At 38.5% G+C, this 288,358-nt stretch overlaps 8 protein-coding genes and 2 long non-coding RNA genes across 33 annotated transcripts in view; 5 read left to right on the top strand and 5 right to left on the bottom strand.

Moving 5' to 3' along the window:
- Positions 1 to 15,949, bottom strand: part of mecom (MDS1 and EVI1 complex locus) — a 205,450-nt gene extending 189,501 nt beyond the window's left edge. For 7 of the 16 annotated variants that reach the window (XM_089121067.1, XM_089121070.1, XM_089121079.1 and 4 more), the window contains exon 1: positions 7,943 to 8,437. In XM_089121067.1, the coding sequence (XP_088977193.1) occupies positions 7,943 to 7,979 (37 nt within the window). In that variant the 5' untranslated portion in view covers positions 7,980 to 8,437. Of the gene's footprint in view, positions 1 to 7,942; positions 8,439 to 15,762 lie in introns of those variants that run through there. The other 9 variants (XM_089121075.1, XM_089121068.1, XM_089121071.1 and 6 more) reach the window with 3 other exon arrangements.
- A 3,319-nt stretch (positions 15,950 to 19,268) lies between these two features.
- LOC120478896 (uncharacterized) lies at positions 19,269 to 31,034 on the bottom strand. The gene is made up of 5 exons (XR_005622783.2): positions 30,916 to 31,034; positions 27,381 to 27,476; positions 22,630 to 22,701; positions 22,425 to 22,541; positions 19,269 to 19,653 (listed from the first exon to the last, which is right to left on the bottom strand). It is a non-coding gene; the product is annotated as an uncharacterized LOC120478896 (long non-coding RNA).
- Positions 31,035 to 31,051: 17 nt separating this feature from the next.
- nyap2a (neuronal tyrosine-phosphorylated phosphoinositide-3-kinase adaptor 2a) lies at positions 31,052 to 66,563 on the top strand. Its single transcript, XM_089121066.1, has 6 exons — positions 31,052 to 31,248; positions 42,570 to 42,877; positions 52,414 to 53,586; positions 60,737 to 60,883; positions 60,975 to 61,096; positions 64,077 to 66,563. Exons 1-6 carry the CDS (start codon positions 31,052 to 31,054, stop codon positions 64,305 to 64,307), a joined length of 2,178 nt encoding a protein of 725 aa, XP_088977192.1. The 3' UTR covers positions 64,308 to 66,563.
- Positions 66,564 to 101,467: 34,904 nt separating this feature from the next.
- On the bottom strand, positions 101,468 to 126,003 carry irs1 (insulin receptor substrate 1). 2 transcript variants are annotated; one of them, XM_039670962.2, is made up of 3 exons: positions 121,655 to 126,003; positions 117,184 to 117,246; positions 101,468 to 103,873 (listed from the first exon to the last, which is right to left on the bottom strand). In XM_039670962.2, exons 1-3 carry the CDS (start codon positions 124,944 to 124,946, stop codon positions 103,869 to 103,871), a joined length of 3,360 nt encoding a protein of 1,119 aa, XP_039526896.2. In that variant the 5' UTR covers positions 124,947 to 126,003; the 3' UTR covers positions 101,468 to 103,868. The 2 variants fall into 2 exon arrangements, with proteins under 2 accessions (XP_039526896.2, XP_039526898.2); XM_039670964.2 differs by lacking the exon at positions 117,184 to 117,246.
- A 1,625-nt stretch (positions 126,004 to 127,628) lies between these two features.
- rhbdd1 (rhomboid domain containing 1) lies at positions 127,629 to 133,919 on the top strand. Of its 2 annotated transcripts, none has more exons than XM_089121065.1 (8): positions 127,629 to 127,863; positions 128,377 to 128,529; positions 128,729 to 129,008; positions 130,135 to 130,267; positions 131,754 to 131,842; positions 132,395 to 132,445; positions 132,670 to 132,758; positions 133,419 to 133,919. In XM_089121065.1, the coding sequence occupies exons 1-8, from the start codon at positions 127,861 to 127,863 to the stop codon at positions 133,434 to 133,436; spliced, it is 816 nt and encodes a 271-aa protein (XP_088977191.1). In that variant the 5' UTR covers positions 127,629 to 127,860; the 3' UTR covers positions 133,437 to 133,919. The 2 variants fall into 2 exon arrangements, with proteins under 2 accessions (XP_088977191.1, XP_039527050.1); XM_039671116.2 differs by having other exon boundaries at positions 132,670 to 132,870; positions 133,418 to 133,919.
- Positions 133,920 to 134,431: 512 nt separating this feature from the next.
- LOC120478921 (uncharacterized) lies at positions 134,432 to 137,410 on the bottom strand. The gene is made up of 2 exons (XR_005622785.2): positions 135,468 to 137,410; positions 134,432 to 135,430 (listed from the first exon to the last, which is right to left on the bottom strand). It is a non-coding gene; the product is annotated as an uncharacterized LOC120478921 (long non-coding RNA).
- Positions 137,411 to 137,716: 306 nt separating this feature from the next.
- col4a4 (collagen, type IV, alpha 4) lies at positions 137,717 to 232,545 on the bottom strand. Of its 7 annotated transcripts, XM_089121051.1 has the most exons (52): positions 232,532 to 232,545; positions 231,067 to 231,187; positions 215,109 to 215,193; positions 212,981 to 213,067; positions 212,398 to 212,511; positions 193,278 to 193,434; positions 192,783 to 192,828; positions 181,277 to 181,348; positions 163,250 to 163,384; positions 163,122 to 163,166; positions 162,469 to 162,585; positions 161,690 to 161,758; positions 161,507 to 161,542; positions 161,303 to 161,365; positions 160,398 to 160,433; positions 159,404 to 159,445; positions 159,244 to 159,324; positions 159,084 to 159,128; positions 158,921 to 158,983; positions 158,647 to 158,691; positions 158,500 to 158,553; positions 158,281 to 158,341; positions 157,006 to 157,110; positions 156,781 to 156,873; positions 153,588 to 153,650; positions 152,852 to 152,941; positions 150,885 to 151,045; positions 150,710 to 150,782; positions 150,338 to 150,444; positions 149,940 to 150,123; positions 149,241 to 149,309; positions 148,748 to 148,855; positions 147,676 to 147,894; positions 147,333 to 147,494; positions 147,089 to 147,256; positions 145,387 to 145,530; positions 145,185 to 145,292; positions 144,307 to 144,488; positions 144,060 to 144,123; positions 143,426 to 143,500; positions 143,216 to 143,323; positions 142,765 to 142,872; positions 142,576 to 142,647; positions 142,354 to 142,482; positions 141,632 to 141,739; positions 141,361 to 141,516; positions 141,171 to 141,278; positions 140,937 to 141,074; positions 140,346 to 140,462; positions 139,972 to 140,160; positions 139,044 to 139,327; positions 137,717 to 138,031 (listed from the first exon to the last, which is right to left on the bottom strand). In XM_089121051.1, the coding sequence occupies exons 6-52, from the start codon at positions 193,319 to 193,321 to the stop codon at positions 137,783 to 137,785; spliced, it is 4,995 nt and encodes a 1,664-aa protein (XP_088977177.1). In that variant the 5' UTR covers positions 193,322 to 193,434; positions 212,398 to 212,511; positions 212,981 to 213,067; positions 215,109 to 215,193; positions 231,067 to 231,187; positions 232,532 to 232,545; the 3' UTR covers positions 137,717 to 137,782. The 7 variants fall into 7 exon arrangements, with proteins under 7 accessions (XP_088977177.1, XP_088977179.1, XP_088977176.1 ...); XM_089121053.1 differs by lacking the exons at positions 231,067 to 231,187; positions 232,532 to 232,545 and adding an exon at positions 217,381 to 218,464; XM_089121050.1 differs by lacking the exons at positions 215,109 to 215,193; positions 232,532 to 232,545 and having other exon boundaries at positions 231,067 to 231,188.
- On the top strand, positions 194,985 to 240,756 carry col4a3 (collagen, type IV, alpha 3). Its single transcript, XM_039670928.2, has 52 exons — positions 194,985 to 195,355; positions 210,409 to 210,465; positions 215,816 to 215,905; positions 216,596 to 216,640; positions 216,739 to 216,783; positions 216,975 to 217,037; positions 217,141 to 217,194; positions 217,996 to 218,022; positions 218,117 to 218,191; positions 218,326 to 218,388; positions 218,813 to 218,848; positions 219,124 to 219,171; positions 219,353 to 219,427; positions 219,571 to 219,615; positions 219,732 to 219,794; positions 219,962 to 220,006; positions 220,995 to 221,048; positions 221,274 to 221,315; positions 221,511 to 221,592; positions 222,167 to 222,202; positions 222,290 to 222,454; positions 222,566 to 222,655; positions 230,254 to 230,349; positions 230,509 to 230,579; positions 230,740 to 230,928; positions 231,076 to 231,244; positions 231,650 to 231,742; positions 231,834 to 231,938; positions 232,148 to 232,242; positions 232,558 to 232,708; positions 232,860 to 232,973; positions 233,115 to 233,282; positions 233,390 to 233,479; positions 233,593 to 233,727; positions 233,892 to 233,990; positions 234,068 to 234,157; positions 234,268 to 234,407; positions 234,522 to 234,648; positions 234,763 to 234,843; positions 234,996 to 235,097; positions 235,171 to 235,218; positions 235,310 to 235,495; positions 236,641 to 236,771; positions 237,554 to 237,626; positions 237,736 to 237,807; positions 238,810 to 238,935; positions 239,015 to 239,113; positions 239,449 to 239,661; positions 239,790 to 239,967; positions 240,145 to 240,259; positions 240,347 to 240,519; positions 240,672 to 240,756. Exons 1-52 carry the CDS (start codon positions 195,275 to 195,277, stop codon positions 240,739 to 240,741), a joined length of 4,980 nt encoding a protein of 1,659 aa, XP_039526862.2. The 5' UTR covers positions 194,985 to 195,274; the 3' UTR covers positions 240,742 to 240,756.
- A 3,377-nt stretch (positions 240,757 to 244,133) lies between these two features.
- sst1.2 (somatostatin 1, tandem duplicate 2) lies at positions 244,134 to 246,218 on the top strand. The gene is made up of 2 exons (XM_039670499.2): positions 244,134 to 244,502; positions 245,886 to 246,218. The coding sequence occupies exons 1-2, from the start codon at positions 244,350 to 244,352 to the stop codon at positions 246,093 to 246,095; spliced, it is 363 nt and encodes a 120-aa protein (XP_039526433.1). The 5' UTR covers positions 244,134 to 244,349; the 3' UTR covers positions 246,096 to 246,218.
- A 26,142-nt stretch (positions 246,219 to 272,360) lies between these two features.
- sst1.1 (somatostatin 1, tandem duplicate 1) lies at positions 272,361 to 273,567 on the top strand. The gene is made up of 2 exons (XM_039670473.2): positions 272,361 to 272,498; positions 273,053 to 273,567. Exons 1-2 carry the CDS (start codon positions 272,361 to 272,363, stop codon positions 273,257 to 273,259), a joined length of 345 nt encoding a protein of 114 aa, XP_039526407.2. The 3' UTR covers positions 273,260 to 273,567.
- Positions 273,568 to 288,358: the final 14,791 nt, after the last annotated feature.

Below are 288,358 nucleotides of genomic sequence, written 5' to 3'. Positions count from 1 at the left end.
CTTACCTGAAACTTACTAGTCTTTTCCTGCCTTGCAAGAGCTGGTACTTCCTTCCGGAAATGCAAATGCGGTTAGTAGTACCTGCTACAAGACTGTTGGTCGACATCACAGTTGTATTATTAGCTAATGTACATTGCCAAAAGGTGCTATCTTAATGTTGTCTACCCCCTATAGCCCCTTTCACAGAGCGCGTTGATCCCAGAAAATTGCCAGAACGCCTTCTGTGTGAACGCAAACACGACCAGGGATTGATACCGGCATCGATGCCGGGTTGGGGACCTAGTAACATTGCCGGGATCAGTCCTGGAACGCGCGCTGTGTGAACAAAAAGCCAGGACCAATGCCGTAAGGGGTGTGTCATAGTGATGACGCTCGTGCCATCGCGCGACTCTGTTGCTCTTAGAAGAAAATTTGTGTTCGTCATCAACAAAGAAAGGACGAACAAATGTCTGCAAACTGGAACGAAGCAGAGACCAGGAGCTCCTCACTATCCGCACTGAAGCTGAGATCGTTCACCAGTTTTGTGGAACGGTATGCGCGTGTACATGTTTTCGACGCATACGTTACACATCGCATCCTGACGTCATGTGTCTTTCCGGGATCTTTACGGATTGTGTGTGAACGCACTCACAGATCCCGGCAAATCACTGGCAGTGTGAATGAACCAAAATCAAACAATCCCGGGACAAATGCCGGGTCACATTATCCGTGTATTTTCTGGAATCTCTGTGTGAAAGGGGCTTATAAAACATGTGTGGAACAACAGCAAACCAAGAAAAAGTAAAAAAACAACTGCGAACCCAAGGAGATCCATTAAAAAATAAAAAAATAAAACTCTCGTTTGCACCTCAATAAATGCTGTACAATGCAACCTGAAATACACAGAGACATAAAACAACACAATGCAGGTAACTCTTAGGAATACTGATTCCATCTAAACGCACACAGACAATGGCACAAGGGAGGTGCCCGTCCAACCAACAAGCAGACAAATGAAGTCAACAATACACATGCCCATTAATAAAGTGTGATTTACACACATTCACAGTACAGAAATATGCTTTGTTTCTATTGGGACCGTCTGTAGATAATGACCTCAACCTTGGCACACACCCTTGGCAGACTGTCGGCAGTGCACTGGTGAGCCTTTGTGTGTGTGTTCGTGTATGTGTGTGTTCATATCTTTATCAGAGACAGTTTGACCTTTGGACTGAGGGCAGGGAGAGCTTTACTCATTGTTCTGTGCTGGTACTGGTTTCCCTGTGGTAAACACAACTGTACAGTTCCCAGGCCTCCCAAACCCGCACACACAAACACACAGACACACACACCATTCTCACAATGTCCGTACGGCACCCAGGCTGCGCGTCAGACCCATTCGGACTCTTTCACACACCTACACGCACAAACACATATTAATTCTGTGCAAACATTTAACTCATAGAGGACACACCCCTGAAGACCGCCTGGCACCATAGACTGAATCTGCTAATGACCGACCTGCTTCATCCTGCAGAAAAACACACTATAGGTACTTGTTCATGCTGGTTCAGGCTGATCTCCACTTAATCTATAGAGCTGTAAGGACGTAAACGCTATATTGACCTTCCACTGGTTCTGTAGGAGGCCTTCAGATGAACATTTGTGCTCTACACTATTCTGGTATTCTTTCCTTAATTGTAAAACTTAGGGTTAACCGTAAGTATTAAACTTCAGCATGCAACTTGATCAAATTTTGTCTTTTCACATTGCTTTGAACCCAGGTTCTCTTGTCTTTTTAAACTCTGCTTTTACCCGTGTAATTTAGAATTTAAACACTTGAACTTTTGACCCTGGATTATGAAAACCTGTTCTGCAGGTTCAGCACTGCTGTTCCAAACGGTATACAGTATGAAACCATGCAGTGGCCAGTCCTTTAGTACCAAACACCCAATCATAAACTGAACAGCACTTGTCTCATTAAACATTCATGAGCATTGTAAGGTCAAATAACTTTGTCTTTTTCAGCGTTTGAGGGAAATCAAAATGACAAATCAGAATGAGTTAATTGAAGTCTATTTAAATGAGTAGTTCACTTTAAAAAAAAAAAAACATTTGCTGATAATTTACTCACCCCCATGTCATCCAAGATATCCATGTCATTCTTTCATCAGTCAAAAAGAAATTAAGGTTTTTGATAAAAACATTCCAGGATTTTTCTCCATATGGACTTCACTGGTAACCAAACGGTTCAAGGTCCTAAAGACGCTTTCAGTACAAACTGCAAACTGTTCAAAGGGCTTTAAATGATTCCAGACGATGAATAAGGGTATTATCAAACGAAACGATCACTCATTTAAAAAAAAAAAAAAACAAAGTTTAAGTTTTATGAGCTCAAATGCTCACCTTGCTCTGTTCTGTGATGCTCGTTCGTGATTTTGCAGTTTGCACTGAAACTGTCTTTTGGACCTTGAACCGTTTGGTTCCAATTGAAGTCCATTATATCCTGGAATGTTTTCATCAAAAACCTTAATTTCTTTTTGACTGAAGAAAGAATAACATGGACATCTTGGATGACATGGGGGTGAGTAAATGATGCATGTATTCTCTATGCATTCTCCTGAAGCCTCAAGAGAATGATGGGAGATGTGGTTTTCTCTAACATCCCTCTCTCCACGAAACTTGCATGTTTTAACTCTTAACTGCTGATCTTCAAATAAAGCAGTAATCCCAACTAAACCTTAATTAATGACCAATTCCTTAATTTGCTTCAGCCACAATTCTCTAATTAAACACCCCCAAACTCAGAACAAAGGGCAGCAAATATAATACTTAGTTTCTTGCCGGTAATTATGACATTGTGGCGGCATTCATGTGCATGTTCACTCATCTCTGATCATTTCTGACATAAGGCAGAGACTTGGATGTTGGCTGACTTATTTTTGAAAATTTAAAAATGTAGTTTTTAAATACTTTGAGGGAAGTCATTTTACATACTAATGAATGGCTAATAAACTTGAATTGAAATCTAAATATTGTCTACATTAAAAAAAAGAAATATAATGATTTAGTCTTCAGATATTATGAAGAATTTTAGAGTTGTAGGTGAACCCCTTATATAATAGTGAACAGATCTATTATAGACTTGAATAATCCAGCCTCTACAAGTAAAGATGAGTCAAGACCAGTCAAACAGTGACATCTGATGGTTTCGGGGGTGTTGGCTTGACAGTGACTTATTACTCGACTGGCCTGATGCGGTTCATGCTGACTTCAGTCAAGGCTGAGCTTAGACTGATTCAGGACCTGTCGCTCGGGGATAAAAAAAGTGACTGGACGTACTGAACAACAACCCCCATAATTCCCTGTGGGACACAAACGACATAGCCATCAGTCACACCAATCAAATCTCCAAATAAACATCCATATGACCTGACCCCTGACCAATCAGAGCACAAGATAAATAAACTGCTGACCCGGCCATTTCAATTCACTCTCGGCAGACACAGACACTCGTTGAGTCATTAGGGAGGGAGAGAGCGTGGAAGAAAGAAAGAAAGAAAGTAGTGGTATTATAAGGGTGTTGATGGATGAGGGTGACTGTGTTATTGTCACCTACATCCAGTCCTTCCTTTCCTAACACATACAAGGAAATCACTTCTTACGTTGGCGTCTATGGGACACTCTGACGCACGATTCAAAGAATCATCATATACATCATGTAATTATCTCCTTCTCCATCTCACCTCCTCCTGTTTTCTCTCAGATGAAATCTCACACAAACAGACAAGAGGACAATTTCCCAGGACATAAGCAGACCTCTCGGCTAAGCCCAGTAGCTTCTGGCTAATCAATCAATCCTTTGAAAACATGTGATCAATCATGATCAAAACCCACAGTGGCCTGCAACTCTCTCCGTCTTACGCAGATGCACACACTCAATGCCTGGGAACGCCTTGTTTCACACTGACCCCATCACGGCTCACCGTTTTACTCCTGATTAACTCATCGGTCACATTGACTTTGTCTCTAAAAACAAAACTCTTCGGTTTTAAACTCTCTGATCTTTTCAGAGTGGACATGCATGCAGGTTCGAGGCACAGGAATTCTCAGAGGGAAAGCATCACAATCCCAGGAACTCAACTAAAAACTTTGTAGGCTATATCATGCCAGGGGTGAGAGAGAGAAAAGTAAATATTTACTCAAGAGGTAAAAATTGAGACGTTAACATTGTAGACTTCCACAGTCTGAAAAGTGAAGACAATATAATCACTTTTTCTTGTGTTCTTCCGTCCCCAATGAGTCTGAAAAGTGTGTTTGGGGTAGACACGGCTTAAGTTTCAGACAACGAACGAGCGTTTAATACGGTTCGCGCTCACCTTTTTAAATAGCCCTATCCGTTCACCCAGTCCTGAATAGGCTCTATAATGAGCCAGGGGGCGTCGGACGCGGGACGCAACAGCACGGCCCATTGCACAATGCGGAATCTAACGCGCGCCCGTGTCTGTGAACAAGCGGACTGTGGTCGCGCGCTGACAGGCGGAGAGAATGCTCGCGCGCAGGGCTTATTCTCACGCGCTTCACTCACGCGGAATGTCACATTGTTACATTTGGAGCTCGGTCCTTTTTTTCCTCTCTCTCTCTTCTCAGCGTCGAGTTGATTTTCCGTTGTTTGGACACTTTCACGGTGAAGTGAGTCACATCAAAGTCAAAACAAAAGTCGTGGCGTGAAACTGATGGAGCTGTCGAAGACGCTGAATGGGACAAAGGGACAATCAAAAGTCTTGCTGAACATGTGCAGCTTATCAAATGCAGTTATCATCAAACTAGAAATCAGATCGTTAGTATACGGAAAATGCATTTGAATTTATCTTAAATTCGGTCATTTCACAGACACCTGAGACGATGAACGGTTGGTCTTAGAAACCTAAACACGACTGATGATATTACTAAAAGGTTTTTATCTTCACGATCTTAAATATCAACAGTTTTATTCTTCACAGAGCATGGAGTTGTTGATGTAAAGCTACTCATGCCTATATTATGAACTTGAATACAAATCATTCGTTAGCTACTATATTATGCATAGCCTATTTCTGATCTTTCCCCTCACAAAAAGCCTATTATTGTAAATAAGTAGCCATAGGCTCAACACATATAGAACTTTACTTTATAGATTGCAACCAATTATTTTATATTTTATAAATGTATTTACACTTAGGCTACATATTGCAAAATTTGCACTGAACCACATTCATTGCTGCATACAGCAGTCTCTAGGCCTTTATAATGGTTTTATACCTCAATTTTTGCACTTCTGGTTAGATGCTAGATATATCATTGCCTTGTACTCAGCACAAAAAAGTATAAACAATGAACAAGGATATTATCCACAATGAGATAACACGATGTGTCTGACATACATTTAAAGTGTATGAATGCTGCTAGACAATTAAAAATGCAATTAAAAGTGTCAAGATCCGTCAGAAATGTCATTTCAACTGACAGCACGGTCTGTTTTCTAGCAGGTCAAGGTTATTATTCTTATTCGTGAAGTGTAATTTTACCCCATTCATAGAAAACCTGCAACACCATGCTGAGGGATATAGGACACTTGGCACGGCGTGTTAAAACATTATGGACATTTTAAGACTGTTGGCCTTGCAGGTGAAATGTCCGGCACCGCTGGCCAAATCCACAAAACATGTAGTGCACACACACCAGCTAAACGACCGATTTTTATTACCTTTCCAGCACTCACACACATCAGTGCGAGCGCGTGCAACCAGAATGATGTGCGGTGAGCGCGCGCGCACATAGGCCACACGGAGAGAAGATTACTTTTTTTCCTCTTCCCCCCTTCAAGGAAACCGAGTCCGCAGATAGTCAGACTAACGCTGAACGCGCTTTTACCGACAGACGGGCCCCGTTATGAGGAGTCTGGGAATTTAAATATTCAATGTTGACATAGTGCAGGACTGGCGCTAGGCCAGAGAGGCCATAGTCTCGCGGGACGCGCGCGGTCCAGAACATTCTCTCCCTTTCACTTAATAGGTAGAAATCTTCTTCTTACATCTTGGGTAAATAATAATCTTTAAATACATCCCCTGACAGTTATCTCGATATTCTCAGATAGTAGCCTAAATAACGATGCAGGAGCTTCGAGAGGGTGGGAAAGTCTGCAAAAATATTGGAGGATATCTTACTCTCAACTTGAATTTTAACCAAACCTTGGGCCGGCGTATAACAGTATATAGGCTATATATCCTCTCTATAATAAAACTAAAATTTTAAAATATCACTATAGTAAATGTAGCTACGTGTTCAAAAGTAGGCCTACATAGATTGTATAGCTGGTTTGTTGATTTTCAGTAGCCATCAATAATTTGATAAGAGGACAAAATAGCCGTTTTCTACAGAAAAAGCATATAATAGTGGAGTTGTGATAGTCATGGTGATTTATTAAATGACGTCAATATCAATGACAGCCTATATAAATAGGCTATGAGGGGAAAAAAGGTAAGAGTTAGTTTTAAAACCTCTCTCGAATAATAATTCCTTACACTTGTGGCAATCTTAAAGAAAGCGATGAGTTACCCTACCTGCAGCAACGGGAAAATAAAATACAAAAGTGAAATTGCGTTGTTCTGGGCATGGATGCGTGTGGACGAGAGAGCGCGTGTGCACGTGAGCTTGTTTGACAAGTTGCTGTAGTGCGCAGAAAAAACCCTCTCACTGTACAATGGCAGGGCATAGGGCTCGAGAGGTAGTTTATTGGACGGATAAGACCCGCACGACCCCTGTTTCTGTCCAGACGGAGCGCGCGCAGTGTCTAGCCCATCACGGTGCTGTCGACAGGAAAGGAAACAATAATTCAACAGCAAAATGATCATTTACTTTGTTTTCACTGCCTCCTTTGTTAACTTCACACATACAGACAACATTAAAGTTGTTGACCAGCTGTCGCTATCTAACCTATTCTTTAAAAATAAATTAATTGAATCAAGTGCATTCAACTTTCAAAAACAAGACTTTTACCTCTGCTCCGACAGCAAAAAAAGAAAAAAGAAAATTGGTCAAATCAGCAGTTAGCAGCCTACTGCGCGCGAGGGGGCCGAATTATTCACAGACCTGAGCGAAATACATTCGTTCCGAATAAATCCAATGAGGAGGGGAACAACGTCCCACTAACTACTTGATGTTCAGTTGCGGCGTTTGAGCTTGTGTTGTGGCGTGGCATTGAACGTCAACTCAAACAAGCGCCTAAGGCAACCCGTAATCAAAAGCTAAGATTACAGTCGACCGTTTAGAGAGCCATAACAAACAAAAACATTTCTCCGGGCTCTTCATACCGGAACAAAAAAATCATAACGGGATTTGATCACTTGTTGCACAACCAGTTTGAACGATATACACAGGGGGGGAAACAGGGTAGGATATTAATTCTACAAATCAAAATGCTTCAAAGCGCTTTTCTTTAGCATATATTTACATCTTTGTGTTGCGTGCATGCTGTAGCCTAACATCAGCTGAAAGCTACCTGTTTGCATTTAAAAGCGTGCCTCCGCAGCTGGCTTTCTGTTGTCGACAAGAATGCGAGGCTAAGCTTTCAAAGTCGCGGCTGGAAATTGATGTGACCGGAGCAGCAGAAGCTTGCACGGACGGTGCTGTTTTATCGAACACCGGGGCGCTCGGGGCTTGAATAGAGAGAGCGATTACAGCATGCGAAAGTTAAAAAGTTTGTGCGGCACGCGCAACTTCTATGCCAGTTCCGATTCTAGGTTTAAAATGTCCGAGCGCGCGTGCGACGGTTCGCGTTTAGCTTATCTAACAAACTTACTAACAACTGAAACCGTTGGGGTCTGCTGACTGTAACTGTTTAGAGGCTAAAATGTTTCCATGTATCATACACATGGACAAGATGGCAGTTTGAAAAGGGCTAAATAAGAGATGTTGCACCTACCAGTGGTCAGTTTCCTTGCCCTGCCTTTGGACCTCATGATGCCAGTCTTTCGGCGTGGGTTTGTCGGATTTTTTCTCGAATCTTTTCCCCTTTTCCTCTGTGATTCTCAATCCCAGACGCACTATCTCTCCAGCATTGTCAGTTTGGACACCTTCGCACATGCGCACACCCCCGAGCTGCCAGCATCGTCAAAAAGTTTGGAACGATTCATCACCCCGAGTATTACAGATCTTGTCAGATTGCAATAGCCAGCGAGATCCCTCTCGTGTCAGATCTTCAGAGATCAGTGGGCGCGGGACGGAGCGATTCGCGACCTCCGGGTGCACGAGGAACCGGAGACATTAATTATAATGAAGCAGTCTCGAGCGTCCAAGGCGCCCGGTCTTTTGTGTTTTAAATGAAGACGCATTAATCACTGTTCGGGTAAATGACTATTGTAAAACGTTTTCATTAAACGTTTTATGTTGTTTAATTGAGATTTGACCATCGTTGTGAATTTATGATAAACTTTTACTTCTCGCCCCCTCCCTCAGCCATACAGGCGCGTGGGCAGTCGGTACCGAGGGCTGCCCGTTGAATAGTTTTGTTTTTTTTTTTTCTTTCTTGCATGCGGCACTGACAATTATTAATCTGTGAAGTTGGCCTTGCTCTTCATGATTTCCTATCGGTTATCGACCAACTATATTCATACGGGACCTATAATCAATTATTTTCCGGTGTGCAAAATATTAGGTTGATAACTGGATTTTGAGTGATTTTAGGTTACAAGTTAAGTCTGCCTATATATTCTAAACGTAGACCATTTTTGTTAATGTGTAACGGAAATTGATCTCTGATGACGCTTCTTTTCTCGATGTCCAGCAATACTCAAATTAAAAACATTTGATACGAAAGGCATTTTGTGATGTTGATATATGATCCTGAATAACGAATAAATCAGCATTATAGTATCTAATTTATTTAATTTTATTTGGCATTTATTACTAGTTTTTCACGACGGGTGAAAATTTTGTAAACTCTTGGGTCATTAAGTTAATTGTCCATTAATTAGAAGCGCGTGACATCATGTTGACCTTGCCCGTGAACCTTTAAAAGGGTCGCTTTCCTCTCACTGGCGGTATTGATTGCTAAGTATTTCTAAAACGGATCCAATTAATCTGACATCACTCTGCATAAAAATGAGTGGTGCAGAACAAACATCAGCTGCCGTCCACGCCCCTCTGACCAGAACTAGCCAACAGTAAATGAGAGAAAATAGGGGAAATTCTTCAAATAACAAAAACGGTCAATATTACAATTCAGTATTTTGCCAAATTACAGTTCACCATTATCATAAATTTATTTGATTATGTATTTATTTGCCACAGTCTGTAATTTAAATTCAGCAAAAATGCAAGAAGGCTGATCTTGCAAATCAAAAGGAATATGCACTATAATGTTCTTTAATTTACATAAACGGCTTCTAAACTGTTGTGAGGTATTTGGAAACAAAGTCTGCTAAGAAAACCGAATTAACATAAGTCTTCAATTGTAGCAAATAAATAAAATATGAAAGTGAGAAACTCAATGCAACTTCTCTCGATGTCAAACAAACAGAGGGAGAGAGACAGAGAGAAGGAATGGGTTTGCTGTCGATAGTCCTGTTTTGGTTTTCCCACTTTGTCCTTATTTTTTTCACAGTAGCCTACATATTTTATTGTGATACTCTGACCCCGTCGGCCAGAGATGGCTGGCGCACTGGTGTGAAGATCAGTCAAGACCCCGTGGGCTGTAATTATTGAAAATTAATTGAGGCCAGAGCCCTTTTGGAAACGCGGCTAAATTATTAGCTTGTCGTCGGGTTTAAATCCAGGACCCCATCAAAAAGAGAGGATACAGTTTACCTTCGTTGATTAATACTCCAACCTAATTAAAGGTTTGCCCTCTTCTGTCGTTTGATGTACGGCACACAGAGGTCGTTGAAGAGAGTCGGTGATGTTAAAAAGGGAAGGGAAGGGTTAAAATAAAAACATAATTTGTAAAGTCGGGTGCTCTCGCGCCAGACTGAAAGTGAAATGGGAGCCGCGGGCACAAGGAAATTACCGCGCGCCCGCGTGACCTTTGCGCGAGGTAATCAATCAAGTGATCAACAGGGATATTTATCAATGCTACATCCTGTCGGCTGCCCCTCAAACTCCAAATCAAAACAGTCGAGATGTTGGAGCGTGTGAAATAGGGAATTATTTTATAGCCTATAATGTTTGTGATTATAATAGAGTGGTCATCAAAGTAGCCTATACTGGCTTCTAAAAATGATTTTATACTTTAAAACTAACCAAACACCAAAGAAAAAAAACTAAAAATAAGACTAATTAAAACTTGCAATTTTAATATATTTTAATAGGTATATAACTCAAAGAGGTGCAAGAAAAAAAAGGAAAAGAAAAAAAAATGATGCAGAGAAAAAAAATGCTGAGCACTGTCAGAAGGGTACGAATTATATTAATCCAGTTTTTACGAGAGTAAAAACCCGTTCACCCCAGTCATTTCATTAATATAATTATATTGGCATTACTTATCGGGATTATTTAACTCGGCGAAGTCATAATGCTTGGTTTGGCATAAAATATTACGGGGGGAAATAGCATCCAGGCAGCAGGAGGAAGAAAAGCCAGCAGCCCCAGCGCGCACTGCCCCTCCGAGGAGGCGCGCGTAACGGGAGCCCGAGCGAGCGCGAGCGCATTCTTCACATCCGTGTGTAGACTCCCTCTCCGCTCCAAACAAGCGGAAACATTCCCAAACCACAGGCTTCACGGCACTGGGAGAGGGGGTAGACCAGGCTCCAGCAAACATTTCGATGTTTATTATTTATTTATTTTTCTACTTTAATGCTATGCACACTTTGCATTGGTTGTGCAGTCTCGCCCACATCAAGCCCATCTATAAATAGGCCACTTTTTTAATTAATATAGCCTACGTTTAATTTGTAGTTTGAAACACTTCAGTTACCACATACGTTAGTTAGTAGCCTAAGTGTAGTCGCCCAACCCACTGCGCAAAGCGGTAACCATGCACTGTAATAATAATAATAATATGATCAATAAATTACGACAACATGTGTTTTTGCGTTGATTTAAATCATTAAAATATGATGAAAATACTTTTAGAAGTCCTACAAGACTCAACTCATTTTAACGCCAGTTGAATCTAATTTGTTTAAGTTGAAATGGCTTAAACATCCAAGTTGATTGTAGCCAACTTAAAATTTAAGGCAGAAAAAAATGTTTTTGCATGCAGCTACAATAACACTTAGTTATAATCGTCATCGGACGGTCAATGACATTATCATTAAAAAAAACACAGCATGTCATAATTTATTCTTACAAATAGCCTATCAGAACATTTGCGTGTAGTTCCAGTAATAGAGGCGCCAAAAGACAACTTGCTGTGCGCGAGACGAACCACAACAGATTGCGATGAAGATTTCCTATTGAAACTCCTTTACAAATGTGGATCCCCTGCAAGTTACTGAATAATTCGCATACTGTAGAAAATATAGGGCTTTCCACATCTGCGGTGTGGCTTCAAGTCCAACAGCAACAATGTGTGATTACTGTGAAATCAATGGCGATTGAAAAAGGCTTTAATAAAACAACGTTAATAACGTCACGTCAAGCATAAATGGTTTTAAAAGTATACCGCGTGAACAAGAAAATTTATGACAATGGCAAATAACAGGGGAAAGCTGATCCGATTGAATGGCATTAACTAACTTCCAAGAATGCCAAACGATATATGTCATTGAGTAGCAACTTTTCATCCCATCCCTATTCAACAGCAACTGCAATATTATGATTTAGCATATTTTTATTTTTATTTTGAAGGTAATAAAAACCGTTGATAGTCAAGACAATTGTTATTACAAAGCAGGAAAAGTAGCAGATTTTCTAGAAACAGGCTGGATATGGTATGCTCACGGACGTGAGTAAAACGAGGCCCAAGCCACAGACGCTGATCGTTGGGCAACAGTGAAAAAACTCTCATTAAACTCCTCTGTGGGGAAAGACATTGTGCTGATCTAGCATGTCTGTTCGTCAGTCATAAAAATCCATCGCTATACCATAATAAATCTGATTCATTCATATGTTGTGTATCGCTTCTTTTGAGTAAAAGGGTATTTAGTAATTGAAGTGCTTGTTGCACAAGCCAAGTTTGTATTTTATGCCCACGCTACACTAGACCGAGCGCGCGCTCGCGAGAAATTGAAGGCTGAAAGAGCTCGTGCAGTCAGAGAATTTCAATTCCTTTATCTCTTGTTGTAAAGAAAAATAAAAACTATTAGACAACCAGTAATTATTTAAATATTAGTCTAATTATACATTAATTTAAATGTGCATTTTGAAATATTTTTGTATTGTTGTAATAGACCGTGCAAGATGTTGAGGATATTAATAAATCATTCTATAAACAGTTAGACTAAATCGATCAACTATATAGAAGTTACTGTTTTAATAAACAGAAACAAAAGAATCAGAATCATTCGGATACAGGATAAAGAAAATCATAACAGCATGGAATGAAGAATAGTATTTTTTTCTTAAACGTTTTACGGCAACACGTGTTGACCATTAGCCCGTTTTAATAAACGAAATGGTTCAGTGCATCAAGATTCTGCAGAGAAGTGCTTTGCATTCTCATTTCCAAAAGCGATTAGAGAGTTTTTGGGACTAAACATTTACCACAGAATTCCTAAGGTGCATTGTCCTATTATGCAATGAGTGAGTTTAACTACACAACTCCTTTAAACTTGTGGATATAGAGATACACGAATGGAGTTCTACTGCCATCTAGTGACAGAAATAGACACAGTGTAATGCACATAATTTTAGATGCACACAAAGCATTTGGCTTTTTAATGTTTCATAATTGTTATAAGAACTGTGTATGCTCTTTATAAGCGTTGAAAGAGAAATCTCTGGATCTGCATGAGTGGTGAAAACTGTTGCATCCCAAGCCCGACTGACACTCGTTTGATTGACATCGATTGGAGGAGAGCGGCCTGCTTGCAGCAACCCTTCCCGGCAACTGACTATCAACAAGGATTACGATGCGCTCTCGAGACGATCTGTGGACGCATTTATGGCCCTGAGAGCGGCCTCGCCAGCTTTATAGGCAATCCTTTATCCTAAAGCACATAAACATCGTGCTCATCCATTCCCACGGGCTCCAGCGTGAAGAGTCTTGACCAGTAATCAATCGGGACAGTCAAACAGAATTATTTATCCCCAATTCCAGTAAAAATGGACAGTTCAGATGCGCGGCACTTCCCGGTTGTGTCTTTCTTTCTAAGAACAAGTTAAGACAAATGTAGGGAATAAATTCACTTGTCAAAATTAATCAACGCTTTCTCAAAGTAGTTACACCAACTTCATGTCCACTTCAACATCCTCAAATCCGTGATGATGGGGGGGGGGGGGGGGGGTTCACTTTAAAAATTAAAGGAGTAGTTCACTTTAAAAAAAAACTTTTGCAGAAATTTACTTACCCCCATGTCATCCAAGATGTCCATGTCTTTCTTTCTTCAGTCGAAAAGAAATTAAGGTTTTTGATAAACACATTCCAGTATTTTATCCATATAATGGACTTCATTGGGAACCAAACGGTTCAAGGTCCAAATGAGAGTTTCAGTGCAGCTTCAAAGGGCTTTAAACGACACCAGACGATGGATAAGTACTTTCTTCTGTCAGCCAAACACAATCGGAGTTATATTATAAAATATCCTGGCTCTTCCAAGCTTTGTAACGGGAGTGAATACTAACTTCTTTTTTTTTTTTTGTCTTTTGCAAAAAGTGCATCCACCCATCATAAAAGTAATTCATATGGCTCCAATATCCATATTTAGAACTTTTTATAATCACTTGCTTCCGGTAATGGCCGTACGCGAGTCTAGTTCTGGCTGAAGAGTGACCTCTGACCCGACGTATGACGCATTGATGAACGCGGAGGCGCAGTTAACGGTATAAACGGCGCAGTAACGGCGCAGTTAACGGAGCAAATAACGGTCATGGATTAGAAATCTAAGATGAGAATTTCTATAGAGAAATATCGCAGAAGCTTGAGTTGGTTGTCCAGCTCTGTTTGTTTAAAGCATGAGAGCCATCAAGGATTACGCTACGCCCACATCCTACGTCATGCATGAGGTCAGAGGTCAAGGTACCGAAAGCAAGTGATTATAGTTTATAAACTTATATGAATATTGTTCTTTATTAACCCCCTTGGGGCTGTATAAATTACTTTTATATTACTTGATGGATGGGTGAGGCAAAAAAAATAAAAATAAAAATAAATATTTAACTCCCATTATAAAGCTTGGAAGACCCAGGATATTAATATACCTTAGATTTTGTTTGGCTGAAAGAAGAAAGTCATACACACCTAGGTTGGTTTGAGGGTGAGGAAATTATGTGATTATTTCATTTTAATTTATTTTGGGATGAACTAACCATTTAAAAGCTAATAGCAGGTGGAAAAAATAGCTTTCAAAAAATATGCATAAAAGTTCAATTGATATTAAAATCCTAAAGAACTCACTTCTAATTTTACAAAACTCACTTCTAATTTTCAAGTTTCAAAATCAAGATAACTGCAATAATACAATTGTATTAAGGAACATGCCTAAATGCACTTCACATTTTGAGCATGTATAGCAAGGGTATGTTGTTAATGGCATGCTTTTCTGCACTGTTTTTCTACTTTAATGTCTACTTAACTTTACTACTTGTTTTTCTACGTAAATGTGCACTGACCTTCTTTTCTCAGCTATTGCAAGGTTTTGCCATAAACAAATCATTTACAATGTCTTTTTTTTTTTTTTGATAAAACTACTGAATCTTGAGTTGCATACAGTTACAAGTTAACTACTGTCACATAGCCTAATCGGCTAACGGTGAATGTCTTCAGGTCACTTAGAAAGGTTCAATGTTTGAAATAGCACACACTATAATTCCTTGCATGCTCATATAGATAGACAGAGCAAAAAAAAAAAAAAATGACGTCATACACGCACAGCTCAGTTCCCGTAGTGTAGTGGTTATCACGTTCGCCTAACACGCGAAAGGTTTTCGGTTCGAAACCGGGCGGGAACATGCTTAACTTTTGTGTTTGTTATATCACTACTCTATGTTAGTGATACAACAGGACTGACTGCTGACAACTTCATACAACAAACACTCCTAATATGAACGTACAGCCCACTGACCATAAATGGAAATGAGTAACATTATAAATCCAACTAACAAGTTTAATAAGCTGTTTGGTTATTGTCAACGGTGGAGGGGAAATGCAGGCCATTTCAACAGGGGTATTCAAGAAACTCTACAACAACGTAACTACGTTCCATGTAAGGTTAAAACAGAAAGTTGCAGTAACTGGCTTTAGTCACTGGATGGCGACAACACCTCACGACTCAAGCGAGCATTTACTCAGCTTTTGTGGCATTCTCAGGCCTAACATTAGGCTTAATCATTGTTCACGTTTCTACATTAAACAATTTAATGTTCTGTGTAACTAAATAACACAATCCCGTTATGATTGACTAGTACATTTTGAACTATTTTTTTAATCTAAATGTTGGTCTTTTTTTCAAACGAACAGTAACACTTTTCTGGGCCATGAACTCTGCTAAACAATTTGTTAATACAATAGGAAAATTACATCTTGAAACATCATTGTTCTTTTTAAGTACATACAATGACTACAGCCAAACAACAACCAAAAACAGCATCTAATAAAACAGTTAGCAAACCACGCCGTGAGAATTCATCGACTTAACGCTAACTTACCTCAGTTAGTTATAGTTAGAAGAAATGTCAGGTTGGAACATAAGTTAGTCGACGATATAAATTCCTGGTTTCAGTCATTGGGAATATTACATTTAACTTAGTATCTGGATCGTAAACACCACAACCTCAGTCAAAGTTGCAGTCTCTAGACTAAAATCCTCACTAACCCAAACCATGTTTACCTCATCATTGCGCAATGCGCATGCGCATTATTCGTGACTTATTTGTCGAATCGGTTCTTTCGAATAGTTTGGTAATTTTTTATTATTAGGCTATACATAAGCAACAATACAAATAATTAAGGCTAAAGCAGATACAGACGTTTTTCCAGGGTAAAAGGTAAAACAATAGCAATGTAATTAATTTAGCCTGCCCACACCTTATGGTGACACAAATGATAGGCCTATTTGTTGTTGCTTTGAATAATTTCCATATACTTGTCTAGAATCAACTTTAGGAAAGTTTTTAGGCATATGAAATTTAGCAATCAGGAAACATAAATTAATATGTTAATATATTCTCTTTAGTTTTGAAGTCAGAGAAAACATCTGTACAATAGAAAGAGAAGTCACTTACAAAATAAACTGAAATTTATCTAGTTATGGTCAAATCTAGCAGTGAATTATATTTTTCTTCCAGAAGCCTGACAAAAAGTGCAATTTATTTCAGTATAAAGGATTAGTTGGGTTACTTTATTGGTTTAAAAAAAATAAAAAATAAAAATTGAGGCAAGGACAAGGACGACGTTTCCAAGGTATATAGACTGCTCTCTACAATATTATTCTGGTATTATGAAATGACTCTTTATTATTTATCTCTGGAAGACAATTTTACAGTTATTTTGTTGCAGAATCGGGTAATATTGAGTTGTTGACTTTGTTGAACTGTTCAGAATGATTCAATCGGACTCGTCTAATAATTAATTAAACGCTTACTGTCTATGGTCGTTCTGGTTCAGACCGATTTTGTGAACCGCAAACTGATTCATTAAAACCAGTCGACTCAACATCAATTCGTTCATTCGCTATTTGATCTGACAAACGACTATCTTCCTCACTAACTTACTGACACAGCAACTTTATGACTGATTTGTTGCCTTATTTCCCTTTACCCATCTTTTACTAACGCCCAAGTGTACCCTCTTCACCCCTTCCGCTGAGAGAAAAGGTAAGGAAAGGAAGGACTGGGAGAAGTTCCGTTGCCATGGCAACCACAGCTGCAAAGCGTGCAGGTTTTCCTTCATAGAATCTGATTGTATCAGTAACAGCGTCATAACCTGACATTATCGTCATCGTACCCTTCTGAGCCAAGCATAAATAAAAAATTAAAATATGGAGCTGCACTTAAAGCTATACTTTACTTTTTACTTACCTTCCACCTACTTTAATTTACCATGGTTTCAGTTTAAAAAACAAACAAATAGGCTATACGTTTATATTCTTATCTACATAAACTAATTTTCATTATCTACTGCCATCTCATTAATAGTTACTAAATGTGTTCAGGCAGCAATAATTCATAATAATTATAGAATCTAAATGAACATTGATCTAACCATGCTATGATGGGCTATGGTTGCTACTGTCTGTGCTTTTGGATTAAATACCATGTTAAAATTAACTAGCCTACTATTGAACATAATTCAGTCTTTTGATGAATAGAGTTTCCCTTTGAGATGCTTGTCAAAATTTAGTAGCTGCACAGTCCATAAATTAATAATTTGGGTGACAAGCTTTATTGGTTTAAAAGATTTTCTATACACATTATGCTAAAGTAATGTCAATATCCTTAGGGCCCAATTTCTCCCCACCATTTACATAATGAGAAAATATAATTCCTGCAATGTAAAGACATCTGTGCTAAATTTATAGGCTAAGGGGGGAGGAAGGGTCGCTTTAACAGAAGAGGCATTTGGGGGTCAAGGGTGATTCATGACCTCTGTTTCAGTAGGCTACATATAACCAAGGCCAATTCTGTGCTTTTGATTCCCTGGAGAAATTCTCTACAGACTTCTCTTACAGAAGTCCTAGGTAAGCATGCGGCGTGCACAGTGCAAAAACTGCTTAATCTTTTGTTTGTATATAGGTAAATAGAACATTTCAAATCATGTCCATTACATTCAGCAGTGTATGTATGTGTGTGTTGGCAAGATATAGCATAATCAAGTAAGGGAGAAACAAAACATCTCCTCCTAATGTTGATGGCAGCAATTGTGGAACAGTATAATGAGCCATTTTGCTCAGGCATCTCTTGTGGTTTGATCCAGAAAGCCGGAGCCCCAGACCATGTTAAACAAATGGACATACTGTGGTTTAATGCATCTGTCAGAGTAAAGACAACAGTATTGAGCAAACAGAATCAGACTAACCAAGGAGACACTAAGCCCGATGCAATTCCCTCTCGAGATTCACTTACACTCTAATCGTTAGTCTGAACTGATTACTTCCTGGTCTTTAGTCTTATCTCATTACCCACATCGACAATTATGCAAAACATATTTCTTTTCCTTAAATGAATTGATTCTTTTACTTAGGAGGATGATCGTTCCTTTGATGGACTGTCCGAACAAAGATTAAAATGTGATATGGGTCGGTTGGATACACTGAAAGGCTAAAAGGTCAAATGTGAGCAAGAGAAGTGTTTGAATGGATTAGAGTAATCTCTTTCTGTTTCTTTCCACCCTCTCTCTCCCTCTTTAAATAAAGGCTGTCCATTAAACAGCGGTTGAGAATCCCCTTTGGGATGGTAGATGCAGATTTCACTAATAGAAAGCACACATGATTAATTTTTCAAGAAACTTCTGTTCGGTCCACACTCCACAGCTGCACTTCTCAGTGTCTCTTTGATTCAGCCATTGCAATATTCCTACGTTTTCTAATATTCCCAAGCGGCCATTATCTCCTGAGATTTAACAGCAGTGTGAGCAGTATCAGTGAACAATTTCCACACTAATGAATTATCAAAGTGTTCCCTCCAGTGCTTGAAATGAATTGAAGTTCAGCTGAAGTTCTCCAATCGGCTATCACAAAGCTAAAAATATGCGCCACAAATAAAATTTAAATTAAGCCTTTTAACTGTGACGGTTAAAAGCATTTCACACTATGCTTAACTCTTAACAGTGTTGTTATTGTTCACTAAAGCTAAAACTATTAAATAGTGTTTTTGTAAACTGAAATGCAATAAAAATTAAATTTGAATATTAGGTTAAAACCGTAAACGTAAATAAAAATTAGAAACTAACTGAAATAGCTACGTTTGTTGAATTACTAAAATTGCTAAAAAAAAAAAAATATATAGCTAAATAGAAATAGCCTATGACAAAAGCACAACAAAAATACAAAGACTTAAACAAAAATTATAATTGAAACTGAAAATATAAAAATGAATGCTTAATACATAGTATGTACAAAATACTAAAATAACATAGATTTAAAATGTATGCTGTTCTGTTTTGGTTTTGGATTTTACTCTTTTTTTTTTACTTTCTTTGTTAATTAGTACCCACACCTGTTCCTTTTTATCTTTGATTCCTTTGTGTACTTATGCCTGGTATTATGCCGGATCTTGTCAGATCCGACTTGGCCCCTCTCTCCCTTGGCTCCACCAAACACCACCACCCACCTCCACCGGGCTCCCGTATCCCTCATGCTCCACCTTGGTTAGACGTCGTTTTGCCTATTCCACGAATTTCTGAGCCGTCCACCTGTTCGGCTCCGTCTGGCTCCGCCTTCCTTACGGCTCCACCTCGGCTGCTGTGGCTCCCCTACAGCCTCCAGGACCATTGGTGTCTCTCCTGGTTCGTCCTCATCAGTTTGTCCTGGCTGTGCTCTGGGTCCACGCCTAGGCTACTCCTGCTCCTGGCTCCTTCCATCGTAATCACCGCCTTGGTATCTCCGCCAAAAATGCCAAAAACCTAAATATATATTTTTAAAAATTAAAATTAAAAATGTATTTTTGGTTCAATTATACATTTTAGAAACTTAAGCTCTGACCATTGGTTAAGATTGAATAAATAATAGGGCTGGGTTAAAAATGTAGATTTCTTAATTTTAATCGATTGTCATTTTGATGAATCAAAATACAGATTCTTAAATCCCAAATAGCCAATCTTTTAGTCCAAGCTGTTTTCAGTTGATGAATGAACCAAACTTTGTACTGTGCCCCCACCCAATAAATTGTAATAAGCATTGTTGTTACTTTTAATATAAAACAATTAAGCTTTCAAATTCAGTCAATTTTATTACGCAATTCAAAATATAAAAGGGGTTTTAGCACTCTTTCAAATCACGTGAATGGATCATCGATATCAAACCGAATTGAATTGAAATCAGGATTGAATCTAATTGCAAGCCTGTGAATCGAAATGAAATTGAATCGGGAATTTGTGTCAATACCCAGCCCTAATAAACGAGCAAGAAATCTGTCCCTCAATACAATTGCACTCACAGGAACAAAAAACAGAAACAGTTAAAAACAGAAAGTAAGGAAGAGAAGAGGGAATGTCCCTAGCATCTTCGCAGAAAGGTAGCAGTGATCTAAATGATCAATGTACAATCCAATCGCAATTTATATCTCAGTGCAATGGGTGGGTTAAGGTCAGCAGCCTATGATTTTATCTTAATATGTGAGCTATTTAATGCTATTACTGTACTGAATCAGTTTGAGGTGCTGTCCAGAAAGAAGAGAACTAAATCAATGGGGGAACACACTCTCTCTCCTTCCCCTATAGACACAAGAAAGAAAGATAGCAATGTGTATTAGGATGATCTATGGTAAAGCAGTGAGAGTGCACTGACCATAAACAATTCATTATGAGTGCAGAATGGCTGAGGAACAGATATCTGCCCAGACCAAGACACAGTTCAAATGTAAGCAAAAGAAATGATGAATGACAAAGGATGAGATCATCTATGTGGGATGAAGAACTGACTTTGCAATCGACCTGTGCGTGCATTTTATGTGTGCCATTGTGCACACACTCGGAAATAAATCAGACTGTCACCTTATGAAGCTCTCAAATGTAACACATGATTTTGGTTTGGGGGTCTATAGGTCTATCTATTGGTTTTATTATCCTTATTTTTCATATTCGTTGCAGCACCTCTCTTCCCAGTCTTCCAAAAATGCTCTGTTTAATTACAGTCTCTATAGACCTTATTCAAAGCAGCGCCATGACATGTATGAAAGCGAGGCTGTGAGTGATAGACTTACTGTGTTTTCAATGGCTGCTGTAAAAAGCTGAATGAAGCTCCTAGATCACTTATCATTTTTGCAGTGTTTTATCAGTAGAACAATCCAGAAACACATGAAATAACAGTGGTAAAACCAACTGAAGAGATGTATGTCTATTCCTCACAGTATCGCTTTCATTCCCGTAAAAAAACGGTAACGCTTCCTTTTACAGTCCTGTTACCCATGTACATATATGTACTTATTGTAGTAATTACAATTACTGGGTAATAACTAGGAACTAACCTTGAACCTACCCCTAACCCATGTACTTACCTTATATTAGCCAGGTAAGTACACTGTAAGTACTGTAAAAGGAAGCCGTACCAAAAAAATCAAAGATGGTACTGCTGTGAATAAGGTCTATAAAGCCCCTCCTTCTGAAAAGATCAGCTGGATTGGTGTGTTGTGATTGCTTTGAGTATGTTTTGGAAATGTCACGCCCCTTACCTTGCTTCTCAGGTTTAAACACACTTGGACATGGCGGCACAACACACTAACGCAACTTAACCAGACCTCGACCCTTTTATTTGCATAGTCTTGGGCAGAAATTATTTGAACGTGGAATATTTTGACGTCTACGCTCCTGAAGAAAACTCAAAGCTACAATGGAGGTGTTTCAGGGATTTCGGAAACAGCACTGTAACGGATTTTTGTATTTTCAACAGTATTTTACTGTAATATGTACAGTATAATACTCTTAAAATGTGCCAACAGTATAAAACTGTAAGTAGCCAAGAATTATGAGAAAAAATATGTGTTTACTACTGTAACTATTTTCTATTGTAAATCATTAAAAAAAAATCTGTAATAGGAAATCAATTCTAATACTGTAAATAAAAATACAGTAGCTGAATGAATACAATATACAGTATTATTATTCCTGTAAATTAAAATATGGTACTTGTACTGTAAATGAACAATACAGTACTCATATGGTAAATAGGAATACAGTATACAATTGTATTACTGTAAATGAAATTACAGTACTGGTACTGTAAATACGTTTACAGTAACTTACTGGCATCCCCACACTGTAAAATTTACAGCAACCTTTTTTAGAGTGAGTGCTTTTTGATATAAAGCTCTGAAAGCTGCAGACCGTTTTCATGTTTAAACAGCAACATTACACGTGAAATTTGGAAAATGTAAAAAAAAAAAATAGTGTGCAGTGAGCTTTGTGTATTTACTGTATTACTTGCAACGAAATTGCCCTTTAAAAGACTATATACTACTGTGCAGTTTTGTATTTGAAAAAAACCATTTAATTCAGGTTTTTCTCTTGCTCAGTCAGAGCAGAAAGATTCAAAATGTGTTGATAAGAGCTGAAAATAGCCTAATCCCTCTCTGTCCGTGAGCTTCACTCCTTCTCCTGCTGTACCAGCCAGAGGACAAACCAACACATCCTCCCTGCAGAAGGGATTAACACTCACAGGATATTTCAGGAGTTAAATCATTTGTGAGATTCATCCACATTCCTTTAGTAGTGTAAACACTCGCCAGCCCATGAGCTGAGAAAGGTGACGGGCTGCCGGCCATGTTCACTGCATCTGGAAGAAGAGGGGTTTGACATTAAATATTTACACTTTTAGTACTGTATGTGTTGCTATTTCGGGTTATTTGACTCATGTATCAAACCGTTGGTTTGTCCGTCCCTCCATCCATCAATCTGTCAGTTCATTTGTAGGCAATCTCCTCTAAAGTGTGTTTCTGCAAATTGCAAAAACAAACATTTCATCACAATAGAGCAATTTCACTTGAGCAAGAGTGACCTAATTACCATATTCAGATACTCAGTATACAACAGCACGATTTGTAACATGTTTTGAATCCTCACCACTCGCATACATTTATTTGATCAAAAATACAGGAAAAACAGTAACATTGAGCTCAAAATCAGCATGTTAGAAAGATTTCTAAGGATCATGTGATACTGAAGACTTCCAGATTTTCATCACATTTACATTGTACTAATGTTTCACAATACTACTGTTTTACTGTATTTTTTTTAATCAAATAAATGCATAATTTCTTTCAAAAACATTTAAAAACATGAATTATTCTAAGATAAAAAAAAATGACTAGTAGTGTACAGTATAAGGTAAGTGATCTTGTGTATGTTACAGGGTGTGTTTGTGTTGTATAACTCTGTTTTCTAATCTATTTTTTTTTCCCACAGTAAACGTGTTCACTGTGCTAAGGCTGAAGTCTTTGGATGAAGGTGTAGATGGATGGATGCGACAGCTCATCAAACCCCTGCAGGAGGCTCACTGCCTGAGCTTGGCATGACATCTGTCGAGGTATGTGACGGGGTGAATTATGTAATCTTGTATGTGTGTCTGTTCACTCTACAAGTATTTGGGCAATTTTTGTACAGGGAAATGTTGTGTACTTTTGTGTGTGTGTGTGTGTGTGTGTGTGTTTGTTAGAGAGAGAGCGATAGATCGATAGATCGATAGATAGATAGATAGATAGATAGATAGATAGATAGATAGATAGATAGATAGATAGATAGATAGATAGATAGATAGATAGATAGATAGATAGATAGATAGATAGATAGATAGATAGATAGATAGATAGAGTGAGTGAGAGAGAGATGTGCGCGTTGGAGAAAGAGAGATTTAATAATTCAGCAGTGTTATAATTGGCTCAGTCTCACCTCCGAAAATCAGCTCTGAATCACGCTATCTGTACAGAAAGTCGTTAAATCTGAAGCGCACTATTAAAGGAACAGTGCACCCAAGAAATTTGAAGTCATTCTAATCGTGTCATTTTAAACCCATTTATTATTATTTTTCTTCCATAGAACACACAAAATAGTATTTATTATCATTATTATTATTAACTGTGTTCCATTGAAAAAAACAAAAAAACATCACAGCATACAGATGTGGAACGATATGGTTTGACTTAATAATGGCAGAAATTGTATTTTATGGGATAAAGTCTTCCTTGCAACTAAAACCACACACTTCCCCTGTCTTTAATTGTTGGTTCATAATCAGGTACAATTAGTAGCACCGCCCTAAACTCACACCATTGGCAGAGAGCTGCCTCAGACTGTTGTGATTGGCCAAAATGTGCATGCGAGGCAGCAGTCAGGTTTTTCCATTGCTGTTTACAGAGCCTGTGTGATTTCTCCGGGCTACTATTTCAGTGATATCTGACAGCAGGGACATTTCATGTGTGGTGTTCAAAAATGAAATGCGCTTATTAAGAGGAATAAAAGTGCTGGTCAGTGCAGAACTTGCCACCACATTTCTAAGGTGTTCTTGGCTGTTTCTAGGTCTTTGAGGTTGCCTGTTGCTATGCCAATTTATTGGTGGTTGCCATGGTGGAGCCCTTGTCAAAAGACCCAATTCCTTATGGCCTATATCTGTGATATTTTTACCCGGCTCGGGTCCCTCTTTCTATATAACTATAATAGAGGGATGTAACTTTACAAATTCCCACTGACTCCAGCGCTGTTAAGTGATTGGCCTCTAGAGGCAATCCATTTTATTTAGTTCTATCACAGCCCATTAACTTATTTCTGTGATACCTAACCTCATTGAAAATACAATAAAATAATAAATAAATACATTTTATCATTTTATTTAAACACAATTCACAATACATATATATTTATATATAATAAACACTATATATATATATATATATATATATATATATGAAGAGTTCAGATGCAAAAGCCTCTAAATGCCATTTGAAATTTTCTTCTTTAATGATGACTTTTATCAAACTTGTATATTTAAGTTCAGTAATTTCACTTAAATAACAATTAATAGGTAATCATCATTGCCAATTAAGTGAAATTACTGAACTTAAATATACACGTTTGATAAAAATGATCATTCTAGAAGAAAATTTCAAATGGCACTTAGAGGCTTATATATATATATATTTTTTTTTGACAGAAATAATGGATGGATGGATAGATAATTTAAATATCATATCAGGATAATATTAGTTAAAAGCAACACATTTCATGTGGTGTTGTTGGAGGTTTGAGATTGGGAAACACTGACTTATGATATATCTGGATTTGGATCATTTGTTATTTGATCAATTTCAGTTTCATTTAACTCCTTTACAAGACAATTACTAACCCTAACTTTTTTCATCTCATATGTTTCTCTCTGTGTGTGTGCCTGTGACATGTACAGGAAGTGCGCTTGTACTGGAATAAGCTGACGTATAGTTCAGAACTGTACAATGTGCTCCTTCTATTGAAGAATTCTCAAGCAAGAAGTGTGTGTGAATACAATAGTCAACGTGGGAGTCTCGCTGCTCCATTTATCCGTGTGCGTTTTTTTATCTCCTGCCTTTACTCCTACGGCAGGTAAAGAAAGTGATGTTATCTCTATTCAGCTCCTAATGTCAGCTAGTTCTGAACACAAAAGAGACACATATCCAGTGCGTGTTTGTGTGTACAGTGTGCGTTATAATGTCATGGGACGAGTTTTCCCAGATGGACATTCATTCCATACACAGAAACCAACACACACATCTACACTGGTCCACACACTGATAAACTACTGGTACACTGAGACAAACAAAAGACAGGAAGAAAGAACAGATGACAAAAATTAGAGAATGAGGAGAGGAGAGGCAAGCAAAGATATAAAGTGTACCGACACAACATCAAAATATTACTAAAGCAAAGCTATAGTATTTTAGGGCATATTTTATAGCCATGTTGTTTACTGTGCCCGTGGGTTGTGGTTAAAGCAACCCCCCTCTGTTTGACCAATGGCAGAATCAGAAAACCTGTTTGAAAACAGCCATTATTTTAAGTGCAGAAATGACATCATCATTAAACACCAAAACACAAATACATAAACCCATATTTGACTGCCTTTTGAGTGTTTTGCATCACACAGTGTAGTTGCCCTGGTGATAACATTGTAAGGGCAGAGGTCATGTCCTCAAGAGAGGATTGCCACACACACAACCATTCTAACTCGCTCTCTTTCTTTCAGAACCATGGACAGCTCTAAGCGAGCAATACGATTGGCTGAGAGACACATGGGCTGCAGAGAAAGAGAGAAAGAGAGAGAGAAGCTCACCAGGGGATGGAGTGAGTAAGCAGTGAGGGTTGGAGAGAGCTGGAGGGAAGGAGATCAGAGAGAAAAAAAGGATAGAAGAACTTCAAGAAAAGACAGATGCTATAGCTCTTCTCTTTGCCTACTAACGCCTGAGCTGGGTTCATGGCTGCGTGTGTGTGACGCGTATGTGTGTGACGGCAACCGCGGCAGCAGCAGGGGAGGACGGATCAAAGAGATTGTAGGACACGATGCATTTAGCAGCCTAACGTCTCTACGCACACACTGCAGCCGGCAAAAGGAGAACACGCTCATACTACGCGCATCTGCACGCAGCCCACCCCACACACACACACACACACCACGCGTGTGTGGGGACAGCGCAGATGAAGCAACCACCAAAGGGAGGTGCGGATCATTCCAGAAGCGTTTGGTAGAGGAGGGGACAGCGTTGGTGGCCGTAGCCCAGCAGGAGCGGTCGTAGGTGGGCAAGGGTCGGACAGTTTTCTTCAGAGCTCTGGAAACCCCAAAGATGGACATGTCCTTCATCGCTCTCTTCCTCACGGCAGTGTCTGCTTCCACCGAGCCGCGTCGCTGTCGCCGGGCTTGTCTGTCAGCCGTGTGCGTGTCCGCAGGGGGATTCGATAACGTGCGGTGTTGAGAAACGCACACACAGAACACACCTGGAGATCAGCTGTTCCGATTCACTGATACCGTGAGTGTAACCATGTGTGTGTCTCCATCCAGATGTTTGGGGTTTTTTTTCATATTGACATCTTGTATTTTTCCTTATCTTCATCAGTTCTTCATCGTCCATGTGACAGAAAGAGTCAAACGGATTGTTTGGCATCCAAATCACCATATTACCCACAATTCCCATCAACATTTTCAGATTCATTCATTCATGATTCAAGCTCTTTTTTTGGCATCTGTACAGCTTGAGATCCATCAAGATGAAATTACTAAATGATGTTATTTACTCGCCCTCATTTCATTTCAAACCTATTTGACTTGTGGAACATAAATGAGGATATTCTGAATGTGAAAAATGACCAGTGTTTTTGGTGCATACAAAGATTTCTTCAGTAAGTATAGTCAAAAAGGTTTGGAATGACATTATTTTTTGGTGAGCTATCCCAAATGAGAGTGTGTCTTGTGAAAATCGCTACATCTGATTGGTTATTGGTGTATTTTCATGGTTCCAGTGACTGTCTTGTGTATTAATGGTTCTGGATCTACTCACATTTGGCCTGTTGTGTGTGTTTGAAGGCTATTTCTATGCCTCAGATATGAATTGGCATGAATTACAGATTAATGAAATGAATGCTAAACTCTACTCACCGAGATCCATTGATGTGGTGCTGTGGTCTCGCTGACCTATTTTGTGCATGTGTGTGTGCTAGCCATGGGAATATGGCATCTTGCCACCTCATCACTCTGAAAAAAGAGACTTATTATTAGATGTTTTATTAAAATCCATACAATCACATACACAAATGGTTATAAAACATAATCCTAAAAGCATGATCCATCTGCAGCAAACATCTACGGAGTAGAGGAGAAGAATATCGTGTTTCATGCTTTCGGCATTACATCAGACACACGCACACACACATGGTAGGGATATCACGCCTGCCAGTGTAAAGCGGAACTAATGCATCTTCAGCACAGAATTAGCTTCCCAGCTTCCTGCATTATGTCAGCACACTAGGATACTGTTGCCTGGAAACCCAGTTCCTTCTCCTCACATTCCATTTATAGAATACAGCTGTGTGTCCCTGTGTAAGTAAAAGTGTTTATGGTGGCAACTACGGGCATGTGCACGTGCGTGCGTGCGTTTATGTGTGTGGAAGAAGTTTAATGGAGGAAAGGCCGATGAGTAAGTGGGATTGTGACTTAGGAAGGGGATGGAGAGAGAGGGAGACAATCTGAGATCAGAGTCTATATTAAGACATCCTGAATAATACAACAGAGAACACAGCACTGGATGACTGATCTTCACAAAGTTGTAAAAATAAACTCTCTCTCTCACACACACAACCACAGGCTGAAAATTATTTATCTCAATGTATAGTGTACAGTGTGCGAGAGCATGTAAAAGAAAAAAAATAAAACAGTAGGATGAAATAAGACCTGTAAGTGGCACATAATGTTGGGCCAGATGTTACCACTGTTTGCATGTAATGTTAAGTGACTGACTGATCGTACTAGTCTTAACCGGTTTATTTACTTTGTGGGCAGAATTGCCCGATGAAGTTAGTGATGAGTAGACGGATGGATGGATGGATGGATGGATGGATTGACTTAACAATAGATAGATGGATGGATGGCCGGATGGATGGATGATGAAGGGATGGATTTACTGAATAATAGATGGATGGATGGATGGATGGAGGGATGGATTGACTGAACAATAGATGGATGGATGATAGAGGGATGAATTGACTGAACAATAGATGGATGGAGGATGAAGGGATGGATTTACTGAATAATAGATAGATGGATGGATGGGTGGATGAATAGAGGGATGATGGATGGATTGACTGAACAATAGATGGATGGATGGATGGATGATGGAGGGATGGATTGATTGAAAAATAGATGAATGGAGGAATAGATGGAGGTATAGATGGATGGATGGATGGATTGACTGAACGATAGGTGGAGGGATGGATTTACTGAATAATAGATGGATGGATGGATGGATGGAGGGATGGATGGATTGACTGAACAATAGATGGATGGATGATAGAGGGATGAATTGACTGAACAATAGATGGATGGAGGATGAAGGGATGGATTGACTGAATAATAGATAGATGGATGGATGGGTGGATGAATAGAGGGATGATGGATGGATTGACTGAACAATAGATGATGGATGATGGAGGGATGGATTGATTGAACAATAGATGAATGGAGGAATAGATGGAGGTATAGATGGATGGATGGATGGATGGATTGACTGAACGATAGGTGGAGGGATGGATTTCCTGAATAATAGATGGATGGATGGATGGATGGAGGGATGGATGGATTGACTGAACAATAGATTGATGGATGATAGAGGGATGAATTGACTGAACAATAGATAAATGGAGGATGAAGGGATGGATTGACTTAATAATAGATGGATGGATGGATGGATGGAGGGATGGATTGACTGAACAATAGATGGATGGATGATAGAGGGATGAATTGACTGAACAATAGATGGATGGAGGATGAAGGGATGGATTTACTGAATAATAGATAGATGGATGGATGGGTGGATGAATAGAGGGATGATGGATGGATTGACTGAACAATAGATGGATGGATGGATGGATGATGGAGGGATGGATTGATTGAAAAATAGATGAATGGAGGAATAGATGGAGGTATAGATGGATGGATGGATGGATTGACTGAACGATAGGTGGAGGGATGGATTTACTGAATAATAGATGGATGGATGGATGGATGGAGGGATGGATGGATTGACTGAACAATAGATGGATGGATGATAGAGGGATGAATTGACTGAACAATAGATGGATGGAGGATGAAGGGATGGATTGACTGAATAATAGATAGATGGATGGATGGGTGGATGAATAGAGGGATGATGGATGGATTGACTGAACAATAGATGGATGGATGGATGGATGATGGAGGGATGGATTGATTGAACAATAGATGAATGGAGGAATAGATGGAGGTATAGATGGATGGATGGATGGATGGATTGACTGAACGATAGGTGGAGGGATGGATTTCCTGAATAATAGATGGATGGATGGATGGAGGGATGGATGGATTGACTGAACAATAGATTGATGGATGATAGAGGGATGAATTGACTGAACAATAGATAAATGGAGGATGAAGGGATGGATTGACTTAATAATAGATAGATAGATGGATGGGTGGATGAATAGAGGGATGATGGATGGATTGACTGAACAATAGATGGATGGATGATGGAGGGATGGATTGATTAAACAATAGATCGATCAACATCAAACAATAGATAGAATAGATGGAGATATAGATGGACGGATGGATTGACTGAACGATAGATGGAGGCATGGATGGATTGTCTGAACAATAGACTGATGTAGACTAATGTAGGGTTAGATGGAGGTATACATATGCATGGATGGATGGATGGATGGATGGATAGATGGAGGTATATATGGATGGAAAGATGAATTGACTGAACGATAGATGGAGGGATTGATGGATTGACTGAACAATAGATGGATGCAGGGATAGATGGAGGTATATATGGATGGATTGACTGAACAATAGATGGATGGATAATGGATGGAGGGATAGATGGAGGTATAGATGGATTGACTGGACAATAGATGGATGGATAATGGATGGAGGATCGATGGAAGTATAGATAGATTGATGTATGGATTGACTGAAGAATAGATGGATGGAGGGATAGATGGAGGTATAGATGGATGGATGGGTGGATGGATGGAGGGAGGGATAGATGGAGGTATAGATGGATGGATAAATGAATGGATTGACCTAAAAATAGATGGATAGAGGGATACATGGAGGTATAGATGATGGATGGATAGATGGAGGTATGGATGGATGATTGACTGAACGATAGATTGATAGATATATAGATAGATAGATAGATAGATAGATATATAGATAGATAAGCTGTATAATAATTATATATATATATATGTGTGTGTGTGTGTGTATGTGTGTGTGTGTGTTATATCTTCATTTAGATAGCTATGTAAACATGTGTGTTAAACATGCTTTCTCTTGCCCTAGGATAACAAATTCCCCAGAGAACATATGCTAGTGGGTGTGTGTGTGTGTGTGTGTGTGTGTGTGTGCGCGTGTGTGTGCGCATATGTCCCACCTGTACCTCTGAAGTTCATTGTGTTTTTATATAAAGAACAAGCTCTCAGGACGACAGTATGGCATTGTGTGTGAGACACTCATGTCTCTCTCTCTCTTTATCTGTCTTTCAGGCAGTCTCTCTGCTGTGCTGAAGGATGGATTCAGGGGAAGACGAGTGCACCCGTTTCCTACAGTACGTGGAGGACAGTGGTCTGAGGGCGTATGACGAGCTGGTTATCCAGAACGCCTCCGACATCGCTCGAGAGAGCGACCGCGTCCGCAACCACACACAATGGACATACCTACAGGAAAAAAACCAGAAGAAGAGACGGCAGGAGGAAGCTATCAAGAGGTACACACTCATGGCTAGAGATAGACTGATATAAATGTTAATATTGCACATAATTAATGCTATTGGCTATCACTCTTGTACATACTTAGGGATTTGAACAAACCTCCTGAATCAATATATATAATTAAGATTGCAGATTTATCATTTTCACCTAGTAAACAATAAAATAGACCGAAAAGCACATTAAAGGGTAATAAGGAACTAGAATATCATGGAGACCTGGCAACAACCCAGAACACCCTTAGCAACCACCCTGAATGCATTTTAACCTGTTGTCCGACATGCATATATGCTAACTTTTTTATTTGATATATTAAATGAACATGGTTAATTAATTTTATATATTATATATTACAATTTCTTTATTTGTTTATTTTTTGTGAAGACAGAAGTGATGTTCTGTATTTCAGAACTATAAACCAATCAATAAAATATATTAGAGTTAGATTATTTAGAAAGTATTAACAATAATAATTGATTAATTACATTTTTTACATTAATTACAAATACATTGCACCTCGACATCATGTCGGTGAGTTTCTTAATGAACAAGCACCACACACAATTTCTTAAGAAAATGTAAACGTCTAGTTAATATTAATGCCACTAGTATGTTCTCTTTAACATTTGTTAGTCAGTCACATGAGCAGAGAGAGAGAGAGAGAAAACGAGAGAGGCAGGGAGATAAAGGTCACTGGTCCTGAGCTCATAAAGTCGATGAGGAAATAGCTGGATATTAGAGAGGCAAACACAGAGTCAATGAAAACCTTTGGCCATTACGGTGTGTGTGTGTGTGTGTGTGTGTGTGTGTGTCTGTGAAAAAGGAGCGACAGAGAGTAATTTAGAACAGACATTTCAGCCAATCTAATAAAAGACAGACACAAAAGGATGCTCTGATTTATCTAACAGCGGCCCGAGGTGTGAGTTTGTGTGTGTAATTATATTCCACTGCATTTGTATTCTCCTTTATTGCTGTTTTGTCTTCTGTGTAGCTAAATTTGGATCCACAAAATGCTGTATGCAACCCATTTTACTTCAGTAGTGATGTATTTCAGAGGGTAAAAGTTTATTAATAAATTATATTAACTGATATTCAAAATATATATATAAGTCTAATTATACACAGCAAATCTCGGCTGCATGATTGTTTATATCGTCACAAAATGTAAACTGTATTATCACATGGCTCTTATTGTATCCAGCTTTATTGACATATACTGTATATAGTATATTCACATAGTATATTCACAATATAATCTGCCTAACAGCCTGATTTTTGGGATATAAATTGGATATAAAAGTATGCTCAAGCATATCTCAACTGCTTGATTGCTTGTATCATCGCAAAATTTAAACTATATTATAATATCAATAAATGTGACCATAAGTAGGGGGTGGCCATTATGACCAAAATACGTATATAGTCATTTTATTTCACGATAACTATATATAGCCTATTCACAATTTTTTCAATGATTTTTGATACCATTGAAATTTCATAAATCTCTAACTTCAATGTCACTAATACTAAACTAATACTAGCTTAACTAACATACCAGTAAGTAAAAAAAAAAAAACTTACAAAAGGCAAGTAAACAGTCAATAGGACAAAAAATTACATAGAACTGCAATGGATTTTAACACCTGTGTGTGTGTATTTGACCGTCGCGTCAAAAACAACTCGATACTTGTACGCTGTATGAGCAGCGGCTTTATGTGTGTGCATTTCAGGTGTGTGCGCTCCGAAACATATCCCGAAATAAGTTCTCTTTTGCTGTTAATTGCGCTTGAATGGTTTAAAATCACTTTTTTCTAAACCACAAGGCTTAAAAATGCATTTAAATGATAAGCTTTCGTGACGGCGAACAGCACGGGAACGTCACGTCTGCGCAACCCCGATAGAGACTATGGTCTGAAATCTCACCCATAATAAGGCATGAAGATATTAAGATATTATAACAACATCATGAAACAAGCACTATTTAATTTGACTTGACTTTCATTTCACATTCCTTTACTCTCCCTGCCTGCTTCATTCCACTTTTATCCTTCCGCTCTTTCTCTTTATCAGCAACTTGTCCTCTCAACCCCCTCATTTTCCCCTTTAACCCTACATTTCCTCCTGTTTGTACTACCCTGTAATCGAACCTCAGACTCTTTCCTCCTCTTTAGCATCTCTCTGAGAGGTCTGAGTGGTTGCCATCTTTTCATACAGCTTGGGTCCTCTTACAACAGTAATGGGGCGTAAGTGGGGTGTTCTTCATGAGGAGAGGAGGTCAATGACACACACACACACACACTGAGTGATCTAGTTCATCTGTGGTTTGTCTCTCTCTTGGAATGTTTTAGTGAGATTAAACAATCAGGATTACAGAATGCAGATGCAATTTCATTAATATAACTCATTAAAGAGGATCAGAACACACACATATAAACACTGAAAGTGGGAGGGCCTAAAGTCACACCTCCTTTGACTGGAGAGGGAAAAAACAGGGTCTGTCACCATGGAGACAGAGGGGTGAGTTTCTATGGCAACAGTGGGCTTGGTCCTCGTCTCCCTCTCGTCTCTAAATTTAGACTGCCGGCCCCTGAGGACACATGCACATGCTCGCTTGAAACACACAACAAAAAGCAGGTTTGTATGTGTCACTCAACTGTTATCACACACATAGAGAAACCCATTCATGACGCACAATGGAATATCTGAATCTGATGACCTTAAGGGACCTACATAATACCATAAATCCTGTTATAACTCATCTCACTCTCTTATATGAGAGTGTGCATGTTGATGTGGCTTAAAATGAATTTGAATATGATTGGATTGGGAAATTAATATGAATTTAAATACACAAATATTCTATAGACACACCTAAGAATGTTTCTCTATAAGCAAACAATGTCTATGTATTGTGAGTTTTTATATACCATACTTCAATTAAGACAGGCAAACTTTCTTTGTTGTGGTGTTAAAACAGGTTGGTGAATCTCACAAAGAAATGTCCAGGTTAAATTTCGCCCTGAAAATAAGAAATGATTATACATTAAAAAAGAAATTAAGTGTATTTTAGTATAATTAAGCTTTTTCCCAATGTCACTTTATTTTCATAACATTATACATTTTTAAATCATTACAGTAATGAAAATGTTCATTTTGTAAACTCTAATAATAAAAAATAAAAATAATAATAAAGGCGAGTTGAACTGAACCCAATGTTCAAGTTTTGTTAAATAAATCTGATCAAAACAAATGCAAAATAAACAAAGACTTGACTTAAACCATGAACTAAACTTGAACAAATATGTTCACAAAAAAAGAAGATACAGAAACAAAGCTAGACAATGGGAATATGAGGGCTATATATTTATATATACACACTCAACTAAAGGATCAACACTATACTAATACTGTGTTTGACCCCTTTCACCTTCAGAACTGCCTTAATTCTACGTGCATTGATTCAACAAGGTGCTGAACGCATTCTTTAGAAATGTTGGCCCATGTTGATAGGATAGCATCTTGCAGTTGATGGAGATTTGTGGGATGCACATCCAGAGCAAAAAAACTCCAGTTCCACCACATCCCAAAGATGCTCTATTGGGTTGAGATCAGGTGACTGTGGGGGCCAATTTAGTACAGTGAACTCATTGTCATGTTCAAAAAAACCAATTTGAAATGATTTGAGCTTTGTGACATGGTGCATTATCCTGCTGGAAGTAGCCATCAGAGGATGGGTACATGGTGCCCATAAAGGGATGGACATGGTCAGAAACAATGCTCAGGTAGGCCGTGGCATTTAAACGATGCCCAATTGATACTAAGGAGCCTAAAGTATGCCAAGAAAACATCCCCCACACCATTACACCTCCACCACCAGCCTGCACAGTGGTAACAAGGCATGATGGATCCATGTTCTCATTCTGTTTACGCCAAATTCTGACTCTACCATCTGAATATCTCAACAGAAATCGAGACTCATCAGACCAGGCAACATTTTTCCAGTCTTCAACTGTCCAATTTTGATGAGCTCTTGCAAATTGTAGCCTCTTTTTCCTTTTTGTAGTGGAGATGAGTGGTACCCGGTGGGGTCTTCTACTGTTGTAGCCCATCCGCCTCAAGGTTGTGCGTGTTGTGGCTTCACAAATGCTTTGCTGCATACCTCGGTTGTAACGAGTGGTTATTTCAGTCAAAGTTGCTCTTCTATCAGCTTGAATCAGTCGGCCCATTCTCCTCTGACCTCTAGCATCAATAAGGCATTTTCGCCCACAGGACTGCCGCATACTGGATGTTTTTCCCTTTTCACGCCATTCTTTGTAAACCCTAGAAATGGTTGTGCGTGAAAATCCCAGTAACTGAGCAGATTGTGAAATGCTCATACCGGTCCGTCTGGCACCAACAACCATGCCACGCTCAAAATTGCTTAAATCGCCTTTCTTTCCCATTCTGGCATTCAGTTTGGAGTTCAGGAGATTGTCTTGACCAGGACCACACCCCTAAATGCATTGAAGCAACTGCCATGTGATTGGTTGATTAGATAATTGCATTAACGAGAAATTGAACAGGTCTTCCTAATAATCCTTTAGGTGACTGAACATCGACTAATGACTTAAGACACACCTAAAAGCAATGAATAATAAGCCAATGACACAACTGGAAAAACCATTCAAAACATAACAGATAAACCAATTAAGGGCAGCACATGACATGATCACTTGAGGAACAAGAGAATCACATGACATGACAAGAAAACATCAACAAAACCAAAACTAAGGGATGCCTCAGACAGCCAAACAAAACACAAAAAGTCCAGAGGGTGGCGGAGCAGATGAGGTCCAGGGGGAGGAATGGAGGGCCAGGCCCATGTCTGGAAGATGGGGTGAAGGACCAAAACATGGAAGATCAGGTGGTCATGGTGAGGCCAGTGGAGATGGAAACCATCAGAGCGGTGCTGGTGGAACAAGAATTGGGCAAATCCTTCTAGCCATGACATGGGGCAGTCCGTGGCCTCCATGGGCATTACATGGCAGGAAGAGCATTCACAAGCGGTTGTCTACCTGATGCACTGTGGATAATGGGATGACTTCTGGGACCACCAGACTTGAACTTGGGACCACTGGACTAGACCTACTCGCCGCTCGCACTGACCTCAGTTTTGGATCCATAACACCAGAGGTTACTCTTGTCCACCCTGGGTTAGATCCAGTGACGCTGGTGCTTGGGACTACTAGCCTAGTCTTCTACTAGTAATAGCCAATGGTCTTTATTGGCTGCCCTCAAACAACGGCTATTTTGACCTGCCCTAAATCACTATAGCATTGTGTTGTGTACATGTCGAGAAGACAATGTTTTCTGCTCTGGTGAGGAATTACAGTTGTAACATCTCATAATTTACGACAAATTGAGTAGCATATCACTAAGAAACGTCCAGCTCAAGTAAGTCGTCCTTATATTTTATTTTGGGATAAATAATAACCCGGGCATTTCCTAACAGTTGTTAGAATCATCATAGTAGTAGTAGTGTGTGTGTGTTTGCATCTTTACTATATTGTAGAGGGAGTGGGTGAACTGTCTAACACAGCTTTCCAGATATTAATGGCAATTCATGTTCAATAAATTCCCTGGAAATAGTTTTGACATGGTTGCCATAGCAGCAGCCAGAAGCCCTGAAAGCAGTTTAGTGTCTAATGCAAACCGCAGTCAATGGTATCGTCTACGCTGTCATAAACAGTGTCCCTGCGACCTGACGTAAACATCAACAACAAAACAAATGGTAAAATGCTAGTCTTTGAGGAAACAATCTACAGACATCCTCAGATCAGTAACATGGGCATTGACATATCAGTAAAGGTCAAGAAAAGGTCACTCTGATGCATTACCCTGGTAGAGGGATGAGAGAGGATAACAGTCATATTACTTTAGAGAGCTGTCTCTGGATGAAAAGACGAGACAAAAAAGGTGAAGGGGGTGGAAAAGAAAGAGAGAGGCTGACACAAATATTTAAAAATGACTCAAAGCATGCAAGGAAAACATATAGCAGGATAAAGATTGGAGACAAGGATGAGAGGTTGATGTACTAGAGCAGGGCTGATGGGTATGAACCGCTGGACAGGCAAAGTTTATTTACTGAGCTCTGATCAATACAGACAAATATAACACAGTACGGCACACACACACACAGAGCGGCTTCAGGCATACCTGCTTCTCTCTGCGTCCATTGAGACTATTCTTTGTTTGAAACAGAAAGATAAAACCGTCTATACTGTTAATATATTTCACACATTTTCATCATATTTTGTGTTCATTGTCGCATGCAAAAATCAATGCATCCCCTGTATCTACGTTTACATGCAAACTAGTCTCTGCTAACACTTTCCATTAAATCCATTAGCTTTAGAAATCCAAGCTTAACTGCTATTCTCATGACCTTTAACCCTTCACACACACACACACACACACACACACACACACACGTCGGATATTCTGTCATGGAAGTGACGTTCCATATAAATCCATCTATTGAATTATACTGAGTGAGTGATATTTTATATCCCCTAACCCTCTACCTTTAATCCCTCACACAAACCTTTCAGCATTTTCATTAAGACAGTATTTATTATGTTTATTAAAGGGACACTCCCCCCAAAAATGAAAATTCTGTCATCATTTACTCACCCTCTAGTTGTTGCAAACCTGTACGAGTTTCTTTCTTCTGCTGAACACAAAGGAAGATATTTTGAAGAACGATAGATCAAAATATCTTCCTTTGTGTTCAGCAGAATAGAGGTTTGCAACAACTTGAGGGTGAATAAACGATGACAGAATTTTCATTTTTGGGGGAGTATCCCCTTAAAGGGTTAGTTCACCCAAAAATGAAAATTAAGTCATTAATTACTCACCCCCATGCTGTACCAACCCTGTAAGACCTTCGTTCGTCTTCGGAACACAAATGAAGATATTTTTGATTAAATTTGAGAGATGTATAACTACCACATTGGCTCCTAAGGGACTGCCTCTTGACGGCCCAAAAAGTCAATGAAGAAAATGTTTAAATATCCCAAGTGACTACCGTGGCTCAACTATATGTTTATCAAGCGACGCGAATACTTTTTGTGCGAAAAAACAAACAAAAATAACGAGTTTATTCGACTATTTCTTTTCTTCCTTGTAGGCCAGAACGAGACTTCCTTATAGATTTCCACGACGCATGCGCGAGAATTGCGATCTGAAGTAGTGAAGGCTGGTGTGAGCAGATCGCAAATCTCGCGCATGCGTCGTGGAAATCTAAGGAATTCTCGTTCTAGCCTACAAGGAAGAAAAGAAATAGTCGAATAAACTCGTTATTTTTGTTTGTTTTTTCGCACAAAAAGTATTCGCGTCGCTTGATAAACATATAGTTGAGCCACGGTAGTCACCTGGGATATTTAAACATTTTCTTCATTGACTTTCTGGGCCGTCAAGAGGCAGTCCTTTAGGAGCCAATGTGGTAGTTATACAGCTCTCAAATTTAATCAAAAATATCTTCATTTGTGTTCCGAAGACGAACGAAGGTCTTACGGGGTTGGTACAGCATGGGGGTGAGTAATTAATGACTTAATTTTCATTTTTGGGTGAACTAACCCTTTAAGATATTTTCCATTAGCTGCTTCCCATAATTTAAGGGATTTCTGGTTTTACTACATTGTGGGGGACATTTGCTCCACACAACCTATAGGCGAAACCTCACACACAGCACACAGACAAGCACCGAACTAGCCATTATAAACCAGCCTGGGCCAACATACTGTAGGAGTTCATGCTGGTCTAAGCTGGTGTTGTCAGCAGGAATAGTAGTGTGGTAATGCGATCATCCATCAGTGAGAGCTAGCCTACTGAAATGATGCAGCATATTTTTCTGAGGATAAAAGAGGAATGTGTAAGCTTTTAAGACAGGGCGGTTTGAAGGACAACCTACTTGTTTTGGTAACACTTTACTTGAAGGGGTGTGCATAAGACTATCATGACACCTTTATAATCATGACATATGAAGTTTTTATGCATGTTTGTGACAACTGTCATTAAGTGTCATTCGCTCAGTTATGACATTTTTAATGCAAATATGACATTGTTTGAGATGTCTTTGTTATGACACCTTGACATAAAGCAATACATAACCTGTCAGTGTCTTTGTCATCATGACAACAACATTACTAAGACAACACAACCTGTCATAAACATGACATGGCAGATTAATGATCAAACTTGAGAAACCATCTAGTTTTTTGGTTAACATTACATTAAACTCTAAACGGTGGTTGGTTTTAACATTGCCTGTCATGAAGCCTTTATAACTTTTTAATGACAAATTCAATTAGTACCACTGTAGTTGTAATGGTTATACGGTTATAATGCCTCATGACAGCCAATGTCAAAGCCAACCACATGACAGTTTAACTTAATTTAATGTCAAGATGTCATGACAAAGACACTGACGGGTTATGATGTTATGGTTTATGTCAAGATGTCATAACGAAGACATCTTAAACAATGTCATATTTGCATTCAAAATGTCACTATTGAGCGAAAGACACTTAATGACAGTTGTCAAACATGCATAAACCCTACTTCATATTCAAGGCATATGTCATGGTTCTGAAGGTGTCATGTCAGTCTTATGTGGTTTAGTCTCTTTCTGTTATACAAAAAAGCATAATAGTGTACACCACTGTTCAAAAGTTTTGGATTGGTACTTTTAATTTAGACAGTAATGTGTGAAATATTAAAATAACCATCAATTTGAATTAGGAATGGGCAACGATTAATCGCATCCAAAATATAAGTTTGTGTTTACATGATATATGTGTGTGTGTGATGTGTATAATTATTTTGTTTATACAAATACTAACACATGCATGTATATATTTAAGAAAAATGTGTTCTTAATATATCAAATATTTATATTTATACATAATATTAATTATGTATGAATATATATAAAGTATATACATGTAAATATTTCTTAAATATATACATGCATGTGTGTGTATTTATATATAGAAAATAATTATACACACCACACACACATATATTACGTAAACACAAACTTTTATTTTGGATGCGATTAATCGCGATTAATCGTTGTCCATCCCTAATTTGAATATATCTGTCAAATACAATTTATTCCTGTGACGTTAAAGTTGCATTTTCAGCATCATTAGTCCAGTCTTCAGTGTCAAATGATCCTTCAGAAATCATTAGGCAAGGCACATTTTTTTCTAAAGCACACTTAAAATCCAGTGCTGACCAAAATCCAGTGCTGACCATTCCATAAAATCCAGTGCTGACCATGTTAATTTTCTGCTCAAGAAACATTTATTGTTGATATTATTATTATTATCAATGTTGCAAATAGTTGTGCTGCTTAATATTTTTGTGGAAACCATGACACATTTATTTTAGCATTATTGAAATCAAAATGTTTAGTAAAAGGCATTTAGTCTTTCAACTGAAGCCTCAATTTGTGTTTTTGTTTTTGTCATGACATTGCAATGTTAATTGTTTCATCACATTAATCGGCATAATCAGCATTTTAATGTAATGTGAAAAGAGATGTGCGGAAAAAGGCATGACTCAAATGACTGGCCACTCAAGACTGTGAGAAGTGCGACAACTGAGAGGGAGGGAAAAATTGCAGACTGTACAAGAAAGACAAGACGGATGACAACACATGTATGAAAGGATGGAAATAGAGAAGGAGAGAGGATGTGGAAAGATGAGGGACGCTGGTGCAGTGAAGTTGGCAGACAGACTCTCAATCATTCTTTATGAGCCACCACAGCACCACACACTCCCCTCTGAATACACACTCGCAGTGTGTGTGTGTGAGAGTGAGTGAATGGTTACTTAAAGAGAACGTGAGTAAATCCTGTCTGCCCTTTAGTATGATTAGTTTTCCTCAGAGAGAGAGAGAAAATTTGAGAGACAGCATTTGAACTGACTGCCCCCGTTTCTCTCTCTCTCTCGCTCTCTCTCTCTCTCTCTCTCTCTCTCTCTCACACACACACACTTACTCATGAACAGACAGATGAAAGTAACTAAATTTTTATGAGATATTCGGCGCAAAAATCATCTTAAAATCCAGCCAAATTGCTTTGAATTGGATTATGCAGAAATTACTTTTAGGCAAGATAGATTCATGAAGTTATGAGGGAACAGAAAGATGGACGAAGTGAATTCGCCTTTCCTCAGTAACATTCTTACATTTAGGATTGCATTTATTTCATTAAAAATACAGTAAGTCAATAATATTGTGAAATATTATTACGATTTAAAATATCTGTTTTCTATTTTAATATGGCAAAAAGCTGTATTTTCAGCATCATTACATTAGTCTTCAGTGTCACATGATCCTTCAGAAATCACTCTAATGTGATGATTTGATGCTGAAAATAGATATGCCACTTAATATTTCAGGATTCTTTGATGAAATGTTCAAAAGAACAAAATGTTTTTAAAAATAGAAATCTTTTGTAACATCATAAATGTGTTTGTCACTTTTGATCAATTTAAGGTATATTTTAAAGAACTTACCCCAAACCTTTGAACGGTGTTGTAAAAATGTATGTATATTGCATATAATAGTATAGTATATATATACTATAGTATAGTATAGTATATATTATACTGCTATACTGTAGTATATATTAGACATTTTTACAACATACAATATACATACATATATTTTTTTCACTGAAAAAAAAAAATATTTCCAAGATTTGTTATCACATTTTTTCTTTTGTCAAATCAACTTAAATAATTTATTTAGTTCAGATAATTTATTATTTTGAGTTTCTGATGATTAAATCAATCTCCTTCATTGTATTAACTCACTTTTTCCATTTCAATCAACTTAAAATAACTTAATTTTTTAAGTTAAACCAACAATATTTTTTACAGTAGTTTAGTGTAGTAGAGTGTAGTGTAGTATAGTATAGCATAGTAATACAAGTTCATTTCAGGGTTTAGGCCACAACACATGTCCTACATTCTCAATTTCATTTGCATGAGGATTTTTCAGGTCCTAAACCTCAACACCAATGCTCTGACCCATACTATGTTCATGTTTGCTTGAGTGCTGTATTCATTCACATTAATGAACGTTGGATTAGTACAGAATAACATCTGTACTGGTGAAACGAAAACAAGTTCTCTATTCTGGAACGTTGGTCTGATGGATGCTGAAATCCATCTGGTTTAGCAAGTATATGGGATCAACAGTTCATAGATGGGCGGATACAAATGTAATACTATGTGAAAAGCTAAAATGAATTCAATCTGCCTTCAGGATTGGTGAGGATGTGGCCCGTGCGACAGAAGGAGGGGGATACGCAGGCAAACACTTTCGCATGGGCTTCATGACGATGCCGGCCCCTCAGGACCGCGTTCCTCCTCCCTGCGGCCTGGGCTTCACCGTACGCTCACAGTCTCTGCACTCGGTGGGAGGGGGAGAGGAGGAGGGGAGTCCAACCTCACGAAAACAGCCCCCGCCCAAACCCAGACGAGATCCCAACACCAAACTCAGCACTTCCTCTGAGACCGTCAACACTGGGCTCAGCACGGGGAAGAGCGGGAAGGAAACAGACAAATGTGATGGTAAATATTTGTGTACTTGTAATATGTTAATACTATAGTAGGGCCAGATTTACCAGTGCAAACCCTCTTTTGGCTGTCAGGGTTTACTAAAGACACGCAGTGAAAACTTAGCGCTGAAAGGGAGTGGACAGGGTTGTTTTTGGGGCTGACCTTATCGCATATGGATTTGTTGGAGCCTTTCAGATGCAAAATTTATGGGAGGAGTGTATTTAAATGAATCATGAAAGGGGATTTGCTAAGGTTTGCGATCATCAATTTACTGGTTTTTGTGCCATTATTTACAGTCCCATAAGTCTATTATTTGACTCTCCATAAGTCATTCACGCGCAGAACTTTCCACTCCCATCTGCACTTTCTTGGAATTGACCCTTCGCTAAGCCACGTCTTAGCAACCGTAGCTAGGCGCGGGAGGTCTGGCAAGATTTCAAGCGAGGGAAACATGCTGAAGTATTGTGCGTATGGATTGTGCAAATCTGATACCCAGTATCCTAAAAGTTTGGATGGGGGAGTGGAATTGTTTTTCCTTCCCGAAAATTTAAAAGCCGAGGGGAGAAATGATGGGTGTAATCAAGTAGTGTGGGAGACCCATTTACAACCAAATGTCGACATGATTAACAAAAACACCTATTGCTTGGAAATATTGACGGTTCTTTGGTCATAATGCATATATTTTAACGTAAAATAAGCGATTAAAGTCAAGACGGAGGCTCAATGACATACTTTAAAATATATTTCTACTAGCTAATGTATGCTAGCTTGATTTCGCGTTTGGAAATGTGTCCGAATACAATTCATAATGCAATGCAAGTATGCTAAAAAAAGATCCTTTTGGAACCTTTTTTTTTTTTTTTGATCACTTTCCTGCCCTGTTCTCTCAATCTCTTTCCCTCTCAATTAAAGGAGTAGTTGACTTTAAAAAAAAAAAAAAACTTTTGCTGATAATTTACTCACCCCCATGTCATCCAAGATGTCCATGTCTTTCTTTCTTCAGTCGAAAAGAAATGAAGGTTTTTGATGAAAACGTTCCAGGATTTTTCTCCATATAATGGACTTCAATGGGAACCAAAGACAGGTCCAAAAGACAGTTTCAGTGCAAACTGCAAACTGTTCAAAGGGCTTTAAACGATTCCAGATGATGAATAAGGGTCTTATCAAGTGAAATGATCACTCATTCAAAAAAAAAAACAAAGATTAAGTTTTATAAGCTCAAATGCTCGCCTTGCTCTGTTCTGTGACGCGTGTTCGTGACTCTCCTGTTCAAACTCATTTATCAAAATAAACGAATCTTTTTTGTGTCATTTGGTTCATTCAACGATCGAAATGAACGAGTTGACTCGGGAAAATATTCGTTCATTTTGATGAACAAGTCAGGAGAGTCAGGAATGCGCTGAAACTGTCATTTGGACCTTGAACCGTTTGGTTCCCATTGAAGTCAATTATATGGAGAAAATCCTGGAATGTTTTCATCAAAAACCTTAATTTCTTTTCGACTGAAGAAAGAAAGACATGGACATCTTGGATGACATGGGGGTGGGTAAATTATCAACAAAAGTTTTTATAAAAGTGAACTACTCCTTTAAACATCATATAAGCTCATCGACCATATAAACATAACAGTAATACTGTGAAGTATGACAATGTAAAATTACATTTAAAAGTTTTATTTTGTGAAATATTATCATGATTTAAAATAACCTTTTTTCTATTTTAATATATTTTAATTAAAGTTGTGATTATTCCTGTGATGACAATTATTCCTCATTCAGAAATCATTCTAATATGCTGATTTGTCACTCAAGAATCATTTATCATATTTTCAAAGTAAAAAAAAATGCTATGCTGCTTAATACTTTTATAATATAAGCACATCATCCATATACACATCACAGGAAAATTGCGAAATATTATTGTGTGAATGTTACAATTTAAAATCATTGTTTTCTATTTTAATATGTATTTTACTGTGAAATATTACTACTCTTAACAAAAAAACATGCATTACAAAACTGAACAAAATTGCATCTTTATTCTTTCTCATCACTTCACTATTATATGCAAATCCCCTCTGTTCTGCGTCTCTTTCATGCATGCCTTTTTCTCATGGATCATTACACATACAGAGCTCCACAACACACACACCAAACCCTCTTCCTCTCTGCAGCCCACATCACACAGTAGAGATAGACAGGAAAGGTGGTACATATTTTATAATATGGTTTAAAAATATATAGTTTAAATGCTGATCTTTTGAAGCTTCTATTAATCAAAGTGGTGGCTGAAGAAAAATTCAGCTCTGCCATCACAGGAATAAATTATATTTTAGAAAACAATTAATTTAAATAGTAATATTTTCACTGTTTTGATGTACTTCACAGTGGACTTCAATAACAGTTTATATAAAAGTTTTTTTTTTTCTGAATATTTGGTTATAAGTGCTCCCCTTAGTGTCTATGACAGTTCCGGCAGTAAATAGCATTACCAAGGTGGCTGTCGAGAGGACTGGCTTGCTTTGAGAAGGGCTTGATGCACACTTGTACACTGTGATGAGTCAATGAGTCAGTGTCGTCTTTTTACATAACAGAAAATGGCTCTTAACATCACAGTCACCTGTAAATACACTCAAGTATCTTTCTAAGAACAAGTGACATCAACTCTTCCTCCTCCTCTGACTGGTCACCCTGAGCCAGCAAAACACTCTCATTGGTTGCTCGCTGGCTGCAGTGTCATATGAACAGGGGCAACCGTTGCCATGGGCAACAGTCCGGGCCTAAGAGTTTTACCGGCGGCGACAGCTTCAGACAGAATCAACCAAAACACAGATGATGCCTTTTATAAACAAGTTCACGACTACAAGGTCGAAAGCAGGAGACATGCGCATACACAACACACACACACAAAGACGTAGTGATATGATGTTCTATGGTGTAGTTCTATTGTAAGCTTATGCAGACCAAATATTCACACACACCCTAATGTGCTGTTCTAGGCTGTTTTGTATTATACAGTGAACAAACGGACTTTACTATTCCACACACACGCATTTCCACACACATTACCCTTCCCTTAACCCTTAGATTGATCGTTACTGATCTCACTCAGAGAGCCGAGCTTTCGAAGTGCTTTTCTTTCAAATTCAAAGCAGAAGCACACATTACAACATACCTAACCCCACTCGAGCACTTGACCTCATTTTACAATGTTCAGAAACCTCATTTAGAGTACATTAACCCTAAAAAAATCAGCCGGCTCTTTGCAGTGAAATTTGAAACGCAGCCATCCTCAGTGTACTGTGTACAGCAGCACATCATCCTTTTTAGTGTATTCAATCTCAAGCATCGTTTACTCATATACACTATTGTTCAAAAGTTTACAGTCAGAAAGAGCAAGTTTCTTATTCTCACCAAGGCTGCATTTATTGGATCAAAATATGTAAATAAAATACATTTACTCCAATCTTCAGTCACATGATCCTTCAGAAATCATTCTAATATGCTGATGAATATGATGATAACCGCTTTTTTCCCAATACATTTGTTCTCTTCTCTGCTTTCAGAATGCATTTAAATTTATATAGGATCATAATGTCTTGATATCCGAGTAATGATGTATACAGAAAGACGCATTAGCTTTAGGCTCTGTGGTATTTCCACCACACCAACGGGGAACACAGATAATTCCTCCAGAGGAGCCTAAAGCTCAACATCTCACCCCCCCCCCCCCCCCTCTCTCTCTTTCCCCTGAGCTCCCACACTACACTCCCTCCATCTCTCATCCCTCCTTTACTCTCTTGCCTTCATTTCCCACCCCCATTTGGCACCATTTCTTGTTTTTCTCATGACTATCCTGTCTTTTATCTCACTTGTTTATGTATTCCCTTTCTCACAGACCCGCCCTCTTTTCTACTTCCTGTTTAATTTCCAAATTCATGCTATAGAAAATTCTCTCTCCATCTATCTCTCCTTTTTCTACTTTTACTGTGATGATACCATGGTACAATGAAGGCATTAGATGATAAAACCGGGGTACTTTGATCAGTATGATATATATATGTATGTATATATATATATATATACAGTATATATATATATATATATATATATATATAGATGTAAAACAAAAACAAGGTATAACCATATGTATACGAAAAAAAAATGGTTATACATGGTACTCTATGTATATCTGATTATATACCTCTTTTTATATACTCTCCATATGATTCCTAATACAAAAAACACCATGGTTTTGCCATGATTTGATAAATACCACAGTACTGATTGAATACCATATTCATATGGATTTTGTACATACAAGGAACTTCAATACCGACATTAGCATAGCATAACTATGTCCAAAAAACAGTAGGCTATTATAGATAATTCTCTCTCCATTTGTCTTTCTTTTTTCTACTCAAACTATGGTGATACCATCATGGCACAATAATAGATGGTAAAACCATGGTACTTTGATATATATCATAGTAATGCTTTAATACCACACTGTACCTCAAAGTATACTATGGACTTACCATCCAAAAAAACACGGTATAACGGTACATACAGTACCATCTACATTCAGTACATCTGATTATATCTTATTTTTTCTCCATCTGATTCCTCTTACAAAAAATGTATATTATTTGATGCACATCCAAAAACATGGAAATGTAGTAGTAGTACCTTTTTTAAACTAATTAATTCTAAATATATTCCTATTTCTTCCTCCATTAGATCCCTGTGAGCGTGAGCATGTGTGATGGCATGCATGTGTATGTTAGTGAGTGTTATGCTGACCTAGTGTCATGGGAACATGTATGTCCTATATAGCACTGAGACAGAGCTAGTGACATACATGTGAAACCTTAATAAATCATAACCAGTGTTCTTTAAACAGCATCGTATTAAACTTAATGACATGTGGCATCTGGCGTCCCTATAGGCGTATATCTGTGATGCATATCTCATTGGCGAGACTATTTCACCTCTAATTTAGAGGGAAATCAATATAAGTGCATTATCGTACACACACAAACAGATAAACATCTATATTAAATCAGCGGTGTAATACTAGATAAGAGATGGAGCTCTGATGGGAAAAACATCATGAGAAGGTTTCTGCGCGAGAGAGAGAGAGAGAGAGAGAGAGAGAGAGAGAGAGAGAGAGAAATGTGCTGTGAGAGGAAGGTACAGCACGCACCTGCTGTCCTCGGGAACACAGTGCCCTATTTTGCCATGTCACAGTCATCAGATTCACTTATAACACACACACACACACACACACACACAGGTTTTATGGGGACTTTCCATAGACATAATGATTTTCATGCCATCTGCAAGCAGGGGGCATCGGCACCAATCATAAAAATTGAGACCTAATCATTTTCAAAACAATATCAATAGGCCTACTATTTTTCCAAACATATTTTTTGTTTAGTTAAAATATCATTACTAACTAAAAAAAAATCTGAAACACTGTCTCTTTAACTTCACACACTTTTTTTTATAAAGGCCCCCCTTTATAAAATTATAAACTATGGAAGCTTGTTTTCACCACTGAATAAAAAATAAATAAATAAATGCGATTTTTTATCTCACAATTGCGAGATATGAAGTCAGAATTGTGAGAAATAAAGTCGCAATTGTGAGAAAAAAAGACAGAAGTGCGACTTTTTATCTCACATTTCTGACTTTTTTTCTCACAAATGAGAGTTTACATCTCGCAATTCTGACTTTATATCTCGCAATTCTGACTTCATATCTCGCAATTCTGACTTCATATCTCGCAATTCTGACTTTATCACACAATTCTCACTTCATAACACTCAATTGCGACTATATCTCACAATTCTGACTTCATAACACGCAATTCTGACTTTATAACTCGCAATTCTGATTTTATATCTCGCAATTTTGAGAAAAAAAGTCAGAATTGTGAGATAAAAAGTCGCAATTACCATTTTTTATTTTTCATTAAGTGACGGAAACAAGCTTCCATAATAAACTTTCTTTTATTTAGAAAAAAAAAACAATATCAAATAATTTATTTGCAACCTTTTTTATTTGATCTTACATTTGTTTTTTATTTCAACTCTTTTGCATTGCAATGATCACTATTGCTCGTGTTGCTTTAAAGTTCTAACTTTTATTGAAAATGATTGAGTTCTGGGTTTGTGCTTTGTCTTTGTAAATTGTTATCAGTGTGAACGTTCAAAACGCATTCTCATCCCAAGGCATCACCTAACTGACACGTTTGACCATGCTTCAACATCCGACGCTTTAGGCACCCTTTAGTTAGATGACCCTCCTAGGGCATCATCTGACTGATGCTTTACCTTTAGCATCAGTTAGATGATACAGGTAGGTTTAGGTCTGGGGTAAGGTTAGGGTTAGACCACTAGGATAGCGTCATCTAAAGGGTTGGACGTTGAAGCATGGTCAAAAGCGTCAGTTAGATGATGCCTTGGGATGAGAACGGGCTGCCATTTCGGGTTATGGTGCAGAAATTACAATCAACTAAATTTATACCAGAAGAAGTATATGGGAGGTTTTTGCAAGTTTGTATGTAAAATTGTTGAGAGAATGCGAGCCACTCTGTCCCCTTTCTGTCACTAGGGTGAGGTACTGTGATCTTTCTCTGAATGATACGTTAAGTTATTCTTGCTGACTTTTCATCTGTGTATCAGAGAAAAGCTGATATAAACCCCTGTCATGTCCTTTACATAACAAAAAGACACACACACACACACACACACCCAGGGATCCAGAGTCTCTAGAGAATGACGTAATTATAGCTTCAGCCAGCTTAATGGAAGATTAAAAATTAGCATTCTTCCCATGCTGACCCATTAACTATTACTTGTGCTTGCTGTTGGTAAGAGAATACACTCAAATACAAACACACACACACCGCCCTGCCATTGCTGGAAGAAACGGGTCAGTCAAGTTGCCCTTCACTGAGCCCAGCTATGGTGATGTGGAGTGAAATGACAGAAAGATGGAGTATGAGCGAGTGAGTAAACAAGAGGGGGAGGGTGAAAAAGAAATTGAAACAGTTGTTTCCACTGAGATGATTAGTCAGGAAGAAATTCATTCATGAAGTTAAAATGACCTAGTTTTGTCCACTCTAGTTCTTCCTCGCCGCCCTCCAGTGAAGGAAACTGCCTGTTTGATTATTCCATGAACTCCTCCCACCACAGTCAGAAAGCAAAGCCCAGCATCTCTACAAGCTAACATCACCCATTATTGGCTGTAGCACACCCTTCAAAGTGCACTGCACTGGTTACTCAGCATAGGGAATAAGTGTACGTACACTAATATATCCGTTCACATGAAGGAGAGAGATAATTATCAGTCAAGACTGCACATAGGCCATTTGTCTGTTTATCCATAATATCTATAAAGATGTATGACTTATTATTACTCAGTGTGCAGGAAGCAGTGAATAGTGTTTAGGGAGCAAAGTTGCACACACACACACACACACACCGAGCACGACCTGCTTCTTTCGTTTCTCAGCACTGGTATCTCAACTGTGTATAATTAATCCTGTCTCAAGCAGAGTGTTAAACTCTATTCTCACTAAAAAGTCCTTGGAGAAGCCTATTAAGTCAGTTCATAACCACACACATTCAGGATTAGTGACTGGACTGAGAGGGCAGTGGTGGGATGTAGAGCGAGCAGAAGCGTCAGAAACCATCACGTGCACAATAGAATAGTAATGGCCCTGTGCAGCCCCATACGGCTTTGGGGGATAGCACTGACATTAAAACTAATACACGCTGACTTTGCTACACTTCTGCTAAGCCATGGCCACAATGACACTGTTAACACCTTATTACTATACTGCAGTGCCAACACAGTCTCATGAAGATGCGTATCTATACCACGAGTGTCATTTCTCGTGGCATTTATACGGCAAAAGTTTTTTTTCGTGTATGTGGTACGCACTAAAAAACCCTGGGTTAGGTTTAGGGGGAAGGGGGTGGGGAGTTCGTGCGTATCATACACGCAAAAACTGTTTTTGGCGTATAAATGCCACGAGAAATCACATTCGTGCCATAGATACGAACTTTCATGAGATCGGGCTGGCAGTGCTTTACTTTTATGCTTCTGCTACGTTATATTAGTTGTTGTGCAAAAATAAATATATATATATTGCACCTCTTGATGGAAATAAAGTGATGTTATTTACATCAAGAGGTACATACATTTTTAGTCAAATGTCAAAGCACTCTGTATATCTACTCCAGCGCATCCCAAATACTTTCAATGAATTTGAGATCTGGACTCAGAGGTGCCAATTCATGTGTGAAACATATGCTAGAAACATAATAATCACTGCAATGATGATCCAACAATAGGTTCTTAAAAGGGGTGGTCGATTATAACTTTATAGTTAGTGTGTAATGCGGCTGTTTGAGCATTAACAGCATCTGCAAAGTTACGAGTATGACGCTCAAAGTTCAAATCAAAGGGAGAGATTTTCTTGTACAGAAATAGCTTTTTAAGGAATACAACAAATGGCTGGTAGAAACTACAATGAGCTTCTTCACGGGTTTGTGACATCCCCAACCCTAAAATTTACATAAACCCTTCTCCTGGGAAAATTGTAGAAGTTGTTGTAGAAGAGTCACATTTAATACAGTATGTAACAAAAATGCTATAGCATGTTATAAAAGCAAGATGACAACATACGTTATAACCGTAATTAAACTAAATCATATACCTGCTCTATCTTCATGTTGCATATTCTCTGACTATGTAGGCATCTTACAACAGTACAGTTCCCACACAAGCGATTTATAGATTATCATGACAGAATATGCTAATCAATGACTTGAAGATAGTTAAAGTCGGCGTGAAACGGAAGTTGAGATTGTAATTTTTTCCTTGTCGTGACGTATATCCGAGTGAAACGGCTTCTGAAATTAGAAAAAAATGTAGGGCAGGGCTTGATTTTGCCCTTCGGGAATTGACTGGATCGTTGGAGGTTGGGCGTTACAAACAAAATGGAGGCAGATTTGAATGCGATTTTCTGAGAGGCGGAGCACAGATAGCCGCACCCTCGTCGGATCTGGCCGCACCCTTTCGCTATTCCACATGAACGAAATAGAAGAGAGGTTGTTTCGAAGATTTAAAGATTTGTCCAATTTGATTTCATGCCGACTTTAACTCCACATCAGCTAGCTACATAAATTCATAAACTAACCATTCAGAAACGATAGCAGGAGCCCTTGAAGCTCCGCCCGAGAGCAGCAGCTCATTTGCATTTAAAGGGACAAACACCAAAACAGTGCGTCTTTGCTCACCCTCAAAAAGTGACAATTTTAACATGGTATAAAAAATGATCGGTGGGCTATTTTGAGCTAAAACTTCCCATACACACTCTGTGGACATCTGAGACTTATTTTACATCTTGTAGAAAGAAGCTTAATGGGACATACTGGATACATTTAAATCAACTCTTTTTTAGAATGTAAATAATTTTTCTGTGAAATGCTAAATCCATATTTCTAAACATCTCCGTTCTCTTGCCCACAGCATCTAAATCCCGGCCCTGCAGTGAGGAGTACCGTCGCATGCCTCCGCCAAAACCCAAACGCAACCCCAACACGCAGCTCAGCACATCCTTTGACGAGTCTTACATTCAAAACCACTGCAGCAAGGTTAAATCTGCCTCTCTGCCGCGACAAAAAAAGAAGTCGGCGTCTCAGAATCAAAGCCCCGCCCCCGCCACTGACGATGAGGCGGAGCCTGTTTATATAGAGATGGTGGGGAATATCTTACGGGACTTCAGTCGAATTGCCGGAGCTAATGGCGATGAAGAGGATGACCAAGGTGAAAGTGTGTACGAGGAGATGAAATATCCTGTTTATGACGATTTGCCTTCATCCTTAGACCACGGACAGTCACGATGGGAGCAGTGTCCCACTCCCTTGGTGCCGGAGGTAGAACTTACACGACCCACTACTCCACGTGGTTCACTCTGTGACATTCCTGCCCCATTCCCAAATCTGCTTTCCCACCGCCCTCCTCTACTAGTGTTCCCACCTGCACCAGCCCAGTGTTCCCCCAACTCTGACGAATCTCCTCTTACTCCTCTGGATGTCACCAAACTGCCCATGTTGGACAACGTCGGATATGTCAAACCCGGTGGATCCCCAACTAGCGCTGACCCTGGACCACAGTTGGAGGCTCAGCAGGTGTCTGGTAAACACCACCACCACCACCATCATCATCATAAGAAGAAGTCAGCAGAGACTAAGGAGCAACAAACAATCACAGCATCAGGACGGTCTTCCGCTCCCCCCCTGACATCTACGCTGTACAAAAGCGGTGGGTCGTCCGCGGCACACGGGTACCCCCGGAGCCACTCCGCCTGCCCGTCCCCCGTCAGTATGGGTCGTGCGTTAACGCCACTCACCCTGAAGCGCCCCCCGCCGTACGATGCCCTCATGACCGGGACGATTCCTCGCAGCGCTTCCGGAGTTGCACACGGATCACGTGAAAGCGGGCGGCTCTCGAATTCCTCAAGTGTGCACGGGGGCTCCATGCAAAATGTCTCCACTGCTTCGGGTTCAAGCTCGGGGTCGGGAGGTCGAGGCTGTCGTACACCAACCAGTCCTCTGGATGAGCTCAGCAACTTGTTCTCTTCCGGACGCAACATGCTGAAGAAAGGTTCTGGAAGCCGTAAGAACAAAGACTCTGCAGATGGTGAGTGAAAATGTTATAAATGCATGAAAAAGTATTTCATGCATTTATTTAAAGGGTTAGTTCACCCAAAAATGAAAATTAAGTCATTAATTACTCACCCCCATGCTGTACCAACCCCGTAAGACCTTTGTTCGTCTTCAGAACACAAATGAAGATATTTTTGATTAAATTTGAGAGGTGGATCACTGCTACATAGACTGCCTAAGGGATTGAAACTTGATGGCCCAGAAAGTCATTGAAGAAAATGTTTAAATATTCCATGTGACTACAGTGGCTCAACGATAAGTTTATCAAGCGAAGAGACTACTTTTTACCATTCCTTTTCTTCCTTGTAGGCCTGAGACGAGAGTTCAAGAGATTTCCACGATGTATGCGCACGTCTCGAACTCTCGTCTCAGGCCTACAAGCAAGAAAAGGAATAGCCGAATAAAGATTCGATCCCTTAGGAGCCTATGTAGCAGTGATCCACCTCTCATATTCAATCGAAAATATCTTCATTTGTGTTCCGAAGATGAACGAAGGTCTTACGAGGTTGGTACTGCATGGGGGTGAGTAATTAATGACTTCATTTTTATATATATAAAACTGAAATTAAAATATTGAAGTATGTTAGCAGTAGAAGTTTACCAGCTGGGTAATATTAATAAGATAATAATACATATATATATATATATACACGCACACAATATATTGGTACCATAGTGGTTACTGAGATTTTTGTATTGGTTGATATTAGAAACACAACGATTAATTTCAACTTCTCCCTCCTTTTCTTTAAAAAAAAAACAATGAATCTGAGTTACAGTGAGACACTTACAATGGAGTTAAATGAGCTGTCGATTGAGATTGAACCCAGAATATTAATAATTCAATAATTGCCAGCTTATTAACATAGACCACAATTTTTATATCAGTGTATCCCCAGTAGAAAATAAGCAACCAAGAAAAGCACTAAAGCCTTTAATTAATTAATCCACACATTTTAAACCCAGTGAATACTGAAATTGTTAAGGTTAACTGTGAGATATCTGGAGGCGATTGGCCATATCAGTAACAACTTCAAAGTGAAGGATGTTGTCTCATAGAGCAAAGCCTGATTGGGTTTAAAGAGCGCGTGTAATCGTCTTGAGAGCTGCAGCTAAGGACTTTTTTCCAGACTGTTATTTATTCCCGTGTGAGGAGGAGAGATGGCTTTCATGTCCTATTTCCACAGTCCACTTCCATCACCCCAGGTGTGTCTGTGTGTTTGAGCTCGTTTGGAGATTAAAAATTGAGCGATCAACCTACGCACAGACTATTGAGCGTGCTTATGGTGCACAGGACAGAGAGAGAGAGAGAAAATGACCCAGATTCTTCCATACCAAACCGAGCCTCTTCAAATCAAGCACACCGTCGATTGCGAAGGTCGCCGGATTGTTGCGTTGTAAGGGTTGTTCAATGGCTTTCTCACGAGCCTTTCAAATCATGATTAAATTAATTCAGAAAAAAACACTTAACAGATTAACGAGTCAAAGCTGTCATGTTGAAGCCTCGACACACACACACACAAAAAAACACTTTCAGATTCTTTACATACTGTCATAAAAATTCAAACCTGCACAGGTACACAAAAACACACACAAACACACTCTGAAGCAGGTCAGTCTGTCCATCACAGTCAATTTTCCGCTAGCCAGTCCAGCGGAGAGACACAAACGCACACACGGGCACCTCCTGTCAGTATGTCTTCCACGCATCTGTGACTTGGGCTTCGTGCCTGACAGAGTGTGGAGGTGTGTGAGATTAACAGGCTGCCGGCATTAGTATGTGCATGTGTGTTTGCCTGACACAGAGAGTGAAAAGACAGAGAGATAGTGAAGAATCTGCCACTGTGATCCAAAACACAGTATCTATACAGCTCACCATCACTCTGCTGATACACAGATGTGTTTGGCCAGATATCAGATCATGATCAGAGTTCAGTTTTCTATCTAAATGTATTTTAAAAGATAATGTATTCCTGTGATGCAAAGCTGAATTTTCAGCATCATTACTTCAGTCTTCAGAGTCACATGATCCTTCAGAAATCATTGGTGATTGGTGCTCAAAAAACATTCCTTGTTATTAAAGGGTAACTAAACCCTAAACCAACTTTTTTTTTTAGTTAATTAATGATCTGTAAGAATGGCGCTTTTTTTAATGCTGATCATTGATTCGAGTAACTACAATATATGGTGTAAAAACGTCTTAGTGCTGCCCTCTTCAGGTTGAACGGTGGCTACTGCAGTTGAATTTTCCTATTGGATGTTTGCGGTTCTTTGTGACGTACGCAGGTTTCAGCTCACCACGCTCTTGGTACTAGCTACAATGCTCTCGGCAGTTTAAAACTCATCCTGTTTCGTCAAAACCCAGTAGCACCTCAATGCAGTACATGAGATCCACGGGGAGGAGTCGGATCAAGATCCAAGGGGTGGAGATGGGTAGGATTAGGGTTGGGTTTAGGGATTAGGGGTGGGCTTAAGGATCGGGGGGCAGAGTTGGGTAGGTTTAGGTGTATGTAAGGTGGGAAGAGTTGGATCTGGATCCGACTCCTCCCCGTGGATTTTTAATGTTCTGCAGTGAGAACCATCTCTCAAAACCACTGCGATTTAAGAGTTGGAATTACGAGTTTTGAAAACGATCAGGATAGAGTATTGTAGCATCTATTTAGCATAGCAGTTATTCAATGAACATCGTTCATTCCATAGCCAGTGCTGGATAAACAACGAGCGTGCGTGCGACAGTAGGTTTTATGTAAAAAAAATTCGGAGATTATTTACGACGGCAGTAACGGACAATTCCGCTTCCAACCCGTAGGGCGACCGCAGAGGAAAAGTTACTTGGTGTTGCTTTAACTAGAAATAACAACTTTGAAACAATCGGAAGTGTTCTTGCCGAATGAAAATTCTTTAAAATAAATGTTTATTATCTGTTTTTAATCTGATTTAGAGATATTTTCAGGAGCCGGCTATTAATTTTCATTTAAAAAAAACCCTGAAAGCCAAGGTTTGTAAAGAAAACATATTATCCATTGATTGAATAAGCCTTCTTTCTTCAAATCTACAGATCTCATATCAAAAGCTGCCAAGTCAGTCCACGCTTGGGCTGTGATTGGCATTTTCAGAAACACAAATTTAGAGATAAAACAATCATAGACAGAGCTTTTCCTGTTCGGGCCAGTTAGTCCGGTCCAAATCCTGTTAGGAAATTCTACTACTCAGCATGACACCATTCGGCGCCAGAAAGGCATACAGAGTCTGAACCTGTGCCAAAGTCGAGTGGCACGCGATGTGCATTAATCTGTCTTAAGGATCAGTCTAATTTAAATGTAATATGAGTTTGTTTTTATTATGCCCTTCAGTGCCCATAAATAGCTCTAAATATGCCTTAACGCAGAGCAGTCTACTGTTATGTCTTAATGAATGCAGCTGTATTTAAATTCAATAGTGCTTTCCCTGCAGCACTGAATAGCTTAATAGTTTCTGAAATGAAAGTGTCTGAGTAACTTCACATATTCTAAGGTTACATTAACATATACTAATAATGATATATTTCCTCATCATTATAGCTCTGAGGTTGGCATACATTATCATAAATTAGAGGCACATGGCAGATAATAATGGCAGATCAGGTTCTCAGTCAGGCTGAAAACAGTCAATATGATTGAGAAGAAATTCTGATCAGGATCTTCCAAGAATGAGCGACAAACTGGCTCCAGTGCAACAAAATACTGGCATACATTATAGTTTCCATTATGAAAATGTAATTCTGGCTCAGAGCTTTTTTATGACATCACTTTTTTCTATTCCTTCTATTCTGCCTCTATGGCACCATGGATTCTGTCACTTCCATATATTCTCTATATGACATCATTATACTGTCCTGAGTAAGATATTTTACAAAGATGTTCACATATAGTCCACGAGACAAAAAAAATAGCAGAAATTATAAGGCCCTGTTCAAAAGTTTATTTTTGATTCTTAATACTGTCTCGTTAACTGGATGATCCACAACTGTGTTTTTTGTGATGGTTCCCTTGTTTGTCCTGAGCAGTTAAACTGCCCAATGTTCTTCAGAAAAATAAGTTCTTTGTACAGAAGCGTATTGCATTCACTTGAGGAAAAAAAAAAATCTAATCTGTTTTTCTGAATTAGCAATTTAATCATCTCAGAATTACAAGATTATTTTTCTGAATTAAATCACGCGTCTGCGCCATTCATTTAGAGACACGCAGGATTCATATTTAAATAGTCTTTTTGTGGTTTGAAATTCGATTTGATTTGTACTGACCTGCTTTTTATTAATTCATCAAAAAGTTGACAAATTTGTACAGTAAATTTATACGTTTTTGTGACTGGATTTCGTCTGTTTTCTGCATCGCGGAAATCACAGGGAACTATTATATTGAGGTATTTTGCAACTTCAGTGTAGTAATGTATTGTTGCTTCAGCTGCTGCCTTAACTTTGAGAGACAACTGATGATCAGTGAAGCAGCTCCAGTCATCAAGTGTTTTCGGTGTGAGAGAGCAAATCTTTCAGTGCAAAACTTTTTAGCTTTCAACTAATCGGATGGTAGGGGACATTAGCCTAGTCTACACAGTGATGAGCTCCGACAGATGTGGATGCGTTAGAGCCAAATATAGCTAATTTCAAAATAAAATTATTTTATCGGAAAATCGTTTTTGAAAATGGCCGATACCGATAAAAATGCTTAATATCGGCACCGATAATCAGTCAACCCCTAGTAAAAAGCGCTATATAAATAAAGGTGACTTGACTTGACCTAAAAAAGCTCCTTAGTTGTAATTCTAAACAAATGATCGATAAAGTGTGTCTTAGGAGGTTTGGTTCAGTCGGCTGCTGATTCCTAAAAAAGGACCTTGGAGATAAACTACAACCGGTCTCTTGTTTGGCTCTCTCCTGCTGTGCCTCTTAGCCTTGTTTCAGTGGTGTTGTTTATGTTCATTACCTCTGAGTGCCAAAAGGTATTTGGCCTGGCATCTCACTCTAACTGAATGAGGTGAACATGTTTCTATGTTGGCTGCTGTTAGTTGAGAAGCCTTGTAGAACAATCTGACCCTGTGAACACTGACAAGAACACAGTCCTGCCAACACACACCTAAAATTTCCTCCGCTAATGGACTTGCACTCACACACACACACAGTGTCTAAGCAGACTACATCCAGGCACTGACCATGTGCATGTTAATACGTAAATATGATAAATTTGTCGCAGTCTTAGCATTAGCACCCAACGCTAATGACAGTGGACACTAATTAAATGTAGACTAATGGAGCAGGACACCACAGACTAATGGGATTTCAACAGACGTGGCCAGACAACAGAGCGTGTGTGTGTGTTTCCAGAGAGATAAAGTATGGTAAATAAGGTTTTTGAGGAGCAATGTGAGTCCATAATGAAAAATAAGCTAACCTTATCAAAGTCAGCAGAGGATAGCAGGGACAATCTCAGTTTCTCTTATGAAAAAAAAAAAGAATTCTATCTCAATTCTTTAAACTATTCAAACTCTATTGTACGGTAGGTTTTTGATTCGCTAAAAAGAATCAGCTCATTCAGGAGTTGTACAGGACTGTTCCATGCTGTAAATTCAGTAACGGAAAACACACAGATGAGAACCGCTAAAAGAATGCTAATTGGTTTATAGTATTTTTTTTAAATGGAACTTGCTTTATCATATCTTAAAAAAACAATTCTGCCTTTTTTCTTGCAATCACAAGTTGATGTACAGTATTTAAAACAGTATATAAACACTTGATGCGGGGAGGGGAAATCTGAATTGACAGATTCTGTATTATAGAGATTCAGCCCTAGTTCCAATGCAGTATGAACTGAAATGAACTGAAGTAGCTCATGACTGTTATTAGCATAAGGTTTAAGTCATTACACACACACACACAAACTGATGACATAGTCTGATGTCACCTTCAATTCATACACCCATAAGTGTCAGACGATATAGCTAGCACACATCTATATGGACGATACAGATACGCATTCAGATACTCTTGCCAGCTGAAATAATTGAAAAGCTTTCATCTGTTAGTAAAGCAATTTCCCTAATGTCTTCAGAGCCAGTGAAAGACGTGATGAATGTGACTGCTAATGGATCCCCTGTGAGGAGAGAGAGATTAAGAAAGAAATGCAATGGAAAATAAAAAGGGATTGATTGTACGAAAGATGAAAAAATGGAGTGAAAAAATAAGTTTAAGCATAGGGAATGTGTAAAAAATATTTTCTCTTCGTTTACAATATTCATTAAATACTAAAAATGTTCAAAACAAACTGCATTGTGATCACATGACTTGAACGCCATGTTCGCAGTGATGATGTTTAATGTCCCCGACCACATCTGTATCCCCAATTAGCCATTAGCAATCGTTTTTCAAGACAATTAAAAGCTTTACAAAATCTCAGGGAAGTATTACAGATGTATTTTATGTCATAGAATAAAACATGAAAATATCTTGATCTTGTGTTCACCACAGATCTTATTTCAGGCATTTAACTAAACTCACTGACTTCCAGACATTATATAAAGCTTGTTTCCAAGCTGTAGCCCTATAAAACTAGGTTTCTACACTGTAAAAATGAATATGCTTCATCTAATCAATGAAATTGTGGCAACAGATTACAAGCAATATTATTTATTAAATTGAACAAATTAGAATTGAGTAATAGTAAATCAAATTAACATTCTAATTAATTCTAATTTGTACAATTTAATTAATAATATTGCTAGTAATATGTTGCCACAATTTTATTGATTAGATATATATATATTTAATTTTGAACTGTCTTTTTGTGATAATCGAATAATAAATCAAAACTTTTTTTTAATTACTCTTACTATAATTTCTGGTTTCTCACATTGGAAATGGAAATGCATTGCATTTTGGGATAGTATACCAAGTTTGCTCTGCATGCAGAAAGGATACTAGCACTATGATATTTTGCTACACTAAGTTGTTTTGGCCCATCTAACAGTAATATGCATGAACTGCAGCACTAGTACAAAACAAAGCACTTATTCATGAAACCGCAATCATTGATGTCAAGGCACATAGACTTTTACTGAATTCTGAAAACTCTACCTCTTTTTCTCTCTTCCAGGTGAAAGTAAAGGCAGAAGTGACAGTAGGGACAGAGCCCTCCGTAGCTCTTCTCCGAAATCACAGGATTGGGAAACGCCCACTGGACAATCAGCCACGCCCACTCGTCTTGGCCGCTCTTCCGTCAGCCCGACCACCATGCTTGGGGGTGCGTCCTGTCCATGTGACAGACAATCAGATAAAAACAAATAAGGATGCTGATTTTAGATACTCATTTAACACACTCTCTTCCTTTTTAGAAACAAAAGCCGGGTGTAAACTCGGCCGCTCCGCATCCACGTCAGGAGTCCCGTCCCCTATGGGAACGCCCCAAAGACACACCCCCGATGCCTCCGCCCAACAGTGCGGGACCCCGTTCCAGGTACAACCCCCTTATTCCTCAGAATGAGCGAGAGATCGCATGTGTGTGGAGTTCGGCTCCTGTCTCCGTGTCTGTCGATCTGCCCAGCCAATACCTTCATGTCTTTGACCTTTGACCCCACGGCTATGCGTTTATCCTGTTCTGTCTGCTGCTTCTGCTGCCGTGCATTTCGTTTGGCTCACGGCGTTCATCGTCTGTCAACGTAGATGTGTATGCGTGTGTTGTTTGTGTCCGGTCCAGATCAGGGCTGCCTTCCCATCGCGCTCTGAAGAGGCTCTCACATTTAGTGAGCTTGTGCCAAGAGATCCACAATCAGGGTTTTATATATCAGGCAGGTTTGGCACTTGAGAAAAGGTCTGAATCTGAATGAGAAGCTCTTCAGAGCGCCGGAGGACAGCTTTACTCTCGACCAGCAGCTTCCTCAAGTCTGTGTCGTCTATATCACAATGTTTCAGATGTTGTGCTTGGCTCACATGTACAGACATCAAACACAGAAGCTGATACCATAAAATGGGAGAAAACTCACTCTTAAGAGCAGGATCCCGAATCCAAAGCATAGACATCATCACGACTTTGATTGAATAATTGACAGTTTCCTCAAAACACCCCCAGTTAAAGGCTGTTTGATGTGTGTATATATGTATCTAGCAGCCCGTTCTCATCCCAAGGCGCCATATCCAACACACATGGCACCCTTTAGCGTCAATATGAGACGCAGATATATATGGGCCAGAAGGCGCCTCCTAGTGGTCTAAGCCTAACCCAGACCTAAACCTACCTATAACCGACGCGTGTTATATTGACGCTAAAGGGTGCCATGTGCGTTGGATATGCATTGCATTGTCACTATATGACGCCCTAGGATGAGAATGCGTTGTATCTAGACATGGCATTTATATCAATGTCACGTGTCATATCGTTTGTCTGTGAGGCCTTATTTGAACGGGTTTTTAGAGCTACACTGAATTATGTACAAAAATCCTGTAATAATAACTTTGTTTTCCACGTCAACATCACTTTCACAGAGACTGGGGAGTCAGTTACACAACTCACTACACCAACTCACCAAGGCATGTTCTTTAAATCACAACTGATGAAAGCTACTGTAAACACACACACTATTTTATAGGTAACGTACAATACAAAACTATTCAGTAATATACTACAATAAAAAATGTATTACACAATATTATTATACTATGTACTATACTCAATATTATAACAGACAACACATTTAGTATGTTTAGGATGTCTGATCTCTCACTCCCCAGTGTGTTTGATTGTTAGTGACTGTAATTGAACTAACCCAAATAAATCTTAAAATCGAGGGATAAAACTAACCCCAACAAAGCAGAAATCTAAATAAAACCTTGTCAAAATTGTCTACTTTTCCACGTCCACTGTACTTTCTGTGTCTATCTGCTACTTCCTTCCTCAAAAGCACAAATGTGTGTGTGTGTTTGCTGTATGTGTGTAGGCTAAGTGTGTACTGTACGTGTGTGTGCATGCCTGAAGAATATGCTCTGTTACAAAACCCAGTCAGCAATACCTCATTTTATGATGGCAACTTTACTACGCAGTCTTCTAAAACCTTGTTTTGCCCAAAATTATGCATGTATGCTTATTATAAATAAAAATGTGTTATTTTTTTTTTCTAAATAAAGTGATAGTTCACCCAAAAATGCTCAACTCCGCTCAACTCGTATGCATTTTAGTTATATTTTTGATTAAAGTTTATGAGGGCACATTCATTTTTGGTTCATTAATCAATACTACTAAATAAAAAACAAAAACAAGAATTGTCCATTTTGATTTCATGGTTCTAAACTTGACTTAAAGGAGTAGTTCACTTTAAAAAAAAAAAAAAAAAAAAACTTTTGTTGATAATTTACTCACCCCCATGTCATCCAAGATGTCCATGTCTTTCTTTCTTCGGTCGAAAAGAAATGAAGGTTTTTGATGAAAACATTAATGCATTTTACTGGTAACAAAACAGTTCAAGGTCCAAAAGACAGTTTCAGTGCAAACTGCAAACTGTTCAAAGGGCTTTAAACAATTCCAGACGATGAATAAGGGTCTTATCAAGCGAAATGATCGCTAATTTAAAAAATAAATAACAAAACGAACTCGTTCATCAAAATGAACAAATCTCTTTTCGAGTCATTTGGTTGATTCAACAAACGAAATAAACGAATTGACTCAGAAAAAGATTTGTTCATTTTGATGAACGAGTTCAAACAGGAGAGTCACAAACGCGCATCACAGAACAGAGCAAAGCGAGCATTTGTGCGTATAAAACTTAAAATGTTTTGAGTGATCATTTCGCTTGATAAGACCCTTATTCATCGTCTGGAATCATTTAAAGCCATTTGAACAGTTTGAAGTTTGCACTGAAACTGTCTATTGGACCTTAAACCATTTGGTGCCCAATTGAAGAAAAATCCTAGAATGTTTTCATCAAAAACCTTAATTTCTTTGCGACTGAAGAAAGAATGACATGGACATCTTGGAAGACATGGGGGTGAGTAAATTATCAGCAAAAGTTTTTTTGCTACTACTCCTTTAATAAAAAATAAAACAAACTAAAGTATTAGTGCTTCACATGAGGGCCACTAATTGAGAATTCAGCCGCCTGTGTAGCTCACTAGGTATTGAAACAGAGAGAGATTTTGTGTTGCCTTTATACATGTTTATTGTTTTAATCTGTGTTTGTACAGGTGCATGTCAAGGGCAGTTTAATATGTGTGTCCACAATTAAAATATTTTGCTGTGTGTGTGTTTGTGTGTGCAAGATAATTCAACTGAACGGCAATACATTCTGACTGGTCTGACTTTAAATGAAAATGAATTATTAAACATTTCTTTTATGATTAAAGAATGCTGTTAACAGCTTCACTTTCACAAATGTGAAGGCCAAGGGCTACAAAATCAAAGCCAGCTCTGCATGCACCAACATTGTCTCACCCTTGCCACCCATTAGATGCCCCCAATGCCCTGGGCATGTGGGGACAGCACCATGATGGAGATGATCGAGAAGAAACGTCACCTGTGCAAGGAGATCAAATCCAGACAGAGACCTTCAGACAAAGCCCTGTGCAAACAGGACAGCATGCCCATCCTGCCCAGCTGGAAGAAGACCAACGGGGGCAAAAAATACGGGCCCCCTCCGTACTCCACCCAAACCACTGTCTTCTGGGACACTGCTATATAAAGGGTGACCAGCAAAACTACAGCCATGGAGATGCACAGACTGAGGGGGCGTGTCCAAATATTGATTGACAGCTAGCAGGAAGTAGGACTATTGAAGGATCCTCAAATCTCCCTGGTTTCCTATCGCTGTTTATATTTGATATTTTTATATTGAAGATAACTGTCTTAATATTAAATATAATTAATATAATTAGCGGTTTTATAAAGAGGAACTCTCTAAAGGAGATCTAAGAGTGAAAATAGTACACTTTAAAACCCATGAGATGATATTTGTCCTCTTCTAAATGGTATTTCTATTTATTTTCTAGCCTTTTTTGGGGGGGTGTTTCTATATTTGGCACTTATCTGTGTGTCTGGGGAAATAACCTATAATGTATGGTGAAATATGTGCAGTAATTCCATTGAAAAAAAAACGTTGTTTTTGACGCCTATGCATTTGGTTTTACGGCATGGATGGCGCTTTTCTTCATCGTCCGTTTTTCATATGGAGAGTTTATTTGAAAATAATATATTTTTGGTGTCTGTACTTTAAATGTGGGATTGTGAGTTGTCAGGCAGTTGTTCTTATGGCTTCTGGGTTGGACTTGAAGGCAATCGGCTGGATTGTGAGATAGATGGGTTTGATTAGTCGGATTAGATGAGATAAGTGGGTTATTGAAAATATGGATCGGACTGTTTTATAAGGCGGTTTGTAAGATATTGAGTGTGGTCAGATAAACTGTGAGGGCACTTTCTGTTTCGCGAGGTCAGTTGGTGTATTTCAATTGTTAGCGCTGTAAACTCACAAACGCACACTAATATCAGCTGCTTTATGGCCTAACATTTGGTGCTGTTCAACTTGAATGTTCAATCTCAACAGCTACATGTCAGTCATGCACATAATAAAAATTGTAAAGAAATTTGCGTGGGCGCATTGCGCATGATCAGGGATCGAATGATGAAAATCTAGGTCCTCTATCTGGCATGTCAGATAATAAATCTCAAATGCAGACACCCTTCTTTTATGAAGCACTATGCAGACATACTGTCAGTTTACACATTCATATATCATTGTGACACGAGTCAAGGGCAGGCAAGAGGCAATATCGTGCTGAAAAGGCTCAAAAAGAAAGACCAAGCTGTCATTTACTCCGATCAGATGCTGTGCATCCAGGCTTAAACCCATAGCTTTACCACGCAAACAAAGAGCCATGCCGGTGCATTCAAGCACACTTGACTTTATGTGAACTAGTCATAAGCACTTAAACACTAGGATGCCAAGCACGTCTTGAAATGACAGGAGAGTAAATGCCTTTCTGTGCGTGTTTAATAATAATTCTGGAATCAGGTCAGATCACGAAACATATTAAATGCAAGTATACAAACAGACAAATTGTAGGCGCATAGTACCTTAAGTGTGGAAGTAAGAAATCTTAGTATTCAAGATAGCTATAGAGTGCTGTAAATGAGTCCTAAACCCCGGAAATGAGTTAGTGTATTTGTACATCCGGTTCCATCGTGCCGAAGTCAATGGGATTTTTGAATGGGTTTGCGTTGCGGTTAACACAGGCTCAAGATACTTTTCATTTTATTGTAGGACATAAAAAAAACATCAGTAATACCCCACTTATGATTTTCTTAAAGGGATATTTCGCTTTGAAATTATTTTCTGTTATGTTTTAGCTTACCACAAGGGCATCCAAGATGTTGGTGTCTTTGTTTCCACAGTATTTTCAGTTTTAATATTTTTAGGTCAAGCCGTTCTTGTCTGTCAGTCATATAATGGAGGTATATGGGGTCCACCTCAAAGAGCATGCACAGAGAAGTCCAAATTAAACATGATTTAATGACTCGTAAATGTAAGTACACATTGATGGCCTAAGACACGAAACGAGCGGTTTGTGTGAGAAAACGAACAGTATTTATATCGTTTTTACCTCTTGTAACCACAGCCAAGTGATTTGAAGGCACGGGCGCATCGTTGTGCGCGTGTACGTTACTCAGTGTTTACACAGAGATTTCAGTGTTATCCTTCACTGTGAAGATCTAAACAAATTTAGATATACAGGAAATTGCAATGGAAGACGATTTCGATACATCAACATACAGCGTTGATTTTTTTTCGCAACCACGCAAGAGATCACTTCCGACGCTTTCCGGCGTTTGCGCAAACCGAAACACCCACGCCTCCAGATCACTTGGACGTGGCTGTGGTTACAAGAGGTAAAACTATACTGTATAAATACTGTTCGTTTTCTCACACAAACCGCTCGTTTCGTGTCTTAGGCCATCAGTGTGTACTTACATTTACGAGTCATTAAATCATGTTTAATTTGGACTTCTCTGTGCAAGCTCTTTGAGGTGGTGACCATAGACCTCCATTATATGACTGACAGACAAGAACGGTTTGACCTAAAAATATAAAAATTGTAAATCCTGTGGAAGACACCAACATCTTGGATGCCCTTGAGGTAAGATAAAACAAATCAAAAATTAATTTCAAAGTGAACTATCCCTTTAATAAAGGCAATTTGATTCTTGAACGTTTTGATCTTTAAGATCATCTTCACAAACTAAGCTAAAATTCATAAAAGTTGTGTGCATTTGTGAAGATTATCTTGAAGATCAAAACGTGAATGAACCAAACTTTTTGTCACAGACCTTATTTTCAGCAGTTATCCAAAAGTAAATGGAAAAATCCTATTGGCTTTTTTTTGTCAAGGGAACCAGTGTGACCGGCCTAAAAATATCATAACTACAGCACTCTACAGTGTTATTTTCAAATGTGTGTGATTAAATGAGATTATTATTATTCATTATTCAAGTAACTTGATAAACAAGTCAGCAAACTATTTCACTGTTGCTTCGTCACAATGGCAATTGATTTTGACCAGAAAGAATAAGAAGACTCGTAAACAGTTTACGCTAACACTGTCCCTTGTGGCAATGCTTAGAATAATGCATGTCTTCTATCATTAAGTGTAACCTATTTCAGAACACAATAATATTAGAAATCAATCATTCATGTACTTGCATAGAGTATGTTTTGGGTCTTAAAGGGATAGTTCACCAAAAAATGAATCATCATTTACTCACCCGAAAGGTCATTCTAAACTGGTACGACTTGAAACACAGAATAAGATATATATGTATATATAAGATGTTTATTAGAAAATTGTCTCGTGTGTGTGTGTGTGTGTGTTTTCAAACAATTAAAATCAATGGGTTCGGTGTTGTTTTGAACCCAATGACTTGATTAATGACTAAAACAGCTGTTTTTTAAATATCCTATTTTGGGGTCACAGAAAGTAACATGAAAGACATGAGGTTATATAATGACTGAATATAAATTTTTAGGTGAACTATCCTTTTTACATATTAGAGCATTTTGAAGATTGAATAAGGATGGCTTTGAGAGAGGGACTGTCCTTTTAAGAGTTGATTTATCACTAAATGATGATGATAATGTGAAATAGCCAATGAGCAGTGATCAGGCGTTGGCGTCATTTAGCAATCGGCTGGTTTAGTTGTCAGTGATTTGAGGGACCAATGCAGATGTTTTTCTGCCAATTAAAAACGACAACACAAACTCTGCTGTGTGGTTGCCATTGAGACACTGACTGCTCTGTAGTTGTTTGCGCTGCTGTGGGCGGGACTGTGATGTCATGCTGAGGTGTGGTTAAGCCACACCCCTAAATATGGGGCTGGAGCTCTAAAGCCCCTCCCCTCACTACCATCCCCATCACATAATCACACCTGCTTATTTAACACACACTTGGCATTAGACCAACACAGAGACACTGTAAACCATGTACGAATGCACATAAGATACAGGCACTTTTCAAAAATTGTATAAGCACATCCTCACATGTACAAAGCTGGCATCCAAGTATAAAGCATTGCCTTGGAGACCTGGGTTCACTGTGACTAAAAAAAAAAATACTTTAGGGAGGGGCTTAAAGGTCAGTAGAATGATGTCATAAAGGTTTACACATGAAGGTAAATAACCCTACTAACTAACATAACTAACAAAAGTCACCACAACGAAAATACACAACAATGTACTAGTTATAAAAAAAAACCAAAAACAGAGGGGGTGCTCAGTTCTGCAGACCCCCAGATGCAGTAGCACATGTCACCAGTAGATGGCAGTAACAGCCTAGTGTTCCTCACATGCATGGCATTCCAATTCGCATACTGTGTGCTATAGAAGGGAAGTATACTTCTGAGTGCACTGCATTAACATTAACACATTAGCATTTATTACCTTAAATTCATATCTTAAAACGTAAAATTCAGCAAAACTCAAGGTATTTTGGTCAATATTAGCTGAAAAAAATATATTCACGAGTGTACATTTTGAAAAAAAAGTACATCAACAAATCATGCTTTCTATTTTCAATTTACTATGATTTGGGACACAAATTATAATCTAATATATACTATATAGAATGCACAGTATACAAATGCAGACAAACCAGAATTGCATCATGGTATTAGGCTAGTGAGTCTAAACATCAATCCTTATAGTTTCTAAATGCTATAAATATTAAAAGCCAAAATGGAAATATTCAGGTTTCTGGGTGAATCTATAACCATTTCGATCTTTGCATTGTGAGTTTAGAACAGTTAGATGTCACTCAACACAGTGAGTTCCAATGGAAATGAAATGAATCTGAAATGAAGCCAAACAGGTTCAGGAACACTTGCATGGGCGGCGCTAGCCTGGAGGGGCTAGCAGGTGATTCAGAACCCCCAAGAAAGACCAAAGCACCCGGATAGCACTCCCAAAAATAATTTCTGGAAGCAATTATATTCAGGCTGTATTCTATGGAAGCCCTGAACCACATGGTGAAAGAAAACACATCTTGTTATTTTAAGATATTAAGTCATTATTTCGACATAATTACTGATTATTTCAACATAATATCTGTTATTTCGACATAATATCTCATTATTTCGACACAAGTCGTTATTTCAACATAATAAGGGGACAGTCTAATCTGCATTAAGCCACATTAAGCATTCTTATAATGGTTTTCAATGGGAGGAAAACGCTTAACATGTAATTAAACACGTAGCGTTCATATTCTGGGCTCATCTGATCTTTTGTACACAGTATAGCCTACTTTATTATGATTTAGCATCATAATGATTAATAAATCCACACAATTATCCTGAACTTGATAAATGATGCAGATATGTTTTACTATGCACAACAAATGCCTTTTAACTTATGTGTGCAAAATTCAGAACTAAATGAAAGTGCAGCAATTTGTACAAATAGAGAGACTGCTATATGTGTTGTAGCCATTAAATAAGTGCATTTAGATTAATATTTGTCAAAATATTATAATATATATTTTTTTTCATCTATGTTGATTATGAAAAGCGAACAGCTTGAGTAAAATAGGATGCGCAATATATCAGGAGACATGGAGTGGGTCAGACATGATTTTGACCACTTTATTAAGTTTTCTTTTGTAGAAAGCGAAAGTGAATTTCGTGTTGTATAACTGTATCTTAATTTCAATAGATTTTTAATCAGCCAATTGCCTGGATTTAATTAATAAGAAGCAAATATAGCAGACAATATAATCATGACATGGTGGCACCGGCGCGGTCACTTGCATTGCACGTAAACTGAGCGCATCTCATCATAAATTAACCGAAACTCAGCGTATGCCTCACAGACATGAGTAATATATCTATAGAAAGCTTGAAATTTCTTTAAACGAAACAATTCAAAACAAAAATAAATATGCTGCTCTCTGATTATGTAATCCATTATGTGCATTTCTCTATTAAGGCACGTTCACAACAGAGATGGTGATCTTTAACTTCATCTTTGCAGCCGACACTGACACAGAAAACACTAGTTTATTAATAAAAATCAATGCACACGTGTCACCGGATTTACAAATGCACATCTTGCTTGTACATACTATGTCGAAATAACAAGATATTATGCTGAAATAACATTATTAATAATAATAACAAATCAAGAATATTTGATTGAATGATGAATGTTGTGCTGGTTCAACTTGCACAATTAAAACTTTAATTGTGATATTATTATTATTATTATTATTATTATTATTATTATTATTATTAAATATTGAGTGGCCAAATTCTGCTAATTTATTAATATCGGTAGAATGTATATATAATATACTGTATACTGTATATATATAATTGCACAGCTCCCCCTGTCAATGATCTAGCGCCCCCTTGGCACCTGCACTAAAAATGATCTGCCGCCGCCCCTGCAAGTGGAGTTCTATGTTTATTCTAAAATGTTTTAGAATACGGGTTTTCGTGGCATACTTTGAGCAAATTATTGTTCCTCCGGAGTCGTTTGCAGTAATTTTCCAGTGCACTTATATTTTACCCATAGAAAGGGATCTTCTTGTATACAAAACTTTTAGTTTCCTAGATGTTGGAAGGGGAAAAAATTTGTGTATACTTCATAACGATGATAAGATAACTTTTCAAATAGTGGTTGACACAAACACTCTCATTCACACACTCTCATTCATCTGTTTCTGCAGTTTTGATTATTTGCAGTGTGTAAATATTCTCTATTTTAATCAGTGGACGCATTTGTTGCACTTTGGGAGTGTAACATAAGCACAGTGGTGTCCAAGTGTGTGTGTGTGTGTCTCTTTTGCACTCAGAGTGTTGCAGTCTTTTCTAGTATTTTTATTTTAGAATGTCAAAAAAACAGTACAAATGAAAAGAGTATGCTTATTGTATCACTGTTTTTGTTTTGAATTATTTACAGTATGACAGAAATAAAAACATATGTTTTTGCATATTGCTGTCGTGTGTGTGTGTGTTCATTCAGGTTTCAAACTCTCTGACATGTATGCTCACCAAGTCTGAATTTATTTAAGCAAGAATACAGTAAAACACTAATATTGTGAAATATTATAGCATTTTAAGTAACTTTAATAAATTTTTAAGAGTAATTTATTCATGTGATGACAAAGCTGCATTAATACCAAAGCTGTACCAATACCAACTGTTTTCAATGTTGAAAACAGTTGTTCTGCATAATTTTGTGATATTTTTCCCCAGGATTCTTATTAAATAGCATTTATTTAAAATAGAAAATATTTGTAACAACATGTCTTTACTGTCTCTTTAAATGATGTGTCCTTGCTGGATTAAAAATATGACTATGTGTAAGTTAAAAAAAAATTAAATCATTTGTTTGCTACATACAGTCAATAACATCACTCCCTTGGCACCCATGATTATTATTGAGTTATTTTTGGGTTAAGTCTAGGCTATACCCAACTTCATGAAATTCTAACACTGAACTTTTGCTAATAAATAAAGACAATGAATATAATCAATCAACAAACAACAAAAAGATCCACATTAGAATCTACAAGGGATCTCTAACTTGATGCCACAGGAGAATTATAAAACCTGCACTGTTTTGAACATAGTACAGCCCCAAAATGTACAAGTTAACATCAACAGTGTGTGTTGGCCTAACCTAACCTTGTCTGGGCAATATAATCATTAGGCCTATGTATTGTCTGGGCAATTAATGTTAATTTCAACAAATACATTAACGAAATCAAAAAGATGTATTTGTTAACATCAGTTAATGCACTGTGCAAACAAATGGACAGCTGTATTTTTATTAATGAACTTTAACAAAAATTACCAAATATACAGTAACAAATTTAATGGTGTTAACTTAACAAATGAAACCTTGTAATAAAGTGTTACCATAGGAAGTAAGCAACATCAAACATATTTCTCAATGAAGTAGGCCTAGGATAGCTTATTAGACTGCTAGCTAGCCGTACAGTTAGCCTAATTAGCTTCACATTAAATCATTTGCCTGATTAGAGATCACATTAAATTATTTGCCGGGTTGCTTTTATGTCATTAACCCAGAAAATATATGAGGTATTACATAAATGTTTTAGGCCTAGATTATAACTTATTTATATATCTAATTTATAGGATGGCTATATCAATATGTTTACAAAGGTTTGTCCACCACGAAACAATGTTACAATGCAGATTTTAGCCTATGTTGGCTACCCTATTTTGCTTTTAAACCATCAAAATGCACGTACCTGTTTACTTCCATTTTAAGTCGTAACTTTGACTTTTCTGTAGGCCTATAATCTGTAGTATTAAACTCAAAGCATTCCCGAAGATAATTGTTTTGGGATGCGACACTGCACGAATGGAACACAAGATGGCAGTGTACTTTTTCAATCAGCATCACTCTCTCAAACATTAGAGAATGTATCGCCACATTGCGGATGCGTGTGTGAGCGTTCGGTTCGTGCGTGCAGTCCGTGTCAGATATGACCACCAGCATCCCAGGTGTAGGTTACATGGAAAATATCCTGTCAGCGATCACACACCAGCATGCACTTTAACGGCGCACGTTTATTTCTCTCCATAGACCAAGCGTTTCCACTGTAAGTGCAGAAAGTGTGTGCGCTGTCCTATCAAATGCATGCAAGTGTGTGACGGCCGCTACCCCAGGGCAAAAGCCTGTTATTTACTTTATAAGGGCATTCCTTCGCTAGCCTTACACCTTTACCAGAGAGCTAGTCATCCGTTCTTCCATTTGTTACCTCTCTCTCTCTCATTCAATCTTCTTTTTCTTTTGCTTCTGACCCCTCTTTATCGGTTCACAGCATGTCTACCTTCTCCATTCTTCTATTATTCATCTCTCTTTCATTCATCACTTTCTCCATTTTTTACTTCCCCATTCAGTCCCCAACAACCTCGCGAGTAAAAAAAAAAATAGTGAGAGAGTTTGGGGCAATGTGAGGCAAGAGACACCCCCCCTCAAAACTTCAGTTCTACCCCTGAACTCACTGACCCCCCATACCCGCCACACACACACACACACACACACACCCGGAGGACTAATCCAGGCATTTATCAGCCCAAATAGAGGGAAAGATAATCATTCCACCCCCATGAGATCACCTCGCTACCACCCCTGCGAGTGTGTGTGGATGCATTTATGTGTTTGTCTTCCCCTCGAACCTCAGAGCGCCACACAAAGGACACAGGAAAAGACATGACATCTCCCTAAAACACAGGGCCTCCAAATGAGCCTCAGACTCCTGAAGCAGTCTCCAGAACAAAGACATGCTCATTCCCTGTACAGCAGAGACACATGAAGACTATATCTGATGCCTGGAGACAAAATAATCTGCCCTTTTCATCCAACATTAGTTCTTCAATAAAAATATGTAAACATCTGTGTCTATGTCAGATGTAAAAAGATCATATTGAAACTTTTCAGAGAAATACAGGTGTTTTACATACACTCACCTAAAGGATTATTAGGAACACCATACTAATACTGTGTTTGACTCCCTTTCGCCTTCAGAACTGCCTTAATTCTACATGGCATTGAATCTACAAGGTGCTGAAAGCATTCTTTAGAAATGTTGGCCAATTAAATTAGATTAATTGTCTATTTATTACAATGATTCACCCTAACTCTATTCCTTAAAACTTTATTTCAACTTGCTTAAGTAAATGTAGACTAAACTAAATCCATTCAAAATGACCTTAGGACCCTTTGGTTTAAAATAAAAATGCAAAAATGTCTCAGAAAAGTTAGTTCGTTCTGAGCAGATCTTAAGTGTCTTTTTAAATCACTGCAGCTCATAATGTGAGCCTCTATAAAACACATCAACTTTGGACAAAAGTCAGTGAGTCTGTGTGCACGAGTAAAACGCCAGAGAGAAACACTAAAGATTTTATTTCCACACAAAAAAGTCTTTCTCTCGCTCATAAACACAGACAACTCAAAACAAAAACACTCAGTGTTGCCAGCCAGAGGACTCAGTCTTTTGTGAGTTCTCTCTGTCGTCTGCATGAGCTCCCTGCCTCGACATCACATTTTAGTAGACAAAGCTGCCCCCCATGCACACACACACACACACAGCTGAATGGTCTGCCTGCGCTTTGATCTGTTAGGCTGTCAGTGCCACTTGTCCAGGGTTATGGGTGGAAGTAATGACCACAGAGAGTTCACTCCAGGAAGGGCACCCCTCCACCCCGTCCACACACACTCACATCAGCGGGGTCATACGGGACAATGGGGTCAGCCCTACCACATCCACATGCACATGCACGCACACACCGACTTCCAAAACATGAAACTGACTCCCAATAAAAGACGCTGTGGGCCGTGATGAGGAAACTCGTCAAACACTTCCAGATCCCACACTTGGCCTCGCTCACACACACACACACACAGGCCAAACACTAATATTGACCAGTTCAATAATTTTAATAAAAAATATGAATCAATACCTACTATAATAAAACTCAACAACATTATAAACTGTGTTTATGATATTGACAATAACTACAAAAACAGTAAAACTGGTGAAAAAAAATCATATTACTGTAATTAGTTAGGTGACGCCTTGGGGGTGAGAATGGGCTGCAAAAACACTAATATTGATTGATACAATGATACATGATACAACGAATAATATAAAACACACAAATATTGACCAATACCATTTTTAAAAAATAGACCAATGCATAAAAACACAAACATTGACCAATATGATCATCAAAAAACACTAATTTTGACAAATATGAATATTTTAAAAACCACTAATGTTGACAAATACATGAACAAAACTCCATTATTTGAACGATACTGAACACTAATTGATCAAAAATAAAAATTGGCCAATAAAAAGATATAAAAGTTGTATGGTTTATTTTTTCTTCGACTTTTGATAGAAGTAGAGTTAGGAGATCTAGGAGATCTAAAGCAGGAGACTTCAGCAATTCTACATTTCTGTCACAGAGAAAAAAAAGAGGACTTTCTCTGCACTTTATTACAGTACATTCAACATGAAGTATCTTCTGCTTACATTCTGAGCTTTTCTCATGTTCCTCGCCATAAACGTCTTCATACGTTTGTCCTCAAAAGCCCAGTGATTCATGTGCTGAATTACAGATATTAGAAAACACAGACACACCTTCACAGACACACATAAATGATGTGTTGTTGGACTTTCTGTTACGGTCACCCATACACACACCCGTTGGATGCTCTGTGCGTTATGTAAGAGTGTGTGTGTGTGTGTATGTAGGTCAGTTGTAGCTCGTCTCCACGCGGCGTCAGACTGTGTAATGAGTCCTGCTGTTCTGTCTGTATTGGGCATTACATCATCCCAAGCTAAGCGGCCACACACAAACACACTAGCTCATGTCTGCTGTGTGTTCATGTCCAGTAAACAGGACTACGCTGGTTGTTTTACCACTGGAAGAGGAACGCTTGCTCTCTGCTCTTGATTGCTGCATTACACTGTGTAATCGAAACATGGGTTTTTATTGGTGAGAATCCATAAATGAAATTGTTTTGTGAGTTTGTGCATGCACATGTATGTGTGTGTGACTACTTTGATGCACAACATATCAAAATGAATGTCAGATTCGGGGTCAGGGTTCAAAGGTCATAGGTGATGGGGCACGGCAGGTCTTTGATTGCAGTTTCTATTTGAAGCACCATGTGAAAACCCAGAGGAAACACACACACACACACACACATTCTTTTCCCATGCTCCCACTGAGGAAGAAAATCACTCAGTACACAGTTTCATATAATTGAAGCAGTGACATTATTTTTTTTGTCTTTTTTATTTTATTTGTTTTTTAAAAAATTACACTTAAAGGTGCTGTCTGACGACCTGTTTCCAGAATTATCAACATAGCAAGTATTTCGTATTTTGAGTATTTCACACAAACAGCACGGGTATATCTGTGGCAATAGCCAAAAATACATTATATGGGTCAAAATTATCGATTTTTCTTTTAAGCCAAAAATCATTAGGATATTAAGTAAAGATCATGTTCCATGAAGATATTTTGTATATTTCTTATTGTAAATATGTAAAACATTTAGTTTTGTGAGTGATGGCAACACAATCAAGAACATAAATGGACAACTACGATTTCCTCAATGTTTCAATTTTTTGGAACCCTCAGATTCCAGATTTTCAAATAGATCGGACACATGTTATCCTATCCTAAAAAGCTTACATTAATGAAAATCTTTTTTATTCAATATGTGGTCCAGAGTCACATATTTTGAACACACATTATCATACCTCTGCAGTAAATTTAGAACGCATGTAATTTCTTGTAAAATTTGCTATTGTATAATTGAAGCCTATTGTATAAAATATATAAAACGATATTCTACATGCAGCAGTTTGTTTCAAAATCCTAAAATGGTTTAGGTCATACTTAAAAGGGAAAGGTTATTATGTGAGTATCCACTCAGACCATAAGTCTGAGTGGACATTCATGACATGCGGTGTCCCTCAAGGCTCAATTCTTGGGCACCTCCTGTTCAAACTGTACATGCTCCCAATGAGCCAAATAATGAGAAAGAACCAAATATGCTATGCAAACGGCACACAGCTCTACTTGGCCCTATCACCTAACAACTACAGCCCAATTGACTCCCTGTGCCAATGCATTGATGAAGTAAACAGTTGCATGTGCCAAAACTTTCTTCAGTTAATCAAACACAAAACTGAAGTCATTGCGTTTGGAAACAAAGATGAAATTCTCAAGGTGAATGCATACCTTGACACTAGGGGTCAAACAACTAATGGTGCGTTCATGTGAGCTATTGTAATTATGGTAAATACCAAAAGCCGACATGGGAAAATGCACATGAACACCCCCTCGTGTGGTATTTTCCACTGGGCAACTCGTAGAATATTTTGATGGACGAGTTGCCAAGATGAGATAAACTTTGACCTTTTCAAAATGGCGGAGAGCACCACGAGAGTCGTGAATGGTAAATACATATATATGATCAAGAAAATATACAGCATATTATTTACCTTTTGAGTTTTGCTAAATCATTTTTTTGCTGTAGCAGATGACTTAAGCAATGTAAAATAGTTTTAGCTAAATAACAGGTCTGGATCTCCATCTTTTTACCACATTACGACAACAAAAGTATTTGAACGCAACACACTGGTAAATACCAGTTCACAAGTGGAAAATATCCTATTTTCCATAGCACGTGAATGCACCATAAGTCAAACAACTAAGTCAGGAATCTTGATGTGTCTCTGGAGTCACAGTAGTTTAAAACATTAGTTTCAGTAGTCATGTCAAAGCAACAACTAAATCAGCATACTATCATCTGATAAATATTGCAAGAATTAGATGTTTTGTTTCTAATCAAGACCTAATCAAGAGAAACATGTGCATGCTTTCATCAGATAATACCAAGGGTTCACTCTAAGCATAATTATTCTTATTTCTTTTGATTATTTTAATTTCCTCTATGTAAAGCACTTTTGTGTATGAAACGTGTTACATAAATAAACTTGCCTCGCCTTGGTTCTCGATTCTGTTTGGCTGAGAGGCTTTTCCAGCCATGATATTCTACCAGTATCATCACCACAGGACCCGTCTCACTGTTAATATCACTGCGCTTGGCATTTCTCACGGCACAGCTTTTATTAAGTGTCACAGAATGTAGTTAAGTCATTTTTTTTAGGTGAGAAAGTAGTTATTTAGATCTCGAATATGCGACTTATAGGTATATTTCAGGCAAAAAAAAAAAAAAATTACAGAATGCCGATTGGTTCTTTCGACACTGCGACACCAGCCAATCAGAATTAGGCATAGACAGTAAAAAAAAAAAAATGAACAAAGCCACACCCTAGAATTCAATGGAGAAAAGTGAGGCCAATTAGAAGCTATCACCTCCTGATGGCTGAGCGCACTGCGGAGGCTCAAACTGAGCTTGACGACGTAGATGTGACATGAGTTGTATGTCTTCTAGTAGCTGTGCCAAGGGGAATCTGAATCATTTCCTTCAGTATTAGCTGTCCATGAGCTAGCAGCAGTAGCAACTTTATGACTCTCTATGGGGTTCTCCCTCCAATTTATGCCTCCACGTCCCCCCCGATTGCCCGCGAGCTTCTCCTCCTGTCTATACGGTAATTTCTCTACTGTGCGACAGAGTGTCGTGTGGTTATGACGCAACCGTTAGCCTATTTTTTACAAAAAACTGCTTCTACTGGGCCGTAACAAGATACGAGGTAATGGAGCTTTTTATCCATTGTCTCCTCTCCACCAATAAGCTGGTGTGTGGTGGGCGTTCTGTCGCAATATGGCTGCCGCCGCATCATCCAGGTGGATGCTCCGCACTAGGTGGTTGAGGAGATTCTCCCTTCTATGTAAAGTACTTTGAGTGCAGAGAAAAGCGCTACATAAATGTAATGAATTATTATTATTGTTGTGTTCTTTAGAAAAAAAACAAAGGACAAATGGAGTCTTTAAACAACTCAGAAGTTATTCGCTGTCAAAGTGACTCCAAAATGAATGGGAGTCAATGGAATGCTAACGGCAGGTGAAGGCTTGCTAGCCAATGGCGGCCCTCGGGGAGACTTTAGTTTCCGGCTGGTGGATTACCCCCTTGGAATTAGGTCTACTTCCAAATCCATGTGACCATATCTGGGTGCATATTGGTACCTTAAATGGTACAAATATGTACCATGAAGGTACCAATATGCACCCTTTAGGTACACAAGTGTACATTTTGAAAAGGTACCGCCTCAGTGACAGCTTTTGTACCTTTTTTTTCTGAGAGTGTACGCAAATTTTCAGACAATATCCTATTAGTAAATAAATCCAATGTTTTTAAATTGAACAATTTCAATCTAAATATTCAAGAAAATATTCTAAAATCTATATATACTTCCACATACAAATACATACATTATATAGACACATAAATTGGCCTAAATCTCAATATTTCTATATTTAGTGCTTTCGACTCAGATGCTGTAAATAGTAGCCTATTAAAAATCAGTACAAAAGAAAAATCAGTATTAATAAATAAAACTAAAAATGTACTTCATTTTAAGTTTGTGTATGCATTTTTTATTTTTAAGTTGGCTTGCTAAATTTCACATAGGCCAATGGGATGAAGTAAAATTTACTCAAATAGGCCTAGATAAAATTAACAAAGAAATAAAGTAACTGTATCTTTCCCAGTTAAAGTTTGTTGAGTAATTTCTATTTAGTTGAAGTTTACTTTGCAATTTAAATTGCATACGCGCATTTCAAACAGAATGCTGCATCCTTTACTTTGACGTATCAAGTCAATTTTACTCGATCAATGTAACACTGAATTAAGCCACGCTTTTAAATTACATACTTTACTTAACACATCTAAGCAAATAACTCAGTAGATATTGAGACAACATTTCGATTTACTAAATGTTTTACAACCGTAGATATTGGGACGACAAAGTAATATGGTATCACTGAAAAACACAGAGACTTCAATACTTGGTACAATAACTAAGAATCAAGTATGAATGTGTTTTCATGAATGTCATTTTGAGTTGAAAATGAACTCCAGATGTCAAAAAACAGCAAGTTACTAAATAACCTAACAACAAAAGAAATGTTGAAACAGTGAAAAACGCTCTTATTAATTATTCATACCCCACTGCATGATGGGAACACCAATATCAGAAAGTTGATTAGGGTTCACTTAATTTTATTAATTGATATTTACACTTTAATTTCTACAAGCTTGAATTGAGTACCTATATAGAATTTACTTTGTTTCGTTTTTATTCTTGCCTCAACTTAGGTAGAAATGACATTAGTTTTTTTTCTGTAGTATTTACTTCACCGCATAATCATTTTGATCATTTACAGGAGGGTTGAAATACAAGATTTTAAAAACGAGTCAATGTTTTTAAATGTATTCCACAGGAAAAGGTGAGAAAGTGCACTTGTGTGGGCCTACTAATAAGTCATGAAGACAAAGTATTTATTAACATTTCTAGCCATTTGCTGATTGCATTTCTCAATGTGTCGTAGTCTTGAGCATATTAGCCCACTTCTTGCATTCTAACCGTGTAATAGTGTGTGTTTGCTTTTGAGTGGACGAGTGAGTGTGTGTGTGTGTATGTGCCGGAGGAAATGTCTCCACCAGGAATGCGTTAAAGGGTTAAAGAGCCGGACTTTGTTGTTGGCATTGAGGTTGTCGTGGAAACAGGAGAGGAATGTTGAGACCTGCTGTCCCTGGTGGGGCCGCACTCAGAGCAGCCGTTTGTGTGTGTGTGTGTGTGTGTGTGTGTGTGTGTGTGTGTGCGTGTGTTACTGAAGTGCGCAGGCCAGGGGTAACACATGCCTGGCGGTCGTCCTGGAAATCGTCCCACCATCATGAAGGACTTAAACACATACACATTGATATTGCATTCACAGATATATATTTACAGTTCAAGAAAGAAAGTGTATTTAGTATCTCCCTTTAAAGTACTTTTCAATATATCTTTCTTGAAATGAATAAACAGAGATTACTTCCCATCTGCAGAATTCTACAGGACCCATTACTGTATGTTCCCCTGCCTTATACTGTATACACTTGTTTATTAAATATTTTGGCCAATTTGGGTTTCATCTTTTCAGCTTTAGTTCTATGCAATTCCACTGATTTCCCACACAATCAGAACAGAAAACATGAAAAATATCAGAAGATCAACTTGTCAAATGGATTTCCCAAATTTCAAATGAAATGTCAAATGAAAGTCCAAAAAAAAAAAAATCCAAACCAAGCAAACTTAATTAAGACGGGGCATTATTAAAACCAAACCGAAGATAGTTCAGATGAAGTTTGTGTTTGTTTTGGAGAACGTGTGTGGAAATGCGCAGAGGCTGATCAAATATGTAAACAAACACAAATTGCATCACTTTTTCTAAACCCGGTAATCATTTGGTACGAGACATCATTAAAATCCAATCTCTAATTTCTATTCCCATTATGATTTTCACATTTACAATATAAAAGATGATTTTTCAAAGAAGGATTTTGGACTAGGCTTAAAAAGAACGTACTTTTTTTACTCAATTGTATGTTTCTTTGTAAATATTGCTGAAATTTGTTAAGAATTCCTGAGTGGAAATAGTTTCAAAGTAAAGTAAGTTCTGAAAATGGCACTCAAAAACATAGCTAAATCCATGGACAAAGTTAATGAAATGAAAGGATGATTCTGATATTTATGCTGTTATGCTTGACACTACAGTTCCCATATATATATATATCTAAATATTACTTTAACAATGAGTCTAGTCATTTGAAACGTTCACCATTTTGAAGGAAAGCACATTACTCTGGCAACATTGTTGTTTGCTGTGTTCTTTGCACTGGCTCCTCCTTTCCCTGAGGGCATCATTAAATGTGCCCCTGTTCTTTCTTGTTCTCATGACACCTTTTTACCTGTTATGTGCAAAAGAGATTGAATTGAGAATTGCTACAGAGATGCGCTGGTCTAATAGTCTAATGTAATAAGCATTGCTGAAGTCCTAAAGACCCCATGATATCAAAAATGTTTTTGTTTTGTGGCTATTAGACCTGTTAAAGGACGTCTATATGTTTGTGTACGTCTGAATGTTGTCAAAACAAATGTTAAGCACAAATTTTTGTCTTCCAAGAAATTTGCAAAATACATTTTTTTTCCCAACGAAATCCTCTCTAGAACACCCTCCCCCTATTACCAACTAGCATTTGCCAGTACAAATTACATTTAAACTAAAGACTATCAATTATTTAAAAATTATTTTTAATACATTTTACCGCAACTTCCTTTTTTAATAGGAAAAACATACACTGGAAAGAAAATGAAATAAAATGGTATATATATATATATATATACATATACATACACACATTAAATTAAATGTATTCCTGTGATCAAAGCTGTATTTTCAGCATTATTATCACTCCTGTGTCGTCAGTGTCACATGATCCTTCAGAAATCATTGATATGATGATTTGTGCTCAAGAAACATTTATTATTATCAATGTTGAAAACAATTGTGCTGCTTGATATTTTTGTGTAAACAATGATACTTTTTTTAGGATTCCTTGATGAATAGAAAGTTCAAAAGGACAGCATTCATTTGTAACCTTATAAATGTCTTTATTGATCAATTTAAATGAGTAGTTCACTTAAAAAAAAAAAAAAAAAAACTTTTGCTGTTAATTTACTCACCCTAATGTCATCCAAGACATCCAGGTCATTCTTTCTTCAGACGAAAAGAAATGAAGGTTTTTGATGAAAACATTCCAGGACTTTTCTCCATATAATGGACTTCAATGGGGACCAAACGGTTCAAGGTCCAAAAGTAGAAGGTCTTATCAAGAGAAACGATCGCTCATTTAAAAAATAAATAACAAAGTTTTATAAGCTCAAATGCTCGTCTTGCTCTGTTCTGTGATGCGCGTTTGTGACTCTCCTGTTCGAACTCGTTCATTAAAATAAACAAAATTTTTCGTGTCATTTGGTTCATTCAACGAACGAAATGAACGAATTGACTCAGAAAAAGATTTGTTCATTTGAACGAGTCCGAACAGGAGAGTCACGAACGTGCATTACAGAACAGAGCAAGGCGAGCATTTGAGCTTATAAAACTTAAACTTTGTTTTTTTTGTTTTTGTTTTTCTAAATGATCGATCATTTCCCTTATTCATCCTCTGAAATCGTTTAAAGCCCTTTGAACAGTTTGCACTGAAACTGTCTTTTCGACCTTGAACCGTTTGGTGCCCACTGAAGTCCAATATATGGAGAAAAATCCTGGAATGTTTTCATTAAAAACCTTAATTTCTTTTCGACTGAAGAAAGAAAGACATGGACATCTTGGATGACATGAGGGTGAGTGAATTATCAGCAAAAGTTTTTTTTTTGTTTTCTTTTAAAGTGAACTACTCCTTTAATGTGAATAAAATGTAGAATATAAGTATTAACTTTTATTTATTTTTTTTGTCTGTGATGTGGACCATTTTTACGTGTCTGAAATAAATAAGTAAATAATAACATTAACTTCTTTTAAAATCTTACTGACCCCAAACTTTTGAATGGTAGAGTAGCTATTTTCTAATACTAATCTAAATATTTTTTCCCCGTGCTGCAATTCACATTCTACTTACATTACCGATTTATCTCATGAAACTAAACCTATCCTGCGTATAAAATGGTATCTTGCTGAAGGGTTTTGCGAGTGTGTGATATACATAAATGCATAGCTTCTGCTGGCCTGGCTTACTCATCAGTGACTCGAATTACCCTCATGCCGTTTGACCACAGCGTCAATCAAATAGTCCCACACGTTTATACTAAGATTCCTGTCTCTTTCAGTGTCACACTCACATATTGAGGTGTGGAATGTAGATTGTGATCTGATCAAAGACTTTACACTCTCCCTCAACAACACACACTACAGTGCTGTATATGTGTTTGCTCAAATGAGTGTCTGTACATTTTTTTAACATTGTGACCTAGAGAACGCAAAGGTCAGTAGAGCACACCACACCTCACACAACATGTTTATCAGAGAGCTTGTGTATGTATTCGTTCATGACATGTCAACCTTTGTAACATATTCCAAACGTCACAGCGTGTATATGTTTATCCGTGAAGGCTCAGACTCAATGTTAAAGTAATATTTAGCTAAAGATCTATGGGAACTGTAGTGCCAAGCATAACAGCATGCTGCAAACACTCATATATACGTATACTGTGATTTCATTCTCACGCCTATAGTTTGCCTTCTGTTAAAGCGTCTTGATGACATCGCTAGGGCAAAGGTCAATGACTTATAATGCGGCTCTTTTGCGTCATTGCGAGGAAGGCGGCAACATGATCCCTGGTGGTTTTATAACAATTACTGGTGGCGGCTTATACTTGTGTATTATAATATTTACACGACTAGTTTATGATTCAATCCAACGTCATTATCCCACTTACATAACTGACAAATGCATCAAACACCAACAGCTAAGAACATGCAGATTGTGTTTTTAGCTCTAATGTTGTAGACTTTTATGGTTAATCTCTCTCTCTCTCCCTCGATTTCTGTAAGCTATTGTTTTTATTGTGTCTCGGGACTCACAATGTCTTAAAGAGTTACAGCAGCTTCTGTCTGTGACAGTCACCCATATTTCTGTCTCTGACAATTTCTCTTTGTTATTGGTAGCCATAGTTTCTACTTATTTAAAAAAACAGAAATTGAGAACTCAAAAAATTCGGGTGCAGGACTTTTTGAAAACTTGAAAAACAAATGTTGGATTAACTTAAAGGGGTCACCTATAATGTTATCAAGATCTTTACATCAAAAACATCCTAATTTAGGAGTAATAAGCTATTCTCTATCCTGTTTTTGACACTGTCTTTCGATCACTAAGTTTTGATGGCGTCTATTATAAGTTATAAAAAGCCACTGCTATGATTGGGTAACAGTTTTGCATATCAAAATAATTGTTTTACATAAAATAAAGCCGTTTCCAAATTCAAAATTGTTGATTGTTTCGAAAACTTTTGATTTTGAAAATTATCTCTTTACATAGTTGAAACATTTGCCAACAATGTGAAACCTTTATGGGTAACACTTTACAATAAGGGTGCACTAATATGCATTAATTCATGCTTAACTAACGAGTTAATGTATAACTCATGAAGAACTAAACCATTAATTAATGATTACTGCATCAGCAACTAATAAAGAGTCAATATGATTAATAGATTAGTAATACATGAATTGCTATTAATTCAATGTGTCATTGTGTATCAATTCCTTAATAACATATTTTATTAACTAATAGTGTAAATTAATGTGTTAATTACCACAATTAGTCAAAGCTATGCACTTCAACTTTCAGTTGTTTGCTTTAATTAATCATTAGCTAATGATTTGCAAAGGTATGATTATGTTATGACTTTACTTGTTGGGGCACATCATTATTAACTAGTCATTTAGTAATTGTAGTAATTTGCACATGAATTTGAGCTAAAACAATGAAGTAATTAATCATGTATTAATGCATATTAGTGTACCCGTCATATTATCTGGAAGTTGAAATACAAGGCTTTGGATCATTCTGATAATTAACATAGGCTACTCAGTTCATCCTATTTAATTAAATGAAAACGTATACATTGTCATTTGCAGTGTCTTTCTGAGACGACCTTAACTTTACTTTAACTTCATTAAAAATAAAGTTCATCAATGCTTTAGTGTTAGGATCATAAAATAAAATAGGGCCCAATGATGTAGACGTGGGCATTGATCCTCTTCTGCGGAGGCGGTCTTTCGTTGCAATGTGATGTCATAATGACATAAAATCCAAAATGAGTCGTTTTCTGAGTTTGGTTTCAATAAAAGCTGTTTTTGGACAAAAAAGTATTTATTTATTTTTTTCGTGAATTGGAATGTGGGCAAAGGATTGTGGGTGATTTAAGGACACAAGGGAAACACCTGATGCATCCTTCAAAATGAGCTGACTGAAGGACACAAAACAAAGGCTGCCTTCCAAGGATTCTTCAAATTCAGATGGCCTTCAGCAGCACTTGATGACGTGCACCCGAGATATGCAGCATTCCCTTTGAAAAGGACGTTTTTTATCTACTAGTTTGGAAGAAGAAGGCATATTTGGATGCAGAGACTGATTATCATGAGTTCTATTGGATTTAGATGTGTTGCACTGCGCCGCTCGTGTCTAATGTGGACAGGAAATTTTACAAAAAGATCTCTTGCCTAGGAGTATTTCACACTCCTTATACCATCACATTTTATTCTTAACTGAGTATGCTCCAGTAATGGAGCCGTTTCCATCGAGGACTTCACTGGCATTTCTACTGCAGCACAAACACATTCACATAGATGATTTATTGTACGCATGGCCCAATTTGACTCGGCACCCTGTGTGCCCGGTAAATCTCAATTAGCTCCCAACCGCTGAGGAATCATTTGACATTACTGACCTCAGGTCAGGACCTTGGGTATTTGCAGCAGTAAAACTGTTTTTCAATGACCCTGAACCAACTAAGAGATGAACACGTAACAGCCTCATTAGAAAAGACTTGCTATAAATTTTAAATGTGTTGGTGACAGTGATACAAATCTGCTGTGATTTTACAGTAAATTACTGGCTACTTATTGCATTACTTTCACAGTAATTTACAGTATGTGAAATTACAGTTGCGTACAGTGATTTCACAGTTAATATCATCTCATTACTGTAATTTCACAGTGCATAACTGTATACATACAGTTATCAACTATATATTGTATAGTAATTTATTGTGTTTCTGCTGTAAAAGTAATGCAATTAGTAGCCAGTAATTAACTGTAAACTTACAATTAAATACAGTAATGCAATATAATGACAGAAAAGTAGTAAAAAAAAGAACTAAAATTGGACTTTTATTGGACTAACAAGGATCTTTTCAATTCTGAAACTTACAGGATATTCTAATAATATGATGACCTCAGTTCATCATCACCCCTTTAAGTTTCCGCATTTTCTGACCACAACACATGCAAAATACCTTGGGTAAGATGTGTTCATTCATGTAGCTGGATCTGCTGGCTGATCACGCTGGCGTTGATGCGAGGGGAGTTGAAGCTGGCTGTTGGGTCTGTGTGGAGAACTGGTCAGGTTCTCGTGGATCTGATTCGCCTGTGCTGATGACTGTTGTTTCAACGTTTGTTTCTAGGTCTGTTGTGATGTTCTCGTCTGACATTCAGGGCTCACTGTGGTCATAGGGTGCAGGTCCACCATCTAGTCTGGATATGGACTAGATCCGGCTGACAACAGTAACCTCGGGATAAGAATGAAACAGAGAGAATAACAATAGCATAGATTCTTCATTGTTCATTGTTCTTATGATGTAACATGTCCATCCAGTGTTATGAGAAGCGTTTACGGTTCTGGTTGAGCTAATTTATGCAGCCTAACAATCCTTTTTGAATTATAGGGATTTGAATGGTATAAATGTGTTATGTGCTATGATAAAGAGGTATGTTTTTAATAAAGATTTAACCTGCCAGAGTGTGTCTGCCTCCTGATCAACACTTGGAAGATTTATCTTGTGTCTACTCCTCGATCTGCTGCCAGTTGGAGGCTGGAGCCACCAGTTCATGGACGCTCGATCTCCATTTCAGCAGCTATAGCTGTCAGGTTTCGCTGAACTGCATCTGTTAAATCAAGGCATACATATTGTGAAGTCATTATTTCAATCTTAAGCTTTAGTTTTTTTAAGTGCATAGGTCTGATAAATGTTGTCAGAGTTCATGCAGCAGTATGCATGAAAAATATCAGTAACAGTTTACAATAAGGTCTCATTTGTTAACATTAGATAATGTGTTAACAATACATTATCTAGTATTAACAATACATAAGTTTTAGTATTTGTTAACATAGTTAATACAAATACAACTATTCAATGTTTGTTCTTGTTGGTTCAGTGCATTAACTAATGTTTCCAAAATATAACTTTTGATTTCAAATGTCGAAATGAAAATGAACTAAGATTAATAAATTCTTAAGTATTACGTATTCCTAGTCCATGTAGGCTAACCAAGAATGCAAAAACTGTTGGTGTCAGATTCCAAACAGTGCGTCTGTTCAGATGAAACTCAGGTTAGCATGTTAGCTCATAACTTATAATACCATTCCAAAGTTATAGCATTTTAATCACATTATACAATGATATGCTTTAATATTTTTAATTCACTCCAAAATGCACCTTCTCTAAAGGAAATTATGTTAACATTACATTCAAGAACACAAGACGAGCAAAACACAACAAATTAATAAGCTGCACTTATCTGTTATGCTTTTCCATTTCGGAGCTCCACGTCCGCTGGTGTAACGTTAATGCAGAAACAGCGTGGTGGTCAGTGTAGTTCGATTCACAAATAAAATAATCTTTTGAAATGTTAGTGAATCAAATCAGAAAGAGTACATTACGTTAGGCTTTGGCGCAGAAAGCGTAACGTTAGTCCGACTCCTATGATTCGATAACTCATCACTCGTTGAAAAAGACGAATTGACTGACTAAATTTTAGCAAACAAAATGGAATATGTATATCATTTAATTCGCCAACATTACAGTGCATTGCATACAAATCAGCAGTTTTTCTAATAAACAATCCACGATAATCCTAAAATGAGACCGCGTACTTAACGTTGGGCCTCCTAATCAACCATAAGTTAACGTTACCACCGCAACTGAATGGGTGGGCCTTAAGGCCAATTTATAATTCTGCATCGAGGGTACGGCGTAGTGTACGGCGTAGGCGACGCCCTCGTGAGCATTTCTGCTTTCAGGTCTTGGTTGCTCTGCAGTACTGCTCCAAAACGCTAGTTGGTAATGTTCCACTGTGTTTAGATTCCTCGTGGCTAGATTACTTCAAGCAATGGCGACTGAAAAAGAGCAGATCATGTTGGAGTTGGAGCTTATTGAGGTGGAAAAACAGTTAATTTTAGTCAAATTATTAAAACCAAAAGGCAGAAAAACGATAGAAGACGTCGGAGGAGATGGTACGTGCGGAAATGCGTAGGAGGAAATGCGATGCTACCAAGCCGACCAATCATAGATCTTGCGTTCCGAGTCGTCGTGATGTGTAGTTACATTTTTGAGGAGGTGCGCGTCAGGCTACGGCGAAGGGTACGCGGTATGGTACGCGTCTGTGCGTATGCTACGCTGCATGCACCCTACGCTGAAGTATAAATTGGCCTTTATTATCATTTAAAACCTTCTAACGTTAGATATAAAAAAAACCCCAAATGATTTCATCTTGCAATTAAAACATCAAACAACAATAGAAAAATAAATAAATTAAATTACTTGTGTTTTTCAGCCGAATGATTCCTCTCGGAAACTATCTGTTGGATGATCCTTAGAATTTTAACTGCCAAAAACGTTTTTTTCAAATGGAAAAAAGTTCAGTTCCTTAATTCTAGAAGTGGCCCGCTAGTGACAAAACGAACGCAGGTCGATGGTAAATACACACAGTTACACCGTGTGTGGATCTGACACCAGTACAACTGCTTTCAGCCAAGCCTCAGGCTGGCCACACACAAAAAGTGGTTGGCCCAACTGTTCTTGCTATCTGGATGGGGTCTTCCATCTTCGTTCTCAACTGAACAGCTTTTTTTTGCTTTTTTTACACACTGTAAAAAAATATTGTTGGTTTAACTCAAAAAATTAAATAACCTGGTTGTCTTAAAATTTAAGTTGATCGAACTGGAAAAAGTGAGATCGATAATACAATGAAGGAGATTGATTTAATCATCAGAAACTCAAAATATTACGTTATCTGAACTAAATACATTATTTAAGTTGATTTGACAAAAGAAAAATGTTGTGATAACAAATCTTGAAAATATTTTTTTTTACAGTGCAGTAATTTGCTGTCATATCTCAGCAGATAGTCAGTGAGCGAATCCACATTACTGTGATATTACAGTAAAACAATTAAAACAGTATTTTACTGTAAAAAAAACAGTTAAATATTGTGAAAGTCTGGAAATATTTTACACTGCAGATCAGTATTTCTACAGAATATAGTATGCATATTGTGCTCGCATGCAAATTTTCTGTAAATGCATATGTTGAACCGGAAGTAATATCATTCATTTTTGTTGGACTACCATGAGATAATTCAGCAAAGATTTTCAAAATGATGAAAATCAAGATGATAACTGGGTGTTACTGGATAACAGTTTATATTGTGCTGCATAATAATATCTAAATATAGCTGCGAGCAGCGATGAAGGGCCCAAGCCGGTGGCACCGCAACCCCGGTTCCTTAGTTACCTAAAAGCACCAGGGTGGCCATGCCACTGGCTTTGGCCCTTCATCGCGGATCACAGCTATATATATATATATATATATATATATATATATATATATATATATATATATACTGTATATATATATATATATATATATATATATATATACTGTATATATACATATATATATGAAGCCGGTGGCACCGCCACCCTGGTGCCTTTAGGTTTATTGTGCACGACATGCAAAATGTAACCCTGCTTTGACTGATGCAAGCTCTACAGCACAGTTTATAGTAAGAAAGAATATAGTAAGAAAGAAAAGTAAGCTGTTACTCAGATGGTTTGGGAAACAAACATTCATCATGTCGCATTGGTTTTAGTTACTTGTCCTCGAACAGAGCCCTAATCTGTTTATATTTCAGTTACACATTCTACATTGATTAAAAAAGAAAAATCAAATGTGTTTTTAATTCATACAGAAATAAAATATTTATAATTCAGCTGAGAATAAAGTTAGTTCAAATTTTAAGAAAAACAAATATATGATCTGAAATATAGCACATTCATTTTTAAATTCATTCAGGTTCAATTACCAAAAATACAATCTTAATTTAATTTAAAACAAATAATAAATCTAAAATATATGGGTTATATGCATATTTTGTAAAAAAAGAAAAAAAAAAGAAAGAAAGATATGAAGAGTTCAGATGCAAAAGCCTCTAAGTGCCATTTGAAATTTTCTTCTAGAATGATCATTTTTATCAAGCTTGTATATTTAAGTTCAGTGATTTCACTTAAATGGCAATGATGATTACCTATTAATTGTTATTTAAGTGAAATTACTGAACTTAAATATACAAGTTTGATAAAAAATCATCATTAAAGAAGAACATTTCAAATGGCATTTAGAGGCTTTTGCATCTGAACTCTTCATAAAAACACAAGGCCTTAAACTTTAACAAGGATGCAACTCTTATCACTACAACAAACATAGTCACACACACAAGTCAAGTCACTTACATTTTAGATGCAATATTGACTTTTTAGATGCAATATTGACTTTTTTTCTGTTTCAGCAGAGAAAATAGTTAAACAAAGATCACAGCGACCCATCGCGCATCTCAAAGCAATGTGTTTTCTCATTACTGAATGATTCAGCATTTTGAATCCATGACTCGTTCATTAAGACGGTCATCTGGCGACACCTTATGGTGATTTAGGGTTATGTTTAAAAGTATCGTTCTTTACAGCGATTTTTAATTGACTCCTGTTAAACCAATCTCGTAACATTATTGTGTAACCGATTTAATTTGATCAGCCTTACCTAGGGTAACAGCCCTATAGTGTCTTATTATTCTAAATTATTGAATTTATTGATCAAATTTACTAATGAAAAATGAAGCATACATTTATTAAGACTAGGCTGCCCTGCAGATATTAGGCTACAATATGGAGATTTAAATATATAATTTATCAAATAATCTGTTTATTTTTAGGTTACACATTACATTGTTTAAAAAATAAAAATCAAATGTGACCCGCTCTGGCGAAATGAGTCGGAAGTTGCAACCTTCCATTTTAAGATATGGGCCGATTATGTGGAAAAACCATGAAATAACAAAAAAAAATTATATTTTTTTTTGTGCTAATTTCAAAGAACAGACATTCAAAAATAATCTCACAGGGTTTCGTAGTCGAGATAATTGAGTAAAGGTATTTAAATAACGATTAAAGTTGTCAAAGCTTTAAATTCGCTGAAATAAACATTGCTCTTCTCAACTCCCCTCGTCACCTCTGAGCATTTCCCGGGTATCCCCTGAAACGTTGAACTCACTGGAGGCTTCTAACCTAAACTGCGTGAGTATATTTATCTGCAAGAAGAATATAGCCTATGTAAGGCTGTAACGATCGCGACACTCAGATCCACGAACCTGTGTCGCGGTGTGAGAAGACAGAATCACGACACCGACACGTCCCTTCAACTCCCGAAGTTATCCTTCACGTCCAGACCCAATGCTAGCTACAACATCTTTAAATTACTATTAGTATTATTTGAAGTTAACATTAGCCTATAAAATACGTAGACTTACACCACAAAACTTAAATTATTACTATTTTTTTTTAAATTGGGCAATTTCAGCATCCAATTCCCAGATAATTAAATATTTTAATAAATTGGCCTATGTGAACCACACTGCACAAACCAAAAGTAATACTCACCGGATGAAGAAGGGTTGACTCTCTCCAGAACATAAAATCTTTATTTTATTTTCCGTGTTCGCATTTATGAGGAAAAACAATCCGAACGTGACCGTTCTCTGGAAGCAGCACTAAAACTTTCACATAGCTTAAACATGCAAGCACAAAGCCTTTCTTTAAAGTAAATTTCGTTTTAAAATAATTATCTTAATTTAAATCAATGTTTCATCAACCAATTACTAGGATTTAATAATAAGAAATAAATTGCAGACAATAGGCTAGGCCTAATCACGACGCGGCTACGCGCGGCACGTGAACTGAAGCTTGTCTCATGAACCGAAAGTCAGCGTATAAGGTATCCTCACAGACATATATATTGAAATGTCTACTTTTAAACACAACCATTCAAAATGAAAGAAAACAGACTGCTCTCTGCTTATGTGGGCTAATCCGTATGAAAACTGAATTTCTCTCTGACTCCTCTTTAATCTTTCTGATTTTGAACATTTTTGTAAAAGTGACTTTTTAATTATTTATTTCAAAAAAATTAAAAATAAGTTGAGTTTCAGCCTCGTTAAATTGCATTTATATGTTAATCTATTTGGTCAAATTAAGCTATATAAAATAAATAGTTTATCCCTTAAAATGCTATGGATTTTGAAAGATATCAAAAAAAAAAAAAAAAAACGGGCAAAAAAACTTTAAAAGCGATTTTCTTAGGTTTTCAATTGGAAAAAAAGGGCAGACGACCAGAATTCAAATCTGTATATCGTTACAACCATTCAAGGTATGACCAAGGTATCATTTGAAAGCTTACAGTGTCCTCTTTCCATTAATATCAAAATCTCAATTTTTAAATTTGGGTCACTGTGACTAATTTTGCTGGATCAGTTCGGTCACAAATGTGTTTTTTATTGTAGTATTATTTTATACAGAAATACATTATAATTATATATAATATACAAAATATAACCGTGGGCGCGATTAAACAGTGTTACAATAAAACTCAACATTGTGTTTTTTAAAAATAAATTCAAATAATAAAAATCCCGAAATTGCGCTAATTTTAAAATTAAACTAAAACTCATGGCTGCACAAGCATTCATAACTGTGCGCGCCAACAGCGAGGAACCAGCAGAACAGAGTGAACGTTCATTCTGTTTAGTTCAATCCTACTTAATAGGAATTTATTTAAAATGCTCGCTCTACTCCACAACATTAATGTCTTGTGCGGATATCTGTATTTTGACTTTCGGTTTTAAGTAAGCGATTTAAAAGTTCCCGAGTCCCAGCGGAGTCACACGTTGATTAACCGGTGGGAATATACACAATAGGCCTACCTGATATTGAACACAAGAGGGCAGTATAGCACTACGTATGACTCAGATTATTTTTTCTTCTTCTGAATTTTAAAACCTTTCTGGCTGTTTTTGAACGTAAACATAATTCTTAAATGAAAAAAGGGAAAAACTGGTTTAATTATAATATTTGTATAATTTAATTTAGAAACAAATGATGTATAATTACATTTTTAGAAGATATGAGGCTTTTAGTGTTTACTGTTTACTTTTTTGACATTACTTTAATCTTTTGCCAAAGTTGCACATGCCTACTGGCTAATAAATGTGATGTATCTGTCGAGCTATCTGTATCTATCTGTTTCAAGCAATTTCAAGCATGCTAAGAGTCCCAAAAGTATCAAAAAAGAATGTTAAAGTTTGATTTGTTGCCACAGCAACAGTATCAAAGATATCAAGAATCCATTCACAGGTCTACATCTGCTGTATTTTTACATTATACAGATGAAGTTTGAAGCAAATCGGTTAAAAATAAGAGGGTGATATCAAAGCAGTTTGAAAGTGACACACTTCCTGCTGCCAGTTGGTGGCGCTATAACTCTGACTCACAATAGTCACATCCACGTGATCGTCCTCTTACAGCGAACACACTGCTGAAGTTTCATCAAGATCAGTTAATCTATGCTGAAGTTATAACACACTTCCTGTTTCACGTTTCTCGCCATAATTTTGTTTCCTCGCCACGGCCAAACCGTTCGAGATATCAAAAATCCCCTCGCAAACTTTCATCCTCAATGCCTTGACTTCATGCTGACCGAGTTTCGTGCCGTGTGTTTGAATTCTCTAGGAGGAGTATTGCACATTCCATTGCGAGCGTTTTACAAACAAACCTCAATAGCCGACTTCCTGTTTGGCTGGGGTAAAAAGTAAGAGCGTGAGGTATAGATGAAACGATGAGATCAACATGTGTACCGAGTTTCATATTATTACATGCAAGCGTGTTTGATTTATGGACCAAGTGTTCGGACCCCGTTCCAGGGGGCGCTGTCTAGCCCCCCTGCCACACCCAGGTACCATCTTCAGCCCGGCTCTGATGGCTGTGGGATCTGACCTGTGTGCAAAGTTTCAAGAGTTTTCAAACCCGTTAAGGGCCCCAAAAGCCGCTAAGAGTCTCAAAATCATAAAAAAAAAGAATTTTAAAGTTTGATGCGTTGCCACGGCAACAGTATCAAAGATATCAAGAATCCATTCACAGGTCTTCTTCTGCTATGTATTTACATTATACAGATTAAGTTTGAAGCACATCGGGTAAAAATAAAAGGGTGAGTTCAAAGCATTTTGAAAGTGACACACTTCCTGCTACCAGTTGGTGGCGCTATAACTCTGACTCACAATAGTCACATCCATGTGATCGTCCTCTTACAGCGAACATACTGCTGAAGTTTCATCAAGATCAGTTAATGTATGCTGAAGTTATAACACACTTCCTGTTTCACGTTTCTCGCCATAATTTCGTTTCCTCGCCATGGCCAAACCGTTCGAGATATCAAAAATCCCCTCGCAAACTTTCATCGTCAATGCCTTGACTTCATGCTGACCGAGTTTCGTGCCGTGTGTTTGAATTCTCTAGGAGTAGTACTTCAAATTCCATTGCGATTGTTTTATGAACAACCCTAAGTAACCGACTTCCTGTTGGGCTGGGGTAAAAAGTAATAGTTTGAGGTATATATGAACGATGAGATCTATATGTGCACCGAGTTTCATATTATTACATGCAAGCGTGTTTGAGTTATGGACCAAGTTTTCGGACCCCGTTCCAGGGGGCGCTGTCTAGCCCCCCTGCCACGCCCGGGTACCATCTTCAGCCCGGCCCTGATGGCCGCGGGTTCTGACCCGTGTGCTAAGTTTCAAGAGTTTTTGAGCATGTTAAGGGCCCCAAAAGTGCCCGAATAGTCGTATAAATAATAATAATAATAATAATAATAATAATAATAATAATAATCCTTAGGAAAACAATAGGGCCTTCGCCCTTTCAGGGCTTGGGCCCTAATTATATCAAAACATCTTAAATAACCTATGCGTATCCTTTCATCCCTTGTAATAAAAGGAACGAGCTAATATGTCATACGGCTGCGGTTTGAGGTCAGATGAGTCTTTAGGTTCAAACAGGTTATCTTGGATTAAGCTGGATCATTTTGTTTCTCTAACCCTTTATGTGAAAGAACATCCCGTCTCTACCAAATAAGTCTTCTCAAACCTTGTCCTCAGTGCGATACATATCACCTTTTCAGACACTAATCCTGTGTTTACGACTTGAACTGAATGCTCGCATTTTATGGCATATACCTAATCTGAGTCACACACGCTAAAACTGAATTACCCCCGAAATGTCCCGTGTCCTGCTTCAGATGAGCGCCGCATGACTGCAGCAGTATTTACTGTTTTTACCCAAAACGTGCCTGATTAGGATTCAAGCGAGCTATATTTAGAGACAAACACACAGAAAAGGGAGTCTGAGTCAAAGATCACGTTGGGGTTGAGGGAAAACAACACCGAGAGAAAGGAACTTCACTACCCCCCTCTTCCAAAACCACATCTAACATCCATTCAGAGAAAAGCGGCAGAGAAATTATTGGCGTGTGCGCAGCTGTTTCAACTGTACGTATCAAAAAGATTTAAAACGCTTGACAGCGCGGCTCGGCTTCCAACCAAAATTGTTTTTGTTCCCGCTATTGAAGTGTGCTTTAAAACTAGCGGAGGCCTGCCCTTTAAATACATCTGATTATTGCCGAAGTTTCATGTGGCTACAAACCGATCGCTCCAAACGTTTTGATTTTTAAAGCTATAGCTAGGAAGCTATCTGTCAGCGCAAAGATTTAGCCTACAGTCACCGCTAACTCAAAGCCTAATGACTGTTTATCAGTGGTTTCGGCCTTACTGTTAATGAAAGGGTGGCCTACCACCTCAAGAGCCCTGTCATCTCCTCTTGGCCTCTGATAAAAGCACCCGACTCGCCAGGCTTTGATAATTTTTACCCTAAAAAAGCTAAAACGTAGGACTTGGCAGTCAAAGAAGCTGCACAACAGACTTCGTCAGACCTCTTGTTGTGCCTTCAGGCTTGAAAGGCGTTTTAAGAGGCCAGATCCTTGGCTGAATTAATGTTGCATTTGGTGAGGTGACCCACCGACTTACTGGAACTTTACCCCCTCCCTTCACATTTAATTACCAATTATCAAATCGGAAATTCCTTGGAAGGTCGGTTCAGCCATTTGCGACGTGCGATTATGCTAATCGTGACCCTGAAACGGTCATTTGGTCGCAGACAGGCGTAAGCATGCACTCATACGAACAGCTCTTTTGCCATTTTCCCCTCCGTCTGAGTTCAGCTCTACCCTTCTCAGAGTCAGATAAGGACACATCTGCTGAGTATTATCCCCCAGACTGCCGTGGGGCCCCTTTATACATCAAGCCCTCACATACTGCACACGCACATACATGAACACATGCACACACACCCCCTCGTGGTTTCTTCCACACTTCTACTCTGTTTTCTCTGTTCCCTTTCTGCTTCCAATGCATCACTCTGCCTCAGTTCGCTATGTTCTCTTTTTATTCAAAATCAAACCCTTTTTCCGCTTCTCTTTATTTCTTCATCATTCATGTCTTCTTCCTCCAGACCCAGAGGCACAGGATAGTCCTGGCCCACCCAAACATGAGTTTGACTCATCCAATGGGAACCTCCTCTTTCTCTGGTACTCAGTACTAGAATCTGAGGCCTTGTCCACACTAATAAGTTTTTTGTTTGAAAACGCATCTTTTTCTCTCCGTTTTGGCCTTCCGTACACACTGATACAGCGTTTTTATAAACGAAAACAAAGCTTTTTGAAAGTGGATAAATCTGAAAACGCCATTTGCGCATTGTAGTGTGGACTGTCAAAACAGAGGCATTTAAAAATATATGTGACGCATATTGTACCAATAGATATTGATGTTTACACTGCTATTGTGCCTGTTACTGTATGTGATATTCACTTTCACACTGTTGCTAAAATATGTTACTTTGCACACTCTTCTTAACATAGTCATGCAAAGATGTACTCACATTTGCTGTCCTGAGGCATAACATGCGTCAGGACAGCAAATCATAACATAACATCATTGAATGATGAGATATTTTGCTAATACAATTATTCTGCCAGAAGAATTGAGTCATATCTTTATTATTTATTTTTTCCTCTGTATCGTCTCGTTAACGTATGCGCAGTAAGATGAATTGAGCGTTTTCCGACCGTCGTTTCAGGCCGTGCGTCCACCAAAGCGTTTTCCCACGCGCCTGGTGTAAGTTTTCAATTGTTTTCAATGGGAGCGCCGCGTTTTTTAAACGCCATGAGCGTACTACGTTTCCATGCTGAAGCGACGAGCGCAAACCGTTTTTTACTGGTTGCCGAGAATTGAAAAATGTTCAACTTTGGATAAAACGCAGCGCTCATCACTGTCAATTTTTACCCAGCCATCCAATCACAATGGAGGAGGGGCGGGACAATTACCACACCGACCAACTGTCACAAAATTCTTTCTGTACAACGACATCAACTGGCAGAGCCAACCGAACAAATGTATGAAATTAATTTTTTTAGTATGAAACAAATTATCTGCGAAATCAGTTACTAGTGAAGTAACTCTGCTGCGGATATTCTGTATCATAGCAATGTAACGTCTCAACGGAAAAACGCTGCGCTACCAAAACGCTCTCAAGCGTCCAAAGCACGGTGTCTTCAGCTGGCTAAAAACGCTTTAGTGGACACACGGCCTCAGAGTGGATGAAACTTTTGGAAAACGCCTGAAAACACTAGTGAGGACGGAGATCGTTTTTTAAACGAAAACGCCATGATTCTAATGTATCAGGATTAACGTAGACGTAGCCAGAGTCCTGCTGTTTCTGGGTTCCTTAAGGCCTTGTCCACACGGACACGGGTATTTTTATAACCGTTAATTTTTTTACGCGGTTCAGCTGTTTGTCAACACGGAAACGCAATATCAAGACACTGAAATCGAAAATAGTTAAAAACCCCTGCCAGGGTGAGGATTTTTAGTACGCCGGTTACAGTGTTGTCGTGTAGACAGTAAAACCGGGGGGTTTGCCTTGGGACGTCAGAGTGTGCGCACACGCTGCGCCGTTATCCGCCTACCGGAACCAGTAATAACTTTTTGTCAGGCTTCTGATTGGCAGAACGTGGCATTGCGGTTAGGGTTATATCGCCACCTGCTGGTGTGGCATGCTCTTGACAGCGCTTGATAGCGTGTTTTTTTTGTTTTTTTTGCATTGTGTGGACAGTATTTTTTTTTTAAATGCAAGAGTAAAAACTCCAGTTATAAAAATACCCGTGTCCGTAGTGTGTGTGTGTGTTATAGTATAAAGCAGAAAAATGATTTTTGAAAGTGTTTCGTTTAACAGCTAGATCTTTTTTGGACCTGTGTCTGATATCTTCGGGGTAAGTGTGTTCGCTTGTGATGGAGATGAAACTTTATCGAAGCAAAGCAGAGAGATCCGATTTTACCACACTACAACAAGACAACACTGGGAGAATGTGCTTTTAAAAAAAGTCATTGTGTGTCTGCATGTTCTGGTATATGGACCTCCGTCATTCTCTCTGCCTAATGAGAGACCATGACTACATGTCTGGCATTCCTGTCAGTCAGCTACCTGGTTACCTATAAACACTTTATAAAAGCAGGTGTGTGTATGTGTCCACGAGGCGAGGAGGAGGAAGGGGGTTAAAGACTTTAAAAGCTTTCTTTGTTGCAGCACGTCAGCTTCATTGTTTCAATATTGCCCATTGTTCTTTGTCAGAAGCATTTAAACGTTTTTTTTTTTTTTTTTTTTAGTGGAACATAACCCATTCCTGCACCATTTGAGAAAACATAAATGACACCTCAAATAGTTCTGCTTGGGGAGAGGTGCGATTTAATCTTTTTTAGTGATCAGATAAAATGCTAATTTATGTCTATTTTATTATTTACTTCTTAGCTGACAATAAAAAAAATAATAATAATAAAACAACATTTAAATTGCGCAATATCTATAGACCACAGTTTGGTTTGATTTAAAAGCAGTTTTGCTTCTATTCATAGGCTGGTTGCTTTAATGTTGTAACCTGTGCATCGCTAATCTGAAACAGTGAGTGGTACACAGATGAGTTTACTGGAGCCTAATTAAGTTAAAGGAGGGTATCTGAGGACGGTGTCCCCGGCGAGAGCTCTCTGAATCTGGGGCGGTGAAAGCAAGGACATGCAGGACTTTTTGCCAGAAAGCATGTTCCAATCTAATTACATACTAAATACTATTACAATCAAGTTAAAATCCTGACAGCCAGGTTAAAGTCTTGAGTATATCTACCTGAGTTCTTCCACCCACACAAATTGACCCCGTACACCCCCCTCACACACACATACAGAGAGTAAGGCGATCTTTTGTTTGCTGTTGGCCCGTCACTGAGCTCCTGCTGAAGGAATGTCTGTGGAGAACTCCATTGATGAGGTTCACCTCATGTCATTCTTTCCTTCTCCACATTCTGAAAGACTTTCCATATGTTGCAGGCCTCTAGAGCCCCAGTCTATGTGCTGCAATTCCAGACTCTCCTGTTTAGTACCTGACTCTATGGAAATAAAAACCAAGACGTAGTGAAATATGACTAGAGGACAGATGTACAGGTAAACCCCCCCCACCATTATACCAATACTAGATCCCAATGGGTCGGTTTCACACTCCAGCTGTGCTAAAACACGCTCTTCGCTCGAATATGCGTACGTTCCTGGAAAACAGTAGGAGGAATGAGTTAAAGGAGTGGTTCACTTTTGAAAAAACTTTTGCTGATAATTTACTCACCCCCATGTCATCCAAGATGTCCATGTCTTTCTTTCTTCAGTCGAAAAGAAATTAAGGTTTTTGATGAAAACATTCCAGCATTTTTCTCCATATAATGGACTTCAGTGGGCACCAAACGGTTCAATGTCCAAAAGACACTTTCAGTGCAAACTGTTCAAGTGCTTTAAACGATTGCAGACGATGAATAAGGGTCTTATCAAGTGAAACGACCGCTCATTTAAAAAAAATAAACTTTAAGTTTTATAAGCTCAAATGCTCGCCTTGCTCTGTACTGCGATGCGCGTTCGTGACTCTCCAGTTCGAACTAGTTCATTAAAATGAACAAATCTTTTTCCGAGTCAATTTGTTCATTTCGTTTGTTGAATGAACCAAATGACTCGGAAAAAGATTTGTTCATTTTGATGAACGAGTTCAAACAGGAGAGTCACAAACGTGCGTCACAGAACAGAGCAAGGCAAGCGTTTGAGCTTATAAAACTTAAACTTTGTTATTTGTTAAAAGTGAACAACTCTAAGTACGAGGGCTTTATCTTTGCAAGCACACATGTGCATATATAAACATGATGATTTGACTACATTTTTCTCTTATTTTTGATCTCCCCATTCATTTTCAGTGGATGGTCATTTTTGAGTTCAGATCAATGAGGGCTATAATCAGACCTCAAAACTATTCCTAAGTGAAAGAAAACCACTTGACAAAAAGATTGAATTCAATATTTGGTGATAATATAGCATAATGAGAGATTTATACGAATTTTTCTTGTAGGCCAGTCATTTTTGACCGGGAACACCACAAGGTGGGACAAATAACCCCCCAAAAAGTAAAAAAAAAAAAAATGCTCCCCCAAATTTTGTAAAGCAGTAATACCATCTGTGAGTAAGTTATTACGTTTTTAGTCTAATGCGATTTTGGGAAAAAGAAAATCCTTTCCAGGTAAAAATGACTCGAACACAAAACATGAATTAAAATACTAAAGGCACTCAAAGCTGTACTATATCATGAATCTGATAAATATGGAAGGGGTTGCAGGCACTCCACTGCATGTTTTTTATTTTTAACATCAGCCTGATTCGTAGAATAGCCTCTCGACTTCAGGGAGACACAAAGCTCATAAGACAGTCATAAAGAGCACAGGAAACAAGTTCAGAAAAGATAAGCGCTTCTACTTTATTACACATCAAGGTTCCAGAAGATACCATTCTTCTAAATAGGGGGAGGGGAGGGGTATATACAGCCCTCTCCTTACTGCCAATCATTTCATTCATTTAAAACAAACATCTGTTTACATGTGCATTCATCTGTACATACACTCATACTGTTTACATGTTTCAATTCATTCATTAAAAGGTGACCAATCATCTGCTTGCTTTGAGCATCCACAAAACCAGTCCAATATCCACCAATCAACGGTTTTCTTTTATACAATTCATTATTTACAAAGAACAACAAGTTTGTTTGAGATGTCGAAGGTTTGGCCACATAATGGTGGGAAAAGTGAAGCCCCACACCCTGTATCACAACACGACCGCAGGGTGCTAAATCGACAACTGCAACCTATCGAATGACAGGCAACCTTTAGAACGGCCTATCCGATTACAGGAACGTCACTGTCACAGCCAATCAGAGCTCAGGGAACCATGTGACAAGTTCTCAAAAGTTATTCAATTCAGAGTTGGTGGTGGTGGGGGGGTAAGGGGGAAGTCCCTGATGTGCGTGTTACATCTTTAAGAAAACTATAGAACCGTACCATTCTCTCAAAAATATTGGATTATACATTTTACTACAAAAAAGCAAATATTCCCAACAAAAAGAAACTTAAAAACAGTAGACACATTTTTAAAACGTGTGTCGAGATTCTTAAGGAAAACAAAATGTATAATGAAACACCAACCATGAAATGTTAAATACTTTCACTCTCAAAAGAGAACCAAGAACAACATTTCTATATATTCAATAATTTACAGATTGTTCATTGTTTGTTTAATTTCAGCAGCAAACATGACAGACATTTTGAGTTTGTTTTTTTTTGCTTTGTTAAACCTGGTGCTGTGACTTTACCATCGCCACAGCATATTATTTAGAAGCAAAAATAAAACATACGAAATAAAAGATTCAACTCAGACTGGCTTCCAAGGCTTAACAGCAGGATGCTTAAAAAATAATAATAAAATACTGCTGCCTGTAAAACACACTTGCACTTAAAGGATTAGACGTTTACGGAAACTTTACGACACGTTCTTGTGCAAGTTTTTGTTCAGTTTGACCAAATATCGGGGGAATTTGATCAAAAACATTAGTCACAGCCTAAATAAGCTGTTTATTTAAGGCCTCTTATTCACTTGTGACATTAGCGTCATATTTAAAAATGTTCGCCCGACATCACTCACAAAATCTCAACTCAATTGTCAGTTGCCAAATCAGGAAGTGATGGAAAATTTAATCTATGGTAACCAAACCCGTGTGTATAAAAATATATATATATATATATATAAATAGTACCAAAATTACTTTTTTGGGTGGAATTTTGTTTGGAAGCCAACATATACTCTATATGAGATATTCTTCAATTAAATTAGCATGAAAACAAACAAATAAAAAAAAAGGTCTAAAAAAATGTTTTTAGAAAAGAAAAAGAAAAAAAAGAATAGTACCAACATTTTTTAGGGTTGAGTTTTGTTTAGAAGCTAATATATATTCTATATAAGTCATACTCTAACTGATAAAAAAAATTGCATAAAAAAAAAAAATTGGTTTGGAGAGGCCAGTATAACCTCCAGATAAGTTACATGCTTATTATTACAATTAAACAGGATGTAATGTGAGCAGGTATGAAATGAAACCAGGGTTTGACAGACATCACAGTGTGTGTTTGGCAGCATGAGGTCAGTCATGGCTCACAGTGCTGAAACACAGTGTGTGTGTAAACTCTTTTGTAAAGTCCTGAGGTCAAGTCTGGCTGTTTGAGGTCGTCCATACTGGGTGTATAAAAGTGTCTAATTGAGAGCAGGATTGCAACATGTAATCTCATCTGTAATGGAAATGTCTGGCAGTACTGAAGGAAACGGGTACAACTAACACTGTCGCCAACCCAACACAATATGGCTGCTTTGTAAAGCATCCCTGTACCATCATTTACAAAAATATTATTAATGTAACATTGTTTTAGAGACTACTACCACTACTACTGAAGTAGCATTGCCCTTCACCCCAAAAAGGGGCCATTTTACCATGTCTGATCATGGGAAATCGATTTGTACCGAGTATGTAACAGTTATAACAGTAACGTCTGGTAATGTCAAAAAAGGTGCGCACAGTGAAAGTCCGGTTCTGGGAGATTTATGGTAAGTGGAATCCAGCGTTTGTGAGGTCCGGATGTGTGATGTTATGAGATCTGTTATGTTCATATGGTTTTGGGTGATAATGTAGTCCTGGAAAAATGAGGTTACCGAGTTTATTGAGGTCCAGTTTTCTGAGGTCCGGCTTGTGGTGAGCGGGGAGAGGTTTTGAGTCTTGGTGCTTGAAGAAGCGGAGGCTTTCTACTCTTCATTCTGATGGGAAAAAAAAAAGGAGAAATGGACATAAGCTAGATGATCAAACAGCCACGGACAACACAAAACAAAACCTAAAGGCTCTATTTACAGTGGAAATACAGTTAATCTGCTTTTTTTTCCAGAACACATTTGACAGTAGCGCCTTCTCGTTCACAAAACAAGCAAATCCTCCTTTTCTTCATTTATTTCAAAACACTCTCTCTTGGATCCTTCCTTCGGCCTGAGGAGTAACTGACCTTGCCAACGGTTGATAAACAAGCATCATTGTTTCCCTGGAAACGTTCAACACAGATTTGAACAGCCAGAGAGGAGCCAAAAGCTTTATGACATCATCGCTCGGCAGAGAGAGAAAGAGAGAGCGAGGTGGTGCAGACAATCTACTCTCTTTCTGTTTCTCTCCCTTTATCCATTCAACAAGCGTATGTGAGCCTCATCCGAAAGTGGTGTTCCCGACTCCACTCCTGCCCTGTTCAATCGCGCCGTTCTATCTAATCCACTCAGACACACACAAACAACTACAAGCTGTTTTTATTATATAACACTCACTGACTGTGATTAAAAGATCAGAATGTAGACAGACACACACACTCGTTCACGATCACTTCTGAAAAAAAAATGGTGACGGTATTAAGACGTCACTCATATGTGCCGTTATGCTGAGCTTATGATTGGTCCTGATTTCAGACAAGGGGTTTAACATGCAAAGGCACACTATTGTATTTTCGATAATGTGATGAGAAACTGTATATCTGAGAAGATAAAAAAAACAAACAAAAAAAAAACAACAATCTCAATTGTTGTTTTAAACCTGTACATATCACAGGCAAAATCCAGTCTTTCCAATAGGAATCCATGTTGACCAACAGAAAGGTGTTTGGTTTGTGCCTTATATATCGCGATTCGCTAGTGACAATGGATCGTTTTTGTCTGTGAAATTTCACTGAAATTTGTGACTGTGTGTTAACACAAGAGTTTTTTTATAGGGCTGTGAAACGATTAATCGTGATTAATTGCATCCAAAATAAAAGTTTGCGTTAACATAATATGTGTGTGTGTGTGGTGTGTATAATTATTTTGTATATATATAAATACACACATATTCATATATTTAAGAAAAATGTGTTAATGTATCAAATATTTATATTTATGTATAATATTAATTTTGAGTAAATATATATAAAGTATTTACATGCAAATATTTCTTAAATATATTCATGCATGTGTGTGTATATGTATATATATATATATATATATATATATATATATATATATATATATATATATATATATATATACGTATATATACACACACACACACACACACACACACACACACACACATTATGTAAACACAAACTTTTATTTTGGATGCGATTAATCGCGATTAATCGTTTCACAGCCCTAGAATAATGAAATCGTTCTGAAATCCTCTTTGAGTTAGGAACAGACCAAGTCAGTGATTGGATGATTCGATTGACAAATTGAACTGATTTGGTTCTTGAATTCCATTTTTTGTGAACTGAATCAACTGATTCATTCAAACAATCCAACTCAAAAAGAAGTATTTGTTCATGAAGTACAAGGACTAATTTGATGAGACTTTGCATCTTCAAATGCTTTAGTATCTGATCTTTGCAACAGCATAAAACAATGAAAAAAGAACGATCAATAAATTGCTTATGTAAAATAACACACACAGACCACATAATATAGACAGTAGCTGTGTTTCCATTACCCTTCTAATTGCGCGATGGCGGAATTTTAATTTCGATCTCTTGAAGAAATGGAATAAGGTCAATTTTGACGTTCAAGTTTACAAGTGTTTGTATCCGTGTACGTATTCCTTTACAAACCGCAGCCCTCTTTCCATCCAGCTGACATTACTCTGCCCTGGAATACACAACCGCTCCTGTATCGCAGTGAGCTTATTTGTTTAGACTGGTCTGATTTTGTTCCCAGACCTTTTACCTGAAGCTGCTGTTGCTTTGGACACATGATGTCATACATGAAAGAGCGCTATCCATTACGACATGGAACGACTGACCTAATTTGCTATTTACATTCGAAACAAACATACACAGATACATCACTTAACCTCTAAAACCAATTGTGATCATTTTCCATTACTTATTTCTACTGTACACAGAAGGCATGACACTAGGCCCTGTGAAGGAGCTCACAGTTATGATTAGGCCCCAGTTTCAATCTATGGGAAGGACCAGGCTTGAGCTCACAGCTGAAGAGGCAGTGGCTTGAGACAAACCTCAGCTATAAATACAGCTGTGCAGCAGTGGAGCAGAGAGCCGCGGGTCTAATAGTGCAACGCTGAGAACATGAAAGCCCCCTCACATCTCCGCAGCAAACCCGACGTCAAGCGCTTTTATAGTGCGGCCATTTTTAGGGCCTCTTTCCTCTTTACTTAGAAAACCAGAGAGATGGAGAAAATTGCAGAGGGTGAAATTATAAGCTGCCGGACTGTGCAAACACGTAGCGTGGGAAAAAAAAGAAAAAAAAAGAAGAAGAGTAGGAGTGCCACTCAAAAAAAATGCCGCTCCCGGAAGTCACAGCATCCCGGAATGAGTGGGTGGAGCTACTGGTAGTGTTGTGCATTTCCAGAAATCAGAGGCTAAAATTCAATTCCTGGAATTATTGCACTACAACATGCATACATGCTCAATTAAACCAATGATATATTCTTTATTACTTATTAGTACTGAAAAGTGCTTTTGAAAACACTACACTATTGTTCAATGGTTTGGGGTCAGGAATTAATCCTTTTAAAAATTATAGGGGTGTAACAATATATCGTGCCACTGCCACAATATATATTGCAATACAAAATGCAACAATACGTATCGTGGATAGTGAAAATACGCATCATAGATCAGACTGATCTCGTGAAATGGCGTACGTCTGACGCCAACTGTATTTCCATTTTTGGCGTGCTATCAACACGCATAATCGCTTTTCAGCGCGTTTATGAATGCCGTTGACTTAAAGTTACATTAAAGTTAACGCTACCGTCCCTAAACCTACCCGTCACTGGGGTTAATGGCATTTATGAGTCTTCTACCCTACCATCCTAGGAAAAAAAATATCGCTCCCCAGATGTAGATCTACATTTTGCTTTGTTTCGCTTGGACATTTAATGGCGTGTACATGTCGTGGAATCACTCGGAAATTTAATGGCGTAGACATACACGTGGATACACGCGGAGAGCTCAAAATGCGTATAGATAACCCTCCACTTGACTTGAAAGTGGCGTGTATGTTTATGCCAAAGTCATGATGTCATGTTGCATAGATAGCCCCCCCCCCCCCCCCCCCCAAATACAAATTACTGTGTGAGAAAAAAATTCAAGTTTTCAGAGTTTTAGTGTAAATACTACATTGAACAACTATAATGTTGAATATAATGTATAATAATGCAATGGGGGAATATTTGTGGGTCCTTATAATGCCAAATGTCTGATGTTACCAGTAAAATTATTTTATTTTAAATAAAATTATTTTAAATATAGTCAGTAACAGTGTGCAAGCATGTTCATTTACAATAACTCAGGAATTTTAGCTTCAGAATCATGAATATAGTTATTCTGGTGTCATTATTGTCCTAGGGTTACAAGCACCAAGTCCAAGCCTATTCATTTAAACCTACAATGTAATATCAAATTTTAATCTAGGACATTTTTTGTTAAACTTTTTGTCTTGGAGTATTGCAATAATATCGTATCGTGAGTTGTTGACATGTATCAAATCGTGACATGATGGTATCGTTACACCCCTAAAAAGAACAATCCTTTTAGCAAGGATTCAATGACAGTAAAGACATTTGTAATATTACAAAAGATGTATATTTCAAACTGTAATAACATTTGGATCTCACACTTCACCTTCAACATACTTCATCCATACACCCCGCGGGACTATCCTGGTCTCCTTACAATATTGATTGTAATCGACAGCTTGATTTTCCCAGAGGTTATGTGTGCCTCTTCCATCCTTCTACATGCATAAATATATTACATTAATTACATTACATGCATGTGTTCAAATAAGCACATGTAATAGAAGCCAGCATTACGGCGTTCTGAAACGTCACACACACACTCAGTCAGTCAGTACAGTTATCTGCACACTCATACAGCGTCTGCAGAGGAGGGATTTGGAGCTTTACTCTGCAGAGAGCCTTATAAGGCCGCAAGTGAGGGGTGGTCCTCATCTACCATCAGCTCAATGAACTAACGTCATTCAGCCATGTAACACACACACACAGGCATGCTGTGCCAGGACCCGGGAGAGTGGGGACATTTTTAGCCCACTGAAACTTCCACACACATCCATCCCCACGCGCTGCAAGGGATATGGTTACAGATGTGTGCCGCAGTGTGTGCTGACTGACGTCAGTACACAGGTCGTATTCGCTGAGAGAGAACATTCAGCGCTGATGCCAACACACACACACACACAAATTCAATCATAGACTTCTAAAGTGAGATACGCTTACTTAACAGTCCAAGTTCAACTAACACTCGTACAAACACAAAACAAGGGATGTCCATGTGCGTCAAACTAGTTGACGAAATGATAATGGTGCTGGCTAGTCGACGTTGAAAATACTAGTAAATGAAATCGTTTGTGCACAATTATGTTTCGCTTTATATTTTTACAAAAGCTACATTCAAATTAGTGTCATGTTAATGATATAGTTTAAATGACCCTTTTATTGTATTTCTGGAGCAGAAAATAAAATCAATTCATTTTACTTAAGACTTTGAATGTGCATGTTTTCTCCATGTCTATCGCAGCTCAGAGAAATAGCCATTCAAAAGGACACACTTGCTTATATTTGAGAAATTCTGTTTATAATAGGCTATTGCGTTTGTAACTATCGGTCCTGCAGTAATAGTTAATGTTGATTAAGTGAATGCTTAAGTTTAATGTGCAATGATCATAATGCAAGGCAGGCACACTGCATACATTCTTCACCGGCTTTCACTGGGGTGTGATTCATTGATTAGGCAATCTCAAACAAATTGCTTTTTTTGACTTTCCTCTAGGGGTTAGGCTAGTCAATTATACAATTTCCATTTAAAATACCCCTATTATGCTATTTTTTTTAAAGGTTTCTAATTTTGTTTTGGAGGTCTCCAACAATAGCTTTACATGCATCCAATCTCAGAAAACACTTACATTTTCTCATAATATACATTGGACAGGACATCACCACATTTCTCCAAGAGTCTGAAAACAGTTTATTTGAAGATTCAGCTTCTGGTCAGACACCCTGTTGTGATTGGTCTACCGCTTATAGATTAACATATCTGAATCCGATTGAAAATAACGTTTTCTAGGCATGTCGGCAACACGAACCAAACTCTTCTAGTCTCAGGGACAACTACGGGTCAAATTAGACTTTGTTTGCAGGGCAGCCAATGAAGACAATGGGTGGGCATTATGCAATTTTGTAAAGGTCCCGTTCTTCGTGATCCCATGTTTCAAACTTTAGTTAGTGTGTAATGTTGTTGTTAGTGTATAAATAATATCTGTAAAATTATAAAGCTCAAAGTTCAATGCCAAGCGAGATATTTTATTTAACAGAAGTAGCCTACATCGAATGGCTCGTTTGGACTACATCCCACTACTTTCTTCTTTAACGACGTCAGTAAAACAGTTTTTTGAGATCCGCCCAAAGGAATGCTCCCTCAACTCTAGAGCCGGACTGATAAAGGATTTTGAAGGCCGATACCGATACAAATATTTTTGGGTTTTAAAATCCGATATTACGATATATCGGCCGATATATATATATTTTTTATTAAATATTGTTGGATTTCACACACGTGTAAAAGAAAAGCTAACTTTTCTGCACAAGATACGTTTGATACTTTTTCTCTATGTCTAAATGTTCACTCCTCGCAAGTATAACTTACATTTTACAATGCAGGGACTGTAACTAGAGATATGCTAGTTATAAATACAGTAATCATTACTTTATTTAGGCAGAAAAAGTTCATTGTGGTTTCCAAGCTCATTAATGTTAACGTTAGCGGTCTTCCACTGATGATAGTGGCATTAGCTAGCTTTGTGGTTAGCTAGTCTATGATGAGCCATAATTTAGCAATAGATAACATCATACTGCAAATTGTAAAACATACATTTTCAGTACAACAGGCCAAGGAGAGATGATTGAAGCGCGTTTCATCCATTTTTATTTTATTTTTTTAAATATTCATTTATTGGCCATTATAACTGCCGATACTGATATTTTGCAAAATTCCTAATATCGGCCGGCCGATATATCGGTCAGGCTCTAAAACTGACGCTTCATCTTTTGTGAGATGTACAATAAACTCATCAGTATATGTTTGATCATCATTCGGACCTGGTCCGAAACAGCAGACTTTTAATAAGCTATTAATAAATAATGGATACATACAAGCAGATGATGACAAATACGTTATAATAACCGCAATTAAACTACGAAACTATACCGGTTCCATCTCAATATGGCGCCATCTGATATTATCATCATTCCGTGAGATGAAATTGTCCTGCGAGACTGAGCGCAAGCTCATGAAGCTCCGCCCCCTGTGCTGGCAGCAGCAGCTTATTTGCATTTAAAGGGCACACACTAAAACAGCGCGTTTTCTGAGCCCCCAAAAAATGACAATTTAAACATGCTGTAAAAAATGATCTGTTGGGTATTTTGAGCTGAAACTTCACATACATTGTGGGGACATCAGAGACTTATTTTACATCTTGTGAAAAGGGGCAAAATACGGGACCTTTAACATTGTAACGTAGGTAACAAAACGTTACATTGGACATGCTGAAGACATGCTTGTTTCAGCAGTTCAGGATTGGTGCTTTCTTTATGGAGACAACAACTATATTACACAGTGCATGAATTTAAACATTAATGAAATCAGTCTTGGCGCACATCCCTAAACAAAACGATGACTAGGAACTTCCTGACGATCGGAGAACTTTGCGTTCTCACAGCACTGGGGGAGAAACCACACACACGGCCACATCAGAGGTTTCCACAACACACCCCGAAATAACACACCAATGCAGAATTCAGACGCAGTCACAAAAAATGTGAAATAAATCCAAGGTTGAAAACATCCCGATACAGAATGAGGATGAAATGTTGGTGTTTGTGACAAGCAAACACAATGGTGTGGCCCGTTTTGGGGGCCAGAGAAAAACAAAGCGGCTGTATCAGCTCTGTGTGTGTGATGTGGAAGAGACAGCGTGTGCCAAATACCATTCCCTTTAGCAAAGGAAAAACTTCCATCTCCCACACACACACACACACCAGATGTTTTGCCTACTTCAGCAAGTTGAAACACACACACACACACTCGGTTTCCCCTCCCCTCGCCGCTGCAAACTGCAAGACTCAAAGCAGATTTTCCCTCAGCCCAAGATGGCCGTCGACCGCTGGCCTCTTCTGATATAGACGCGAGGTGAAAGAAGCTGCCGCTCTTCGTCGTCTCTGACTCCTCACATTCCTCCGGACGTGAGAAACGGCGGATCTTCAAAGAACTTATCAGGGGAGGCTTATGGAGACCTACTTCACACATCTCGTAAAGGCTCTCACATGTTCGCTCACACTTGAAAGCGGTTGCATGTCTTGATAAAAAGGGAGAGAAATGACATGACTTATGACCTTCACGAAAATACCATGGGAAATGAAAGATTTTCTGCACATGGTATACAAGGTACTTCACAGACACTTTATTACCATGTTACCACCATGTCCGAAAAAACATGAATATACTACTTGCACCCTGATGAATCATTTAAATACAATGGTATTAGAAAACAGTGATCATATATAAATATACGTCGACTAGCAGCAGCAGTATCGCTTAGTCGACTAGTCTCGCACATCCCTTATGTAGTTCACTTTTTAAAAAATTGCTGATAATTTACTCACCCCCATCTGATCCAAGATGTCCATGTCATTCTTTCTTCAGTCGAAAAGAAATTAATGTTTTTGATGAAAACATTTCAGGATTTTATCCATTTAATGGATTTCAATGGGAACCAAACGGTTCAAGGTCCGAAAGTTTCACTGCAAACTGTTCAAAAATAACAAAGAAAAATAACAAACTTTAAGTTTTGTAAGCTCAAATTGTCGCCTTGCTCTGTTCTGTGATGCGCGTTTGTGACTTTCCTATTCAAACTCGTTTATCAGAATGAACGAATCTTTTTTCGATAAAGATAAACGAAATGAACGAGTTGACTCGGGAAAAGATTCGTTCATTTTGATGAACGAGTTCGAACAGGAGAGTCATGAACGCGCATCACAGAACAGAGGAAGACGAGCATTTGAGCTTATAAAACTTAAACTTTGTTTTATTTTTTAAATAAGCGATCGTTTCACTTGATAAGACCCTTATTCATCCTCTGAAATCGTTTAAAGCCCTTTGAACAGTTTGCACTGAAAGTTTCTTTAGGACTTTGAACTCTTTGGTTCCCATTGAAGTCCATTATATGGAAAAAAAATCCTGGAATGTTTTCATCAAAAACCTTAATTTCTTTTCGCCTGAAGAAAGAATGACATTAATATCTTGGATGGCATGGGGGTGAGTAAATTATCAGCAAAAGTTTTTTTTAAAAGTGACCTACTCCTTTAATACATCCCTAATGCTAATACACTCTAAAAAGTGATCAGTTGACAACATACAAATTAAGGCAATTGATTTTCTCATTTTTTTAAGTAAATAAACTAATTGAAGAAATTAATTTACGTGGCGTTCACATACTTCAAATATGGAAGTCCCATGGTACATGGAAAGCAAATGAGGGAATACTTGGTATGGGAATGAGGGAAGACTGATATAGAAGTCTCATGATAGACAACGACAGAATAAAAAGATCAAAATGTACAAGAGGAGTGATTGTGAACTTCACCTGACAAGAGTCGGCTCTCAATGTCGAAACTCAGTGTCCCTGATAAGCGAGAGCAGCATGACTCACTTACACGTGATGCACCTTTAAACAAAAGGCATCTGACAACAAAGGGCTGGAGCTCGCAACACTAACAATCACACAGAAAAAGGGGATGAAAAAAGAGAGAAAGAAGAAAATAAAAGGCGGCTTGCTTGAGGCGCAGGCATGCCTGAGCGGACTAGCTGGAGAAACTTTCCACTGAAGCTCTGACCTCAGCGACAAGGGCCACACACACACACACACACACACAGAAAGACTGCACAACAAATCCAAAACTGTCAAACTCCGACCTGTAAGCGCTCACACAGTGCGTAAGCCTCTCTGTGAAACATGTCCCAGAACGGCTTTCGGCTCCGCGCCATGGTCGTATTTATCGCCAGTAGTGCAAACACAAACAAAAACAAATCTCAGACAGTGACTTTGCCACAGCTTCATTTGGATGGCGTCTACTATGTTGTTGTGGGGAGAACTGTGAGGAGAATGATTTACCCCCATCCTCTAAAAGCAAATATAACATTGTAAAGAAGAATTCAGAGTCGTAAATATCGCACATCACCTACAACAACGCTCTCACTCACACTCACTGACGTCTTTCTCTGTCATATCTTTATGAACTCTCTGTTCTTGCATTGGCCTTGCCCCAACCCTGACCAGAGAGAGAGAGAGAGAGAGAGAGAAATAAAAAGGAGGAGTGCGTGTGGCTGGGGTGAAGTAAGGACATGAAGCTGATGGATCCAACTGGGCCATGAGGAACACGTCCAGACCAAGAGAGCTGGGAGGAGTGAAAGAATAGTACCGCTTCTCTCTCTCTCTCAAACACACACACAACTTTTGCTCAACAGAACTAAACATACATTTGTAAGACACATGGAAACACATACTAGGGTTGTCATGACACCAACATGTCAGTCATTTTAATGCATGATTATTTCCCTTAATATGACATTTAGATCACCTTTCCAGTCTGTCAAACAAACTAATAAATGTGATTCTTTTGAATCTTTTATTCATCCTGAAAAAAATGTAACATGTATATTGAAAATACTTGTGCATCTTAATATTTGAAAGGTAAATATAGTGTAAAATTGTCTAAACGGTCACTTTCTTGCAGAATAACAGTATTAAATTATTTTATTAAAAAAATCGTACTGGCCCCAAACCTTTGACCGGTGGTGTATGCAAATATCAGTATTGGCAGAACTTTAATACTGGTGTACCGCACCCCAGTTTTATTTTAGGATTTAAGTGTTGATACTATTCCCAACCTAGCATGCATACATCCTGACAGCATCTGAGGAATGGGCACATCTAGTGCTGTCAAGGAACAAAGCCTTCTGTATTACCGCTATTGATAGACTTTTGACTTGTCAGTCCAGGCATTGCGATCTCTTAAAAACCGACCCCTATGTCCCGTCCAAAAGTCCATACCTTTCCGGCCTGCGGCTGCACTATGGGACACCTACCGGCGCCCGACAATGAGAAACACTCTGCTCTCATTCATCCGTCCGTCTGGTTCAAACGCCTGTCAAGCAGTGGAGGAATAGCAGCACGATATCAATCCCTACAAACCCATGGCTCACGTCCACCCATTTGATGCCAAGTCTCATGGTGGGAGCTTGAACACTCTGATACCTGGCCAAGCTCACCACATCCTTCCCTTCCACTCCGACCCTAACCCTAAATAGTAGCAACACATTAGCAGTGCGAGTACTCTGTGTGAGATTTCTGACAAACTTAGAACTACTTTGAAGAACAAAAAGGGACGTGGGAGTTCATGTGGTTCTATCTTTGGCGGATAAAGCAAAAAGTAAAGCTCTGATGTGGAAATGATACGATAACCACAGAGTTCAACATTTATGATGTAAATGAGAAGAGTAGTCATTTATGAGAGTAATCACGTCATGGATAGAGCTCATATTTGACTTCATAGCACCAGATAGAAACTGATATTTCAGTTTATCCACTCCAGTTTATCAGCATTTCTGCAAAGCCAAGATGTTAGAAATTGACTTTCTGTTAAATCTCTATACTGTACGTCTGTTGACTCAAAAGTGACATCACTGTCTTTTTTTTCTTAACCAAAACTTACACAACTTTCTTCTGATGAATACAGGAGAGATTCTGTCCACTAAGCTCTTTTCTGCACATTGAAATTGGTTTTAGGACAGATGCTGTCAAGCTCCAAAAAAGGGCAAAAATGCACATACAATAAAATTATAAAACTATTGTGCTTTATGAAGCCAAACGATAGCTTTGTGTGAAGAAATGTTAAGCAGTTTAATTACTGAAAATGTAGTTCTCAAAACTCTTGCTTTTGTACAGCTAATACCAATATGCAAGAGAACATGACATTTAAAGGGACACTCAATTTTTTTTAATTTTTTTTTGGAAATAAGCTCATTTTACAACTCCCCCAGAGTTAAACCGTTGTTTTTATACCGTTTTTGAACCCATTCAGCCGATTTTCTGATATTTAGAAGAATATCTGTAACCAAACAGTTTCTGGTCACATTGACTTCCATAGAATATATTTTTTCCTACTATGGAAATCAATGTAACCAGAAACGGTCTGGTTACTGATATTCTTCTAAATATCAGAAAAACGGCTGAATGGATTCGAAAAGAGTAAAACCCAACTCTAACTCTGGGGGAGTTGTAAAATGAGGCTAATTTCCAAAAAAGTGGAGTATCCCTTTAAGAGATGGATGACCAAGAGGGTGATTTTTTTTTTTTTTTTTTAAATCATGGCAACTGGGTTTTTTTTCTTGCCCAAAAACAATCACATGACTTCAGAATACTTGAATAGCTATATACTGTAACAAGAGAAACTCTTCACTGTTTTTTATTTTATTTTGTCCTTTTTGGAGTTTGACTGCCACAGTCCACTACTGATGTATGGGGAAGAAAACTGCATAAATATTCTTAATATATTATTTTGTGAAAGTCATGCATGTTTGGAAGAGCATGCATTTTCCTTTTTGCATAAAGTAATTAATTTAAATACATTCTACTTACCTGTCAAAAGTTTGGAAATATATATACTTTTGATGTGTTCAAAAGAAGTCTCATGCTCACCAAGGCTGCATTTATTAATAAAAAATCCAGTAAAACAGTATATTGTGAAATACTGTACAATTTAAGAATATATTTTAAAATATAATTTATTCCTGTGATGGTAGTTGAATTTTCAGCATCATTGCTTCAGTGTCACATGATCCTTTAGAAATCATATTTCAAGAAACATTTCTTACTATTATCAATGTTGAAGAAAGAAACATTTCTAACTATTATCAATGTTGAAAAACTTATTAATATAATATAATATAATATAATATAATATAATGTGCTTAATATTTTTGTGGAAACCATGATACATTTTTTCAGGATTCTTTGATGAATAAAAAGTTAAACAAACAGTGTTTATTTGCATTTATAAAATGTATTGAAGCCTTCATTAAACAGGGAAAACATCCATAAAATGTTACAAAAGCTTTCGGTCACTTTTGATCAATCCTTGATGAATTAAAAGTATTCATTTCTCACTCTTATTTTTGAAAACTTACCACAAATGTTTGAATTGTATCACATTTTCCACAAAAATTGTAAGCAGCAAAAAAAGTTCTCTTACAGTTTTTTTTTTATTATAAACATTGATGGTGATAATACGAAATATTTCTTGTAGCAAACCGTCATGTTAGAGGGATTTCTTTAGGATCATGTGGAGTAATTATGCTGAAAATACAGCTTTCACATTGCAGAAATAAATTGCATTTTTAAATGGACTAAAACAGAAAACAATTCTAATTGATTAATTTATTTAATTTTTTTTTTTTTTTTTTTTTTTTATAAATGCAGCCATGGCGAGCATAAGAGACTTCTTTCAAAAACATTAAAAAATGGTAATGTTTAACTTTGGACAGGTACTAGATGATATAAATCCATAATGTAGATAAGATGCAAGACAAATCAAATATTACAGATAAAGAACTGAGGAATCCTTGCAGATTCTTCCACATTACTTGGATATTAGTCATTTGTGGTGCTCTGCAATTTTTTTTTACCTTGATACTAAAAACACAATTTGTATGAATGAACATAAGAGTACTTTCAAAAGTTCTGAGGGCTGAAAGTAATAGGTTATCCCTATTAAGCAAACATTTTATAGCTGCCTTAAAACCCTTCAAAGGAAAAACAAATCCTATACGCTGTATGGATATAGATGGGTCATTCTGAATGAAACACTGATTGGAGAATTTCTGGTTCCTCTTACACACGGCCTTGATCAGTTAATCTCTTAAACCCTCCTTATTTCCCTCTCCTTCAACTGTGCCCCCTCCTACCTCTCTCTTTACTTCCTCTCCATCCCTCCATATCTCTGCCTGGGTCGACTTTAACAAGCGGCTCTGTAAAACAGGCACAAAAGCTGCTGTTACATTCCAACCCTGGAGCTACACACACACACACCTCTCATTTCCCCGTTCACACGCATTCCAAGGATATCATCAAAGAACAAAGCACTAGACCTGCCAACCTCATCCCACTACTGATGACCTTGACAGTGATCTCTAGTTCACCCATTTTTATGAACCTGCTTCCTGCCTGATCTATCGTTGCTCAAGCGTCAAATAGAGATTTCAATAATTATTTGTAATTTAAATAAATATTTAATTAATAGTAAACATTAACAATGCAAAATGCACTACTATTGCTCATACTAAGGGGTTATGACTATTTTGTGCATGATGTGCTGCATAACTGCATCATTATATAACACAAACATGAATAATGACAGATCAAAATGATGTGTAATTACTTTTCTATGCATTCAGAATTATGATTTTGGTGGAGGATACACATATAAGTATGAACATATAATTTCCATTCTTCAAAAAATGAAAATTAAATAAGGCCTAACAATTATCAGAAGAAAGTAAATTAGATTTAAAGAAAATGTTACATACTAAGGAAATTGGAATATTTTCCAGCTAAAAGAAAAAAAAAATCAGACTGCTGCATTATGAATGCATAGAGTTCTGTTCAAAAGTCTCAACTAAGTAAGATTTTCTCTCCTTTTAGGACAGAAATTCATACTTGGTTCAGCAAAACATGCATTGAAATTTAAAGACTTATGTTGTTACAAAATTCTTTAAAAAAAACAACAAAAAAAACAGTGTATTATTTTAAACTATAATAACATTTTAAACTGCTTTTAAATGCTGCTTTTAATATATTTTGGATTAAATAAATGCAGCCTTTGTGATCATAAAATACTTCAAAAAAATAAAAAAAATGTCAGAGAACCCAAACTTTTGAAAGGTAATGCATGCTCAGTATACATCAATAGTATATAAGCTTCAAATTATTAATGACAACTAAACAATAGCTACAATTTTCAACTCAAGAAAGCTCCCCGACTTCATCCTGAACGGATGCTTTGGTTCTACCCTGAATATTTCTCTCTGATCTGATTATGATCCCGGAGCTCCGCCTCTAACCCCTCAGACTGCTGCACAATGGCATTTCAAATCTCTTAAAGGATGCAAGAAAGGGAGGGAAAACATATTTGAAATGGAGCAAGAAGGAACGAGAAGGATGAGAGAGAGAGAGGACAAGAAGCCACTCCGCAGGGTGACCCCCATCACGGTGGCCTGAGGTGGGCTGGGCTTAAAATCGTCTCACTCTCTGACCAAACCCACCAAAGAACTCTGTCACCCCGCCCCACCCCACTACTGCCCAATCCTAATGCGGGTTTCTGAAGCCCCCGACGTCTCAGCCTGTGGCCCCTTAATCCACTGTGACATGGGGAAAAAAGCAGTGCAGCAACAGCGTTACCATAGTGATGGGTGGCAATGGCGCTGAGCCAAACAGGAGCATGCCATGGGCAGAACATGTGCCGATGACATTAGGAACTGGAGGTTTAGAAAGACAACCTGCCAAACAGGGGCGTTTCTAAGGGGCTGAGCCCAAGACATCAGGAGGCATTGCACACCTCTTAACTTGCCTATATCTCAACTCTCCTTTCTCAGAGATGCAAACTCACCAAGGGTGAAAAAGATTTGTGACCTTTCTAAGCCCAGTTACACACAGCAGCAGAATACGGTTGTCATTTCTCTATTTGAGTCCTTAAAGGACAAGTTCGGTATTTTACAATTAAAGCCCTGTTTTAAGATCGTTTCTGATGAAATAGAATGGTTAATGTTTTTAAGACAGATGCTGCTGCCCCGAGAATTTTCGGATTCTGTGTTAGCACCCCCACACCCTACAATGGTAGTGCACAGGAACAATCCTTCATAAAACACATAAAACGTTAGTGTACAAAGACGTGAAACTCACCGAGTGTTCACTGATATATGCTCACACATAAATCGCTGCAAAAGATGCTTTCCAACAGGTGTTTTACCATTCGTTGTAAAACTGCAGACCTATTTTTCCGAACCGTACATTCTTCCGTTGAGAGCTTGAATAATAGACACTCCAGGCCAGTTGGTGGCGATAATGCACTTTGCCAATCGCAAGCAAACCACTTGTATAGTGTAGCCTACGATACAGCGACTGCATAAGAAAGAATACAAACAACCCCATTTCCGTTTCCGGCGGCGGAGTAATACCGTACATCACAGAACATACAATACAAGTCAATGGAGTTGGACAAAAACTACGATAAAACCTGTTGGAAAGCATATTTTGCAGCGATTTTTGTGTGAGCATATCAGCGAACACCCCAGACCACTCGGTGAGTTTCATGTCTTTGTAAACTAACGTTTTATGCGTTTTATGAAGGATTGTTCCTGTGCACCTATGCAACCATTGTAGAGGTGTGGGGGTGCTACCACAGAAACTGAAAATTCTCGGGACCGCAGCATCTGTCTAAAAAAATCTTAACCATTCTATTTCATCAGAAACGATCTTAAAACAGGGCTATAATTGTAAGATACCAAACTTGTTCTTTAATATGGTTATGCTTAGACACAGTCCAGTGATTTACAAACTCACACCTGTACGTTTTTTCAGGAGTCACACAACCGCATTCTCGGAAAACTTGTGCAGTGTGAAAGAAACCGGACTGACTGGACATCTAGTCGGTCACATCATGCAGTACGAGTGAGCTGCTCCGCGATACACAAACGCTATCTACAGTGTTTCGCTTTAGAAGAGATACAGCATGAGCTGTGTTCTCCACAGGAGATTCGACTGTCAGTTCAACGAAATTTCAGTGAAATTAGACATTTTTAATCCAAAATAATGCACTGAACTGCACTATTACAGTCTATGGTATGGTTTACCATTAACGTTGTGTGTATGTGCATATGTATAAGAGGAAAGAGAGAAAAGCGAGCATTGAGCAAGAGCAAATTCTATCAGTCAGCATCCAGTACAGTAAACAGTCAGTCACAGCACTGTACTAAGTTTAAACAACTAACATTTACTTAATTCCTTTCTCATTTCCACTAAAGTCCTGAGCAGTTGCAGGCAAGAAACATTCAGGGCTCTATACTAAAATCATTCGGGGCATATAGAGTAAGAAGTGGTGTTTCTATTTCCTGCAGATGATGTTCACTAGTATTGCAGTCTTGTTAAAACTATCACAGCTCTTGTCTCCAGAGACACACAGGGGTTTTTTACTAAAATACCAACATAGGGCTTCTTTAGTAAAAACATAAATCGGTAACACTGAAGCCCCTGTGCACTCACACACACAACACACACACAAAGCACCCTTCTCACCCCATCAAAACAACTGCTTCCTTAGAACAAACCAGGGCAAATCCATTGCACGGTTGAGCAAAAAACTACAAATCTGACAGAAATAATAATTCTATCATAAATGATCAAATTCAAATCTTGAATTTCCACTTTCAACAAAATAAATTGACTATATAGACTATAATTAGCATTAATTTAGTTCAGTGAACACATAAGAACAGGTATAACAATGTCTATGCAATAATTCTATAGGAACATAAATGCGACTAAATGTGAGCAATACTTGAATATGAACATAAATATAAACTATTGTTGTCTATAAATATATTCTCAAATGTATTTAATGCAGTTAGTATCAATATTACCTAAATAGTTTGAATTGTATGTGAAAGGATTGTCATCAACATAATATGCAATCATTGGGACACAGTCACACACACACACACACACACCCCATTCTGGGAAAAAAGAGAGAAGTAAAAGAAGGCCAAGAGGGTGGAAAACCCTACACTCACTGGAGGGCAAGTAAATAAACTAAAACAACTACGATACAGAGTCAGCCAGGCATGACACATAAACCCTTCGGCAAAGTGAAGAATGCACAGTAGTGGCAGCTCTGTAGACTTCTCACAGCGCTTGATTCATATCAAAGACATATGAAGAGTTGACTCGCACACCAAGTAAACTTCCATTCAGGAAAAAGACGACCTATAAGCTGCTTAGTGACTCACAATTGCATATATGTGCTGTTTTTTTCCTTTTGTAGCATCAGGAACAAGTGTAGACATGCTAACCCTTTCTGCCTCCATTCACAAATATGTCTATTTATCAGCCTGAAGAGAGGCCCAGTCATCAGTGGGAGGGAATCTAACCCCCCCTCAGCTCTCTCCTAAGATTTCAGAAAGGGATTTTCCACCAAAGACTCTGCACAGATCAATGAGGGCTGTTTTATAAACAATAACATGATATGCAAATTACCCATTAAATGTTCTAGACAGGAATGATAACACAAAGATGACCTGGCTTACATTAAAAGTATAGCTTACATTTGCCAATTGTAAAGAACACAACATTCTCAGATACTCCTTTGATAACACTTTTTCTTACCTTCTCTGTGTGTGAGATTCCCTCTGGTATCATCTGATTTCTGGAAGTTTATGCTGGCGTAGGCACTGAGCTCTTCTATACCTTCCACGGCTCCCAGCTCCACTGATCGAGATTGACACGCATTCCAGTCTGGAACATGCTGCTCTCCATTCTGCACTAGATCCAGATCGATGTAGTTCAGGCCGTTCTGGCCATGGTTTGTTAACGTGGGAACTGGGCCTGAAGTGTTTTCCCTTCGTCCATTGGCTACTGCAGATGCAGGAGGAGCAGTAGAAGCAGCAGAGGCCTCACCAGGTCTTAACCATACATTCTCGAAGGAGGCGGAGCTGTGGCGCTTTACATCACCTGACTGACAGGTGGCTGATGTGTCAATTGACCCTCTTGTTGTAGTGGAGGCAAAAGTCTCTGAACTGTGTCGCCGTCGACCCTGTGGGTCAGCCCGGATTACTTTAGCCCCCTGGTTCCACCCGGAAGCGGAGTTAACCCGTGTAAATGCACTAAGACCTGACAAAGGGCCGATCAGAGCCTGTCTTCCTGGGGCACCGCTTAACGCCGTCCCGCCATGATTGGGTGATACAGAACAAAGAGGGGCATCCGCATCTGGCAAGACCTCGGTCCTCAGCATCATTTGTGTGTTAGGAAAGCTAGTGCGGGATGCTAACTGCATGCTGCAGTAGTCACGTTCACATATGCTCTCACAGGGCAGAGGAGGGGTGGGTGCAACGTTTGATGGGGTGATAATGGCATAATCTGAAGAGGAAGTGGAAATATCCATTTCTGGACACAACTGCCTGGCTTGTGACCCTGGCTGCATGTTCATGTACTCAGATGATGAAAGGTCTGATTGGGCCTCAGTATCACTTACAGAAAACACAGGTGGGTACAGCGACGCTAAGCTCGCTGAAAACGGCTTTTCATTGAACTCAATGTTGACATACTCGCCAGGACTTTTGGGCTCTGCGGGGAAGGGACTCTCACGTGTTCGTGGGAGAGTACTTGCTTTGATAGCATCCATTGACAGCCGTGTTGGCCGTGTCAGCCTACTGTTCCCCTCTGACCTTTTGGGTTTGACAGCAGACTGCTGGGAGTTGCCTTGACCACCTAAGCTATCACTGCTCGTCGAAGACGAGGAAGATTCTGCATACGGCAATCGATTAGAGCCCGGTGGTATCCGAAGAGGACTCTGGTCCTGCTTCCTGTTGGCATGCTTGAAGGAGCGGGGCAAAGAGAAGTAAGCATACATTGGCCTGGGAGGATCTTCCACAGGGTTGAAAAAACAGTCTGGAGGTGTACTGGTCGTTGAACAACTAGCCGGGGACATGTTTATGTAGTCTCCACAAGAGGACACTTTACCTTCCATGCTCTCCACGGAGTGCTTAGGGTTGATGCCATTAGTCCAGATCTTGCCATAGTTTGTTGTGCCATCTGGAGAGCAGCTGCCACTTGGTGACATCATCATATAACCATTGGAGTCCACATGCGTGTGTTGCCGGGGGTTGATAATTTGCTGTGGTGCAGAAACACATTTTGGACTCATTGGCATGTAGTCACCACTTTTCACCTTTGGGGTTGCAGGTGCGACGCCTGGCAGCATAGGCATGTAGCCGTCATCTTTGTGATCTGGTCCACTGTGGTCTTTTGCTTGTGACGTGTCTATACCTTCTTCTGGGTATGAATGTGTAGGCATGAATGAGTGCCTGTAGGTTGACGACGATGATGATGCAGTGCGGCTTCGTGGGTATGCCGGCATCATTACAGTATACTCCTCCAGCGATCCGGCAGATGATTGTGAGGGAGTCTTTTGATGGCACGGAGTTGGCGGCGATGCACCGGAAGAATGAGTTCGTTTCCGGAAACATTTTTCCAACTCGGGCTCCTCTAGTCTCGATGGCGTTCCTCTGGATTGGCTTCGCGATTGGCTCCCAGTGCCAAGTGAACCGGGCTTGGCCATGCAGATGTAGTTGTTTATCTCCTCCTCCCTAGCAGGCGGTGTGTGGCCAAGCGAGTCCGGAGTCACGCTACGGAAGGAGCTTCGAAAGTCACAAGGGCTGGATCCGTATTCATCAGAGGAAATGAATCCGCCATCACTGGGCGATCCAGATATGGAGGCGCTAGAGCGGCGTGGAAAGAGGCAGTCAGACGTGGATCCATGGCCGCTGGTGCTGCTGGAAGACAGGCTGACGGGGCTGATGGCCGAGGGGGAGCACCGCGAGGTGGGCGTGGGGATTGATCTGCTGTGATTGAGCGGAGGGTGAAGTCTGGATCCACCCCTGTGTCGCTGCGATTGGGGGCGGGCTGTGCTCGGGCTGCTTGGACTCCCATCCACGGACGCCGGTCTGGACATGGTGCCCTCCCCATCACTGGACGCTCTCACTCTGAATGAATGGCTGTGTTTTCCGGGTCTAACAGGAGAAGTGGCTGTCACACTCTCCGCCCGAGAGCGCCTGCCTAAGCCAACCTGACTGGGGGGAGGATTATTGTGATGATGCCTCCTGACAGGCACTGAGATGGGGTTTGAGCAGTTGGAAGATGACTGACTTTTGCTGCGGGGTCTGAACTCCTCACTCATGGCTTTCATGGCTTCTAATATAGTTTCGTGCATGTTCTGAGCCACAACTGAGTCATCAACTTGCATCCAAAACTCCCCAGGCCCTGTCACAGCGGATCTCCCAACTTCAATGAAAAAGAAATTCTCAGAGTGACCACATCTTCTAATGTTCATCAACTGCAGGACCACTGCGGCCGCATCTGAATTGAGTTTCACAAAACTGATAGTCTTATTAGTGAGGCATAATCTGTAAACACCAATCAAGTTCTTTACGTGACCCAGACCCTTTGGTTTCAAAATAACCTGCCATACCTCTTTGAAGGCAGGTCCCGGCGTGGCTTCGCCGTAATTATCTTCACCAATTCCGTGGCCTGTGGCAGTTTCGTGGACTTTACCTCTGTTATGAAGATCAACGAGGGCTTGATACCATGACTCCTGCTCTAACTCACTGTCAGCAGCGATGGCAAAGTACTCATCCTTGGCGTAAAGCGCAACGAGATGTTTGCTTTTAGAATCTGCTCTTTTGTTGATGTTAAAGCAGCTCTCCAGCAGAATGGACCTTTTCGGTGCTCCAGACTTGTGTCTCCACTTCTTCTCGTTTTCATAGTACTCCAGTCGGGACGGTCCAGAGGCACTCGCTGTCCTCAGTACAAAAAACCTTTTGTGCATGCTTTTGGGTTTCCTTAAATAACCCACCTTTTTCACATCCGAAAAACATCCTTGCTCCGTGGTCGGACTTGCCATGGTATAAAAAATTATTTATGAAAAAATTGCAGGGTTGAAAGTCAAAGCCTTCTGCCTGTACTCTTTGCCAAATGTGAACGGTGGGATATAATGTTTTCCATTGAGTACAAATAGAAAAATAGCACTCAAAAACACACTTTTGTGCGCACCGACAAAAGCTTAAATTATAACAGTTTCTTCAGCAGCATTACATTGTTAAAACTTAGTTTAAATAATCCACCAGGCATCCACAAAGAATATTGCAAGTAAGTTACCAGAAAGCACCAAGTTTATGATGTACAAAAATACAAAACAGTGAAAATTAGAAAACAGTGTCCTTTTCAGTCCGGAGATCCGAATGCATTATCAAAACAAGCGTAGTCAGCAGCGTACGACGAACCCATTTACCCCGGAGATCAAAGCGCTGTCTGCAAAAATCCCCAAAGTGCAATTAAACAAAGCACGAGCGCAAAGTGTGCATCTGACCGTTATTTACAACGGAAACGTACCGAGTCTGTTTGGACAGCTGTATAAGTTCCACCAAAAGTCGCTGAGTTTTCTCTTTTGCGAAGCCGTAACAGACCAAAACAAGGCAGCGCTCGTGTGTGTGTTTGTATGAAGGAGTTGAGACTGGGGTTGGGGGTGGGGGGTGGTTGCAGCCTAGCTTGTTACGACATAACCAAGAATCCCGCCCAGTTTGAAACTGAATTCGCTGATTGGAGGGATCTATTGTCAATCATCCTAGAGGGCTGTGAGAGACATGTGATTCAATGTGATTCATCCCAGTGACTCGAACCTTTTGAATAAGTTCACCAAGAAGATTCATTGACACTGATGTTTCGTGACCTTTCTTTAGATCCAGCGTGAAGCATGTGAGAGAACGATTCGTTCAGTTAAAAGATTCATTAAACACACTGATTCATTCACGAGCTACACACACAACTATAAAGTTTTATTTAGAGGCGGTGTTGAAATACACTATGTATCTATGTGCTGCCATTATTTATAAACACACAATTGTAAAATAAGTCATACGTTTCAGTGTTCATGTTACTGTCTATTTGCATGGATAAAAATAGTGACAAAACAAGTGGGTCTACTTGTGTAATTGGAGGTGTTTTGTAGGATAGGCCTACACATTGTTATCGGTATTATGACTATAATGATTAAGTATACATGTAATGAATGGACAGTGTAATGAAATGTGGACTTTTTTTTTCTTTCCTCCTGTTGGGAAAGCATACATTAACAAAACAAAACGAAAGACTACATTAACTCACAGAGACTATCCCCTGAAAATGAACTAGAAAATGTAGGCTACATTTAACAGAAAACATGGAATTATAACATTAACATACATTATAATAATAAGAATTTTAAAAAAGAATCCTGTGGATGATACCTTGAAAATATATTTCTGGTTAAAATCTGGTTAGAAATAGACTTGGATAGACTTCTGACAAAGAAAGATAAATAACAGCACATAGATCTTTTAAGGTTGGTTCTGATTTTTTGTAAATAATCTAAAATCTGCACATCCCTCTTGGATTACCTGACATAGGTGTTTTATCTATAATATGACAATCATAATGTCTTTGACAATGGATCACTAAAATGTGTTGTTATTTGTTATGACTGTTCAGTGAATAGTCATCGCTAGCCAAATGTTCGTTTACAAATTAATTTAAATGAAGCACCTATAATCATCAAGCATACAATCAGAATTACACGGTAGGCCTAAAAACATTTTTACATCTAACTTGAAGTAAGGGTCAATTCAGGTTGATTGGTAGACTTTGTCCCAGTCATCTCATGGCAAAAAGTGCATAAGCCTGCAAATCTAGTTTAAGAATCTCGTCTCTGTATTCACTGAGCAATGCTGCCATCTGCAGTCAACATTGAAGACAATTTCTTCACATGTAAAGTTGTAAACAGCAACGTATACATTTGATTCTTGTTGTGCCTTTTGAGTTTATACATGAACATTTAATTTAAACGTTTGATAAATCAAGTTTCATCTTGTTAGCATTAGGCCTGAAAGCTGTTGAAATTTAAAGGTGCCATGAGGTTATTTTCTTACCTCAGCTCAAAAATATAAGTGCTGTCTAATTGTTTTCACTGCCAAAAATGTATTTTACCAATATTGTGGCTCCACCACTGGATATGTTCAACAGCTAACCTCCTACGGTCCCACATTTCTCTCTTTTACTTTTTTTTGACAACAGATTCAGATTCGGTTCAGACATCTGAACCGTACCGTCCATCACTGTCCATCCATACAGTGTATTTTGAGTCTGTGCTCTCAAGGTTCTTTATTTAACATTAGTTAATGTATATTAACTAACATGAACTAACCATGAGCAATACATTTGTTACAGTATTTGTTAATCTTCGTTGATGTTAGTTAATGATAATAAAGCTGTTCATTGTTTAGTTCACAGCGCATTAACTAATGTTAACAAGATTTTAATAAAGTATTAGTAATTAACGTTTACAAAGATTAATAAATGCTGTATAAGTGCTGTTCATTATTAGTTCATGCTAACTAATGTAGTTAACTAATGTTAACTAATGAACCTTATTGTAAAGTGTTACCGTGTAATGATACAGTAACTCTTTTTGCAATGGTCAAAGAGTTCACTTACAGGGGAAAAAAAACAACAACTTACAAACGTCATGAGTGATGAGGTCACGCGACCAGAAGTCCCGTTGCGTCACTTCCGTGTTTACTACCTGACGAAACATGGTGAAATGAAAGTAAAATCCGACGTGTCCTACCCTTTTTATTACAGTCTATGATCATACTCTTTTGATTACAGTCTATGGTCCTACTGTTGATCGCTAATTTTAGGACTCGGGAATCGCTTGACACAACATCCAATTTACAACGTAGGAACTTCGAGCATTCAAAACAGCAGCTGTACATTCAGATGTAATGGTAAGTCATGCACAGTTATTCTGTCTATGTAGCCAAGAATACTTTATTTATTCCTCAAAATAATATTGATTGTATCAATATAATATTATAATTGTATCAATATTGTATTGTATTGATTGTATCAATATAATATTATAATATTGAGTGTATCAATATTATTGTAAAATGCTCTGTAAATGTTTCAAACAATTAAGAAGATACAGTAAATGTCTTGTTTTGATGGTATTTTTATGTGAATGCGCTTGTGTGCATCACTTACTATGAATTAATGATGACGGTATTGTCAAATGAAATGAAATATGCTATAATACCTTGAAATTACCCATTTACAACTATTTTAGATTCAGATAAAATAAATGACTACATTTAATGATAAAAAAGTATAAAAAGTGTTTTACAGACAGATGATATGAATTGGACTGGTATTTGAACACAGAAGCAGTCTTTCAAGAAATGTAAACTAAAACTTTTACATAGATAAGAAGTGTATGAGAATGTGGTTGTGTGTTTTAGATGCGCAACAGACACCGGGGATCCAATATCGGCCTGCTCCTGCTGGCCTCTCAGGTTTTCCAGCTGGGAATAGACAACATCCCACCTGTCACTCTTGCAACACTGGGCCTCAATGTCTATTTGTTCCTGTTTCCAGTCAAACCCCTCCTACAGGTAGATATTATCAACTATTATATACCATACCATAACAAAAATCTGACGATAGCAAGTGAATGTATACAATTTCCCAGCCATTAAACATATGCATACTTAACCGTTTATTTAAAAGGTTATTCAAATTTGTAGACACATTTCTTAATATGTTAGTGCTGATAAGACGTTTTGTAAACCTGGTCCGTTTGTGTGTTTTTAGACGTGTTTAAGTGTTCGGGAGGCGTACTGGTACGGAGATTGGACTCGTCTGCTGCTGTCACCGTTTCACCATGTTGACGACATGCATCTCTACTTCAACATGGCCTCCCTCCTTTGGAAGGGCATCAAGCTTGAGAGGAAACTGGGAGGCGCCTGGTTTGCGTACCTGCTCTCTGTCTTCTCTCTGCTCACCGGATTGGTCTACCTGCTCCTGGAGACAGGACTGACATGGATGACGGAAGACTCGTCGTATAGTCTACAGTGTGCGGTGGGGTTCTCAGGTGTGTGTGTTGTGTTGGATCATGATAACAACATCATTACTACAATTTAAAAGAACTGTTTTCCATTTCAATAGATTTTTACAATGTAATTTATTCCTGTGATCAAAGCTGTATTTTCTGTATCATTCCTCCAGTCTTCATTGTCACATTATCCTTCAGAAATCATTATAATATGATGATCTGCTGCCCAAGAAACATATATAAGATTAATATATTTCATCATGATCATTCTTTTCAGGAATCTTTGATTAATGGAAAGTTCAAAAGAACTGTGTTTATTTAACTGTATCATTGCAAATGTCTTTACTTTGGTAGTACAAAGTACAAATCCAAGAATTGCACACACAAAATGCAAAATGCCTCACATCTAACACCTTTGCCATAATATTATGTTTTAGATATATCATATACAGTTTTTCAAAACCTAAAGCTCTTCTTTCACGTGCGTCTATGAACATTTCTGGACAAAATTGAAAGTAATTTGGCAGAGAAATGTTGCAAACTTCATGAAATCAAGATTGAAACTTTTTTTTAATTTTTTTTTTTTACTTTAAGCGTTTGTTGTTGTGATTACAGTATTACAAAGTCCGAAAAACCTAAAACGTGACCTTTGGCCTATTCTAAAGCCATGATTGGCTGATGTTAAGTAAAGCAATGAGTCTTTGCACATGTGAGGAGTTTGTGTGAGGCACTGATGAATTACTGGGGCATTTTGATAGGTTGTATTTGAAAACTTCTTTTTAGATTTTTATGATACACATCGAGAATTCTGCGTTGTGGTTTACAAAAAGTTTTTTTTTATGAAATTGAAAACTGAGTATTAGTGTAAGAATTAGTGTATGGTTTTGCAGATTTGGATTTGTTAGATTGTCAGGTTTCAGAAATAGTGTGACGAGTAAGGATTTTGTGCGTGAGCAGTTGAAAAAAAAAACGTTAATGAATCTTTGTGGAATAAAATTTGAAACTTTTGAAAGGTAGTGTATGTTTTACTATCACATTAAAATCCTGTGCATTGCTGAGAAGAATAAAAATGGAGTGGAACAACAGAAATCAATTAATTTATGGATGTATTTTTCAATTTCTCTTGTTAGAAATAAGCATTGCAGCTGTTTGTTGTTTGTTTTAGGTGTTCTGTTTGGGCTAAAGGTGGTGAATAATCATTATCATCCAGGCGGAGCTACTTACGTCATGGGGCTGCCCATAGCCAATCGCTACTCCTGCTGGGTGGAGTTGGTCCTCATCCATGTCTTGAATCCGGGGTAGGCATCACACTCATTTCAAAGACACTAGAGAAACACAGAAATACTATTAGTCTTAGGGCAGTCCCGAAATAGGGACCTTTTCCCCTCGTCATGCAGTGCCCCACATTTCATTTATGTTTTTTTTTTTTTTTACAATATTATTTTTTTTAATTGCTGTTTAAAAATCCATTTGTGCAGCCGTCATGTTCTAGCTAGAGCAGGAAAGTAACCAACCAGCACATTTGTAGACAGGTATTTTCCCCCTTGTTTATTATTTTTTTTACTGTGATTTGACAATTCCATGTTTTTGTTAAAATAAAGAAATACAAGTTCAAGATGCACTAAATCTGGTAAAATGCATTTATTGTTTGCATAATCTAATGAAAGAAAAGTTTTTTTTTTTTCACAAAGATTAATGTAATAGCCTGTTATTCATAATATTTAGCAGACTGAACAGATGAGATACCATGGAGTAAATGAGATTGTATCACTCAAAACTGGGTAAATTAAGGGATTTTAGGGTCATTATCCATTATAATGGCAAATAGGCTTTCCAAAGATTGAAAATCAATACTTACGTAGTATAATTGTAGTACATTTATCTCTCACTCGTGTCCCGCAAAATCACATCTACATCCTGTAATAGAGCAATAACCAGGTGGTTACACTACAGACCATATGACATAATTTTTTTCCCTAAAGTTTTGATTTATTGTTATTATTGATTCACAGCATATATTAACCCTTTGGTTATCTTTGGGGTCTTTTTGACCCGCAAATTACTTTTGGTGATTTTTAAAAAAAAGTTCTCTTTGTCCAAATGGTATGAAAACTTCTACGCCTCTTAACACTGTCTAGATCTACCAAATATATATATATATATATATATATATATATATATATATATATATATATATATATATATATATATACAGTATATATATACATTGGAATGATATCTGTTTTTATGTTAGGGTGAAAAAATGCCGACACTTGTTTATCTTCGGGGTCCCTGGAGACCCCGCATTGTGGATATACAAAATTCATCATCAAAATCAGAAATAACGAAAAAACAAGCGAGTTTTTTTAATTTTAAAACTGCATTTTCCAAAAATCGTACATTAAATCATTTAAAATGATCCATGCTATTATCCCAATTATTGAAAGTTAGAAATCTGGGTCTTTTATAAAGTAAATTTGACATAAAATGCAGTTGTTGTTTTTTTGTAAAAATATTAAATATATATATATATATATATATATATATATTTATAAAAAATATATAATATAAAATATAAATATTAATTTATAGAAATTTAAAATATATCAAAAATCCTCCAAAAACTGCACACATGTTGAGTAAAAACATTAATAAACAAACTAAAATGACATTTGTAAAAAAAATATATATATTATTCTGTTACAAAATTAAATGTTATTGTCTGGGATCCCTGGAGACACAAATGAAGATAATCAGAGGGTTACCACACTTTCACTCTTGCAGGACGTCATTTGTTGGACATCTGGCTGGGATCCTGGTTGGGCTGCTTTACACGAAAGGACCACTAAAGAGATTAATGAAAACATGTGCAGGTAAACGCAACAATTTCAGTGTTATGCATGTATTGTATAACAAAATATGTTAATACTGTACGCATATGCACACTACTGTGCAAAGTTTGGGGTCAAAGATGTGTTAAAGTGATCAAAAGTGACCGTAAAGATATTTATAATGTTACAGAAGATTTCTATTTAAAATAAATGCTGTTCTTTTTAACTTTATATAAATAAAAAAATCCAGATTTTTCTTAATCAATTTAATCACTTTCCACAACAATATTAAGCAGCTCAACTATTTCCAACATTGATAATAATAATAAATGTTTATTGAGCAGCAGATCATCATATTAGAATGATTTCTGAAGGGTCACGTGACACTGAAGACTGGTGTAATGATACTGAAAATACAGCTTTGATCACAGGACTGTTTTAACTCTATTTTAGATCAAATACATGCAGTCTTGGTGAGGATAAGAAACGTCTTTCAAAAATATTTAAAAACGTTTGAATATTAGAGCATGAGGATACCTACTCTGGGAATAAATGCATCCGGTCACATAAACGGTCTTCTCTATGTCATTTCAGGCTTTGTGACATCAAATGGGCATCATGGAGGGACATACTACAATTCATCAGGTATACAGTAACAGATCTGGATATGAAATCTGAATCATTTATCTCTTTTTGTTTTATAGGGAAATATTCAAGTTGTTAAAAAGGCAGCTATTACTAAATCACATCTGTCCTCAGAAATGGCTATGACTTTGAGAGCCATTAAAGATGAAAGTTTTTAAGGACTGCTTCCTAGTCCATTATAGTCCTCAAGTCAAGATGCATCATTTGTATGTGTGTGTTCACAGGATACAGTGGATATGGCATGCCGAATCCTCCAAACACACATTATGGACAGCAGTCATTTAATCGCAGGCAGTATGGCGCCCCCTACAGGGATCCGTACGACACACACATGCCCTCTGCGCCGCCCCAGCATCCCTATACAGCAGGACTGTCAGATGAGGAGCAGTACCAGGCCGCTATCAGGGCCAGCCTCAACGACACAGGTGAGTCAAGATGTGCTGAGAATGACCACGTTATTCCATTTAAAAGTGCTTAGTGCTTGTAAAAGTATTGTACTTTTATGGGGTTAGTAAGATTATTTAGTTTATTTATTTGAAAGAATTGACACTTTTATTCATAAAGGATGCATTAAATTGATCAAAAGTCATAGTATACTATAGTACCAGCTAGGGCTGTCAAACGATTAATCGATTCCAAAATAAAAGTTTGTGTTTACATAATATATGTGGGTGCACTGTGTATAATTATTTTAAATATATAAATACACACATGCTTGTATATATAGTTAAGAAATATTTTCATGTATACTGTATATCGATTTATATATAATTTACATTTTATATAAATATAAATATTTTATACATAAATAATATTTTTTTTCTTCTTAAATATACATGGATGTGTGTGTGTATTTATATAAATACAAAATAATTATACACAGTGCACCCACATTTTATTTTGGATGCGATTAATCGCGAGACAGCCCTAGTACCAGTTACAAGGTGCAACTTTGTTATTTTTGCTTTGTAGGAGGCTCTACGCAGGCTAGACCTTCACAGGGCACTTATTCCTACTCTAACCCGACGCCTGAAGAGATCCGCTGGCGACGACTTCAGAGGTTTACCAGCTGAGCACTTGGAGAAGCTTGGGTAACACCACTAGATCGTTTACGTGAAAGACAACACTAAACAACCAATCGGAGCTAGCGGAGAAGTCTCTTTCCCCTTTAATGTTTCCAAGGCTGCTGCCTGTACTTTTAATAGCAAAAAGCATTTGTTTTTGCTTTAAATGCTGCTCAGAATGTATTTATGTTAAAAGTGTAACATCCATGACACATGGTTGTAGATACGAGTGCCTTTTGCAGTGCTGAACGCAACTGTCTATGTGCCAATACGTCTTTCTAAAGTTTGTTTGTGAATCTTCTCTAGCACATTGCACTTGATTAATTCCAAACAACTTTTCTTCTTTAGTAACTAGTTTCTTAAGAAAGTATATTTTTTTGTAATCAAACAATAAACCATGCTTTTTCTGACATGTTGTTCATTGGTTCCAAGATATTTCTTTGCTCATATGGTATAGTATAAAATATTGAGTAAAAACGGGTCAGTATAAAGAGATGGAGATCAATTAAAAATTAGTCAGTAAGATTAAAAAAAGAAATAAAGAAATTAATGTTTATTCGGCATGGATGCATTAAACATCAAAAGTCACAGTAAAGACATTAACATTGTCACACATGGTTTTTATTTTAAATAAATGCTGTTCTTTTCAACTTTCCATTCATCAAAGAAACTTGAAAAAAAATGCAGTTTGCACAAAATATTAACCCGTTTTCAACTGATGATAATCAGAAATGTTTCTCGAGCGTCAAATTATCATATTATAATCATCATATAGAAGACTGCAGTAATGATGCTGAAAATACAGCAGGAATAAATTACATTTTTAAAGTATATGATTAAATTAGAAAACAGCTATTATAAACTGTATTAATATTCCCCCAAAATATATATTTTACTGTATTTTTATCAAATAAATGCAGCCTTGGTGAGAATAAGAGTCTTAAAAACATAAAAAAAATTGTACTGTACCCAAACTTTTGAACGGTTGTGTATTTATTAGATTTTTATACAGTACAGTGAGTTATGTTAAAGATAAAAAAGTGGAATATTTTAATGGAAAAAAAAAAATCAGGTCATTATTATTATATAGCACCAAAATAGCACCAAAGTAATCTCTAGCTACATAAATACTCTTGACATTTAGTAAAAATATAAAGCAAAGCTGTTCTGTCAACAGTGGTGTTTCTGCAACTACGGGTACTTTCGAGTAACCCAATTAAAAAATTCTAGTCTATGAATTTAAATTTTAACCACCACATCTGTAATATACATAAAAAAATGTACACAAAATATAATCTAGTTGTTAAGATTTTAATCTAGAACATGTTTATTTTTTATGTTTCATGTTATCTTTTTTTAAAATTGTCCTTACTGCAACATTACAATAACGTTTTATACATTTTTCTTAAGCAATTTCTACTAAAAAAGTTAATATATTTAAATAGCTTTTTCCAAATTTGATGCGGTTTTGTAAATACTGATTTAAAAAAATAATATACAAAATAGGGAATTTCATATTTTTTTTCTGTGCCATCATGTACATGTAAAATTTACAGTAACCTTAAATGTCAAATGTTTCCATAAAATATGATAACAAAAGATAACATATTTAACTTTTTATGACAGATGTTGCAATTTCAACTCATCTTAAGTGTAAAAACATTTTTTTGCAAATGAAAATGAAAATAGAGCAGTGCTGCGGTAATGACATCTTGTGTCGAAAAAGGACACAATGTTAAACTGCCACGACAAAAAAATGGCATTTTTATATATTAATATATACTTCAGTACTAATAATATACTGAATATTTGTAATTTAATATACAGTAAACCTTGAATTTGTTTCTACCGCAACACAAGGTCTTTACCGCAACACCTAAATCTACTGCGGTAAAGACATGTTGGTGAAATCCCATTTTTGCTAATACTTTAGCTAATTGGCAGCTAGCAAGGCCTACCACATAAGTTTTGTCTCTTAGCATCTTAATATACATGAATTCAACAGTATTATGCAATTATTTTTTTAAATGTAGTTCAAAATTCACAATTATTAAGCTGAATGGTAAGGACGCACAATAGAGCAGAAAAGATGATGTTTAGATGATGAGACCACGGGTGTGGGACATTAACAAAAACGGTGTTTTGAGCTATAAATGCTTCATAATATTATATTTAATCACATTTATCAGTAATTCATTTTTTGTCAAGGTGTGTAATTGCACTGTGAATATATTTATGAAATATCAAAAGACAAATTTGAACATAAATCAAAAATTTCACTGCTGGGACTTAAAAGTGGTGTTAGTTTCATTTAATGGCTCAAGTTAGTTTATTGAAATATTTATATACAGTTACATTGTGAGGTTTGCCTCCTAAATGTTATCTATTTTATGCTTTAATAAATCTTACATTGTTGCACCCCGAGCCCAGTCCACCTAGGAGCATAACATTACTCTTTTTTCCATGCAGTTCACTTCATATAGTATAGCAATAATATCCTAATGAATTTGAGGGAAACAAATCCCATGAAGCATTGCGAACGGCATAATCGAATTAGAAAAATAAAACTACACATTTACAAATTTTGATTATATATAAAAAACAACATCTTTAAAGTTTTTCAAAATGTCTGTCTGTATATACAAACATATAAGTATTTTGAGAGCGTATGGAGATCGACAAGATTATGTCATTCGAAGTGCTTCATGGGAGTGGGCGGAGCTAAAAACTCTTGGCACGTTCAATTTCTTTCGACTCTGATTGGTGTAACTTTCTGTACAGTATCATTGGTAATGTAGTTTTTCCACAATGCTTTCTGCTGTTAAACACAATTAATGTAAAAGATAAGCTGAAATAATGCAGGCTGAAGGCATCAGCAGAAACAAACATGGATTAACTACCTCATAGCTCGGAGTAGGTTTATCTTTAAAATATTCATAAGTTATCATTCAAAATTAATTTCCCTATGGATTTTTTACTTCTGGAACCTGACGGTTTCACTCCATAGGGGGAGCCACTGTGGCTTTTTTTTTCATACGTCATTTGCACCTCAGAGCCTGTCTTCTTAATGGATAATATATATATATATATATATATATATACACGACTCAATTGTACGCATACGTTTTTATACGCGTATTTTTATAATTTATGCACATCTTGGTGTTTGTGTGGAAACATAGCAGATAATAATGTATATCTTGAATGCCATGAGATTAATTTGTCTCCCAAAATAACTAAATATTTTAAATCTTCTTGAATATTCTACAAGAGAACAGTTAAGAAATGTTGCCTTGGTTTCCTTTAGTTCCCTATCCCTAGAAAAATAAACGGAAAAGGTGTGGTCACAATTTTAGCATTTGGTGTGCTAACACTTCTGTTGGACCAACCTAAACCTTTTGTGAAATCTGTGTGAGGAAATCTTTCGCCCTCAAGTGAAATTCCAGATTGCTTGGATTCCTATAAAAATTACTGGCTTTTACCCACTGGATGTGCCGAACAACGGGAAAATGTGACCACACTTTGATGCTGCACTAAATGCTTGGTTTGAATTCAAGAAAATGAGAAATTCAAGTCTAGAAAACCATTACTTTTTAACAGTCATTTGTTAATTTCTATATAGAGAAAACTCCACCTACATGACAAAAGGTGCCTTTTCTCTGACCGCAATATCAATTCAGCTAGCAATGGCAACGGCTGCAAACAGACCTTCCCATTTGATTTCACTGGATCACAAGATTCATTATCAAGGTTTCGTATTCATCTTTTAGGTTAAAGACCTATAAGCACCATATAGACCTAAAGTAGCATTACAATACTAAGCTGATAATGTTTGGTCATTTGTACACAAACATAATAGTTGCTGATACAATGATCCAAGGAGAACATGAATATTGGTGTATAGGAATTTGTGCAAAAACGGTCTTGGTTTTTACAATTTTTAAGTCATGTAAGACAGCTATGTTGGAACAAATCCAGTAAAGTAAAAAGTTCAGTTTTTGTCATTAAAAAATGGTCACAAATCATGTCCATTATATCATAAAAAAGTGACCAAAAGCATCTCCATCAATTCCAATTCAGTGACCTATTTGCATTCTAGCTTTTATTATTATTTTTTTTTTTTGTAAAAACCAAAATCCCTGCACAAATTCCTATACACCAATATTCATGTTCTCCCTGGATCCTTGCATAAGCAACTATTATGTTTGTGTGCAAATTATCAAACATGATTTTATTATTATTATTTTTTTTTAGAAATCATGCATGACTTATGTCAATTGTTGGGATCATTCATCATGCAGACGTTGCATTTGCTGACACTCTCCTGTCCAGGACTTTGAGGATTGGAGTTAAAGTGCTGCATGTTTTCTTTTGTCAGCCAAAAACTGAAGCTGGAGGTGAAATACTGGCATGTGCCAACCGGACCTCGGCACTCCATGAACGGCTGACTGTGGAAGTTCTGCAAGCAGCTTCCTGTTGACGCCAGAGACTGTTCCCCTGCCTTTTTCTCTGATCCTGCATACTGTAACACCAAAATTAAGTTGCATCATGTGATTGGTTTAAAATGTAAAGAGATACAGTACACACTACTACTCAAAAGTTTGAGGTTGGTAAGATTTTTCTTTTGTTTCTGAAAGTCTCGTAGGCTCACAAAGGCTGCATTTATTTGATTAAAAATAAAGTAATATTGTGAAATATAATTACAATTTTAAATATCTGATTTGTATTTGATTATATTTTTAAATGTAATTTATTCTGTGACCAATATTGAATTTTCAGCATCATTACTCCAGTCTTCAGTGTCACATGATCCTTCAGAAATCATTCTAATATATTATATAAATATAAATATATACAAATATAAATCTTTACTGACACTTTTGAACAAATTAAAACATTTGTGCTGAATAAAATGATTAATTTCTTAAAAAATAAATCCTACTGACCTCAAACTTTTGAGTATGATGTTAGCATGATGCTAACAACACCACAAGAAAAATTACGCACGAACCAAGTAAAGTTCAAAATAAAGTTTGGCACTACACCAAAAACGCAAACTATAAGAGTAACTATAAGAGTGTATATATATATATATATATACACAAAACTATATATGAGACCTTACAAGAACTCTTTTGACCAAATTCATCTTAAATATAATTGCAGCTAGATAGCAGGTGCATTAGCCACAATTAGCATCAAATTACTTGTCAAAATATATACGATTATTACGTTTTTATCTCGAAACCCATCATTGAGTACTTGTAATAACTGCCGATCGCAATCTAAAGTTGATTTTGATTATATAACATGCACTATTTTTAGTGTTTTACAATAGACAGAATGCTACACCTTCTTAGCATTACCCATGTAAACCCAGAGCCTCATGATATGATCAATTATGCGTAATATGATCGACAGGTTACGTTTTTATACATGTGAAAGACCCCTAAGGCAGCCTTCGAAGTGGGAAAAAAAGCTCTTATATGTCGCTTAGTAGGGTTTGGAACAGAGCTGTACTTCTCTTCTCTTACCATAAGGAATGAATATCCAGTCCAGAGGCTTCTCCAGTTTGGTGGACAAAGTGGTGTAGACAAGTCTTGACTGTGTATTGCAATGGCTGGCGATGAAGCATCACACACCACACACCTGCTGATGTGTGGCCGAATTTCCATTCCTCTTACAGGCGCCATAGAAATCGAGGCGGTTGTAGACAGCCAATAGGATTTTTCGTTGCGGCTTGAGTAATTACAGAAGTGCATATCGCAGGAAGAGAACGGGATGGTGCTGAACATCGGTACACATGAACCTGCCTGGCCTGGTGAAAACACACACACAAAAATAAGTTTGAATATTTCACATCAATATGATGTGTTGATATTAGGGTTTTTATAGTTAAATAAAAACATAAAAAATATCTGTTACTAAAATTTAAAATAAAAGTTTCAAATAAAACAAAAAAAGCAAACTTATAATCTCAGCTAGTTGCAATAATGTTTTTGATGTACTGAACTAAAATAACTAAATACAACTATAGACCATTTCACAAGATGTAAACAACACTGGTCCAGAAGCACTTCCTGTTTCAGTTTTTTAACACTACATAAAAGCTGGGATAAAATACAACCAACAGAACATTTAAAACTGAATCAAAAAGTTAAACAAACATCTATAAGATGTTTTCTTTACATGTGAAATAAAGAAAACAGTTACAAACTGAAACAGGAAGTGCTTCTGGACCAGTGTTGTTTACATCTTGTGAAATGGTCTATATAGACATTTAACGAATAACTAAAATTACTAAAACGGACTAAAATTAAAATGAAAAAATAAATAAATAAAAACTTAATAATAGAATCTCAATGATACTAAAATAACTATAATTCTCTGTTCCAGAACCTAATCAGCGTTTAATGGAATCACAGGCACTTTTGAGTGTGACCGTGTGTATTAGCCACATACCCAGGTCCTGTGTGTGTCCTCTCTTATGATCCTGCATATATTGCAGGCTGTAGCCGGTCCATAACACGGTTAGGCCCAGGGGACAAGTTGGCACAATCTCAGACTGGCTGTGCATCACCAAAAGGAAACCTGAGGAAAACATCTTGTTGTTTCCAGGAGGACCCTGATCACCATCTGGTCCCGGGGGTCCTGAGACAGGTAAAACGATGGACAAATGGTTGGGTTGACAACTGGTTCGATGTGAGTCACTGTGGATAATAACATCTGCTAAATGAATGAATGTTAATGCAGTTGATGAATGATCGGATAGAACAGTGTCAGGCCTAGTTGAGTCAGTAAACACTCTAAGTTGTTAACGATACACAATTACATACCCTGAGAGCCTGTGGGTCCTCTTACGCCTTTATTTCCAGGGTTTCCAGGAGGTCCGTCGGATCCTACTGGCCCAGGAGGTCCAGGGAAGCCATCAGCTCCCTTTGGTCCCTTCGCACCTGAGCAGAAACTACACTGTCAACTCTACTAGAGTGACCATATGTGATTTTGCGGTACAATCAGGATGTTGATTGTTTATAAAAGCAAGAAAATATAGTTGGTATATACAATATATATATATATATGAAGAGTTCAGATGCAAAAGCTTTTAAGTGCCATTTGAAATTTTCTTCTAAAATGGTCATTTTTATCAAGCTTATATATTTAAGTTCAGTAATTTCACTTAAATGACAATTAATAGGTAATCCTCATTGCAATTTAAGTGAAATTACTGAACTTAAATATACAAGCTTGATAAAAATGATCATTCTAGAAGAAAATTTCAAATGGCACTTAGAGGCTTTTGCATCTGAACTCTTCATATATAAAACTTTTTCCCAAATTTGCAACAACACTGCCAAGAATAGGAGATATTTCATGTTCAAATGAATCCTGGTTACAAATATACGACCTGCTGTTGAAATGAGTTGTACCTTTCGGTCCCTCACTGCCATTATCACCGTTTTTTCCATCATCACCATATGGGCCAGATAAACCACGAGCACCAGGAAGGCCCTGAGGAGGATGACAAGGATTAGGGCGTCTGACATCGCCAGGCTCTCCTTTTGGACCTACAAATACAAAAGGAGAGAGATTGAAAGGGGTATACATTATAAATGTGTTGATTTATAAGATGGCCAACTTGATGATCTGAAGGCTCCACTGACCTGGGTCCCCTTTCTCTCCTTTTGCACCACACGGTCCTGAAGGTCCACAATCACCAATGGGTCCACCGGGTCCCGGAAGGCCCATAAGCCCACACTGCCCTCTTTCACCTGCACAATAATGATAATGGAAAAACCTAAATCACAAAACTGCTGGAAAATATTTAGTTTCGTATGTATCTGACTATTTTACCTTTTGGCCCTTCTGGGCCTTGATACCCTTGCAGGCCATTGGGCCCAAGGCATCCTTTTTCTCCTTTACATCCTGGTGGTCCAGGAACACCTGGGCCACCACAATCACCACTCATTGCGAAGACATTGCCTGGCTGTCCCATCTCTCCCATGGGCCCTGGAACAGCAAAACACAGACCATGCACATAATACACAATCTTATACAAAAACACATACTGCCATCCACCTTAGCTCTCGTGAAAACTCTTCTCCAAATGACCACACACACACACCTGGAGGTCCATCTAGCCCAGGGAAACCCTGTCCTCCACAAAATCCAGGTTTAAGAATCTTACATTCTTCACCACGAAATCCAGGAGGACCCACTGGACCAGGATCACCTATTCAAAAAAGGAGAAAGACAACAGTGAACAGTTTAAAGTCATTTACACTGGTATCTAAAATTATTGGTGTCATGATTGCAAAAATAGTTGGTAAAAAAAAATACTTCTGTCTGGTACAAATTCACCGGCCATTGGCAGTTGTGGCATAAACATAATTTTAGACCCTGAGTACAACTATTTGTCGATGTCTTGCTCTGGAGGCATTCATATACGTAATATATACTTGCGGGATTTGTGATGTCACAAATCCCATAATATCCAAACAAGTCATTTTTGGAGCCAAAAGATGTCATGACCCCTTAAACAAAATGAACCTCATTATAAAGTGTTACCTATTTTTTTCATAAAAAATAACACCGTTAATTTTAACAATTATTATTATGATTTAAAAAAATAATAATTTTTTCCTGAAATGCAAAGCAAAATTAAAAATTTTCAGCATCATTACTCCACTCTTCAGCTACAATCTTTCAGAAATCATCATAATATGCTGATTTGCTGCTCAAGAAACATTTATTATTATTATTATTATCAGTGATAAATTTGCGGCTTAATTTCATTGTGGAAACTTGTCACGGTTAATAGGTTAAATAGGATTTTGTGTCATGTACCTTGGTATCCCGGTGGTCCTTTTGGACCTTGAATGCCATTTTTTGATGTCCCATACAACCCTGGCTCTCCTGGATCCCCCTTGTCTCCAGTCAGTCCTCGATTGCCTCGATCACCTTTTATACCCAGCCCTAAAGCACAACGAAAGAGAGAGGGAGTGAGAGGGATGGCAAGCAGGCAATAACAAAACAAGCTTCTGATAGCATCAAAGATTGCACATGTACCTCGAGATCCAATCTCACCCTTGACACCCTTCAAGCCATCTAGCCCATGGAGCCCTGGGAGCCCTGAAGATCCTGTAAGTGAAACATTAACTATCAAAAAAAGTCACGTTTAAAATGTATACATGATTGTTCTATTTTTTAAATAAATGGCAGCATCACTTTGTTTGTACATAGCATAAGTATTTAAACCTCTAAGGCCAGGGTGTCCTATGTTTCCTTTAGGGCCTGGTGGACCTGAAAGCCCTCGGACACCCTCTGGACCATGTCTCCCACACTGACCTGGGGGCCCAACCACACCTGTAAAACAGAGAGGACACTATTTGAGAACACAGCAAAACCTAATATGATGCATGACTTTGGAATTGAAATGATGTAGGCTCATTGTAGACTCATAAGTTGGACAACAAACTCTACAATTTTAAACTGAAAGCATCTACTCTGAATCTAAGCAGATAGATTTCAATTTAAAGTGGATGAGGATTTGGTCACTGTCTCCCCTAAACCCCTGTGTTATCGGTAATACCTTTAATATCACAAGTTTATTTATCAGTGGGGACATTGCCTCATCTTGACATCCCTAATCACAAGTGAACATGTATCCACTATTTTACAGCCAGATTTATCTGTTTAACAATTTTACCAGGAGATCCATAATGGCCAGGGTTCCCAGGTGGTCCAAGTGGACCACAGTTTCCATAAGGCCCTTGTGATCCAGGGTCACCAGAGTCTCCTATGTCTCCGGGGGGAGCTATTGGGGAGAAAAGAGATGTTTCTATAGCTCAGAACTGTATTATATACATATATTACAAGAAGAGTTAATTATATGAAGTAAAGGTTAAGAAAACCATACCTGACACTCCCTTTTCTCCACAGGGCCCTCTCTCACCTGTTGGTCCTGGCTCACCAACAGACTCACCTTTGTCACCTATTCAACACAGTACAAGGAGGTTTTGCAATAGATCTCATTTCACATGTGCAGAATTAATATGTGATGATTGTGTAGTGTTTGTAATGGTGGTAGCTTTGAATACTGTACATACATTACTGTTCTAAGGTTTGGGTTCAGTACGATTTTATCATATCGTGAGAAAAATAAATACTTTTATCTACCAACAATGCATTTATTTGATCAAAACTGACAGTTAACGCTTATACAGTACTTTGTTACAAAAGCAATCTATTTTAAATAAATGCTTTTAGCTTTCTAATCAAAGAATCTCACTCAGTTTCTACAATTAAGAAGCACAACTGTTTTCAAAATTGCAGCAAAACAGCATATTTATTACGATTTCTGAAAGATCAAGCCTAAAGTACTGTAATGGTGCTGTAAAATCCAGCACTGATAACAGGAATAAATTATATTTTAATATATAAATTCAATTTATTCAAATATTTACAGCCTAGATAAGCATAAGACATTTAACAAAATCTTACCAATCCCAAACTTTTGAAGGGTAGTGTTGGTTTCAAGCATTGTATGTTACCTTTAGGACCATCTAACCCAGGGAAACCAGGGGTTCCTGCCACACCAGTCAATCCAGGATCACCCTACAAACAAACATGTCAATGACTAAATCCTACATATATGGTCACAGACAGTTTATCTACACAACTGTTTATCTCTACACTTTCTGTGTTTGGGTCAAAGACAATCAAACCAACAACAAATCTCAAATAATGTGTCAAGAATGAAAAAATAAGATTCATATAAATAAAAGACCATCCACTCACTGAATCACCATTTTCCCCTGGGTATCCCACAATTCCTTTCGGTCCAGGTCGCCCAGTTGTGCCAGGCTCACCGGGAGACCCAGGAATGCCTGGCGGTCCACGAACGCCACATTCAAAGCCAGGAGGACCATTACGTCCTGGATACCCCGGTGGTCCAGGCGGACCTGGGTCACCCTTTTGACCTGCGAATTAGGAAGTAGAAACTATGTGATCTGCTGAAGGTCTTTTCTATCAAAGTTAGAAATTATTTACACCTGGTATTAAGATGTGTTTTGGTCCATCGGATCACAAGTGGACGATGCTAAATACAGGCTTGTCCACTTTCGACTATTTTCAGAGGTAGTCGAAAATGTATTCGACTGGATTGCTTTCATAGTGCAAACTCTCAAAACATTGCTTACTCTCCGCATACTGACTTAATGCATAAACATTATGGAAAGCACTCTAGTCAGACAGGTTTTAAACTTTGACCGCTGAAGACCCAAGTTTAGTAAAATCTATCAAGCACAATGTTCTCTCACCATTCCTGATTTGGAACTGTCCAATTACATGACATTACATGTTATAAGGTTTTAAAGTCAGAGAAATAACTAAAGCTGCTGCTCCGTGTGTTTTCCCATCACCTCTGGTCACGTTCATTTGCAAATTGCGTGAGCTTATTTTGTCCATTAGATCCAAAGATCTGAAAAAAAAAGCATACATTTACCCATCCCCAGACCCTCCCCTTGAAGAGATCAGGACAGAAGTGTTTGAAAGTGGACAAAAGAGATGGATTAAAACACCGGGGGTAAATCTGATTGACCAGGTATAATACCAGGTCCAGGTGTATACCTTAATACCAGGTGTAAACAGGGTCTGAGTATATGTTACAGATTTACCCCTCTCTCCACAGAAACCATTCACCCCATGAGGTCCAGGTGGTCCTACCCGGCCTTTGACTGGCACTGAAATTATGTCTCCTGGAGGCCCAGTTGGCCCGATGCATCCTGTAAAAAAAAAAGTGGTACCTTTAACTACCATCATCAAATTAGACCGGACCTAAAGTATGACAATATGGTATTTCACACTGTTTTGAAGCACCTTTCTGGCCCTTGTTTCCATTTACCCCTGGGAAACCTGGATATCCATTCAGACCCCTAAGGCCTTTTTGTCCAGGAGCCCCTAAAGGGCCCGTCTGCCCTCTGTTGCCAGCATAGCCATCTAGACCAGGAAATCCAGCCAAACCTGAGATGTAATATGACAGGTGAGAATCATGAGTCCCACTGACACCTATGTTTTTTAACCCGAAATACCTAAAGCACGCACATTTAAAAGGTTTTTTTTTTTTTTTTTGATATATTACAAAGAAATTGGCCTAACACATTTTAGTGTTGAAGCTAATGTCAACATAAATGTAATACACTAACGTTCAAAAGTTTGGGGTCAGCAAGAGTTTTTTTTGGATGCATCAAATTGATCAAAAGTGACAGACAATAATGTTAAAAAATATTACAATTTTAAATAAATTCAGTTCTACTTTATGCTAGGATATATATATATATATATATATATATATATATAATCTAAATTTACTTCACTATATTACTATTAAATCCTAATCTAGTCATGACAAACTATATATCGTTGGAAAGGTCTAAGACTCCTAAATAGATATTTTAGCGCTATTTCTTTCTTACAAATTATGAATGAACAGTAATATATGAATTTATGAGTGCGCCTTTAAGAGTGCGCCTCAAAAAAAAAAAAATCAACGTCATTACAGGAGTTTCTCTGACCTTTTTCACAAAAAGTCAACGCACAGACTTTTAATAATTGAAACTTTGGTTTTTAGTGCTAAAAGTTCATAATAAAACATAATTAGTATTTGTCAATAAAAAAAGATAAAATTATATTTTATACAGTAAGGTATTAAGTCCTCTAAAAAGTATAATATATTATATATAAATATAATTTTTTATTATTATAACACATTTTAGTAGTTATCATAAATTAGGTATCATTTGAAAGCATACGAACTCAGAATTCATCCTGTGAAAACCGTTTTGAAATTGGACGTTGCATTACCATAGAAACGGTATTTTTTTATTAGGCCCCTCCCCTTTTGGGCATCATCTTTCATAATTTATTATCAAAACCTTTTCTAATCTTGACAAAACACATATTGTCATAAAGGTCTGAGTCTCAAGGTTCCATATTTTGTTACAGAAGTGATATTTGGATAGAGATTTATTAATTTGTTATTGCAGAAAACATACAATTAAATTCAATGAAATTCAATGGCACCCAGTGGTTATTTTTGGTATAACGCCTAAACAAAATCTCATGGGAACTTCAAAATTTGGGATATCAACTTTAAATTTGGAACACAGCTTGGTTAGATACATAGCTTTCATTTTATAGTAATTTTATAGTAAACATATTTTGTAAAATATTTATTTTATATTAAAAAAATATATTTGATTTACTGTAAATTATAACTTCCATTACTTTTTCTTACTTTAATTTTTTGAAGTGCTTTCACTTCAGTAATAATCTGCTGATTGTTTTCGTTAAAACAAGACCAAACTTGGGTATATATTCCAAAGCATTCTTGAATTACAACCATTTAAGTTTGTATAGTGCATTTTAATGTCAATTATTAAAAAGGGGGGTGACAGGTTAACAGTTCGTTTTTTCAGGCAACCAAAAAGTTACAAACCACAGTTAGGCATTTGTATAATAAGGCCACATATTAGAGTGCTTTCATTGAATAAACTCCCCAAAGCACATCAAGACCCTTTACCCTTTGGTCCAGTAAATCCAGGATTTCCACTGTCCCCTTTGAGTCCCGAAGGTCCCTGAAGACCTGTGTATCCCTGAATGCCTGGGAAACCAGGCTTACCAGGGTCTCCTTTAACTCCAAAGCCTGGAGGTCCCTGATTCCCAAGAGATCCTTTCTCTCCAGGGGTGCCTAACACAGAAAAGTGTCATTATTGTAATTAGAACAGTCCTAACAAGCTTCTGTCGATACAGTAGTCTCTACTGACCTCTCTGTCCACTAGCGCCTGGTGGTCCTGTCTTGCCAGGTGGACCAGCTCGTCCTTTGTCACATTGTTCTGGTCTCCCACCTGGGAAACCAGGTGCCCCTTGTCTACCATCCTCTCCTTGTTCCCCTTTTCTTCCAGGACATCCAGGATCACCTGATGTACCTGCAGAAAAAAGTTATTTAATGTTGACTATATTATTAGTTAATGGACCTGACTATTGTGAACTCATGACAAACAACTAACTAGACTGTGCAAACATCACAAAAAACAGTGACCTTTACTATTTTTTTTCTTTATATCATAATCATATTGCTGTTCTCCAGATATTATTTAAATGCAGTACCTTGCAATCCAATTGGTCCAGGAGGTCCAGGTACACCTTTAGGGCCCGTACTTCCCTGAACCCCAAATTGGCCCATCGGTCCTGGAGCCCCAATAACACAGTCTCCTAAAGACCCTTTCAGACCCTGGGGTCCACGAAATCCAGTTTTGCCAGGAAAGCCGCTTATACCGTTGCCGTCGGGGCCAGTGTCACCTGGATCTCCTAAATATCCACTTGGACCTGCGGATGATATGGCAGAGATATTAGATTGATAAAAGATTTCTAATGGATGTGTTCTAAGCTGATACTTCGGAAATATCATGCGGATATAGAATAATTAATAAACCTTTTATGAATAAGAGTTTGACCATGTCCACTTCAACGAGTCGCGTATGATGTCATTAATGAACAAATAAGCCTGAACCTCGAGCGCGGGTTGCCTTGTGCACAGCTATGGTTGAAATACAGTTGTGCTCAGAATTAATGGCACCCCTGGTAAATATGATCAAAACTGGCTGTAAAAAATAAATCTGCATCGTTTATCCTTTTGATCTTTCATTCAGAGGGGGGAATCACATTGTAAAATAAATGTTTTTCTCCAAAACACATTGACCACAATTATTGGCACCCCTAGATTTTTTTATGGACGGCTATGACTTCTTGAGTGATATGAGAAATGAGAAATATGAGAAAACACAAATGCCAAATTCCCTTAATCATCCATCACAATGAGTAAAACCATAGAATATAGTTACGATGTGCATCAAAAGATTGTTGAGCTTCACTAAATATAAAGTGTCTGTAAGATGATAGCAAAATCCCCATTTTGACCATGAGGGCAATAATGAGGAAGTTAAAAAAAAAAAAATAATTTCCCATTTTAAGATGTTATGAATCTGCCAGGAAGAGGATGTGTGTCTATATTGCCTCAATGGACGGTGATAATGAAATTTTAAGTGGCCAAAAAAGGCTTATTTTAGGTTAATTCGAGTAATTAATAATCAAGTAATGCATAATTATGTTCAACAAAAATGAAAATGCATCAAAACCTCAAACATGTGGCTGGCTCTCAAATTATAGTTATAATCTCTACCTTTCTGTCCGCTACACCCAAAATCGCCAGGGTCTCCATTCTCTCCTTTGGGACCATATGGTCCATTCTTTCCTTTGCATCCTGGATTTCCAAGTGTACCTTTCCCACCTGGAAGGAAAAATTAAGGTTTTTTTCATTAATCAGTCATCTGAGCTGCCAAATTTATACTGCAATTTGAAGACATTCAACACTGTTACACAACAAAATAACTTCATTAGTCCAAAACATTTTACAACAAAACATCAATAACTATGTCACTAAGTCTGAGTAATTCATGAATTAAGTTAAATTCTGTACTAACGTTATGTCAGAATGGTTGTCTGAATGTCAGCTCCAGAATTACTGGCACCAAATAATGAGCAAAAACAAGGGAAACATTTGAGGAAACGCTATACTTTAAGATACATTATTGTTATTCCTACAGTTGCATCATTTCTTTTTTTTCCAACCTTCCTTTCACACTCTTTCATTGGAAAATCTTTTAATATGTTACCTTTAAATCCAGGCATTCCTTTGTAACCAGGGACTCCAATAATGCCAGGCCCAAAGGGCAGTGTATCCCCTACCAAGAACATCAACAATCAAGATGTGTGCTTTACAAATGACCAGTAGGGACGGGGACAACAATAGCAAATATATTTTAAGTTTTGATCGAAATTATTGCAAGAGATATATCAGTGTCACTTCAGATTGGCAGGGACATGTCTCCAACGTCCCTACTAAATTATACACCCATGCAAATGACCATACTCAACCTTACCTACCTACCTTAAGCAAGCAAGCAACTTTAATTATATAGTACATTTTCAAACAACAGACGTTGCCCAAAGTGCTTTACAAAAGTGATTAAAATCATACAACAAAACAAACATAACTTATTCAAAAGCTAAAGAAAATAAATAAGACTTACACTATATATACAGTATATATACAGTATATATATATATATATATATATATATATATATACACACACACATACACATACAGTATATATAAAGCTGTATATAAGGCTAATACAGTATATACTATATATACACACACACACACACACACATATATATATATATATATATATATATATATATATATATATATACACTGTATATTACATATATAAAGCTTGATACCAATTTTGATATTTGATATTAGTCACATAGAATATAACCCTTACTCAGTACTGCGACTCTTACCTTGAATTCCTTTAGGACCAGGTGGCCCTGTTTGGCCTTGAGGTCCAGGATCCCCTTGTTGCCCTCGTCGCCCATTTGACCCCATCATACATGGTCCAGGAGGACCAGTTGGACCTCTGAAGCCTTTCACACCAACATCTCCTGGACATCCCCTGTCGCCTGTCAGTCCAACAAGATTTTCTCCCTGGGAAGAGAAAAATGATTTTTAAAAAGAAATGAATGTCTGTGTACATTACTCGCATAAAAATCATCCAAAATGAATATAAAGAAAAGGTTCAGTAATGAACTGTCCAATTACATGATATTAATCGCTCATAACACATGTAACTAAGACTTATATATTTATATGTTTGTGTATAGCACAGCAAAACTTTTTTTAAGAATGTTTTACTACGTACCGGAGATCCAGGATCTCCAGGATCGCCAATCTTCCCATCAGCCCCGTTCATCCCATTATACCCTGGCTTTCCACATGGTCCAGCAGATCCCGAGTCACCTTTCTCTCCTTTAACATAATGCAAAAATTACAATACAATTTCTGATAATTGCACGTCGGTTCACATGTAAAATTGAGGTGAGGGATTTGATGGAAAACTTGATGAGAAAAATCTGAAGAAATATAAAACCTGTGCCAAAAGTCTGGCATAATGCTCAGGGATCAAGAAACTGCACTGCAATTCTACCATCAAACATTTAACATCAAACCAATTCATACTTTATTACTGTTTAACATATCGACCAATAATTTATAAATTGCATATATGCTTCACCCTTTCTGCATGACACCATAACTCCTCCTTTCTCTCCTTTAATCCCTCGGACACCCGTGATGCCTCTGGGACCCTGAGAAACAACAACAGACAAAAACAAAAAGAAGTCCTTAGCTACACAAACATATACAAGCACATTACAAACTTATTTTGAATCTCAACCAGGTTTACATACAGTCACACCTCCCACACCCATCTCTCCGATGAGTCCGATATCACCAGTGAAACCCCGGGACCCTTTTCGCCCGGGATCACCAGGGTCACCCCGGGGGCCTTGGAGACCACGAGCGCCAGGTAGATCACCAGGCGGGTCACATGCACATCCTCCATCAGGACCTGATAGGGAAACACAGGTGCTCATATTTTGCTTAGAAAATATGCTTTTCTGCCCCCTAATGGGCACTGATACACACTACACACAACTTTACAGCTAGGACAAAAGAACCAGAATTGAGCAGCACCATGGACAGCACCAGATAAGATGCTCGGGAACACTTTACTTGAAGGGGTGTGCATAAGACTAACATGACACCTACATAATCATGACAAGTTTTATGCATATTTGTGACAAGTGTCATTAAGTGTCATTCGCTCAGTTATGACATTTTTAATGCAAATATGACATTGACAGGTTGATGTATTGGTTTATGTCAAGGTGTCATAACAAAGACATCTCAAACAGTGTCTTTGTCATGACAACTTGACATTACTAAGACGACACAACCTGTCATAAACATGACATAGCAGATTAATGATCAAACTTGAGAAACCACCTAGCTTTATTGGTTAACATTACATTAAACTGTCAGGTGGTTGGTTTTGACGCTGGCTGTCATGAAGCCTTTATAATTTTTTAATCACAAATTCAATATGTACCACTGTAGTTGAGGTCACGAAAAATATTCATGACACGGTTATAATGGCCTCATGATGACAGCCAATGTCAAAGCCAACCACATGACAGTTTAACTTAATTTAATGTCAAGTTGTCATGACAAAGACACTGACGGGTTATGATATTACGGTTTATGTCAAGATGTCATAACGAAGACATCTTAAACAATGTCATATTTGCATTCATTGAGCGAAAGACACTTAATGACAGTTGTCATAAACATGCATAAACCCTACTTCATATTCATATTGTCATGTATAGTTTGATAATGCTTCAGCTACAAACAAGCTGCTCACAAATATTTTACTATGTTTAAAAAAAAAAAGAAAATATGAAAAAGTTCACACAAAGACAGTGACAGGTTATGATGTTATTTGCATTATATATGTATAACACATATTCGAAAAAGTTCACATATTCGATATAGGCCTATTCATGAGATAAATCACAGATTATAGTATACAGAAATGCATATTCACTAAAATAGTATCACTAAAACGTTTTTGGACACTTAAGTCATTATTAAAATGTATGACTAAAAATGTATAAAAATGACAAAATGTACTATATATTTCAACAAATTTTAGAATACATTTTTGAGGGTTTTTAACATCTTGGTAAAAAACATATACAGCTCAAAAAACATAACTGCTCTTTCTGATTTAACCATCTTTACTTTTCAAAGTAATTTTTTGGGAAAAGTTTTGGGTAATTAAAAAAAAAATCACATTTTTTTTTTATATAAGCTTTTTTATACTAATCTTTTTTCAAGTCATTTGGTTCATTCAACGAATGAAATGAACAAAATGACTCAGAAAAGATTAGTTCATTTTGATGAAAAAGTTCGAACAGGAGAATCACACAGAGCATTTGAGCTTATAAAATTTAAAACTTTTTTTTTTTTTTTTAAATGAGCGATCGTTTCACTTGATAAGACCCTTATTCATCGTCTGGAATCGTTTAAAGCCCTTTAAACAGTTTGGTGTTTGCACTGAAACTGTCTTTTGGACCTTGAACCGTTTGGTTCCCAGTAAAGTCCATTATATGGAGAAAAATCCTAGAATGTTTTCATCAAAAACCTTAATTTCTTTTCGACTGAAGAAAGAAAGACATGGACATCTTGGATGACATGGGGGGTGAGTAATTTATCAGCAAAAGTTTTTTTTAAAAGTGAACTACTACTTTAAGAAACATTAATTTTGTATATTATCATCAATTTAAAATCATGTCAATGTCTTAAAACTCACCTTTTCTCCCCTGGACACCTGGCAATCCAAAAGGCCCTCTCTCTCCAACCTGTCCAGATTCTCCACGTCCTCCAGGAAGGCAGTAGTAACCTACGTCACAGACAGATACTCTCATCACTGTGTATTAGCTGTACTCCTTTTGAACTATAGTGTAACATCTTATGAATTTATGAAAGATGTTACTTGCATAAATGTGTTGGATAAATGTATGCAGCATGTGACAGTTAAAATGTTGTGCTCACCGCAAACTGTTCACTCGAAACACATGACGAGACAAATGTTGACATCATGATAGGATGGACATGCACACAAAAACAACATGCGAGCAGGCAAACAAAAATTATGACAACGTTTTAGAAGGACAAACTACTTCATTGATGATGCACACACATGTACATTATCAATAACACCTACAAAATGAGACATATGTTAGTGTGTCTACATTGAATTAATTACAAATCAAATGAAAATATGTCAAAGTATAAAAAAGACATGAAAATGCAATGAAAAAGACAATCACAAAAGTCGACATGTACTAAGGGAACTAGGTTACATGCTCTCAAAAGTTTAACAAAGACTAATGGCTTTGAGTCTCCCTCTAACATGCGTTTTATACATGTATGTGCGGGTATGTGCAGATAGCTTGATGTGACTGAATCACAATGTGATCAGGGCTGGTTAAGACAGACAATGGAAAATGGAAGAATGCAAGGAAAAAAAATCCATATCCACTCACCAGGAACGCCAGGATTTCCTTGAGGTCCTTTACGTCCAGGAGGGCCTCGTTTTCCAGGTTCCCCTAGATGAAAAGTCACGATGTTACTAACTCGCATTACAAAGTATATAAAAAAAAAAAATCTGTTTTCTTTTCTGTCTTTTCTCTCTTAAATGGAAAGAGTACGATAACAATACGCTACCGTATGAGGTTAGTAACGTTTAGTAATGTCAGTGAGGTTCCCCTTCGTCAGTTCAGTATGATGTACGTGATAAATGACAAAATGGGGATCTCGCTTGAGTGTAAACTAAACGAGCCATTGCACATTGCCATGTGAAAAATGCACCAGCTTCTGAGCATCGCAACGTGAGCATATAATGAGCAAGCAGGTGTGATCTTAGAGTGTTTTAACTTCAAAAGACAAGTCTGCTTCCTCAGGAGAACGCCTCTTCAAGCTGGTGTTGGCGTTACAGCACAGACAGCGCTGGGCGCAATCTCACAGAGAGCAAAACAGCTGTTTTCACAGCTCAGGATGTTACGCCTTCAATGAGAACGTGAATGCTCACATCAGGCTTGGACTATCATCCTGTTTGTGTAGCTGCGGTCATCCCTGGATGCTTCAGTGGCAGAGAGAGCAGTTTCCTGAAAGAGGAACACGGTTTGACACTGCGTCTTTTTCAAGATGTCATTCAAACCGTGCGTTTCTGGATGAGGTTGTTTCCTGCCCCCAATCACTGTTTCACATGCCTCGGCTTAAGCGTGTTGAGACTGCGTTGAGAGCCGTGCAGCGTGCCGTGTGCCATAGAGCTACCGACTAACATTTTCAGATATTTCTCATTGAAATACATTTATATGCATTAGACACATTAAATTGACCAAAATTGACAGTAAAGACATCTATAATGTTACAAAAGATTTCTATTTTAAATAAATACTGTTCTATTAAACTTTTTTTTTTTATTATTCATCAAAGAATCCTTGAGAAAAAATGTTAAGCAGCACAATACGGGTTATGAGCAACAAACTTCTGTATTCTGTATAACAGGATGCAACACTTCCGGTTCAGGTTTTTTGTATGCTTCTTTAAAGGGCACCTATTATGCAAAATTCACTTTGAACATACATGTGTGTTGGCAGTGTGTGAGCAAAACCATCCTAGAATGATAAAAATCCACCCAGTGGTTATTTTACAATCTCAATACATCATACGCACTCATATGTCTCAGAACGAGCTGTTCTTAATTCAGCGCTTTGTGATGTAGAAAGTGAGCAAGGGGTTTGATTAACAGTGTGGTTGTGGCATAGACCCCGCCCTCGGTGATCTGTACACCATCCTCCATTGTTTCAACGACAGCCGGTAATGTCTCTTGGAAAGTGTTCTATTGTGGGATGGGATGTAATAATGACATACATAGTAGTTTTCACTTACTTCCGACATCAGAGCCACTCAAAACACAGTGGATGTATTGTATTTTGGAAGTTTAAGTGGCGCCTTTCCTTCGTAAATAAGTTTATGTTTGAGCGAATCATTTTCTGACTGACTGTCTTGTGAACGAGGGTTAATTCAAAGCAGGTCTTGCCTCAAAGTTAGTCCTCGAGTGTGGATCGTCGTCTACTGTTTGCGATCCAAAAACACCTCCAGTAACAGTAAGTGTATTTTAAGATTTTTGAGCAAATAGTCATTTCAGTCGTCAGCCAATTCAACAACAAATGCGTCAAAAGTTGTTGCCATCGTCGTTGTAGGATGTCTGTGTATATAATTTAAACCTTGTTTGTATAGTGTGTAACCACATGTTTATAAATATATATATATATATATATATATATATTTTTTTTTTTAAAGATATTGTATTAAAAACTGCATATATGTTCTTGTTCTGTAAGTTAGCCATCTCACATTTGCTACAGAAGCACCTGTATGACAAGTAAACATGATGCAACAGGTCCCTCGCATAAATGTAATTTCGCTTGTACGTAGCGAACTTTATCACAGTATGTGTTTGTAGTTTTAAAAAATTGCGCCAACGTTAATGTTTGTGTGTGACTGTGTGTGTTGCACATCCATGAGGACGTGATTACAACTCTATAAGTACATAAATATATCAAATAACCATACCGAGACGTCCTGGTCCATTCTCATTTGTGTTTATTCTGCCGGAGTCTCTTCGTCATCTGGGTCTGATCAGAGACTATTTATATATTCCGATTCAAACATGTACGGCTGAATGACATTCAAAACAGTGGGTCTCTCACTCTCAGCCCTTCTGCTTAGACCGACTGCAAGTGACGCCCTCATCCAAAGGCAGGGCGGGGATGTGCAGCTCATTTGCATTTAAGGTCGTACACACCAAAACAGCTCTTTTTAAAACAGGCCCCACAAATTACTTTTCAAATGGTTATAATAAATTAACTGTGAGGTATTTTGTACTGAAACTTCACAAATACATTCTGGGGACACCTGAGACCAATATTACATCTTGTAAAAAGGGGCATAATAGGTGCCCTTTAAATATATAGCTGTTTTATTTAATTTAGCTTCAAAAAAGCGAGCAAAGATGAGCAAAACTGATGCCCATCACATATGCAGAGTGATATCTAAAAGTTATTTTATTTTTCTTCTCACTTCTCACTTTAGATTTTTAACTGAATAAAACACCAACAATATAAAAGAACTAGCTGATTACCTGAAACGTCCATAGCAATCGCTGTCAGTTCGTATTGCCATTACCACTTTTTCCGATAAATGCATGCACTGAGACCAGTTTTCCTGTTTATTTATGTGATGTTAGATCATGTGAAGACTGGAGTAATGATGCCGTAAATCCAGCTTTGACATCACAGGAATAAATTACATTTTAGAAAATATAAAACTAGAGAACAGTTATTTTAAACTGCAATATTATTACACAATATTACAGTATTTTTGATCAAATAAATGCAGACTAAGTGAGAATAACAGACTTCTTTAAAAAACACTTAATCTAAACAAATGCCAAACTTTTGTTAGTAGTAGTATAAATATATTTTACGTCTTATGTAGCATCCATTCACCAGGATTGTTATTCGGAGAGTCATAGTATTGGTATATGTGAATTGTCCTTATCATGTCAGTCACATACATAATATTCTTTCAAATATTACAATGTCTAATAAAATGTTTACTGAATATTATTATGGTCGGCCAAAATATGGGGGAAAAAATCTGAAATATTACCGTAGCTTAAGAGTGACCCATATGTTCTTCCTGGGTCACCCTTTTCTCCTTCCTGTCCATTGAGACCCTGGAGACCAGATTCACCCATTGCACCTGAGAGCAGAGCAGAGTTAGAAGGAGAGTCGAAAAATGAAAGAGAAACTGGCAGAAGGTTTGAGCCTAAGACCATAACTATGATTTTGATATACAAATGCCATAGAAGAATATATTTATGATTTTTCACACCTGTTACAGAGACTCCCGAATCACCAAGGGGACCAGGTATACCTATCATCCCTCTATCCCCAGGTGGCCCGGCGGCACCAGGGAGCCCAGGATCTCCAGGTGGTCCTAAAGCACGTTAATATAACATCATTTTTAAAATAAAAGGACAATTTATTTGAACACACTTTTAAATCAAATTATACATTTATCATTATAGATATATACAGTATACACAGGTCTATGGAACATCATACAGGTGTTGGAACAACTTAAGGGTGAGTAAATTATTACAGAATTTTCATTTTTGAGTGGAGTATCCCTTTTAGGAAATCGACAGACTATTGGCTAAACTTCAACTTATTTGCCCTTAAAGTGGTTAATATTATCTAGTAAATCAAGACTTCCACTCTAATCAAGAATTATATTACAAACACAATAAATATAAATATTTAAAAGAATAAAACAAAGGTTATGTTATAGCTTTTGAAGCAAGGGCAAAGCCATCTTGCATTACTACAACCTGTGACGTCAGAGGGTTGTTTGGCTTCCTTGAGTTAATAAAGAGATGATGATGGAAGGAAGATGATGGGATTTTTAATCGAAGATTATGTTTTTAAAAAGTCAGAGACAATTTTGCAGCATTTTACAGCACTTCTTATTCATTTCTATAACCGCAAATAGTGACTGACTGCTGACTGAGAAAGACCCATTGACTTTTCTCTAATTACATATAGACCATTTCACAAGATGTAAACAACACTGGTCCAGAAGCACTTCCTGTTTCAGATTTTTAACACTACATAAAAGCTGGGATAAAATACAACCAACAGAACATTTAAAACTGAATCAAAAAGTTAAACAAACATCTTTAAGATGTTTTATTTACATGTGAAATAAAGAAAACAGTTACAAACTGAAACAGGAAGTGCTTCTGGACCAGTGTTGTTTACATCTTGTGAAATGGTCTATATGATGAGACATGGACAAGTGTCGTATGTACATATTTTTCCCACAAAAAAAACATCCCGTCAGGTCTAAAATATAAACTCTTAAAATAGGCTTACCATAGGGAACAAGGGTAAGACAAAGACACATTTTGGAAGAAGGATTGATGATGTATTGACTCTTTTAAATTGAAATATTGAACAAAAAAAATGTGTCTAGTGTACCTTTAACTTCACTGAAGCATTAATTACAGTTTGCACAGTAAATTTAAGCAAGCCAAGAAGTGAAACACTAATTGTACAGTTTTCACATGTTTACAATGTGGCTGTGTACTAATGTAAACTCTATTACCTGTCATATAGTTATAATTGTACTGTGGCTTTCCTTTAGGTCCTGGGTCACCTGGGAAGCCCTGTCACACATTCACAGCATCAGTGAATAAATGGCAATACACCACACGTTTAAATATCTCTTACTAAATCTGTACCTTTCAAAGTCCATACAATGCAACTGAGCGATATTTAAAATGCAAAAGAAAAGTCTATTCAGAAATCAGAATGTGTGTCTGACCTTTAGTCCTGGATTGCCAAATAGGCCAGGGAGACCGTTTTCTCCAAGTCTCCCCTGTATATGTTAAAAACATAACAGAAGAGACAAACAGTAATTCAAAAAAGCTGTTATATGTTAATATAAATGAAGAATTATTAACACATGTACCTTGGGTCCTTGAAAACCTGTCCGGCCTGGAAATCCAGGAGGGCCCTATGATTATTTAAAAGAATAAACTATATTAAGATCTAGTACAACAACATCTATACGACTGAAAAAGTACACAAAGGATGGTTGGTTGGGAATGGTTGAATTTTATTAATTAGATGGTTTGTGGTGTTATTGGTTGGTTAGAGTGTTAGAATGGTTGGTTTGAGGGATTATGCAATTACACAGTTGGCTTGTTGTGGATTAACTTATGGAAATGGGTAAATAGTCTTACTCTGGGTCCAGGTAACCCAATTATGCCTTTCTCTCCTTTTTCTGCTGGAGGCCCTTCCGGACCCTGAGAAACACATAAATTAATGTAAAACCACATTATTGCTTGAACTTATGTAGATCTCATACTATGTTATTTCAGAACTTATTAAATTTGCAATACTTACGTCAAGGCCAGGACTTCCACAAATTCCTTTTTGTCCCTTTTCCCCCTGCAAACAAAGTTTTAAGTATTTAAAAAAAAAAAAAATACACCATCATTTACTATCTGGTATCCTTATAAAAGCTTAGCAACTGAAAACACATTTCATATTTCACTCATTTTACCTTATCGCCTTTCACATAGTCTTCTAGGTTGGGCTCCACATATTCAAATGGACCTGGATCCCCCTGAGGACCTTGATCCCCCTGTAAGAGAATCAAGATGACATCAATAATCACATCTTCACTTTAATTCTATAAATTCAGTACCATGTGTGTCATTTACTTCATCTCCTTTTGGTCCAGGCAGTGATCTTCCCGAGTCTCCCTACAGGAAAACATGACAAAATTGAATTACAATAATCTAAATGATTCCATATTACTCACAGATGGCAGTCAGAGAACAAGCAAAAGGTCATGTCAAATTAAAGGTACAATATGTAACTTTTTTTGTCAATACATAATCAATCCATCTTCCAAAAAGTGTTTTGTCTAATCCTGATGCACTATGGTAAGCCTATAATAAGTGTTTATATTTTTGAACAGACCTGATGGTCTTTGTGGGAAATTACATACATGCATCACTCGTTTCTCATCATATCCGTAAATAAAAAAAAGTTGCACCTGCCGCTTTGACGCATGTATGGTGTGGGAGTGTCAGAAGTTAGTTGTTATAATGCGAGAGAAAGGCTGACATGAAGCAGTTAAATCTCAAAACTCAGGGGAATCAGCCGTTTAAAACAAACACTGAACAGAGGAGCATCTGAGAGAACGTGACAGAGCTTGTAATAAAACAAGAACCAACATTAGCTTGGTTTTTCAGAGATGGCGAGAACTGAGGGATGTGAAATGTTGTCAAAGGGACATGGAGTTGGTGTTTTTTTTTCCCTCAACATGTGAGTAAAGTATTTTACTGAAGATATAAATTGCCATACGTATCTCTCTAACAGAGTTGATTGTAAAGCATTATCTATTGTGAAGGGTAATTGCATTATGGTTGATGTAGCACTGTGCTGGAGTTTAGAAGTACGGTCTATTAATGGGTAAAGCTACAGTAACATCTTCAGCTAGTCAGCTTGAGATCCTCTCCATCTAAAAAGATTTATTTGCATTATTATTATTTCTCTTAATCCTAGCAGTGAATGTTTTATGAGCAGTAGGATAATCATATTCATCTGCTAAGTCATGCAGAGCCAAAGCACAACCAAAACAATAGTGTACCTTTAACTTCAGGCATTTCAGAGAATATTCATTCTCATAGGCATGTATGCAAAACTCACCGGTTGGCCTTTCGGACCTGGTGAACCCTGTATGCCCTAGGATAAGCAAAGGAAAAGGAAAAATACCGGAAATCAAAATGAAAGAATTTAGAAAAATTTAGATAAAAGAGATCATCCAGCTGAGCTTAAAGGGGTGGTTCAGGATTCTAGACATCGGGCCTCATTTCCAAGTTAGCCTTAGTGTTATTTATCAGTGGAGACAGTTTTACAAACTTTTCATCCAGTCGTTCCAGTTGCATAGTTTGCCGGTGCTAGGCTAACGCGAGTCAACGGTAACTGCTAGTCTTCCATTAAAACAGAACAGTTTTACCCACTCCACATTACAGCAAAAGCAAATAAATTATAACACCAGACTATCTTAAAACTAAGTTAAAAATAAAAACTGTTTAAAAACTGGGTAAAACTGTTTTTAATGGCAGGCTAGCAGCTACCGTTGACTCGCGCTAGCCTAGAACCGGCGAACTATGCAACTGGAACGACTGGATGAAACTTTTTGAAAATGATTAATAACACTAAGGCTAACTTGGAAATGAAGCCTGAACCACCCCTATATATATACTGTATATATATACACACCGCAAACTATTTATATACACACACAGTTGTAATAATTTTTCAGTTGAATTTGGGGAAATCACTTGAAACAGTTGTTGTGTTAAGCTACAGTTTTTCAATTACTTTTGTTTGATTTGTTCATTGCAAACAGCTGAACGTATGTTGGCAATAAACCTGATTTGCAATGGGGGTTGAATAATTTTGATTACAACTTTATATATATATATATATATACACAAAAACTGTTGAAAAAAAATACAGAAAAAAAAAACAGGGAACAAGAAAAAAACATATACTACATATTGTACAGATGTAGTGCTTGTAAACAATGTAGAGAATGCTTCCCTTACCATACTTCCCACAGGTCCTACTTGTCCTGGTGGACCTTGAGGACCAAAATCCCCTCTAAATCCCTTTGTGCACATGCAAACACAGACAAACAAAGCAAACCTAAGTAATAAATAAAACTGCAATAACATATTTACTGCAAAATTGCACCAATTTAATCTATTATATGTTCATATAATATCTTCTTTTTTGCTCTTAGTACATACTTGTGGTCCACGTACTCCTTGTAATCCACCAACACCCTGTGAATGAACGTCACAAGTTTACAGATTTGTTAGGTATAAAAAGATACATTTTTGTAAAAATTTCACATAAATGAGTTTGGCACTGCTTACTTTCAATACATTCAGCAGTACTAAAATATGAAGAATTTATGGCATTATACGTACAGGTGTTCCAGGAATGTAAGTTATCCTATAAGAGGTGTCCCCTTTGATACCTTTTAACCCAGGTAGTCCCTAAAACACATATGAAAGTAAAAAAGAAGGGAGTCATGTAAATAATGTAGGTGATACATTCTGAAATATTCCATGTCATCATGTTTCTGAATAAAAGTGTTTTCTGGGACCCAGCAAAAGTTGATATTGAAGTTTTCCTTCTACAGAAGATCTAATTTAGTTAATATTTTGAAAATTATGGGCTGGTCAGTGTTTAGGATTCAAGTGCTTGAAGACAAGACAAGAAAAGTTTTCCCTTCTCAATATTTTCCAGAACCAGAAATAATGCTAGAGCCTTAGCTGTGAAGATCTGCCTTGGTCTGGAATTAAAATGTTAAAACAATTGTAAAAACAGTCAAAAATCATAAAAGCTGGAGACAGCTATGTTATTGCTGTTTTGAGAACCAGAGGAAATGGTTAAACCGAGTAAACCCAGTCAACGGGAATTCAAAATGACATTGATTTCTTATTACACGCTCCTGTTCTAATTGTATGCGATTTACTCTGTTACTCCAGGATTTTTTTCTAATATTTCTTTTTAACCCCTCTCTTCCAGACCACTTTTCACTATCCAATTGATTCCCAAATCCCTATGGATAAAACCAATCTCACCCTACAATTTTTCTTGTCAAAAATGCTATTTCAATAAATCAGACTATGAAAATAAAATGGGTTCATGTTGACTCCAAGAACTATTTCATTTGGGGATGCTTGCTAAACCTATGTCTTACCATGGTTCCTGGCAGGCCGGGTCGTCCCATCTCACCACCCAGCCCAGGTTCCCCTCTGGTTCCATTACATCCATCCTTCCCTGGAAGCCCAGGAGGACCACCAGGCCCCGGATGACCCTGGAAGATGACCAACATTAGGTGGTATAAGTCCATATAGGGTGCAGGGTCCATATATATGCAGGTAAATTACTAATCAAAACGATTGTATTAATACAGTTCAGTACGATATGATATGATGTCATTTACTGTAATGTAACGTAATATATATATGAAGAGTTCAGATGCAAAAGCCTCTAAATGCCATTTGAAATTTTCTTCTTTAATGATGATTTTTATCAAACTTGTATATTTAAGTTCAGTAATTTCACTTAAATAACAATTAATAGGTAATTATCATTGCCATTTAAGTGAAATCACTGAACTTAAATATACAAGCTTGATAAAAATGATCATTCTAGAAGAAAATTTCAAATGGCACTTAGAGGCTTTTGCATCTGAACTCTTCATATATATATATATACACACAAAACTTTAACCATTTGCACTCGTGATTTCTAGTAGCACATGTATGTATTGTTAACTACAAATTGATCAATAGTTACATAGAATTTAGGTTGCATTTCTATTGATGAATATTTGCAGATATCACTTACAGGCACTCCATCTGACCCAGCATGACCGCTCTCTCCTCGAACACCCTATTACAAAAGAGTGCAACAGAATTAAGGTCTTTTGTATTGATTTGTATGAGAACTGTGTGTGTGTGTGTGTGCCTGTGTACCTGCTCTCCTGGTGAGCCAGACTCCCCAGGGAATCCTATGATACCACGTACACCCTTCTCACCGGGATGTCCTGGGGTGCCAGGCAAACCTTGGGGGCCAATGGGGCCCTGCCGACCTAAGATACCAGGATTTCCCTGGAAAGCAAGAGAGGGAAAATAAATATAATGCAATGCTATTATAGTAATATCTACTGCAACTCTACCATGGAAATTCAAAATTCTTGTTTAAGAAAATATAGTTTATTATAGTTAATTGTTATTACCATTAGTGACAATATATTGTAACTAAATCCATTCTAAATTTTCTATATTGCAATGTACACTTCCGTTCAAAAGATGCTGAAAATGTGTCTCACAGAAATGATTAAATCAAAATTAAAAAACATTATTTCAATGTATTGAAAACCATTATATTTTAACTTTCATAATATACCAAAATATGTTTATGAAATGAATGCATCAATTAAGCTTTGTTGAGCATAAGAGAATTCTTTCAAACCTAAACTTTTGAACGGAAGTGTGTTTTTACAAAATCACCACAAGGGTGTGACAAAACATAAAGAACACACTATGGTATCTGCACAGCACTGCTGTGTGTCACCAATACCTATTTGTTTTAGGATGGAGTGCGATTGGTCAGTGATGTCAGGTGTGTTGTGCTTGAGTATGATGGTTTTAAAGTGCTCTCAGTGTGTAAAAATGCTTTTACTTCAAAAATAAATAGTGATGGCTGTTGCGTGAGAATGCATTAGTGAATTTCATGAATGACTGACCATCCAAAAGAGCTCTGACTGAAACAAAACACACACTGACGGGAACTGAGACCACGCACACACACATACGGGAAAAGCAATGGAGCACTGTATGTACAACAGGGGTGTATGACACAAGTAGATGCGTCGCGGTTCTTTCTCCAATGATTCTGGATCGATTCTGACAAAATTTTGTGCTTAGTTTTTAACCGCAGATATGTGAAGAAAGTACACTTTAGAAACACCCATATTCTTTTCGCTTCCAATTTCTCTCTCTCTCTCTCTCTCTCTCTCTCTCTCTCTCTCTCTCTCTCTCTCTCTCACACACACACACCACTCAAACCTTCCATAAAATAATCTTTCATAAAGTTTGGAAATGTTTAAGCGAATTATAAGGGCATTCACTGGCTTCATCGCCGGCTGGTATTTTTCTTACAAATGCTCTACGAAAGATCTTTTATGTCGATTGGAATGGTGTGGGCTTATTAAAAATAGCAGAAGAAGGCTGCTTTCAATTTCAAATGTGTGCGCGTTGTGAAGAGAACTCACGCATGCGACTGTGCGCGACTCTGTGTAAGTGGTTAAATATACTAACATCTCAAAATGCACTTTAGCAAAATTTATGTAAATCGTCAGTTCCCTTTCAATTGGTCATGTTCGTCACCACATCGGAGTGATCCGACTGCATAGGAAACCCTCCTCAGAGGGTTACTTCAGACAGTGGTGCGGGTGACCTGAGGATCATGGTGAGCGTGCTTCCTTCAGGGAACCAACACCCTAGGAACTACATCCCTCCAGCTCTCCACAGCCAGTTGAGCCGCCAAGAGGGCGTGTTGGACCATCCACAAGGTGTGTACCAGCCGTTTCTTTCAGTGCTCCCCCGATGACCGGATGTCGATCGCTGCATTGGAGGATGAGTCAGACTTCTCTAGGGATGATGATTCAGCTGTGTGGTGTTCTTCGAAATTAACTGGCAAGGCTTACCGGGCCTGTGGAGAAGCCGCATCTGCCTTACATGCCATGGCATTGCTGCAGGTCCATCGGGCCAAGGCAATGAAGGACCAGCACGAGGTTTGTCATGACCCTCAAGTTCTCCAGGAACTTTTTGCTGTGACGGACCTCACGCTTTGAGCAATGAAAGTGACCGCAGACCCCGCCAAGAGGGGCGGCAAAGCCAAAGACAACAGGCCCTAGGACGGGCGACCCAGAGATGGTGGGGACTGCTCTTCAGGAGATAGTGACTGCACCACTTTATCCCCTGGATAAGGGCTGGGTGGAAAATCTTCTGTTTTTTGTTTTATTTGTGATCCGCCGCTGGCATCAAAACCAGCGGTGCCCAAATCAAAGTAAATTTGGGTTCAATAAAAGAGCAGTTTCTTCGATCTCTGGGTCTGAAGAGGGCGTTTCATAAAGTTTGGAAATGTTTAAGCGAATTACAAGGGCATTCACTGGCTTCATCGCCCATCGATATTTTTCTTACAAATGGTCTACGAAGGATAATTTATGTCGATTGGAATGGTGTGGGCTTATTAAAAATATGCAACTCACTATCAGAAGGCTGCTTTCAATTTCAAATGTTTGCGCTTTGTGAAGAGCACTCACGCATGCGACTGTGCGCGACTCTGTGTAAGTAGTTAAATGTACCAACATCTCATCGACATCCGGACCCAGAGATCCGATGTCCGATTGACATCGGATCTCTGGGTCCGAAGAGGGCCCAGAGAGCACTGGGTGGAGACAATCTTCAGTACTCTTATTCACCTCTTCAATCACCAGCTGGTAGCAGCATGCAGTTTGAGAACGCAACCAAGCCTTCTCCTGTGCCCCTGCCCTGTGGAACCAGGTAAGTGTTGCACAGCACACTCAGAACCCGCTACGGGCTGGCTCGCAAAGAGACCCCGCCGAGCCATGTCCCTGAGTTCCACCTCACTGCCCCACTGCGGGTACACCTGCAGTCCCTTTGGTCCCACTTGTACGGTCTCTGCAAGCCTGGCTAGCACTCCCCAGTCAGCCTCGCTGGCTCAGGCTCAGTTATGCGATTCAGTTCGCCCCTTGCCCCCTAAGTTTCGGGCCAACTACTCCACTTCAGTGAGAGAGCAGCCAATGCCCATGTCTTGCGACCAGAGATCAGAGTCCTACTGGGGAAGGACGCGATGGGGCTGGTCCCTCCAGCCGATATGAGGTCAGGGTTTTACAGCCCCTACTTCATTGTACCCAAGAAAAGCCGTGGGTTACAACTGATCTTGGAGTCTACTCAAGGTATCGTTCAAAATGCTCACGCTGAAACACATTTTCTAATGCGTCTGTCCCTGAGATGAGTTTGCAGCAATCGACCTGAAGGACGCGTACTTTCAAGTCTCGTTTTCTCCGGCCCTGCAGCCTGTCCCGGCCCCTGTCTCCCAGCATCTTCATGAAAATCACGGAGGAGGCCCTTGTACCCATGAGAGAACAGGGCGTTCACATCCTCAACTACCTTGACAACTGGCTAATACAGGCACACTCTCAAGATCAGTTATGCAAATACAGAGACCTGGTGCTCAGTCACTTCAGATAGTTGGATCTTCAGGTCAACTTGGAAAAGAGCAAACTCAGAGCAGAGGATCTCTGGATTCTCGGTATGGAGGTGGATTGTTCGCACAGGGGAGCACACTCTGTCTGTGCTGAACTGCTTGAATATTTTCAAAGTCAGGACAGTGTTCCAACTGAACATTTTTCGGTGGCTCCTGGGGCATATGGCAGCGGCAGTAACGCAGCTCGTCTTCACGGTAGAGTCCCGAGATGGGCGCAGCAATGCGGCACTCACCGGGTGACTCACTGGCATGCCACCAGACCTTCAGCCCATGGTCAGACCCCTTGTTTCTGTGGGCAGGAGTGCCATTGGAACAGGTGTCCAGCAATGCTGTGGTGTTAACGAATGCCTCTGCTACCGGCTGGAGTGCCACATACAACGGGCGTGCAGTGTCAAGGCTGTGGACATCAACTGCCTTGAGTTACTTGCAGTATGTCTCGCTTTGAAACGCTTAAGGAGGCCGCTACAGGGCAGGGACATACTGGTCTGTACGGACAACACTGCGACCATTACATCAACATCAAGCGGCATAGTGGTCTACGCTCCAGTCGCATGTCGCAACTCACTCGCCATCTCCTCTGGAGTCATAAGCATCTGAGGTGGCTTCGGACCATTCGGGTCCCCAGATGTGCTCAACTGTGTTGCCGACGAGCTATCATTAAATGCTGTGCTTCCGGGAGAGCAGTGACTCAACCCCCAGGCAGTGTAGCTGATCTGGAGAGAGTGCGGCACTGGGAAGGCTCAGGTAGACCTGTTTGCCTCTCCGGAGACCTCCCACTGCGCAAATATGCAATTCCCCAGTGAGCCACAGACCCTGTACAAAGTCAGGGAGGACGAGGAGCAGGTCCTGCTGGTGGCCCCCTATTGGCCCACCCGGACGTGGTTCCCAGAATTTATGCTCCTCGTGACAGCCCCTCCCTGGCCCATTCCTATGAGGAAAGACCTTCTTTCTCAGAGACGGGGCATTCTGTGGCACCCACATCCGGACCTCTGAAAACTCCATGTTTGGTTCTACGGAGGTTCTAGGTGACTTACTTAAGATCAATACTTGAGCGCGGCATTGTCTACTAGACCTGCATGCGCCTTGAAGTGGAACCTATTTGTCGAGTGGTGTTTCCCCGGTTTCCATCCTGCAACAAAGGTGGGACCATGGGCTACCAGTGTCTTATAGGATACATTTTAAAATTTTAATTTTAGTTTTCAGAGCTTTGCATGATCAGGCACCCCCCTATATTAGTGATTTTAGTTTTCAGAGCATTGCATGGTCAGGCACCCCCTGATTCAGCGTTATAACCCTGTGCGTGCTCTGAGGTCTGTGGATCAGAATCTGTTCCATGCACTCTCCCGCAGTCTATGATGTCCACAGTAATAATCAAACAGAAAAATCACTCACAAAAATCACGTTCAGATACTCTTATATAGGCCTTACTGAAAGCATTCTTTGTTTAGTGCATGATTCCTCTTAGTTATTTATTATTTGCTTTTGTTTTGAAGCTTAATTCTATATTTAAAATTCTTAACATACAATTAATTTACTTAAATTGTGTAATTTGTGACTCTTTTAAAAAGTTGTCTGAGGTCAGCTTATGACGTTCTCTTGGTTTTTGCATTCAAAAACATCAAAATTTTGTACCCTAGTTTTGAGCCTAGCTGAAAAACGCTCGGTTTTTATGGGCGTCTCGCACTGAAGACTTGGAAGTAAATGCCCACTGCTGTGAGTGGATAACAGTTTTACATATTATAATGAGTTTCACCCGTCGATGCACTTGGGGGAAATTGTTTTGAAATAGTCCAATGTTGTAAAATGGCAACCGGAATGATTCTCCCATACATGTTCGAACCAGAGTCCTTATATTGCACAATACACTGAAAATCCAGTCTTGTTTACAAAACAATCCTCAGTGAAATGAAGCGAACAGACGTACAATGCTTTACCTCATCAGCTGTAGTGGAACGTCATTAAAAATAAAGTTTATCAATGCAGTCCTACTGGAATCCAAGAGGAAGCATATGCAGCGACAGTCTTCTTCCACAACCAGGCACAGGTAAATATTTTGTATTGCTCGGTAGCTCGATCCGGTTTGTCATCACGAGGTAGGAATCTACGTTATTTAGCTATTCATGTAATGCGCGAATCGGTGGGCGGGGCTAAACCGGCCGTGGTAAAGAAGGCGATGATCTTCTGGGGGGGTGGTGCTTTATCCTCTTTAACGTCATAGTTCCCCACTTTGAAAAATGAGTCGTTTGCTGAGGCTGGTGTCAATAAAAGCTTTTATTGGACTAACAAGGAGGTTTTCAGTTCTGAAACTTACAGGATTTTCTTATAATGATGACCTCTTAGATTTCAAAAGCTCAAGGAAAATTTGATTTCTCAGTTCATCACCCCTTTAATATTACATATGCAAAATTTATAGATAAAAATAAATAGATTTTGAGAATTTCAAGTTGGCAAACATATTAAATAATTCGAGAAAAAATGCTGCCTAATGCAAGTTGATGGTGCCTAAAGATTCCCACCCCAAATATACAATCAACCAAAAAATGTCCTGGCACATGTCTCAAATATTTGACTGAAAGCGGTGCACGCACACAGCCTCCCTGAATTGGAGGAAAGGACGCTAATTGTAGGTTCTTCCCACAGCTGGTTTGTGACAGTTTCAGCACTTTAAATTAAAATACCAGGAACGTTTTCTCTCTTTCTCTTCCTCCAGTCAACATCTTGAGCTGACAAAGCCAAACAGTTTCATCCTCTCTATTAATGCAAACACACACTCATAAACAAGCATATTTTATGACCCGTTTTGGCCTGAAAGGCACTGGATTTTACTTTGATCAGAGACAATGGCACAGCACTGGCAGTGAGTAAAAAAGTCAATAAGTCAATAAGTAAAAATCTAAACTAAACTAAACCAAATATGTGTGTACTTATTGCTCAAAGCATTTACACATTATCATTCTCTACTTTGCATATATTTAATGTTGCTAGAACAACGATGCAAAGGAAAGTGTAAATCTTATGTAATTATGTCACATACACTACCGTTCAAAGGGTTTGAGGTCTGTAAGATTTTATTTTTTTAGAAGATATTGATAGTTTTATTCAGCATGACTGCTTTAAACTCATCAAAAGCAACAGTAAAGACTTTCATAACGTTAACAAAGAACTTTGTCTTTATTAAAAAAACCTAAAGAAAATGTGTCATGGTTTCCAAAAAATATGTATATGAAGCAGCGGAACTGTTTTCAACATTGATAATAACAATAAATGTTTCCTGAGCAGTAAAGCATATTAATGATTTCGGACGGATCATGTGAAGCTGAGGTATAGTGTTGGGAAAAGTTACTTAACATTTGTTCTGTTTATGGTCCTGAGCATGATATTGTATATACTGCTAGTAAGAGTGTTGTGTTGGTTTGCAGAACGAAGGAGGACAGGAGTTTACATCTTCCATTTTCTTATTGTCTGATAAGGATCTTGCTATGATTGCGAAAGTGAAATAGCTTGGTCATTTTATAACTGAGGACATGACAGAGGATGAGGACATTAACGGCAACATCACATGTTGTATATGCAGGCTTTACTCTTGCATAAGTTTGGTTTTTGTTCAGATAAAGTTAAGACATCACTGCTTAAAGCATACTGTACAAAACTGTATCCTACTGCTCATTTGTGGACTAGTTATTAAAACAAGTTATTTAGTTTACAGAGGCTTACAATGATGCAATGACAATTTTATTAAGTTTGTAAGTGTGGGAGTTAACACATATAAAGCTGTGTTACCGAATCTTATGTACAGATTTATCTGCTGACTTAATGCTTCTAAAAATGAGGTAATCATGGGCCTATCAATTATAAGGTTTAGCATTACATGTTATCAAAAAAAGTAAAATGAATAAGCCTCAGGCTGAAGAAAATGCAAAGTCAGTCAATAAATGTAAAAACAAAGAAACATGCATTACTTATTTTTTTTTTAAAAAGTAACTCAGATATTTTAAAAGTAAAAGTAATCCATTACTTTAGTTACTTGAAAAAAAAAATGATCACGTAACGGACGTTAGGCCTACTTGCAATGCATTACCCCTAACAATGCAGAAGACTGAAATAAATAACATTTTAAAATGTAACTTAAAATTATAAGCTATTTAAAATTGTAATAATATTTCACAATTACTGTATTTTTTTTTTATAAAATAAATGCTACTTTGTGATCATAATCGACTCCTTTTGAACTTTTAAACAATTAGTACGCAGTGTGTAGGTGCAATATTTATCTTCCAACAAAACAAACGTTTTAAATGTAAAAATAAAAAAAGGAGAGAAAGAGATACATTGGACCCTATTCTGCTTGACTTTGTGATGTTAAACAAGTATGAGAATATGTGTGTGTTAAACAGCATGCACTCAGTGGTTGTGACAGAGCTAGATCAGTGTGTGATGAGGGTGTTCACAGTCTTTCAGTAAAAGCACTGACTGTGATAATTACTAAAGACTCAATGGATTCCCCTAGCAACACACACTCACGCACACACATACACAGATATCCATACATCTCTACTTTACGATAGGCCTTACACAGCAAAATACAGCTGTCCACACCATAACACACGACTCCTGAACCATACAGACATGTATTCACAAGTTAAACTCATTTAAGATCAATAGAGCTGTTCAGGTTGTAATACTAAACACTGGAAGTGAAACCTTTCTTATTATAATCAATGTTGAAAACAGTTGTGTAGTTTAATAGTTTTGTGGAAATCCTAATTTAAGGTTCTTTGATGAACAAAAATAAAAATATTTCAATTAAACCCATTTTGATCAATAGTATTGCAGGATGAAAGTATCGCTTTCTATAAAAAAATATATGGACTACAATGGTGACTTGACATAAGGTCATGGGTTCGATTCCCAAGGAGAGCATGGACTGATAAAATGTATACCTTGCATTTAATGCAAGTCACTTTGGATAGAAAAAAGGGGATATTTCCGGTGAACGAATGCCTGCTTTTACAAGACCCCATAATCCCCTTCATGCAAACATTCCACCGTTCTAATGACAGCCACGCAAATGTCCTCAAAATCCTCCCATAATCTCCTATTTAAGACTTCCGCTAGACCAACACGCGTGACACACCGACCAAAGTACAAAGTTAGAATTCAAAAAAGCTGAGGTAGACCATTTAATTCAATTAGATGTACTTGAATACTTAGCAGCTATGCCCTCTGTGTCCCAGCAGTGAACTCTCAGAGAAAGATAGGCGACATGATAGATAGTATTATTATTTATAGTAAAACACACTGAAAAAAAAACCCATTGGCACATGCAAGGACACACACACACACACACCTCTCATTAAAGAAAAAACAAGCTGTTAGCATCTCCAAATCAACAGACTTTGTGATGATGGGAGCCAGAGAAAGTGACTCGCACTCTCACACAAATGCACAGACGCTGAGCTATACCTTAATAGTTCAGAGGTCAGAGACTAGACTAGCAGGCATGTGGCCTGAGGCATGTGAACTTGTGGCAACGGGCCTCATTTTGAAAAAAACAGAAACAACAGAACTAAGACATGAGAGACAAAGTAATACAACTGGGTCCATTGTTATAGGTTATAAGGCTTATTCCATGCAGATTACTGCTTATGACATCACTAAGACTCAGTATGTGGATATGGTCAACATGGAACACTAGTTTACTACATACTGAATAATCTTTCAAAAATATTGTGTGAAGCAGTAAGCAACATGTCATGGCAAAGGTTTAGGGTTAGATTTTTTAAATATTTCTGAAAAGTCTCTTATGCGACTGCATTTCCTTAAGCAATTTTGCGAAATATTATTATAATGTAAAATAACAGTTCTCTATTTTACTTTAATTCAAAATGTGTTTTATTCCTTTGATGGAAAAGCTGTATTTTCAGCATTATTTCTCCAGTCTTCTTCAGAGTCAAGTGATCCTTCAGAAATCAGTCTAATTTGATTTTTTTTTTTTTTTGGGGGGGGGGGGGGGGCTTTCTCTTCATTCTTTGATGAAGAGAAAGTTTAAAATAACAGAATTTATATGAAATATAAATCTTGTGTGATATTATAAATTCCTCTATTTTGACGTTTGATCAATTTAATGCTAAATAAATAAAAGCATTCATTTCTTTCAAATTCTTAATTCTTATTTTCAACTCTTACAGAGCCTAAACTTTTAAACGTATGTATATATGTGTTAAATTATTTGCATCCCTGGTATATGAACGAAGAATCCTGTGAAAATAAATCTGCATAGTTAATCCTTTTGATCATTTAAAAAGAAAGACAAAAATCCAACCTTTTATTGAAGCAAAAATATTGAAAATGGAAGGAAAATCTCATTATGAAATGTTTTCTCTAATACACATTAGCCACAATTAATGGCACCGCTTCCTCAAAACCTCTTTTTGCCAAGATAACAACTCTTGAGTTTTCTTCTATAATGCCTGATAAGTTTGGAGAACATCCGACAAGAGATCAGAGACATTTCCTCCATACAGAATCTCTCCAAATCCTTCAGATTCCCAGATCCATGTTGATGCTTCTCTTCAGTTCAGCCAACTCATTTTCTATAAGGCTCAGGTCAGCGGATCGGGGTAGTCATTGCAGAAGTTTTGTGCTTAGTGACACATTTTTGTGTTGATCGTCCTGGTGGAAGATTCAACCATGGCCAATTATAATAAGTCTAGCAGAGGCGGTCAGGTTTTGACTTTTATCTGTTAGTATTTGAAAGAAAATTATGCCATGTCATGATGTGACTTCCAGCAGAAAAACAGGCCCACAACATTAAAGATCCAGCAGTATATTTAACCATTGGCATGGGGTATATTTTATTTTCAGTTTGCACCAAACAAGGGATGTGACTGTGAGGATATCTTCCCACCGCTTAATTGACGTGCGACAACACCGCTATCACCGGTGGGGGCTTTTAAATTGCTAAGGCAAAACATAAAATGTGTGCATTCGTAATTGCACAGTCATGCGGAGCAGTACTGTTTTGTTGTTGTGGCCTAAATTAGCACCAATTTGAAAACAAAACTAACATGTGCACGGCCTCACATTTATATATATAAAATGTGAGGCTGTGCACATAGATTTGTTTTCAAATTAGTGTCACTAGTGTAGCGGAATCTACACATCTCAATTCTCCAGTGGCAGCCACCTTTGTTGAAAACAAATTCAACCCAAGCGCACTTTGGTGACGTGGATTATTACTTTACTGTTGATCATCTGTCCATCATTGTATAAAGCCCACCCTGACAATTTGATTGGTCCGAACAGCTCTTGTTCAGATCGAACAGAACAAGTCCAGATCGATCTTCCCAACCTCAAATGTTGTGGCCGGGGGTAATCCAGGCTAGGAAAGAGGCCTGTACAGTCGCTATTTCCTAGTCCCCAAAACTGAGGCAGCTGAATCGTGATGGCGAAGCACAAATTCAAACTGATAACTGTTAAACAGATCCTCTTGCATTCAGCATGGAGATTGGTTTATCTCGGTGGAACTAAAGACCCCTATTTTCATATCCAGATAGATATCCTGGATATCCAGATATCCTCGTCACAAGCGATTTCTGAAATTTACGTTCGAAGGCAGAGTATATCAATTAAAGGTTCTCCCATTCGGGCTGGCGTTGGCCCGCAAGAACCTTTACGAAATCTTTCCCCTCTCAGGTAAAGTGGAATATGCATTCTGAATTATCTTGATAATTGGCTTATTATAGCCCAGTCTCAGGACGTGCTAGAAAGCCACAAGAGTTAGCTTCTACCATCTGAAGAGTTTCAAGGCCTGTTCACACCAGGATGAATTTCGTGTGCGTTATTCGCAGACGTTTAACGCCTCGTGACTAAACAAAGGGCGCCAATATGAGTGTTCACACCAACGAGTAAAAGCGTCATTTTTTAAAAACGCCTCAGGTTCGCTTTTTTTAGTTTGACGCACCGCATCAAAAACTATCCGACCAATGAGATTGGCGCTTTTGCTCACGTGTTTGGAGCTTATGAAGTTACAGTAAAACACAACTTGGGAGGGGGGGCGCTCAAACACAAAAGAAGATATAGGCCAAGTATAGGCAAAGAGAACTGTTATGGAGTGGTATTTCAATGGCAAATGGGCGCCATCTAATGTCAGGGAATGAATTTGCATGTTCACTCGGCTCATCGTCAGCGAAAATCGCTTGGGTGTGAACACAAAAAACGTGTTAAAAAACGCTGACGAATAACGCGCGCTGATATTCGTCCCAGTGTGTACGGGCCTTTAGGCTGTCAATCAATGTGAAAAAAAGAGCATGCTTCGTCCCAATGAACTTGGACTTGTGAGCAATGAGAGCCTGTCTTTCTCACGAGTGCACACAGTCTTTGCTTGGCGCCAGTGTTGGGGAGTAGTTAACTACAAGTAGCGACGCTACTAACTTAACTACATTTTTCAGTAGCTTGGCAGTAGCTCAGTTGCTTTTTAAACAGTGTAGCTTTTCCAGTAGCTAACTACTTTTTGCAGCAAGTAGCGGTGTAGCGCGAGCAAAAGCTACATTGCGTTTGTCGAGCCTGCGCGAATCAGCGCGATGCAAGGATATTCTTCTTCTCGTTAGATTACAAACTAATTGTTTTGCCATTACCGCCACCTGTTGTTTAATCACGCGTCTTGCGGCTAACGCTTCACTGACCTAAAGAAGTGGGTTGACAGTGACACACCCATATTATGATTATCCATGATGGAGCAAGAGTTGACGGCAGATTTGGATGATGGAGAAACAACTAACATTAATTACCCATGGCCTTATTTGTCCAAGTTCAATCGGTATTTTTGAGAAAATGTTCAAAATGCAATTTATGTTGAATGTATATTTTGTTCTTGCAATGTTTTAGGCTATTTGTTGCAATTTTGCACTTTTGACAAACAGTCTGAGATATTTGAGTGTTGTGTGTAATAAAACAATACTTTATGAAATCATAATTGTATTGCATTGTTTTAAACACTAAATATTTTAATTATTAAAACATTCATCAGACACTTATTCAGTTATTTATAATATATAATTTATAGCATGTTATAATAATAATATGTAATATAATAGTTATAATATGTTGTTCAAAAAGCAAAAGTAGTTTCAACGTAGCTAGCTACTTTTTGATAGTAACTTGTAGTGTAGCTAACTACTTTTCCAAAAGGGTAACTTGACTGTAGTTTAACTACTTTAACTTACAAGTAGCTTGTAGCTTGTCAAACTACAGTTTCAGAGTAGCTTCCCCAACACTGCTTGGCGCTCATTTAAAATGGCACATTTTGACCCTTTGAACCACTGCATGCAACATAGTTGAAAGTGGTCTCATTCAAGAAGGTGCTATTGGTCGGTTTAGTGTGTGGTAAGAGGGTGGGTGATTTGCATGCCCTGTCTAAAAACGCTGCTTGTATGGAGTTTGATACAGATGATTGTATGGTCAGACTACAGCGCAGACGGGGGTATGTGCCTAAAGTGCTTTCTACTTAACTTAGAGCACAGGTAATGACACTTCAAGGATACACTCCTTAAAACTCTGTCAACATCGCATCCCCGATTCCCAGTACGTGCTCGCAGTTCGCTGAACACGGCTATCCCCTGGAAATCCTCCAACGTAGAAATATGATGTCAAAATTCATCAACATCCATTTCTTTCATGTCTTCACTTAAGGCCATGAGAGGCAATCGCCTCCTCTGGTCATCAATGACTTGGAGACTGTGTCTGACATGTCAATCAGCCATGGCATTTGTTCCATGACGGGGAGCAGAGACGGTTGAGCCCCTTTCACACAGCGCATTGATCCCGGGAAATTGCCGAGAAATGATGCTGGGTTGGGGACCTAGTAATATTGCCGGGATCAGTCCCGGAATGCACGCTGTGTGAACAAAAGCCAGGACCAATACCGTAAGGGGTGTGTCATGGTGATGACGCTCGTGCCATCACGCTACTCTAGCCATGTTTCCATCGACACGTTTTTATCCGAATTGAGTGATATCGAATGAAAAAAGCCTTATGGAAACAGTAAAATTAGATGAAATTTCATGAAAATCGACTCAAATGAAATACGTTCGGTCTCATCGAATTTTCTCTTGATCGATATACGGCTAATGCGATAAAAGCTGATGGAAACGTTATTTGCCGAATAAATAATGAATTGCGATTAAGTTTTATGCCCTTTTATGGTTGCAACACGTCAGAAGACGAGTTCATTTCCGGCCAGTCTGTTTGCACACACATGGCGGATGTCAGCAAAGACAGATGTAAGTGGACAAAGCAAAAAGATGCTTCAACCAAAGGGTTTCCGTAAACCACGATCTCCCAGAACTGATGGAGCGCTCGTTCCCACACCACAGTCACCTCCGCTGTCGTCGGGCATATGTGCATCGTCATCATCATAGCAATGTTTATAGCGTCATTGTTTTCTTAGGTTAGTTTTGCTTGTTTTTACGTGGCTTGGTTGAATTCTAATGTAGAATGTGGTTTGTTATTTCTAGTTAACAGACTGCGGCGCTGCTAGTATAACACACCGTTGCTATGGACGCAGTTCAGAGACGGAACAGACTATTTTCTTTAGCAGAAGCAATACTCGTTTCTAAATCAATAAACTCGTTTTTAAGTCAATATTTTGTGTCAAATTATTGATTTATTTATTTATTTGGTTGATTTATATGTAATAAGCAGGATAATATAGCGAGGCGGTTGTTATAGCGAATACAATATGTCGCTATCAGCTGGCACATAAGCATTATTAGCCTTCAACTTCTGAAATATTGATCATTTTTTGGTAGATGGCGCGATCCGTTTTGTCTAACAAAACTTTGTTCGCAAAAGTTTGCTTGAATGTTGTTCGATTTAGTGCGAAAATAAATGGAAACACCTTAAAATGTCTCAAATCAATTCGATATACCAATTTGATCGCAAAACAGCATGTGACGTCATTACGTACAGGTTTTTATTCGCTTTAAAGCCGTTGGATGGAAACACACTTTCACCAGCTTTATCCGCATGAGTTTTTTAACCGAATTTCAGATAATTCGATTGACAAGTGGATGGAAACATGGCTACTGTTGTTCTTAGAAGAAAGTTTGTGTTCGTCATCAACAAAGAAAGGATGAACAAATGTCTGCGAACTGGAACGAAGCAGAGACCAGGAGCTCCTCACTATCCGTGCTGAAGCTGAGATCGTTCACCAGTTTTTCACAGTCGTTCACATGTTTTCGACGCGTGCGTTACACGTCTCATCCTGACGTCATGTGTCTTCCCGGGATTTTTACGGGTTGTGTGTGAACACACTCACAGATCCCGGCAAATCACTGGCAGTGTGAATGAATCGAAATCAAACAAACCCGGAACAAATGCCGGGTCACAATATCCATGTATTTTCCGGAATCTCTGTGTGAAAGGGGCTTTGGTCAACTCGTGCATCTGTTGCATACAAGGCGGGTCAATAGAGTAGAGCCACTGATCTGTGAAAAAAAAAAGACGAAGAGCATCCCATTGCGCTGACACACGTTTTACAACGTCATTCAGTGACAGACATCTAGTCTGTGATGGCTTGAGCATTTGGTGGGGCTCAACAAGGCAAAAATCTTGGAGTTGCGCAATGCGTTTTGTGCTGTTTCTGAAGTACCCATAAATGTCTCTTGGTAAATCCTCACACCTGCGAGCTAGAGCAAAGGTGGAGTGAATGGCACACGCAGCGCTGCACTGTGATTCCTGGAAGATCATTTCTGAGGCGGCTGGAGACAGTGTTATGTTTCCCAATCATTGTGTTGCAGCCATCTAACCCAAACCACACATATTTTTGAGTGGAACACCTGCATCAGTGAATGACTTCATCATCTTGGCACAAACTCATTCCCCAGTGGCTCCCTCTCTAGCATGTGGTCGTCTGTGTTCGAGAAGATCTGTACCAGTTTCCAAAACCTGATCTGAATCTTCCTTGTTCCCTCATCAAAAAACAAAAACAAAAAAACGAATAACTACAAACAGCGTTTTTACATGGCGTATGACAATTGATTGGTCAATCAAAAAAGTGAATTTCTCTCTTTTAAGAATTCCTGTTATTAAGCTCGGAACAAACCAAGCCGTCGCCAACAAACTTTCGCTCATGAAAGCCGACTGTGTTGCTCTTGTCGTGGTAAAAATATGCACTTGAACACACCGAGAGAACTACAGGCGACTCTCAGCTATAATGTGTGTTCTGTGCCTGCATGTAATGAGCCAACTGTCTATTTCTGCAGATATATTAGTCTATAGTTGTCATTCAACCGACGCTATAATAGTTATATTAGACGCTATATTAGTTATAATAGACGCAACCAAGATATTTGACTATAGTTGTCAAAACCGATGCCGTCGGCTGCAGATACACATAATGTAAACAAAGCAGCATGTGCTTACTGTTTTGAATATCAATCCTGCTAAACGCTTTCATTATTCTACTCCGCTCATGTTAATATTGAAATATTGGCCAAGGAACACTCAGGTAAGATGACGTAACATAAGAACAGCCTTCTATCTTTACCGTTTTGACTTCTTTGCTTGCTGTTTTGCTTTTATTCTCGTGCACTGACTCTTTCACTAAGCTGAATAAGGTTTTGTTTGTGTGTGCACAAGCTTTGCTGGTTCTCTCTATCTCCCTTTCTGTGTTCCAGTCCAAAATTGTCACGTCCTTTGACTTTTTCTCCTGTTTATGTTAGCAAGGGAGTTAGCTTATTTTGCTGTACTCTTGTTTTCTTTTCATTTAGTTTAAAATAAGGGGACTGATTATGTTGTTATGACAAGAACCCCTTCTGAATCTGATACCCCTCTTTTTCTTTTGCTTAATTTGTAAATACAAACTACTTTCTTTCATGAAATATTACAGGGTTATTTGGGTTGTTGTGGATGGGTTCAAAAAAGACAAAAAATGACAGTTATGACAAATATTTTCAATACGGATAAGTGACATAATTTATCTGTTAGTGTGTGTGCTCTAGAAGGGTCTGCAAGCAGCTGTGCACACTCTTGTAACTGCGCTCTGAACTGTAATTGGGCTGCTGGGCTTTACGAGGCTGCCATAAATTTGTCGCTCTTGTCCTAAAGACTGTTATTTTAAACCCTTCTGCAAGGACACATTCACTTTCTCTCTCTTCCACACAGACACACACATCTATACATGATCCTTACATACTTTCTGTGCTCCTTCTCTGCCTATCATTCAAATGCATCACATACCATACATTTTGGTTTATTCGTTCACTCACACACCCACATTAACTCTTCATCCTCCTTCACATAATATTTGTCCAACTTTGTAAGTTAAAAATTGAAGGGGCTCTCCCAAATCTCTGTACAATAAATATTATGCCAGATACCTACTTTCTCTGCATGTTTTTAAATTGTACATCCGTGCATGCAGTGCATTTGTGAAAGTGACATGGTGATATTTTTTTTCTGCCAAAGTGGTGAGAAATAAGAGTCTGAAGTTGCCACTGCAGTTTTTAAATGAAGTGTGAACCTAAAAATTAATAAACAATTAATTGCCAGAATCTGGACATTGTTTTTCAGGCAGCTATAAATATTGCTGGTGGCTTAGCTAACGTGAATTAACTTTGAGTAATGAATTGTGGAGCCTGATATTTTATCCACCATTTAAATATCAAACAACATCTGTTTGGTACCAAAACACTGTGTCTGGATTTTGCTGTAATGTTGATACTAATGATAGTCCCTCTCACTGACACCCTGACATGATATCATGATATTATATATATATATATATATATTTCGACAATTTCTAAATCATAGAATCATCACATTACAATGATTTCTGAAGGATCATGTGTCACTAAAGACTGCAGTAATGATGCTGAAAATTAAGCTTTGACATCAAAGGAATAAATTACATTTTCAAATGTATTCAAATTGAAACCTGTTCTTTTAAACCGTAAAAATATTTCACAATATTACAGTTTTTGCCGCATTTTTTATCAAATAAATGGAGCCTTGGTGTTGAACACCACAGCCAATCAAAAGCTGTTATTTATTGTTAGTAGTTAAGGGAGGAGGATAAGGATAGCTGGTTGGCTGACAACATATGAACTGACAGCATAATGACATTGCTTAAAACTAAGAGCACACCTGAAACGCACACACACGTGGACACACACACACACACACAGCAACATTCCATTGTAAAACTGCACTTAATTGAGGTGAAGCCTTCGTGCCTCTGAAATACTCATTAACGTGTTTAATCTTTTTCCCCACATGCCAAGAACTGCATTATGCCAACACCTGGATGGAGCAGCTCAAGTACAGGCATGTAAAACTGACAAAAAAAAAAAAAAACTAGGTCAGTGTGCCAGTGCATGTGTGAGTGCAGTGAACATGTGCTAAATGTTGTGTGAAAAACTGAATAATTAGGATAATGGTGAGCCATTAATGAGATTAAAGAGCTCCTGTAACAGGAGAAGACATCCTGCCTCGCCACACAAACAAAAACACCCTGTGTCTCACAACCCGGCCTTCCGGGACAACTTTTTTTTTTCTGGACAACTTTGAAAACAGACACTAGTCTAGCATCTTTTTGTGATGTCACAATGTTGCATGGTGTCAAAATGAAGACATTATATTACACAGTGTCTATGATGTCATAATGTCCACAAAGTCTAAACAATGTAATTGAAAAAAAGACCTACCCTCGCTCCTTTTGGAGGGAAACACTGGCAGACGCTGCAGTCTCGACCCCCGCACTCTTCTGTCTTGTCCCCCTAAAACACAGAAATATAGTGTCAAGAATGGAGTAAAACACACAGACTCATACACTAGCTATTCAAAATGGAAACTCTACCTTTAACTATTGTATACAAATTCTATATTTTGAAGGTTCAGAAGAAAATATTCATTGCTTGCGTTTAGTGTTTTCCTTATATTACACTTATTGTTGAGAGGTGTTCGCATGTGGGAAGCTTCGCATGCTATCCCAATGCTAATGCCTTCTGGGTGGTTTCCACAGAGTTGCTATATCTTTGCATGTATTCTGAATAGTTTTTAGCATGTGGTGTTGCTAAAAGATTAATTACTAGGCCAAATAAAAAGAGTATCTGACACCTAATAAGTGTTGCACTATTTAATTTAAATGAAATAGCCCTACAAGTAAACTAAACCTCTGACTTACCTCATCATCATCATATATAATTGATTCATTATATGAATAAGTGACATTTTATTGGCTTTATAGCATGAACTAGATGTACATTTCTTGTGCTGCATTATAGCTTCTAATTCCAATACATCAATTTCTACTGTTATTTTATTTATAGGCCTATTTTATACACACACACACACACAATCACCAACACTTATATAAACTAACATTATGATTAATGGTATCTGTAATGGTTAATCCACCAGTGTGTGTAAAGTCAAAGTCTGGACTTGACTGTAAAATACTTGGAAAGTACTGTACATTTTCTCACTGTGGGAAAGTACGGTACATAAAAACAATGCCAGAAAGAATGCAAACTGTTAAAGGACAAAGACTGCTATACAATTTTTTATTTTATTTTTTGCAGTCCTTTTTATTTATTTTTATTTATTTTTTGTTATTATGTGTGGATAAAGACTACTGTATTGTAAGAAATTGTAGTCTGCCTTGACTCAGATTCTACTCCAAAATATATTTCAGAATGAGCTCATCCCCAAAATGGCTTAATTATCAAACAGATGAAGGAAGAGAAGTTATATTGTTTCTTGATTATTTGGGTTGATCACATCCTGAACAAATGGTAGCTAATTTTAGAATGGGAATGGGTGTGGGACACCGAGAATCTTCTCAGACCATGGGGTGTCTCAACTGCGCATGCGGCGGAAAGCACTGGAAGTGTGCGTTTGCGAAAAAAAAAATTCAACGTTGTCTGTTGATGTATCGAAGTCTTCCATTGCAGTTTCCTGTATATCTAAATATGTTTAGATCTTCAGAGTGAAGGGTAACTGAAATCTCTCTGTAAACAATGAGTGACGTACACGTGCGAGAGATCACTTCTGGGCACTTTCCTACGCATGCGCAGACCGAAGCGCCCACGCCCTCAGATCACTTGGACGTGGCTGTGGTTACAAGACGTAAAATGATATAAATACTGTTCGTTTTCTCACACAAACCGCTCGTTTCGTGTCTTTGGCCATCAATGTGTACTTACATTTACGAGTCATTAAATCATGTTTAATTTGGACTTCTCTGTGCATGCTCTTTGAGGTGGTGACCATAGACCTGCATTATATGACTGACAGACAAGAACGGTTTGACCTAAAAATATCAAAATTTAAAATACTGAGGAAACAAAGACACCTACATCTTGGATGCCCTCGAGGTAAGCTAAAACATATCAAAAATTAATTTCAAAGTGAACTATTCCTTTAAGATGAATAGCGTTGCCAGATTTCTAATTTGTAGGCTGCTTTGGAAGAAAAATGAAAATGAGAAAATCCCATTTAAAACATTTGCCTCTAGAAGTCCATTTAAAGTACACAGAAAACTTTTTTCCACAGAACACTTTAACCAGGCTTAAAAAAACAAAACAAACTTTTCCTCATTTTGGCAAGGGAACACATAGTGTGTTAAATTTAAACCAAGTGCAAAAGGCCAATCTATCACAACATAAACTAAAGTCAAGAGTCTGAATGGCACACAATGATTATGCATGCAACAAGCCGTAACTCCTGCAAGCACGTACAATATTTCACAAAGTAATTCAGGAGAAGAGAGAGAGTGATTGTACAGTATGTTACCTCATTTATCCTCCTGTTAAACTTGTGGGACAATGTGAATATACTGGGAAAATACTGCAGAGTTATTTTCCTCATTAGATTTTCTAAGGGTGCAAATAACAAAGATTTATTTTCACAGCCTTCTTTGCTCATATTTTTTCTGATCTTAACTATTTGCTTCATGTGTGTGTTTGTGTGTGTGCACACATAACAGGGGCTGTGAATTACGCAAGAGTTAATGGTTAAGTGCTGCGTTATGACATCATCTCAGGGTTTGAGATGGTCCGTGCTGACTGGATGATGAGCATAACCGCACGCTTCACTCCAAGTCAGATTGTGTGAGATTACAGAGATAGGGTAAGATGGTTGCTGCATGACAGAGAGACACGCTTCGCTTATTCCCACACTTTTTCTGTCTTGCTCACTCTTTTTCCATTCCTCTTTACCTCATGTAACCTGTATTGCGCAATTATCTGAGACTGAGTTAAATCCTGTTTTTTTGTTGAGTTTGGTTTTGTCTTAATGGATGTTTGGTGGCATGGCATTACACAGGACAGATTATTAAAATATCTACAATTTGTAACCAACTCAAAACACTGGGATTAGCCTCACCTGCCCGATAAAACCAGTTTTAGATGTTTATTTATTTATTTTTTTAAGGAACTATAGCTTAAGATAACTCTTTGTCATATTTTCTCCTCAATGTAACAGTAAGTTAACAATGTAACAATGCTAGTTTTAAACCAGCAAATCAACAGTATTAAAATTAAGTAAAAGCCACGCCAAAGCCACATTCCAAAACCACTTACAGTTATTTCATTGCAAAAAATAAAATAAAAATACAGTCCGACAGGCAAGTCATTAAGATTTTTCAAACAAATTCAAACTCGTTTTTCAAATAAATTAATATTTTCATTTAAACCAAGTTCAAAAGAAATTGTTTAAGCAGAACAACTGCTTTCAGAATGATTTCTGAAGGATCATGTGACCCTGAACACAGGAATAAATTACATTTTAAAATATATTACAATAAGAAAACCTAATTGTATACATACAAATTGTAATATCTAATAATTCATTTATTAGAAATAATGTGTTTTTACTGTATTATTGTTATTACTGGGGCGGCAGTGGGTGGCTCAGTGGTTCATGTAGGTTGTCTACAAACCATTATCAAATACATGTGGCCTCGGTGAGCTTAAGAGGGTTCTATCAAAAACATGAAACATTCTGAACAGTAGTGTATTTTAGAGCAAAGCAAAGCTACAAAAATGAAAATACACACTGCACAATGTTCATTTCCTTTTTCATTTTCATTTCTCAAGTGCATGACTTTTCAAGGTCTGGATATCCGTTCTTGGACTCCTTCCCATTTCTTTCATTCTTGCTTTATTTGAACATGAGTTCAGTCACAGTATGTCACCAAGGTAATAACTTATGTATTGGGACATCTGGTTGTGTTTAAATCTTGCTCTTTCTTTCCCCCATATATCTGCTCTTCTCCATACCTGTAGGAGGTGCTTCACCTCCAACAGGATGTTGACCAGACAGCCAATCAGAGAAACTGCAACAGATAAATCTCTTTTACTTACACTCTATCCAGATCTCCCTCTACACTTAGGTTGCATTAACACTCCAGGTCTTCAGGCCCAAATCCGATTTTCTGACTATATCCCAATATCCTATATATTTTTCGGACTATATTTTAACCTTCAAATGGTCTTCGTTTCCTGTTTAAACTTCTGGGCTTCAGGGCTTTTTATACGACGGCTTTTATATACGACCCCAACAATTGATTGAGTAATTGTACTAAAAATATAAATTTTTAATCATATAAATAATATATTATTATTTTTTTGTTTACTTCTCATCTATTAATTAATGCTGTATTTTTGGAGATATAAAGTACTTTTGTATCCATATACCACACAATCCCTCAACTAAACCATCAGCTTGCAAGTGAAATATTATTTTTGTATGATTGCATTTATGCTCTAGTACAAGGCCTATATACTAGTACAAGGAAATGTATATTTAGTTTTTTTTTTTTTTTTTTTTTTTTCACATTTCCCATTTATTTCAATATGGGGTCATATTGACCCCGAAGACCAGAAGTGTAAAAACATTTTTTTACATACCTTCAGAACAACCGAATCAAGCCCAGTTTTGTGTGTGTGTGTGTGTGTGTGTGTGTGTGTGTGTGTGTGTGTGTCGATAGATAATGTATGAATCTTATTCCACTGAGATGAAAGGAACCTCTTTTTTTATTAATTAAAAGTCAATTGGGGTCGTATAGACCCCAAGACCCGCTTGAGGGCTACAAGTGACCCGTATCCGTACCAAATGTAGACATTCTGACCCGGAAAAGGGAGTAAAACAGCATGAAATGCAATGGATGCAGATACAAATAAAATTACGCAGTGTTTTGCTTTTCACAATATTTTTAAAAGTCAGCAACATTGGTCTCGTTCAGCGGAGAAAAAGATGGGAACCCTTATAGCCACGACTCACGAGCGCTTAAAACCGTATCTCGTGAAATGTCTTCAAACACGGATTTATTTCTGTAACAACACTGCATTTTTGCCAGGACTCTTCGCCTCAAACACTCAAAAGACATGAAACCTCCAAAATTGCTCCACTATCTGCATCCTTCGTCCACCATCGTGCCTATATTAAGTCATGTCATCTCAGTTGGTGGTGTCCGTCTGAGTTGACGTCACTTTGACGTACGACTCACATTTAATATCTGATTTGTCTGCTTACATGGGACACGCAAATGCATGTTTCCGATTCATATCCGATTTATTACCACATATGAGTGAGGCCTGAATCTGATCTGAGAAAATCGGAATCCATGCGTTTTTTTTCCTGCTTACACGTTCACCGGTCATATCCGATCTGTGCCACATGAGAGGAAAAAATCGGATTTGGGTCACTTGAACCATGCAGTGTAAATGGGGCCTTACTCTCTTCCCAGCAGGGGTTCTCAACACTGGTCCCAGGGTCGACTTTCCTGCAAAAATTATCTCCAACTGAAAGGGCTAAGCAATGTCTTCAACATTATTCTAAAGTTACTGGCAGGTGAGTTTGATCAAGGTTGGAGCTAAACTAAATAGACCTCGAAGGCCATAGAATGATAAACCTTGATTTAGAGGCCAAAAGATTTAATCAAACATGTAATCATCAAAATCTGGAAACATCAATATCTGGCAACCCATTTTCAATTTTTAGGTTTGAAAGATCATGTGAAACAATCAAATCAAGTTTGTCTAGCTGGTACTGTAAATCGTCAGGTTGGAAGTCGCTCACTGATGGAGTGAGACAGAAAATGTACATGTCATTCATAGTGTGTGTGTGTGTGTGTGTGAGGCAGCACCTGCTTTGTGACACCTGGTCATTTTTTTCAGGTTTACAACCTTCACACAAAATCAAACAGAATGCCTTAGGCAAAACGACTTATATATGTGCAGGAACCACAATGTACCGTCAATAAAACACTCTCACTTTCCCTAATTCTTTCAACTTAAAAATCTAATTCTGTCATTATTTACTCACCCTTGTGTTGTTCTAAATCTGTACGGCTTTCTCTTTTCAACGGAACACAAAAGGTTAGGCACCACCAATGGTCTCTATGATAAACGTAGCACACAATGCTTTTAAAAAAACAGCCCTCAATTTTCAGGTCTAGAGGAAAGGATAATTAGTAAATAGTAACTTAAATTTGTAAGGTTCATCACAAAAAAGCAATCGTATGACTTTTTATACCGCTTTGAAGTTTGAATGCTTCAGTTTCACTTCAGAAACTTTTTAAAACTTTTATTTCATGGAGGAAAGAATATGTTTGGAACAAAATAAAGGTGAATAAACGATATAATTTTGTGAGTGAACAACCCAATTTAGGTGGATTGTTTACATTAGAAATATGTCTGCATTCCTCTCTTCTTACGTAAAAGCAGGGATGGGCATCAATGTCGACGATGTTTTCTTATCTTCTCAGCGATTGTACCGCACTATCTCACTTTTTTGTTCAGTGTGAAGGTATGAAGGCAATCTCCATCCATCTGCCCTCATAAGTAATGTTCTGTATCCAGCTGCGCCTTTGGATTCTAGCCACTTAGATGATGCCTGAAAGCAGGCCTTATATTATTTGTGCCTCCCGAATGAATAAATCGGTTGTTGTATTTGAAAAAGAGAAAAGAACACTGCTAGCAGATTGATTGCAAATGGTATTGTCATACGTGATAATATTGCACGGGTTACTCCACTTTATGCACCTTCCAGCAAAATCATTTTTTTCAAATGTTATATGTTGTTTGAGTTGTAGTATTGCCATTGGACCTCTACTTTTTATTTTAAGAAAGACTTTATGTGGATTTCCAATACCAAATGTGATTCAGAATGCAAATGTTTCTATTACTGCTTATGCTGATGATGTGACTGTGTTGGTTAGTGGTGGACAGGATGTTAATGCTGTCTGAAGTCCTTCATTTATATAAGAAGGCTTCATCAGCAAAAGTAAATTTATATGCTTTTTGGGCAGGTCAAGATACTCTATGTTGTCTACCATCACTGCCAAGAAAGCTTATTTGGGGAAAAGGTTATATTGGGAGATTTTGGTTCAAATGACTCTCAGAAGTTAAATTGGGTGGGTGTAATGGAAAAGTACACACCCGATTATCTCACTGGACCTGGTTGCTACCCAAACGATGTCTTGATTTTCAATAAATTGGTTGCTTCCACATAATGGCACAGATTCCCTGTGCTACAACCACCTGCTGAACTAGTGCAAGAAGTGCAGAGAAAGTTGGTGACCTTTTTCTGGTCCAGACAATATTGGGTGCGTTCCTCTGTACTGTTTCTTCCGATACAAGGAGGCCACAGTTTGGTGGATATCAGGCTTATGACATTTCGTTTACAAACTGCTAAGAGACTATTATACAACAATGACAGTACTTGGTTTGACACCGCAATGGCACTTTTGAGAAGAGCTGGTGGAATGGGACTTGATGAACATTTGTTTTTGATGAAGCTAGAAGAGAGCTTAAAGATCTTACACCTTTCTACAAATCTGTTCTGGAAGGCTGGAAAGTTTTAGCATTTTCAAGATCACCTGCCGGGATGTGGCTTTTGGAGGAACCTTCGTATCTTAACTCTTTCCTGCCTTCGAGACTTTTGTCCTCAGCCTTTCTGCGTTCACCACATTTACTGTCTGCTGGGTGCACAAAGCTGGGTCATTTACTCACACCAGTCTGGAATCCTTGAGCAAGAAAGCTGGAGTTAAGTCAATACGAATATTACAAAAGCTCCCAGCAGAGGTGATTGGAGAACTGGATTTTAATAGCCTGGTTAAAACCAGACTATTCTCAGTTGTAACCGAGTTATGCTCTGGAAAAGCGTCATAGACAAATCCAGAGGGGCGTCTCCAACGGACGTCAAGGGGGTTACCTAAAACCAATCAGAGCGATGAAGGAGATATGAAGAGCGGCGGCCGGCGGAGAAACAGACGCGATCATAGCTGTCAACATTGAACATTGAAAATAAGGGAGTTTTCCCGGAATCCATCCCCAAAATAAGGGATTTTTTTTTTTGCACGATTCTCACCCACAAACTTTAAAAATAAAGCACAATCCTTAAAAGTCTAAGGTGTTCATAACTAGCCTATGTGAGAGAGAAAGAGACAGTGTCATTTAAAGGGAAAAAAATCTACATTTGGATTAGCGTGTGTTGCTCTAGCATTTGGACAACAATTTCAACATTTAGCCCATCACACATCTTCCAAAATCCGCAAAATAGGGAAGTGGGCTGTCTGTTTATTTTAATTACATTTACACATTTTGTGTAGCTTTAAAGAGCCTATTTAGCCTGATGGTGGACCATCACTCAGAAGACACACTATCCTATCTTTATATCCTCCTATAGGCCCAGAACGTTTTTTTTTCAAGTTTTTTTTTCTTCTTCATGTAATAACATTGTTAAGAGCTTAAGAAACAAATGGAAAAAAAGAAAATATATTTTATTCATATATTTGAAAATCTATTTATAATTATTATTATTTGTTTAAATTACATTGATATCTGAATTTATGTAAAAACCTAGACTTTCAAACATCAAAATGTAATGTAGCCTATGTATTCGAGTACAAAATTACATTCAGCTAGCCTAAACATGGTTTCCTATTTTTTATTTATTTTTTTGCCTGGAAACGCAAAGAAATTCCAGGCAAAGAAACACGCTTGCCTGTCGCGTGAAAAATAGGCGTCAGTTCTATTTCTAGCATGCACGCGTTTTCTGGAGACGCGCGTGTCACGCAGGCAGCGTGCAATAAAAACGGACACGCCACGCAGCCATGTGTCTCCGGCCAGCGCGCGCGGCACCGCATCCGAGGATAAACGACTTCAAGCCGAATCTGTCCGAGCCCGTACGTCTCACACAATCAGTAAAAATACGGTATATTTTACGGGAAAATACTCAAACGGGAAGACAGCGGGAAAAGAGCTAAAATACGTGAAAAACCCGGAAAAAACGGGAGGGTTGACAGCTATGGACGCGATAGCTGATTCGAACGAGTGATGTTCGACGGCGGCATCCATCTTTGTAATGTAGCCTACAGCATCTGCTTCAAAATCCCAGTGCTGTCGTCATCGTGTAAAGCCCGCCCCAACGTTTCTGATTGGTGCTGCGATTTCGACGGATTGGAAATGGGCTTGAATGAACTCTTTGTCAGACTAACTTTCAGAGCATTCTAAATTTCCCAGGCTAGGATTTTAACTCAATGAGATCTTTCTTGGACAATCCAGCTTTAATAGATGAATGGAGAAGTGGATGTGAGTATTGTTTTCCCCTTCTGACTGTAAGAGCTGCTGTAGGGGACTGGCAGGAAGAGAGGAAAGGTCTACAGTCATTCAGAACTGATTTGAGTCAGTGGGAATGAACAGACGTTTTTGGTACTGACTCTTCCCCTAAAGATAGTTGGCATATCCTATAAAAACGTCCAATCGACCAGCAGACTGGTGACCTCCAGTGGAGGATTGTACACGGATCTATAGCTAAAAACAAACCAGCCCAGTCTCATCCCAAGGCGTCATATATTTTGACAATGCGTATACATCCGACGCACACGGCACCCTCTAGCGCTAATACGAGACGCAGATATATATGGGCCAGACGGCGCCTCCTAGTGGTCTAACCCTAACCCTACCCCAGATCTAAACCTACCCATAACCGAAGCGTGTTATAGTGACGCTAAAGGGTGCCATGTCCACCGGATTTAGACGCAATTTCAAAAGCGTTACTATGACACCCTAGGATGAGAATGCGTTGAACAAACATGGTGTTGCATCTTGATCCTAGTGTTAGTGTGAGTTGTCTTTTTGTGGAGAGATTGAATCTCTTTCATTTGTTTATGCAATGTACAAGGTTGATTGTTATCATCATCATATTTTTGAGAACAAGTATGTTTGTTTATAATTGTAGTTAAAATAAAAGTGTTAATCCCCTCTCTCTCTCTCTCCCTCTATTTTTCCACCTGTTCATCATTGCAACTAGCGTTTGCGCTGCTTCTCTATAACACCTGTTCTCATTCTAGTCTCATTACTGTTCCCCTTGTTCTTTGTCGGATTATTACGCGTGTACGTGAGTCATGCCTGTGCTATATGTTTTCTACCTTGTGTTGTGTTGTCTTGTCCTGTCTTATCTTATCTTGTCTAGTCTAGACGAGTTGTGCTTGTCTTGTGTGCTTTCTCTGCCCTGTAACCCTGCTGCTTGTGACCTACCAGTCTACTCTCTGTGGCTTTGTGGCCTATTACAAGGACTGTGTTACTGGCTAATGTGAATTACCAGCTCCGCAAACTGTCAAGAAGACAAGAGTCTTCCGTTTCTGCAGACTATAGAGTACACTGACTTTAAGTTTATTCCAGTTCTCTGTCAGACTGCCTATGTTCTTAATTAAAGACTATTGCAAGAACTTTCTTTTGTACTTGGATCCTCTGTTTCTTCTGACAATAAATATATATTCCTAAAACACTTTTCACCCACAACACTATTTTTTTTCATGGGCAGTTGATGAAAGACATTGCTGGATCCCTCATGCCATCATAGCCCCTTTGGATCATGTGACGCTTTACTTCAAAAGCCGCTTCATGCCATTGAAATCACAAGATGAGTGCATGTAAAACAAAATATTGGTTCTCTAGTTAAGATCTCTTTCAAAATAGCTCAATGAAACACCCATAGAGGACCAATACATCAATCCAGCTAAAGAGGTGGTCACACCCGACGTTAGACTAAACCTAGTGAACTGCTTCACCGCCTATACACTGGCAGATAGGGGCTCCGCATTTCAATGGGAATCCACATGTTCGGGAGTTGTTACTCATTTCAATTCATGTTCTAGTTGGTTAAGCAAATTTGTCACATTGACCAAAGAAAGCTGCTTGGTTTTAAAATGTACTTCTTGTGTTCATTCGTCGCTACACCAGTGGTTCCAAAACTGGGGGGCCTGGAGATCTAAAAAGGGGGTTGCAGTATGGCTAAGAGATAGCAGTCAGCAGATGCAGTAAGCAAATAAACTTCTTCAGGGGGATACAAGTCCCCACTGCAAAATTGTCCCTCTTATTACTCGCCTACTTGCAAGGATTTTTGACTTGAAAATGTTATTCTCCAAAAAAGGGGGGCCCAGCAGAAAAAGTTAGGGAACCACGTGACTGCGCTACACTGTTGACAATGGACCTTTTTATTCTTAGAAATTTAGTTGAAATATCGGTAATGTGAGGTCAGCATACCCATCAAAGAACAAAATATGCTCTACATACATCAGCAACTCGAATGCACTTTTGATTTCAATAGAGATTAAAGCTGCAGTCCGCCTGTTTTACCTCTTTGTCGCCATCTCTGTTCAAAATCTGCAATTGCATTATTTGCAGAATTATCAACATTACGTGAGTTGTACTTCAACACGGCACAGCGCGGATGAACACAATGTTTGAGGAGAGTGTGTAGCTGTCAGTCACCGCGCCGATGATACTGGCATTCAGAAATCACAGATTATTGTTTTTGGAAGTATGACCAACATACGAATTTTCACCAGAAACATCCACTTTGGTTCTGGTTCTGACATTGCTGTAAATCGCACTGATTAAATGAATCTACCAATCGCTTATAATTTATCATATCACGCAAAACTGTGCAAAATATACTTTTTTCGCAAATTGTTCATGTTAACAATGTCAGCATGGCTTGTAACGACATGAGGGTGTTAATGACAACATGAACTACCCCATAAACATATTGCTAAGCTAATTGTGCAAAACTCGAATAAGCATAAAATAAGCTGCACATACAAACACAGCTTTTACCTGAATTACACAGGCAAAGAGACTTTTATTGCCATTTGACTCAGCCAGCATCATATGGAGATTGTGAAACATTAAAACAACTCACCCCCAAAGCAGTGTGTATCGTCATAAGTGCCAATAAAAGCCTTGTGCTGGAAAAACAAACAAATAAGACAATTATGAAAAAGTCATAAGTAAAGAAGTTAGATGCCTCTTTAAGGCACATAAACTACCATGCAACAGTTTGGGGTCAGTAAGATGTGTGTGTGTTTGTGTGTGTGTGTGTGTGTTTTTAAGATGTCTCTTATGCTCATCTCTTGTTTTGCATATTTTAATGTTTTTTTTTTTTGTTTTTTTTTTTGCATTCATGTGATGTGAAAGCTTAATTTCAGCATCATTGCTCCAGTATCACTTGATCTTTCAGAAATCAAATCAGAAATAATCTATTATGATTTGCTGCTCAAGAAACATCTCTTATTATTATCAATGTAGGGATCTAATCATCTAATTAGGTTCTGTTTGATCTAGAATTAATCATAATAAATGTCATAAGACATGCAAACAATGATGATGGAAATATTAGGACAATGGGGTCTCTTACCAGAAAAGGAGGCTGGTCGAGGCGATCCGGCGGGGGGGTGTCATCTCAGCCGCCACTCAGGGCATGTGCTACCTGTTGACCTTTCTCCACTGCCTCAGAATGATGTGGTCAGTGATGTAGATATGACTCCTGACGTCCCGTCGGACAACTCACCCACCTGAGGGAAAGATGAAGAGATGGATGAATGGGTAAATCACTGTAGAATATGGGCAAACAAAAAATTATGCATGGAATTGACAGTTGGGTAAAGGCAGATTCTCTCTCCTTCAATGACATCCCCAATGGCTGACAATATGGCAGAGGTGGTGATGTGAGAGGTGGGGGTGAGAAGGAAAGAGACAGGCTGAATCAATACAATAGATGGAACTTGGACAAAGTTAATCTTTCCGGATGGCTTCTTTTCCATGACACACAAGTCAAGACTGGCAAAGATTGTAAAGCCAACTCACTGACAATGGCCACATCAAACTACACATTGCAGACCGATGCATATCCATATGACATTAACCTCATAGCCATGATGGTTAAAGCCCTCATCATAATTGAGTTTACTAGACATTAGTTTAATGTCCATGGCATAATATTTCTCATACCACTTTCTGACCTGATTTGATAATAAATGTAAGTATTGCTAACAAGCAGTAAATCGTTTTGAAAACGGCAGCTGGTCACAAAATTGTATAAGTCAAAGTCAAGTACAAAGAGCGATTCTGTTACTAACCTACCTCACTACATTAAATCATACCGATGAGTTGTGGGATATTTTAAATGTTGTGCCTAGATTTACTATGGTCCTTCTATGGATCACAATAATTATAATGCCATTAATAATAATATGCCATTATTGACATATAGAGAATGGAACTTAATGTATTATATGAAATAAAATAGGAATCAAATATAGCACATAAAAAAGGCTAAGACGATTCTAAAACTATAATATGAGTGTTGGTCACAAGAGTAGCAAATTTGGTCCATGCACAATGACCCATTTTGTACAATCTTTATGGGACCAGTAGTATACATTAAAAAAAAAAGTGTTACAACCTTCCCCAACTGCACAGCCCGTTTATTTTTTTATTTTTTTAATGGAGATGACAAACTTGTGTGGAGGTATATCAAATAAAACAATAAGCAGATCAGTTCTGCCATTAACAATCAATAACATCCCAAATAAATAAAAGCAGGCATCATGTAATGCTTTAAAACTGTGTTGCCCAGAAGTTCCAACATAATATTTTCACCCAGAGACGTAGCCTAACTTACTTCTGTCACCTCAGGAAGGTGGTGGTCATGTGATTTGAACCCGTTATTCATTTCTAATTGCTAAAATTCATTGCATTACATTTGATTTGACCATAAGCTATATTGACAATACGCTATGGTCTCCTTTTCTAAAGAATCGCACTAAACAAAACCAGTCTCCAGTATTTGGAAACAAATACGCACAAGTGCAAGAACTTCACAAAACAACCAACTAGGCGACATCAAGTAAACATCCTCACCTGCTCCCGTAGTTTCCAGCAGCACCGCGGGTTTACATTAAGGCGTAAAATACAATACCATACAGAGAGGTGCACGCCGAAAACTTTTTCAGAAACGCGCAAAAGAGTGGGTAAAGTTAACATGGGTGCGCGCTTCTCCGCTGCCGTCAACACAATCAGAATTTGCTGTGACGTCATGAGTCGGTTTCCCTATCCCTATCCCAATCCCAACGGGGATAATACACCAAACACACTTCACTGTTGCGCTGTTTTGATATTCTTGGGGATACACCGACAGTCCAAAAAATAGTAATTTCGTTGACAAGTCATTTAAGTAGAATAAGTTTATGCTTTATTTCTGAGATGTTCCCAGTGCTGCAGGTGGGTTGGCAGGTAGATTTGGAGCTCATCCTGCAGTTCCACTCTGGACTCCGGAATAACGTGTGATTCTGAGATTGTTGCGGGCTGGACCGGTGGAAATTGTTTGCGGGTTCTTTCGTTGTCTGTGAGAAAATGGATTCTTGCTTAATATTGAGAGCGACGCTTTTCGGGCTGATGTTGCTGGGACTTCTATCACCGGCACGAACTAAAGGGGTGAGTTTAATATTCAGTGATCAGTGTCTTATAAAACGTTCTACTCTTAAATGATCTCCAACATATATTTTTGAAGTAGCCTACGAATTATTTAACGAAGAATATGAGGAGAGGGTGCTGAATTATTTTATTCATATCTCCATCTGCGGATGTTATTGATTAGGCTGTATAGCAGATCGTTCAGACATGCACTGAAAGGAACTAACGTTATCAAATATTGAAAACATGTTCTTTTATCAATGGTGTGAATTATGTGGAAGACCAGTAACGTTAGGCTTAGCTATTTACACAGGCTGGCGTTTTCTCAAAAGACACTCGCGCAAAGAAGTTGCGTTTACTTGGGATGGTAACCATAGCAACAGTAGGCTACTCGAACTCTTTCCGTTGCTTGCATATCGGGCGGCATAATGGACTCTATGCACGGCGGTATTTCCGGTGAAGGTGTAAGGATGCTCGATAACTTCCGCCAATCGTAGAGTCCAATGCAATACCGAGAATGTATATTGAATTTTATACTCCATGGTTATAATAAAGAAACGTTAGTCACAAAAAACACCCCTCGTTGTGTTTATGCTTCTTTTTTAAAATTATATTAAATAAACATAACTAGCCTATATATAAAATTACATCTAAACGTACATTTCGTTTCAAAGACGGGAGGACAGTAAATTTTGAAGACTCTGCCATAATCCCGTTTTCCTCGGTTCTCCTCCGCTTAAATCTCCACAACTGGAAATGGACGAGCATCCTTGCGTCAAATGCGGAACTTATGCGTACATATAGCCCATTGTTTATCGTTTTAATACACATATGACAACACTTTGTTTAGGAATGCCTTTAAGATGAGCTGGAGTATTCGGCTAGTACGCGAGACGGAGATTGTGTCTTGGACAAAAATGTCGTTCAATTGAAAGGAATTCGAGTCGACCATCCTAACGTTACTTGAAATCATATTAGGCTAGTACATTTGACTCCAGTAGGGGCGCTCAATTGTGACGTTAAGCTCCAATCAATCAAACTTCAAAGATCTTGAGCTGTAGTAGACTACTGTATCATGTGACAGTATGGGCGTCACTTCTGATGAATGTTTTTTCCCGTTACCTCATCTTTTTTTGGGAAAATGCGATTCAAAATTTAGCCCCGTGTGTGTGTGTGTGTGTGTGTGTGTGAAAGAGTGTGTGTCGGTTGCAATTTGCTACCATTATGGTAGCTACTGTGGCAATACTTTTTTATTTATTTATTTGTAAGAGTATTTCTCAGCATTGTAGGCTACTAACGTTAGTCCTAAAATTTAAAAGGCAGCTATAGATTTTTATATAGGCTAAAGATTAAATTAAGACTTAAAAACTATAAATATCCATTCAATTGTGTTTAGAACATTTTTTTCTACTCACTAGTCTATTACTGTTCTTTACTGTAGATATGTTATTTATTTAATTTAATTTGATCAGATTTTTTTACACTGTTTTTCTTTAGACATTTCCACAGACCCCATTGCACCCTCTTGCAGCCCCCAGACCCCAGTTTACAAAACCCCTGTCCTAGAGCATGTATCATATGCAGTTCTCTAACAAGAGGTTCTCTCTTAACAAGAGGGGGAAATTTTCCACGAGATATTGAAGACAAAAAATTTGCCTCAATTTTGATTTAATGTACGTAGAACACGTTGCAACAGCATGCAGACATAGGCGAGGCGGCTTAGCGTGCCTATTGGCTTTCCTGCGGCAACTGCAGCAGCCTATCGAGAGAGGCCCTTTGGTGACTGTCCAATGGCGGCACTTTGCGCCCATTGCATCACACTCCTGCCACACACTCCCTATAAATATAGCTTGATAGGCTGATATCACTGATATATCATCTCTTCAGCAAAGCTCACACATCGCTGCATCCAGCGTGAGAAGCTTCACCAGTGAGAAGCCGTGCCGTCGAAAAAGCCTTCTGTGGGACGAACCTAGTTCCCAGTCCTAATGCAGCTGACGGGCACTGCCCCATGGCCAATTCCGAAGAGGAAAGACCTCCTCTCTCAGGCCAAGGGCTCAATTTGGCATCCTCACCCGGAACAGTGGGCCCTGCATGCATGGGCCATCAACGGGTACCCGCAAACCTCCCCGAGGGAGTGTTGAACCCAATCACGCAGGCTAGAGCGCCGTCTACTAGACGACTCTGTGCCACAAATTGGTCAGTGTTTGTTGGCTGGTGCAAAGCCCAAGGCTTTTCACCCATAGACAGCGGGGTAACGGAAGTGCTCTCCTTCCTTCAAGAGCTGATGGATAAGGGCAGAACCCCATCCACGCTCTAAGTTTATGTGGCGGCCACAGCAGCGTTTACGAAACCCGCGACTGGTCTGTCACTGGGGAAAAATTATCTGGTCATCCGTTTTCTAAAAGGAGCTAAGAGGCTGAATCCTCCCAGACCCCCATCTATCCCCATGTGGGACCTCCCCACGGTTCTGGAAGCCATGAAAGGTGCCCCATTTGAGCCCATCCAGATGCCGGATATGAAATACCTGTCGTTCAAAACAGTGTTTCTCATGGCTCTCGCTTCAGTAAAGCGCATAGGGGATCTAAGCACTCTCAGTAAGCACAACTTTTCTGGAATTTGGGCCTAATGACTCGAAGGTCATACTCAAACCCAGACACGGATATGTGCCTAAATCCCTCAACACACAGCTTAGGGCCCAGGTTATTTCCCTGTGTGCCCTACCGGTTCATAATGAGGAGAAAGACGCGAGCCTCTTTTGCCCAGTCAAGGCATTAAGAGCCTATGTGTCTCGCTCGTCCATATTTAGACAGACTGAGCAACTTTTCGTTTCGTTCAGCGGTCGTGCTAAGGGCCTAGCCACATCGAAACAGAGCCTATCCAGATGGATAGTTGATGCCATAGCACTGGCATACACGACAAAGGGACTTTAGTGTGTTAGAGCGCACTCCACTAGAGGCATGGCCTCATCGTGGGCATGTTCTAGTGGGTTTACATTACAAGATATCTGTATGGCGGCAGGCTGGGCCTCCGTCTACATTTATAAGGTTTTATAACCTTAAAGATCCCGATTTGCAGGCTAAACTACTATTGGTTTAAAATCAAGGAATGTCTGCCTCGCTGCTTCGGCACAGACTACTACAATCGCTTGAGCACCGCTCGCTGACCGATTGAGTTTTTCCCCAAGGGCAAAATAATACCCATACTGTTACTCAGTTCAGGCCGAACTTTCTCTTCACTCTGACTGTGTGTGACAGTTACAGTGATTAGTCCCTTTGGTTGCTAACTTATTGGGAATTATGCTGCTAGCCTCTCTTCTCAGACTTTCTGTGAGTCCATGGTGATTTTGCACTATATGAGCCCCGGGCACTTACCCTTTGGGACTTTGGTGTTAAATCCCTGCACGCACAGCGTTTTACATTGTGTTCCCCTAGCGTAAGATATTACACAGTATGAGAGAACCTCTCCTAAGAGAACGTACTCGGTTACTAACGTAACCTCGGTTCTCTCTAGAAGAGGGGACGAGTACTGCGTATCTTGCCGTGCCTGCAACACGTTCTGGTTTATTTCGCCAATGAAAAACCAGTGATATCAGCCACTCATCAGCAACTATATTTATAGGGCTAGGCCACGCCCGCTTCAGCGGGAGTGTGATGCAATTGGCGCTAAGTTGGACCATCACCAAAGGGCCTCTCTCGATAGGATGTTGCAGTTACCGCAGGACAGCCAATAGGCACGCTAAGCCGCCTTGCCTATGTCTGCATGCTGCCACAATGCGTTTTACATTAAATCAAAATTAAAGGGGGGGTTGACTGCATTTTTTGTATTTATGGGGTGCAATATAACATGTATTCGAGTTTTTTCTTTTTTTAAAAGTCTTATTTTTCATAAACTTCAGCTTTATTGTCAGCCGCGCTCTCCTCTGTCCCCTGAACGAGCGGTTGACTTCCTGATTCTATGAAAACACTCCCTCAGAAACACGTTGTGGGCTCAGATTGGTTAGTTTGGCCCGGTGTGTTGTGATTGGCTAAACTTTCACTCACGTTGTCCGGAAGGTTTAACGCCCATTACCTTTACGGGCGGAACGTGAGCTCCGGTCCAGATGTAAATATGTGTCGAACTGCAGTATCAGTGAGGCAGAATCAGACCGAGAAACCCGCGATGAAGAGAGTCAAACAGAACCTCACCACACACGGCTCTTACTAAACGTTTCTGAATTATAATTTGCTACATTTTTTAACTTTATACACGTTTGTTTTACACAATAGCATCTGACTGGCAACAATAGCAACTGACTGGCTACTAATGTCATACTCAAACAGCGTTGGCATGTTTACGCTCTTGATCAAATCGAAAATAACGTCATAAAGCATATATACATGAAAAATACGTTTAAAACATTAGTACTTATAGACAATTAAGATCCATAATCTTTGTATGAGTTTGTCGTGGACACAAAATAGCATAGGCTAACTAGTAGTGGCTATAAAGCCAGCGCTGGCATTTGAAAAAAAAAATAAAACACAAGGCTAACGTTACGTCTGGAATTACATGCAAATACATTTAAATTGATGAAGTCTTAGCCTACTTACAGATTGTGGCCCAACAACTGCTGCCTCTTGTTTTAAAGTCGGAACTGCTTCATGTTTTAGTTTCTTGTTGAATCTGAAGTTGAACTCGTGGAGATTCTGGAAGCTGTCTTCCGTAAAATGCGCAGCACAGAGAGCTAGATTACGATCGTCATTTCCAGGAACATAATCAAACATAAATAGTATCCATTGTTGAGGAAGTATAAACACAGAAGACCTGACAGTTGCGTGAACAACACACTCGACGAGTCGACGTGCCTCAGAAATATGTGCATGCCATTTTCTGCATATTCTGAGGGAGTGGTTGATGCAAATTTGCGGGTTAGTGACGTACCATAACCCAGCTGTAGTCCCAATCGAGTCGTTTTTGTAGGCAATTATACTTCCTGGTTTTTAAAAGACAATATCTCTGCTTACATTGAACTTTCAGCGCTGCAACTTTGCAGATACTGTTCATGCACCAACAGCAACATTACACACTATTTAAAATGAAAAAAGTGAAAATCGCAGTCAACCCCCCCTTTAAGGATCATTTTTTTGGCTTCAACATCTCGTAGAAAAGAGATTTTCCCCTAGCCTAAGAAATGACACAGTACTCGCTCCCTCTTCTAGAGAGAACCGAGGTTACGTTAGTAACAGAGTACGTTAGATATGCAGATTTGTCTGTGTTTTTCTGTATTGTGAGTGTGGGGTCAGTGTGATTCTATTACCCCTTTTCCACCAAGGCAGAGCTGGTGCTGGTTCGGAGCCAGGGCCTAGTTTCAAATCGATTCTTTGTTTTTCCACCACCAAAGCACCAGCTCCGAACCAGAAAAATTGGTTCTTAAGTAGCACCAAATCATTGCTGGTCTAGAAGTAAGAACCGCTTACGTCAGTGGCTGGGGGCGGGGTTTCCGTGACCAACAAGACAAACAGAAACTTGTGACCGCCACTTTTGAAATAGCAGCTAATCATGCTAATAGCAGCTTGATTGTAATCCCCGTTAATGCTTGTGACCACCAGAAACTTGTGACCGGCATTTTTGAAATAGCAGCTAATCATGCTAATAGCAGCTTGATTGTAATCTCCGTTAATGCAAGTTATGGCTACCGATGTAGGCTTGCAAAGCCATGAGCATAAATAGTAACGCAACAACTGCCATTGTTGATGGAAGGCTTGTTCGAGATGCATCGGTGCCACGTGGACTGATCAGAGCTGCAGGAGAGCATGGAGAGCATTCAACTCCTGCTTTTGGATTGTTCTCACAGTTTGAGATTCGCAGTGCGGAACCATTTCGAACAAGCCTGGTGTGTTTGTGTGTGCCGCGCTAGCGTTGCTGGGCAACATGAGATGCATACTGTATAGTGATGTAAGATCTGGCTCTGTGATAGCTCTCTAGCCGGTGGAAAGGCAAGCCGGTTCTTTGAAACCTCGTCAGTCGAACCAACTCCGAACACTCGGCACTAGCTCTAGATTTAAACCAGCACCTGGTTCTTGTTGGTGGTTGTCGTTATCTGTTTATGCAGGCTCTGTCTTTTCTCTGTCTCTCTCTGTCTGTCTCTCTCTCTCTCTCTCTGAGGTACACACATATAGTCATCAACACAACTAAATTAAACATTTGAAAGGTAAACTTTGCTGTCAATTCATTTATTTAAAAAAAGTCAGAGGTTTTGGTTAAGTCTGTTACTGTTTGTGCTGTTAGAGATTTAAGCCACATGCTTCGGGATTTCCATGTTGTGTCAATTACGTTGTCTCACAGGAGAGAGTTTGTCAAAACATGATTCTAGGAAGCTACAGAGAGCAACATGTTTGTGTTCAAAGTAATACGGAGAAAGTCCGAGATATGTATTTTTTTTTTTTTTTTTTTTTTGGGTGGAAATGTGGGAATAAACCGGGAAATGCCAGGAATAATATAAGTCAATAACCTCAGCCCTGAGGGTGATGAAGATACCATGGAGGACAGAAAGAAGAGCAGAGGGAAACATAAGAAGCTTCTCTCTTCTCTCCTCTCCACTGCTAGAACTAATCCCATATCCCGACTGTGACCTGTGTATTTAGTCCCTGGATATAGCTCATTGTCCAGCCTGCCTGTTGATTCAGAGTCCCTCTATTCATATAAAGCCTGTAGGACCGATTGTAGCCAACCGGGGGATTTACAGATGCAGGACGGACCCCGCCATGTTTATCTTTCTGCGTGTTTGACCAATCAGAAGGCCTGACTGAGCTCAGCCATTCCAAGCTGCAGGAAGTCTATGGAGCTAGAATTGTGTCTTTATTACATGTGAGAAAATAAATGATCTGAGAGGAAAAAAAAAAGTTTGAGAGAAAAAGTTATCACGCTGATTCATGAGAGAAAAAAAATATTTGAGAGAAAAGGTTTTCATACCAATAGCAAAAAATAAATATATTTGAGACTAAAAAGGTTCTCATAGAGAAAAAATTTAACTTGAAATATTTAAAATTATTTCTGAGATAAAAAAAAAAAATCTCTCAAAATACTTTGAAAAAAAAAAACCCCAAATAAATACTTTCTCTTAAGAAAAGGGTTTTCTCTAAATAAATTCGATTTTTTTTGTTATTTCTGAGAAAAAAAATCTCAAATATATATTTTTTGCTATCAGTGTGAAAACGTTTTCTCAAAAAAAAAAAGTTTCGCTCAAAACTCTTTTCTTTGCTTTCGATGCAATTTCTTGCTCGCGAGTCAGGATTTTGCTTTCACTGTGCAAATTGTGTCATGGGCGGGGCCAGTCGGGTGTGCATCGTCTTGTCTTGGGAGTCGAACTGAATCATTACACCATTGTTCGGTTCTCTTAGATCAGGGGTGCCCAACCCTGCTCCTGCCGATCGACTGTCCTGCACAGTTTATCTCCAACCCTAATCAAACACATCTAAAGCAACCAATTAAGGTCTTCAGAATCATTTGAAAATTAAAGGCAGGTGTGTTTGATGGGTTGGAGATGTGCAGGACAGTCGACCGGCAGGAGCAGGGTTGGGCACCCCTGTCCTAGATAGATGCCTACACTGCCTTAAGCCTAGTTCACACTATATGATTTTAAGCCCGATTTGCAAATTGTCGACAGGTCAGGGTGTTATTGCGTGCAAATTGTGGGGGATTACCGGGCAATGAACGCTCGCCAATCTGTTAGTATAAAAGAGCCAACAACGAATCAAAGCTGCTCGCAGACGCATCGCCGAGCCCAGAAAAATATCTAGCATGCTAGAGATCCAGAGCTGTCGCACGACTCAACCTCACGTGATGTTATGAGCTACAGCCAATCAGAGCAAGGCATGGGTTGTGGTCACCGGGTAAATCTTATTTTTTCTTTTTTTGCATTTTTTTTCTTAGAGGAAATCATTGCGCAACACAGTTTGTAGCACTAGTTTCTGTCTGACGACCATATTCGCGTTATGTTCTTCGTCTTCTTCGCTGGGTATTGGCGCGCATGCTGTTTCACTTCATTTCCGGTTACGTTGACAAAACGTGGTTTGTAGACAAGTTTGAATCGTTGGGTGACAGAGTTGTTGTTAACTCGTATAGTGTGTTACCTCCTGTTGCCGATCAATCATGTTGTGTCGTGGTGTGAATAGCTCAACAACTTGAACACTCCTGATTTCACAGAGAGCAAGTCATGTAGTGTGAACCGCACAGTTTAGCCCAACGTTTTAAAATCATGTAGTGTGAACTAGGCTTTAGTTGAGCACGGACACTCCAATGTTTGGGTAAGATGATGACACACAACTCGATGGGTAGCTGGCTGAGCAAGTTTAGCATCACTGAAGATTAAGCAATAAAACTCAAGTTTACCTAGCATGATGGCCGATTAGCAAGCTAACAATATAATACACAATTATTAAATGAATATGAGTGCAATTTTTTATGTTTAATCTTCAGTGATGCTGAACTTGCTCAGCCAGCTACTGTACCTCATCGAGTTGTGTGTGTCATCATCTTACCCAAACATTGGAGTGTCCATGTTCAACTTAGAGCTTAGATCGGGCCCAAAACTCAAAACCCCAGCCCATTGTGTCCGAGCCCGGCCCGACATATTAAAACCAGATTTAAACACGACCATTTATCAATACGTGGGTCATTATTTTAACTGATGTTCTCAACTACTTTCTATATTACGTTCTCCCGCCCGCAACATTTATGTTTTGTCCCGCTCCCGCCCGCAAATAAAATTTTTTTATGTACATCCAAAGACTTTCAAGTAATTCTACGTGTGGCCATCATACACATCAGCATAAATGCTCCTGATAAATTATTTGTTATTAAAGCATTAACACACAAACCACTGTTATAACATAAAAACAAGCAGCTGTGTGCATGGTTTGACATGACTGAATGTGTGCAAAGTGCGCTCCCTTAATAATTCCTAAAAAGCTGACGGTTCATCGTGATCTTACACATCTCTATATTATCACTGAATCTTTCGTAATATCCACACTTTGTTTGTTATAATTAGAGGACTCGCAGCATACAGAATTCAGCACTGAACAAAAATTCAGTTTTGAGCGGGGAGGGGAGTCTATCGTATAAGTTTCTGATTGGCCATTGAGTTCAACAAATCAATACATAATTATGTCTGTGATTGGCTATGCTCAACGCTGCAAACATGTTATGAAAATAAACTCCCCAGACAGCAAACTGACATTGAATCAACGTGGAAACGACGTCTCTCATGACATTGAAACAACGTTGATTTGCTCATCGAATTAATGTTGAACCAACGTCAGACGCGGCATTCTTCAAAGCTAAATGAAATCGAAAATTGGTTTGCTTTCATAACGTTGAAACAACGCGTTGATTTCAAGTTGATTTTCGGTTAGTTTTGAAAGAATGACGCGTCTGACGTTGGTTCAACGTTAATTCGATGAGCAAAACAATGTCAGATCAACGTTGTTTCGATGTCATATTTCCACGTTGATTCAATGTCAGTTTGCTATCTGGGTCTGGCCTGTAAATCATTTCTATTTTTTTTTAGTTGTTCTTGTTGCTTTTCTGCAACAGATGAATAAAATCCCACAAATTTTCTAGTTTTCTATTTTCTCACATGTAATAAAGACACAATTCTAGCTCCATTGAAGTCAGAGTACTAGTGTATGGTCTGATGGATGTTGGGAATATGCCATTGATCAGGAATTGGAGTCTTTCACATTAACAAACAATTTTAGCTGTTGGAGATGGAGAATAAAATGGATGACATTCTACAGACTTGAAGCAGGAAGCTTAACCAACTCATAAGTGTCTATATTGATACCACATATCAACCAGATATAGGCCTACACAACCATTCAAAAGTTTGGTTTCGGTATGATTTTTTAATGTTTTTGAAAGAATGGAAAAGTAATATTGTATTACATTTTTTTATTATTATTATTTTAACTTATTTTCTATTTTAATACATTTGAATGTCATTTATTCCTGTGATGGCAAAGCTGAATTTTCACATCAGCAAAATTTGGCATTAAAAAAAGTCCATTGTCCATAGAGATAATGAGACACCACTCACAGAAGTCAATTTCAGACCAAGCTGCTTTCTGTTTCTTTTCAAGGTCTTTCAAAGCCTCGAATAAAACTCATCCCAATCAAGCAGAAATATATATATATTCAATAAATAAAATGTAAAAATGTAATTTATCAGGAAAATCCTGTAGAATGAATGTGTACTAAGAGATATCCAATGATTTGTACTCCTCTTTACATGTATTCTGACAGCGTTTCCTGATGGGTTTCCATTATTTTGTGTCGAGTGTAATTGTTTTGTAAGACTGTCAGTCAGCTTCCAAGGGCATGTAATAGTATTACTGACAGTCTGCCAGTGAATTTGACTAAATGTAAACCCACAGACTAGGAGGGTGTTTATGAATATTCCTCATTCTTCGCTACGCTGCTCTTAATTCTGGAAATGGTTCAACTATTTAAAACCTATTTGCTCACATTTCACACTTTTTTCAGTCTTTTCAGTCTAAAGTAGTTCTCATCACTTTTTACCTGTTCTGTTCTTATCCAACAAATTCTTATTTTCATCAATTATGTTCTTGTTTTCTCCTCTCTCCTTTAGTTTCTACTCCTCTCATCACTTTTAATCTCATCTTTTCACATCTTCTCATCTCATCACTGCCTTTGTTCTCTTTTCCTCTCTTTTTTCCCCTTCTTAGTCTTGTCCAGTCTCGTCTTTTAGGCCTATACGAAATCATTTGGCCCTTGCTTTTTGCCACATAAAATTATTTTACAAATGGTTGATGGATGTCTTTTTAATGCGAGACGTGTTTTGTACAAATATTTTGAGTATGTTGGTGTGTGCGCTCTGTGTTTACAGTACCTGTTGGAACGTGACTGAACCTGAGCACACCTGCATAGAGGCAGTGCATATGTGAGCGCACACAAATAATCTCATTCTGCAGAACCTTTTGAAGCATCTTGAGGCCCCTATAGTACATCAGGACGTTCTCAATCATGTTTAGATGTTTCAGTAGGCCACATAGTTCTTTGCACGTGTCTCTGTGTATTGAAGTCTGTGTTGTGTCATATCTTATATGCAGAGCTTTCGATTTGTTTTAATACAGACAGGCAAAAAAAAAACTGTTAAAATTGACAGTAGTTCAGAATCATAATTTAGGTTTAATTTACGTTTAGATTTCAATTACAAAAAAAGTAACGTTTTTCAGGTCGTAATCTTTGATGTACCATTTAGAAGTATCTTATACTCACCAAGGCTACGTTTATTTGATTAAAAATACAATAAAACAATAACATTGTGAAATAATATTATACATTTGTTAATATTATATTTATTATTTTAATTATAATATTCATTTTTATATCTGCATACTGACATTCTGGGAAGCGCTCTAGTCAGATGGGATTTAAACTTTGTCAGACGTCTCTGGTCAAGTTCATATTAGCTTGAGGTTATTTTGTCCATTTTATTGAAATATCTAAAAAAAAAAGGCCCATATATTTACCAGCCCACACTCAAAAAAATTAACTAGGGAGATTGTGCACTTTACATAATATATTTATATATAGTTTACTTATAATAATTATTTTTTTTACTTTAAATGTTTTTTTTCTATTAAGGTCTATGTAATTGTGTCTCAACTTAACAGTACAAAATCCTAATGTGTTGTCTAAACACAAACCATTTAAGTTAAGTAAAAAAAAAAAAAATTGTACATACAGAGGGTGGCAGTATAGTGCGAGCTGACTGCCATTTTGCACGAACTTAATTTTATTGTGTTCAATCTGCTTAAATCTACGGACAACTTAAGTTTACTTAATCCGTTTATGTTGGATTACATGATTGATTTGTGTTGCCTCAACTGAAACTGGACAGTGCTTTTAGTTCCCAGCATGCTTTGCATATGGTTGAATTAAGAGAGAATAAATGTTAAAATTAAGTGTTATTTATTTATTTTTTTTTTAATTTAGAAAAGGGGAAGACTTGATAGTGTGTAATAGTGTTTAATGTTAAATTACATTGGAATTATTAAACCATTTAAATTACAGTGGGTTACCATTGTGGAGAAGAGTCGAGCATTTTGTTAGCCTGTCGACTGATTTCATTATTTTCTATTGCTTTGAATAAAGGAGCATGTAAATCTTAGCATTCAAGATGCTAATATGTGCTCCTGCTAGCTAATAGCTAGCTAAAGTCTATTAATATAATTAAATGTCACTGAATCAAATTAAATATAAATGGATGAATGAATAAAATGAAATGCCTTTGAATCATGTCAGGAAGCCTTTAAAAATTCACGTTGAGACTACTTAAATCGGGTAATTTAAAATGACACAATTCCATTATGTTGAAGTACATAAACAAATGATGTTTGTTTAACGTAACCCAGTTATGTGGAACCTGTTGACAAATTAAAATTAATTAAAGCCAACATATTCTTTTTTTGAGTGCATGGACCCTCCCATGAAATAAATCAACATATGGGTTTTTGAAAGTGGACAAAAGAGATGGATTAAATACCGCGTGTAAACGGGAAAGTGTCTCCCTCGTCCACTTGTTATCCGATCGACCAAAACTCATCTTAATACGAGCATTACTCGTGTAAACAAGGCCTTTGTTAGTTGCCTGTTATTATACGCTTTCTCTCACAGAAAAAAATAATAATGAATGATAGCAACCCAAATTACAGAAACTGCTTTGAAAATGTCATAGTTCAGGCACTAAGATCAGAAACACAAAGAGATGAAGGCCCGGTTTCACAGACAGGGCTTGGGTTAAGCCAGGATTAGGCCTTAGTTCAGTTGTGCCTTATAAAGACACATCACTGGTGTATATCTTGAGACTAAACAATGGCACTGACACATTTGTAAGTGGCTTTCAGCTCAAACATGCATTTTAATCTGGATTTAGACTAGCTTAAACCTTGTTTGTAAAACTAGGGGGAAAAATCTTCCTCGTCTCCTAGTCTTCATCTCTCTCTCTTTCTGCAGGAGAAAATGGAATGGATGTCTGAATCTGAACCTAGCCTGTCCTGATGGTATCTGTGCTATGGCATCTGTTTCAGGGGCATCACAGCACATTCAGATCCATTCTAGACTGATACGGATCATACAGGCCTATACTTGAACCCATACACACCAAATACATATAAACCATATTTCCCATTCTTCAGAACCACAGATAGACAATGCACACAATGCCAGACAGATTTGGTTACAATCTGAAAAACAGGCTGCCCCAACGACAAATAGTTTTTCTGATCTGAGAGCATCAGGAGACATGTTGTGTCTTTGTGAGTTCAAGGAACGTGAGACAGACAGGTCCTCCGTGTGTATCTGATCAAATCTACAATCAGATGTTTTTGTATTTTTATAAACAATGCATGGACACTTCTTGTTATTCTGAAAGTCATTAACATTTCAACCACATCTTTCAAAGGATGTACTGTTGTGCTTAATGGCATTATGTTTTGGAACATACGAAGAGTTCAGATGCAAAAGCCTCTAAATGCCATTTGAAATTTTCTTCTTTAATGATGATTTTTATCAAACTTGTATATTTAAGTTCAGTAATTTCACTTAAATTGCAAGTGAAATTACTGAACTTAAATATACAAGTTTGATAAAAATCATCATTAAAGAAGAAAATTTCAAATGGCATTTAGAGGCTTTTGCATCTGAACTCTTCATACATTAACATTGAAATAAAATTCTCTTTTGTCTTGTTAAGGCTTCATGCACTGGATAAAAATACACACCTTCATTCCATCGCCTGGCCATTTTGACTATCGGGGTGGTCTAGGACGTTAGGACTTTTTTCGCACTTGAACCACAAATATACACACAAAATTTACTGGATTCGAGGAGTTTATGTGGTTGCAATACAAAAAGTAACAAATCCTTCCCTTGAGCATCAAATTTACCCCCTTAGGAATGAATGCAATGCAAGGAATGCTTGAGTATACAGTACATACATTTTTTAATCATACAAATTATAAACTTTACCAAAGAATTATTATTTTTTAAATGTCTACACGGATATCTGAATGCGTAAAGAGAATATAATTGACTTTAGGAGCGTAACAGCTCATTTGTTCCATATACTGTAGAGCTATAAGGCCATTTAGTGGAAAGAGTCATGAAATATGTTGTATTATTATTTTTTTCCATTAAACCAATGTGAGATTTGTACTTTGAGATGGTTAATGCATATATTGGAGAGTTATTTTGAATTTAAGAATGTGCTTAGATTATATTACTTTTCATTTAGAAATTTAAAGATTTAAAAAAATTTCCCAAAATTGCTCTAAAAACATATATTATAAAAAATATTATGATATTACAAATTAGTATAATTGTGTTTCAGGTCATTTTGACTGGCTTTGAGATGCGAGGGAAGGATGAAGGTTAAATTATTTTCACTCTTTTTGCATAATTTGGGGAAAAAAAGTAATATATAGCCTATTTTGTTTTATTTTTATGTTTTCACAGATCATGATATTTTATCTCAAGTGTGGTCTTCACACACACTGTTGTCTCATTGGTAAACAGATACATTAACTTTTTTTTTCAATTAAGAAACACCCATTTCTCAATTTCTGTTGTTGTCAAAAGAAGCATTACCATTCAGCATATACCTTTCAAAGAGATATAGGAGTCTAAGATCTCGTACGGCAAGATGCCATGAACACATCCTTGTCGTTCATCTGTTACAATGCAAGTTCATGCAGAGAGCTGGTTAAACTCCTGGCATTCCTTAAAGCCACGCATTTTATGCATTGCTTGATTATGTGATTCCATTTAAATTGTGTGTGTCTGTTTGGGCATATTCATGCCTTCAGTCAATTAACTCAGAAATCCTAATATTAAGATGCTATAAAACAACTAGATTTAGACTAGATTATGTTTTTTCACCTCCCCGCTTTTAGGTGGCCTTCTATTCTTTTCAATGAAAGGGAGAAGAATTATTGAATGAGAGCAATTATTATTGTTATTGTTATCATGCAGTCATAGTGTTGTTTTGCTTGTGTTTTTCCCCTCAGGGGTGTGTTTGCAGTGGGAAATCTGAATGTGGTTGTCAAGGAATTAAAGGACAAAAGGTAACAGAACATGCAAACAAACATCATATCCACACAACAGATGACAATGTTATATTATGTCACAAAACACATTGCTAAGTGATCGCCATTATTCTTGTAGTGCGTTCCAAACATCAGCAGAGCTAGTGATAAATTATCTAGAGTTCCTCAAGTTAAACATCTAAGGATGTTCATATTTACATTGAAATGTAAATGCTGCCCCCTTCTGGTTTCTTTTTTACTACTGGTGCTGAAGTTTCCATATTTGCCACTTAAAGGGATAGTTCACAATAAAATGAAAATGTTGTCATTACTTTATCACCCTTAAGTTGTTCCAAACCTGAACGAGTTTCTTTCTTCTGTTGAACACAAAAGAAAATATTTTGAAGATCGTTTATACCTAGACAGTTGATGGCACACTGTCTTGCAAAGTGGGGGGAAAATACTATGGCTACCATCAACTTTTCTATTACATTCTTCAAAATATCTTCTTTTGTGTTCAACAGAAGAAAGAGGATGAGTAAATGATAATGGATTTTTTTTTTTTTTTTTTTTTTTTTTTTTTTTTGTGTGTGAACTGTCCCTTTAAAGGGTAATTAAACCCCTGGTCAGAGCCTGACTCCACCCACTGGGCAGAGCCCAGCGGAGGGGGGCGTGCACCTGAGACGCATCTCTTTGTATGGAACTTGCCTACGTCACCAACAACCGCTGTGTCACATACCACCGCAAACATCCAATAGGAAAATTCAACTGCAGTAGTCACCGTTCAACCTGAAGAGGGCAGCACTAAGACGTTTTTACACCATATATTGTAGAAATAGAACACTTTATAAACAAATGCCAAAAAAGTTACTCGAATCAATGACTGGTATTAATAAAGATCCATTCTTACAGATCATTAACTAAAAAAAGTTGGTTATGTGTTTAGTTACTCTTTAATAGTGGAATCATGCCAAATTTATTTATAAATCGTTTTTTACAATACACGTGTTTTTTTTTGTTTGTTTTTTGTTTTTTTTTTACAGATAATCATGCTAATGTTTATTATATTTCAATATCTTCATACCTTATAGTTGCATTTTAAGTAATGTCCTAGGAGGATGTCCTAAACACTGCAGTTAAAGTTACCATGAAATCAAAATTGACAATTCTCATTTTTTTTCACACTTTATACACCTTATATTAGGTGCCTTTAACTACTATGTGCTTGTATATTTATATCTATATATAAAAAACACAGTACAACATACTCATTGTGTTAATATTGTATTGCAAAACATTTGCTGCTATTGAGGTGGGATACGGACCCACCAGGGTTAGGCGCAAGTTAGGTTTGGTGGTATGGTTAGGTTTAAGGTTGGGTTAAGGTGTAATGAAAGACTCAAATTTGTAATTATAGATTTTAATTACAGAAATTAATTACAGCTGTAATTACATGCAAGTATTTTTTTTTTAAGTGAACAAGTACAGTGTAAAATCATGTATGTATACAGTAAGTGTATTGTATCGAATTACTAATTTAAATGTTAGAACATAGTTGAAGACACCTACTATAAAGTGGAACCTCTGTTTTTATGGAATAATTCAGTGCAATATATTATAATTTTTTGTTATTACTATTATTATTTTTTTTTAAATTTATGTGTCCTCCTGTAATGACTTTACTTGTTCAAGAAGCTTTTTTGCTCAGATTTGTCACAGTAGTAAGAAAAGACTATCGCAACTTCTATTTGATCCCTACACTTTGCATGGCACATTGAGGCATGAGATCGGGAATTCTGAAGATTGGCTGGTGGTGCGACTGTGTTCAGAGACCGCTGTGACTGCTCCAGTATGACTGTGTTTTATTTATTTGTACTTTTTTCTTTTCTGTATACTTTTCTGGACATGTTACAATATAACAGAGATGCACTTTTTCGCATAAAAATGCTGCAAACAAGCAGTTTTACTGACCTTTTATCCGACTCTCCATCGTGGCATCGAGGACAACGACAACAGCCGGACCGGACACAGCGGTTACTCCGGCCGAACACTTCTCTGTCTACCGCATGGATAGAATAGAAGAGTCTGGTAAAACAAGAGGTGGAGGAGTCGTTCATGATAAACAATAACTGGTGTAGAAATAAAACGTTTGAATTTTGAATCTTCAGATTGGGTCACCAGGTTCAAAAGAGAAAGAAGAAAAATATGTCTGGTGGTGGTGGGTGGCCTCATGACTATTTCGAGGTGACTTGACAGATGTATTGGCCACCCAGGTGTCCGTATCAGATGAGCTGTGCTACACTATTGATGCCCAACGCTACAGAAAACTTATCAGCATTATAAGTCACGCATCTGCTCCTCTGTATGCGTCTACCTGTGTTAGAGTCCCACTTCTCTCTATACACATCAGTTTGGCATAACTGTCATGGTATGTTAATTCCTAAAAGATATGTCCATGGATCTATTTTGCAGACGTTCCTCTTTTTTATGGTCTCTACATTGTTGATGATTGCAAATAATATTGAAAATATGCTTCAAAAAGTTGCAAATTTACCCAGTTGAGCTTTGATGAAGTTCTCCTCCGTCCCATTTGTGTAAGTTAAGGGCATCATGCACCTATTTTTAAGTCACTGTCCGACGCCTGGATATAAAAATAAAAACAAGGTTTATTAAACAGGAAGGCAGTAACACAGGTAAGAACCGACAACTGAAGGGTGAGACCAACTTAAATACAGTGCAAATGAGTAAATTAATGTTTAACGTCTGTGATGATAAATTAATGTCAAAATACACTAGAAGTCTTTGAAAGCAAATATAAGAGCAAACGTAACTGAATCAACCCGATCTCACGACCAAGTCTTACGAATTCGACGAATGATTAAAAAGTGGCTAATTCGTAACAATTCATATGACCTCACTCGTACGAATTAATACGATTTTGCTAAATCGTACATATTTTACGAATTGGCCAATTCGTATGAATTCGTACGAATGACCTACCCCTTACCCCGCCCCTAAACCTAACCGTCACGTCGGTTTAGACAAATCGTACGAATTAGTACGAGTGAGGTAGTACGAATTAGACACTTTTTAATCATGCGTCGAATTCGTACAAATTGGTCGTGAGATAGTGTTGAACTGAATATGTAAAACACTCTCCTTTAAATCCAAACTGACAATTCTAATATGTTTTGTAATAGAATATTGCAATAATTATTATTGTCAATTGCATATCATAATTTTTCTTTTATTTTAAGTCACATACCCTTGTAAAATTTAATCAAATTAATTCCCCCTCCCCTCTCTGATGACATGTTTACTACCATCTTTAACAATTTGATAATAAACCCTCGTGTCTACAACAGAAAATTCAACACTGGAGGGAAACAGATTTTGAAGGGGTCATGACATGTATAAGCCAAGCAAACACAGAACATTCTCCTAACGTTCCCGAATGGTCCCATGGGGTTATATTTTTGGGAACCAAACAAGAACGTTATAGGAACGTTCCATGTAGGTTATTTTTAGGTTCCATTTTTATAACGTAAGTAGAATGTTCAGGGAACGTTCCCTTAACCTTAAGGGAAAGTTCTAGGAACATTCTGGAAACCTCCCCAGAACCTAAATTTGTTTGCTGGGAGGTTTTTTCTTCCCCACAAAAAAACCAAATAAATATACAGTATATGCGAAAAAAACTATTATTTTCAACCTTCATTGTGACCATCTGTCTGAAATGATATGTTTTTAAGGGCTCCTTTAAAGTCCCCGTGAACCGGAAGTTGCAAACGATTTTTCTCCAGTGCTGTGACGTATTTCCAAGTGAAACGGAATATTGAACAGAGGACAGGGTTTTACTCTAGCGCTCCTCCTCTCCATCTCTCGCTCATAGCAAACTAACGGTTTGAGGGGAGTGGTTAAGCGTTTCCATACCCAAACTGTGAAACCTACGTCATCAGAGAAAGAAACAGTTCCAGACTGGAAGTAACTTTTCAGATTTTGATTAAAGATTACCAAGGTAAAACATTTTTTAAATATATTTTTACTTGCACGGATTAATTGTTCACCACAAGAATAAACTAGTAATATGCGCTAACAAAGTAAATAGGTTCAATTTTGATTTCACGGGGACTTTAAGGCCTGTCAGTAAATGGCCACTGTTATGATTGGCTAATGTCACTGCATAGGAAACAGTATCAATGCCCATTAGCTTTTGCATATGAGTAAATGTTTTGAAAGCCATATAAATCCATCATTTACAGACAAAGCATTGTAAAAGTTTATGATTCAGCTGCTGTAAGATCCTATACAGCTGACTGCTTCATTCTTCAAAAGATTCTTTGTGAACTCATTGGAATTTGCCTCATTTACAAAACAAATGCTCAGAATAAACATAATCCTCCGATGTGATGCGGGACACCATTACAATAAACCATCCACTTGTTCCTGACGCTGGGATCCTTCTGAAGTCTGTACAGAGACACAAACGAGCCGAATCACTCTTTCACTTGTCCTCTTGTCGACAGAATCAAGTGCCATCAAAGTGGTATGGGAAAAACAGGTTGTACCTACTGTAGAGCATGGCGCAGAGCAGGTAGAGTCGTAAAGAAAAAGATTCTATTTCACTATTAAATGTGTAAGGTAAGATTTTCTTCAGCATTATTGCCCAGAGATTCTCCACCTACCTATTAAAGAATGGCTTTCTTGGATCACTTTCAGGGATCTCTTGATGCTTGAAACACAATGTTATCTGGCAACGAATTCAGTCAGCTAAAAAGGAGAGGAAGGAGCTTTATGTGACATTCCTGGATTTGGCTAATGCATATGGTCCAGTGCCACATGAGCTTCTTTGGGCTGCATTTGATTTTTTTCAGAGTACCAATGTCAATAAGTTTAGTGAAAGCCTATTTTGGAGATTTGCCGTTTAGTTTCTCAACTCCAGAATTCAGCACTACATGGCAATGCTTAGAGGTTGGAATAATGGCAGGATGTACCATTTCTCCCACTGGCTTTACCATGGCAATTTATTTGTTCTGCTGAACACAAAGGAAGATGTTTGGAAGAATGTTTTAATCAAACAGATCTCATTCCCCATTGACTTCCAAGTCAATGGGGAATGAGATCTGTTTGATCTCATTCCCCATACTATGGAATTCATTCTTCATTAATGGTGAGGCAATGCCATCAGTTTCGGAGAACCCAGTGAAGAGTTTTGGGGGTATGGTATGATGGGGATCTAAGGACACAGTTCAAGTGGGAGAAGTACTGACCGTTAGGGGTGCTTACTTTTTTTCCTAAAAGTTACGTTTTTATCAAATCATTTGTTACAATCTCAATCACTTAATTGATTTTTTGTTTAAAGCGACTGTTGCTTTATCTGTCTTCCTCTCAGGGTCAGATGGGGTTTCCTGGTTTGGATGGTGTAATGGGAGTTCAGGGGCATCGAGGAAAGGAAGGCCCTCCTGGACTTCCTGGTCCAATTGTATGTAACATTACAAGCACACAGTTTCAAATGTATAAAATATAACGTTTTAAATCTTACACATGCTTTTAAAGGAACAAAATAGACTTTCCTCTATTTCCTATCTGGTGCTTATGGAGTTTTTTGTTCTTTGCCATTTACGTAGACAAATATATTAAGGCATAACTGTTAAATGGTGACCTTATATAATTTGAGTCAAAAAATACAAAGCTGGTGTGCACATCCCAAACACCCAAATTGGGCTCAGGTGCAGGACAACTGAGTGTTATAAATAAAATAAAGAAGTGTTAAGTCCGCACACTGAAAGGTACTGCTCCAAAAATGTATTAAAAAGCAACGTTTCGACCCTCAGGTGCCTGATGAAGACCTGAGGGTCGAAACGTTGCTTTTTAATAAATTTTTGGAGCAGTAACTTTCAGTGTGCGGACTTCACACTTCTTTATTTTGCTTACATAATTTGAGACATTGTTACTGCAATATTTTTGTGTACGTCCATGTGAAATTTGCTATAAAACTAAAATTAGCTTGACTTTACATTATAACATGTTGCCATATTCTTATACTGAGATTGAGAGTCTCTTTTCGATATTCAACAACATATAAACAGATTGATTGCTGTATAGACTCTGTATTCGAGCACTGATTAATGTTAATAAAATGTTTAATTATTATTATTTTTTTATCACACAGGGATACATGGGAAACACAGGCATGCACGGACATAAAGGTTCTAGGGTACGGAGTGTGTGAGTGTGCTAAATGTATTTCCGGTGACACTTGCAGTATAATTGAACATTGGCAAATCTCTCTCCCGTTCTTATTCTCTCAATAAGGGACCTTCAGGGACGCCAGGATTCTTTGGCCCACCGGGACTACCAGTAAGTTTTGAAAACGTATTGCTTAATTACTTGCATTAGAGTGTATATATCCGTTTCTGGCCAAAATGCTTAGAGGAAACCAGGTGCTACTTACAGTATGTCATAAAAACTACTTTGTAACGCCATCATTGCTGCTTTGCTAATATTTACAGAGAATATAATTTTGTGAGTATCATGTTTTCCTCTTTTAGGGGTTCCCTGGAAAAGAGGGGCCGAGGGGGCTTCCTGGTCTCCCAGGATGCAATGGAACAAAGGTAATCCAGAATTTATTAATTACTTTAACCACACTAAACTATCACCATACTAAAGGTCAGTGGCACATTATTATTATTATTATTTTTATTTTATTTTTTTCAGGGTGAGCATGGTCCCCCAGGCTTTTTAGGCCCGATGGGACTTCCTGGACGGCAGGTGTGTTCTGAAAAGGAGTATAATATGAGATAATATTAATATAACGTCGGCAAAGTTAACCCAGTTGGAGTGCTTTATTTTGGGAAATAAGAACAAAAGTTGTTTGAGGTGGGAATGAGGATACAAAACACATAAGTTTAACATCTCACACTGTCTGAGTAGGTAATACATTTGAATTGAACTTACTTCGCAAGCGTTATAAAAGTCTTTGAATGCACACTTCAGAATCCAAGCAGAATATAATCCATGAAGGGCAAACAGGAACAAGCAATCCATGACTCAGGAAGCAATAAATTTAACAAAGAAAACGCTGACAGAGAGCATGAACCAAAACAAGACTTCATAATGAATGCGGGTGAAAGGCATTTAAATAGACAGGGTAATGAACTAAGAAAACAAGACACAGATGAAACAGGTAAACAAATAATGTGTGGAAATGAAGCCTGGGGATAACAGAGAATGGTGACAATGAGGCTGCCATCTGCTGGTACTTATATGAAGATGCAATCAATATATGTGTGCATTTTTGTGTCATATTTATGTTTTAATCATAACATTCAAATGCACAAAATATAATTCCCAAATTTTACAACCTCTTATAAAATGCCATGGAATGATTATAAAGATGTTTTCATTGTTTATATTTTCATTCATCAAAAATGAAAATGTGGGTGCTGTGGGAAATAAAAAACGTAAATGCTCTTGTTTTTCTGCAATGCTTAAGTCTCATTTGAGCCTTACTCTGATTAAGGCTGCTAATTTAAACCACAAATTTGTTGTTGTTATTGTTGTTGTATTTAGGGAGGACCAGGAATCCAAGGACCTAAGGTGTGTTGTATTCGATTAACTTCATTGCTCATTTAATATAAAAATGCTCACACATGTACCGTATTATAATATTATGATGACTTTAATTATTTAGGGAGATTGCTATGTCTTCCCACCCTCCGAACAAGTGAAAGGAATGCGTGGTCCTCGAGGCAGAGATGGAGATAAAGTAAGTAAATTCACAAAAGTGAAAAATTCAGATTGAACATTTTGTTTATTACTTTATGTATCTTTAATGTAATTCCATATTGTTGTATTCTGTGTCAATTTTTTGACTGAGATTCTGTGGTTATGGAATTACAGGGTCCACTAGGATTGCCAGGATTTCCTGGACCAGTGGGACCAGAGGGGCCTAGAGGTCCACCAGTAAGTTGTCCAGTGCTTTTATATCCTCTCATTATGATTAATATCATGATTACATTATTGTCGTATTGATTTAACGGTAACACTTTACAATAAGGTCCGTTAGTTAACATTAGTTAACTGCATTAGTTAATATGAACTAATAATGAATAGCACATATACAGCATTTGTTAATCTTTATTAATGTTATTTTCAACATTTACTAATACTTGATTAAAATCTTGTTAACATTAGTTAATGCACCGTGAACTAACATGAACAAACAATGAACAGCTGTATTTTCATGAACTAACATTAACAAAGATGAACAAATGCCGTAACAAATGTATTGCTCATGGTTAGTGCATGTTAGTTAATACATTAACTAATGTTAACTAATGAACCTTATTGTAAAGTGTTACCGATTTAACTCTTTAATTATTTTTAGGGAATTGAAGGCATTCCTGGATTTCAAGGAGAGAAGGTTAGTTCTGATTTGCTTATGATAAAATGTCAGGCCAATGTCAAGAAGAGTGTGTAAGCCTTTCGAAGTATACTTCTTTCGCCATGAGCGCGTGCAGAATGTTTAGTGGACTTTGTTTTCAAGTGCTCAATTTACTCGCACATGCTATGTAGTATGCGCACCATCCGCGCGGTCGGACTGTGTGTACGAACGTCCATCGCTGATGAAACCGCTGGTCCGCTACATGCTTTAGTATGTATGTTTGTATGTGTAACATTTTTACATTACATATATAGGGTCGAGAGGGTCGAATCATGGGAATACCTGGGCCCATAGGTCAAAAGGTCAGTATTTTCATTGTTACTTTTAAGCTTTTGCCGACTCTTACAATGAGTTTGTTGTAATGTCTGACACTTACGGTATGTGATTGTGTAGGGTAAGCCAGATGAATAATCTGATTTAAATTGAATAATGCTATAAACTAATTATATAAGCTCTAAAATGCATTGTGGGGCTCTTATGTAGGGGGAGAGAGGACCACCTGGTGTACCAGGACCAAGAGGTGTAAAGTTATTTGTGTCAGGACAAAAGGAGCCTAAGGTAACATTTCCAACACGAGGGTTTGTTATCAAGTAATTCATTGGAGTTTTATTTATTTATGTATTTCAAAGTCGAATTTTACACTGTAATACAAATGAATGATTGGATTTTTTTGTGAAAAATCACTCTCTTTTTGGTTTCAGGGTGACAGTGGGGATTTTGGAGACATTGGATGCCCTGGGTCAAATGTGAGTGTTTTTAAATTAAAGTTATTTTTGTTCTTCTGCTGTTTAAATCATTTATTTCATTGGGATTGCTTTAAGTTACTTCATCATTCATAAAGCCCGACTGCTGTATTCTGCAGGGTCTTCGTGGTCGTCCTGGTCCTAAGGGGAAGAAAGGGGAAACCGGAGAGCCTGGGGCTCTGGTAAATAATTAAATAAAGATAGAAAGTGAGACAATGAAGACTCATTCTCTCCCAATTTGTCCCTAAACTTAATATATAGTAATAATATATATAATATATATATATATATATATATATGACAAATATATATTGACGAATATATTTTAATTATGTATTGATTTTTTTAGGGGAAACCTGGAAAGGAGGGGCTGCAAGGAGAGTTAGGCCCTAAGGTAAGCAAGAAGTATTTTACAGCGGCCCATCAAAAAAAAAAAAAAAAAAAAAAAAAAACAGGCAGTTTTTGGTTTTTAAATGGGTCATGACATGGATTCTTTCTTGGATCTTAATATGTTCTTTGAGGTTCAATTTTAGGTTGAGGTTTAGAAATTTGAGGGGGGTTTTCTCTACTAAAAAAAAAAACTAATATGCAGGAAAATGATTATTTTCAACCTTCATTTTGACACTCTGTCTCAAATGATCAGTTTTTAAAGGACAAGCTTCTTTAAGGATTGTCAGTAAATGGCCCCTGTTAAGATTGACTATCTGCTTAAACAAGATGCGTCAAAGCTAGCATTATTTTTCCTCTTTGTCCAGTTGTTGTGTGAAGTGGAGTATGTCAGAAATTGAATGGGCATCTGTACTGTATCCAGTCCAAACAGTGACATTGATTATAACACATTCTATTTGCTTTTGTATAGACAGATCTTGTCCATTAAAGTCACCATGAAATCTGACAATTCTTATTATTCTTTTCTTAATATTTTTTATGGAGTATTGCAGCTTTTATTATAAATTTCTTTTTTACATAATCTCTTTTTAAAATGAATAATCATATTCTTTAATCAAAAAACATCCCCTCCTTCCAGCGACAACCTGTCTCTCACATGAGATCACAGCAATAGCTAATCACAATTAAATTTCAGATGGACAAAAATAAAGTCCCGCCCGATTTTTACTTAAAGGGATAGTTCTTTTTGAAATTAATTTTTTGATGTGTTTTAGCTTACCTCAAGGGCTTTACTATGCAGGTGTCTTTGTTTACACAGTATTTCAATTTTTTTCAATTTTGATATTTTTAGGTTAAACTGTTCTTGTCTGTCAGTCATATAATGCAGGTCTATGGTCACCACCTCAAAGAGCATGCACAGAGAAGTCCAAATTAAACATGATTTAATGACTTGTAAATGTAAGTACACATAGATTTTTTCTTTTTCTTCCTAGGGAGTGCCTGGAGATGCAGGATATCAAGGAGTTACTGGGATAGCAGGAGAAATGGTATCTATCTGTCTGTCTGTTCTTGTGCAGTCATGTGCAACATACCATGCAGAGTTTGGTCTTACTTTGGTTGGCAAGCCAAACTGACAAAAATATATAGTTGGCTATTTTAAGTGCAGTTGAACAGTGCCCTCTAATGAGTGGACTTTTTAAACGGAATCTCAATCTTTCTTTAAAATCTTTATACTTGAATTCAACAATCTGTTTCTTTGTGTGTGTCTTCAGGGTCTGAAGGGTGACCCCGGTGCCCCTGGTGTCCATGGAGAGGTAGTGAAACTTTCACTTATGGCAATCTCTAGATGTTTAATCTCTCCTTAATCAGGTCATATTGCCTGTGGCAGTAAAACTCTTTATTCTACTTCATTAGCTGATGAAGTAATAATAAAATCTCTCTTTAAATTTAAAAAGGAATGAATATTTTTGTAACTTATTGATGAAGTGTGATTTAAATTTGTATTTTAGTTCGTTATAATTGATACGGAGATCAAAGGTCAAAAAGGTTTTCCTGGGCCACCAGGACCTCCTGGTCTACAAGGTAGTGAAGGTTGGTAATCAAATTAATTAAAACTACTATCATTCAAAGACAACCAACAAAACCAGCTAAATATGCAATGAACTGGTTTTCTTTCATTGATCAAAAGTGGCAGTAAAGACATGTATAATGTTATATAATTTTATTTTTATTTTATTTTGTTCACAAAAATTTTAAGCAGCACAACTGTTTCCATCATTGATAATAATAATAATAATAATAATAAATGTTTCTTGGGCCGCAAATTAGCATATCAGAATGATTTCTGAAGGATCATGTGACACTGAAGACTGGATTAAAGATGCTGAAAACTCAGCTTTGACATCAGGAATGAAATACATTTTAAATATATTAAAATAGAAAACTGGTATTTGAAATAATAAGGGGTAGGGGGAGACAACGCTCTACAGTAATTTGAAAATGATTGCAGTACCATTTTTGGCCACAATCTTGCATACGGCTCCTTTACAAATAAAACTCTGAACTTTCGAATGACATTATATGTAATAATTAATAATAATTATTCTTATTTTATTGAGCCAAAGTAGATAACCAACTGATGTTATCTCTGGTATCTTTTTTAAAGGTTTCAATGGTTTTCCTGGACCTCCAGGTCCTCCAGGTAATTGATGTATCTCTCTCGTTTTTACACGCACAAAAATATACATAATACACAAATGTTAACTTTCTCTTTGCTCAAATATGTCAGGGACTGCCATAACAGGACCTAATGGAAAACGAGGTGCCCCAGGGTTTAGAGGTGTGAAAGGGGAAAAAGGAGAACCTGCACCTGACATCAGAGGACCCAAAGGACGTGACGGCCAACCAGGGGAACGAGGACCCCCTGGTGAACCTGGACCTCCAGGAACTCCACGTAACTTTGTCAAAGACTGCCATCTTCAGTTTATTCGATTAACCAAGCTTGTCTGTTGTGCATGACTGTTTGACATGACACTGTTTGTGTGCTCCTCTCCTGCATCCCCAGAAGTCAAAAGTCGCTTGGGACCAAAAGGGCTCAAGGGTAACAAAGGCCTAACAGGCCCTGAGGGTCTATATGGAGATCCTGGAAAACCAGGTGAGATTCACTCTTTTCATTGTGTATGTTAAACACAGGGGTCTAACCCTAACCCTGAAAACCGGTGGGGATTGATCGGGGAAAACATGGCCGGAGGTCGGTCTGGCGCGGTAGTCGCTTTGCTAATTTACACAATACTTCTGAAGTTTATACAACCGACAAACAACTATCCACCTATACAATCTCTTAACAACAATTATGCGAATATTATTCGCAACAATTACGAATTAATTGCTCTCAGGATCTCTCGGCATAAACAAACAAACAAGATCCATGGCGTTCTTAGGTATGGGGAGTACACCTTGGTCATCCTCCTTGTAACCCCAACTCGACACAACCGCAGGGTGAAAAGGATAAAAACAACATGTAAACGACAATCCAGTCAGGCTGTGATAATAGCCATATGTTTGCTTTTGTCGGGGGACATTCATCAGTGTCCCGGTCCAACCACAAATGGAGCAAGTATTTCTGACGTTTCTTCAAGCAACTCTACCTCAGCTCAGGTATGTAGTATTGTTAGAAACTACTCATGCTCCAAATCCGCACAGCAAACTTACCTTTTCCGATGTGCACTCTCCCCGAGCACCATGGAAGATCCAGTGAGTTTTCAGCGGTGTTCTATTGAATCTCTGGCGCACCCTGAGGACACCGGTCCTGGTGAGTGTCTGCAGATGACCGCGAGGGAAGTCCGGTGTTCCGCTTCTGGCCATCTGAACTCACCGGAGGATAAGACACCCGTCCGGTTCCCGGTGGATGATCGTCCATCGTTTAACTCGCCGGCGGTAAAGTCATCACCACTGGGGAGACTTGCTGTGGGCCTACTGAGTGCATCTTCAGCTGTACTGAGTGCATCTCCAGCTTTACTGAGTACATCTCCAACTCTCCCTATGAGTATCGGCGGTGACCATACGCTCGTGAGTACATTAAATGTCCAACCAAGTGACAAGCACCGCAGGAATCCATCAGACAAACATGTGTGCAAGAAAAACATCCGTGGCGAAGTAAACAGAGCAATCCGTAAGAACCGGAAGTGGAAAGTTTTTCCAACCGTAAACAACTCGAGGGTTATTTGGGATCCGAAAGCTAAGCCTAAGGGCATATTAGGCGGCCATCAAAACATACGGAGTCTAAAATCTAAAAGTGATCAAATAAATCATATATTACTAGAGTCTAATTTAGACTTCCTCTGTTTAACGGAAACTTGGCTACATGATAACTCTTCGTCGGCTGCTATAATAGTCCCGGGTTATGATATTTACCGCAGGGATCGCATTGTCGCAAAAGGGGGTGGAGTTATGATATATGTAAGAAACAATATTCACTGTAATGAGATTCAGTTGCAAAATCCAAGTGACTTAGAATTTGTTGCCTTGAATATGATTATTTCGCCTCAGATGTCTTACACCCTTGTTGTAATCTATCGACCACCTTCGTCAAATATTAGTTTTTATAAAAAATTTAAGACTCTTTTATGTCAACTGGATTTTAAAAAAGAAATAATCATAATGGGTGACTTTAACTTGAATTGGGAAGATAAGTCCTCAAGAATGAAGCTCAAGCTTATTTTGGACGGTTTTAATCTGGTCCAACTTGTTAAAGGCCCAACAAGAATAACAAACAGTACCCGTACCCAAATTGACCTTATATTCAGTAATAGGCCGGATAGGATTTCAAAATCATTCAATATGATAACTGGGCTCTCCGATCATAATATGGTGCTTATATCAAGAAAACTAACTTGCAGGCGGGTTATGAATGCTGGCAATAAAGAATTCTTTGGCATCCCGAAAAATAAGCATGAGGCATTTAAGGTGGCCATTAATAACATAAAATGGGATGAGATACTTCTTGAAAATGATTTAGAAATCAGCAGTCAAATTTTAACAGAAAAATTACAATCAACAATTCATGAATTTTCAATTAGAATTAAATGTAAAAACAAGAAACAGAGTCTTCCCTGGATGAACGAGAAAATTCTAAAATTAATGAAGGAGCGGGACAATGCTTTAAAAATATCGACAAATTCAAAGATGTCAACTGATAGGTTTAAATTCGTTAAGCTAAGAAATACTGTAACCAGAGAATTGAGGAAAGCAAAGGCGGACTTTTTCATTATAATTGCTGAAAATTCTAATGGTAACTCAAAAGCCATATGGAGTCAGATTCAGAAATTAACTGGTCAAAACATTAGTATAACTAAGCCAATTGTACTAAAAGTGAATGACACAATATTGAAGAATCCAACTGATGTGGCAAAGGCCTTTAACCAATACTTTGTTGAGTCAGTAGATACTATTGCCCAATGTTTTACAGTACAACAAAATGATGCACTTCCAGTTAATATTAGAGAGCCAGCATTAACATTAAGACCGGTATCTGAGAATGAGGTTGTAAAAACAGTCACATCTCTCAAATCCTCTAGGGCTAAGGATGTGTATGGGATGGATTCACTTATGTTGAAAGAGATAAATTCTTCTATAGTTACCCCATTAACACACATAATTAACATTTCACTGGCTCAAGGAAGGTTTCCTAATTCATGGAAGCCTGCTGTTGTGGCCCCTATATTCAAAGGCGGTGATCCTTTGCTGACTTCAAACTACAGGCCCATCAGTATTGTACCTATAGTATCGAAAATATCAGAAAAACTGATTAACAAACAAATTATCGACTATCTTAACAATAGCTCTTTTCAACTACACTCTATGCAATTTGGATTTAGGGCTAATTACTCGACAGAAACAGCTACTTGTCACTTCGTAGAGAAAGTTAAGGTCTCATTGGATAAGGGCGGGGTTGTGGGGGCCGTGTTTCTTGACTTAAAGAAAGCATTTGACACAGTTAATCATGACATTCTATTGTATAAATTACTTAATTTCAATTTCTCACCTGAGTTGGTCAATCTTATCAAATCTTATCTTTCATGTCGATCTCAATATGTTAAAATTGGTAACTATAAATCGAACCCCCTATGTCTTTCAACTGGGGTCCCGCAGGGCTCCATACTTGGTCCTACCCTTTTTAGCTTATACATTAATGATCTACCCTCTGCATGTGAAAATTGTGACATTTTAATGTACGCCGATGATACAGTTATTTTTACTCATGGTAAAACTGCTACAGAGGTTGCAATCAAGCTAACAGATGTATTAGTGAAGGTCACATCTTGGCTTAACCAATGTTGTTTGCAACTGAATGTTTCAAAAACAGTTTGTATGTTTTTTTCCAAAGGTTCCCACATAGATGCAGAACAAGACATTTCTATTTCTGGACATAGATTAAAAGTTGTCTCAGAATATAAGTACTTAGGACTACACTTGGACTCAAACCTTACATTCAAAACCCACATAAAGAGGGTCTGTAATAAAGTAAAGTTCAGTTTGGTGAATTTCAGGTATATCAGGACCCTCCTATCAACTGAGGCAGCTAAGGTATACTTCCACTCATTAATTCTCTCCCACATAAACTACTGTTTGATAAGTTGGTCCAACGCACACGCTACAGCCTTAAAACCATTAAAGTCATTATACAAACAATCACTTAAAATTCTAGATAAAAAGTCATTTCGTCATCACCATTGCCATATCTTACAGAAGTATAAATTGCTTAGTTGGGATAACCTAATAAAATACAGAAATGTCTGCTTAGTTTATAAGATCATGCACTGCTTAGCTCCTCCTCCTTTATTTGGCCTTATCACTTTTAAATCAAATACAAACAGAGTTACAAGAGGTGCAGCTAGGAGAGACTGTATAATCCCACTTAAAAAAACTGCATTCAGTCAGGCTGTCTTTTCATTTACTGCTTCGCATGAATGGAACTCAATACCCCCACTAATTAGAGAGTCTACACCTTATTACTCATTTAAGATTAATGCTAAGAAATGGCTTATTGAAAATCAACACTGTCAACATTGATGTGGGTCCAATTCATCAACAATAATTGTATCGTTTATTAACATCTAATTATATTTTATATCTCATGTTTATTTGATTATTTGTGATTTTAACACAGTTTATTTTTTTTACTTTTTGTTTATTGTATATTGAACTGTATTGCATTGTTATTATTTATTATCTTAGGATGCCTAGTAACATCTGGCAAGGGGACTGCCGATGAAAACTAGCCTGTGGCTAACTCGGGTACACTTACATTTGTTGTGAATGTTGATTAGTGTACATTGTCCCTTTTCAAATAAACAAATAAATAAATAAATAAAAATAAATATTTCAGGTTCCTGAACTTCGAGCTGCGTGTAACCGCTATGGGAACGCCCCCTGCGTGAGTGTGTCATGAATCACGTATGAAATCAGTCCAATGGTGAATGGAACATCATGGCGGGGTGACGTATCGACCAGGAAACTATAAAGCACCCCAAAAATACAAGCGCATCAGCTTCTGAGTCTTCAGCAAGCGCTCTGTGTGTGAAATATATATCAGTCTGTGTCTCAAAGGGTTTTTTTCTCAAAGTGTTTGTGTCTCACAGTGTTTTTTCAGGTCTCGAGGGAGCTGATTGTGAGCATTGCGAGCGTATGTGAATAAAAACGCTCCGCTCCCGTCGTGCCCTCTTCGAGGACAGTGGTTCGCTTCTCGGTTTGGGTCCCGCTGCTGCTGAGGCACAGCGGAGGATTCAAATGTGAGGTTCGCCGATGGATCTATCAGCGGGGATGGAGACGGGCTCCGCCCTATCTCTGCCCTAACCTGGTAGATCCAGTGCCTCAGATCCGGGTTTGGAAGCACGTGCTGCGGTTTCTTCCGACTGGGCTGAGGCACCATCACTTCAGCTATCCAGTTCTGAGGAACTGGATGTTGAAAGTGTGGATACAGCAGAGATAGTCTCGAGAGACTGGTACCCTTAGTAGAATTTTTGGCAGAGTGAAAAAGCCTATCAAGTATGGGTACACGATTCAGTTCAGATCACACCTGTATCACTTTCGAGGGATTCTGCCTACAGTGGTGGAGCCCAAGCAGGCTCTGGTTATGGAACAGGAGGTGAAAACTTTGTTGCTGAAGGGGGCGATAGAACGAGTTCTTCCTCCCAGCAGACAGTTGGGTTATTACAGCCGATATTTCATCGTTCCAAAGAAGGATGGGGGTTATGTCCAATTTTAGATCTGCACCTGTTAAATCGCTAAGTAGGGAAGCTCAAATTCAAAATGCTTACTCTTAAGCAGATCGTGTCACAAATCAGGTCCGAGGACTGGTTTGACATGATAGATCTAAAAGACGCATACTTCCACTTCTCCATCCTTCCACAACAAAGGCACTGTCTCCCCGAACTTTCACAAAATGTATGGATGCAGCTCTGGCTCCGCTGTGACTCCAGGGCATCCGCATTTTATACTATATCGACGATTGGTTGATTCTGTCTCAATCGGAGCATCAGGCGGTGCGGCATGGAGATGTCATTCTTGCCCATGTCAAAAAGTTGGGGTTGAGGCTCAACATCAAGAAGAGTGTGCTTTCTCCAGGACAGAGGACCACTTTTCTGGGCGTGGTTTGGGATTCGACGCAGGCACGTCTGTCTCCTGCTCATATAGCTTCAATTCTCGCAGCAGTCAAACAGCCAAAGCTAGGCCAGTAACTCACTGTAAAAACATATCAGAGAATTCTGAGTCTGATGGTAGCAGCGTCCAACGTTATACCTCTGAAACACTTCCTCCCAGACCGGAGTGGTCACCATGCCCTTATTCGGTCAGACAACACATCGGTGGTCTCTTATATAAACCATCAGGGGTGTCTGCGTTCGCAGCTGTTATAAAAGCTGGCTCGCCAGATCCTTCTATTGTCCCAGGGGAAGCTTCTTTCATTGAGGGCGATTTATATCCCGGGGTATTTAAAACAGGGAGCAGACATCCTGTCGAGGCAGGCGCCGAGGCCCAGGGACTGGAGACTTCATCCCGAGGTGGTGGAGCTCCTATGGAAACATTCCGGTCGTGCCGAGGTAGACCTATTTGCATCCAGGGAAATATTGCACTGTCCACTGTGGTTTTCCCTGAGTCCTCCAGCCCCTCTGGGGTTGGACGCGATGGTACAGGAGTGGCCGAGGTCACCCCTGTACGCATTTCTCCCAATTGCTCTGCTCCCAGGATTTCTGGAGAGGGTTCGCCGAGACGGGGTCAGTCTATTGTTAGTAGCCCCATACTGGCCGGCCCGAGTTTGGCTTGCGAACCTAATTTCCCTCCTCGCCGCCTCTCCTTTGGAGATTCCTATCAGGAGGTACCTTCTATCTCAGGCGTGCGGGTTGATACTTCACCCCCGCCTAGATCTTTGGAGGTTGTGGGCTTGGCCTCTGAGGGGGCCCAGCTCATAGAATCCGGTCTCTCGACTGAGGTCGTGGAGACCATTCTCCACTCCAGAGCTCTGGCCATGAGGAAATTATATGCCTTGAGGTGGAAACTTTTCACCTCTTGGTGTGGAGAACACCAGTTGGACCCAGTTAACTGCCCCCAGTTAACTCCACACTGAGAGTGTACGTGGCGGCCTTATCTGCTTACCACATCCCTTTGAGTGAAGCCTCTCTCAGGAGACACCCACTTGCTTCCTTCCACTCGCTTCCTTCGTGGCACTTTAAAGGCTGAGGCCAGCAGTTCGCATGAGGGTGCCGACTTGGGACCTGGCGGTTGTTCTAAAAGGTCTCTGTCTAGCACCGTTTGAGCCCATTGAAGAAGTGTCTGAAAAGGTGTTCACCCAAAAATGGAAATTCTATCATCGTTTACTCACCCTCAAGTTGTTCCAAACCTCTATGTGTGTATTTGTTCTGCTGTACACAAAGGATCCTACTATGGAGGTCAATGGGGATTGAGATCTGTTTGATTAAAACATTCTTCCAAACATCTTCCTTTGTGTTCAGCAGAACAAATAAACACATAGAGGTTTGGAACAACTTGAGGGTGAGTAAATGATGAAAGACTTTTCATTTTTGGGTGAACTATCCCTTTAAAACTGTCTTCTTTCTAGCTATATCTTCATTAAAGAAAATAGGAGATATATTCAAGCTTTGCATTCATTAGCGTTCCCATAATGGTTACACGCAGCTCAAAGTTCCCTGAATGGGAACGTCTCTGGTTACGCATGTAACCTTAGTTCCCTGAAGGGAACAAGACGCTGCGCGTCCATGCCATACTCCCAGCATCCCCGTGAGCACTTGCTTCAGTCTTATCAGAAGCTGACGTGCCTGTGTTTTTGGGATGCTTTATAGTTTCCTGGTCGATACGTCTGCCCGCCTATGACATTACATCTTGCCATTGTACTTATTTCATACGTGCTTCATAACGCACTCACACAGGGGACGTTCCCATATCAGTTACACACAGCGTCTCGTTCTCTTCAGGGAACTAAGGTTACATGCGTAACCAGAGACGTTCAATGGTTAAATAAGCTCATTACTACTGAAAACAACTTAGATTAATTATTTGCAATGTCTTTCCCTATAATAATTATTTTCTAAGGTAAACGGCATGCCACAAATGTTGCCAATGTAGTTGGACCTAAAACATTCCTTTAAATAAAGTGCATGTTACATTAATGCATACAGTACAACCAGTAAACATGCTTGTCACCTGTTCACAATGCTGTTTTCTGCCATTCAATTACAGGAGAGCAAGGAGAACTTTGCAGACTTTGTGCTGCTTCTGCTGCTGAACCTGGACCTCCAGGACCACCTGGAGTTTCAGGCGAACCTGGAGATCCAGGTGAAGTCATTATGTAACATCTTTACAACATCTATAACAGTCTATGAAGAAACCTCCTATGGTGCATCCATATTGGTGCATATCTGCTTTAAAAGCACTTTATTTAATTAATTTGGTTTAGTTTCAGTAACAGACCTCAAATTCAATTTCTTTGTGCAGGTCTTGGAGGAGTTCAAGGCAATAAAGGATTCCGAGGCATCAAAGGTCCAGAGGGTCCACCGGGTCCTCTGGTCAGTTTTAACTGTATACTGCCACTAAACCCAATCATCATCCTCATAACTCAGCAAAAACTATCACTTGTCCACTCCCATTATGCAGTTGGTATTGCAAATATAGGTTTTATAATCTCAAAAACAATTGTTTATGATGTGAATTAAAATCTTTTGACAGGGTTTCTTAGGTCCTCCAGGATTTCCAGGGCCTCCAGGGCCCAAAGGAGATCTAGGGATTAGATCTGAGATTGGGGAGAAAGGACAGAAAGGAAACTGTGGTGGTGTAGGACCATTGGGGATAAAGGGGCAAGATGCTATGCCGGGCACCCCAGGCTTCAAAGGACCATCAGGAGCAAAAGGAAACCCAGTTAGTACTTAGAACTTGTTGTAACCATAAACTTTGAGAAAACTGCTGTAATGTTGGTCTAAATTTGTGTAACCAATTTTAAAGCCTTTAAAGCCTTCAATTTCTAAAGTTTGGATGTTGACAGAACTTGAAACTGACTTTTTTCAGAGTCCTCCAGGGCCTAAGGGCAACCAAGGTGATCCAGGGATTTCTGGAGACCCTGGCAGCACAGGTCCAATGGGCAGCCAAGGGTCAATGGGTGTCGGGCAACCAGGAACACCTGGAGAGAAAGGAAGTTTGGGATTAGTGGGCCGGCAAGGAAATCCTGGAGAACCAGGTATGAACTGATGCAATGTATGATAACATATGGGATGTTACTGAATAGTAGAGGGTGTTGAGTAGAAAAGTTCACATTCACACTAACACCAAGCTTCAGAGGTCCTGTGTTTTTGAAATAGTTTTTTTTTTTTTTGTAAATTATAATTTTAAGGAGAAAATAGTCAGCAATGATTTTGACTGATGGATTTGCCCATGGTTTATCTTTAAGCATAATAAAAACACCACATATAAACAACATTTAAAAAATTGATTTTCACCACAGGGGGTCTTAAAAAGCACATTCCTTTAATGGAATACAAATGCAAAGCAGACACAGGCCTTCTAAGGGTAGTAAAACTACGAAGCAGGTGACCACTAGTGGTATGCAGGTGAAAGGCTTAAATATTACAGTTGCATCCAACAGGTGAGAAAGGATCTCCAGGACCAGTACAAACAATACCTGGAGACCCAGGTGAGCCTGGACTACCTGGTCCACCTGGTCTACCAGGACCTCCAGGTAAGCAAAGGCGATAACAGACTTGGCAGATGGACAAGTAGACTAAGAACAGGATGTAGAATGGATAACCATGAATTCATTTATGTTTTAGGTAATGATGGTTATCCTGGGGTTCAAGGTTTTCCGGGATTGTGCGGTTTAAAAGGAGAGAAAGGACTGTCAATACCAGGAGTTTCTGGACTTACTGGTCCCAAAGGTGGGAAGAAACTTAAAGAAATAAAATAAGTCAACATAACCAACAAAGTTTGTTTGTTTCTGATAAATCTACAAACAGCATTCATTAGTTTCAAATTAGATTAAAAAAATATGTTTTTGCATCCAATTTTCCCTTGACTGTTTTATGTGGATGGGTGACTTCTAATAATACCAGTCCTTTCTGATCTCAATTTATTCTCATTGTTGCAGGTGATAAGGGTGTGAAAGGCAAGCCAGGTCAACCTGGTTATGGAAGTGTAGGCCGTCCTGGCCCTCCAGGACCACCAGGAATGCCAGGCACGAAGGTCATAGACTTGTTATATAGTGTTCATTTTTTTATGGGACCAGTTTAATCATGTTTTATATTGAGTTTTTGTCATTTTTAAAGCTTGACTGTGGTCACTGTATGCATTTGTTGTACTGAAAAGTAAGAAACAGTCCTCAAAATGAGGGTGACTAAATGAGGACAGAACTTTACATCAAAGTGTTTGTCATGAAGTTTTCCCCATTGTGAAGTAAAGTTAGCAAAAAATAATTTAATTGAGACGACATGAGTACAGTTGTGTTTTTTTAAATCAGAATAAATTTAATTACCATTCAAATTTGAATTCCATCCACAGGGTGAAATAACATTCGGCTCCCCAGGGCCCAAGGGTCGGAAAGGCCTGCCAGGAGATGAAGGGTTTATTGGGGTACCAGGAGTCTCTGGCCCTCCTGGATTATCAGGATGTCGAGGTCAAAGAGGAAGGGATGGACCACCAGGAGACCGTGGTTGGTGGATTCCATGCCAAAACATTTAATTACACACACACAATTCTTCCCTAAGGAATATGCAATATACACAGCTATACATGCACACAAAATATCTGTCCATCTACAGTACAGTATACCAGTCCATCTCTCACCTGCACTGTTCACACAGGTGCACTAGGTCTGGATGGTTTGCCAGGAGAAGCTGGTGTTCCAGGATGTTGTATGCCAGGAGCTAAGGGTGACGAAGGGCCGTCAGGTTTCAGAGGACTAGATGGACCCACTGGTAAGAAAATCCAATATTTGTAGATATTAACATTTATAACTAGATATTGAAGTTAATTAATTGATGGCAAAGGTCACTATCAAAATACCAGTTTGTACAAGTCCCTACTATGGTGTCCACTGTGACATATTTTGTCTTTAGGGCTGCAAGGGCTGAAGGGGCCAAAAGGTGAAACTGGATTACCTGGAATGGGTTTACCTGGTATGCAAGGTGTGTTTGGGATACCTGGGGAAATTGGACAGACTGGTTTTGTTGGTATCCGGGGACCAAAAGGTTTCCATGGTCGGGATGGTTCTCCAGGCTTTCCAGGTACTCAACTTCCAAGTTTTTGGAACATGGAGACTGGTCAAACAATTAATGACCAGATTGTATTTTCCAAAACACATCAACCAATTTAAGCTTTTTCTTTGTCTCAGGTACACAGGGAGATCAGGGTAGTCCTGGAATGTTTGGCCTACCTGGAGTAGATGGAAATCCTGGACCACCAGGGCTCCCGGGACCTAAAGGTTGAAACATACACACATACAAATCTAGCAAAGGTTTTTTGTTCAAGGTGCTTTTTTTCTTTTATATTGGTAAAATTAGACATATTATAGTGATGGTTATGATCTGTCATTAGGTTTAATTGGTAGAAATGGAGTGCCTGGTGACACAGGAGAACCCGGAGAACCAGGAGACACAGGGACCTGTGGTCCAAAGGGACTGGCATCAAATATTATGTGTCCAGGGGATCCTGGTGACCCTGGCCTACCAGGTGACCCTTTCAACATCTGGTTTCCACTTCTGTTAAATATGCAAGCATTTATGTCTATACATTCAATTTGTCTGTTCCTCGATTCGTTTTCTGGAAGCCCAACTCTGTTGATGGAATTGCAACACTTCTCAGACATTATATTAAACATCCTCCATGTATTTTAGGTCTTCTTGGTCTACCTGGCTCTAAAGGGGAATTAGGATTCCCAGGCAACTATGGACAATGTGGGAAGAATGGGGTTCCAGGATTACCTGGTCCACCAGGTATAGATGCTTAAATCCAAAACCTTGCTGTCCACATTAGAACATAGTCCATATGTACAAACCTTCTTTTTTGTCAGGTCATCCTGGTGACCCTGGCCATAATGGGCTTCCAGGAAATCGGGGTCTTGATGGAAACTTTGGGGATCCAGGAGTTATGGGGTTTCCAGGCAAGTACTTAAACGTTTGTCAATCTAACCCTTGTTTCAACACCATGATGTTTTAAATGTATTTTCCATAAGCCGTTTCACATATGCAAATGTGTGTGTTTGTCCCACAGGAGTGAAAGGATTAAAAGGTTTACCTGGTGTTCGCGGGGGGACTGGAACTCCTGGTGTCCGAGGGTCAAATGGACCAAAGGGGGTCAAAGGTGAACCCAGCCCCCCTGGGCCAGGGCTTCCAGGACTACCTGGTGAGAAGGTATCAATTTACATTGTTCAATTCTCATTGTTGAAAAAAAAGTGGCATTTGCCCTATAAGGCAGGACCCTAACCCAGTACCCACTCCCTTGCTTTCTTTTTCTTATTCTGTAAGGGTGAGCCAGGGTTTCCAGGGGCAAGAGGGGAAAAGGGTGACAAGGGTATATATGGAAAAATTGGTCTCCCAGGTTTCTCAGGGGTTCCTGGGGAAAGAGGCGAAACTGGATTACCAGGAGATCCAGGTATTCATTTATACAGTAAAATTTAGTCCTTTTAATTCAATACTCAATACACATCCCATCACTTTCTCAAAGACACATGAAGTATTATCCTTTTATCCAATGTCACATTGTTAGGACCTCCAGGAGCTCCTGGTGATGATGGTTTAGATGGGCTTCCAGGTCCACCTGGATGTGAAGGGCCCTGTGGTCCACCAGGTACAATCCTATTCTAGCATTAAATTATCCCCTTCTGTTACGTATATTGTAACTTACATATAACACCAATAATACATATTCTGTAAAACATGATGAAATCACACTACTGGTTTGTTTTTGTTTTTTTCAGTCATATATCTCTGTTTATTAAGGTGTTCCTGGTTCAGCTGGAGACCCTGGGTCTTCAGGATATCGAGGAGCTCAGGGCAGAGATGGTATTCCAGGATCTGCTGGAGATAAAGGAGATAGAGGGTGTAAGATGTCACAAACACACACATTCACATAAAGGAATATTCTTATTAATCATTCTTTATTTTGTTGTTTTAGGCACTAAGCAAGGGGATCCTGGCCCACCTGGCATCAAGGGTGAGAAAGGTAAGTCCACGATTAGAAATCCTACCCTTCTAAAGTGAAAAATATTAATCACTTATCCATGCTAACACTTTATGTGTATGTTTAATTTCAGGTATTAAAGGCTGTTCTGGACCCCCAGGGCCATGTGGGCCACCAGGTCCCTGTGGTCCAGCTGGAGTTATTGGTCCTCCAGGCAAACCAGGAGATATGGGGCAACAAGGGTACCCAGGGCCACCTGGTGTCTGTATCAGTGGTCCAAAAGGGGAGCGAGGACCTAATGGATTACCTGGCCCTCCAGGTGATTAGGCATCTTTTATAATTAGTAATGTGCTTTCTTAATATTAACAGAACCAAGGGTTAACATTTCTTTTAAATCCTCTAGCCCATTATACTTGGTACTGACATGAAAGATACCTCAAATTACCAAGCATATTTTGCTAGTGGTCAGACTTACCTGGTGGAGACTTACCCAGAATTTTACCTGGTGGATAATAGATAGAAACATAGAGTCTTGGAGGTGGTTTATTTTGTAGGTCTAAAGCAATGACATAGCAACCACCTAAAGACCCTAGATACCACAATAACACACTAAAAGGCACCTTTTAAAAACCCTGGTTTTGTGATAGTGACTTTTTATGTGTAGACACCAATCTTTAGGTTTGATACAGAGCCACGTACAACAGGCATGCAGTAGCTGGCACCTGAACTCAAGACTACGCTGCTCGGCAAGCACGCACTGGTCTACACGGACAACACTGCGACTGTTGCGTACATCAACCGTCAAGGTGGTCTACGCTCCAGTCGCATGTCACAACTCGCTCGCCACCTCCTCCTATGGAGTCAGAAGCATCTGAGGTCGCTTCATGCCATTTACATCCTTGGCCTGCTCAACCATGCCGCTGACGAGCTCTCACGACAGATTATGGCCTCGGGGGGAATGGCGACTCCATCCCCAGACAGTCCAGCTGATATGGGACCACTTCGGGGCCGCACAGATAGATCTGTTTGCCTCCCTGGACTCGTCCCATTGCCAGTTTTATTGGGCACGGACGCACTGGGCCACAACTGGCCCACAGGCCCTCATCGGCTGTGAACAGCTCCTTGCGCGCGCCTGGTAAACCCGCCGTCATCAAATTCCTGTGTATCTGCTGATGCATTTGGCGAATAAAGTGATTCTTGACTTGACTTCTTGAATAATGAGGCTACTTCAGACCAACTCCTTTCAAACTTGTGCCGGGCGCAAGAGTCATTTATCCCGCCGGTAAAATAGCAACAACGCCTAAGACCCACCCACAAAGTTACTTGCGCTTTGTGCTTGGTACTTGCATTTCAGATCGTTAAAATAGGGCCCTTAGTGTTTAGCAACCTGATACTGTCTGTTCTCAACCTGCTATTAATTACTGATCACATATCTTCTGTTGTTTCTGTGTATTTTAAATACAGGTCTCAGAGGACCATATGGTCCTCCTGGTGACCCCGGTCCAGGCCTAAAGGGTGATAAAGGCAGCGACGGGCCCAGGGGACTTGTAGGGCGACCCGGTTGTGCTGGTGATCGAGGTGTTCTTGGTGAACCAGTAAGTGCTCAACTAGATCTCCATGAATTTATTTATTGATATACTGTTGGCCTTTATGATGTTTGTTTATATTTAAATCTTTAGATTTAAGTCTGCAGAACCAGGAAGAAATATTCCCTAATAATTATTGTTAGCATTTTCACATTTATAGTTATTATTTAAAAATGAAAATGTGAATATTTTAAAATCTGTGTTATTTTAGTATTATTTATTTACATACTATTATAGTGTTTTAATATTGTTAATAATTTGAATTGGGTTTTATTTTTATATTTTCATTTGTTTCAGTTAGTTGCCAAGGCAATTTCAAGTTCATCTAATATTTATATTTTATTACATATTTATTTCAATTACCAATAATAATAATTTTAATAGTTTGACTTTTTGTTTTAGATTTATTTAATAATTAAAGGCCCCCTAAAGCTTTTAGTATGAATATGTTAGCCTTACCGTTATGAATAAGCTGGTGTGTTCCAAAACAATGAGATACAAAATACAAAAATTTGCATTTAGGAGATATAAGGATTCGAAACATATAGTCTCTCACTTCCCCTAAAATGGATTGCGAAATTGCCTATTTGAAAAGGGGTATGAGCCATTCATTATGTCCCGCCTTAGCTTCCTGTTTCAGTGGCAATTATGTCAAAGCATCATACAAAGCTGCGCTTTCCAAGGGCCTTCACTGATGTAAATCTGATTCTCATAGAATTTTTGAAGTTTTTGAATAAATTTTGGAGTTTGTTTGTTAGATCCAGACCTGTGATAAACTGTAATATTTTCAGGGAAGGGATGGATATCCTGGTTTCAAGGGACTGAAAGGAAATATTGGGCCATTGGGTTGTGTTGGACCAGTTGGTAAGAAATCTTAATTAAATTGGAATTTAAGAAAATGTAAATAAATCTTGAATTTGTGAAATAGATTGACTGGTAGATAAATATTCATTTTATTTTACTTGCATTATAGGCCAAAAAGGAAATTGTGGTCCAATTGGGCTTCCTGGATTAAAAGGTTGTAAAGGATCTCCTGGAATTAAAGGTGATTTTTTTTTATATAGTGGGATATTAACATATTACAAAAGAAGCCATTGCAGTCAGTTTGTTGTGTATATATATATATATATATATATATATATATATATATATATATATATATATATATACATACATACATACTCAACTAAAGGATTATTAGGAACACCTGATCAATTTCTCATTAATGCAATTATGTAATCAACCAAACACATGAGAGTTGCTTCGATGCATTTATGGGTGTGGTCCTGGTCAATCTCCTGAACTCCAAACTAATGTCAGAATGGGAAAGGAAGGTGATTTAAAGGTGTATATGACATTCTTCTTTCAGACGAATACAATCGGTGTTAGCGGCCTTACGCATCGATTTACGGCAAAAGAGGAACCCTTGAAGTTGACACACAAGTAATGACGAACGCAGTTGGCCAGCCCTGTTTGTTTAAACCGAGGCGTCAATTACGTTGTGCGTCAAGTTCAAATGTTGCTCTTTTGTGCATAAATTGATGCAAGCGGACGTCTCCCGGAAGCTAGTTATTTTAGTCGTTAAGTTTCAAATATTCTTACACAAACACATCGGTTCACTTCAAATGGCCTTTATGAACCCCTTAGAGCCATGTCGAGCACTTTAATGAATAGATGTACTTTAATGGACATCCAAAGACAGACACCCATTCACTGTCATTAAGAGCCAGGACATGTTTTAATATAACTCCGATTGTATTCATCTGATAGAAGAATATCATATACACCTAGGATGGTTTCAGGGTGAGTAAATCATGGGATAATTTTCATTTTTGGGTGAACTATCCCTTTAATTTCTGTATCTGACTCTATCTGATTACATCCAGCATATAACTCTAACACTGCAGTTGAACAATATAATGAAGTGTCACCTGTATTTGTAGTTTAGTTGTCATTTTACTGATATGGCTGATGTGTTGAGGAGTATATATAACTTTACAAGCAAATCTGAAAATGTTTCCCCTCTTTTTGTGTAATGATTATTTAGGGCCAAAAGGTTATGATGCTGTGGCTGAGGTCATCTCTAGCTCTGGTGACCCTGGTTTGCCTGGAAAAGTTGGGGAGAAAGGAGAACCAGGAGAAAATGGACCTAAAGGATTACGAGGATTAAAAGGTACAATGCCACAAACACAATGATCTAATTTGATGTTTAATGAATACATCTTGTATTTGCATAATTCCCCACCTTTCAGGAGTGCAAGGTCAGAAGGGATATACAGGTGCAGACGGAGGTGTTGGACCAAAGGGGAGCCCTGGTCCGAAGGGCGACACTGGCCCACCAGGAGAACAAGGTAAGTCTTAAAAATGGTACGCCTAGAAGTTTGGACTTTTCTATTTGAACTATAGCGAATTGTATTTATAGTATACTTAGCATAAAATAAATGTATTTTGGGATATATTTATTTTTCACTAGGGTAATATTGTCATATATCATTTTATGATCAGGATTCTTTGTTGAATAGAAGGTTCAAAAGAGCAACATTTATTTGCAATATTTTTTTTTTTGTTACATTATAAACATCTTTACAGTTACTTTCGATCAGTTTAATGCATTCTCAATTCACAGTAAAAATGTCAAAAGTCATGTAAAAAAAAAAAACAAAAAAAACCTTGTTTGCCTTCCAAGGTCCTTGTGGTTTGCCAGGCGAAGTGGGTGCCAAGGGCGCACAGGGTCCACCTGGGCGAAAACTAGGAAATGGGAAAAGAGACGGATTTATTTTTACCAGGCATAGCCAGACAACAGATGTACCAGACTGTCCTTGTGGGTCAAAACGGCTGTACATTGGATATTCACTTCTCTTCATTAACGGCAATAACTTCGGGCACGGACAAGACTTAGGCATGAAACACAGACAGAACATTCACACGACAACTCTCAAATGAATACACATAATGCAAATGGACACATTTAAACACAACAAATCTGAGCACAGAAATTTCACAATCTAATTGTTTGTGTGTTTGTAGGAACTCTGGGAAGCTGTTTGCCAAGGTTTTCCACCATGCCTTTCCTGGTCTGTAATCATAACGACACTTGTCGCTACGCCTCTCGAAATGATTACTCCTATTGGCTGTCTACAGACACGCTGAAGTCTGCAAACGAAGAGTTGATTTTTGGAGATCCATTGGCACAGTATATCAGCAGGTAAACACACAGCCTGTGTTTCCTCAGTAGTACTTGCAATATTATACCTGTTGTTCTTAATGTCTGAGTCAGTTTGTGTTAAACTTTAAGACATCTGTGGATAAATAATATGATGATGATAATAATATTAATAAAAACAGAGGAGTTCAACTGTCTCGCTCTCCCTCCTCCTCAAAGGTGTTCTGTGTGTGAGGCACCAGCTAATGTAATAGCAATTCACAGCCAGACCATTGATATCCCAAAATGTCCAACAGGATGGCTTCCACTATGGCAAGGTTTCTCGTTTGCAATGGTAAGAGGATGACAATTTTTACTAAGGACATCATGAGATTAATATCAAAGATTTAGTTCATGTTTATAATCTATCCATGCATCCTAGCAAACGGGGGCAGGCCCAGAAGGTTCCGGACAACCCCTGGTCTCACCTGGATCCTGCCTGGAAGAATTCCGGAAGATTCCATTCATAGAGTGTCATGGTCGTGGCACCTGTAACCTCTATCCAGATGCCTACAGCTACTGGCTTGCATCACTTGACCCAAGCAGAATGTTCAGGTACGCGAATTCAGAAGGTTAACCATTTTTTTCTTGAATCCACTTTAGATGAAATGGGCGATTCTGAAATTTAAAGCATAGTTTTAAAAATACTATTATATATATTAAGTAAACAACATCAATGAACCTTTACCTTATTTCTTGTTCTTCAGTGTGCCTGTCCAACAGACAGCAAGAGAGAGAGAAATCATCAGCCGATGTCGGGTCTGTATGAAGCAGTAGCTTTAAGGTCAGAGGTGACCTTGGTATGAGACTTGAACTATAAACTTCCACTTGTCAGTTTCCCATGACTTGTGTAACGTAGGTAGGATCTGTGAAGTCAGCCCTCAAGTGTTTCAGCTGGAAACAAATGGTTGTGAGTGAGTTGTCATTATGTTTGCTGTTCCTTGTGAACCAGTCAACAAGTGGAATGGCCAGTTGAGCAACTGGTCATTTTTAAACATATTTCAACCAACCAGAACTTTTAAGGCTGGAATACACTGCACAACTTTTGCTCAGATTTTTCAGTCGACAATAGTTGCCGAAAGTCTGCGCCAGTCTGCAGATTGGAGTTGACAAATTCACGTAGTGTATGATAGGCAAAGACTATAGCTTTAGAATATGATTCCATTAGTCGGAGGGTATAAAAAGAAAAACGAGCCGATATCAGAACACATATCATAGCATATGACGCAGCGCTACTGAAACCGAAGCTTTCCTCTATCTACCAGTGTTGTAGTGCAAATAAAATAACTAAGTGAATTAACAGAACATGCGTAACAAATTAGCGACTCATCAGCACAAATAAAACAAGAATATCCTCTAACTACCGCTTAGTCCATATTGACCGCGTCTACCCACCCAAGGCTGCATCCAAAGTTTTTCTTGCTACAACATTTGTTTGACAACTGTCATGCGTCTTCTAGCAACAAGGCATGCGTTTCTGTGCGAGTTTGTTGTGTTCGAATGACTTGGAAGTGTGGTAGTGCATGATCCTCAGCCGTTTAGAGAAAAAAGGGCAGTTTTCTCTGTAACCCTAAAGTCATCATGTGTATCATCATGCTTAATGTTTTAAAATGGGTTCAGATTTTAAAAGTTGTGTAGTGTATTCCAACCTTTAGTTGATTCTAGCTTTTTTACAAACAAAACAATGGAAGTTCTGAAATCCAAGGTACCAGCCCAGTGGGTACCAGCTAAGGATTCTTCAGCGTTCTGTCCTCTTTGTCCTGTCCAGCACTTATAAATGTGTTTTTCTCTCAAATTTACTTATAACTGAGACGGCAAATCAGGATTTTGGGTGACTTCAGTTATGGTACTTCTAGTGTAACTATTTTTCAATTGTAGTTAATTATGAATGACTTTTGTTTGTGGGAATAGCAGAAGCAAACCATTAGAAAATACTTTTTTTTTTCCCTCCTGGCAAGATTCAAGCATGAATGATAGTTTGAGCTCAGGTTGCTCATATTGAGCATAAACTGTATATTTAATTCAGTATTTAAAATGAATAGAAAAAAAATAGGTAATCTACACTTTAGCATTGCTATTGAGAAATAATTTAGCAATTAAAGTTTAAATACCTACATTTTAATAGTTAACTATTACATATTAATGTCTTCCTGACTAACACTCTATAAACACATATTATCTTAATGTGTTACTAATTTAACAAAAAAAAATAACGCATAGTAAATAATTGTCATTCTCCCAAGATCCACATTTATTTTATAATATACATCCTTCAAGGAATTGCCTAAATACTAAAAAGTATTTTGGATGTGTCTGAAGCATTGTGTGCAATTATCAGTGAAAGCAAGGCATGCTTATAATTTCACTATGATTTTCTGACCACTTTAGCACACAAATACATTGTTATATCTTCTTTGCTTTTGGATATTTTTATTTAAGAAAAGTCTGTTTCTTTGAATTTCTCTGAATTGTTTGTGAAAGCTTATTTGAAATAGCTTTTTGTGCTGAAGTTCTGAGCTGAACAAAAAAAAAAATATATATATATATATATATATATATATATATTTAAGCTTGTTCACATTTAACTCTGAGTGACTCAGAGGCAATGGTGCTATTAGGAAAAGAAACTTGAGAAACGTTGAGAGAAAAAGAGTATGTGTGTAGTCATTACTGTATGTGAATTCCTGATGACTCATATTCAATTTAAACAAAAGTTGTAATGACCTATTACATGTAAAATCTTATCAATGCCAAATCCATTGAACAATTATGAGTGTAGTCTTAATATACATAAAATATGAATACTGCCTTCATTGTATAATCTGCTTTGTTGCAGGTCTGTCGCACTCAGTCGGGTGGATATTTCTTGTCTCTTTCTTTACTGAATGATAGGAAGCTGAATTGGCTGAACGTGTGATTTGTGTGTCCATATGAATCACAAACACTGTGTTTTGCAGTTTCATAACTGCAACTAAAACATGATTGCACACATTTAGTTTTGAAGTTAATGATCTCTCTCTATCTCTCTCTCTTTTTTGACTGCAGTGTTTAATAGCTCAAGAACTGTATAATTTAAAATGCTGTAATGTTTTTTTTTTTTTTTTTTCCAAAACAATGTGTATATATTGAATATTTCTGTAGAAAATGTATAGGATCACAATCTCAGTTCCAAGTTTTAATTGGCCATTGACACTTTTTTGTCCCGTTAATTCAGTCCAAAAATAATGATTATTGTGTTTGGATGTGTAGTAACATTGCACTAATTGAATAAATAATCTTTTGAAATAAGATCAATCTTTCAATCTTCCATAAGAACTTAACCTCATCCATCCATCCATCCATCCATCCATCCATCCATCCATCTATCTATCTATCTAGTAACCTGGTTTTGAGATTTGTTTGCCTTTTTAGTAAGTCATGACTACTTAAGGCTGACCACAAGATGTCAGGGCAGAATCTCTTTTTTGAATGCCTAATGCAAATGTTTTTGTGTTACATTTCACTATATGAAGTCTCTATAAACATTTGTTATCAAAATGCACTAGTTTTAATAGGTCGTTATGTAGTAGGTGGTGATCTCTTAAGGAAATCCCTTACAGTATAAGCTTAAAAATCACCAGTGCCACCATTTCTAAATGTTACAATGTAGAACATAAAATGGTCCAAATAAATTCACTTTTTTTAAGACAATCTGTAAGAAAAAAACAACATTGGATTCATACAACACAAAATGGCTTCATACAAGCAAAAGCAACTGTTCTTCTACTGTCTTCTTCTGTACTTATTACATTTTGGCTTTGATTTATATATCACACCTGTCACTTTATCTTTCATCAATGCTTTGAATCTCAAATTCAGAATTCACAAATCATTCAATTCATTCATCTTTTCAAAGGGAACGGAATATGTCCTCAACAGCACAAACGCACTTACTTCTTGTGTTAACACTTCAAGAAAAGATACATTAAACTCTTCACTCAGAATTAATTAAGCTAATAAACCTTTCATACTTCACTTCTGCCGTGGCGAGCGCTTCAGAGCGAGAGAGACGCAAACCCAGGCATTTCTCTGTTGTATTTGTTTTAGATTAGCTGAACAAACCCAAATCCATTCAGTCTCTAATGCTTTTATTGTAGCTCCCATTGTCAAGTCGCAATTCGTTCATTTGCCTTATCTTAATGAGAGTGTCTCCCATTAGTGTGGGACCAGAAGAATCTTAATGCTTTATGACTTCACAATCCACCATCACCCAGCAACCTGGGCAGCTGTCAGTCAATATACGAGAGGAGGGAGAGTTTAAAAAGAGCGCTTGGGATTTCTGAGGGTCCAGAACCAGAACCACAGCTCTGAAGAGACACTCAGTGAGTGGAAAACAGAGGTTTGAGATGAGACTGTGTGAGTTGCAGTGTTATTTGGCCCTGTTGGGTCTGTCTCTAGTGCTGTGTGGTCACAGTGCGGACTCCCATCTAGAACAGGACCTGGACTTCCGCCATCGCAGACTTCTGCAGAGAGCAAAAGCGTTTGGACAGGCTACACAGGTGAGTCTCGAATGCGCATTGACATTGAGTGGCCCAGCTTACAGGGAACGTTATCAGAACTTTCTGCAAAATTTCTCTCAAAATCTTCCAGCTTGTTCATTTGTTATCTGGTCTTTAGTAACATTATCAAAATGGCACAAAAAATATTATTTATACTGTTCTGTTTTCTGAGAATTTTCCATTTGATGCAGAGAACTTTCAAATGTTCAGTTCCATAATACTTGCAAAATGATAAAATCTGGTTAAAATAACCAAGAAAATAATTTAAAAAATGTTACTGCGTTCTGAGAAATCGATTGGAAATTAGCGAAACATTCTTTTTTTTTTACCTTCTGTTCAAATGAGTTGTTCTAGTTTTCCATTAGCATGTTCAATGCTGCCATCCCACACTCAAATATTTAAGTTGCATTATATTCCAATATCATTAGTACTTTTTTTCTAAATACACATAAATGGCCATACATGCATTATACTTTAATGCAAATAGTTTATCCCCCCCAAAAAATTGTTGTTTACACACTCCAAACCTGTACTGACTGATCTGCGGAATACTAAAGAAGAGAAACATTTCAGCTGTTTTGGTAAAAAAAAAAATGCAAGTCAATTGAGATCCAAATGTCATTGGAACCCATTGGCTTTTTGTGGACAAAAAAAAAAAAAAAAAAAAAAAAAACAACATTTAGGTCTTTTTTTTCCTCTTGTGTTCTGCAGAATAAATCATTTATATGTGTTTGTTTGTGTGTGTGTGTGTATATATATATGAAGAGTTCAGATGCAAAAGCCTCTAAATGCCATTTGAATTTTTCTTCTTTAATGATGATTTTTATCAAACTTGTATATTTACGTTCAGTAATTTCACTTAAATAACAATTAATAGGTAATTATCATTGCCATTTAAGTGAAATCACTGAACTTAAATATACAAGCTTGATAAAAATGATCATTCTAGAAGAAAATTTCAAATGGCACTTAGAGGCTTTTGCATCTGAACTCTTCATATATATATATATATATATATATCCGTTTCAGATTGTTGAAATGTTCAGTTTGTTTTATGTTCTTGTTCATTCTACTACATGTTTAAATGGGAAATTACTATAACCTCTTCTAATTCTATAGGAAGACATCTTTACTTTCATTCCCTCTCTCCTTTTTCTTCACTCACACACACACACGCATCTCTAAATGACCCGCTGTTTTTCTCATTTACACATTCCCCTATAAATACAAAATGGCTTTTCTGGGTTTTCTCATACGCTAATCTAAATGAATGCACACCATTAGCTTTACTAGACAGTGTTTATTATCTAAACTAAAAGGGAAACTGAGGGGGGAAAGTTAGGGGGGAATGAACGTAAATGTTGATCCCATTTGTTTTCCCAGGACTGGACCAAGAAAGACGTCGAGGAACTCCTTTCCCTGCTCTCCATGCCTGAAATGGAGATGCATGAGAATGATATTTCAATGGTGGACGAAAACGACGGCCTGCGTGTGGAGCTAGAACGTTCGGCAGAGAGCTCGAACCACATTCCTGCTCGGGAACGTAAAGCGGGATGCAAAAACTTCTATTGGAAGGGCTTCACTTCCTGCTGAGGCCCTCACTTGAAGTTGCCAATTAACTTCTCAAATCTCTTGATAATAACTGTCAGTCAATCGACTGATAGAAAGTTAATGAAGAATAAAATGAATACAAATAAAAGTTTTTTTTTTGTGGTGGATGATGTGAATATGATTGAGGTATTATACGCTGTCTTTTCTTTGAACTATTTGTGTAGGGAACAGCATTAATGATGTGTGTGTGTGTGAGAGAGAGAGAGAGGGGGGGGGGTGATGTCACAGTGGTGATTAGTGGTAATTAACAGGCATTAAGGACTATTCATCATTATTCTGTTTATCATGGTAAGAGGCATGACACACCATTCCATTCTGAATGCTTGTACACCGGATAACAGGGAATGTTCCCACAACTTTCACTAATGTATTGTAAAGGTTATGTAAATGTTAAGATAAAATGTTCTTCAAATAACATTTAGCCTATAGTGTGTTCTTAGTAATATTATATAGCTATGCGATTATGATGTTGTGAGAAATGTCCAAAGAAAAACATTTTCAGAACATCCTTATGATGTTATTTGTACTTGATGGTTGTTAATGTTAAACTTCTTGGAATATTACAAATAAACGTTAAAAGAATGGTATATATATATTGTGAAACAATAACATTAGGAAAATACGTACATTATATTTTCTTACCACGAAAAGATAACCGGATATTTTAACGTTAAACATTAAAAAATAAAAAATAAAAATCACAGTTCCCACAACTTGTTTAGAACATAATTGTATAAGCTGGGGTCCACCTTTCCGTCAAAGAGCCGGACGAGCACGCATGACTGATGGAACATCTTTGAAGAGAACAAATATTCACACGGATAATTTGCAGTTGGTTCTCTCTCGCGCGCACTCCAGTTTGATGTGTTCTTCATTAGCGTGTTATTGTCTGTGAAAACACACACTGCTCCATGACTCGAGCTTTTTCCCTTAGGCTCGCGCACGAACGCACAGACAGGGTGGAAAAAACTGTTAGGCAGTTGTAATTGTTATTTAATTATGGTCCTGAAAGGACCGCAAATATTTTAACACATCTGGACTGTTTGATTAGCAAGCCTGAGAAGAGACTTCCGCCATGCATAAATGGCTCTCTGCTGCTGTGTTTACCGAGTAGCCAACAAACATTTTCTCAAGTGTGTGTCGCATGTGTGTAATACGTAATACTCATTTTACTTGCAAAAGAACCATATGGCGTGTGCGTATCTGTGTATGTGACATTTTCAATAGGCCTACTTGTTTGAGCCAATTAGGAGAAAATACGTGCAAAAAAAAGTTTTTCAAATTTACAAGAAAAAAATCCTACGGATGTATATCTTCAATTCCTCCTAGTGAGAAAAGAGATCAAATGGAAAGCATTTTCTGATGTTTCTCCTGAATAAATTACCCCTGTAATCACAGTAATGTCTCAAACTGTGCTCAGATGCCATAATTTGCATTCTGGAATATGAACTCAAATATTTCTCATCAAATTCTACCAGTGTAACTTATAGCCTATATGATATCCATAATTACTAGTTATATAATTGTATAGGCTAATTGTAGTAGTTTAAATCTCCAAAACTATAAAAGATCAATCATATTTTTCTCTGTATAGGAAATATGGAAGGATTTATCTCTCATGCACACATGCACCCTCACAATTATTTTCCTTGTTATTCCCTCATAATTCCCCTCATCCAGCTAAAACAAAACACAAATATCAGACAATCCTTCTGTTATGAGGAAAACAATAGGCCCAAAACATTAATTGAGTGTATCTTCGCTGTCCACACAGCTCTAGCAAAGCCAGTGTCAAGCTCTCCAAACAAAAGACTCATCATTCATGACCTTCTGCATGTAAAAATTAATGATGACAAATAGGCACACAGCCATTCCAATTCATTGCAGTGCATCTTATTTTTTCTACTTAACTATTCTTTAATTTCAGTCTGGTCAGACAGAGATACACAAGCCACTGTCTCTACAGCTGTCAATCAAACCAATCAGTTGTGCTACATTGAACATAATGAGAGTCATTGTTCGTGTCAGCTGGTTAATTTCTGCAAAACTGCTGTTGAGCTACCACAAAAGTAAAAAACAATTTTACATCTGCTTTTGAGAGACAGTTAAAGAAAACGTTACTTGGTTACTAACGTAACCTCAGTTCTCTCTAGAAGAGAAAACTGCAGCAGCCTATCAAGAGCGGCCCTTTTGTGACGGTCCAATGGGGGTGCTTCACGCCCACTGCGTCATGCTCCCGCCAGAAAGGCCCTGAACGAGCGAGAAGTTTTGGTGAAAATCCAGCCGCGGTGGGATTTGAACACCATCGTTTTCTTAGGAGAGCTAGGACGATTTCGGGGCCCTGGCCTTGATTTCAATCTTTGGCCAAGGCACGCAAGGCGGGGGGCGGCGGCCAGTGGAGCGAGAGTGGGGTTTCTGATCCCAGGCCTTTTGGTGCTGTGCAGCAGCAGCGGATGGGGGCTTGAGCTGCGAGCAGACGGCTATTTAGTGCGACCTGCTACGGAGTTAGGGGCCATTCACATATCGCGCCTAAAAACGCGTAGAAAATGCTAGGCGCACGCGTTCTCCTTTTTCCAAAGAAGCGCTAGGGCGGTTGCACTCCGGAGGCGTCTGTCGTTGCTAAGCAACCATCAGCTACGCTCTCCATTACATGAAGGAAATTTCAGCAATGGATTTCCACCACCGAAAAACCCTTGCTGTAACTAAAAAACGCCACAGTGTTTGGGTGCACCCCATAGGCTACTACAAAAACGCAAGAACCATGGGGAATTTCACCAGCTGATTCAGGAACTCCGCCTGAACAATGGGAGGTTCAAAGCCTATTCCAGAGTGGACAAGGACCAGTTTGATTATATTTTAAGAAGAGGTAACAAAAATGGCGAGGAAGCTGATTGGTTGACGTGACACGTGACCTACGGTGCGCTTGCGGCATTCTGAAAAGTTGAGATGTTTTTATCTCGATGCGGCGCGGACGCGCCTGGAAAAAACGAGCGCGTCGCACCGCGACCGCGTCGCTTCCATTATGAGCGCGCCTACATTTGAAATAACGAACTTGAGCGCGCAAAAGACGCGATATGTGAACCGGCCCTTAGAGTGCTTCGGGAGGAAGTGCTTCAAGGCCTGTGACGTCTTTTGGATGGCAAAGATGAGTCACTATGGCTTCTATGATCACAGGGCACATGAAAACAAAGATCCCAACCAAACACCATCCTTGCATATTCCTCCCTTAAAGGGTGCCTCCGGACACCAAACCACCACAAGAACATAAAAAAAGTCCTGGAGGGTGGTGGAGAAGAGGCAGTCCAGGGGGAGGGATGGAGGGCCAGGCCTGTGAAGTGGAATGAGGTAAGGATCATGACATGGTAATGGCAGGCCTGGGCCGTGAAGCATGGTAGGACCTGGGCAATGGATAGGCAGGCTTGCATCAAGACAGACCTAGACTATGTAACAACGGAGGACCTAGCCCATGCAGTAGAGGTATGCAAAGACAATGGAGCGATAACAGGCTTGGACTGTAGATTCTTGAACTGGATGAATTGTTGGATCCGAAGGCCCTGGTGGTTTAGGAACATCATTCATGGTAACGTGGCTGGCAAGGACTGACTCGTTGGATATGACACCGACCGTTGGCATAGATAACCTCATAGTCTTTGAACTTGTTGTGAAGCAGGCATGGTGCATGAATGGTCTCTATGACCTCTGCCTCAGTAAAAGATGTAGAAGATGCTGACCTTTCTGAGAGGGTGTATGTGGATCACACACAAAGCAAGACAGTGGCGACTACTGGAAATACTGTGGACAGTGGCATGATCTCTGGAACACCCGAACTCAGACTTGGAACTTGCAGACTTTGAACAGCTGGACTTGAACTTGATGCCAATGGGCCCGAGAACAGAGACATGTTTGATGACTTTAATGGTTCAATGCGTAATTTTTTTAGTATCTATTAAAGGGTTAGTTCACACAAAAATGAAAATTCTGTCAGTATTTCCTCGCCCTCATGTTGTTACAACCCCGTAAGACATTTGTTCATCTTCGGAACACAAATTAAGAAATATTTGATGAAATCAGAGAGCTGGATCAATCCTCCATACTAGTCCATAGGCTTCTTGAGGAATGGAAACTTGCCGGCCTCAAAAAGTTATTAAAGACATCGTTAAAAGAGTCCAAGCTTTATCAAGCGAGAATACTTTTTGTGCGCAAAAAACAACAAAAATAACGACTTTATTTCAACTATTCACTTCCTTCTCTATGGGCCTCTAGTCAAGTAACGTAGTGTGATTGCGTAGAGCTTACGCTATTAAACTAGTAGTCTGACTCGAGCCAGGGAGAGAAGTAAATGAATAGTTGAAATAAAGTCGTTATTTTTGTTGGTTTTTGCGCACAAAAAGTGTACTCGTCGTTTGAGAAACTTAAGATTGAGCCACTGTGGTCACTTGGACTATTTTAACAATGTCTTCAAAACTTTGAGGCCAGCAAGTTTATATAAATAAAAATCGCGGACAAATCGATTGAAATCCGTCAGAGAAATGTGGTGGTTACATTCATGAGACAATCAGCTGATTTCTAATATTATATAATATATTAAGACCCTTGATCCTCACCTGATTATGGCTTTGCAAACTTTATCCATGATGTGGTTTATAATGGACTTTGGTTCAGAAACTTGGCTTACTCAGACTATTCTCTGCTGTCTCAGACGATGATGTGTTTCCAGTGTTGGGAGTAGTTAACTAAAAGTAACGACACTACTAACTTAACTACATTTTTCAGTAGCTTGGCAGTACCTCAGTTGCTTATTAAACAGTGTAGCAAGTGTAGCTTTTTGCAGCAAGTAGCGGTGTAGCACGAGCAAAAGCTAAATTGCATTTGTTGAGCCTGTGCGATCAGTGCGATGCAAGGATATTCTTCTTCTTTTTAGATTACAAACTCATTTTTTGCCATTACCTCCACTTAACTGTAGTTTAACTACTTTAAGTTATGAATAGTGTGGTATACTGAGATTTATGTGTAGTTAACAGCAGTTCCTCTCCACACCACAAGAGGTGCAGTTGACCTTGGGGATCATGTGGGGGTTCCGGGGTAGAGTAAGAGTTGTTGGTATCTAAGAGAAAAGTATGCCGGTCACATGTAGACTCTGCTGCACAAGAGAATAAAGTTATATCCAAGTTATTCTGCATGATTCAGTTCCTATATTACTGAAGATACCACATATTGGCGACGAGGATATTGGAAGGATGAAAAATATGTCAGTTTGAAGACGGATGCTACAGGGTGAGCTGACGGGAGAGAGAGGGGCTAGAAATTGACCGGAGGATTCACAAGAAAAAAAAAAAGCAAAGATGGCTACGATGATAGGCACTCTGTCGGTTTTTGACGTGAAGGAGCAGACGTGGGAAGAGTATTGTGAGATACTAGAACAGTTTTTTGAAGCTAACGGAATTGACGATGGAGATAAGCAGAGAGCTATCCTCATCAGTGCGGTGGGACCAGCCACATACAAGCTCATGAGGAACCTGGTGAGTCCAGATAAACCCAGCTCGAAAACTTACGGTCAGTTGAAAACTTTAATGAAAGAGCACTTCAACCCCAAACCGAGTGAGATAGTTCAGAGATACAAATTTGACTCGCGCTCCCGCCAGCCTACAGAGACCGTCAGTGTGTATGTAGCTGAATTGAGACGATTAGCACATGATTGTAACTATGGTGCAACACTGGAACAGATGTTGAGAGACCGACTGGTATGCGGTATTAATGATGACAGGATTCAAAGACGCTTGCTATCCGAAACAGACTTGACGTTTGAGAGAGCATTCCAAATTGCAGTAGCTGCGGAGGCCGCTAGTAAAAACGTGCAAGATCTCCATACAGCACCGTTAGCATGCAACAGTGTGAGGACAGATGGTGCGCTGAAAAAGGAGAGTGAATGGAAAAAAAAAGATAAAGAATGCTACCGATGTCATGGGAAGCAACACAACGCGGCTGCGTGTAAATTTAAGGAGGCAAAGTGTCACTGTTGCGGAAAAGTTGGGCACATAGCCAAGGCTTGCCGTAATAGAAATAAAGAAAGTGCCAGCTACAACGAGAAGAAAGCATGCAGAACAGAGAAAACATACCGAGCAGAGCGGCGTCCACATCCACATCGATCCTATAATGTGGAGTGTGAAAAGCAAGATGCTAATGAATCTGAGGAGGAAGTGTTCACATTGAACTGCATGGAAACGGAGACATCAATTCAGAGGATTAAACCGTTTGAAGTGACGATGGCAGTGAATGAGAAGACGGTACATTTTGAAATTGATACAGGATGCAGTGTAAGCATAATGAACGAGCTGAAGTTCAATGAGTTGTGGAATGAAGGACAACGACCACAAATAAGACAAACTAAACTGGTACTTAAGTCATATACAGGGGAGAAAATCAAAGTAGTGGGGGTGGCCAAAGTGAAAGTAAACTATGAGAAGCAAGTGAAGACATTGCCCCTAGTGGTGGTTAAAGGTACAGGACCTAGCTTGTTAGGAAGAGGATGGCTAGAGGCTCTAAAATTGAAGTGGGAAGAAATAAAAAATGTGAGAACAGAGGTACAGAGCCTACCGCAAGTACTCATGAGAAATGAGGAAGTTTTCAAGCAGGAGTTAGGCATGTTGAAAGGCATGAAAGCAACCATTCGGGTGTCTGCTGAAGCACAGCCTAAATTCTATCGGCCCCGCTCAGTTCCGTATGCCATGAGGGCGAAAGTAGAAGCGGAGATAGATCGGCTGCTGAGGGAGGACATTATAGCTCCTGTTAAATACGCCGAATGGGCTGCGCCCATAGTTCCTGTCCTTAAGCCAGATGGTTCGGTCAGAATATGCGGCGATTACAAGCTAACCGTTAACAGTGCCTCCTCACTAGAGCAGTACCCTATTCCCCGTGTTGAAGACCTGTTCAATACCCTGGCAGGAGGGAAACAGTTCACCAAACTCGATTTAAGCCACGCCTATCAACAGATTGTAATGGATGATGCATCAAAGAAGTACCTCACAATAAACACACATCGAGGATTGTTCACCTACAATAGGCTTCCTTTCGGAGTCTCGTCAGCTCCCGCCATCTTCCAGCGAACGATGGAAAATCTGTTACAAGGCCTTCCAAGGGTAGCTGTGTACTTAGACGACATCATTCTGACAGGGAGGGATGAAGCTGAACATCTGAGCACGCTGGAGGAGGTACTTAGGCGTTTGAAAGACGCTGGCCTGCGACTTCACAGAAACAAATGTGTGTTCCAGCAAAATGAGGTAGAATACCTAGGACACGTGGTGAATGCTGAAGGCTTACATCCCGTGAAGAGCAAGGTGAGGGCCATAGAAGAAGCGCCACCACCAACCACAGTGACTGAGCTAAAGGCCTATTTAGGTCTCTTGAATTACTACAACAAGTTCCTCCCTAGTCTAGCTACACGCTTAGCCCCGTTACATAAGCTGCTAAGGAAAGATGTTGTGTGGGTCTGGAACAAAGAACAGGAAGAAGCTTTCCAGAACTCAAAACAGTTGCTGAAGTCGGCTAAAGTCCTGGGTCACTATTCAGCGGACAAAGAGTTACTGCTCGCCTGTGACGCCTCACCATACGGGCTAGGCGCCGTGCTGTCACATGTCATGGAAGACGGTAGTGAAAAACCTTTGGGCTTCATGTCGCGCACGCTAACACCAGCAGAGAAGCACTACTCACAGCTTGATAAGGAGGGGTTAGCTATCATGTTCGGAATTAAGAGGTTTCATAAGTACATCTACGGACGAACATTCACAATCAGCACCGACCACAAACCACTGATATCACTCTTTCATGAGAAAAAGCCAGTACCTCAGATGGGGTCACCAAGAGTGCAGAGGTGGGCAACTCTCCTCAGAGCGTATGAGTACAAAATCATATACAAACCGGGGCAGGGACATGCAAATGCAGATGCGCTGAGCAGGTTACCATTGCCACAAACAGGGGAAGAGGACGAGTCTGACCAGGTCTTCATGTTAGAGGTAATGGAGGACCCACCAATCACGACAAAACAGGTCAGACAGTGGACCGATAAGGATGAAACACTCTCCCAAGTGAGAGGCTGGTGTCTGAAAGGATGGCCAAGGGAGGTAGATGCACAGTACAAACCCTACAGTCAGAGGAAACTGGAGCTGAGTGTGAAAGATGGGTGTGTGCTCTGGGGGGCAAGAGTGGTCGTTCCACAGAGAGGTAGGAAAGCCATATTAAAACAGCTACACCACACACACCCAGGAATATGTAGAATGAAGGGTTTAGCACGTTCATACGTCTGGTGGCCAGGGATGGACTCCGAAATTGAAAAGGAAGTGCAGTCCTGCCATACATGCCAGGAGAACAGAAATCCTCCAGCAGGAGCACCGCTACATCCATGGGAGTGGCCGGAGACACCCTGGAGCAGATTGCACGTGGATTACGCTGGCCCTTTTCTAGGGAAAATGTTCCTTATCATTGTAGATGCACACTCAAAATGGATTGACGTGTACCCAGCAAGTACAGCAACCAGTCAAGTTACCATTGAAAAGCTCAGACAGTGCTTCAGCATACATGGTCTGCCTCAAACCTTAGTATCAGACAATGGAACTTGCTTCACAAGCCAAGACTTTCAAGCATTCCTAAAACAGAATGGAATACAGCACATAACATCTGCACCATTCCACCCAGCGTCGAACGGTCTAGCGGAAAGAGCTGTACAGTCGTTCAAACAAGGAATAAAGAAAATAAAGGGGGACACTTTGGAAACAAGAGTCGCTAGATTTTTGTTTAATTACAGAATCACCCCGCAAACCACGACTGGATTGTCACCAGCGGAAATGCTGATGTCCCGAAGACTACGCTCAACACTGGATCTTCTGCTGCCGGATGTGAAGTCAAAGATTCGGAAGAAACAACTCAAGCAGAAGGAACAACATGACACACACAGTAAGTGGAGGAGTTTTTCACCTGGGGATGATGTGTACACCAGAAATTACAGTCATGGTCCTCGTTGGATACCGGCTGTCGTTGAAGAGAACACCGGACCTGTATCTTATACTGTACAGACGGGAGATGGAAGAGTCATTAGGCGCCATGTTGATCAAATCAGAAAACGCCATGAATCGCCGACACAGGAGAGGTTGGAGGAGCCTATCACTCTTCAGGTTTCCGAGACAGGACTGGAGGCCTTGCCTGCAGACTCTGCCGTCACCATTGTGCAGAGAGAGAAAATGACTGCTGGTGAGACAGACCAAGCACACTCCTCTGTGGTTGAAAAGACAAAAGCAGGAGTAGATTTACTTTCTGGGCTGCGTCGTTCCGAGCGCATAAGACAGACTCCTGCTTATCTGAAAGACTTTGTGAAATAGTAGTGAGATCCCTCAAGTCAGAGCAAGAATGAGCTCTGGGACTCACTGGAAGGATGGCAGTCTACCCACCTTCCTAGTTTTTTCCTTTCTCTTTTAATTATGTTCATGGAGTTATTTTTTCATTGTGAAAAAAAAAAAAAAAGAAAAAAAGAAAACATGTGAAAATACTAGACGTGTATGTCTTGTGTTAACAATGTTATGTTCAATTTCCCTAACCATACATTTGTGAGTAATTTGGAGGGGCTAGTTTAAAAAAAAAAAAAAAAAAGTTATTGTAAATGTATGTTTCCTCTTAAGGGGGGAGGGATGTGGTATACTGAGATTTATGTGTAGTTAACAGCAGTTCCTCTCCACACCACAAGAGGTGCAGTTGACCTTGGGGATCATGTGGGGGTTCCGGGGTAGAGTAAGAGTTGTTGGTATCTAAGAGAAAAGTATGCCGGTCACATGTAGACTCTGCTGCACAAGAGAATAAAGTTATATCCAAGTTATTCCGCATGATTCAGTTCCTATATTACTGAAGATACCACAAATAGATTGTCAAACTACAGTTTCAGAGTAGCTTCCCCAACTCTGTGTGTTTGTCCCGCTTTAGCCACAGTAGATTCTTCGAAAGGGAGGGGTGAGCAGTGGGCTGAGCTGGTCGGCCGAGATGTCGCTAAAAATCGCACACTGTGCCTTTAATGTTGGGCCAAGCTTTGTATCCACAAGAGCTTAGACTTAATAGCCCCTCCCCCAAAAAAATCTTCAGGGGAAACTTGACTTGACTTCAAATGAGGGTACTCAGGAAACGTGGATATATAGTCTTGGCGTCAGGGCCATGACAGGCAGAGGAGCCAATATGTGCACTGCCCACACACACAAAATAGCCATGGTGACTATGATAAGCGCCGACTCATTCAGAGCTGACTCAGGTGCGGCGGCCATCTTGTCCCAAGAGACAGGCACAGCAGGCATGACGTGAACAGTCTCTTGCTTGACATGCATGACGTGAAGAAGCTCAGGCTCAGCAGGCATGATGTGAAGCTCAGACTACCAGCTGACTGACTGTTCAAAACATGACAGGAGTAGAAGTTTATAGTATGTCCTAAATATATAGATAAATGTGTGTGTTTAAGTGAGTGTCAATATGTTGGCCTACATGAGGAAATTAGTCAGAGTACAATGCAGGCAATCATCAAATAATTATTCAAACAACACAAATCACAATCACTCATCCATTTTAGAGGAAAACAGCAAGGCCTCTTAAACACAGTGGTGTGTGCGTTTAAGTGTTTATGTGTACTTTGAGAAGACCAGCATGCCGTCTGCACACACTGAGCTGGTCCATTAGCCTTTGAGGCCTTAAACACTCCCTACCATTCATCTCATAAACTCCATTTAACATTCTCCCCACTGCTAGGCCACCTATAAAGATCTATTTAGCTTGTGTATGTTTTCAAATGCTTTGATGGTGGTGGAAGCTGACTGAACTGATGACAGACCATGGCTTTGGTCAAATGGTCTATTACATGAACATACAGCTAATATGGACACACACACACACACACACACACACACGCACACATCTCTCGTGTCTAAATATTTAAAGGGTGAGGTCAAAAATTCCAAAAATTCTGGTATCATTTTCTGGCAACTGATTTGATAAATAAAGTATGAATGAAATGGTATGTAATATATTTGATAGATAGACAGACAGATACATCCTATTCTTAAAGGGATAGTTCACTTTGAAATTAATTTTTAAGATGAGAGAGGCATCCAAGATGTAGGTGTCTCTCGTAATGACTCGTAAATGTAAGTACACATTGATGGCCTAAGACTTGAAACGAGCGGTTTGTGTGAGAAAACGAACCGTATTTATATCGTTTTTACCTCGTGTAACCACAGCCATGTCCAACTGATCTGAAGGCACGGGGCGCTTCGGTCTGCGCATGCGCCAGAAGTGATTGCACGTCTACGTCACTCATTGTGTACACAGAGATTTCGGAAGTTTTGTGAAGATAAAAACACATTTAGATACAGGAAATCGCAATGGAAGACGATTTCGATATATCTAAATATGTTTAGATCTTCACAGTGAAAGGTAAAACTTCCAGCGCATGCACAGACCGACGCGCCCGTGCCTTCAGATCACTTGGATGTGACTGTGGTTACACGAGGTAAAAACTATATAAATACTTTTCATTTTGTCACACAAACTGCTCGTTTCGTGTCTTAGGCCATCAATGTGTACTTACATTTACGAGTCATTAAATCATGTTTAATTTGGACTTCTCTGTGCATGCTCTTTGTGGTGGGCTCCATAGACCTGCATTATATAACTGACCGACAAGAACGGTTTGACCGAAAAGGCCATGCAAACCCATTCCATGAAGCTCTCTACGTACTATTCTTGAGCTAATCTGAAGGCCACATGAAATTTGGAGGTCTGTAGCTAATACTGTAGAAATTTTCGAGGTCTGCATTAGCTGCTAATACAGAAAATTACCAACTTCTGTGCACTGTGAGCCTCTACATGCACCCTGCTCTGTGATTTTAAGTGGTCTACCACTACGTGGCTGAGATGCTGCTGTTCCCAATTGCTTCTACTTTATTATAATACCACTAACAGTTGACCGTGGAATATTTAGTCGTGAGGACATTTCACAAATGGACTTAGGTGAGCTCCTGAGAGTGACTCATTCTTTCAGAAATGTTTGTAGAAGCATTCTGCATGCCTTGGTGCTTGGTTATATACAACTGTGGCCATTGGAACACCTGAATTCAATGATTTGGAGGGGTGTCCCAAAAGTTTTGGCAATATAGGCTACTGTATGTCTATCCCCCACAGCCTCGCTTTCATTCCCATTAAAATCAAAGATGGACCTGCTTTGAATGAGATCTATTCCTCAGTAGTTTTAATGAAATTACATCCAATATAAACTGCAAACTCCCATTCTCAATTCAGATAAAATATGATTTATTTTTGATGTGAAGCTGAAGATTCATCACAGGTGCAGAAACACAGCAGACAGAGGAGCACACTGGTTTCTAACATAATTGTTGTGTGTTTTATCTGCATTACTCAAGAGACCTTCAATTCTGCATCTTATTTGAAAGTTTTCTACCACAACAAAGTTCTAATGAGGTCCTGTATCTACTGAGAAAGTGTTCAGCGCAAGGCAGTGAAAAGTGTCGCCTCCCAGTCATTTTACACTGACATTAAATTAACTTCATTACCAGCACACTGCACCATCAGCAGGGAAACAACATTAGAGAAATGAGCCAGCACAAATATGTCCACTTTTGCCTCCAAATCCCCATTTAAACTCGCTTAAAGTGATCACAGTTCTACCTCCTCTGTGACTCATAGGCTCCAGAAAATGACTGTAGGACAAACTGAAGCCAGACTGTATAGTCAACTGCTTCTGCTGTAAAACTACAATATGTTTACCACCATCAGGGATTCCTTTTGTGTTGTGACGTTTCCGTTTGGAAAAAATTGGGTCACTGAGGGTCAGAAATATTATTTGGCGCAGTGCTTATAATAAAACCCATAATTCAAAACATTACATTTTTATATTTACATGTCAAAATTAAATAGTATTTCATATTATATAATAATGTTTTTTACACTTTATTTCGATAGTCACTTTAGACATTCTACTAACTATCAGTTACTTTTCAACATGTCAACTGCCATTAGAGTATTAGTAAGCTGTAGTTGACTGTTAGGTTAGGGTTAGGTGTTAGGGTTCAGGTTAGGAGAACAAGTTGACTTGTAGTTGCTAAGTTACATTATAGTCAGTAGAATATCTGTTGGGGGACCAAGAAAATAAAGTGTTAGCAGATATTAAGCAGACAGTCTACTGATACTCTAATGATAGTTAGTTGACATGTAGCGGCAAAGTTACTTAGTTAGTTGAATGTCTAAAGTGGACTATCAAAATAAAGTGTTACCTGTTTCTACATTTTTTATAAACATTATCATGCTGGCAAGTATATGTGAAGTTTACCATTATCAATGAATGCTTTATTTTTGATTCCCCAATCCTCACCAACTATTTTTTGATGCATCAAATTGGACCATTTTAAATACAATATTCCATATTTAACATGTCATCGTTTAAATTTTGAATTACTCAGTGAAGGCTATTATATTTACTTGCTTATGTTTTTATTATAGTGCTCTGAGGCTGGAATAAAGTGTCTGTGTTATTTTCTTCATCTTCACACAAAAAGATTAGACTCATTAAATGATGCTTGAAGCAGACTTGATGACTACATGCATGTTAAAATATTTAGTTGTGAAACCCATCATACTGTCATTTGGGAAAGCTAGTTTGACTATTTGGAAAAGGAGATATAGAAAGAGCGAATGATGGAGGGAGGGAGATCACCTGACCTTCATTGAGTAGATACTGTATTTTCTGTGATACGCCTTCAAACCATTCTAAATACAGTTTGAAGTGTGTCACATCTCTCATTTCCATAAAGATCAGACACAACAGGCAGACAGATGCATTAACACACAGCCTGTTCGGTCAGTGGATGGCTCATAGAGAGCCAAAGAAAGGCTAAGATGTGAGGATATCAAGACATGAAATCGAATCCCTGTCCCTTTGGCTGTCATTCTGTTCCCTTTGGAAGTGAAACTCAACACTGAGTCTTGGATTGACACTATGGGGAACGACATCAGCATAAAAGGTGTCTGAACCATGTGTGTAAACACAACAATTTTATTGGCCTACGATAGTCTATGACGTCATACCGAAGCACCTTTGAAAAGCGCCTGTACTGTACACCATCAGCTTATTTGTGTACTGGAGTCGCTTGTTTGAATGCGCATGTAAAATAAACACTGGATGCACTCATTGCATTGCATTCGTGGTAAACCCTTGCTGCATCCCAATTCACATATAACAATCCATCATAAAAAGGTATTCGAAAATAGAATTAGTATGTCCCAAATCGCAGTATGTTTAGAGCATGCAGAGGAGTCAAAATTAAACATGACTTAAACATATCAAAAATTTATTTCAAAGTGAACTAGCCCTTTAAATGAGTGTTCCAAAGACATCTGTATGGTCTACTTTTTTTGGTCAGAATCCGAAGTGCAGATCGATGCACTCTCTAATGGCTAATATTGCCCACAACCCATCGTGCGTTGGACGAGGATTCAGTTAGAAACACAAGTGAAAATTCAACTAGAAAAACGAGTGAAAAGTGTTATAAAACTACAGACATGGAGGACGCGCAAGTCCGGCGGTTATGTAGAGTGGTATAGATAAAGGGGTTTGAGTGATTCATTATCAGTATCTAACCTGGAAAAAATTATTTATTCAATGATGGCTGCATCATGCATCTGCAGCAGCATTGTGAACTTTTGTAAAGCGTTTAGCCATTATCTTTTACATGCATCATTATATTCAAATTACCTGAGGAGAGTCTAACGTGCAGGGCCACGTTATCGTTTCAGAGAGAAATGTTGTAGCACGTTAGCCTGCAGGCTAACGTGCTACAACATTTCTCTCTAAAAACGATAAATTAAATTCAATGAAAGTTTTAACTTTGACAAGATGTTTGACAGGTCAGTTTATGGTGACAGGATGCATGCGACAGAGCTGTCTGTTAAAGATGATGAAGTAGTATGTCCCAAAGCTTGCCTACTCTTTTGCTACACACTCAAAAGTATGTTCATTTTCTTCACAAAAAGAGTACATACTTTTAGGGCCTAGTATGGTGAATTGGGATGCAGCCCCTTCTTGCTTTTTTGTGTCCCGAGGGATAAGAAAATGGATTTGACGCAGGTGTTGTAGTTGCAAAGTTACTTATAGTCAGTATAATGTCCGTCGGAGGAGCATCACAATAAAGAGTTGGCAGATATTAAGCAGAGAGTCTACTAATACTCTAATGAGAGTGACATGTAGTTTGAAAGTTACTTATAGTCAACCGAATGTTCTAAAGGGACCATCAAAATAAAGTGTTACCCCTTATTCCTCCTAGATTTCCACATTGAGGTCAAGGTAATGGAGGAATTTGTAATAGCAAAATGCAAGGATGCCACAGTTGTGCCACAGCAACGCTGCACAGGTTGCTTCATATGAGGCCACTTCAACACTGGTTTCACGGCCGGGTCCAGAGCGGCATGATGGCCATGGCAGAGCGGCATGTGAGCTCTCACGGCAGCTACCTCTTCTGGAAGAGTGGCGACTCCATCCCCAGGTGGTCCAGCTGATTTGAAGGAGCTTCAGGGCTGCACAGGTAGATCTGTTTGCCTCCCCGGACACATCGCATTGCCAGTTGTTCTTCTCCCTGACCGACGGAACCCTCAGCACAGATGAACTGGCACACAGCTGGCCCCAGGGCCTACGCAAGTATGCGTTCCCCCAGTGAGGCTTCTTGCACAGACCTTGTGCAAAGTCAGGGAGGACAAATAGCAGGTCCTGTTAGTGGTCCTCTATTGGCCCAACTTGTGTGAAACTTGGTTCCCAGAACTAGTACTCCTTGAGACAGTCCCTTCCTGGCCCATTCCTCTGAGGAAGGACCTGCTTTCTCAGAGACGGGGCAACCTATGGCAAACACGTCCATACCTCTGGAAACTCCATGTCTGGTCCCTGGACGGGACACGAAAGTGCTAGGTGAGCTACCCCAGGTGGTGGTAGACACCATCACTTCCGCTAGAGCACCTTCTATGAGGCACCTCTATGCTTTGAAGTGGAATCTATTCCTTGAGCAGTGTTCTTCCTGCTGGGAAAACCCCAGACGAAGTCGGTCAGAGTTATGTTTTCCTTCCTGCAAGATGGGTTGGATCTAAGGCTGTCTTCATCCACCCTTAAAGTTTATGTCGCCGCTATTGCCTCGCATTACAATGCAGTTGAAGGTAACTATAAGTATCCAGTATACTCTATTGGGACCTGTCTCTGGTACTCAGCACACTGCAGAGACCTTTCTTTGAACCACTGCAGTCAGCTGAGATCCTGTCACTAAAGACAGCGCTCCTGGCTTCACTGGCTTGCAAGCGTTTTTGGTTGACAAATCATGCATAGAAATCAGGCTGACCAACTCTCACGTTGTCCTGAGACCCCAGATATGTGCACAAGGTTCCTACCATACCCTTAGAGACCAGGTAGTGAACCTGCAAGCACTGCCCTCGGAAAAGAGCAGACCATGCCCTGGCTTTTCTCTGTCCCACCCGCTACTTGCGGTTATACGTGAACAGTACGAAAAGCTTTAGGACCTCAGACCAGCTCTTCGTCTGTTACGGAGGTCAGCAGAAGGGAAAGGCTGGCTCCAAGCAGGGGTTATCCCACTGGATAGTGGATGGTATTGTTTTGGCGTATCAATCCCAAGCTCCGGTTGCGAGCGCACTCAACTAGAAGTGTTGCTTCTTCCTGGATGTTGGCTAAAAGTGCCTCGCTGTCAGTTATATGTAGCGCTGCGGGCTGGGAGACACCCAACACGTTCGTTAGATTCTATAGCCTTCGTGTAGAGCCGGTATCATCCCATATACTCGCCCCAAGTGGCCAATAGCGCAGGAAACCAGCTCAACCTCGGATAGGTACTCCATTCTCGCCGGATCGGCCAGATAGATGTGCGTCTATTTGCTACAGTGTCTTCCCTAGAGACAGCTAACCCTGTTGAGTCAGATGTTGAAGCATCTGACACAAGACTTCAACACTTGTCTGCATTGAGGAACCTGTACTAGGCTTGGTGCCCATACTGTATGTAGCGGTCCTTCCAGCGACCCCACATGTGCTTTTTCCATGGTAAGGCTACCTTTTCGGCTAGCCAGTGTCTTTCCCTTGACAGAGCCCGCTGTGCCACCTCTGCCGGTGTGCTTGCCCCCTACAATTAGGTTGGAACCACCCCAGCGACTTTCATATGTCATGCTACCCTCCTTGACTAGTATATGTGTATCTCTACAGGTTATCTCCGCCAGGGCAGGTCATTGCTTCCACAGCGTTCTCCTTCCACTGGTAAGGGCACGGTTTTGCAGTGTTATCCAATGTTCTCACTGAGTGGGCCTTGTAGAACATCAGTTGCCTGGACTCCCCGCATAAGCTTCTGCCCCCAATTAAAGGAGAGAAGTGAGGGTTATGCAGGGCACTCAAAGGGCCAACAACATGGGGTGTTGATTGGGGTCCCAATCAAGTCTGATCCCTCCGACAAACGTAAGAGTGACCTACATGAAAGGGAACGTCTCGGTTATGTATGGTAGCCCACATTCCCTGAAAAAGGTTTATTGCTATGCCATGTTGTTGTACCATCGCTGCAGACGGTCGAGTCCCTGGTTCGGCTCCTCAATGAAAACCAAAGATGCGTTGCACCTTCTGCTCATTATATACCCACACTGCGTGATAGAAGGAGCTACGTAACCAAGACGTTATCACTATGCATGTCTAGAGATAAGTTTTTGATTAAGCCTGGTTCTGTGAGTCAGGTCCGTTCTGTTATGAAAGTGAAGTGCACTGATCTTGAGTAAATTAATAAGCACGAAGTAACTAAAACTAACTCTCTGTTTCCTGGTCTTCTGTACACACCACTTCGGTCATGATTATGCTGTCCACCATAGCATCAATCAAAGTGTGTTGTTCCCCTTCTCAGGGAACCATGCGACCTAAGACATTTAGGCTCAATCCCAATTCACCCCTTGACCCTACCCCTTGTTTTTGAGTGTACCTCTTGGCCCTTAAAACAGAGTTACAAGGGCCAAGAGATTGAAATATTCCCCTACGAAATGGAACAACCCTTCATGAACCCGATATGTCATCAGTCATTGGCGATCGCTCTGCTATTAGAGTTTTTTTACAGGATTTCTCCATGACAACGACTGACAATCAGCGCAGCTGCTCTTAACTTTTATTAAACATGATAACATTCCTTCCTCGAAATGTATGTCTTTTCTGATCGGAAAGGTAATTTACTATACCATTTCTTAATTTAAATGACTATAGTATTATTATAGGAGTAAATCAAGTGCATGGTGGAATCATCTTGCGCTAAATTTAAATGTTTAACCGTTTGCGAAGCCATCTCGCCGGTGATTTGCGATACAGTCTGTGAATTTTCTCGTAGCCTAAGTTAAGAGCACCTGCGCTGATTTTCAGTCGTTGTCATGGAGAAATTCTGTAACTCTGTTTTAAGGGCCAAGGGGTACACTCGAAAACAAGGGGTAGGGCCAAGGGGTGAATCGGGATTGAGCGTTTGCGATAGAGACCCCTATATATGTCTGCATTTACTAGTTCAACATGTCTGTTAAGAGCACAAAATGGAATCTGGCATGATGTCACAAAGAGATTTCAGAATGCATTTGCTACAAATATGTAAATAAGAATGAATCACATTTAATGAATATGCAAATCAAAAAGGTGACAGTAGGAAGTGACATCATGGCAAACTGTGTCTGATTGTAGTGACTTCAAAAGGAACAAATAAATAAATTAAGCAATTAAGAAGTGAGTGTGACAAAAACTGATACTTGCATAATTTGTTAAACAAGCAAACTAGTTTTAGAGTTGTTGTCTGCTTAGCATGAATTCTGCATATGTATGAATAGAAACTGCTTACATTTTCACATTCCTGGTACAGGAAAAAGAGATTTGATTTAATTTAAGCTGCATAAATGAATCACTGCGGTTAAATTGCAGCCGATTCTTTGTTGCAAAAACGGAGATGAAAAGTTTTGAAAGCAATTTATTTTGCAAGATCATTTTGATCTGCTCAAAGACATTCATACGCACACACACACTTGAGAGAAAGTATGTTCTCTCTGTCTAAGTCGAAGAGCTGATTAGCAGTGTGAGGGTGGGTAGACAGGGTTCGGCGGGGCTATGTTTAAATATCAATGCTGAATGATTCTGCTGCCAGGTGCTCTTTTCTCTCGTCTCTGCCTGACTGCTCCACCACTAAATACCATTGATTCTGCTATTACACATACGGGGTGTAACGCTTCACAGAAGTACCATTTGTTTGGGACTATGTGAATATGTTTGCATGTGCCTGATAAGAAATACAGGGAGTGATGTTATATCATTGGGTAGGTGCCTGAAGCACATGAACTGCTAAAATGTTGAATCATGCTCATGGATGCTGAAATGGTACAGTATATTTTACAGGAAGTATTAACTTCATGAATGAGAGCGAGCAAAAAAGACGTGCATATATTCATTAGTATACAATGTGATCTCATGGGTGAAAAATTCATGGGCTTTATCATGCCTGGTGGATTTTGGATTTTATGATGTGCTGCTATGCATGGTGTTAATGTCTTTTAATTTCTTTTTTTTTTTTTTTTAGTTCTGTAAAGCACTTTGGTCAGTCATTGGCTGCTATAAAATGTGCTATATAAATAAAATGAACTTAAACTTTGATATCATGTGTGTGTGCCGGACGGTGTAGATTTTTTACATAGTGTGATTGTTATGACTTGTGACTTTGGTATAATGTCTTAAGATAAAGACAGCTTTTATTGACCTGATAAGTAAATTTGCATAGTTTTAAATATTTACTATTTAGAGAAATTTAACCTCTCAACACTTAACAGGCATATATGTTTAATATAGAAAGGCCATATCTAAATTTGACATCAAAACATATTCTGCATGATTTATACGTTTCCTCTTAAAATGTACTGGTAAGATTTACTAGAAGTAAAAATTTACTGGTGTTTCTACACTTTTTGGTCTCCATAACGAAGGGAATACCAGGATCATACACACATGAACACACACACTTTGTGTTTTATGGAGACATTCCATAGACATAATAATTTTTATACTGAACAAACAAAAGGACAAAAATTTCACATATTGCCATCTTCGTGAGGTTTCCCCATAACGTAGCATATACCTGAACCACACACACACACAAATTAATCTACCATTACATCAATCTTTGTTCAATCATATTTCATACTTAATGATAATTCAATCTAAACAAAGAGCGCAGATGGTTTTACTTATGTTAGATTGGATTTCATTTGTTAATACATCTGTCATTAAAAAGGTCATCCTCAGATAAAGATTTTCCATCACTGATAAATGAGTGTCCCACTAATGGGTGTCTGAAATTGAACCTGCTCACCTGTGATGTTACCCTCACAAAGGTTCAAGTTATCAAAGGATTCATAAAGATATGTTGTATGTATTTACATATGCTTAAAGAGGCTGTCATTATGTATGAATTTTACAATTCACGCGTGCTCTAACATGCACAAATATACAGTATGTGCTAAAACCTCAGGTACTACAGTGTTAATAGAATATGCACAAATAAATACAAGAGAAACAAAGAGAATGAGATGAAGGCCTAAAATGACAATTTGACCTTTGGTTGTTTCCAGTTTGAAAAATGTATGAACCACTGACATTTCTCATGCTTTATTCATTCAAACGTTGCTCATCTTGGTGTGAAATTTCTTACAATTAGCGGGAAGCTTATTAAAAATCTTTTGATGGTGACAGAGATAATAAGAATGGATGATAGAAGTATCATAAGAAATCTATCAAAGGTGATTTTATCATTTCATCAACAAAGAACAAGCGCAAAAAGAACAAAACACAATGGAACAGACTGGCCCCAATTTCACTCCAAGATGCATAAAATGTTATGCATAAAATACTTTTTTCAGCTATAGAATATGATTCTATCATGCATTCTATCATGGGTGATTAAACAGCGAAAAAATCCCACAGGTATTGAAGAAGGTTACCGGGTCACAAAAAAAACCCCAAGATATTATATTTAACATGGATTCTTTTAATATGGGCCTAAAAACTTCTTAGCAACTGCATAGCAATGCCCTGGCAACCCCCCACAACACTCAAAAAATGTGCTATTGGTCTAATTGCAGGGGTGAATGAAATGGATTTTGGTTTGCTGGGAGAATGACAGGTTCTCTGTTCACTTATGCTTGTGTGTGTGTGTGGCTGCAAGTCATTTCACACCTTCATACACAAATTTCCACGCTTTATGTGTGTGTGTAAAAGTGAGGAAAGACAAAATGCCAGTGAAAGAGGATAAGCCTGCGAGGTGGACGAAGGGCATGCGAGTAATTCCTCTGAGTCTCTGACGAGCCTGAAACCTGACAGATGAATTTAAGAGCATGCAATTCAAATCAAAGTGCTTATTTATCAGATTTGCATCAATATCGGCTCTCTCTCTTTCTATCTTTCCCTTTATCACTCTTCCCTTCTTTATCTATTGTAAATATCTTAACTGTAAATAATACGTTTTTATAAATAATATTTTTTACACCTCTCTCTCTCTCGCTATATATATGAAGAGTTCAGATGCAAAAGCCTCTAAGAGCCATTTAAAATTTTCTTCTAGAATGATCATTTTTATCAAGCTTGTATATTTAAGTTCAGTGATTTCACTTAAATGGCAATGATGATTACCTATTAATTGTTATTTAAGTGAAATTACTGAACTTAAATATACAAGTTTGATAAAAATCATCATTCAAGAAGAACATTTCAAATGGCATTTAGAGGCTTTTGCATCTGAACTCTTCATATATATATATATATATATATATATATATATATATATACCTGTCAATCTATCTACATTAGGATAAGAATATAATAAACGAGATATATCATTTATTGTATTATATTTCTCCCCTCTCCCTCTCTCATTTAACTTTGAATTCCTGTTTCGTGAATAAATTAAAAAGATGAATGATGCACTAGAGTAAATCTATTTAGGAAAGAAAGGGAAAAGGTGGAGAGACAATTGAGGGAGGATGGAAGTGAAGAAAACAAAGGTTAAGGGAGGGAGGTAAAGAGAGACTAAAGGAGATGTGATTAATGGTGCGTACAATCCGCCGCTCCCCCAAACCCCACGCGTCCACCTTAACACATCCCATTTCCTTTGCCAGATGGCCATCAAAGTCTTCATCATCACATGTGTGAATATATGCGTTATAGTGCATGTGCTATAAATATATGTGATGGTGTGTGTGCACAGGTGACATGACGTTGTTTAAAATATGATTGAAACACTGCTGGACAAATGAATGGGAAGGTGTACATGATGGAGAGGCCTGTCTGTCTGTTTGGGATGATGGACACAGATGTGTCCAGATTGCTATGGCCACCTGGAGTCACACTGGGCACCTGACCCCATTTTGTATGACAGTGTGTGTGTGTGTATTTGACTGGTTACTGACCTTTCAGCAAAACAGATGAGCCTTTGTAGCACCTCATCAGTCAAACATCTCCATTTAAAAAAAAAAAAAAAAATCTCTCTGTAAATTCCAATTAAAACAACTATGTTGCTTCGTGTTTTGAATGGTTGCCAGGGTGTTGCTATGCAGTTTCAAAAATGAGTCGTTCTGAGAAGGTGTGCATCTTATTCGTCTGTAGTTCCATTGTGATCAGTCAAATAGATTCTTCAGCTGTTCCTGTTTAGTTCCCTCAATTATTATGTGCATCTACTCCGTTTTGTTCAGTCCTTTGTCCGTACTTGTGATTCTTCTGATTTTATTATTAAATTAAAGACTTTGTATTTCTAATCATCTCATTTGTCGTGCGCTGTCTACGGCCACCAGTCCATAACTGTATGTTTTATATGTTAATTTCCCCCTTTTGTTCAAATGGTCAATATTTAAGAAAGAAATTAGTAATAATGTACAGTATCTAGAGTAGCTAGTTTATCACAGAGAAGGTACTTTTATTTTGTGTTATCATTCATGTCTCAGGACAAGCTACATCCAATATTTAATATGTATAGGGTTATAAATAAGCATTACATATGCCAACTATTGCCTGAGAAATCCCCCTTAGCAAGCAATTGCCAAACCCGAAGGCTGACTCACAATCGAGCAAAAGTGACTATGGTTGACTGTGTTTGAAGCCCAATTCTGATTAAAGATTGGTTTTCTTAAGCTTCAAATTAAAAATTCTTTGTGTTTTGTGTAGTTCATCAGAAAGGCATTTTCTTGCTGCAGTTTAGGATTTCAGGGACTCAATTTTAACTTCAATCAGCACATTCATTATAATGAGAAAAGGCCAACATTCATTTAACAGAGAGAAAAAGAAAATTAGATTGTGAACCACCTTCTTTAATTAGAAACATTGCAGGTTTGTTAACCCAATGAAGAGTGCTTGACCTGTATCTGCAAGAGTTAAAGTACTTAAACTTATTTGAACACTTCAAATGCACACTTAAATGTATGATTTGTATTGAATTAATAGCAAAATAGAAAACCAAATGACATCTGTGCCCATGTTTTTCTTAGAACTACATCCACAATGTTTTGCTGTTTTACAATGACTTCTAATCGGTCTTTAAGATGAAAGTAAAAAGTTTTACAAAAAGTGCCTTTAATTTATTTTTTCTCACTCTTGAACAGTTTAGTGTTTTAATTGTATTTTAACGTATTTGTGAAATTATTTCTTTAACATAAATGCCACTTGGTTTGATATTTTGTCATCTGCTGAGTGTCTTCACAATCCAAAACATTTTAGGACATTTGTGTGTCCGTGAGTTTTTGTTTGTTTACTGACAAGGATTTATAGCCTAATAGTATGCATATGAAGTTGTGAATCTAAATCTCATTAGTTATTCTCATGAAAGTTTAGAAGATCTCGTGCAGTTCGGTGGCCTCTGCCAAACTAATGCTAATAGAAATCATTGCCACTAGCCATGTGTCTAAATATGTTTGTATTCTCGAATCGCCAAAGGCTTCTGCGTGCGCTCCAAGCACACAAGACTGCAATTAGCATTGACAAATACAGGCTGTGAAAAATACTGTCGGTAAGTGTTAGTCTGAGATTAATTTGCACTTAACAGCATGCGTAGCGTGCTGGTGTGCGAAAAATAGTAACTACGCAAATAATACTGCTTCGGATGAGTCCCAAGTCACCGGGTTCGCAGCCTAAGTGCGGGTTCGGCCGTTACGCCATCCTCACGGGTTCAACGGAATCAGTGCGATTTCTCCTCTAACCATTACTGGCCATTACCGTCACTTAATCGGAGCTTGGATCTTGATTAGAAGTACGCAGGCGACTGAGAACCCCCATGGAGGAAAGAGGCAAACATATCCACGACGCGCCCGGCCGGGAGAAAGTACGACAGGAGGCTCTTCTCGGAAATATTGACGTCAATGCGCACACGCCTGAGCCAGTGTAAACCAAACCTTCAATCATAGTTTGGGGCGAAAAGGTTATCATATAACCGACTTGAAGCTGTTTTCATTGCAATTTTAAATCAGTTTTTATGTCTTACTTTATATGCATCTTTTATATTTATTCTTAAATCCCTTTTATGTAAAGCTCCTTGTATGAAATGGGCCCAAATAAACTTGCCTAGTCAGTGCATAGACTATAAAAAAAAATAATTACAAAAAGGCACTCAACCTAAAGGTCTGGCAGGTTTACTCGATCATATTAATAATGATAATTTACAGAATGCGTTATGGCAGCATAGTTACAGGTATACAACAAAGCAGCAAAGTGTGTGATATTACTTTTAAAGTTCAGTATACAAAAATGTAATACTTAGTAGTTTTCTGATTTTTTCCCCCCAAAAAAACAAAAAAACAAAAACAAAAAAAAAACAGCAGAACCGTTTAACAATATGAATATTGACTTTCCTTCCTGCATGATTAAATGTTTTTGAATCAGTTGAATAAATGATTCAATGAAACACACATGAACACATTCATATGGCTGCGTTAGAAATCCCATTCGAGTTTAGGTAGCCCTATGTTGAATAAGTTTGCTACTTATTTTGCAAGCGCTAAAAGCTTGTTATATAATATGAATGTGTGTGTATGGTAGGATGACCATATTTGGATTACCAAAAACCAGGACACTCGGCCCAGCAAACACATGGGCCAACTCAAATGATACTCGAAGTTTACTCAAAGATACCTTATTAATCTCAATACATTTAAAGTAGGTTATGCCTCCTCTATATGGATATAAATTTGTTATATTGTTATATGAAAACAGGACATGTCCTGGGAAAACAGGACAGTTGGTCACCCTATGGTGTAAATATTCCGTACCATGTTGTGAGTATCATGTGATCAGCATCAGTTGCGTCGCTTGACGGACATTATAGTCACAAATCTTCTCCCATGGCCTCATGGGATAGTAACGAGTCAATCTTATGCACACTTAAGACTCTTGGTAGAGGGAATAGGTAATCCGTGTACTTTTTTATGAATTGGCACTTATTGTCACAGGCCTACTGTTTTTCGCCTACTAAGCCTATCAGTGTTTTTTTGCAGAGATGCTCGAAACTCTGGCCTCTAATAAACCTGTTGATATCTGTAGATTTAAAATAAAACATTGTTATTTTGGCTGATGTATGAGGCTTTCAAATGGAGCGCTTCCAATGTCATCACATGGGTTAGGGATTATATTTACACAATTTGAATCGCACATGCGACTTTTCAATGTTTTGTTTAAAACTGTGCAAATTATATTTCCTCCGACCACAGAACTTTTTACATTTACATTGATTTACACTTTCGTTAGGTAGCATTACTGTGTTTTTAAAAGTTATTTCAGGTTTTTCTATCCTTGTGGGTAGACTTGGTCCCAGGTAAACTCACACATAGACAAAATACAGTATGGCATATAGTTTTTGTGTTCAGGGTTGAGTAACGATTGCAGGTTAAATCGCTCATTAATCCCTTTCACCTCCAGTAGGATTCACGCCCCTAATCGGTGTCATCTTTGTCACTCAGCATCACTCAAACGCACGCGGAGGAAACCCCCCTTGCCTCCTGACGTCAGACGGATCGTTTAAAAGGCAACCTTGGAGGAATGATTTGCAACAGAAGGGGCATTGAGAAGAGGCAACTTACCACTTGCGCAGCGCTACCCGAAGCATCTCTCTCCTTTTACTTTTACTCACCAAATCAATACTTTCAAAGATGCTCTCAACGCGTATCCAGTGCGCACTGGCGCTCCTGTCTCTCGCGCTCGCCATCAGCAGCGTCTCAGCAGCACCGTCAGACGCCAAACTCCGCCAACTTCTGCAGAGATCTCTCCTCAACCCGGCTGGAAAACAGGTACATTACTTGAATAGTTTGGACTATATTATAGACATTATAAATGACTTTAGATTGAGTCTAAATGCTATCATTCTCTGATACGACAGCAAACAAACAAAAGCACTGTCCATGGTGCTGAAATTGACGGACGCATCTGCACTTGGAAAGTTCTGCAATTTATATACAGAGAATGTATAGACATTTGTCGTTTGAACTTACATAACGTTGATCATGATTAAATCTCATGCGCACATAAACGCATGCTCATGTTTTCCATGGTCCAGAACGTTAGGAATCAGAAGAAAAAAAAGCTAGAAATGTCAATGTGCCATGGCAGAAACACGAGAAAGTATGTGCAATATATTGTATAATAACAAGATTCTAAAATTTGCAATTTGGTTTATTTAACACAACGATTTAAAACTAAATGAGTGTCCTATTTTTTTTTGGCAGTTATTAGCAAACGTTGGTTTTATTTTATGTTTTATTTTTTTCCCGCTTTATCGGACGCACCGTGACATCAAGTGATGTAAATATGCTAATGCCCCCCCCCCCATCTCTTTTAATTTCAGGAACTCGCCAGATACACACTTGCAGACTTGCTCTCAGAACTCGTGCAAGCAGAAAACGAGGCGCTGGAGCCCGAGGATCTGTCTCGCGCTGTGGAGAAAGATGACGTGCGTTTGGAGCTCGAGCGCGCCGCCGGACCCATGCTGGCTCCTCGCGAGCGTAAAGCCGGATGCAAGAACTTCTTCTGGAAAACTTTCACGTCGTGTTAATTTCTCACCGCGAACCGTTTCCTTTTGACTTATTCTTTTTTTCTTTCTTTCTTTTTTTTACTCCTTCATATTTCCATTTCCCCGTCTTTCTCACACTCTTCATCCTATCCAAACTGTAAATAAGAAAATAAAAGCGGTTATATTTGTCGTTTAACAACGATCATAGCTCTCATTGACTATGCTTTTCGAGGCTATAATGTTTCATCGGAATGTTTTACGGATGTGTGCAAATCTGCTTTTAATTGTACTTTAGCAGATATCACTATTTTTAATTGTTTGTTTGAATAAAATCTATGTTTCAGAGACAATGCATAATGCAACTTTTTTTCCATCAACTAATATATATAATATATATATAACTAAATATATATATATGATTTATCACAACTGTTATATTTTGTCAGATCAACTTAGATAATTAATGTGGTTCAGATATCAAAATATTTAGAGTTTCTATTTATTAAATCAAATCTCATTCAATGCATTAACTCAATTTTTTTTATCTCAATAAACTCCAAATTTTAAGGTGACCTGGTAACTTCCTTTTTTAAGTTGAACCAACAATATTTTTTTGTGCTTAATCATAGGATTGACATTTATTGTTTAAAAGCCAAAGACATAGAAACATGTCCAAAGATCTCTTTCTAGGAAGAAGATGTTTTATATAGGCGTATTTCACTCATGCAATGGTAAACATGAAATGTAGTGGCATGAGGCAGGCAGCTTATCAATAAGCTATTTACTGGCGACCTGCACTGTGTGGAATCTTTCCGAGCAATTTAAGAGCAGGGGAGAGCCAACGTGAATGTGGAAGAAGGAGAGAGACTCTTGGCTGGTGAAGGCTCTTAATAACCTTTGGTTTGCAGCATTAAGAGATTCAGTTAAGAAAGCTCTCAAACAATTATGGTTTTGTGTGTGTGTGTGTGTGTCCCTCAGCCAGTTGACAGGTCTTTTGCCCGCTGTGTGTTTGTGTGTGTGTTATCTCCCTGTGCAGCCTGGTCTGAATGTGAGAATGTGAGATTGACAGCCAGGAACAGAGGAGTTCATCAGACATGACCAGCCATCAGAAACGGGGACCACCATTTTTTATTATGAATGCGTCACGTTCAGTGTTTTTTTCATTTGACACATATATGGCCTCTGCTCTTACTGCCCTCATTCTGGGTATGTGCAGTTACATCTAAAATACATCATTATCTCTGACATTTACAGAAAAAAGGACAGGAAGACACAGCTATGCGGTTCACTCTATGGTTGATATTATGCGTGCTCTCCTGGTTCTCCTGATCTCTTTAAAAAAATTATATATATATATATATATATATATATATATACACACACACACACACACACACACACACACACACACACACACACACACACACACACACACACACACACACACACACACACACACACACACACAAGTTACAATGAAACTGTCTTCATATCAAGCTGTGGAGTTTTGGTGTTTTGTGTTCTTTCCCTTTTGTAAATTAGTTTTTCCTTATAGTGTAAATCATATATAAGTTATTTTGCAGCACAAAGTCAATTTTTGCAATACTGCATTTTGCTAGGAAAAATATGAATTGGCCATTTGTTCTCTTTTAGATAGATAGATACGATTATAAATATGGATAACCCTAATTACCTATATATGTTGCTATATTTTTAATTCATTAAGCATAGATGGGTAGAAATATGAAAATGTTCCCATAAATTTGTCAGAAACACTGTCCAGGCTTGAAGGTTTTATAAAATAAGATAACAGAAAATTACCATTTTCTCATTAAATTTGCATGTGAAGCAAGCCAGGTGCTTTAAAAGTGTTTCAATGTTTTATATATATACATAAAATCTCTCTCTCTCTCTCTCTCTCTCTCTCTCTCTCTCTCTCTCTCTCTCTCTCTCTCTCATATATACACACACACACACACACACACACACCTACACACACACACACACACACACACAGTGTATATATATACAGTATATATATATATATATATATATATATATATATATATATATATATATATATATATATATATGAAGAGTTCAGATGCAAAAGCCTCTAAATGCCATTTGAAATGTTCTTCTTTAATGATGATTTTTATCAAACTTGTATATTTAAGTTCAGTAATTTCACTTAAATAACAATTTATAGGTAATTATCATTGCCATTTAAGTGAAATCACTGAACTTAAATATACAAGCTTGATAAAAACGATCATTCTAGAAGAAAATTTCAAATGGCACTTAGAGGCTTTTGCATCTGAACTCTTCATATATATATACAGTATATATATATATATATATATATATATATATATATATATATATATATATATGTGTGTGTGTGTGTGTATATATTTAACTAATAACATATTAGTGTGGCAACAGTACCCCCCTTATGGGGGTCCACATCCACCCACCCACGTATAATGTCTCTTGTTCATAAGATGTCACTACCTGTACCGCTCATACATACACACACACACAAAATAAAATCCTTTTAAACGGTTCACATTTTCATGCCACACGTCACACAATCTTGACATCTGCCTCTGAGCTTTTAAAATGATTAGAAAGCCTCCAATGCACTTCAGTATTACACTCTGCAGCATCTCCATTTATTAGAGTTAATTAAAGACTTTAAAAGAAGTCTTAAGAGACTGTCGCATTTAATTCAATCTACAAGTGCCAATACTGCGTCCTAAAGTGGCTAATTCATTTTAGGGAGGCGGTTGTGTAAAAAGGTAGGGAGATTTCCGGGGGCAACGGGTGGTGTCGGGTTATTCTTTCTGCGTGTTTGATATTTACTGAGGTAGCAATAATAGACAAAGAGTTTAAACAGCACAGACTCATCTCTCTGCTTAATGACACCACACTTTGACTTTCCGGAAGGAGCGAGGGGGGTATATGTTGCTGTAAGTGAGTGTGTGACATTCTTCTGTCATTTAAGAGATGCGTTTCTGTGTGTGTTTCAGGGTATCGTCTTAGGTGGAAGAAAGATAGAAATGAAAGATATCACGATGGACCATGAAAAAGATGAAGAAAATGAAGAAGAGAGAAGAAACACCCAACCGTCTCGTAAAATACTGTGCAACTGCAGTAATCACAAGATTGCAAAAAGATGTGGAAATGATTCACATCTGAAATTCTTCACACTGCTGGAGCTTCATATAATTAAACAAGAGTCAATATTCGTTTAATGACGTAATATGGCCCCGGTTCCATTAACCCCCAGCGGTTGAAGCAGTTCTCCGAGAGCTTTAGATTCTCTGGTGTGTAAACAATGTGTCTTCATTATGCAGTTTGTTTTGCTGTAATTGCCTATATTTTGACTTCAAATCACACTGTGCAATGTCTGTAATATGTGTGTGTTAAGATTTCATACTTGAGCGATGATGGCGACGATTATTTTCAGTAAACAAAAACATTAGCATATTCACTCATCCAATTTTTTGGTTTTCCCTAACTCTTTCCCACACTAAACCAATTCCTTGTTTTGCTAACTTAACTTTGATTGAGTTGCTATAAAAACAAGATCTCTGCAAAGTGCCGACTATAATTTCCAATAACAGCAAAAAAGCATCAGAAAAAAAAAAAAATGTTGACATTTGTTGTTATTTAACTGAGAATGACCAACGCATTCTCATCCTTTAACGTCATATAGAACGCTAGTGACAAAACGGCGCTATACTACGCACATGGCACCCGTTATCGTTAATATAACACGTGCTGTGAGGGCTAAGTTTAGGTGTGGGGTAGGGTGTACGTGTCATATTCACGCTAAAGGATTTATAACGTCTTGGGTTCGCGTGTTATATTAACGATAAAGGGAGCCGTGTGCGTAGTATAGCGCCGTTTTTGCATATAGCGTTCTATATGACGTTAAAGGATGAGAACGGGCTGGAATGACTCACAAATATGCACAATAATTTCCAGGCCACATTGAAGATTTGAGAAAGTTTAAGATTATTTAGACATATTTGGTGTCTTAATACCTTTTAACTTAGCAAATTTGGTCAAATCCATTATTACGCTCACCTTATAAACAACTTTTTTTCCCCACACATGCATTCCAAAACATACACGATATTTTGAATCTAATGATTTTTTTTAAGGGAGGTTTGTTCCCTGAAACATGGGGAGGTTAATTTAGTTCCACCTCAAACTCAAAAGCATCCTCTAGATCCGCTCAAGTGGACAAATCCCAGAGCAGTTCAGTGTCTCTTTTGGGATTGAAATCCATTGGATTCCTCTCTAGAGAACCCAAACTGGCAGTATCAGAGTAATTGGATGCAGGTGTTAAGATATAATACAAGGGAGGCGCCGGGGGATGAGACACCACAAAAGGAAAACAAAGGAAAACAACACCGAACTCTGAGAAATGAGACATCTCGCTGTGTGAATGAGGAGGTCTTGGCTGTGCAAGTTCTTGTGAACAAATACGTACTTAGAGTGTTTTACTTGTCTTTCTCCTCGTTTTAATAATGCGAAGCATTGTTTCTCTCCAACACGCCACACACAAATTCACAAAGTGCAATCAGGAGAATCTTAATCTATGATGGGTTAGTAATGATGTCTGCAGAGAGCTAAAAACTCAATAAGAGCCTCAGCATGTGTGCGTGTGTGTGCATATTTGCATTCAGAGTTTTAGCAAATGCGACCAGGTCTGTCTGCCTGCGTTTTTCTCCATCATTAGCAGCTCTCAGGGGGGCAGTGGCCTGCGGGGTTGTATGGGCTGATGACATAGCACCCCTTGCGCTTATTCCTAATGGCATACTTTCCTCATAACTCATTAAATCCCTCTTCTTCTCTGTAAAGGGAGTGTGAATGTATTTCTGTAACCTAGCCCTTGAAATCTCTATAATCGTTTATTAAGGTCGGCGTAAAGTGGAAGTTGCAATAGTCTTTTCTTCTCTATTGTGACATATATTTGAGTGAAACAGCTTCTCATACAAGAACAAATGTAGTGTGGGAATTGATTGTGCCCATTAGGAAATGATAGTAGTTCATTTTTCCCTCACACTGAAAAATGCATCATCAGAGAAGAAGTCGCTGAGAGAGGGAGGGGGAGTTATTTTGATTAAAGATATATTTTTAATTCACTAATAAAGAACCAGCTCATAAGACTTTTTTGTGTATCAGACTATACTGGTCATGTTGTGTGGTTTGGTTTCTAAAAGTTAGCAATGTCATGATAGCTCTAGTAGTGTTGGCATGGTCATGGAGATTATTTTGGTATGTTTGGTCTTGGCGGAATAGATCCGATACACTGCTGTTATACGGTACTTATTGATAAAAGATCGCTTCGAACTTTAAATAGTAATTTGTTGGTTGTGCCAAAAAACACGGCTAAAAATTGGCGAGTCAGCCTTCTTTCATTTCGGCCCCAAGCTATGGAACTCTCTTCTTGACAACCTACAAGCAATCGACTCGCCATGCTTCTGAGATCAAGTAATTCATGCTGTTGCTGTTGCACAGTAGAGTATACATGAATTACCCGTAGAAGATCTATACAGGTGGAGCTGGGGAAGGTAGAAGGGTTTCTGAAAGCACACTGCCACTGTTACGGTAAATGCTGATCGAGTATTTGAAGGTTGAGCGCCGAGCTCATTGGATACTGATACAGCAGGAACCAATCAGGTGTGCCCTAAATTATGTGATTGCAAGCAGACTGAGTAAATAACCTATCAGTCTATCTAGAGTTTTATGAAAGAAATTTGTACTTGTTGAATCGAGCCATGTGGCAGCCTAATTTTTTTTTTAACTCTATTGAGTGATGCTTCTTGTAATAATAATGTGGTATACAATCTTTTTTTATTGCATTATAGCCTATTCAAAACATCCTGCAAACTCTCTTTGGATATGTTTGGCTGTGGCCCCGAAGATTCCCTGCATTTAAAAAGAAGTGCAGGAAACGCTGGTTAAAATAGGCTTCTATGACGTTGAATATTATCATAACTCAGTCATATCTGCTAAAAGCATTATGATTGATGCTATTATAATGACATAAATCTGCTTTTCTTTCATATCTGCTCTCTACAGTATCTCTGGCCTGTCCGGTATTTCCTCAGCACATCAAAACTCGTTTCAAATGAAGCATGTCGATTAGCTGTATTTACATATCATTTGCATATCCATTATCACAGCTGACTTGAAAAGCATTGTGGGTAATAGACAGCAGCAGCGCTAGGCTGGAGATCCTCATTTTCGGCACAGTATGTGTTTAACTGATAAAGAGAGAAGAGGAATGACTTTTGGTGTGTGCGTAACCGATAAAATTTCGATGATTTTTTTCTGGGTTTCACTGAAATAATGACTTCTCTATTTGCAGTAATATCCTCTATTGGAAATAATTATTGACGTAGCTGAAACTATATCCCTGTTGTGGAATACCTGAAATGAATATGATATCAAATGGGTATTGTTCAACAAGCGCACACACACACAATCTCAGTATATAAAGCCAATCAAAGACAAACAAGAGACTTATCCTAGATCTGTCTGAAGATGATTGTGTCTGATCGCTACAGTGATGAGTGGGTCAGGGTTGATGCTGAAAAGAATTATGGGATCAGATAGAACATACCTCATGATTTTATCTAACGGGGTACAAGGATGCGATCATCAGATATTCTTTCTCCTGAGACTTTATCTTCCTCTATGCTTGACAAGTGATGTGAGGTGCTGCTGTGCTTGACCTAGAAAGGATTATGGGATCCAGCAAAAAGGCTGAAGAGGGTAATAGAGGTGAACATCTTCACTGGGACACTAAACCAACCACACACAGATAAAAAAAAAAAAAAAAACAGAATCTGTTGATTTCCAACATTTGAAAGGGAGGAAATCTAAAACGAGCCAATGGAGCAGTCAATAAACAATTGTACAAGCCAATTAATTATTAATTAATTAATTATAAACTGACTGACTGAACAAATAATTGAATAAACAAATTAACCAATGATTTACTAAATGAATGAATGATTTAATCAGCATCAATTTATGATGCGTCTCGGGTTACGACTGTAACCCTCGTTCCCTGACAAGAGGGAACAAGAGGCGGCATCGAGAATCGGCACATTGGGGAACGCCTTCAGCGTGACGCGTCTGAAGCCTGTATGGAGCTAGTCCAATCTTGATTGGTGCTGCGTGATGACGTCACCCATGACGTCACATGTGACGGTGAAGCAGAAGCTATTAAAAGACACCGAAACATAACAGCGTCAGCTTGCAAACTGTGCGCCTCGTAAGATGAAGATACAGCCTTTACTATCCATCTGCTGATAGTTTGCTTAGAAATGGGGGGCCCTTCTTAACTGACCAAAAGCACCCAAGAAGTTGGTCAGACTTCCTCCAGCCCGAAGTTCTCCGAGCGTAGACCTCGGGCCGGGCACAATAAATGTTGCTTAGCTTAATGCGTTGGAGGATGAAACGCCTGAAAATGATACACCGTGCCACATTTGATGGCACCTTAGGCACATAGCCAGGTCTAGGGTGGAGAATGGCCTTAACTCTGCCATGAGTAAACTTGAGGCAAGAGGGACGTAATTGAGCAGGAAGGCTACTATAAAGGACATGAATTTCTCAGACACCTTATCCAAGGGCCTGAAGGGTAACATGGATAACCCTTCGAGGACCACTGTCAGGGAACACTGGACTGAATGACAGGCCTCATCCTCCTAGCTCCATGAAGGAAACGTACAATTAGTGGGTGTCTCCCCAAGGTGCCCACCCCTAAAGGCGTGTGGAAGGCAGGTATGGCTGCAACATAGACCTTAAGCGTGGATGGGGAGAGCCCGTCAGAGAAGCTATTGTGAAGGAACTCTAGCACTGAAGCCACCGGGCAATTAGCTTGGTCCAATTGATGTTCTCTGCACCATAAGTTGAATACATTCCATTTTAATGCATACTATTCCTCATGGAGGGGCCTCTAGAGCATAAAATGGTCTCGCCGAGGGTGAAATATTGTGCCCTCGGCCTGAGAAAGAAGGCCCCTCCTGATCAGGATTTGCCAGGGCCTGCTAGAAGAACCATGCTATCTGAAAACCATACTTGGGCCAGCCAGTATGGGGCTATTAGGACCCAGCAGAGCGATCGGAAAGCGTACATAGCCTCGGCACGTCTGCACCATGGCATCCAGTCCCAGGGGAGTTGGATGCTATAGGAAGAACCAGAGTGGACAATAAGTGTTCTTGCGAGAGGCAAATAGATCCACTTTGGCCTGTCCAAACTCCATCCATATTAGGTCCACCGACTCTGGTTGGAGTCTCCAATCCCCGGGCCTCAGCCCCTGTATCGACAGGATATGTGCTCCCACATTGTTGTTTCCATGGATAAACATCGCTCTGACTGAGAGAGGTTTGCCCTAGGCTCATAGGAGGACCTGGTACCCCAGTCTGCATAGAGGGCACGATCTCAGGCCTGCCTGTTGATTAATATAGGAGACCACTGATGTATTGTCTGTCCGTACAAGAACGTGAGGGCTTCTGACGTCCAGAAGGATGTGTCTGAGAGCCAGAATCAGAGCCAACATCTCTAGGCAATTGATGTGACAAGAGAGATGAGGGTCCTTCCAAAGACCCCTGGTGTAGCAGCCTTCCATAACCGCACCCCAAGCTGTGAGGGAAGCATCCGTGGTCACAATTCTTCTCTGTCACAATGCCCCCAACACAGGACCTAGGGACAGGAACAAACGTTTCTTACACATTATCAAGGAATGAAGGCATCTGCGCGTTGCCTTGATAGTGTGATAAGGGTTCCCACTCAGGGAAACCCTCTGTTTCTTAGCCACCACGGTAAGGCCCTCATGTGCAGCAGGCCAAAAGGAATTACATTGGATGCTGCCGCCAGGAGACTCAGCACTCTTTGAAAGTGTTTGACAGTGATGGAAACTCATTACTGTGGTCAAGAAGGTATTTATACAAGCAGGAGACTGCATCGTAACTGAGACCCATTCTACCCCCAGCAAAATAGTTCTCTGCAGATGAGTTAATGAACAGGCAGAGCATACACTCATTAAAGAGCAGCTCTATAACACCTAAGAGGACATGAGCATCTCTAAATTTTCCATCGAATTGAAGGCAGCCACCATAAGTGGGCAAACTTTGCTTGGAAACAGCCTTCCCTCTCTCCTGAATCTAAGAGATAAGAGCTGGTCTGAGGTCTTAAGGCTTGCATTCTGTACACGTCTACCCGCCATGAAGCGGACAGACAGAGAAAACCAGGGCTAGGTCTACCTCCTCCTGGGCAGCGCTTGCAGGCTTACTACCTGATCCTATTACAGGAGAGGTAGGAACCTTTGGCACAATCCAGGCTGGGGTCTCAACTCGTGAGAGTAGCCGGCGTGAACTCCAGGCACAGTTCGTTGACCGAACACGAGCAAGTCCCTACCCTCTAGTAGAGACCATGCGAACAGGAGAACTGTTTTCACAGAATTTTTAACTCACTGCCTGCAGTGGCTCAGGGGCGGTCTCTGCAGTGCAGTAGCACCAGAGATAAGGCCCAAGAGGATAAAGAGGGGTGCAAGGACATTTTCCTTAGCTCCCTCAGGAACCTGACGATCAAGACGTGCTTTCCATGCTTCTGCACCACGATGTGCGCCAATACAGTGGAAACATCATTTTGAGGGAGGAGCAACAGCCTACTCCACCCAACTTGCAGGAAAGAGAGCACAGAAATTATCGAAAGCTTTCAGGATCTCCTCACGGAGAGAAGACTCACTCAACGAATAGGTTCCACTCCTAATGCGCAAGCACTCTACCTCTTTTTTAGGGGGTGCACACAGAAGTGATGGTAACTACCACATGTTCCTGTGATAGCCAACTGAACATCTGCGTCCACTGTAGGACCGACCTGGGATCTCCAGGGGTCAGAACGTTGGTGCCATCATGCCCAGTCCTTGAAAATTTGTTCAGGGGAAGTCAGGAAGGCTGTAGAGGGGAGAAAGTTCCGGTTGGGCCAAAAGGGGGCAACTATCAATACCTGCTCCCTCCTGACCTGGCACACTAAGTGCAAGTGACACTACATGTGAATATCACTGAGCTTCAGGGGCATTTATGCTCAACACCTAAGTGTGATGAATTTCACTGAGCTACAGGAACATTTCTGCTTAACACCTGGGTGCCATAAACTTCACTGAGTTTGACTTATAGATAGCACCACAAATGTAATGTTATCATCATGGTGCGAGCATGGAGCATTAATTCAACGTCAAGCTGATAAAAGTATCCTATTATTGTAACATTGCAGTGGGAGTTTACATGAGTTTCCAGCATGTTGTGTGATGCTTTCTCTGGTGTGTTGAAAGTCTCAGTGTGACCGGGTACCATGAGTGCTCGCTCATGTGTTCAAGTACGCGTGAAAGCACGAGCGCTCTTGTAAAAAAATGGTTGCAGTCTGAAACATCACCGATAGAGGCAGCTAAAAATACATATAGCACCTTTAATGAAATAATGAATTCACAAAGACATCCCAGGAATGTGGTGGGCATACTGGTAAAAAGAGGTGAAAAATATTTGGTAACACTTTATTTCGATAGTCCACTTTAGACATTCTACTAACTATAAGTAACTTTTCAACTACATGTCAACTAACTGTCATTAGAGTATTAGTAGACTGTCTGCTTAATATCTTAATATTTTGTTGGTCCCCCAACAGACATTTAACTGACTATAAGTAACTTGGCAACTACAAGTAGACTTATTCTCCTAACTCGAACCTAACCATAACACCTAACCATAACCTACCAGTCTACTGACAGTCTACTATAATTTACTAATACTCTAATGATAGTTAGTTGACATGTAGTTGAAAAGTTACTTATAATTAGTTGAACGTCTAAAGTGACTATCAAAATAAAGTGTAACCCAATATTTTAATTCCTTTTAATTTAGGATCACGAACATGCATGCAAAGTTGTGGAATGTGCATATAATATTATATTACTACTCTGTTGTTTGCAGGTCAATTCAGATCAACAGCATTGATGGTGTACATTTTTTATCAGTTCAAGCTTGTTCATTTTGCTGGGAATCGTAGCCATGATCTTGTTGTTGCTAGCACTGCTTCTACTGCACAGAACAGGTATTTTACTTGATTTTGTTGCTGTTGATTTTCATGGTGTAATTTTTGGTGCAGAAGGCTTAAGCTAATAAAGACAGGGGAGGACAGATAGAGATAGAGAGAGAGAGAGAGAGAGAGAGAGAGAGAGAGAGAGAGAGAGAGAGAGAGAGAGAGAGAGAGAGAGATTAAACAGGTGTTGAGTGATGTCAAGGTTCTCCTGAAGGGTGAAAATGAGGCAGACAAGGAGAAATGTGGAAGATAAATAATGGAAGAGGAAATGTGGGAGTGGATGGAGAGTGAGGTATGGGGTTCCTCTGTTCGCTCCCCATTGTTGTGCTGTCTGTGTGAAGGAGGCCATTACCCTCACAAAGGAGACAAGGTCCTTTAATTCAGGCATTCAAATGGACAATGCAGCCACTGCTGCAGGAGCCTGCTGATAGAATGACTCTTTAACCCTGAAGCCACCCACACACACATACACACATATAATCAAAACATACAGTACAAAAACATAGAGCGAAGAACATACCAATTCTAACAAATCACATTGACCACTCAAGTCATATTTCATTTCATCATGTTACATACATGATCGATATTTGCTTCCAGAACTGTATGAGTTTGTGTGAGTAGTGTACTACAATCATCATTCACTGAAGCAACAGTAATGAATGCCTGATAACAGATATTGAAAAACCCAGCATTCTCATCATGACCATAGAAAAAACCATCATCTTTTACAATAAAAAGGTTCTCGTGGCTGTTGATGAGAAAACACTTTAACAGTACCTTCATGGTGAGACACACTGATTGCGCTGAAAGATCATCTGGCTGATAGTGTTTGACAGACCTAAATATGTGACTAATGAGTGATTCTTTTCTGAATATTGAGTAGAGCTGTTTACTGAGTGTGTGTTTGCCTAGTGTGGAATCATTTATCTTGGATATTTATTGATTAAAGTATTAAGCTTCTGAAGCAAACAGGGTCAGTTTAATGTGGTAAGATTAAAGACCTCCAGAGACCTGCACACACACAGCTCATTAAATGTAAATAAACATAAGCAATGTAATAAGAATAATTAGCTTTCAATGGAGTTTGGAAATAAAGTTTTCTAAAAGTGCCCCAGGTGGTACATGAAAGAGATAAAGAATATACACAAAATGAAAGAGAGCTGCATACTTTTGCACAGTTGGAAACGATCTATCCTATAGCCCATAAGCTTTGGAAATAAATAACGAATGCTCATTAAGAGAGAATATTTAAAATATTGATGGTTATTTGCTATATTAAATAGACAGTCCTGTGTCTGAATATGCATGCTTCCCAACCACATAGTTATGTCAAATAAGTATTATTCATTGAAACAGTATGTGAACAATACCCAATATTACTGCATCTGCAACTAGCAAATAATATGATGAACAGAAATTCAGGCACAGCTAGTTTAAACATGTTAAACACGTTACTATACCTTTAAATAAATTAGCATGGCGATTATAATTACTAGTAGTTTAAAGGGTTAGTTCACCCAGAAATGAAAATTAAGTCATTAATTACTCACCCCCATGCTGTACCAACCCCGTAAGACCTTCGTTCGTCTTCGGAACACAAATGAAGATATTTTTGATTAAATTTGAGAGCTGTATAACTACCACATTGGCTGCCTAAGGGACTGCCTCTTGATGGCCCAGAAAGTCAATGAAGAAAATGTTTAAATATTCCAAGTGACTACCGTGGCTCAACTATATGTTTATCAAGCGACGAGAATACTTTTTGTGCGAAAAAACAAACAAAAATAACGACTTTATTCGACTATTCCTTTTCTTCCTTGTTTGCCTGAAACGAGACTTCCTTAGATTTCCACGACGCATGCGTATGTCTACGCCATTAACGTCCGCGTCATTCGTCATTTTTTGTGATTTTCCAAAAGTTTTTGGGGAGAATGCATAGCTTTTCGATCGAGGGAACCCATGCGCCGCTAGCTTCCAAGTTGTCCTAAAAAGTGACGTCATCACTTCGGCACTCTTGCAATAGTGGCCTGAAATCTCTTTAAATGGGAACTCAAACAATTGCAGTAAGAATGGTACTGTCTGTCAATGTGTTTGTTTAATTTCATTATTGAACAGTTTAATCTTTAACAACAGTTAGCATCACACTGGTTCCTTTGACAAAAACCCAATAGGATTTTCCCATAGGCTTTTGGATTATTGTTAAAAACAAGCCCTGTGATCAACAAAAGTTTATGATTTTGACAAGTTTTGTCCTTAAGATAATTATCACAGAAGAACACATCTTATGAATTCTGAAGCCTAAATGCAGTCGCCAGAAGTAAAAAGCTAAAGGCAGGCTATGAACGAAATACACCACAGTCCCACGCATTCAACGTCACCATTACTATAAGCTTGAGCTTCCGACAACTCTTTCAGTTTTTATCTAAAAACATTTTTCCCAAAACTTTTGAGTTACAAAAGTTTATAAGAGCACACTTAAGCATAACAAGGCTGTAAAAGCTGACTGAGCTTACCTGTTCAGCGTGATGACGTTTAATCTCCTCGACAGCCTCTGTAGTTCCAACTAGCCACTTGCTAGCAAACGCCTTTTTTAAGACACGTAACAGCTTAAAAAAATCACGAGTGGGATAATACTAATGTATTTGATGTTGTAGGATAAAACGTGAAAAGTGTTTTGAGCTTGTGTTCCCTTATTTCAGCCATTTAACCAAACCCCTATTCCAAAAATCCCATTGACTTCAGGACGATGGAACTGGAAGTACCCAAATGCTAACTTCCCACATGAGTTCTAAGCATGTGTAAAAATCACCGCCATCTTGGAACAGAGGTCTTGTCTTCTTCTACTTCCTTGGTGTTTTACAGCAGTTGGCATCCAAAAAGTTGCATTACTGCCATCTACTGATTGTTATCTTGTCATTTCATACTCATATTCGTCCTTCCAGTCCAGTCCTCTTTAGAAAATAAAATAAATATTTCTTTCCTCGTTCACTCTTCCCATATTCTAATATATTTTTAACATTATATTGTCCTATAACAATTTCTTGCAAATTATGTTTCAACTCTTGCCTTTCTTGGGTAAATTTCCTGCATGACATAAAAATGTGACTGACTGTTTCTTCCTCTTGACATTCATCACATAGTCCTGTGGGATGTTTTCCTAAAATACAAAGAGTTCCATTTAACTTACTATGTCCAATTCTAAGTATTTGACATCTCTCTTACAATACCTACTTTATTTTGAATCCTGTATAGATGTCTTCCTTTACTTTCCTGATCCCATTGATAATGCCATATTTCCATTACCTTTTTCCAGTCTAGATTCTTACCTTAATTTAATATGTCAATATGCTCTTTTTTTAGGGGTCTTGTCATAGGAAGTAGCAAGGTAACACTGCTATCTCCGCCTGTACTTTTCAGACTTTTGTGCTGCGTATGGATGTTCACATGCACTAAATCTGAACTAGGAAGCATTTTTTCCCAGAAAAAACTAGAAAATCGCATTCATGATGATTTATGGTGATTTTATTTCGTTAGACCTCTGCCTAAATTGACGCTAATGCATTAAAGAGGAGGGGCTCCCCTGTTCCATGATCTATTGACACATTCATTCCAGTGAACTGCCGTAGCCAAGGCGACATCTAGTGTATATCTATGCTACAAAGTGACATCATACCTCCACTTCGTTCAAACTTTCAGTTTTGGACGATAGGCTATGTTTTGTATTGTAAGGATACAAATTTGACCAAATTTAAACTGAAACTTTTAATTTTCACTCTTCTTACTTTAACATGTTACCTTTTTTTAACTATCGTACTTTTCTTATAAACATTTAGTCGATGAGAACTCGCTCATGAATATTCATTTCGCAGTGCTGAAATTTCTGATAACTTTCCTGGAGCGCCCAGTCACGTAAACTAATTTAAATTCATGAGGCAGGCAAGCAGTCAGCGTGTCATCATCTGGCAAAAAGAGACCCGAGCTTGCAGAAGCACTGCAGAGGTGGTCAACACCTCC

This window comes from Pimephales promelas, chromosome 16, assembly GCF_988280905.1.
Source record: "Pimephales promelas chromosome 16, fPimPro1.hap1.1, whole genome shotgun sequence".
NCBI classification, from domain to species: Eukaryota; Metazoa; Chordata; class Actinopteri; order Cypriniformes; family Leuciscidae; genus Pimephales; species Pimephales promelas.
The sequence above is the reverse complement of the archived record's forward strand: the minus strand, read 5'-3'. Positions and strand labels throughout refer to the sequence as shown.

Coding starts and splice junctions, on each gene's coding strand:
- rhbdd1 (XM_039671116.2), top strand. Junction 128,530..128,728: donor CAGTCAAACCCCTCCTACAG/GTAGATATTATC, acceptor GTGTGTTTTTAG/ACGTGTTTAAGTGTTCGGGA. Junction 130,268..131,753: donor ATCCATGTCTTGAATCCGGG/GTAGGCATCACA, acceptor TCACTCTTGCAG/GACGTCATTTGTTGGACATC.
- col4a3 (XM_039670928.2), top strand. CDS start 195,275: ATGGATTCTTGCTTAATATTGAGAGCGACGCTTTTCGGGCTGATGTTG. Junction 233,480..233,592: donor AGGGCTCCCGGGACCTAAAG/GTTGAAACATAC, acceptor ATCTGTCATTAG/GTTTAATTGGTAGAAATGGA. Junction 239,968..240,144: donor TTGGCACAGTATATCAGCAG/GTAAACACACAG, acceptor TCCTCCTCAAAG/GTGTTCTGTGTGTGAGGCAC.
- col4a4 (XM_089121051.1), bottom strand. CDS start 193,321: ATGACACCCCCCCGCCGGATCGCCTCGACCAGCCTCCTTTTCTG. Junction 158,984..159,083: donor GTGGAAGTCCTGGCCTTGAC/GTAAGTATTGCA, acceptor TGTGTTTCTCAG/GGTCCGGAAGGGCCTCCAGC. Junction 158,554..158,646: donor CAGGTTTTCAAGGACCCAAG/GTACATGTGTTA, acceptor TAACATATACAG/GGGAGACTTGGAGAAAACGG.
- irs1 (XM_039670962.2), bottom strand. CDS start 124,946: ATGGCAAGTCCGACCACGGAGCAAGGATGTTTTTCGGATGTGAAAAAG. Junction 117,247..121,654: donor GAATCTCACACACAGAGAAG/GTAAGAAAAAGT, acceptor CCTGTTTTACAG/AGCCGCTTGTTAAAGTCGAC.
- sst1.2 (XM_039670499.2), top strand. CDS start 244,350: ATGAGACTGTGTGAGTTGCAGTGTTATTTGGCCCTGTTGGGTCTGTCT. Junction 244,503..245,885: donor CGTTTGGACAGGCTACACAG/GTGAGTCTCGAA, acceptor TTGTTTTCCCAG/GACTGGACCAAGAAAGACGT.
- sst1.1 (XM_039670473.2), top strand. CDS start 272,361: ATGCTCTCAACGCGTATCCAGTGCGCACTGGCGCTCCTGTCTCTCGCG. Junction 272,499..273,052: donor TCAACCCGGCTGGAAAACAG/GTACATTACTTG, acceptor TTTTAATTTCAG/GAACTCGCCAGATACACACT.
- nyap2a (XM_089121066.1), top strand. CDS start 31,052: ATGGATTCAGGGGAAGACGAGTGCACCCGTTTCCTACAGTACGTGGAG. Junction 42,878..52,413: donor GGAAACAGACAAATGTGATG/GTAAATATTTGT, acceptor TCTTGCCCACAG/CATCTAAATCCCGGCCCTGC. Junction 53,587..60,736: donor GAACAAAGACTCTGCAGATG/GTGAGTGAAAAT, acceptor TCTCTCTTCCAG/GTGAAAGTAAAGGCAGAAGT.